At 40.2% G+C, this 284,765-nt stretch overlaps 18 protein-coding genes and 2 non-coding genes across 28 annotated transcripts in view; 13 read left to right on the forward strand and 7 right to left on the reverse strand.

The window, feature by feature from the left end:
• The first annotated feature begins 280 nt into the window (after window positions 1-280).
• LOC141798172 (CD166 antigen homolog A-like) lies at window positions 281-49,664 on the forward strand. Of its 2 annotated transcripts, XM_074679991.1 has the most exons (16): window positions 281-572; window positions 35,874-35,977; window positions 36,196-36,412; window positions 36,533-36,597; window positions 37,019-37,106; window positions 37,354-37,527; window positions 39,054-39,178; window positions 39,933-40,065; window positions 40,370-40,482; window positions 40,578-40,704; window positions 41,150-41,271; window positions 44,900-45,032; window positions 45,847-45,876; window positions 46,320-46,431; window positions 47,966-48,103; window positions 48,191-49,664. In XM_074679991.1, the coding sequence occupies exons 1-15, from the start codon at window positions 512-514 to the stop codon at window positions 48,066-48,068; spliced, it is 1,707 nt and encodes a 568-aa protein (XP_074536092.1). In that variant the 5' UTR covers window positions 281-511; the 3' UTR covers window positions 48,069-48,103; window positions 48,191-49,664. The 2 variants fall into 2 exon arrangements, with proteins under 2 accessions (XP_074536092.1, XP_074536093.1); XM_074679992.1 differs by lacking the exon at window positions 45,847-45,876.
• Window positions 49,665-56,719: 7,055 nt separating this feature from the next.
• Window positions 56,720-68,152, forward strand: dyrk1ab (dual-specificity tyrosine-(Y)-phosphorylation regulated kinase 1A, b). 4 transcript variants are annotated; one of them, XM_074679218.1, is made up of 12 exons: window positions 56,720-57,562; window positions 59,377-59,446; window positions 61,114-61,310; window positions 61,607-61,699; window positions 61,810-61,998; window positions 62,213-62,360; window positions 62,458-62,744; window positions 62,888-63,034; window positions 63,253-63,393; window positions 63,509-63,812; window positions 64,100-64,224; window positions 64,511-68,152. In XM_074679218.1, exons 2-12 carry the CDS (start codon window positions 59,434-59,436, stop codon window positions 65,096-65,098), a joined length of 2,232 nt encoding a protein of 743 aa, XP_074535319.1. In that variant the 5' UTR covers window positions 56,720-57,562; window positions 59,377-59,433; the 3' UTR covers window positions 65,099-68,152. The 4 variants fall into 4 exon arrangements, with proteins under 4 accessions (XP_074535319.1, XP_074535322.1, XP_074535321.1 ...); XM_074679220.1 differs by lacking the exon at window positions 56,720-57,562 and adding an exon at window positions 58,172-58,408; XM_074679221.1 differs by lacking the exon at window positions 59,377-59,446.
• Window positions 68,153-68,362: 210 nt separating this feature from the next.
• Window positions 68,363-68,434, forward strand: trnap-cgg (transfer RNA proline (anticodon CGG)). Its single transcript has one exon. It is a non-coding gene; the product is annotated as a tRNA-Pro (tRNA).
• A 260-nt stretch (window positions 68,435-68,694) lies between these two features.
• trnap-agg (transfer RNA proline (anticodon AGG)) lies at window positions 68,695-68,766 on the reverse strand. The gene has a single exon. It is a non-coding gene; the product is annotated as a tRNA-Pro (tRNA).
• A 537-nt stretch (window positions 68,767-69,303) lies between these two features.
• thap12b (THAP domain containing 12b) lies at window positions 69,304-73,636 on the forward strand. 2 transcript variants are annotated; one of them, XM_074680334.1, is made up of 5 exons: window positions 69,304-69,616; window positions 70,091-70,211; window positions 70,301-70,408; window positions 70,514-70,550; window positions 70,686-73,636. In XM_074680334.1, exons 1-5 carry the CDS (start codon window positions 69,528-69,530, stop codon window positions 72,578-72,580), a joined length of 2,250 nt encoding a protein of 749 aa, XP_074536435.1. In that variant the 5' UTR covers window positions 69,304-69,527; the 3' UTR covers window positions 72,581-73,636. The 2 variants fall into 2 exon arrangements, with proteins under 2 accessions (XP_074536435.1, XP_074536434.1); XM_074680333.1 differs by having other exon boundaries at window positions 69,305-69,616; window positions 70,683-73,636.
• Window positions 73,637-73,968: 332 nt separating this feature from the next.
• Window positions 73,969-82,530, forward strand: map6b (microtubule-associated protein 6b). The gene is made up of 3 exons (XM_074680427.1): window positions 73,969-75,103; window positions 77,292-77,505; window positions 80,743-82,530. Exons 1-3 carry the CDS (start codon window positions 74,358-74,360, stop codon window positions 80,950-80,952), a joined length of 1,170 nt encoding a protein of 389 aa, XP_074536528.1. The 5' UTR covers window positions 73,969-74,357; the 3' UTR covers window positions 80,953-82,530.
• Window positions 82,531-85,590: 3,060 nt separating this feature from the next.
• Window positions 85,591-90,568, forward strand: LOC141797435 (histone H4 transcription factor). The gene is made up of 10 exons (XM_074678771.1): window positions 85,591-85,913; window positions 86,118-86,320; window positions 86,456-86,682; window positions 86,774-86,885; window positions 86,973-87,125; window positions 87,209-87,283; window positions 87,624-87,744; window positions 88,864-89,002; window positions 89,090-89,214; window positions 89,338-90,568. The coding sequence occupies exons 2-10, from the start codon at window positions 86,170-86,172 to the stop codon at window positions 89,768-89,770; spliced, it is 1,536 nt and encodes a 511-aa protein (XP_074534872.1). The 5' UTR covers window positions 85,591-85,913; window positions 86,118-86,169; the 3' UTR covers window positions 89,771-90,568.
• Window positions 90,569-100,932: 10,364 nt separating this feature from the next.
• On the reverse strand, window positions 100,933-118,715 carry LOC141797617 (mediator of RNA polymerase II transcription subunit 13-like). 2 transcript variants are annotated; one of them, XM_074679179.1, is made up of 30 exons: window positions 117,812-118,715; window positions 116,832-117,066; window positions 115,661-115,829; window positions 113,614-113,759; window positions 113,309-113,506; window positions 112,819-113,013; window positions 112,557-112,713; window positions 112,354-112,461; window positions 111,548-112,264; window positions 111,235-111,451; window positions 110,935-110,965; window positions 110,717-110,838; window positions 110,535-110,622; window positions 110,247-110,443; window positions 109,958-110,157; window positions 108,350-109,233; window positions 108,080-108,247; window positions 107,734-107,957; window positions 107,424-107,619; window positions 106,975-107,341; window positions 106,561-106,777; window positions 104,756-104,947; window positions 104,451-104,674; window positions 104,203-104,345; window positions 103,938-104,096; window positions 103,660-103,842; window positions 103,424-103,569; window positions 102,936-103,100; window positions 101,943-102,043; window positions 100,933-101,849 (listed from the first exon to the last, which is right to left on the reverse strand). In XM_074679179.1, exons 1-30 carry the CDS (start codon window positions 117,875-117,877, stop codon window positions 101,717-101,719), a joined length of 6,348 nt encoding a protein of 2,115 aa, XP_074535280.1. In that variant the 5' UTR covers window positions 117,878-118,715; the 3' UTR covers window positions 100,933-101,716. The 2 variants fall into 2 exon arrangements, with proteins under 2 accessions (XP_074535280.1, XP_074535279.1); XM_074679178.1 differs by having other exon boundaries at window positions 110,535-110,643.
• Window positions 118,716-119,340: 625 nt separating this feature from the next.
• c18h3orf33 (c18h3orf33 homolog (H. sapiens)) lies at window positions 119,341-123,001 on the forward strand. Of its 2 annotated transcripts, none has more exons than XM_074679951.1 (5): window positions 119,341-119,520; window positions 120,479-120,538; window positions 120,848-121,007; window positions 121,799-121,959; window positions 122,093-123,001. In XM_074679951.1, the coding sequence occupies exons 1-5, from the start codon at window positions 119,383-119,385 to the stop codon at window positions 122,345-122,347; spliced, it is 774 nt and encodes a 257-aa protein (XP_074536052.1). In that variant the 5' UTR covers window positions 119,341-119,382; the 3' UTR covers window positions 122,348-123,001. The 2 variants fall into 2 exon arrangements, with proteins under 2 accessions (XP_074536052.1, XP_074536051.1); XM_074679950.1 differs by having other exon boundaries at window positions 122,090-123,000.
• A 1,359-nt stretch (window positions 123,002-124,360) lies between these two features.
• plch1 (phospholipase C, eta 1) lies at window positions 124,361-191,093 on the forward strand. Of its 2 annotated transcripts, XM_074678899.1 has the most exons (24): window positions 124,361-124,505; window positions 132,346-132,469; window positions 150,960-151,106; window positions 154,109-154,352; window positions 154,474-154,603; window positions 158,465-158,635; window positions 159,247-159,340; window positions 162,739-162,942; window positions 163,422-163,542; window positions 167,487-167,658; window positions 170,743-170,850; window positions 173,617-173,772; window positions 174,538-174,600; window positions 177,073-177,167; window positions 178,860-178,957; window positions 179,060-179,239; window positions 180,402-180,509; window positions 181,690-181,814; window positions 181,958-182,042; window positions 182,996-183,142; window positions 183,283-183,362; window positions 183,520-183,579; window positions 184,672-185,059; window positions 187,313-191,093. In XM_074678899.1, the coding sequence occupies exons 2-24, from the start codon at window positions 132,391-132,393 to the stop codon at window positions 189,979-189,981; spliced, it is 5,724 nt and encodes a 1,907-aa protein (XP_074535000.1). In that variant the 5' UTR covers window positions 124,361-124,505; window positions 132,346-132,390; the 3' UTR covers window positions 189,982-191,093. The 2 variants fall into 2 exon arrangements, with proteins under 2 accessions (XP_074535000.1, XP_074534999.1); XM_074678898.1 differs by lacking the exons at window positions 124,361-124,505; window positions 132,346-132,469; window positions 150,960-151,106; window positions 154,109-154,352; window positions 183,520-183,579 and having other exon boundaries at window positions 154,478-154,603.
• A 1,355-nt stretch (window positions 191,094-192,448) lies between these two features.
• On the forward strand, window positions 192,449-197,381 carry LOC141797862 (extracellular calcium-sensing receptor-like). The gene is made up of 12 exons (XM_074679549.1): window positions 192,449-192,453; window positions 194,111-194,253; window positions 194,429-194,523; window positions 194,629-194,808; window positions 194,931-195,119; window positions 195,202-195,412; window positions 195,518-195,696; window positions 195,798-196,007; window positions 196,096-196,219; window positions 196,316-196,509; window positions 196,585-196,866; window positions 196,950-197,381. The coding sequence occupies exons 1-12, from the start codon at window positions 192,449-192,451 to the stop codon at window positions 197,379-197,381; spliced, it is 2,244 nt and encodes a 747-aa protein (XP_074535650.1).
• Window positions 197,382-201,873: 4,492 nt separating this feature from the next.
• LOC141797863 (extracellular calcium-sensing receptor-like) lies at window positions 201,874-205,746 on the forward strand. The gene is made up of 11 exons (XM_074679550.1): window positions 201,874-202,127; window positions 202,478-202,710; window positions 202,810-202,904; window positions 203,015-203,194; window positions 203,314-203,502; window positions 203,585-204,079; window positions 204,172-204,381; window positions 204,470-204,593; window positions 204,690-204,883; window positions 204,959-205,240; window positions 205,324-205,746. The coding sequence occupies exons 1-11, from the start codon at window positions 201,874-201,876 to the stop codon at window positions 205,744-205,746; spliced, it is 2,679 nt and encodes an 892-aa protein (XP_074535651.1).
• Window positions 205,747-209,218: 3,472 nt separating this feature from the next.
• LOC141797529 (extracellular calcium-sensing receptor-like) lies at window positions 209,219-213,210 on the forward strand. The gene is made up of 12 exons (XM_074678986.1): window positions 209,219-209,472; window positions 209,834-210,025; window positions 210,176-210,260; window positions 210,364-210,543; window positions 210,769-210,957; window positions 211,040-211,278; window positions 211,321-211,534; window positions 211,636-211,845; window positions 211,934-212,057; window positions 212,154-212,347; window positions 212,423-212,704; window positions 212,788-213,210. The coding sequence occupies exons 1-12, from the start codon at window positions 209,219-209,221 to the stop codon at window positions 213,208-213,210; spliced, it is 2,586 nt and encodes an 861-aa protein (XP_074535087.1).
• A 4,825-nt stretch (window positions 213,211-218,035) lies between these two features.
• LOC141797864 (extracellular calcium-sensing receptor-like) lies at window positions 218,036-222,899 on the forward strand. The gene is made up of 11 exons (XM_074679551.1): window positions 218,036-218,295; window positions 218,495-218,739; window positions 219,719-219,810; window positions 220,131-220,310; window positions 220,423-220,611; window positions 220,695-221,162; window positions 221,285-221,494; window positions 221,589-221,712; window positions 221,809-222,002; window positions 222,104-222,385; window positions 222,477-222,899. Exons 1-11 carry the CDS (start codon window positions 218,036-218,038, stop codon window positions 222,897-222,899), a joined length of 2,667 nt encoding a protein of 888 aa, XP_074535652.1.
• A 3,509-nt stretch (window positions 222,900-226,408) lies between these two features.
• Window positions 226,409-230,223, forward strand: LOC141798051 (extracellular calcium-sensing receptor-like). The gene is made up of 11 exons (XM_074679821.1): window positions 226,409-226,674; window positions 226,792-227,027; window positions 227,253-227,344; window positions 227,505-227,684; window positions 227,768-227,956; window positions 228,045-228,497; window positions 228,603-228,812; window positions 228,904-229,027; window positions 229,109-229,302; window positions 229,438-229,719; window positions 229,801-230,223. The coding sequence occupies exons 1-11, from the start codon at window positions 226,409-226,411 to the stop codon at window positions 230,221-230,223; spliced, it is 2,649 nt and encodes an 882-aa protein (XP_074535922.1).
• A 1,280-nt stretch (window positions 230,224-231,503) lies between these two features.
• On the reverse strand, window positions 231,504-259,762 carry LOC141797865 (uncharacterized). Its single transcript, XM_074679552.1, has 25 exons — window positions 259,533-259,762; window positions 259,145-259,439; window positions 258,934-259,020; window positions 258,474-258,743; window positions 257,323-257,529; window positions 256,960-257,217; window positions 256,415-256,642; window positions 256,212-256,335; window positions 255,225-256,131; window positions 252,155-252,280; window positions 251,768-252,062; window positions 251,556-251,642; window positions 251,083-251,187; window positions 250,391-250,544; window positions 248,963-249,156; window positions 248,250-248,767; window positions 237,011-237,250; window positions 236,606-236,900; window positions 236,379-236,465; window positions 235,877-236,146; window positions 234,780-234,986; window positions 234,421-234,678; window positions 232,715-232,942; window positions 232,507-232,630; window positions 231,504-232,426 (listed from the first exon to the last, which is right to left on the reverse strand). The coding sequence occupies exons 1-25, from the start codon at window positions 259,760-259,762 to the stop codon at window positions 231,504-231,506; spliced, it is 6,717 nt and encodes a 2,238-aa protein (XP_074535653.1).
• On the reverse strand, window positions 240,155-243,984 carry LOC141798052 (extracellular calcium-sensing receptor-like). Its single transcript, XM_074679822.1, has 8 exons — window positions 243,703-243,984; window positions 243,492-243,578; window positions 243,026-243,295; window positions 242,192-242,398; window positions 241,814-242,071; window positions 241,346-241,573; window positions 241,140-241,263; window positions 240,155-241,059 (listed from the first exon to the last, which is right to left on the reverse strand). Exons 1-8 carry the CDS (start codon window positions 243,967-243,969, stop codon window positions 240,155-240,157), a joined length of 2,346 nt encoding a protein of 781 aa, XP_074535923.1. The 5' UTR covers window positions 243,970-243,984.
• Window positions 259,763-264,293: 4,531 nt separating the features above from the next.
• Window positions 264,294-268,910, reverse strand: LOC141797695 (extracellular calcium-sensing receptor-like). The gene is made up of 9 exons (XM_074679323.1): window positions 268,798-268,910; window positions 268,358-268,652; window positions 267,850-267,936; window positions 267,384-267,653; window positions 266,328-266,534; window positions 265,965-266,222; window positions 265,543-265,719; window positions 265,285-265,408; window positions 264,294-265,204 (listed from the first exon to the last, which is right to left on the reverse strand). Exons 2-9 carry the CDS (start codon window positions 268,622-268,624, stop codon window positions 264,294-264,296), a joined length of 2,301 nt encoding a protein of 766 aa, XP_074535424.1. The 5' UTR covers window positions 268,625-268,652; window positions 268,798-268,910.
• A 5,693-nt stretch (window positions 268,911-274,603) lies between these two features.
• LOC141797686 (extracellular calcium-sensing receptor-like) lies at window positions 274,604-279,235 on the reverse strand. The gene is made up of 9 exons (XM_074679305.1): window positions 279,123-279,235; window positions 278,745-279,039; window positions 278,533-278,619; window positions 278,087-278,356; window positions 276,651-276,857; window positions 276,276-276,533; window positions 275,863-276,039; window positions 275,605-275,728; window positions 274,604-275,514 (listed from the first exon to the last, which is right to left on the reverse strand). Exons 2-9 carry the CDS (start codon window positions 279,009-279,011, stop codon window positions 274,604-274,606), a joined length of 2,301 nt encoding a protein of 766 aa, XP_074535406.1. The 5' UTR covers window positions 279,012-279,039; window positions 279,123-279,235.
• A 2,722-nt stretch (window positions 279,236-281,957) lies between these two features.
• Window positions 281,958-284,765, reverse strand: part of LOC141797685 (extracellular calcium-sensing receptor-like) — a 4,265-nt gene continuing 1,457 nt past the window's right edge. The window contains exons 5-9 of the mRNA XM_074679304.1: window positions 284,278-284,484; window positions 283,901-284,158; window positions 283,155-283,382; window positions 282,949-283,072; window positions 281,958-282,868 (exon numbers count right to left, since the gene is read on the reverse strand). Of these exons, the coding sequence (XP_074535405.1) occupies window positions 281,958-282,868; window positions 282,949-283,072; window positions 283,155-283,382; window positions 283,901-284,158; window positions 284,278-284,484 (1,728 nt within the window). The remainder of the gene's footprint in view (window positions 282,869-282,948; window positions 283,073-283,154; window positions 283,383-283,900; window positions 284,159-284,277; window positions 284,485-284,765) is intronic.

The following is a 284,765-nucleotide window of genomic DNA, read 5'->3' on the forward strand; positions in this document are numbered from 1 at the left end:
AATTGAAGGTTTCCCTCCTTTTTGCGTCTGCATGTGTGTGCGTATGCGTTTTAAGTCGTGGTGGGGGTGAGGAAGAATGAAAGAGGAGAAGTTGAGAACATGAGAGTGAAGAGGGTGAGTGGGAGGAGAAGAGGGGGTTGGGGGGACCTCAGAAACCGGGTGGGGTGCACTTGTGTGTGGGTGGAGGGAGTGTTGCTGAAGTGGGGGGTGCTGCTGCTGGCTGTGGTGGGGTATGGGGCGGAGCCACACACAGCATCCCCCGCCCTCGCGCTCGTCTGTGTGCCCCTCACAATTACCTGTTCCTCCAGAACTGATGTGAGCGCGTGAGTGAAGCACATGCCACATTGAGAGAAGAGCCAATTCTCAACTGAACTGCTCGTACAGCACTGGTACCACTGGCTCGCGGGGACCATTTCTATTAAGAAAAATACCTTGAACAACCACACAAACCTCTACCAAGTGTTTTTAACGCACCCTCGTGACAACCTGAGGACCCGAGAGACTCGTGAGGATGCACTTGTTGTCCAGCAGCTGCGTCTTTGCCCTTTTCGTCACGGCTCTCCTCCGCCAAGGTAAGCTATTGTCTCATTAACCGGTCTGTGTGGCGGGGTTTTACGCGGGGTGCTCTCGTGCCATGGAGCCGCAGGTGTATGAGGGGGAGAAAGTCTCAGCAGTGTTCACCCAGGCTACAACAAAAACTTCAGCCCAGGTTATCGAGCTCATTTCCTGGTAGAGGTGAAGTGGGCACAGTGATGGTTTTTAGTTAAATAAGTTAGTTAACTAGTTGTGGTTGTTGTTATTAGCCTTGCATTAACACCTTGTCGTGTTTGCGACCGTCGCAGGTGGTTTGTCCGCTGTGTTGGGCCAAAATTCGACACTGTTTGAGTTAATTACTGATAATAGAGCTAATAACCGTCTTTATACTGTTTGGCCGCTTATTAACTACATAGAACAGATTGCTCACTTTACTCGTGTGATAATTTTTTTTATAATCCCCATACAGTTATATTTCATAATGAAATAAAGTAAATATAAATACGCAGAATCCTCTAACTTTCATCATTTGGCTAATTGGGAACACCCTGGCGTGAATCTTTGGCTATTAAAGTGACTTTCTGTGTTCACATCACCTATGTGACTTGAAATATTGCCCATTGTGCCACCCCCATTCTTCCAGAACCCCCACATGATGGGAGAGGCAGGCGGTGAGGGAGGTAGTCATCACCACCCATTCTCCACATGTGTCTGTGCCATGATGTCATCACGATGCCTCATTTTTTCATGTGTTGTCTGTCCTGTTAATGCAGGCTGCTGAGCATAATGATGCTGCGTTCACATCCTGTTTGATTTATTGTAATTATGGGCTGCCTGTCGGGTTTTAGGAAACAGCTCCTGACAGGCTCCCTCCAGTAATTACACCTAGGATAGGACTCATTTTGGACTACAATGTGGAATGGCTTGTAGGATTGAATGCATCTGAGTATTAGGATAGAAATTTAGTGCTTTGGTGAGAAAATGAATGCTTTTACTTGGCGTTAAGTGGCAATTGAAGTATTCTTTGGAGAAAAGAAAATATAGTTTGTCCCTGGTGACTGATGAAAATGAAACAAGACAAGAACCCTTTCTTTAAGAACAACTCTGCCTCTCTGTCTTTGTGCTTCCTTGTTTTCTGCTCTGTCAGGCCAACAGGTAGCAACACCATGTGCTCCCATCACTCAGCCAGGCCATTAAAGCAAATCTGCACATAGGCTCAGGGACCCCCTGACCCCTCCTCTTCAGGAAAAGACAGGGGAAGGCAGAGATGCTGGTCCCACTGTACTCCCTTCAGCCTCGTCACACCACTGTGGCGCCTGTTGTTGTAAATTAACACCATGCAGCACCTATCAGTCAGGCTCAGGTGGTTTATTTGAGAGGAAACGAATGGCCCTTTTAAGGTGTTTTTACAGCTCTCTGCCTCTGCAGTGCCGTGTGCTTGAGACTGGAAGAGAGTGCACTGAGTTGGTAATGAGGTTACACTTTATGGCTGTCCACACTGCTGTGTGTTTAGCAGACGTGCTACTCCGGAGTGATGGTCTAAACATGTGTGTGTTTGCTTTTACAACAGATGGTCACTTCTCCAGAATGAACCCTGTAAGTTTCAGACACAGAAACAATTCTTTTCCAATTTGATCAGCATGGGTGAAATCTGACTGAAAGGGTTTATTGAGTTTGGGATCTGCAATAAAAAGTGCGTCGATAGTGGTGATAAAAAACAGGCCTGTGTTTATCGTATTTGAGGAGATAAAAAAGCTACAGCTTGAGGGGATTTGGCGGTTGAAGGCCACAAGGAGTCAGGGCCACAACAAGACAGATGAGGAAACGCAGAGCCTTGTGTTACTCCTGAAAGAAAGATGCACCCGGTTTTTTTTGTTCACTCCCTCGTCTCCACCCTTCCCCCACCACCACCCTCACCACCCCACCCCTCCTGAACAGACAGACCGCACTCGGTGTCACAGCTGGTATTACTTGTCGAGCGAGTGGGGCTCTCCCTCTCACTAATGGACTAATCTCTTGCGGGGGGGTCACCCAATTTCACCTGAGATAGATTCACTCTTTCACCTTTCATCTTTAACTGGGTTACGTCCGGACTTGTCATAGCAATTTTTTTTTTTTTTAACGAGCCGGTTGAAGTACACTTAAGCTACATGTAAGATTGTGTACTGCTCTTGTTTTCGAGAGCCTCGCCTTGTTTATAAGCAGTCTCCTCTTGATGTTCGGAGGCTGCTCCAGCTTGTTTCTTCTTTGAACAGAGATTTCTTTGTGATTCGCAAAGTATTGTATCCCTCCATGCAAAATTCAGATGCAGTCATGGGAAGTATGGCAACTGAGGCGAACCGTGGCTTTGAATAAAAATGCTGCATCTGCTCTCCACTTTTAATACTCCCCCTCTAAAAAAAATATTATTTCCTGATCAAATTCTGCAAATGGCTCTCTTGCCAGCCACAGAACAAAAGTGCATTATGAAATCAAATCTGACCATCTGAATAACTGCACAAACACACGAGGGGATAACAGAATTTCAGAAAATTGAATTGGGCTGCAAAAGATCCAACACCAACAAAAGAAACAAACCTCCCATTAATCCATAGTTCTTCTCACATAATGGAAGAGAAACGCTTCAAATGGCCCCAATGGGATATCTACACATCTCATTATCCTGCTGGATGCTTAACCCAAATCTGGCAGCTCAGGATGTCCCTCAAGAGGCTCTGTAGGGCTCTCAGTCCTGTGTTTTGAACGAAAAGTGTGAAGTGGGATCTTTTTGTGCTACCACACACTTACTACACTTGTGTTTCTGCAGGAGAAGACCTTAGTATTGAGGAGAAAGTGAGACAGATGCAATGACTCACCCAAGCGAGTGATATGTATGAAAGGAACAGATGTGGGAGAATTATTTTCTGTCTTTGATTGTATGTCCTCCCCAGAATGAGAAAGAAGAAAAACGTGAGCAGAAGATGCTCCTGTGGAAAAAAGAGAAGTCTTCTTCAGACAGACGAGGCCATACTGTAAATTAGAGCAGCATTTGGGAGGGGAGCCCTGTGTCACATCCCATCAGGGGGTGCAGGATTCCTGGCAGCGCCCCTGGCAGCGCTTCTTTATAGCTTGGATGTGAGGATCAAGCTTAATTAACCACTCACATCCTGACTAGAGCTTTAAATCACATCAAGTTGAAATAGAAATAAAGATGGAGGTGCTCCGAGAGTGACCTGTAGCTGTGATGAAATGAAAACCTGCCTGTTACATAATTGCTCATGCAGCGACCGAAAAGAGCAGCTTAGTTTCAGCACGCTGTTAAAACAGTAAAATCTCAGATAAGAGTTGATGATTAACCTGCTGTACCTGTGTGAGAGGGAAAAATCGTTGGATAGTGAGAGTTTGACTTGAATTTAGGTCAACACACCAGCCTTTCCTCTGAGAAGTTCAGCTTCTAACAAACACATGCAGCTGAATTTAGGCTTCACAAAACTAGTTCTCATTTAAAGCTTTATACAGACGTGCATTTAACATTTCTCTCTCCTGGTTTTTGTCTGCCCTGCACCCCTGTGTGGGTTTTAGTGCTTCACACCCACACACACTCAACTCACATGTGCACACACACACAGTCCCAGCAGGACGCCGAACAGGTGGAGTAATGTTGGTTTTTAGGGCCATGAAGGGGGCAAGTGTCTCTTTATGATTCCTGTTTGTTTGTGCAGTTGTTGCTCCCACCACCTGAACCCGCTGTGAACGGTCATTTTTTAAGGAGACACATTTTCACCCTTCATCATGTCAGAATGGGACACCTTTAGGGTAGTTTTCCGTGATTTGTGGCTCCAAAAACTGCTTTTTAAATCTTATACGGGCGTCCTTGAAAAGTCTCTTTTCAGAATTATTCAGCCACTTATTCTTCTGCTCCTCCACCAGTGATATACGCTTCTAAAGACAGCTTGTGGATGTTGCTTTTCACACAACTTTGAAGCCATGAAACAACAGGAAAGTTATACCTCTGCAAAAAAAAATGTCTGTTCGCTCCCCATGATGGTTATGAAGAGTTAGCTGTCGTTACACTGCAAAAAACTGAAATCTTATCAAGTGTTTTTGTCTTTTTTTTTTAAAGTAAAAATTGTCTTATTATAATCGATATGAGCCACTTTCAACTTATCAATCCAGAAAATGTCTTGTTTCAAGTTATTAGAGTACAAAAATGAGGTTTGAATCGCTTGTAACCAGTAAAAAAAATCTGCCAATGGAACAAGAAAAAATTGCTTGAAAATTTCCTTGAGACTAGAATAATGTCTTAATACAAGTAACTTTTCTCTTGTTCCTTGGCAGATTTTTTTTACTGGCTACAAGCAGCTCAGACCTCATTTTTCTCTTTAAATAACTTGAAACAAGACATTTTTCTGGACTGGTCAGGTGAATGTGGCTCGTACTGAGTCTAAAAAGGAATTTTCTACTGAAAATAAGACAAAAACACTTGATAAGATGTCAGTTTTTGCAGTGTACATTTCCTGCTGTTGGGATTTTTTTACAACTTGTGGTTCAGAGCCCTTATGGATTGTTGATATAGCTACAAAAACTTACCGGAAAGTCCCTTTGGAAGAGGGAATGATTGTGATTTCCTTCCCAAAAGAATGCTTTCCTATAGGTCTGCAGCACCATAGTGCAGAGCGCGGGAAAAAGCTGAGTGGTGAAATAGACTTGACAGACAAGCACTTGACAGAGCTGCCAGGTGGAAATGATCTTTAACATCGTCTTTAAGGAGCGGCGGAGTCTGACACCAGACACAGACCATGTCTCAGAAAGTTCAAGAAACAAGTCTAGAGAAGCTGGAAAATGCATCCTGGGATTGCTGTGTATAGTGTATCTCATGTTAGGTATAGGTATGGGTCTAGTAAAGGTATTAAACACTGTATGTAAGTATTAGAACAGGGAGCAGCACAACCCATCTTTACATTTCTCCTTAAAAGTTTCCCTCAAGAGTCATTTTGCATCAGAAGTTCTTAAATTCACAAAGTTTTGAAACTTCTCCACATTTTTCTCATTCCTTATCCAAAACCTTCGAAAAGTTGGATGCAGTGACATGCAGCTAAGAAAGACGAGCCGCCTCGTGAACCAGTTGAGTTTCCTACATGTCACAGAGAGCAATTCCCCCTCAGCTGGACTCGGGGAGCAGGGAGATGTATGAAAGGCTTTGCTTTGAGAAAATGAAAAGACTTGTGTGGCAAAAGTAATCACTCTCAGGCAACGACTCAGTGAGAAAAAAGGCCTTTTGTTCGCCCGTGACAGTTTTACACACAGGATTATCAGTAAAACAGCAGCGAGTGAATCTTAATTACACTTTGGTGATTGGCTTGCCCCACTTCCAGAGCCACAGTGTGGGATATATATAACTCTTATAATCTCAGCCAAAACTGCCTCTTCAGCTATTATCTTGTCAGGGTGAGAACGGCAGGTTGAACGCACCGTTTTATTGACCTCTTATACGTGTTGTCTTGGAGTTTATGTGGTTGGACTGATGTGAAGTCATCTTAAAGGGAAGGAGAGTTTCGTCACATTGCACCAGACTAACTTACGTCCCAGTTTTCTCTTTGACATCCCACATTTTGCACAGGTTTCTCACTTTGCCTAGCAAACTACTGGTTTATTTGTTATCCAGAGGGGAGGGACCAGACCTCTTTTGTTTCAACCATAAAGAAAGGCTTAACAACAGGAGAGGGATGAGTATGCTATGCAGTATTGCCTCCTTCTTTATGCAGGGATACCCCCATTGAAATGCATGAAGGTATCCTTGGTTTTGGTGAAAGACCAGCAGCACTCTGAAATCGGGCGGCCCTTGTTTCAGGGACAAAAAGTGAGGTTGTCTCTGTCCTTTGTCATTGACGCAGCCCCCAAGCTTTCACTGGATTCCTGTGGACTCCCGCCGACTGTATTGTGAGGCCGGCTCCTTTTTAAACAAATGAGTGTATGATAGCGACTTCTTGCTCCTGCTCCTCTCTTTGTCATTAATATGGAACAGCACACACCCCTCTGAGAGGGCACAGAGAAGCTGCTGCCTGTCCCCCGCACCTCACATGTGCAACCTGACGGAAGGAGGGAGGAAGGGAGGGAGGAAGGGAGGGAGGGGGGGTGTGTGTGGGGGAGCATCTCTCCTCCATATGAAAAGCCTGTGGCCACACCCTGCTCCAACAGGGGCCTGGATCTTTGTTCAGATCCTCCGTTAGCGTCATTGCTGAGTGTTAATGAATTCTTTGAGAGAGCTCCATTAACTGTGATGGTAATTATTTGACTTTGGAGAATATTAAGGGGAGTATACCATGTGTATGAAGAGCCAGAGGCGTGAGCTTATGAGGCCTTTGTTTCTGGTGAATCACTTTTAATGAACCTCTTTTTCTCATTAAAATGTTGGAACAGATAAAGAAATGACAAAGCACTGATACTGTTTGGACTTCAGGCAACTGCAGGGACTCCTGCTGACCCAGGAAAGGGGGTCAGTGCTGGACCTTTGATATTTACGCCTGCACTCCCCTAAAGTCATTATTTCTGCTTATTTATGAGAGTCAAAGAGCAGAACAGGAGGCAGCTTTTGTATCAAACCTTTATTATAACTTTGTCTAAGGTTCAGGGAGTCATCCAGCTTTTGTCTAAAGGTGAACTATTCATTTCAAGCCCCAGGCACACTACTAAAACGACATGGAGTTTTTGTCTCTCCATTCATTCCTGAATCATCCTCTGTTGGCTCCAAAGCTCTTTAGCATCACTGAGTAGTTTCTCTATTCGCCCAGATACTGTTGAGCAGTTTTTCATTCATGAGACAGCACGCTGCTCTTCCTCGCCACCGCCTTCGGGACTCAACAGAACAGTCTTGTGTCTGCGTTTGACCTCACATTCTTGCCATTTTAAAAGCTGTTTCTTTGTGCGGCGCTGATGTCCACCATCCTTCCTTCATAGCAGCAGCAGCAGCAGTCTGCGTAGCCTGAAGCGATCTTTGATTACACGCTGCTGCGGTTGAACTTGCAGGAGACAGGAGTTCTCATTCAGGGATACTCTCGCTCGCAGGGGATTGCCTGAGTGTATCTTTGATTGGAATTAAAAGCCTGCCATTTTGTCAGTTCCTAAATAGGGTACAAGATAGAGGATTAAACGGTTGGCTGCGTTCCCTGGGTCATCAATGTATCGATACACTTAGAGGTACCTGAGGACTCAATAAAGTCTGAAACATTGTTATCAGGGAAATAAAAGAGCAGAGCTGCTCTCATTCGACTTACCTGGATGTCATGAAATTTCACATTACTGCTCGTTGAGGGTGACTTTTTTTATTTCCTCTTACAATACTTTGCTGTAAAGCTCTCATTTAATGGCTTTGAAGCTGCTCTGTCCATATGAATCCAAAGCAGGTTCACTTTCTTAGCTTCCAGGGAGTGTGTAGACTGAGGATAAGCTCAACAAGAAGTACCAGTATTTTAAAGTTATCCACACATATTTGTAATCGTAGCCAAACTGAATAGGATCACTCATAGGTGCGATGCTGATTTTGTAGCTCTCCCCGGACCAAACTGAGAATTTTCAGGTGAGATGTGATGGAATAATTCCAGTGAGCTCCTCCTTGATACCTCGGTTGTGTAGAAGCACGGCGCTAATCGTGCAGCACTGTGGTATTATCATGACAAGAGAAAAATTATTTTTCTCTGTGAGGAGTTTCTAAGTGAACTTTAAAAGTCTCCCTTCTAGATATCTGCCTGATCTTAATCCACAAGTTAAAATTAGATTATCAGCAACAGAATAGGTTATTTAAAAATCCTTCTCTCAGTGTATGTGGTCAGGTTGGGCAGGACCAGGTTGATTTACGGCATGTTGAGGTCTCTGATGACATCACTACGTTGGCTGACAGGGTTTAGCAGTGAGTAGAGAGATCTGCATTTTTCTCAGCTGAAAACGATTTCTTGGATTAATTTTGTAGTGGTAGTGCATACAGGAGCTGAACTGTCAGACAGAAAAGGACAGAAGTGCAGAAGAAAGCTAACGAGGAGAATGATACAGTGAGGTTACTTTACCTCTGCTTGGTAGATGAGTGCTGGCAGGACAAAGTAACCAGGGTTCCAAGATTGTCCGTAACCAGGACACATTTTAAAGCACCAGGCTGTGATATAAACTGAGTTCACAAAGTTTGCTTGTTCTCACATTTCAAACAAAAGCGCTATGTAACTGTTAATAAATACATTACCTTGACACTTTGTATGAGATTAAAAGTTGTCTTGGACAAAGAAAAGTAAGTGTTAAAAAGAAGGCCTGATCTCCATTCATTTGCTTCGAGCCTTGGTAAAAGTCATGTTCTCAAAACCAGGTCTTTATCCTTAACACAGCAGCTTTTCCAGAAAGTCCTCACAGCCCTTTTAATATATAGTTAAAAAGTAATTGAGGTTCAGGTCAAGTTAGCTGAAGGATTTTATATTTAAAAAAAATTATCTTTGGGGCTCTTAGTTCAAATAATCAGATAAAAGTGAAACTAGGAAGTTAAAGAGTTAGGAACATTGAAGCCAAAGTTAAGAATATTATCAAAGTAGGTTGTCAAAACTGTCTGACCAAACACAAACAACTTAAACAGAAGGCTAACGTAAGACACTTAAAAAAGTTAGCTTGAGGCTAACCATTTCAAGTGTTGGTTTTTAGCTTCCTCCTGACCTAAATTTAAATATGTCAGGTGTTTGCAGTGAGCGAGCTAACAGTGAAAGTAGTTACCTCAAGGCTTCAATAACTTGCTGGATAGTTTAAACAGTTGTTATAGCAAAGGAAGAGATTACAGCTGATATTTAAAGAGTTAAAAATAGTAATGAATAAACATCCCAAACATTTATTCATCCAGGAAAATATGAATACAGCATTAGAAAATATTATTGTAAAGATATTTGGAAGTCAGCAGGGCTGGGCATGCTGTCAAGTGTCACTTTGTGCCATGACTGTGAAAATGTAGACTTTAAAATATGACAAACTCCAAGCCAAGTCTTACTTTAACTGCCTCAGATGTCTGATGTACAGGGATCACATTTTAGAAGTAACAACTACAGTTAAAATAAAATACAGATGCAAATAGATAAACTGTCCATATATCTTCCATGACCCCATTTGTACCTTTTTTCACATTCAGTCTGTGAAAACTGGACTCCAGGGACAAACTTCATGTGGCTAAGTGAAAAGAAACTCACCGATCACATCAGAGGTGGTCATTCAAAATGGTTTAGCTGTTGAACAGAGTGCATCAGTTTAGGAGGATCTGTACCCTTCAACTCAACATTTCATCTCCATTTTGTTCTCTCTCCCAAAAGTCAAGTGCTGATTCTGTAGATAGCTTTTGCCAGCTTTGGCTGACGCCCGACTTGTGAATATGCTCGATGTTTTATAACAAGATGCTGCTTTGCTGTTAAGTATTCAGCTGTTTCATTGCCAGACCTTATGAGGAAGGTGAAGAGATGCTTGTCTGATAATTGGATGCAATACTTAATTTCCTAATGGGATGTCTTAAGAGGTCAAGTAGCCTCATGTTCCTGGGGGGAATTTTTAAGCATTACACATCCCACCGGTGCATTTTAAATGCAGACTTTTTCACTTACTTATCTTCTTAGCCAAAAAATTACGCTTATCCCTCTGATTTTACTCCGACTCGACTGCAGAGTGGTCTCAAAGGAAAAAAGTGGAAAGGTTTAACAGTGAAGCTGAAAGCAGCCTGTCCACTAAAGGCTTTTGTCAGACAGAAGTTTCTTTTATCCTGCCCGCCTTTTCCATACAGTCAGGAGTTTCTGAAATTAACTTTAAAGTCTTTTATTTTAAGGAATGAAGATGCCATAACCCATTATGCTGCCCTTCATCAGCCTCCATTCATGGAGTAGATGCAGAATAGATGACACATCATTTCCTCATGTAATGATAGTGACTTCATTTAAAGGCGCAGGGTCACACAGACGATAATTTGGCACTGAAAAATGAACAGCAGCCTGGGTTTTCAGCTCTTTTCTGGGGGAATCTCAGGATTACTCATCTTATTGTGAAGGGCTTGCCTCAGCATGCTCATCCATTAACAGAGGGACACAAATGGGAAACCAAAGCCACATCACAGCCGCAGTTTGTTAGTACAAGAATATTTGCTCAGATAATATTATCCTCCAGGGGCTTTCCAATAATTAGACAACTTTGTTACCTTACTGCTGAGGGTGCTGTTTCTTCACATTTCATGCTTGAATGGATTTATTTCTTATTGTTTCAGTAATGTCTTGTATTTCTTGGGTGCTCTGTTACGGGGTCATTACATTTGGGAATTTGCATGAGCTTTACAAGAGAAAACAATGACAAGCATGCAGAATACACAAGGAGGACTAATTTAACTGTTTCACATTAAAGTGTCTTGTTTCTGCCACTTTTTTGGCCTGTTTTAGATCATTGTCATGTATTTTTTACACACTTAAGCATAATGTCTTTATACGGTTGAAACCACGTGTCCTTAAGGTTAATTACCTTTTGTAAAACTGACTAGTATTGTGAGTGTACTTTGTATGTGTGATTTTTTTATTACACAGAAAAGATGGTGCTGTATTTATTGTGCTCCCAAGACCTGCCGTAAATGTCTGATGGAAATCAGTAAGGCTGGACAATATGCTTTTGTCCTGATTAGGGATGGGTACCGAATTAGGTACTTTTACAGGTACTGACCGAATTCTGTCAAAAGTACCGGGTATCGATTCATGTAAAACCAAAAGGTACCATGTTTAGGTACCTAAATGCATCCTTGTGACTGTGAGGGAGTGAAAGAGTAGGTGATTTTCCATGCTGGACATGAACACAGCATTGCAAGGTTATATATTAAAGAATAAATTTGTAAAAAAAAATTATATATATATATATATATATATATATATATATATATTTATATATATATATATATATATATATATATATATATATATATATATATATATATATATATATATATATATATATATATATATATATATATATATTTCATTATTAAACAAATTGATATTTTTTACCACATATACACAAAAAGGTACTGAAACTTGGTACCGTTGAGTACCGGTACCGATTGCCAGGTACCGGGCATCAGTACCGTATTGTTTCAGATGTGAAAGGTACCCATCCCTTGTCCCGATCAAGGTTGTAATAGTTAATTAAAACGAAACTAAAAATGAAAACTAAAATTGAAAATACATTGCAGTTAACTCAAACTAATAAAAATTAGAAAAGAAAACAAAAATGATGAGTAAACTAAAACTGTATCTTGTGTTCACAAAACTAACTGTAACTAAATTAAATGATAGACAAAATTCCCTCAGTTGTAGTTTTTGACAATGTTAATAGCCTTTAGGATTTAAATTAATCTGACACATTTTCCCAACCAATTTTAGACAGTTTCAGGCAGTTGTCAGCGCTGTACAGCACCATCACAGTGACGTACGGGGACGTGCTTGTTTACTGCACTGACTGGCTGTGCGCTGTGCTGCGACAAAACGTAGTGGAGCAATGAATCAGAGCATCTGTAAAAGTTTAATTGTTACAGAGTCCAAGTTTTTATTGTATTTCAGTCTGCCTTTATTGTTACAGAGTCCAAGTTTTAATTTATTGAAGCTCACATTATATTGTTTTTTATAATTTATAGTAATATTATTTTTATGTAATTTATGTCAACATTATTTTGTATAATTTATGTTTATATTTTTTATACTAAGTTTATATTATTTTCATGTGTTTAAGGCAGAAGCCAACAGTATCAGCATCAGCATTCACTGAGCAGTGAGCACTATGTTGCACTTGAAAATAAACAGTATGACAAAATATTTACTCTGACCTTTTTGAATCCTGCACCTGGTTAATAAGGTATGAAAAAACTAAAACTAAACTAAAACTAAGCCTTGTTGCAAAAATCAAAAATAGATAAAAACTAGAATGCCCGCTCTAAAACTAATTAAAACTAAACTGTAATGGAAAATAGAATGTCAAAACTAACTAAAACTAAACTATAATGACAAATCCAAAACTATTTTAACCTTGGTCCCGATTCTATTCTTTTATGATTTTTGAGGTGCCTATACAATTTAAATGTGGATTCTTCAATAGTACCGATTTTTGCAATTTTTAGTTTCCTTTTTTCACACCAGGCCAAATGAAAAAGTTGAGTGATGATGATGATGTCTACAAACTATATAAGGAGACATTTTTTACCCCAAAAATGCACATCACATGTGAGTCAGTTTTTCTAAAACTATGATGCATCTGGGTTTTTTCTCCCACCCCTAATAGTTTCCTTAAAAATCTGTTTAAAAGAAAGTATTCTAGTAGGATTATCATTCTATTACAGGCAGCTGAAGTTGTAATTTTGCCCTTTTCAAAATGGCTGCTCTCATGACATCATCAATGCACTTTTTTCCCGGAAAATCATCAATAATCAAAATTAGATAATTTAATTATAAAAAAAGAAGTTACTGTAAGAAAAGCATCTAAGTTTGCCATTTTTACATTTTGGCTCTGTTTTACTAAAATTTTACTAAAAAGGTTACCAAAACCCTGATGTGTCAAATGTGACACAAAAAATGTATCATAAACAAAATGATATAGCACCGTTTTTCTTGTGGATTATGCTGAAAGGATGAATAAACATCTCGGCACCAAAGAATTTTGAATTTTTTCACTACTTTTTGATTGTTCAGGCTTTTAAGGGTTAACTGCCTTTAGTGAAATGGAATGCAATTCCAATAGAAAACCGTATAAACTGTCCAAAAGTTGTTGAAGCCCTTTCCTTGAAAAAACATGTAAAGCTGGTGCAAGATGACCATTATGACCTTCGAGAGACAACTAGAGGAAGTGTTAGGGTATTGGCAAAGTCTAAAGGTTTGTTGTCTTGGCAACATAAATTATTATGGAGGACTCTGACGTTTTCTTGAGTTCTTCACTTTGGAGCAAAAAACGTTTTGTGTTACTACCAGTAGATCCAAACTGCTCGTAGCATAGCTAAAAATATTTGCACTTAGTGTCTACTTTTTAACATTAATATGGAGTTTCCAAATTATCAGGGGTGTTTCGCTCTGGTGCAGTTTATAGCTTCTTCTTTTCGTTCGGGGGAGTCTTTGCCCCGAGCTCTAGACTTTTTGTCTGACCCAGCAGCAGACTCTTCTCCAGAGAACTTTCTGATCACGGTGTTGACTCAGTTTGCTTGAAGCGGGATAGTCCGTCTGTCTGTCCATGGAGAATTCACTCCTGAGTTCTCTTTTTTTTTTGGCCACATTGTAGATATTTTTGTATTCTGCTCGTACCAACCGGTAGACGAAGAGTTGTTGGCACATTTTTGCTTATTGACGGGTTTTTGTGCAGCATGGTGTTTTCTCCGCTGCTCCACTATCAGTTTGATCTGCAGGGCTTCTTATCCTCCTGTTGTTCACTACAGGAGAGACGGGGCTGCAAAATATGTGCAGCGCTAGGCAGAGTGGTTAAAAGCACTAACCTTGATGTGTGGCTTCTCCTCATGTCAGGATAGACCATGGAAATGTATGGTTATAGTCTAATGAAATTATTAGGCTCTTAAAGGGCCGGGGTAACCTGGACAAATGTGACATCTGCTGAACGAAATGAACCGTGAGAGGTTATTTCATCTTACTGAAACAAAAGACACAGACAAAGAGCTGGATTGTGTTTATCAAGGCAGTTTTTCTGTTTTAAAAAAGAGGATAGCACTTTTTGTGACCTTGTTTTGAAGAGAGATACTTCTCTGAAATATTTGAATTTATTCCATCGAGGGAAACACTTTCCCCCTTTAAAGTACACATAAATTAATCAGACTTAAAACCCAGCGTGGAGTGCATTCTTCTTAAATCTTTCAGACAAATCATGTTAGCACTTCTTCCTGCAACGTAAATCTGAAAGTCCTGAAGTCGTAGGAGGACTCAGCGGTGTGACAGCACGCGTTAATCTCCAACCTTTCACAGCTCTCCATCAAAGCAGACGCTGGTCTGTGGGTATTAAATGTGAAACCAGACAGATTTGATGTGCAAGCAGGTACATAATCCTTTGTATGTACTATCTGCATTCCATGTATTCCTCCCACAGCGCTGTGCTCTGTTTAGCCAGCAGAGGCTTTAGGACCCCCCCGGAGCCAGAAGCTAAAGCAGGACACAATTTGAAACCCTCTTTAATACCAGCAGGGCTGCTGCTCTTATTAGGATGGGGAGCGTCGCCTGTGCTGTTTCACAGTGAAGGGTTAGAAGGTCATGTCTGTCATTACAGGAGCACAACAGCATACATGACTCTGTGCTCGACTAATGCTCAAGTATCATCCTCTCTGCGGCAATTACCTGAGATGAAAGCTGGAGCAGCCTGCCGCTGAACAAATGAAAATATCTACCTGTTAATATTTTCCTCTGTTTACAGCCTAACAAGGCATACATAATTGATACAGCAGAAGTGGAGTGGTACATTACATTCAGGCCACAGTAGAACTACTGCACATATTTCCATTTATCATCCATTTTGTGTTGGGAAAATATTAGTCCTCGCCTCATGCGGTGTCTAATGAAGCACTTTAAGATCGATAAGTGGATCTGTTCTTGTTTACCCGCGTAGAGAAATGATGGGCCTCGGGCTGATTTATCTCCCTCTTTTTCCAGTGCTCTGGTCAAGGCTGTGTGTGGGTTGTTTGTTGTGTGGAAAAAAAGGATCACTTTACCTTCAGCAGGGCAGCAGGTTTGATTGGTATCCTCGGGCTCTAACTGCAAATGTAAAATGGACATGGAGATAGTATAATAGTAAACACAACTGCTCCCTCAGGACCAGTACGCTACAGATGTTCAAAGGGTTTCCCATTGATGGGAGGTGTGGGAGGGGGCAGGGACAGGGCGGGGCCACTCAAACAGGACAGAAGAGCACTTGTGGTGGAGGCAGACAGACATGCTGGCAGGCAGGTACTCCAACAAAAAGCTGATAGCACATTGAGTAAACACTGGAGTCTGTATCTGCCAGCTGGGCTAACATTTTCCAAACAAAAGAAATAATGTAATTCACTGGAGTAGCTAGCAGTAGGTGGATGCTTTTAGTCTGACAGTGGAGGAGATGTTTCCATTTTGACCCTCCTGGCTGCTCGTATATGAATACGGTGAACATAAGGGCTTATTTTTCTTCTGCTACTAACAGTCACTTTCACCAGACTCTTAGTCAGAGGATGGAGTAAATGCACATCATATGTCTACAAGTTTAAGCTTATGGGGTCTTTTAATTTTGTTGACTCAAATTGTCAATTAAAAATGAAACAAAAGCCTGTTATTTCATTTTATAGATATGGGAATCATCATTAGTCGCAGCTTTAATGTTTCACATGGGGATTTTAATGGGTTTTAATTTAATAACAATATAATGTGTTGTTTGTTCTTTTTCAGTAAACTAATTAGTTCTGAAAACAGTGGAAAAATCCCCGACCAGAGCCCAAAGTGACATCTTTATCTGAATTGTTCTGACAGACAAACTGCCCAAAGTTTTTTTAATTTATTTAAAAAATTTATCATCACAGGCAAAAAAACACCCATATCACTCAAAGTTGGATTCATTGTAATGTAGTTGCCTCGTTAACTTGGATTGATTATTGCAGATGGTTGTTTTCTACTGATTGATTAATCATTTGAACCTCTTATCATTCCAGTACCACTCTCTCTCTCCTCTTTTTTAGTGAGTGCTGTATGACATTAGCGCTAACAGCCCCTCAGGCTGATAATAAATTGATTAAAAACTATGTCCTGACTTTAATCTAGAGAGCACACACACGTTTGAGTCGAGTCCTTGTGGAGCTGGCCAGGTTGCTTCAGGCGAGCGCCAGGCTGGCAGGTTCATGGCCTGTGTGCAAAAATAAAAAAAGATCCCTCCTGTCTGATGTGAAACCTCTTGAAGAGACCCTGTGAAACGCCAAGCACTTTGATGTCAAGGAGGTTGTTTTGAATGTGTCAGGAATATTTCAGAGGCTCCTATTAGCACATCTGGCAGAGCAAAGGGAGGGGAGGGTGAAAAATGAAAGTGTTATAATAACTTGGAGATTCATTTCCTGCACTTAGATTTATGGATATCAGTTCAAACGTGTCACAGATTCAAAGGGCACTTCGGTGAAAAGCATTACTCACCGTTAAAAGTCTCCATCTGGAGTATCACACCATCTGCTGCACCTCTTTAACCCCCACATTTATATTACAAGGCTGTAAACATTTATTGTATTATCTGAGCAAGTGCATTTTGAGCCTTAATTGGATGGATTATACATCCTGTGATTCCTGAAGGAGTAGATGATGTTTTATTTTAATGACGTGAGCTAAAAAAAGAGTTTTCAAACAGGAAGTCATACCCTCTGAGACCCTAAACATTTATAATCTCAGACCTGGTGAAAGCACTGGGGAGCGTGTGATCAGATTCATGTTGTCAACGCTTTGCAAAAGTCAGGTTCAGGAGCCTTAAGCATTGTGGTTCTTGGAGGGCACAGTTAAATCCTGGAAGTACTTGAGCCTCAAAGAAAGCAGCGGTGAGTTTAGATGTAGAGCATGCCACAAAATCGATGATCTATGTTTGTGGCTTATAACTAGGGCTGAATGATTTTGGAGAATAATTCAATTGCGATTTTCTTTGACCAATATTGTGATTGCGATTTAGCATGCAATTTATTTATTTACTTATTTTGTTTTTTGTATTTTATTTTATTTCATTTTATTTTATTTATTTATTTATTTATTTATTTATTTATTTATTTATTTATTTATTTATTTTTTTGGGGGGGGGGTATCTTTTGCAATATTTTCTAAAACAATTAATAAAATCCTTCTATAGTATAAAGTCTAGGCCTACATGTTGTGATGAAATGAAACAGACTTAAGGTTTTTAAACTTTTTTTAAATTTATTTTTATAAATTGCAGACTCTGCGATTCGAAAATTGCACTCTATTACATTGCGATGTCGGTTTAAATTCGATTAATTGTTCAGCCTTCCTCATAACAAAACTCTAAATCTAAATTTCCTCTTCGTCGTCCTCCACCACTTACCCTGGACTCCCCCCCTCTATGATTACTTCCTTCAGAGACATGCCCAGCTACAACATGACTGCCAGCACTGATGACGAGCTCATTCCAAAAACAGGCCAAGTGTTGTCCATCATTTAGAGCTGGGTCAGTTGAGTGACCTTGAGAAACCACATCCTGCCACAAAGTTTGTTCAGAGAAATGTATCACACGAGAGCTGAGCAAGACTGCTTCTGCCCACCAACACTCGCTTAAAAGCTGCCAACATGAGTGAAATCGTTTCTTCATCAGACCACATGACAAGAAAGGCACATGGTGAAAAGCTGTTACTGATGCAATCTTGTTGCATGTCACAAATTTCTGACCCCATTTTGGGGAATGTGGTTATTAATCAGGGATTTATATCTCTTGTCTTCTTTATTCGCCTCTTATCAACACCTGGGTGGCAAGACAGTGCAGCATAGATCTTCACTCTGAGATAGCACTTGGAGCGTGCTGAAGCTGCACAGGCCACTCCCTGCTGCCCTGTACCAGCCGCAATTATTTTCATTTCATCTGTACAGCTGTGCAAAAGATTATCAGAGAGTGGAAGTGGAAGTTGCTTCAAACCCATACAACAGATAGATGCTGCAGTTAAACCACGCAGCCTTAAAGTGATACTCCGGGATGGAACAAGTTGGGTCCTATCACAAGGTTTAGGGCAGAAATTACCCCTACAGCAGTGTTTTTGTGCAGCAGAAGCCCAAAGCGCTCGCACCAAACACCTCCTCCCTGCTCCTCTGCCGGTTTCCTCTGCACTCAGACGGGGCCAATTTTTACTTGATCAAAAACACAAATAAGGACTTCCCACCGAAAAAATCTGATATCGGTCTGCATTCACGCTTTATTTAGAGAATTTTCAGCGTGTTACTTTCACACACAAACACCGCTAAATAAGGCTCTAGTTCTCATTGTGTCTCTTTGTCCTGGCAGACTACCTGCGTTTGGCACACCGCGCGCACACGCAGACTGATACACTAAGCGGCAAGCGCCTCTTCGCCAGCTGTGGCTCTGCAGCGGAGGTAGCGCCGTTTTACGACACGATGAGAACTAGAGCCTTATATAGCGGTGTTTTTGTGTGAACGTAACGCGCTGAAAATTCTCTAAATAAAGCGTGAATGCAGACCGATATCAGATTTTTTCGGTGGGAGTCCGTTTATTTGTGTTTTCGGTCAAGTAAAAATTGGCCCTGTCTGAGTGCAGAGGAAACCGGCAGACGAGCAGGGAGGAGGTGTTTGGTGCGTGCGCCCTGGGCTTCTGCTGCACAAAAACACTGCTGTAGGGGTAATTTCTGCCCTAAACCTAAAGAGAGGGTAGAGAGGAGACATCATAGGAAAATAATTTTACAGCTTATGTCTTAATTTCTGGAACAACGTTTTGGCTCAGTGGACCAATCACAAGGCCTGCTGTCCCAGTTGTTGGGACACAAAGCTACATTTGGGAGTAGGTATACATCCGGCAATGTGTATATGAGAGAGGACTCTGCAGATCTATGTTTTAGGCTACCGTACCAAAGAACATCGCAGGAGTATAAATAGTGCTGCACAATTTGGGGAAAAAATGCGATTGGCGATTAGGTGGACAATATTGCGATTGCGATTGTGCTTGCGATTTAATAAAAAAAGTTGTACCATGAGTCTACAGACTTGCTTGGTTATCATGGAGAAAAATCAAGAAAAAAGCAGAGATGGATTACTGAGAATTTTAATTGTGTGATAATTCTCAAAATATCCAAACTTACTGTATACAAACAACAATGTACAGCACAACAGTACTGTTTTGTTTGTATCCAAAATAGCACATTTATGCCACTTTTGCTTTGCATGTTTTGAAAATTACATCCTTTTGCTGTGTCATTCAACCGGTAACCAAAATAACACCAAATAACAGAGGTAGAGTTTCTTTTCGCCTTAAGCGCCTCACTTACTTCTTTGTGCTCCATCTTGTCTGATTAAACTGCCGTACCAGGGGGGCAGGTAGTCACATGACCAGTTGAAACAGTGACTGATTAGTCATCTCACGCTCGCTCTCTTACTCAGTCACACACACACACACACACACACACACACACACACACACACACACACACACACACACACACACACACACACACACACACACACACACACACACACACACACACATCACTCGCACAAACACGCTCATTTTTTTTTACACTTTTTAAAAATAATTGCACAATCGCACATCTTTTGCGATTACGTAATTGCACATGCTGACGTGATTGCGATTGTGATAATTGTGCAGCACTAAGTATAAACCATGCTTTTACATGACACTGACAGTCCATATTATCAGGGCTCTGTGAAGCGTCTACCCCCTGATGACCACAAAGATAGTTTTTCTTAACAAGAAAAAGAAAAAAAATGATAACTTCAATCCAATCTGAGCTTCATTTGTAGGCCGTATCACTCAGCTATATTTTAAAGACACTTGTGTCACTTAATGTGTCGTTTGAGGTATAAATGTGTTCTGCTCCTGAAAAAAATGAGTTCAGTGCTCCTCACCACTGCTGCTGAAATATTTACAAGATCTCCCAGAGATAACAAAAATCCTCAGATTAAGATTCAGCACAACTTAAACCTCAGAAAGGCTCTTGCTAGAAGTGTTTCAGTAACTGCAAGATTGACAAACCTAAATTCAAAGGCTCTGTGATAAGAAGCAGAGCTGATGCTGTGCATACCAGCTCTTCATTAGGCACGGGGGAGCAGGGCGAATTCAATAAAGCTCCTTGGATCTGCCACTATAATAAAGTTTGAAGGCTTCTTGGCATACGAGAAAGTTATCACATTTAAATTACCCAGAAATAATTAAGATTGAACGAGTGGTTTCTAATCACATTTCTGAATTGGCTGAATGGAGAGTTAATAAGGCCTTCAGCCTCGCCAGCCTCTCTGCTCAAGCTTTTCTTTAAATAAACTTAAAGGCTGATTTAAAGGCTTCCTGTCCTCTGGGCTTTATAGTGTACAGGTAAAAGGATGGGTTGGAGAGGGCAGTGCACCTCTATAGAAGAGTTTAATGTATTTCACATTAACATAGTTAACAAAGATGTACCTGATTTAAAGTAGTGAAGGTCTCTGTTTTATCTGTGTTTTAAAAAGTGTAAGGTTTTAAACTCCTGATTGACGACTCAACACCTACACATGCCTTACAGCAAGTCTCATTTGCACAACCGAAATTAAAAAGAGCTTTATCCACGCTGCGGGCAGTGCCCAGTTTTCCCAATTTAACACCTCAAAGTGATTTATTAATCCAGATTTTCCCTGCAGAACTTGTGATTCTTTAGCAGACTGTGTCAACTTTTAATAGCTTTATTATCTCTTTGTGAGAATAGAGATTTTCTCCTCCTGAGTTCTTACCTGAAAAATCACACTCATGACATAGCAGAGGAACTTAAATCCACTGAAAGCCTCTAACATGGACCAGGAGTTAGAAAAGTCTTTTTTTTTAATCTTTTCATTCATAAAGGGCGTAGTAAGGGAATGCCAGCCCTCCCTGAAACACACCAGTGAAGTCACGGCCAAAACGATCACAGCTGAGCTGCATTAGAAGGGTTAATGGACAAGTAGGAAGCAGTGTGCTTAGTTAATGGCCTAATGCTGCCTTTAATGGCACATCGTTAATGGGAGTCCTCAGTGGATGTTTGGAGTCAGGACCGTGAGATCTCCTATGATCTGCCCTCAAGTCTAACAGCCGGGCTCCTCTCAACCACTTCTCCCCGCGGGTCCCGTGCCCTGCGCCCCCCTTGAATATATAATTCACGATATAATGGACGTGATTTCTGAGTGCACTTACCGTCCCAAGATCACTCCTGCGGCCTGCTGTCTTAAGAGCAGTCCCTGGACTGCTGCGGCTCATCTGCAGATGCGATTTATGGCATTTTTTAAGAGGGTTTTATGGAAGCTAGTGTGGGGGAGAGTACAGAGAGGAACATTTGAAAGACTAATGATCACGCCACAAGATCAATTTCGAGGAAACCTTATGGCAAGTCATTTAGAGTGATAATCACCCCTCGTGTAATATGCTTTTATCTTTCCCATCTGTCTGGCCCAGAGGACAATGGAACAAAACGGTGCTGTGATCCCGCCTGTAACTCTGCGGGGCATATAGAAAACTTAAAATACTTTCTTACAGATACTTTTAATCGTCAGGTGTGTCCGGGTTTGGGTGTCATTATTTGTGCTTCCATTTATTTAAGCACCAGCTCTTCCTCTAGGATGTTAATTTTCCCTAAGTGTTTCATTGGAACTTCAGACAACAATTAAAGTTAAATCAAAGCTGATTTTTTTGCTTTGATAGTGTTTTCAGCATCTTCAGAGTGATTTATTAGAATAATGAAACCTTACCATCAATTATTCAAAGTGCTTGACAATAGTTCCCTTTTAAAATCTCATAAAACAGTTGTTAATCAAAGAGAAAAATGCAAGAGGGGCTTGAATCTGCTTCGTTTGTTGAATATATTCAGTGAATTTTAAGATAAGCCTCTTATTCTTTAGCTCAAAAGTTTTACTTTTGTCGAATAATGATGCAGAAAATCCCATCGCCGTTACATGCAGCGTGTTGTTGGATGTACGAGAGGATTGCTGTGCAGGTAGACCTAATGAGACAAGGTTGAGGCAATCTACCTGGCAGTGTGAGGTCTGTTTTCCTGTTTGTCTCTCTGTTTTTTTTCTTATTACCTCAGATAACATTCAAACGTCGACAGCCAGACACCACGTTGAGACATTTCCACAGCAGCTCAGTTAGATATTTAATGGAAAACTTTTCTTTCTAAATCTTCAACAGGAACTTTTTGATGACACACTTTCTCTCATTACACAAGCGTTTTGAAGACCAAGGTAGACAACAGAAAGATAAATGACTCTGACGGTGTCCCTAATGGACCAGAATGCAACACGGTCACGAGGCGTCCTGTGTTTTGAGCAGCACAGAACTCCTCCTTGGGGCTTATTATTCTGCTACATGTGCTGTTGCTCTTCTTACCTACAGGAACAACCCCCAGCTCGAGCAGAGTGTTTGCACCTGTCTCCCAGGGATTGTCAGTGGGTATGCTGGGAATTGTAGGAGATCACATGAGTCAAAGAAAACAAGTTGTCCATCCATTATTTTTACCGCTTTTCCCATTTGGGGTTGCTGGGGGGCTGGAGCCTATCCCAGCTGTCAGTGGGCGCCAGGTGGGATACAGGACGGGCCAATCTCAGGGCTAACATACAGAGACAGGTAGGCCTGTCACGATAATCAATAAATCGATTAACCGAACGATAAATAAAAACGTCCTCGGTAAGTTTGCCAGCCTCGATAAATTGACACGTGCATGCATGTTTGTTTTCCTCCTCTCTTTCGACCAAAGAGGCTGAATGAGAAGACGGCTCACTACATCTATCTTTCCTAACATCAGGGTGCATAGGTTCTATAGCGGATTTAGCGGATCTATAGCGGAGTGAGCATCTGTCAAAAATGAGATCTTTGGGGTGAAGACGGAGAGAGCTGAAACAATTTTTTTTTTTTTTTTTTTATCAGAATGAACAAAGTGTGAGCTCATGAACTCAAACCAGCTGATATGTTCCATTTGTTTGAAAATAGTGGGGACGAAGAAGATGAAGAAGGGGAGGTGCAGCGGAGCCTTGTTCTTTGACAATCCGCTCTTACCGAGGCTTTTGGTCTGCAAAGTAAATAGAAATAAAAGCGCCAAATGGTGGGCGCTCAAAGACAGCTACATTGCCAAAGAAATGCAGCCCTTCAATACGGTTGAAAGCCAGAAATGTTAAAAATGTTTGACAGACAGGATTGACTGGGAAAAAGTACACGTTACAAACAATTCAGGAACTGTATAAACTCCCTGTAATTTAGGCTATAGTTTTTATTGTTGTTGTTTTTTGGAGTTTCGTTTTTTCTTTAGAGACAGGGTCTATGTTTTATTGTTTTTGATTAGTATTAATTATTTTCATTGACATGAATTTTTTTCTTAAAGAGAGTCCATTTCATTTTCATTGTATTTTTTTCTCTTTCTTGTTTGTTCAATTTATTATATTTTTTGTTTAATTTATTTTATTTTAAAGATCCTGACCTTTTAATAACAGTTAAATACTCTTAAGAAATTAAAGTTTCTTGTTTTTGATATGGTGTACTCACTTAATTATCCCATTTATTATAACTACATCAATGAAAAAATGGATAAAAAAAACAAAATAATATTGACAATAGTATCGTTTATAGGCAATAATATTTTGGAAAATTATCGTCTAGCAAAATTTGTTATCGTGACAGGCCTAGAGGCAGGTGTCTTCCTTGCAAATAGTAAAAGAAGAAGTAAGGACAGTTTTAAAACATCAAATCGCCTCTAAACAGAAATTTTACTGTACTTCAAAATGTTGACTAAGCCCCACACACTTTAAGATGCAAAATAACAAATGCAGGAGTAACTAGAGTAAAAAAACATATAAATGTTTTTTATGAGGCCTCAGCAGTTTGAAGCATCTAATAGAAAAGGAAGCAGCCCTTCAATCTTCAATACACCTTTCTCATCAGAGAGATTTGTCCTCCTTCAACTCTTCCTTTCTCCTGCGGTCCAACCATTTATTACACAAGTGTCTCCAAAAACCCAAAGGCAAAATAAATCCTTTCCTCCTTCTGGAAAACCCCTCTCTCTCTTCTTTGTCCTCACGTCTCAATCCCTTACGAGGAGCGGAAGCAGCAACCTGATCCTTCCTCAGCAGGTCTGCACAGGTACTGAGCCCTCCTCGGGATGCGTCTGAATCCAGAGGAAATGGTTTTCCGTCACAAGGCAACAATGGAAGCCCGACAGGTGGGACTGCAGGCGATGCATTAGCTCTGTTCCCGCCTGCTGTTGTCTGCCGGTGTCTGTTGACCACACATGATGCGACAAATGAACATTGTTGTCTTTTGCCGGAGGCTGTGAGGGTTCCCTATACGTCTCTCTCTAAAACTCACTCTGGAAGCAGCGTGTTATCTCTAGCTTGAGGGCTGTGTAAAGCAGGTTAGGCTTCTCATTTTTCAGACACATGGAAGTATAACGATGCATGAGGAGCTTTGATGAGGGTTATTTACTTTAGTTCACTCCTCTGTGCTTCTGCATTTCACTTTTTTTGCAGATTACCTTTCATGCACATGAGGCTTTTTCTCTTATTTCCCTAAATAACAGAGTTGTAAAAAAGGTTGTGTGATTGGGTACTTGGGTTGCCAAGCATGAATGTCATTGTTGGTTCAGTTGCACAGTGATCTAAAAATGTGTCCGAGCTGAGGGGGAAAAGGAAGAGAGCCATTATGCCTAACAGACTCATAGCAGTAATTCTGTGTTGTGTACCCTCCATCATTCTCCATTTGCTGCCCGTCCTCTTCCTCCTTACTTCACCCTGAGGTGACAAACATGGCTCAGCTCGGTGTAGACTCCGAAATCAGAAGTTTTATTTATGTCATTGTACTCCAGCTTTTGAAGGTTGTGTCATTTTTAACAAGACAAATTCAGAGGATGAGAATCAGTCTTGACAATTGATGTAGGAGCAGATAGAAAACTTGTTGTTATTTATATAAATGTCAGTGGTATTAAGGTAAAACCCCAAACTTTTCCAGTTCCAGCTTCAAATAAAAGACTTCTCTGCTCTTTGCTTATACATTTCCTTTCAAGGATGTTGTTTTTCTTGTTATTTCTTTGTCCTACTTAAAATACAGTTGAGAAATGACCTTTATCTGAAGTTGCAGCAGCAATGAAAAAGCAAAGTGCATTACTAACTTGTGTCTGAGCTTTATAAATGATTATTGAGTTGATTTCTCTCTGGGTGCTGTGTTTGAGACAGCATGTGTAATCATAACTGGAAGTGCCCTGCAGCGTTTACAGTCAATGTATGACACAATGCACGGCTGTGTGTATTGCATTAACTCCAAATAATGGTCTTCAATGATCCAGATTTTTCATGTCAAACATCAGAACATATTTCCTGTAGCCTTACATAAGCATGCTTCATGTTATACAAAGCCAACAGTCCCAGAACAGGAGATTACAACCTCATAAAAAGCAAACCAGCAAATTTGATACTCTTAATTTGATAACAAATCTTTTGTTTGCTTGGAAGATGACTCAACCATCACAAATCATATAAATCTTTCCTCTCCCTGTTTTGATTTTTTGATGGTTAAAATCTTTCCCTGTGTTATTATGAAAGAAATTGAACAGGTTTCCAGTTTCTGAATGTCAGACATAGATGAGTTATTCAAAGGCTGAGGAGAGATGCCCTGAAACTCATATCTTTCTCACGCCGTTCTGAGAGGAAGTGATGTTTAATTAGACTGACGGTAACCTGCCCTGCTGTTGTTCTTGAGACTAATTTCCCATTGCGTTGTTTTTCTTCATGCATCAGCTTCAGTTCATAATAAAGTCAGACAGGATCACTCATTGTTTGCTGTCATAAACTAATAAAATGTGATAAACTTTAGACAACTCTTTGTTGCTTGGAGATAAGAGTCTACAGAGAGTGGATCACGTATTAAATCAAAAGAAGAGGCAGGCGGCTTCTTCAGCGGGACATCAGGGGATTACTGGAAGATGATACAACCTTTGCCTGAAGGCACTCTGTCCATAAATGGACTGTCTTTTCAGTGCGTCTCCCTCTTAATGACCTTTGCACTCAAATGAAGGTCAATGAGGTGCAGGGCAACTCATTTAGTGTGGCTTTTTTGTGTCCTGAAACAGATGGTGTGGCATGAAATGAGGCTTTTGAAATGGCTCCAGATCTACACGTCGGTGCATTTCATTTCACATAATGTGGCTTTTGTCAACCCTGAAGTACTTGAACAAACTCATGCCTGCTGCTTATTCCTGCAAATGGGATTTAATCAGGCAGTCTGTCAGCATCAGCACTAGACCTGAAACAACTTCCAGCAATTATCAAGAAATCGATCATTTGTTAAGTCTCTGTACTGAATACTCTCGTTGCAGCTTCTCAGAGCGATGATTTGCTTCTCTTCTTTGTCATATGCAAAAGTAAACTGTGGGACTTAAAGTTTCTGACTGTTGATTGATCAAAAAGAGGCGTAACTATCAACTGATTGATAGAGAAAATATTTACCAGATAAATGAATCACCAGCCAAAGTTTTTGTCTTGACTATTTCAAACTCAGACCTTTATAAAGTTGTAGTGAAACGTCTGTGAGTTGTTGTTTCAGGGCCAAAATGCTCTTGGGACCTTCTCGAAAGACAGCCCTGCAGGGAACTAGCCAAAGAGCTACAACTTCCTGGAGCTACAACTCCAGGGATTTTTCCTCTTTCTTTAACGTGAAATATCATCATCTTGCTTGGGGTTTGTCTTGCATCACAACAAATAGGAAAGAGGGAGGTGAGTAATATCAGTGTATTAGCTCAAATGCCCAAGTATTGGCAGATTTTCTAATTACAGACGTTCCAAAGCTATTTATACCATAGTTACTTAAAAGGAACCCCGACTGTTAGGACTAATAGGCATAAAAATGCTTAAATTATTGTCTCAAACAAGAATTTGTTGTTTAAAGACATATAGAATTGTTTTTTCTTTAAAAAGAAATACAGTTTAAAACACAGTTTCTATCCTATGGGCACAGCCATTGTTTTATTCTTGGTTGATGACGAAGATTGGTTGCTTGGTGCCGAGCGTCTGGATTTCGCCGTTTACTCACTACTAATCGCTGTAAGTCACTAGGTTTCAGGAGCAAAAAAAACTATTATAATGCCACATTGCGCTGCTTTTGGGTGCACTTTTCAGTCGAAAGGAAACAAGGAGACTGATGTTAGTCGGCACAGCTTTCCAAAAGACAAGAAAAAAAGGAAGTTGTGGGAAATCGCTTGTGGGCGTAAACAACTTCCATTGGACAACATCAAGTCGTCGGTCATCCTCATGTAAAAAACACAACAGCGGAGGATTCTAGTGACTGAAATTATTTTTGATAGCATTAATTTAATCAAAGGACAGTTAGATATTGTTACCTTGAACGGCTGATGACAGAAAGTGAACCTCCTTACAGCAGACGCGCTCCCTCTTTGTTGACATAGCTACGCAGCAGCTGCAAGCACACCAGCGACTTTGGCCGGCTCTCGCCTTGTCGCTTCCTCGTTCGTCTTCATTTTTAAGTTCATTTGATTGTCTGTTTTCAGTATTATAATTTTCACTCACATCTCTCTCTGGTTCAAACTGAAATGGTTGAATAGACGACACGACTTTGCATCGTGAGGTTAAATCCTATATGAGATTGAGACTGGTGCAACCATATGACGTCACTACCTAGACGTCATTGCGGCGTAAACAACAATGGCGACCTACGAGTGAAAATATTTTTTCAAATTTTATACAAACTAAGATATTTTGAGAGATTTTATTATCGTTCTTATGTAGCTGGTAAAAAACACTGATCATTTAGGAAAATGACGTTCTGGTAGCCAGGGTTCTCTTTAAAAAGGTGTTTCAATTTCTGCCAAAAGGCCAAAACAAAACTTAGTAACAGGTTAGCAACATCTATTAGGTTTGTTGAACGTGGCTAACATTGGCAGAGCTTGCACCCCAAAACCCTACCCAACCCCCCTCTGCTGTGAGATTTCATCTTTCATCTGAGCTACTGCTTATGCAGGTTGTAGAGCATTGTGGCTTTCTGACTTTGAATAAAAGAAAACCCAGCACTGCTCAGAGAACTATGAATGTCTCGCTCTACTCCAAAAGAATCTGATGTCTTCACCAAGCAACAATCAGACCATTATTTCTGGAGATTTTTCAGTTTGAACCAAAGACCAGATCCAGCAATAAACCAACATTGCCATGACAAGGGCTTTGGTGCCAGAATGCCTTCACAGATTGAAGCATTCTCACTAAAAGTTGTGAACTACAACCAGGCTCGTCTCACAGTGACATACAGAACAGGACATACTGGAGAATTTGTTGTGCATGCTTTCTCATTATCTGTTAGGAAAATGAGTCCCTCAGCCCTGGGCTTTTTGACGACCAGCTCTCGACATCCTGGCGGAAAAAAGCAGAGCTTGATACCTTTGCTTTAATGCTGCAAAGACAGTGACAGGCAATTACAATTGGTTGGAAAAAGGCAAAATTATAGAGCACACAATGTTGACAGTTGAAACTGTGCCTCTGTGACAAAAAAGGAACGCATGTGTGAAAGGGACGTGGTGTAAGGGTGCTGTCAGTTATCCATCAGTGATGTGATTACACCCCTTCTCCTGGGACAAAGTGAGGATTTAACTGTGATTTAAAAAAAAAAAAAAAACCTCTTCAAATGGTCTGGAAATGTTCCCCAGCATGAACTGATACTGTAACAGAATTGTTATACAGTCATATGCTTGTCATTGTTAGTCAGGTATGAGCTGAGCGTCTTTTCTGGTGAATAAAACAAAAACACCAAATCCACATGGTGGCAATTTTCTCTGATATCAAGCTCCGTGTGGGAGGCTGCAGTTGTTGTTTTTTTTATATTTCTCTTAATACCAGTGTTGCAAATCTGATTGAGTTAACAGCTAAAGAAACTCTATTATAAATGTGCGACTGAGAAGATAATAAAAGTAAAACCTGGGGGGGGATTAAGCAGCATTTTAGGAAGAACAATAGATTTTGCATCTACCTCGCTAATTATAGCTTGCAGATACTGCTAACCTTCAGTCACTACTTAGCTAACACTTCATTAGCAAGGATTTGTTCTTTTTCTGCTACCCTGATCATCACTGGCTGATCATATTAGCTTTAAAGTTGCTACGGGTGCCAACAATAGCTTGCAGTTTTTGCTAGCATTCAGTCACTACCTGTTAAACACTTCATGAAAAAAAGTTTGTTTTTTCCTTTTCTGTTTACCTTGTCAAATCATCGACTAGTAATGTAAGCTACCATTTGCTAACAATGTTAACATCAGCTTATAGTTATTGCCAGTACTCAGTCACTCCTTAGCTTTTATAAGCAAAGATTTTTTTCTTTTTTTATTTATCCTGTTACATCACTAGGAGACCGTTTAAGCCTCCAGATGCTTGAAATGCTCAGAATAGCTTACTGTTATTGCTAGCATTGAGCCACCACCTCGCTAACATTTCATTAGCAAGGATTTGTTCTTTTTCTATTTGTCCTGAAACATCACTGGCTTATACTCTTTGTTTTAAGTTGCTAACAGTGGTTACAATAGCTTGAAGTTATTGCTAGCATTCAGTCACTTTCTAGCTAACATGTCATTAACCTTTTTTCCCCTCCTTTTCTGTCTACCCTGTCACATCATTGGCTAGTAATGTTACCTACCAGTCGTTAACAATGTTAGCCATGGTCAGCATTCAGTCACTTCCTAGCTAGCCCTAGGATGCTTACAGTGGTAACCATAGCTTACATCTTGTGGAAGAATCAGTCACTGCCTAACCAGCATTTTATGAGCAGTTTTTTTCCTTTTCCATTTATATTTTTACATAAATAGCTGACCACGTTAGCTCTCAGTTGCTCATGGTAATTTAAAAGGCTGAATGCTAATGCTAGCTGTTTTTTGTCATGTGTTTTAGTTTGAAACATGATACGGTTTGCCTTTGTGTTTTTATGTTTGAGAACCGAAAACTGAGTTTCTCAGCATCTACACAAAAACATGAAACCGTAGTTTTCCAAAATCCTCACTTTGGCCGGAGTTTTCAGAAAATGTTTTTAGTGTCGTAAAGCTGCGGTTTCGCGTGGATGACAGGTGTAAACATCTAAAAATATATGTTGTTTCCCAGACATGTGGACATGGCCTTAGGCTTTCCCAGGAAACAACATTTTGAAATCAAACAAAGTTTCACCCCTAGACGCTGAGCGTGATGTCAGAGGAAAATGTCGGCTGTGTTCACTGAGTGGAGTGCGTTTATTATCGACTTAGTTGGACCCCAGTGGTAGACTGAATAATTTGCACCGGATACTTCCCACACTTTGTGTGTGTCAGTGGACCCTTTTCTTCTTTATCCAGCAAGTCATGATAGATTGACTTTATTAAAGCTCAGATCTTCTGTAATTTCAAATAGTCGATGAGGCGAATCAAAATGCAGCACTTATTAAATTATTTGAGAAAAGACAAGAAAGAGAAGCAGACAGTCACGGAAGGTTAGGTTTTCCTTTAATTCTCACTCTTTAGGCGAGCAACATTCACTTTATGAATCCAGCCTTTCCTCAACTATTATTGATCCAGCCAAAGTGATTCTGTCTGCTCGCCTCAGTGCTGAAGCCAGGCTATTTGCCATCAAGTCTTTGTGGACATGCGCCATGGGATCTCCATTCACTGCACAATCCTCATTTTCAGTACTTAATAAGTTTAGGCCTCCGTTTTCTTGTTGATGTTGGGGCTGAAAGACAGGCACACACACACACACACACACACACACACACACACACACACACACACACACACACACACACACACACACACACACACACACACACACACAGACACAGAAGAAATGGGAGGGCGTACGGTAGCAAAACAGGGATATAGAAAGTAGTGTGGGGAGGTGGCTGATTTCCCTGGTGAGCTTATATCCGAGCTGTCGTCACCTGTCTCTTCTCAGAGAAAGAGGAGCCTTAATCATGAACATGAAAGTGTCTCCTGTGGTGCTGCCTCCTGTCTCTGTCACTCGCCTGTCTATTACTTGGGACAGACAGAGTATTAGTTCATTTTTGTCCATTATTAGAGCTCTGATTTCAAAAGGAGGAAGAATTACACATCAAAAAATGACGACTTAAGTTATTTTGAGGTTCTCCGGAGTGATCTGTGAAGCCGCAGATGAACTCCAAGAGAACAAAGTGTTACTTAGCGCTTTAATCTGCATTTTTGTACACTGGAGACCTTGAGTTTTTTCAGTTTGCTTCTTCCTTATTTGTATTTTTAAAAATTTGCTTATAAAAATGATTTTGTTTGAGGAGGAATGAGCCTTTCTTTCAGAAAAAAACAGTGGACTCACAGGAACGATGCATAATTGGTGTTGAAAGTAGGTTTTACATTATGCTATTCTCTTGTGTATTCGTACTTTTCTTTTCCTTACTACAACCCCAGTTTGTGGTTTTTTTTTTAAGGTTTTCTTCAAACTAGTGGGGGGAAAAGCAAAAGTTTCTTGGTGGAAAATACAATCATTGTAAGCAGTTCCACGTATACAGAGTCTGCAAACAATGAGGAAGTTCAGCCAATCTCAACACAAACCCAGGTCACAGCTTCTTGCGGCGCACTCATCCTATAGACAGCTGCCAGAGGTGATAATGTTATGTATGCTCGGCACGTATGCATGTTTTTGTCGATGTGTGGTCACATTGTTCACCTACTTTTGTCGCCAAGGATTACCTTATCTCAGCAAGCAGCAGGAGCTTTGTCTTCTCCAACAAACATGTTCTTATTGTATTACAGTGTAATCTGTGCAGATAGAGTTGTATCCTTAATGCAGACTTTTATAAAGTTCTCAGAGAAGCTGAACACAGCTGTGTTTGAGTATTCCACGGTGCTTGTTTAAATTTAAAGCTTAAGGAGAACATTAAATAGAAAGTGTGATAACCTTTCTAGCATGGCAGAGAAGCCTGAATTAACTGACAGTTGTAGGATTCAGCAGCACAGATTGTGCTCGGAAACTTCTCAAAGAAACAATTTGATACTTCTCGACTATTTGACTTCTCTAAGCGCAAAACACACCCAGGTGTAGCAAAAAATTCAGATTCTGAAAGATTTTCCATCTTACGTACCTCTGAAAATGAAACTTGGCAGGATATTTTCGAATCTGAAACACATGCAAAACATATCCCCATGTCTTGCACAGAAAGCTCATTAAAGGCCTCTTTCTAATAGATCCAGTCCATCCTCCCTTTCCTGCCCAGCGTGCACAGTGCTCTCTGTCTGGACCTGAAACCTGCATGTCTAGCTGAAGCTTTTTCAAGCATGAGAGTCAGCTTCATTAGAGTAACATCGGAGAGACAAAAACAAGGCAGTGTGGGACAGCTACATCATTTCAGGTGTAACAAAGTGATGCACACCCTGGTGCCAAGATCTGGATGTGGGCAAACGTCTGTGAAATGCAGGCGCAAATTTACAGCCCAGCAAACTTCCCATTTTCTGCATGTAGACATTCAAATACCCCTTTCAAAGGCTTTCATAAGAGCTACTCAAGCCTGTCCTTGAACACTGGAGCTCAATGTGCAAGTACCTGAAGATGTGAGATACCAGAGGTGACATTTTGACCCAGCAAATTCACTGTTACCAAAGCAGGCTGATGATTGGATGTGTGGCAAATCAAGAACAATTGGAGCAATTATTGTAGAAAATGGTTTTAAATCTGCTGCTTTAGCTGACAAGTGACGGTGCTTATCCACTTTTCTGTGAATAATTCCTGGTAGGACTGTCAGCAGTGGAAACGAGTTGAGGTTTGTTTTGTCGCGTGCTGTCACTTTTAAATGTCGCCGAGCCTTATTTAAATGCAGGGGCTGAATCTGTTCGGGTGACAGGCTGTGGTATCGGCGTTTCCTCAAATAACTTTCATTGGGTGTTGCTTTGATGCCCACATCTGATGCTCCTGCTTCACAGATAGAGCTCTAAGGCCTGGTTACTGCCATCACCACTGATAAAGCTCATACCTTTTCAAAGCTCTTTTGTTCTCTTTTGTTCCCTGCCTCCATTGTTAATTGCTTATGTTCACGTAAACATCAATCGAGCTCATTTCCAAGGATGCCACATCACACAAGTCTTTGTTGTTTACTTATTCCGTTGTTTCCATTTGAACAAGTGGAAATTATCTAATAATCCTTTGATTGATTGAAGTAGAATTATTCTGCGATGGCACACAAATTGGCTAATTTTTTGGTGTGCTATGAGGGAAGTTGCACATCTTTGTTGTATAAAATCAGGATATATATATGAATATATGTTTATATTAGGGCTGGGCAACGATTAAAACTTTTAATTGTAATTAACCGCATGATTTCCCTGATTAATCATAATTAATCGCATTGTGAAAGTGCCATAACATCTGTCATGCAAACACTAAATCAATACTTGTCAATCAGTACAGTAATAGTTAAATCACATATTTAGTGCAAATCGAATTTACAAAATGTAAATACAAAATTAAAGCTTATTGCCACTGTCAGGGCATTAAAGTGATACTCCGGGATGGAACAAGTTGGGTCCTATCACAAGGTTTAGGGCAGAAATTACCCCTACAGCAGTGCTTTTGTGCAGCAGAAGCCGGTTTCCTCTGCATTCAGACAGGGCCAATTTTTAGTTGACCAAAAACACAAATAAACGGACTCCCACTAAAAACCTCTGATATCAGTCTGCATTCACGCTTTATTTAGAGAATTTCCAGCGCGTTACTATCACATAAAAACACAGCTAAATAAGGCTCTAGTTCTCTTCGTGTCTCTTCGTCCTGGCAGACTACCTGCGTTTGTTTATATCTGGCACGCCAGGCGCGCGGACTGATACACTAAGCGGCAACGCCTTTAAGTTCCGCGGCGTTGCCCCTCTTCTCCATGCTTGTTTTGGTTACTCATCGTGTTTTTCCGCCAATTTCACTTCCGGTTCCACCGCGGTCAGCAACAGACATTTACAAAATAAAAGCATGTGAGCAACATGCACTAATGTGCGATAAAAAATTCAACGGCGTTAATAGATTGACGGGTTAACGCCAAAATAACACGTTAACTTGCCCAGCACTAATATAAATATATATTTATATATATATATATATATAAAGTCAGTGGGATGTGAATCTTTTCCCAGTACGGGCGCCAAAATGATCACAATCTAGTAGCCCCTCCCAGCAGTGTTCACAAACATATGATTAGTATCGGTCTTCATGTTGTACTCACCCCACAAAAATAAATTTACAAACCAAAACGTCATTTTATTCGTTTAAAAATTCCAAGCTAGTGGCCACATGGTGGATAATTTGATCAGCAACTGCAACAGAAGGAAAACAACTTTAAATGAGGATAAAAGCAGAGCAGCAGAGTTAAACATGAGCAAAAACATGCCTTTCTTGAAACCACATTATTGACTAGTCTGCTGCTTGTCATCTTGCTATGGCAGCTTTACAGACAGACCTTACCAGGCAGCTCACAACTGGAGGATGTTTCTGAGGTGACGGTTCATAAAGATGACTGACAGGTGTCACAGTTTGAACTTTGTGCAGCTTAGTGTCAGGAGGACGCCAATAACAGCAGATTGTTGTTGACCTGAGGCAAACTATTAGCTGGGGTAGTGTCTCTTTAATAAAATAATGCTTCACAGGGGGATACAGGAGTTTTATGAACTTGGAAAAAAATGAGATGACCCATGAGGGAAACATCACAGAGTGGATCTATGTGCACCTGTAAAGGTGCTCTCTCATCCTGGCATCACAAACAAAGGCTCATCTGTGAGCCGATCCAGACACAGACAGTAACCACAGTTAAAGTATTTACTGCCATCCAAACAGGATTCAAATGAGCATCAGGCTCATTGCAAATGATTTGCCTGCCCTATCTTTGCATGTCCCTGAGAGAAGCTTTAATGTAAAGATGAAACTCAGTCAAACCTTTGAGGATCAGGGATGTCTGATTAAAGTTGCAGATGTTTGTTGTTTTGTTTTGTTTTGTGTGTGAACACAATCAGACAATTTCAGGGTAGGATGCACCCAGATTATTTTAGCATTTTCATTCTTTCCCCTTCTCTTCCATATACTTCAGCATTGTTAGTGGCTGATCCTGCTGCTGGTGAGCTGTTGTGGAGTCTCACTGACAGATCCGTGCACCCACCCATGCGATTACCTTAGCCTGAACTCTGAAAGGTCTGAAATGTGAATCTGAATACTGAAAAACCATCAGCACCTCATTTTCAGTCGGGCCATGGCACCCTTTTCTTCCCTGTGGCCCTCTGGCTTTAACCCTTCATTGCCTCATTGAGACACTTCTGCTGGCACTCCCCCTCCTCCTCCCATCCCCCTCTCCAGCACTTTGTCTCCATGGAGATGTTTTGAATGAAATTTGGGGCAGGGAAGGTTGTTTTTTCTTTTCAAAGAGAGCTGTAAAATTACCAGAACTCCACAAACTTTGGTTCTAAGTGTACGTAGGCGACCGCTAAGTGGTATTGATAAATGCCTGTCAAAAATGCACAAAGAGGTTGGACTTTGAGGCATTCAGAATAATAACGGATTTCAATTTTCAGTCAAAACATTTCAAGCTGTGCTGAGGCTGACCAGATTAGCCCCTCTCGGAAAAAGTAATTGAAAAATGTGTCTCTGCTTTTCTCTTTCACAGTCAGCGGTTTGGAGACTGTTATCGGCCTGTATGGGGAGACACTTGAGATCCCGTGCAACAATGGAGCCATAAAAGCCGACGTCACACTCCTTAAATGGAAATATGTAAGTCACTGTGGAGGTCAATGGATTCCAAATGACACCCTGTCTGACACCCACTTATCATGTCTGAGCCACGCCCAGACTGAGTGCTTGTGCCATGCATTAGAGCATGCATCTGTGCCTCCATATGACACCGCATGAGCAGAGGGTGCTTTTATTTGAACTGGAAGCCGGTGCCATATGTGACACACAGTAACCCGTGCACTCTGCTCTGCTTTCAGAACAAAGGAGAGGGACTTCCTGGAGACCTGCTGGTCAAGACAAAAGGCCAGAATTTCTCAATCAGTGCTGATGACGAATACAAGGACCGTGTGAGCCTGGCTGCAAATTTCAGCTTGCTGCTCTCCAAAGCCAAGCTGAGCGACCAGCGCACTTTCACCTGCATGGTGGTTGCTAATGCAGACATTGCAGAATACCCTGTTAATATGGTCATCCACAGTGAGTCTTAAAATGACTTCCTTTTTAGATTACAAATTCATTTTAGAGTAATCAATTTGCAGCACCAATCACCTAAAACACCAACACCTCACTCATTAACACATTTTTGATTTACTGCAGAGATGCCGACAGACCTGGAGATTACTGATAAAGCAGAGGAGCTTGGGATCGGCAAACTTACTAAGGTGAGTTTTAATGACAAACATTACTTATACCTACAATATTTTAAGCAGCAAACCATCAAGGGAAATCCCTCACTGGGGTCGAGGTATCTTGAGGCGTAGCAGCAGCCATGTTACTACAGTAATGAGTTCTTTGAAGTGACTCTCATGAATTAGTAAAGAGTAGATTCTCTCCCTGCTTCAATTAAAATACCCAAGGGATCTGAGGGGCCTGAGAAACGCTTTTGGCATTTCACGCTCTGTTGCGTAGAAAAGTGCTCAGTCCTCCAATACCGGACAGGTGCTCAGAAAGCTCATTCCCTCTGATGTTCTGTGTTTCTCAAACATGCAGATTTTCTCTTGAGTCTTAACACAGGGATTCTTTTTTAGTGAGTTTGACATCTTTTTTGCTTTTCTAAAAAAATTTGATGTTTTACTTTCACAGTTGGGAGCATGTGTAGCTAAAGATGCAAATCCCGCAGCAAATATCACATGGTTAAAGAACAACAAACCCCTGGTGGCTGAAGGGGAAGGTACGTATTCTTCATCCTGTTGCATGATTACACACGCCAGCAGCTTTTTTTGGGGCTGTGGCTGGCATTTATAAAAATTTCATAGTCATTTTTTGTATTCCCTGTGTCTAGAAATGTTGCTGTAAATTATTACCCACTAATAAATTGTGTTACATTCCCAAACAGTGAGGAAGCACTGTTTGGTCATTACACTAATGTTCTTTTGCTGTTGCTGAAGTTTTGACTGAGTTCTTTGTTTTCCATCTAGGGGTTTCCATCCAGGCTGAAGTGGTAGTAGATCCTGATACTGGCCTTTCAACCACCATCTCCACACTGGAGTACTCAGCTGAAAAAAAGGACGCAGACGCCCAGTTCAGCTGCAGCACTCAGCACCCTGGGGGTGTCCCACTGGTGTCCTCTCCAGTGACCTTCAGCATAACCTGTGAGTTGCTGAACCACACGAACAACATCAATCAGGGACTACCTCTGAGCGGTCGATGTTTTCTGCAGACCTGCTGAAACTTCTGAACAAAGTGAAAGGTTACGCTGTAGTGGACTTAGCCTATGAGAAAATTTACTGCCATCTTTTTAAAGACTAGTAACAATACAATACAATAATGATGATACTTATGTGCTTAATCGTTTGTGATATCATGGGTTTTAAATGGTAAAAACTTGACAAATGAAAGATCACACTTGAGCATCGCACGAGCTCCTTGTCCTCAAAGGCCACTGTCACTTCACCAACTGGAAGACTGAGCAAGAGAGCATTTTAATCCAGAAACCAACTGCCAGAAATTGTGAAATATTACAATTTCTGCAACTGTACCTTTGTGCAGTTGATTGCCCCTGAATCATGATTAAATGTCATCCGCACACAGATCACTGATCATCTCTGAGCCAGGACAGGCTGCTGTGTGGAGTAAAGGAGGAGAGGTGCAGGCATCAGGGAAAAATTTAGGGGACAGTTAGGGGTCCTCCTCCAACCACCGAAAGAAACGGAAAAAAAAAGAAAATGTGACAAAATCCTACACTATGATTTGCTGCTAATTTTCTTTACATTTTAGTGTGGCACATTTTCAGCTTGTTCTCTGAATCATGGCAAGGGATAAACATCTTTTTGAGATTAAGAATCAAGCACAGAAGGTTTTTATGTTATCGCTCTGTTTTCAAGGTTCAGAAATGAAACACAGGAAAAAAAAGACTTGACCTGGACTTGCAAAAAGTGGCTTGTGCTCAACTCTGTAGAAAGGAGTTGTCAGCAATAAAAGTTAGATTTACAACCAGCTTGGCAACTCCTCATGGGTGCTTCAATAACAGATGATATGATAAATTTGGAATTAACTAGCCAGAATTTATTCTATCTGGGTTTTTAGGGCTACAACAAATGCAGCTGCTGACCCATCAAGCTTATAACCAACGACAAGAATAACTCTTTAAATCACTTGTGCTTCAGTCATTGGGGACAATCTGCTGTCTGTTATAGTCCATACTGCGTCACTCAGACAGACAGCAGTAACTGCACCCTCAACGATGATTTGTGAAAAAATGTTCGGGATTCTGCGAGTCTACGGTGGTTTTAAATCAAATGTAGCATAAAATATTGAAGTTACCTGCTCACCGAAGCTTTATCACTTGCAGAACACTTTCATACAAGAAATGTGAAAGTTTGTCTCACATGGAGAGGAAACACTGGGCTTTAAAAGAATTGCTTGGTCGATTGCTTGAGAATATGACTGCAATTTAAACATCTCCTCCGCTGCATTTTGAGTTTGGTTGTACCAACTCTGTGACACAAAGTTTTAGCTTCATGCGGTGCAGTGGCACGGTCGGGTTCTGCAGTCTCTGCAGTGAGCTGTGAGGGGCACACGCTCCACTTATTACACACACACCCACACACACCCACACACACACACACACACACACACACACACCTTTCCTGACTTCTATCTCATATTTCCTCCACAGTCTCCACTGAGAACATTAAGCTTGAGGTCAGTGCTCCGGACCCTCTGGTGGAAGGAGCCAATGTGACTCTGACGTGTGTGGCAGACGGTAACCCAGCTCCTACCAGCTTCAACTTCCACCTTAAGGTACTCATCAATATCTCACCCTATACCTACCCTAGAACTTATCTTTTCTATACTGCAAAAACTGAAACCTTATCAAGTGTTTTTGTCTTATTTTCAGTAGAAAATTCCTTTTCAGACTCAATATGAGCCAAATTCATTCTTGTTAAAAGTTATTTAAGGACAAAAATGAGGTCTGAATTGCTCGTAACCAGTAAAAAAATCTGCCAATGGAACAAGAGAAAAGTTACTTGTATTAAGACATTGTTCTAGTCTCAAGGAAATTTTCAAGCAATTTTTTTCTTGTTCCATTGGCAGATTTTTTTTATTGTTTGCTAGCGATTCAAACCTCATTTTTGTACTTTCATAACTTGAAACAAGACATTTTTCTGGATTGTTAAGTTGAAAGTGGCTCATATCGAGTATAAGACGACAATTTTTACTTAAAAAAAGACAAAAACACTTGATAAGATTTCAGTTTTTTGCAGTGTACACTTGTTTGTTTGTTACTGAAACCTTAGCAGCAGCCATCTTTGTTATAAAAGAAAAGGTCTTAACTGAAATTAACACGCCCCAATTTGGACAAACACCTGAGATCGAGATCGGCCTGAATTAAATCAGGTCAGAATGGAGTCTGTCTAGACACATCTACCAGAGTAAATAAAACACCACCAAGGAGATTACTTTTTTGCAGCTCACCATCTGATAGAATATAATTTTGTTCCTCTTGAGCATGTCATTGTAGACTAATCACCTGTTTGGTTGTATGTCTTTAAAGGGAGAATTGATGCCCGTGGAAAACACAGACAGTTACACCATCACAGATGTCTCACGCAACAACACCGGTGAATACAAATGCTCCCTTATTGATGACCCAACAATGGAAGCATCTGAGGAGATCATTGTAAAATGTAAGAAACCAAAACAAGTGCTATTTCCTATCACAAAAGAAGAAATCACTATAATTTTGCTACACTCCAGTGGCATTGTCATTTTTAAGTGCTTTGATCTTATTTGTCGGTATGAAAACGAAAATATTTTTTGAGGAATGCTGGCCTTCCTGTTGTGCTTTGTGCAGGAGAGTGTTGTGTCTTTAATGAGCTACCTCTGCAGGACTGTGAGCTAAGATCAGAGTTGTATGGTTAACAACAGGAAGGCTTTCAATCCCTGTCAGGCTGTGGAACCATCCTTTACTGTTCTCCGCTCTCTCTTCAGACCTAGACATCAATTTGAGCCTTTCTGGAAATGTCGTCAGGCGTGCCGATGAGCCCTTGGATCCCCATCTCCAGATTGATGCTTCCGGCGACACACAGGTCTCCTGGACAAAGGTAAAAGAAACCTCTCATTCACCACCGTTAAATCAATGAATAAAAAGCTTGTGCTTGTTATTGACAGCTCCAATATTCTGTTTATTGAATCCCAGAATAAAGTGAAACTGGACAAAGAGCCAAAGTTTACCAAGGTGACATATTCAGACTCTGGCCTCTATGAGTGCCTGGTGACAATGGATGGGCTCAGTCGGAGCGCTTCTTTTGAGCTGGCCGTTGAAGGTAAGAGCTAAAAGGAAACAGAGAGATGTCTGGAAGAACTGTTTTTGCTTCATTTCTGAAAGTGACATTAAAGAATGTGTACAGTTCTTATCTGCAACAGTAACATATGAAAAGTTGGCTAGTTTGGTTAAACTTAGCTTAAGAAATGGCAGAGAAACCTAGCTGCTTCATTAGCAAGTTAAAAGTGCTGTGAGGTGGACTTTGATGTATTTTAGCTTCACCCTGTTACTTGTCTTTTTATGCTCATCTTAACAAGTTCCATATCCACAGTATGAACATAAAGGTGTAATCAATATGGGTTTCCAGGACTCCATGCAGGAGCTGCTGGAGTTCAGTTCATCCAGTTCTGCTCATCAAAAGTGGCACACTGAGTGCTCGCACTAGGTGCAGCTCTCAAATCATTGTCTCATTCGCATGCATCTGAAGATTTACATCCCTGTTGCAGGTGCCCCAGTTATCAGACATCTGACCAAGCAGCTCGGTGATGATGGCACACATAAAGTCTTGATATGTGAGGCTGAAGGTTTCCCCAAGCCTGCTGTTTCCTGGAGCATCAACGGCACTTTGGTATGAATACACACAACAAAATTTCATTCACCAGAATGCTTTAGTTTGGATGCTCTTCATTGTTTTTTTTCCATGGAAGTTAGTGTTGTGACATTTTTCCAGGCTGCACATGATTTGTTAGATGTCCAAATACAGTGAAATGCAAGAACTTTTCAGATAGAATTTGAAAATGAAGCCTGCACTCAGTGAGGTGGCTGAATTCAAGCACATGCTACTCCCACTAAATTTATTCCCACAAATACTCTCAGAAGTGATGTTTACAAACATCTTAAAGTTATAATCCTTCATATTTCAGCTTCTGGGGATATGGTGACACATGTGGTTACCGTAGTAACAATTAGTTTGGTGTAAGACTCAAACAAACACTTCCTGAGCAGCTCTGCCAGAAATTGAACATTAGAGCATCTGGTGCGTCTGTGTTCCATGCAGCCGGGAGAAGCCATATTTTGATGAACATGTCAGGAAGTTTTAGAGTAATTAAGAAACACAAAAGCAGTACTTGATGCTGCACCGTGTCCTGTGAATCCCTTGAGCATAGGTAGGCATAGGCAGTCTGATCCCTTGTGGATACAGGATTCTCCACTCACAATTGAAATCACAGCAGGTGAATAAAACAGCTGTTGTTTCTGGAGCTTTTATTGATCATTTAAACAAAAGGGTTTATTATGAGGGTTATTATGTTTTCTCATTTTTGAAAATGGATGTAAAGTAACAATGCTGAATGTTTAACATGTTCAAATGATCAAACTGTTACAGATTCATATGTTGTAGAAATCCCTGGATCTGTCTGCAAACTGCTCAAAACGAATCATTTTAAAACATATTGAGATCTTTACGAGATCTTAATGAGGCTTGCTTAGGACGGTCATCCCATAGGGGTCTCCTGACTGGTTCATGACACATTGGAGGGGCAGGCCTCAAACACCAAGGTCTGAAGGGGGTTTGTTGGGTGGGGAGCCTTAAAGAGCCAGCAGCTTTAACAAGGCATTTCAGACAGGGGCTGAAATAAGAGGTTTGTAAAACAGCAGTTTATGAAACATTGTTGCTTTTCAGCTGTAAATCATGTAACCCTTATACTGGGTTACCAGAGAGACAGTACAAAGTCTTTAAAAAAAGAGCACAACACCACCTATTTAAGGATGAGTCGTGATTTCTCGATATAACTTTCAACAAAAAAAAATTGATAGTTCATGCCATTATCTCATGATAAAGATGTACTTTCCATCATGTTTTCTGGGGCCTGTATGTAATGTAATGGTGGCCTTTGAAAGTCAACTCCACCATCAAATGACAAAAGAATAAGAGCATTAGTGCCAGGCTCTGGTAAACGGGGTGTCGTGCTGTGAGATTCAAACCGGAGAGAAAACTTCAGAGACTTCCTCAGCTGTTAGAGTTCTGTGAGCAACTCCTTCAAAAAAATAAACAGAACTGAGGTCAAGTGCAAACTTTGCAAGGTAAAATTAGCATATCATAAGTCTACAACAGCAAGACACAGAGAGCAAGGCACCCAACAGACGGAGGGGGGGACTATTTGAATAATCGTCCCTGATTCTCAGTGAATACCGAGTAGCGTTTTTGCTTGATCTGTAAGTATTACCAAGGACAGACTCAACACAAGTTCCTCCATCAAAGATGACGAAGGAAGAGTTTTGTCCTTGTGCTTTTAACCTCTGTTGAATGGAATGTGTCCATGTAAAATAAACAAAAGGAGAGGACGGTCGTCAGCCTAAAATGTGACTTCCTCCTGCACATTCCTTCAAGAAAGCTAAAGCTAAATTTAAGTCCTTCAGATTCCTTGAAATGTTTCTGTCAAGCAGTCAGTCTTTTGCAGATCAATCAATACTGGTTGGCATTGAAATTCATCTTATGACCTGGCTGCCCTATGTAAGATTGCAACTGCTTTATCCTGCAGTACCAGCTGCAGACATTTTTAAAGAAACACAATGGAGTCAGAAAAATAGTCAAGGCATGAAATTGGTGATTTGTACCTGCAGCAGGGGACAGATGGCCAATTTAGCCCTCATTTTCAACTCATACTCATATTTAATCAATACATTTCCCCTTTCTTCTGACAGCTAGATTTTATAAAACAACCTGAAGTCTAGGAGAAAAGATTTAACAGTATTAGCACCAAAAGGACTAAGAATGTTAAATCTTTATAAGCAGGCTTTGTTCACCCTCAGCAGAATGAATAAGTGAGGACAGAACATGATTTTTCTGATTCTCTTGCATCCAATGACTCGCTCTGTACTTTTCTTCTACCTGTTGAAGGTGATTGCCACCCTTGTTCATTTGAAGCAGTTGAAGCTGATATTACTTACAAAGAAAAAAGTGCCGACTTTATCAAGATTAACAAATGTACTGCGACTCTTATTCCACTATTCTGCTTCTTTAAATGTGCACTGTGCGAAGAAAAAGACTTTCAGTATGACTCTGAGTATGTAATGTAAACGTTATTTGGTGGCAGAAAAATGTACATCAGAAAACCCATTGGCAGTGTAGACAAGCGATGCAGATGTAAAATTTTATAGTAAGAGCCTTTAGTGAGTGTTTTCCTCCAAACAAACCTCAGAATAGCATTAGCATTGAAGGTGTGTTTAAACAAAGACCGTCTGTTTGAGCATCCCTCCCCTTGGACTCTAAGAGGAGACCAAACAATCCATGGGTAGTCGGTGTCAGGCCGCTGAGACAGCTCATGTTTTGCTTTTTGCCTCTCACCCTGTACTGCAGAGTGAGTGAACACTCCCCGCTATGTACATAGCTGTTTGCACTGGTAAGTATTTTCCCCAGCTGCCGCACTCTTGAACTTATCTAGTCCAACATTTGCAGGTGGTGGTGCTTAGTGTTTGGAAAGACTGCATTTCCTTATTTTCCCCAAGGCTCAAACTGTATTTTACACCACAACTGTCATTTTATCAGACCTGCTTTCTCCTCCTTTGTTTCTGTGGCTTACCTGTGTGCACGCTGGCAGCAAATCCGTTCAGCCAGGCAGTTTGAATTACATATGCACCTGAGGCTGTGTGTGGGATGGTTATGATTCCTTTCAGCCCTTTCAGTCTGTATCTAACCTCAAAAACAACCTCAAAACCTGAACCTGTGCGCAATATTTAATCAGCTCCAAAGGTGAACAGAACTCTTTCATTCAAGGACAATGCATTTTGGAGATAAGGCACTTTTCTATATTTCACTCAAAGTTTATTTATTCTGCCTTCATTCAGAGAAAAGAATGCAAGGTTTGAATACAGGCTCAGTAATGGGTATTTACAAAATGCCTCATCCCTCTGTGTGTGTAGAGGATGTGAAAAGGGGTGTTGGCAGTTTGTCTTTGTGTCTGAGGTTTCCTCTGAGACCCAAAACTGTCTACATCCCACAGGCACACACTTGCTTTGTCGTGGAAAGGCTGAGTCACATCTTGAGCCAACACCGCCCCCTAGTGGCAAAACACACACGCACACACACACACACACACACACACACACACACACACACACACACACACACACACACACACACACACACACACACACACACACACACGGTTCTGTCGCACCATGAAATGTGTGCCAATCAAACAAAGCTAAGCAGATTTGGCAAACGTACTAATAATTTTTCTCCTTTTGTGGTTCAGCTGGATGAGGGTACCTTCACCAACGGAAAGATCACACACAAGATTACAGTTGTGCCTCGTGCTAATCTGACTGTGTCTTGTACGGTGTCCAATGAGTTTGGCGTGGACACCAGGGCTATAAACGTGTCATCCTGTAAGTACAAAACGGTGGTATTTATTGATCTTACCCTGACACTAACCTATACTTGGAGATTAACAAAAGAGCGCGGGGATTCACAAATAAGGAACTTAACTAAAAAGGGAAAATGCAAGACTGATAACTCCTGCAGCGCTAAAAGATCTGCATTCTCATCTGTATGGTTCTCTCGCGTGTCTGCTTCTTATTTTCCGAAAACCAAACTCCTTAATCTGCCTCTCTGGGTGTTTTCTTCCTCTGCTCACTAACTTTTCTTCCTGCATGTTCACTCTACCTGTGTAAAGATACCTAAATAAGATAAAAATATATTTAAGATTAAACTCAAGGAGAAAAATATCCTGATTTTAGTTGAGAAATGGTGTCCTAACCAGAAAAAACAAGGTTACTAACAGGGAGATGATATATAATCTTTAGTTAATAATAGATGCAGCTTGTGAGGTATAAAAGGATATCTGTAATGTTATATTTTCCTCAATAAGTGAAGATCTAACCTTCTGTAATTGCAAAACCATTGTCCAAATGTTACTGATGCATGCACTTACCTCTCTGGAAACAGTGTGTCTGCATGCATGCAGCGTCGAGCTTCATTCTCTGCTCTCTGTGCTTCCTCATTCCTGTGTGTTTGAGACATCATTTCACCTCTTTCCCGTCCTCTTTCTCTCTTTGTGTGAGTGTATGTCTATGTTGGGATGCTGGGTTTATTCTGTTTCCTCTCTGAACTTCTTGCATGCCCGAGTAGAATAGACGTAGAGTAGTAATTGTTATTTTTTATTTTGGTTGGACGTTAATTTTATTTCATATCTGATTTCAGTAAATGAGGATGTGAAAATGCATAAACAAGGTAAGTTGGAGCAGTCTTTTTGCTTGTAAGAAATGGTGGGAGGGGGTTAGGAAAGACTGTGGCTGAATCAAGTGTTGCTTACTTGAGGAGAATAAAAAGGACCTTTATAAAATATTTACCTTTGACATCATTTTGGACTCCAGAACCACCAAACCAACCTTTGAAGAGTGTTTTTTTAAAGAAAAGAGGTATAAGAGGAATGACGCCACCAGCATCCTGACTAAATGTCAACATTGTCTTTTTCCCCATTGGCTAACGAAAAGAGCCATTAACAGAAAGCACTAAACTCAGTGGGTCATAACCATGTACAGTGTGGATGTGTCCACTCATCAAAGCATTTACTGCACATGAGACTTCTGCTTTGCTGCATTCAAATGGCCTCAGTTTGATGCTGGAAAGTGCCCGGCAGGTTTTTGATGCATCTTCTGCTTCATTTGTTACAGACTCAGCTGACGACAGCGACCAGACCAAGCTGGTGATTGGAGTTGTTGTTGGTCTTCTCGTTGCCCTGGTTGTTATAGGCATTGCATACTTTGTCTACTCGAAGAAATCCAAGTAAGGAATCAACATTTCACAACCATAATGTCTTTGTTACTATCATTGCTACATTTTTGCTTTCTTTTATTACACTATGTTTCACTTTTATATTAAGTTTTTTAACATGGAGCATTTTAGCTAAGAAATCTTCCCAGGTGCTACTTGTTTTACAGGACTGGTCAAATTTGAAAACTATGAAATGGTCAGAGTTAATAAGCAGATTACTGGTGTCTCAATTCAGTTTAAATCAAACAACTTTATTTATCCTTCCCTCGGGAAAATGGTGGAGCAGCTTGTGCACATGACAAAAAAACAAAAAACAAAGATAGGTTGATGTACAAGCAACCGATAACTTATGCAAGGTGTTTAAACATGAATAAGAGACAATGATATTGACATACTGCCAGACTAATTTCAAAATGAAACACACTGGAGTGATCATTCAAATTAAAAAATGAATAAGAGATGAATGATATGTGACACCAAAAGATTAAAGGATCATGAAGAAGTATTTGGTAGTCTAACTGCAGGAGTTTTTGTCTAGATGTTAGTTACAGCAAACCGAGTTCACTTAAGAATGCAGGACCAGAAGGGGCTAAAATACACTTTCAGCCTTTCTGAGGAGCTGCTGGTAACAAGAGAACAGGTTTTAACAGTTCCTGTAGGGTGGTTTCTATCTTTAACAAAGACTTTGTGCAACCAGCAGATAAAGGGAAAACAAAGGAGGCGCTGAATAAAAAGACTGGTTAACACGACTAGGACTGACTGAGAAGGAGTTCAGTTTCTGGGCAGTCTTGGAGCATGAAGGCTGGTGCTAAAAACCTACAATTCTTCCAGTGTCTGCTTAAGGCTGGCAGATTTATACAGCAAATACAGGAATTTTCTTAAAACTTGTTATTTCAGAAGTTCTTACCTATATAAGAGCACGGCTGGCTTGAGACTGACAGGTGAGCATCCCGTAGCTGTCAGCTAAGAGGCCAAAGGCTCGTCTCTCTACCTCAGCCTAACTCAAACCATGCTAGGTTGAGGTCAACATTTCCAACATGGTCCCCATCAAGAGTGGGCTTCAAAACTGTTTATCAATGAAGTGATGCCATCACAGACCCTTCGTATCTGTATTTTACAGTTTATTCTCCGTACAAAGCCAGCTGAGCTGTTTTCGGTCTTAGAACTAAGCTAAACTAATTAGCTCTTTAACCACAGCCTCATATTTGTAGAGCAAGAGGGGAATTGATCTTCTCATCTTACTTTGGGTTACCCGTTTAACTTAATTAACTAACAATTGACCTCATTAAGTCTTGAGCTTTAATGGCCATGTTGGGAAATGGGAAATGGCAGCCTTTTTGTCTGCCTGGTAATCAAACTTGCACTCTCCAAATGAAGGGAATCAGCTCCTAATTGATTACAAACTCTGCTATTGAAGCTTCCCCTTAGTGCACATTCACCTTCTATATCTAAGTTTCTCCTGCACCATTTTTTCCCTTTATGCAAATTACTCTAACGGTCAAAACCTAAAGTATTTCTGGTAACAAATGTCTTTGTTCCAAAACAGGCAGGGCAGCTGGAAGACCGGCGAAAAGGAGTGCGGGTCTTCAGAGGAGGAGAAGAAACTGGAGGAGAAAGTGGAGGAGAACAGCCAAAAAGCTGAGGTGTAAAAAAAATCAACCACCATCCTTTGGGAATGTGAAAGGTGTGAAAACAAAGCAATTTTTTTTCTTCCAAAAATGATGATTAAAACAAAGCTTATTAACATGTTCAAACAATCTTCTCTCCACAGTGAGAACATGGAACTTTTGCACATTTCTCTTCACCTCTGTCTTTGGAAAAAAAAAAAAAAAATCAAGCGTACATCAGAAAGAAGATGGTTTGGATTTGGTTTCAGGGAGAATTTTACTAAAAAGCATATCCAAACACCATGACCCCCTAAAACTCCACCCTTCCAGGCCTGAAAAAGGAATGGATTCTGTATGTGATAAACATAACTTATCTGCACTACTGATACACTTGTAACCCCGTCTACTTTTAGGATTCATGTTTGTTAGGATTAAACGAGATAATGCCGATTTAGTTCTTTGGTTTTGTTAGTTGATGCGATCAAAACAACTTCTAGACCAGTTGCCTTCTGCTGTAAGGATGTGTAGGCCTGCATTAGTCTGTGTTTGACTCTTTAACATCATTTCATGTCATCTCAACACAACCTCTGCCTTCAAAATCACTTTACTGAATCTGTTCTTTTGTTTTGGTTTGTTATTTGTCATTATGTTCAAAACCACATTGAAATTGAAGTGAAATTGAAAGGGCTAAGGGTATACTGTGATACCCGGCACTGGTTATAGATGGTTCTATGATTTCCATGTTGCATTGCAGGAAGTAGCTGATGTGCCACAGAGTTCTTTCATGTTACATGATTTGTTTTTTTTTGTATGGTTTTGTCTTGTTTTCCTCTTTCTTGTAAAATAAACTTAAGAGGAAATGAAAATTTTGTTTTCAAATGTACTGTACATTCAGCATAACCACTGTATGCAGGTAGATTATTGAGAGAATGTAAAGCATAAGTCGACTCATTTTGCTGTCTCTGTTTTGGCTGCACACATTGTTCGTTATGCTTTCTAAAGGATAAAAACAAAGGCTGGAGTAGTTGAAACAATGTTTAGTTCCTCTGTAATTTCTCCACCAGTGTTGAGGTATGATTGTATATTGTGAAGCTATGACATCATTTTGTAATCACAAAGTAGCTGTTCTAATGTTTACTTTCTCATAAGAATCTACCTGTAATCGCTTCAGTTTGTAATGTGCACTAGCGTTCATGTTTTCATGTCAAGTTTGTGTAGAATACGATGATACACGCAGCTGTACACTATGTTGGTCCTTCAGGAGCATTTACTATGTTTTAAACAATGGATCAAGAACCAGGATGTAATTGTGAAGTATGTGATTTTGATTTTCTTCTCTTTTTTTTTGCTATTTATACTGTGCAAGATAAAAAAAAACCTGGTAGGCAAATTCAATTATCATAACTTGGATTTAAATTGTTGGTAAATTGCTTGCAGACTTTACAAAACTATAAATAAGTTGTGAGTCATGAGTAGGTTGCTCAGCGTCTGGTTGAATATAAATTCAGCATGTGATAATCTCAGACCTCTAAGCTGCTGTTTGTCACCTACATTGTTTCAAACCATCCAATTGGGAGAATGACCAAAGAAAGTGAACATTGCCATGCAAGTATTGTAAATACCTGATGTTTGTTTTTGTACTTTTGTTTAAAATAAAGTGTACATTTGGAAAAGTTACGGCCATGGATGGTTCATTTTGTTCTTATATTGTTTTATCTTTGGCAATAAAAACCAACAAGGCTCAGAAAAGTGTTCCTCTGGTTTACATGCAGAAGACTCCTGATGATGGCTCAAAATGGATGTGTGGAAAGCTGAATGTTGTCCAAAATCAACAGTTGGGAGTAGACTTGTCTTGAAATAAGATACAGTAGCATGTATATGAGGAGAAGTTATCAGATTCATTCTAAAACTTGACTGCAGTGTTGACTTTATCGTCCACATTTTCAACCTTCTTGGAAGTCTGAATAATTTTACCTCAAATGCCTAATTAAGCTCTCCAACAACTCAAATCTAGGCAAGTGTTCATGTCTTGTTTTTTTTTAAGTAAAAATCTTCTAATTAGACCCAATATGAGATACCCTGCTGGCCACTTACTGAGAGGATGCAGTCACCGACCAAAAATACCCGACAAGCCAAAATTTATCTGATGGATACTAGTGTCCAAATTCATGGCATACATTGTACAATTGCACAGAAACTCAGCCAGACTTGCTGAGAAGTGGGACTCAAAATCAGGTCAGTCATCCTCAAAAATCACACGGTGACCAGCCTGAGACTTGTACCATACAAGATTAGCAGTTACATAAAAAGTATCACTTTGTCCTCATGGTTTCTAAAGTCAGCAAAAATCCAAATTCTTACCTTGAAAAGGTGACAATATAAATGACAGCTTTTTATGATTTCTTTATTGAGAACATGGTTGTTTCACAAATATTCCTTCCTTTGCTGAAAACATTTACAGTATGCCTTCTTGATTCTTAAAGTGTTTGCATATTTTAGAATATGGCACAGTTTAATCTCATATTTCATTTTTACTAATTAAGGCCCAGACCACTTAATGTGAAACTCATTGGGACACCGTATACATTGACATTATTTTCCGAAAAACACACATTGGACTTACTTGTACACCAACATAAAAATAATTTACAGAACAGTGACCAAACAAGTTCAGTCCTCTAACCCTGTAGCAAAGCTGTATAAAGTCTGATATAAGTGCAGCCGCAAAGCTGCATCACTGCAAAAACCCTAAATACAAATCTGTGGTGCAAGAAACTGAGCACCATGGACGTCATCACCTGTAAGACTTCATGAACCCAGATACAATTATCTTCTGCTGCCACCTTGTGGTCAAAGAAAGAACTATTACATGGTTATACAGAAGACAATGTTAAAGATTGAGGTGAGATTAAAAATAACTAAAACTGAATTTAAAAAAGGTGAAGAAGCACGTTCGCTGCATTTGTTTGAGTGTTTCAATTTCTTACCTTTTCCACACATACAATGAAACAACTGATAAAAGACATAAACCCATATCCATGACTTTTTGGTCATTTTTTTAAATGTTACAGGCTAATTCCAAAATGGAATAAATTAATTTCCCTCTTCAAAATTCAACACACACCACCCCATGATGACTATGTGGGAAAGGGTGTTTGAAAAAATGCAAATGTAATAAATTAAATTAAAAAAAGCTAGGACATCTCATTAAGCATTTGCTCGATACTTGATGCACCTTTGGCAGCAATTTCAGCCTCAAGTCTTTTTGAATATGATGCAACAAGCTTGGGCAGTTTGACCCATTCTTTTTTGCAGCACCTCTCAAGCGCCATCAGGTTGGATGGGGAGCGTTGGTGCACAGCCCTTTTCAGATCTCTCCAGAGATGTTGGTTCAGATTTAGGTCTAGGCCCTGGCTGGGACACTCAAGATGGTTCACAGAGCTGTCCTGAAGCTACTCCTTTGATCTCTCAGCTGTGTGCTTGGGGTTGTTGTCCTACTGTAAGATTAACTGTTGCCCTGGTCTGAGGTCAAAATTACTCTGGAGCAGGTTTTCATTCAGGATGTCTCTGTTCATTGCTGCTCTCATCTTTCCCTCAATCATGACTAGTCTCCCAGTATCTGCTGCTGAAAAACATCCCCATAGCATGGTGCTGCCACACCCATGCTTCACTGTAGGGATGGTATTGACCAGGAGATGAGCGGCACCTGGTGTCTTTGAAACACGACACCTGGCATTAACCTCAAAGTGTTAAATCTTGGCCACATCAGACCAGAGAATTTTCTTTCTTCTGGTCTGAGAGTCCTTCAGGTGTCTTTCAGTGAACAAGCTGCCATGTGCCTTTTACTGGAGAGTAGCTTCCGTCTGGACGCTCTACCATACAGGCCTGATGGGTGGATCTCTGTAGAGATAGTTATCCTCCTGGAAGGTTCTCCATTCTCCACAGAGAACCAGTGGAGCTCTGAAGCGCAGGTTCTTGGTCACCTCCCTGACTTAAAGCCCTTCTCCCCTGATCGCGCAGTTTAGACAGACAGCCAGCTACAGGAAGAATCCAAGTGGTTCTAAACTATTCCATTTGTTCTACAATTTGTGCCTCAAGACACCCTGTCCCTAAGGTCTACTGACAATTCCTTTGACTTCATGCTTGGTTTGTGCTCTGAGATGCTCTGTCACCTGTTGGACCCTATATAGACAGGTGTGTGCCCTTCAAAATCATGCCCAATTTGCTGAATTTATCACAGGTGGATTGCAGGTAAACTGTAGGAAGATCTCAAGGATGATCGGTGGAAACAGGATGAACCTGAGCTCAATTTTGAGCTTTGTGGCAAAGGCTGTAAATACTTATTTACATGTAATTTTTCTTCTTTTTTGTATTTTTAATAATTTAATAATTGAAATAATAAATTAATATTTTTACAAATCATAAAAATCATATATTTATTATTGGATGTTGTGTGTAGAGTTTTGATGAAAAAAAAGAATTGATTCCACTTTGGAATGAGGCTGTAACATTAGGTGTGGGTAAAAGTGAAGCTCTGTGAATGCTTTCAGGATGCATTGTAAGTTCAATTAAAGGTTGAAAAAGAAAAAAATTAAAGGTTCGGAAAGGGAGATTTCAAATGGTACAGGCTGATTTACATTTTTTATGACCTAAGTGCATGTCACATCTTACTCCATATGTTTTCGACATTAGGATTTTTTTTTCTCATAAGCTATCATTTTTTCCTGATTAAAATGGTCTAGCAATTGATTAATCCAGGGTTTGGATCAATTGGCTGTTTTCATTGTGTATGTCAGAAAAAGACTGCAAATCAGAAATTTTGGATTGAATGTTCACTGTTACCATATGGTTATTAGTTCATTGGCTTTTTTAATTTCAGAAGATTTCCAGATGAATAACATAACCTGGAAGTATAAGTGTAACAGAGGTTATCCATTGAAAATGATCTTTGAGCCTTTGTGGTTCATAACCTGTAAAAACAGTAATTAGGTCATATTTGTCTCTGAGTTTTATTTATGGTCAGATAGGTTTGCTGGTTTAATGGTTAGTTGGTTTGTTGGTTGTATGGCTAGTTAATTGAATGGATGGTTTGGTTAGGTACATTGTTTGTTAGTTGGTTGGTTTGTTGATCCATTGGTTGCATGGTTGGTTAGCTTGTTTTTTGTAATGTAAGTTAGTCAGATAGGTAGGTATGTAGGTAGGGTTCTTTTTGGATGTTAGTTGTGTGGTTGGTTTGTTGTATGGTTGGTTGTATGTTAGTATGTTAGTTGTGTGGAGGGGTGAATGGTTCTTTTTCAATGTTGGTTGTATGGTTGGTCTGTTGGTTGATTTGGTTTCTTGATTAAAATGAGTCTGGAAAAGATTTGGTAGATCATGAGTTGATAAACCAATTTCTGAGGTAATGTAGGCTTAAAACAAACCTTTGAGGTGGCTGAACTTTAAAGCAATGTTTTCTATCTTTATTCTGAAAATTCTTTGACAGACATACATACTTAAAGGGATTTTTTGTCCCAATCTCTTAGGCCATGAACCATGTTTGTTTGATGATGCCCTCCAACTTCCGTGAGCACATTGAGGCTATAGCTGACTCAATGTACCCCCACTTATGACAATCTCTACATGGCTTATGAAAATGTGTGACTTATACGCATATGGTTCACATATTCATAAATGAAAAAGCTCCTCTAATTGTATTGCTCATATAAGTACTGATTTATATACCCTATTCATATCCAAACATTGCTGAAAAGAAATAAGTTCTAAAATTTGTCAATCTTAAAGAGAAAACTGGGCCACACCAGGACATGCCATGCTGCCATTGCTTTTTGTGCTTGTATAACTATAGTGACGCCTGTTCTGTTTATCTGGCAGTGAGTCAAGATGTTCAGAAAACAAAAAACATTTAGTCATCATCACAGGAAATGGGAGTAAATAACATGCATGCAAGGCTTCCACAGTGTTGCGATGGCAGCTTGTAAACATTAAAGGTTTTACACTTGGTTCCTAAGTGTCTCTGAGGGTTTAAACATTAGATGTGGTTTGACAATGGTCATGTATTCATGTTGCAAACCTTTTGATTCCCCCTTCTTCCTGTTTGTGACTGAATCTGTTTCTTACTTTCTTTGGGTTGTGGCTTTATGCTGCATGTGATACAGAAAGCTGCTATAGTCTACAAGTAACCACTAGAGGTTACTGTCAACACTCTCTGACACTGCTAGCACTGTTTGCTTTGTTAAAGTAGTAAGCATGGCAGTATTTATGGGAAAATTGAAGCAAATATGTACCTGTACAACGCAAAGCTCAGACAAAAAGGAGATGGCTAAGTGGACAGTAATAGTGGGGAAAATAAGTCTGATTCATTGTAGAGTGATGGCTGAGATATATAAAGAAAAAAAAATTATCTGGGAATAAATAAATACATTTTAAAAAGTCCAATCCAGTTATTGATGTTTAACTGAAGTTGTAATTGCCATAAAGGTATTGAATGAGGCAACATGGATGTTTAAATAAAGGTCAACATATCTTTGTAATTCTCACATTTTCCATAAATAATTAATACCTCAAATTGCTGTCTAATTATCTTATTGAGCTGACATACTCTGCTCTAAATAATGGAAATTACATCATGCCTTGATGTTTCATTGTTCTGGTACATGTGTTGTAAAGTACAAACATGAATTCATGCAACTTTGGCTGTAAATTTATATAAAATAGAATAGAATAGAATAGAATAGAATAGAATAAAATAGAATAGAATAGAATAGAAAATACTTTATTTATCTTCGAGGGGAAATTCAGGATATATATTGTATATTGTGGTGGGAAGGAGCCAGGAAATATTACTTCAAAAGAGCTTTCCCACAATTAAGACATGGATATAAAGTAACAATGCTCGGTGTACATACTAAATGTGTCATAATTTTCATGTTGTTTCATTACGTTGTAGAAATGCCAGAATCTGGCTGTAAGCTGCTCAAAGTGCACTGCTCAACGAACAGCCCAAGATCTTCATGAGAGCTTGAAAAGACTTGCTGAAATGATGAGGTCATCACACAAGGATCTCGTAGCTGGTTCATGACATGTTTGAGAGGCAGGCATCAAAAACCAAGGTCTGCCCATTAACTGCAAAGTATTTGAGAAATTGATATATTTTAAATTAAGAATTTTGTATGAAGTACAGATCTTTTTCTTTTGCAAGTTACTTAAATCTTTAAACGTTTGTTGTTTCTATTTGTTCTAATTCTCTAATATTTAACACCCATAAAAACTTGTCAAATGCATAAATGAGTTATAGTGATGAAATGGTTTGATTTCCTGATGTCAGCTGAAAGCCAAGTGAAATTGCTACATCTAACTGTGAATGCACAAATAGAAGATCAAATGCTCATGCACTGACAGAACTCCACTGTCTCTAAATAGATTTATTACAAACTTTGGGGTTTAGAATAATAATTTCTGAGAGTTTATGAACTCTAAAAACATGTTGAAACAACTCATAGTAAAACATTTACACACTTACTGGTGAATTTCAAGTGCAGGGCAATCATTTTTTAAAATTTGTTATTTATTTATTTTAATTTGTTTGAATAAAAACCTAAAAAGCAGGCACACACATTCCTCTCTTTCTCTATCAGTATTCTGATTAAGCTGCAGATCAAGAGTGAGATACATTTTTTGTCACATTTTTCTATAATGCAAACTAGTAAGGGGGGTGTCTTTTTTTTCTTTTCTTTTCTTTTCTTTTCTTTTCTTTTCCTTTTTTTAAAAAATAAATAAAGATGAATATTATCATCACACAACACTGATATTTTGATCATAAAAAAATATACATCACCAAACCACAACACAATATCACTTGTGTGATGGTGACCTGCAATGAAATCATGGTTCAGAGAATCAAGGTTAACTGTTACAATGGTCTGTGATGGAATTGAGACTTTTTGTGAAAGTAACAGCCAATGTGGGTTACTTCCAATTAGAGCTACAAACAAAAAGCTGAGCCTAGAGCAGGAAAGAAAATATAAACTATACAATATAGTTACGTTACCTTCTTTTAATGTTTGTTGTTCAGGCTTCAAGGTCCCATGCCCATATTTACAGTAAAACTAATTTGTACTGCCAACAATCCTAAAAAAACGAATGAAGGGAAATGACTAAAAATAACTGCATATAAAAAAGAAAATTTAATATACTGAAAATAATAATAATAATAACAATAATAATAATAATAATAATAATAATAATAATAATAATAATAATAATAATAATTATTATTATTATTATTATTATTATTATTATTATTATTGTTCTTATTATTATTATTATATTATTATTATTATTGTTATAATTATGATAATAAAGATACGAATTCTTGGCTTTTTTATAGTGTCAAATGTTTAACACTGGAATCTAAAGCATTAAAAAATTTACCAGAAGATGTTGGGAAAGAGCACACAATTTTTCTATGAAGTTAATATTGTGGCCACACCATCGAATGGGGGAATAGTTCAGAAATTGTGGGGGGGGGATACTGTCTGAATCAGTACGACTCTGCCGGACGGTAGCAACAGGCCAAACACGGTTTCAAGACAGACAGGGACACCACTAGAGTTATATGTGTCCTGTAACTCTGGCCAGTTAGATTTTATTCGTCATTGGTACATCCGGGTACTTCATTTTTTGATTGACAGTTGCCATGGCAACAAGCTAGAGCATCGCCATTTTGTCAGGAGGGTTTTTTTCCCAGCTCAGTCTTTTCAAATGTTCCCCCTTCCCGCCGGAATAATGCTGTCAGTGGATATATATTTGACGTTTTTGGATATCGAATTGCGTCTAGTGGATCGGATTCAGAAGATCAGGAGGCCGACGTTCTAACATAGTTGAAATAATTAGGCGGCGCCGCACTAACTCAGTTGTCCGTGTCTCTGGTCCACCGGGCCGGTTCACTGCGCAGGTTTGGACCGCGCGCCATTTTGTGAAAATTGACACAAAATTCCTAACCAAAATTATCAGAGGACACGGATTCTGTTTCATGTCAAAAATACTCTGGATTTAACCGCATTGTCGTCTTCATCGACGTGGCCGACGCTAAATTTGCAAAGACATCGTAAAATCAGAATTTGGCATAACGTTTATTTAGCGGTAGCTAGAATAGTTAGCTTGAGGCTAGCCAAGGAAGCTACAGCTAGCCAGGGCAGGTAGCTAATGTTAGCTGCGTTCATTTTGTCAACTAGCTAGCTAAGCTTGGCTAGTAAGTTATGCGTGCTAGTTAACGCTAGCATGTTGCTAGTCATCAGCTGATAGGAACGTTAGGCAAAGTTGCATTGATCGCCAATGATGTTAATCAACGCTTGGGATATGGAGATTGTTTTAAATCTGGTTGGCGAATAATTTGGGAGTTTGCCGATCAGGGAACGGGGATTGGATTTATCGTTAACATTACTCGCTAACCGTGCAGGGAGGGGAGAATCTCAAGCTGGATAAGTTTCCTCATCATACAGGTTATTGGACTTTAAATGAAGATCGTGCCATCAGAGGTAAGCAAGTGTAAAAAATATATCTGGTGTTTAGGCTCATAGGATAACCATTTACGCTGAGACGTTCGCAGATGTATATTATATGTAACGTGAATGGTTAACAATGATGGACGCGACAGTGAAGTTAAGAATGGTAGCCTATGGTATGGCGGCTAGCTAACGTTTTGTGGCGGTGCTGACTTCGGGGAAGCCTGCGTTAACATTCGCCTCCAGTCAGTAGGTCAACAGACTAATTTTAATGTTAGACAGGAGCAGTTATCCAGGATGTTGTGGGCCAAGGAGAGCAGCGGACTGTGTGGGCTTGGACGAAGAGTCATGCTGGCTCGCTGTAAACCTTAAAGCTAACCTAGCGATATAAGACATTGTCATTGTACGACTGGAGCAAATGTAGCCGTTAGCCAAGAGGTCTGTTTGATTAACTGTCAGTGCAATTTATGTTTGAATTGCTGGCAAAGTGTTTGTTTGGAGTTTAGTTTAAACTGTACGAAAGCTGATCTGGCTAAAGCCCGGTTGCTAATTCGGCTAACCTCGCTAATGGTTAACACTGACTTGTTGACGAACCAGCTGAATGGGCCCCACAACCCGCTGGCTGAACACAGCGTCACTAGCTAACGTTAACGTTGGATTGGTGAGAGATATGCTTGCTTGTCCCGCAGTTTTCAGGGTAACGTTAACGACGACAACGTTAGCTTGTTAGACTGCTAACGGTAACGCGAGCCTGAATACGTTTGCCATTTATAAGAGGAATTGGAGGCACACACGGACGATATGTAGCGAGGGAGGACGCGAATTAACACTGAATATGCTTTCTAAATTCCAACCATGACGAGATCTACCCCATCATCTGTAAGTACAGAGCCGCTCGGGCACCGTCTTTATACACGCAGGTTAGGCTTTTAATTGTTTTGGATGGGTTACATTTAATTCAGCTCCGGGATGGATCTAATAATTTGGGCGTGAGAAGATGTCATATATGCTTGTTACAGAGGTTTTTAGCTATTACTTACGATATGTTACGGCTACTTATAGCAAGCTAGCTGTCGTTATATTTACACCTAAATGGGCCCGTTGATGCCGTGATGAGCAGAGCCAGGAAAGGAACTGTTCATATGTCAGTACTGAAAATGAAGAATAATCCAACGTTTAGGAGAGAGGAAAGAGCTACAAGTGCGCTAGGATAATAGCACCCATGTAAAATACACCCCGAATCCTCCCATTTTGATTAATGATGTAAAAAAAAAAAAAAGCCAAATTCACCTGACATATATGCAAGTCTGTTGTCAGTTTTATAATTTATAAATGGACTCAAACTTAACTTATTTCAGCTCTTTGTCAATTTGCCTACTCTCAGAAATTTAAACAGGGTATCCGTTTTTTAAAAAAGCTTATTAGATTAATTTAATTATGTGACATCCAGTTATGATGTGTTTGGAGATTATCTATTAAGTTCATGGCAGTATGCAGTATTTATCTTTAGTTGTTTTGTCAAGTGACATATCCTCTGGGCCTTCCCAAGTAGACCATGCCTTAAACAGTTTTACATGAGTCTCATACTTTTTGAAATTTTTACAACCTTGGAATTTATTGCTTTGAACTGCTGATCAACAAGCAGCTTAACTTTATTCAGACTTATTTTCAAAGAGAAAATTACTCCAGAAGTTGAAACAGTTACCTTAGGAGCACTTTTTTAAGTTTGGGGTTGTCCTCTTTTTAAGAAGGCCCTTTGACCCTCCTACCTTAAAAAATAAACAAACTATGAAGTTAAATCCACACCAAGATTGTCTATGATCATGATCTGTTTTCATTCTTTGTAGTGGGTTGTGGTTTGCTGCTGGACTCTCCTCCCAGGATGATATGAAATTTTTCAGGAGATGATGCATCCAGGTTAGCTGCTATACATTAAGCCTTAACCCTTTGGTGGGAAGTGGTGAACCTAAGATCTTCTTTACTAACACTGATTTTGCCATTTTCAATGTGACATCCTTGCTCAGGAAAGTTAGATATTTTGCAGTTGGAAAACTGTCAATATTAAATATCAAACCCGTTTGTAAAACAATTGATTCAGAATTTGAATTATTTTGTAATGCAGACTTTAAATTCTGTAACTCAGTAAAATAAATGTCTGACATTACTTTAAGGCCTAGCTTAACACACAGGAAAGTAGACTGTCTAGTCATTTTCACAACCCAGCTGTAGTATTTTTACAGGTGCAGTAAATCTAATATATTTTCAAAAAGCTTTGAGGTACTGGATTTAGGTTTATCACATTTAGGTTGATGAGTTTTTCCTCTTAATATTGGAGGGAAAAAACATACCTGAGACTTAAGGATTTGTTTGACCCATGTTTATTTAAAATCTTAACATGAATAAAATGTATTTTTTTAAAGTATAAAAATCACTTATATGAAATTATTTTCTATATAAATTTATTGAGATTTATATAGAGTAAAAGAAATATGATAGCTGCTTGAAATACAACCTTTCCTTGTGCTCTATCATCTTACAGTTCCTCTTTTTTCTGTCAGTGGATGTGTATTTTTTCCTTTTCCAAAGCTGGGTCAGCTTTCTAATGCTCTCAGATGGAGTGCAGGTTTTGGGCTGTGCAGCTATTTTGCTGTCAGGCTCTTGTGTTGAAAGCAGCGTCTAAGTGTGCCAAAGTTCAATTTTATTTCTTGTTTATTTCTTGTTTTCTCATTGGAAAATGGGAGCAGCTCTGCCCTGGCAACAAAAGTAGGCTATTTGCATACTGCGTTGTGATTGGTCTGTGCATTGATGGGCTTGCCAAATCACGCTGTATCTCTGTGGTGATAGGCTATGCTAATTAGGTGCTGTTGCTGGGATTCTGAATAGTGGTTACTGTGTAGCACTGGTGAATTGTGTTGTCTGGTGAGAGATGCTGATAGCTGAACATGCTATTTGATAATTTTTTGATTCCTTCTGGCTTAAAATGAAGGATGATTCACTGTATTGTGTGGAGATGCTTTCTTTTCTTCCCTTTTCACTCTTAAACCTGCTGTTTTACCCCTTTTTATCCAAAAAGCCTTACATATTTCTGCCATACTTTAATTTGTGGGCATCCTTTGATGCATATTTTGTCTTGATATATTAAACAAAAGATAATACATATTTATTTGATATATATGTGTATAATAAATCCATCATTGATGTTTTCTTAACATTGTATGGTCATTTTTGTCTTTTTAAACATAACTTGATAGTCTTAGCATACCTGTATTAATTCCAAATGCATAATTTGCATAATGCATGTGTATATTTTAATTCCAAAGGCAAATTAAGATATTTTTATGTCAATAAAAATCTCTGGTTTGATTTAACCTGCATAAAAGCATACCACTATGTACAAAAAGTAGCTATTGTATTAATCCTTTTATTTTATGAACTAAGCATCTCTGGTATGTGAGAGTAAATCCAGCTGTTCTACACACACACGCACACAAACACTGTCCCCCTTTTCCCCTCTTTTGTGTGCTTTTCTTATATGCAATGTCTGATAGAGGTAACATGCTCATAGCAGTATTAATTTCTTCCAGGAGGAGAGACTTCAGCATGCAAACCTTCGTCCGTCCGGCTTGCGCCCTCTTTTTCTTTACACACTGCTGGTCTTCAGATGGCTGCTCCAATGCCCCATACGCACCAGCAGTACAGTGACCGCCACCAGCCAAGCACTGACCAATCTGTTACGGTCTTACCGTACAGCGACCAGACACCACAGCTCACTGCCAATCAGGTACACTTACCCTGCCCTCACGCTGATGTTTCGTTTCTTTTAGTCTGGATATGTAGTGTTACGAGGATTGCTATACTTACTGTGATATGAAAGTGTACTTCCTTTTTTTTTGCTGCTGTCACCAGGCAGAGTAGCTGCTTGTCAAATGTTATTTCAGTGCAGCCATTTAATATTGAGCAAAATATATTGTAGGAATGGCCTCTTAGATGTAGGAGTAGCAAGTGAGAAAGGCCGTGTTGCTTATGCATACTGTTTGTTCATTAAATGTTGTGTTTTATTTCTGTTCAATACTGCAGAGGCACATGCCCCAGTGCTTTCGTGACCCAACTTCAGCTCCCCTGAGGAAGCTCTCCATTGACCTTATCAAAACATACAAACACATCAATGAGGTTAGCTCCAATTTTTTTAATGCATCCATCTATAGCATCTTTTTAATTATAATGGGAAAACTGTCACCATTCCCAGTGTGATGACACAGTGTTTTATTCTTTACTTCTAGGTGTATTATGCAAAAAAGAAGCGACGGCACCAACAGGGTCAGGGTGAAGATTCCAGTCACAAAAAAGAGAGGAAGGTCTTTAATGATGGCTATGACGATGATAACTATGACTACATCGTCAAGAATGGGGAGAAGTGGATGGACCGCTATGAGATTGATTCCTTGATAGGAAAAGGATCGTTTGGACAGGTGCATAATCACAAACCACACATGCACATACAACACATTTCAGAAATTATGATTTTTTTTAATTTAATTTAATTAATTTTTTTTTTTTAGGAAAAAAAGTGATTGTTTTATTTTTCTTTGTGATTATGTCGCCTGCTGAAGATTTTTCACATGCTCTTGACATTTGAGGTTATACTATGGTTTTATTTATGTTGTACTTTTGCTGCCTGTTCAGGTTGTGAAAGCATATGACCGTGCTGAGCAGGAATGGGTCGCCATTAAGATCATCAAGAACAAGAAAGCTTTCCTCAATCAAGCCCAGATTGAAGTGCGCCTCCTAGAGCTCATGAACAAACATGACACTGAGATGAAATACTACATCGGTAATAACTTTCAGTCACTTGAATTTGAACTGGGGAGAATTGTAAAAGAAATTAGAACACCTTTTACTTACATTGCTTCGAATTGTGTTTCCTACAGTTCACCTAAAGCGTCACTTCATGTTCCGGAACCACCTCTGCCTCGTGTTTGAGATGCTTTCATATAACCTGTACGACCTACTCCGAAACACCAACTTCCGTGGCGTCTCACTCAACCTCACTCGGAAGTTTGCCCAGCAGCTATGCACGGCGCTGCTCTTCCTGGCCACGCCTGAGCTCAGCATCATCCACTGTGACCTGAAGCCTGAGAACATTCTCCTCTGCAACCCCAAGAGGAGTGCCATCAAAATAGTGGACTTTGGCAGCTCATGCCAACTGGGACAAAGGGTATCTTGCTGCACTTTTTTCTTTATCAGCAATAACATGAATGTGCGCTGAGCAGTCTGATGGTTATAGTGAGAGTGTAATGATGAGTGGAAACAGATTTTTGTGACGAATGTTAGTCTGATTGTTTGTGCCTTCCTTTATAGATATACCAATATATCCAGAGTCGCTTCTACCGTTCCCCAGAGGTGCTGCTGGGTATGCCCTATGACCTGGCCATTGACATGTGGTCCTTGGGTTGCATCTTGGTGGAGATGCACACTGGAGAGCCTCTCTTCAGTGGAGCCAACGAGGTAAATGAACTGTGATGGGATGAGTCATGAGTGATGATTAAAAACAGTGATAGTGGACAACTTTTCTCCTGATTTCTTGGACACAAAGAACTAAAAACTGTGGTCTTCAGTTACTTTGGCCATTATTTGGAGGCTAAAGTTTAGAATAGATAAGTCTTTGGAAATGAAGGAGCAGATGATTGTTGTTATACAAACTTACCTTATGACTTCTTCTCCAGGTGGACCAGATGAACAAAATAGTAGAGGTTCTTGGTATCCCGCCTAATCACATAATGGACCTAGCCCCAAAAGCCAGGAAGTTCTTTGAGAAGCTTTCGGATGGGACATGGAGTGTTAAGAAGACCAAAGATGGCAAAAGGGTGGGGCTGTGTTTTCTGTTGCAATTAAAGCAAAATTTGTTTGGTAACCAAGGTAGACTTCTTCCTGCCACTGCTGAGTAAATCTCTTAATCTGTGTGTCCTCTGACTTAAACAGTATAAGCCTCCAGCCTCACGGAAGCTCCACTCCATCCTGGGTGTGGAGACAGGGGGTCCAGGTGGCCGGCGGGCAGGAGAGTCTGGCCATGCTGTTGCTGACTACTTGAAGTTCAAGGACCTGATCCTGCGGATGTTGGACTATGACCCTAAGAGCCGCATCCAGCCCTACTATGCCCTGCAGCACAGCTTCTTCAAGAAGACTGCGGACGAGGGGACCAATACGAGCAGCAGCGTGTCAACAAGCCCCGCTTTAGAGCAGTCCCAGTCTTCAGGAACCACCTCCAGCACCTCCTCGAGTTCAGGTAACTGTGGCCTGGGAATTCTGCGACAATGTCATACTTTGCTTTATTTCATCTGTGACATGTCGTATAGTAGGTCTGTTGTTGTGTTTTTTGGTAACATTAGAAATTTTTAACTACTTGGTTCAGGGTATTTTTCATTATCCAGCATTTATCTTCTGAAAACTGCTGTTGAATATACATACTATCAGGCATAAACACACTGCTCTGTGCTCTAAATAGACACTTGCATTTGGTGTATTTCATGTTGTTGCTGAGGCTGTATCCGTGACACTTGTGTTAACCCTTAGGAGGGTCATCTGGGACAAGCACCAGTGGCAGAGCGAGATCAGACCCTACCCATCACCACTTGCACAGTGGAGGACACTTCGGCACGGCCTTGCCTGCCATTGATGGTGACAGCCTTTGCCCACAGGTCAGTGAGTCACACAGAATGGAAAGTACATGATATATCAGTGGGTTTTGGCACGAGGGTGTTTCTTCAATCCAAAATTGTTAAATTTATTCTACCAAAACTTGTCAGGGCATCTGTGCAGATTTGGTTGTGTTTTCGTTGAGTCTGTTGAAATAAATAGTATTTGTGTTGTAGATTGAAGATCAGATTGTCTTTGTTTCACCAAAAAGAAACACTAATGTATAATCCTTAAGAATGTATCAACAACCTGCACGTCTGACTCTCTGCCTTTACTTCCTGTTGACAGGCGAGACAGCCTTACCCACCTCCACTGGTGTGGGGAGGTGGTGTAGGACCAGAGTCAGTCACTGGAGAGACCCACCCAGTCCAGGAGACCACCTTCCATGTTCCCCCTCAGCACCCTAAGGCCCTACATCCCCACTCACATACTCATCACCACCACGGGCAGATGATGGCCACACGGCCGCGCCCACGCCACTACACCTCCCCGACACACAGCTCCTCGACACAGGACTCCATGGAGGTGGTTCATGGCCATCTGTCCATGACCTCCCTGTCTTCCTCTGCCTCCTCTTCCTCTACATCGTCCTCTTCCACTGGGAACCACGGCAACCAGGCCTACCAGCTCCGCCATTTGCCTGCCGGAGCTCTTGACTTTGGTCAGAACGGTGGGCTGAGCATGGGGCTAGGTGCCTTCTCGAACCCACGGCAGGAGACTGGCATGGCAGCGCACCCTGCATTCTCCATGGGCACGAACACAGGGCCTGCCCACTACCTAGCGGAGGGCCATCTGGGCATGAGGCAGGGCATGGACCGGGAGGAGTCTCCAATGACTGGAGTGTGTGTGCAGCAGAGTTCAATGGCCAGCTCGTGACTGCACTGACATTTGGCTGTGTGTTCCCCCCTGTGCGTCATTTTTAAGGTGGTGTTTTTTACTACAAGGTGTGTTGAGAACAAAAGCTGCTCACATCAGAAGGGAGATATCACTGAACCGCTACTACAGAGAAAAACCTTTGTTAAAAAGTATATATGTAATTTTCATCAGTTTTTCTTTTGCAATCATTAGGCACAAAATAATACTACGGAATAACCATAGTGAGATTGAGACATCCATCTTACCATTTCACCAGTTTCATGTAACCACCAAGTAATCACCATATGGTATTATGTGGCAAAATCTTCTAAGGAGCATTTCAGAGCAAAGTTGAAGCTGTTTCGCAGGTAGCTGTTGGTGATGAAATGCTCGGCGTCCTCTTTCGGTTCAGACCGTGGACCGCCTGACATTACTGTTCCACTGGTTCTTAATTATTTTGCCCTTTTTAAGTGAAATTTCTCGTAAAAAAGCTGCTTGTAAATCCTGTAGCTTGACAATGAGGGGGAATGTTTGCAGTGATATTTCTTGTTGTTGGTCGGTATTGTGTAACTCTTGTCAAAAGGGGAGCACAGAAGCAGTGGAGTCCCTATAGCGTGCGCTGGCGGGGTGAGGAGGAGACCCTGCAGGTGGATGCTGACACCAACTGGGTCAAAGGAGAGGGAGGCACCATCCCTCAGGCCTAGAGGCCCCTGTAGTCCTGCAAGCTGCAACCGGGCCCGGCACAGATGAGAGCAGCAATGGGCGTGGGAGACGAAAGGATCCAGCCCAGTGAGAGGAAGACGGTCAGCGGCTGGTTCTAGATAACCCTTTGGCCTTATGACTCATGGACTTGGAATGGGATGGAGCTGGACATTATCATTTGAATTAAGATGGCTTTTCTCTATTTTTCTCTCTAGACAGCCCTTAATTCTTTAAGGAAATTAAAACAACTTAGAAAAGGTAAATAAGAATGGTAATTTGAGGCCTTTCTCGACAAAGATTTCTTCTTCAGCAGGGCCCCACATAACAGGGTCTTATTGTACACAACAACCTCCTAAACATTACTTCCTTGAAAATCTTCTTCACTGGTTAAGGATTTCGCAGTGGAAAGAACTATCTATTCCAGAGTCTACCCTTTTATGTTTCGTTATTTTTCCCTTTTGCATGTAGTTCCTCATCAGAACCACCTGCACAAGTCTCTCCATCCAAAACATGGAAACTGAAGAAAAAAATGAGTTAAGTGACTGCCTTTTTTCTCCTCAAATTATGCTGTGAATTTTACAAGAATTTATTTTCCCTTTGGATATGTTTTTATACCAAAGCAGTTGTTTTATAGCATATAGGTGTCTGTAACCAATAATGTAGCAGTTCACCACTTTGACGCAAAGTTTATCAAGATCTTATTTTAACGTCAATACAAACAGCTGCAATATATTACTTTAGCAAAACTGGAGACCGTTGTTGAGACCGTTGGCTATTGTGTATTCTGGCCAGATTTGTTTGCAACGTTTTACCAAAACTGTTTCCATATTAATTGGTAGATTATTTTGGGAGTCTTTTAAAACTTTGGTATGTTAGAGAATTTGGTAGTTACTCTGCAGGCTCCGGAGTAGCAAGATAGAAGCTGATGGTTTAAAAAAAAAGGAGACTAATGCGTTCTATTTCTGTGTCGTCGTTTTTCTTTTGCCCCCATCATACTATTTCAAAGGGTTTTGCTGCCTTTCATACATCATTTGGTCAACTTGGCTAGTTTCTGCCGTAAAGCAAGACTGTATGTCATCATCCTGGCAGGGTAAGGATAATTGTGGCAAGTCAGTTTGTGTTGAATGGTATTTTTCAGATTTGATAGGGCAAATCCCCCATGATTGTTGTCCTATTCAAAGGGAAAGGGTGTCCGTCAGCCCACAATCACACGCTTTACCCAGGCAGACATGCATGTCCTCAAAACATTACAGTCAATAACAGATTTTTTTTTATATCAGGGATTTTGAAGTGCTTTCTTTCTTCTGTTGCTCATTTTACCAGCTTTGAAATTAGACAAAAAAACCTGCCCACAGCCACCTTTCAAACGAAGGGCAGGCCACAGGTCATGCTGTTGCCATTTATAAGGAGAAACCATCATAAGAAATCATGCTTGGTATTTCCACAAACACAAATGTAAAGCTACCTATATTGAGATTGGGGTTTTATCTGGATGTCAAGGTTAATTGCAAATTTGCAATCATTTTTCATACCCCGCAGAATTTGAGACATTTAGAAATTGCCAGTGGTTTTATTACTGGCACTCATACTGGTACTAAACATTCCAAAAATAAAGACTGAAAAAGAAAAAAAATTGACTGCAGTGACTCGTAAGTGTGCGCCTATTTCAGATCATGCTGATTGACCTCTTATTTAGAGCAGTTGTCATGAAATGCAGCCCCTTTTTAATAGTTGAAATAGAATTTATGTATATATTTATATTTTTTTAATAAAGGAAGTATAGAACTCACTACCTTGCTCCTGCTGGTATGTTGATTATGTTTGTCAATTTGGTGACCATTCAGTGGGCAGGAACTCCTGTTTTCTTAGTGGCAAAACCTTGCCTTTTGGCAAAGGTACTTGACTACATCAGGACAACACTATGAGGTAGGGTTTGAATCAAACAGGGAAAGCTAGATCTTCAAACCTTAATAATTTTCACAGGGTATATTGTAAGTGCATGTACATCACAAACCTTACTTTTTGGTTATATGAGAAGCACATGGTTGAAAAAAAGGTTCCATCTTTCATAAGCCTGTTGAGTTTGTGGGTTATTCACAAACACGTATACTTGTTGACATATCTGAACACCCAACAGAAGTTGAAATCCTCTTATTTAATTTGGATTTATCCTTTTCATTTTTGATTTCACATTTTTTCACTTTTTTTGTACATGCAACATGCACTATAGAATTGAACAGCATGGGGGAAAGGATAAGTCCATGTATCCACAGATTGTAAGATCTAGTCAAGACTTTGCTGTGTTTATGACAATGCCCTTTGTATTATATTAAGACAGTCTTATGTATGATATATAAAAAGAAGTTAATTGAATTGTTCTGTGTGTCTTTATTCCTCTCTGACAACTGCACCGATGTGTGCTACTTTGAACTAGCTCTTCAATCTGCATCCGTTAAAAGATAAGCATACCGTAAATAATGGCACTATTTGGATCTATTAGGCCAGAGGGAAAAGGGCAAAGAACGCGGAACCGCTACATTCATAGCATTATATAATCCTACGTACGCCTGTGATCAGTGTTCTGGCTCGTTGGTCTAGGGGTATGATTCTCGCTTCGGGTGCGAGAGGTCCCGGGTTCAAATCCCGGACGAGCCCATGTCCTTTTGCTTCGACGACATAAAGACAGGAACGATTCCCAGGGTCATTGAAAAACATAAGAAATTAAATTCGGCGTTAAAAAAAAATTCGTTGTTTCATTGCCCCACGTTACTGTTACATTTATTATATTGATTTTTGCAGCGAATTCTACTGTGACTTACCTGTGACACAATTTTAAACCAGGAAATAAGGATTTTTGAGATTCAGAGTCGTATTTCTCGAATTCGAGCGACGCTTTCCATTGAGTTCAAAAATATGGGCTCGTCCGGGATTTGAACCCGGGACCTCTCGCACCCTAAGCGAGAATCATACCCCTAGACCAACGAGCCACACGAGGTATTGAACTTCCAACAAATACTAGTCTATACATGTCAGTGTCGACTATTATCTGTTATTTAGATGACAATATTTAGTTTACGTGAGATTTTGGCAAATGCGTTCACAGAGACCCACACTTGCAAGGTTTTACCAGGATAATTAGGCAATGGACTGCAACTACTCCGCAGCTTCCGACTAAAATCAACGAGGGAAATTATGAAGGGAGCTTGTCGCAAAGAAGAGCTTTAGTGAGAAGTAACTAGTGGATTAATTCTAACAAAACCAATTTTGCGAAATACAACAATTTGAGGCCTCTCGACACGAAAGGAATGTGCTAAAGACAGGCCGACAGCTAGCTCTAGGTGCCCTCTTTGTTGTACTTCAGTCAGTAGAGGGCAGTAAAGGACACTTCGGGAGTACTTTGTCTGCATTTAAATTTGACGAAGAAAAAAATTATTGACTGCTTAACTCTGATTGGTCAATATAATAAACCTCAGAGCATTATTGACCAATTATTTTTCTTCAGTTGAGCGCTGTGTCCAATCAGATGCGTTGTAGGCGGGATGTAATCTTGTGGCACGATCTTCCATATTGAACCGTTGAGGACTTGCAGATCGGTACAGTCAACACTGACTTTTAGTTTCTTTGTAGGCAAACATCGCAACAATTTGCAGTCATAGTAGTAAACTGTTGATGTTTTAAAACAAAAGTACCGAGGCAAGTCGATGATTACAGTAACCTAATCCCATAAAGCTAACAATTTAGCCTCACAATGCCAAATTTTTGCGCGGCCCCGAACTGTACACGGAAGAGCACACAATCAGATTTGGCTTTTTTCCGATTTCCACGAGACCCTGAGAGGTAAGAATGCACAAGTGTTTACATATCGAAACAAGTAACTATCGTTTAACTTAAAGGCACTTAAATAAATAGAAATCTTGACAACTTAGTTTGACATATAACACCAGCATAGTGCAGGGTTTTCTCTGCTTTTCAATGGCTTTATGACAATGTTTTGAAAAACACATCATTTAACCAAAACTCCGCATCATGTTTTTGCTTTAGGGCTACAGCATTGACTAGATATTGGTATTTGTCATATGTGATGGTCTTGCTTTATGAATGTTGGAGATATGAAACATTTTTTTCCACTGTTTTGACAGCAGTCCTCACTTAAGTTCAAATATTTGCAAATCTCATGTTCAGGGATCTGTTTTTTTTTCTGATTGAAACTGGCTTTTTAAGTTGAGAGAAGGGTTATGGGAGTAAAGTCTTTGCCAACAGCCCAATAATTGAAAAGGTGTTTGTATTTTTCTGTTCTGCTGCTTTTTACAGATGCCGAATCTGGGTAGAGAACTGCCGTAGGGCAGATCTTGAGGCAAAAACATCAGACCAACTGAATAAGCACTACAGATTATGTGCCAAACACTTTGACCCTGCAATGGTGTGCAAAACAGTAAGTGCCATAATTCTCTCACTTAACTGCAACTCATCTAACAAAATCAAGAGTCCTCCCAAAACTTATTTGATTTCATTTATTTTCAGAGCCCCTACAGAACTGTGTTGAAAGACACAGCCATTCCAACTATATTTGATTTGACAAGCCATCTCAAAAATCCTCACACGAGGCACCGCAAGCGGATAAAAGAACTTGTAAGGAACATCTCCAAATATTGTTTAATTTCCACCTAAGAAAATGGTCAGTTTAACCTTTTGTTGCTGTTGTTTTTCTAATCAACCTTCAATTTATCATTTCAGACTGAGGAAGATATACGGAGAATAAAAGAAAGAAGATGTAAGTAAATACCAGACTATACATTTTTACAGATGAATGTTAAGTAAGAAAACAAAATCAAATTTTTATTGCACGTATAAACAGGAAAATATTCACCACACCTCATTATCATTTGGTTTTGTTTACTTCCAGTAGCATCTTCCATTGAACAGCTTGTTTCCAAAAAAGACGCAGCAGCAGAGGATGGCACAAATACCAACGAAGATGAACCTCGGCTGTCCACAGAGGAGAAGGAGTTTCGTGATTATCTCAGGTCCTTGTTTGAGGTTGTAGTCATGTTAGGAAAACAGAGCATCCCCTTGATGGCTGACAACGCGTCTGAACTTGGACCCAACAATTTCCAGGCCCTTTTGGATTACAGGATGAATGCTGGAGATGAAGCCTTGAGGAAACGCTTTGAAGCAACAGCTGTGAACACGGAGTACTTTTCTGCAACCCAGCAGAGTCAGCTCCTGGACATCTGTGAGAACACGGTGAGAGAGGAGATGCTGATGGAGGTCCGAGAAAGCCGCTTCTTCTCCCTGGTCACAGGGGACATTGTTGAATTTGACAATGAGAAACATCTGCCCCTTTTCTTGCGCTTTGTTAATCAGCAGAACCTCCTTCGAGAAGAATTTTTGGACTTCATGTCTTTTGAAGGTGATGAAGATGCATTGGTAGAGAGATTGGAGGCTCAGCTGACTGAGCGTTGGAGTCTTAGTATGGAGGACTGCCGCGGTCAGGCCCACAAAGCCACCGGCACCTCCACCACCAAAATGAAAGCTGTAGCAGTGCTATTGATGGAGAAGTACCCTCTTGCACTGCACATGCCCTGCTCTCATATGGCTTTGAATATCCACCTGACAAACAATCTCCCTTTCCCTAATGTCCAAGTGGTCACAGAGACTCTGAGGAGGATTGCTGGATTCTTCGATGTCCCCTTTACCCAGGATGAGCTGGAGAAAGCCATCTCTACTCACTACCAGAAAAATGAAGAGAAGATAACAGCGCTCAAGCAAGCCTGTGTGTCAGGATGGACAGAGCAGCACAGTGTCTTTGATGTTCTGCTGGACATGTTGCCTCCCCTGCTGCTGTGCATGGAAAGCATCTGGGAAAACAAAGAAGGAAAGTTTGCTGCTGCTACAGCAGCAAATGCATATTCAATCTCAGAAACTCTCGCTGATTTTGAGAACATTGTCACCATTGTCATCCTGAAGAATGTTCTCACGTTCACCAGAGCCTTTGGGAGGAATCTGCAAGGAGAAACGCTTGATGTGTTCTTTGCTGCAAACAGTCTCACTGCTGTACTGCATTCACTGAACGAAGTCAATGACAACATTGATGTCTACCATGAGTTCTGGTTCGAGGAGGCTGTGAGTGTGGCTGCTGTGATGGAGATCCCTGTGACAGTACCGAGGCTGTTCCTCAGGAAGCAGCGTGCAGCCGATGTGGGTGAAATCCAAGCAGAAACGTATTATAAGGAGTATGTGACCGTCCCAGTTATCCATGGCATCATGCAGGAAGTTGAGGACATGTTCTCTGACACTAACCTCAAAGCTCTCAAGTGCCTGTCCCTGGTTCCAGCCGTCATGGGCCAAATGAAGTTCAACACCACAGAGGAGAACTACGCAGAGGTGTACCGCAACGACCTCCCCAACCCTGACACGCTCCCTGCAGAGCTCCACTGCTGGAGAATCAAGTGGAAGCACCGAGGCAAAGAAGTGCGACTTCCCACCACCATCCACGAAACCCTCCAGCTGCCAGATGTGAAGTTCTTTCCCAATGTGAACTCCTTCCTCAAGGTGCTCTCTGCTCTGCCTGTTCTTAAACTAGAGGACTCCAGGAGCAAGACGGCGAGTGAGCGGCTGCAGGCCTATCTCAGCAGTATGCCTGCCAAGCAGTGGAACAAGAGTCTTGCGATGCTCAATATTAACACTCACGTGAAGCATGACTTGGACGTGATGGTGGACAAATATTGCAGGCTGTATTCAGAGGATGATCCTGAAGCTGAGGCTGAGGAAGTGGCTGAGGAGGAGGTAGAAATGAAATGAAATGATGAGGAACTGATGCTTAACTTTGATTTACACAAAAGTATGAAAAATCATTAAAATATATCTGTAAACTTGGAAAGCCTGTGATATTCCCTTGAGAAGAAAATGTATTTTTCGTGAAGGATATGAGTACCTGGTGCATGTGTTGTCAAATCTTTTTTTGTGAAATCTGCGTAGTTGTCCAAAAGTAACAAAACTTTTCGTGGAATCCTGGCATAATAATCTTGTAAATCCAGCAACATCAGATTCTCATGGATTTCACATAATCTGGGATAATTATCTCAGTATTTCAGAGAATAAACCTAGATTTTTTTTTCTTTGGTGAATGCAATACCCTTGCATAAATAAGAGATACCTGATAAAATGTTTATGTCCAGGGTTTCAAAAAGAAAACACACCCCTGTTTTCATGATGTGTTTTGAAAGTAGCTTGAGCCAGTGCTGTACATATGTATGTAGTGTTTCAAAATGTAGAATTTGAGTCGATGACTTCATGTCTTTTTTAAAATTGTAACACTCAGAAAATGTTAAGGGCTCATTGTGTTTGTAACCAAAGTCGACAGTCTTTGTTTATTTCTTGTTAAGCTCCTTTAGGATTTTTCATTTTTGTTTTCTCACCTTTTCAGTACAGGTGGGGTATTATCATCACATCAACCACTCAACCTTTTTTTTCTGCAGCCCCAAAGTTCATTCAGTTCATTGATTCCTTTCCACTGACTGTGATACAGGAGGAGCACAAGAGGGAGCACTTACACCAGCATCAGCAGTCTCCCACAACTCATGGTCAAAGAGAAGCCATTTTTGTATTGTTGTGAGATGTTCTGGGTAGTTAATGGGTCACATTTTTTGTGTGTATGTATGTGTTTGGGAATGGGGTGTTCTTTTTAACTAATGTAAATATGATCAAAATATTGGTGGTCATAAACTGATTGGATATTATTGCCTCACTCTTTGCTGAATACGTAACTTTTGATGTGACCTGGATTGTTCACCAAAATGTCAGATTTTCCAGAAACTGTTTTTTGTTTTGTAAAATAAAAAAGGCAAATGAAAGAATTTTTACTGCTTCATTTAAATTATTGTTTTCATTCATTTTTCATAACTTTTGGATGCATTTACCTCAGTCACCACGTTAAAAAAAAATTGAATAACTGATGAAACCTGAGTGTAGCAGGTTTTAACAACTGTGAATGTATTTCAGTATTGCAGATTGCTTTGCATGTATTAATCTTTTATTTATTTCATTTTCATGATTTCCTATAGTTGATAAAACAAAAAGCTTCTCTTAGATCTATTGTCCTCAGTGACATGATCTGACATGGCAGCTCAAGGGTTAAACCTTTCTCCTTCTGTGGCCAGACTGTGACGTGCTCAGGTGATAGTTCACCGTGTACACTCGCGGTGCAGACCCCAGGCATCACACAAATGTGGGTGGGGTCGCTTTGATGCGCAAACCAGACAGCAATGTTCACTCCACGGCACAGCCCCCCGAAGTCCATTTAAAACTTCCTATTAGAACAAACAGCCTGCAGGAGGAGGGAGCCAGAGACGCGTGGGGGCTCGACTTTCCGTAGTGCCAGGGAGAGATACTCAACAGAGAATTACATAAAGCTAAAGGAACCCTGACTGGACAGAATCTGATGCTGCAGGGTGAGGGAGAACACTAGCAAGTCTTCGAAGTCGTGAGTACGACGTTCATTGACACGTTTCTCCCTGATTCAGAGCTTCTTTTCTGTGCATCTTCTTCCTGTCAGCCCTCTAGCATTCATTCATTCATCATGGCATGGCCGTGCATTACGCGTGCTTGCTGCATCAACCGCTTTTGGACCGAACTGGACAAAGCGGACATCGCGGTGCCTTTGGTTTTCACCAAATACTCGGACGTGGCCGACGTGCAGCATCTTCCCCATCACCCGCAGCCGAGGCAAAAGAGGGCCGGAGCCATTGCCATAGAAACCGAGCCTCATCCCGGCGGTGAGCAGCAGGAGGCTGGGAAGGCACCGCCCGCGACGGGTGCCGCAGCGGGAAAAGATGGCTCGACTGCGTCCGTCATGCGCCAAGACTTCAAGGCGTGGAGAGTGCGCCCCGAGCCCAGCTGCAAGCCCAGGAACGAGTTTCAACGATCCCAGGCTCCGTTCATTAACGAAACTCAATATCAGAAGGATTACAAGCCCTGGCCTATACCCAAGAAGCACGACCACCCCTGGATCCCCAAACCCAGCCCCACCGCTCCGTCCTCTGGTGTCCCAGAGCGAAGCGCAGGAAGTGGCAAGATGGATCACGCCGAGGCCGAGAGCGGCGTGGAGAAGAGCGAGATCGAAGAGAAGATTCAAGAGAAAGAAGTGAAAGAGGTGACGAAGAAGAGCGTGAAGAGGGAAAGGTCAGCGGAGAGGCAAAGTGGTGAGAAGACGGAGGGACAAGTTTCTGCAGATGCGGTGAGCGCCGAGCAGAGGAAAGGCAGAGCAGCTGCAGACGCTTTAAACAGGCAGATTAAAGAGGTTATGTCAACTTCTAGCAGCTACAGGTAAGTGTGCTTCAAAAATATTATACCATCTGAATAAAAAATAATCTTGTATTTCACTTTCCTGTGACTTTACAGCTTGTTCTGTATCAACAACTGGCTCTGCTTTCAAGTGTCCCTTGTTACATTCAACTTAAATTATAGGACTACACCTATCCCACTACTATGTCCACTTTAAATCATTTAAATATTAGGGGGTGGAAGGGATGCCACTTCATGCTCTCTTGTTACTATCTCCACTGATCTTAAAGGCAAACCGATATGGCCTGAGATAAAGGTTACACTATTGATTTTTTTTCTGCTTTGTCCTTCTGAGGATTACTATCAAGTTAATGCTACAGCCCCTCATTGACTGTAAAAGGGTATCCAATGTAATTAACGTGGATTCTCAGCTCAGGCTTCCTCCACATAAAACTGGGGTACATAATAAATGCAAGCCAACAAGACTGCAGCTTCAGTGTGCCCCTCTGAAATATTAAAGTTATTGTGCACTGCTCTAGTGACCTATTTTATCATATTTGGTTATTTATTTTTCTAAATCCTTTTTTAAAATCTCATGCTAGGTATTCAACCAGTTAATGCATTGCAAGAAATAAAAGAAATGTCATCCTATGAATCATGAAATATCAGATAATTAAATGTAGTTGATGTTGTAGATGAACCCAGACATGCACAATAAAATAAACAAATTAACACCAAAGCTGATAACTGGACAAAAGGCTATGACCTCACATTTAAACTATGATTTGTTGTCTGTTAAGTGATGCTGTATGGTTGCTGAATAGAATGTTTTTAATTTTTTTTTAAGTTGATGCAAAATAAATAAACATTTGCTGAAATTGATCAATTGAAATTAAAGCTGCAAGTGGCAACAAGCAGGCCCTCACCCAACGTGTGCCAATTGGGGTGTGTTGCAACCGCCTCATGTGCAGCAAGATCTGCCTCATCAAGAAATCATGTATTTAAATGACGTGTGGCCCCTACAGCAAGCAAACATGGGTAATTTGACACATAGAGTAGTTTGCAGTACTGCTTTTGACCACAATGCATAGTTTTAACAATGTATTGTGAGTGAGAGATCTTCAAAGAAAGCGCATGATTTGAGGCATATTTAAAGATGCAATGAGGAGGATCTGTTTTAAATGGACTGCCTCACCACCTCCTGGCCCGGAGTCTCACATACATAGTTGTAAATTACTTTTAGCGATTCATGTGTTTGTTTTGGAATTAAATGGGGATCTGATTGAAACAAATTTTCTTTGTTCAAGATAATTTTTTACTGGATGCAAAGTGCTGGCGTAAGGTATTTATCAGTTCAGTTACGTAGCGCTACAGTTTGAAACATGACATGAAACAAACATTGTAGTCGCCAGCTATATGCAGTGCTATTGGCAGCTCAGTGCTCCAACGTAGCTGTAGGCTAACGTGACAACAAGTAAACACTGTCAGTTTGTATATAGCTTAGTAGCTGTCTATATTTAGCGCAGCTTGCAGCTCGGTGCCGTAAGACACCTGGTTATGTCCTGCCAGTCATCTACCAGGCAGAGCTAACGTAACCTCACTCTTCATTTTATTGATAGACTCTCAAGTTTGAACAGACCATCAAACAGTTTAGCCCCTGTGTTAGCCTTTAGCTCGGGCTGTATCACTCTCCTGTTTAGCTTTCTTCTGCTCTTCTGTCCTTTTTCTGTCTGACAGTTAGGCTCCAGTGTCCACCGTGACGACACAATTAATCACAGAAATTGTGTTCATCAGAGAAAAACACAGATCTCTCTTATCTCTACTAAAATTTGTCAGCCGGGGTGGTGTTGTAATAGAGACTCAGATGTGCTGTAAATCAATCCAGCCCTGCTCCACCCAATCGGGAAGCTAAGAAGTAGCATTTTGAGATAACCTGTAACCTGTAACATTGGTGCTGATAATCTCATTTCAAAGTGTGGATTACAATCAGAGTTCATACTGCCAACACAGCCTTTATATATATATATATATATATATATATATATATATATATATATATATATATATATATATATATATATATATATATATATAAAAATCAACACAGACCAAAAGTCTCTTACAGGAGCTTCAAAAAATGAAGAACTGAAGTTGTGCATTTTTTCTGAAAGTGATTAAAGGTTGCACAAAGCTCTTCAGCTTTTGCTTTTGGTTTTTCCACTTTATTTAGGACTGAGTTTAAAGCATACAAGGATGTGAAACCAGTAAAGCCCATCAAGGCTCCATCTCAGTATAAACCCCCAGTGGAGGAGACCAGTCTGGAAACCAGCTACAGTGCCACATACAAGGGGGAGCAGGTGAAGGCTCAGCCCACTGACAATAAGGTGGTGGAGCGCAGGAGGATACGCAGCCTGTACAGTGAGCCCGGCAAGGAATCTGCCAAGGTGAGAGCAGTACACACTCACACATGCTTAAACGCAAACATAGTTTTTATTCAAACTGATATTAAGACAAAGTATGCCCACATTTTGGTTCTTTGTAATTAGGGATGGGTACCAAATTGGGTACCCATCTGTAGTACCATGTACTGATTCACGTAAAATCAAACGGTACCACGATTGGGTGCCTAAACGCACCCTTGTGACTGTGAGGGACTGGAAGAGGAGGTGATTTTCCATGCTGGATGTGAACACAGCATTACAAGTTTATATATTGAGAAACCAATATGTTATATTGAAAAACTTTAAGATTTTTCATTATCAAACAAATAAACAATTATAACACCTAAACCTAACCACATTAACACACACAGGAGTACCGTTACCGTTTGCCAAGTACCAGGCATCGATATTGTATTATTTGTAAATATCACACCGTCAGATGTATTTTGTTTTACTTTTGTACTGGAGACTTTACTCACTTGAAGTACTTCTGTCTTTTTATTTACACTCTATTCAAACCACACTGGTAAACCCAACTAGCAGCTGATAAGTTCCCACCATCAAAACACAAATACCACAGTGTGAGATACTGAATACAATAGCCCTTGGTCATTGTTTTCAGTGATGTGTACATCTGGAAAACATTTTAAGAGCCAATCAGCAGGTTTTTTTTTTCTTTTTTTTTTTTCTTTTTTTTGGGGGGGGGATAAAAGTTTATTGGATGTCTGTAACTAGTTGTCTTTAAACGTGTAGATGTAGGATTATTTCTCTGCCTCATCTTATCAGCTGTACAAGGTATTTTTTTCTATAAGAAACATCTTTTAAGAACAGCATAGCTTTAAGTACAACGTAAAAATAGAAATGGGGTCGTATCAGCAGGTTGTTGAGTCAGAAAGATTTGTCAAAGAACCCAGAAATATTGTCTAATCATATTATGATTACATTATTACTTTTAAACTGATATACCATTGATTACATAAGTTTAGACATTTATAATTTGTAATATGCTAGTTTTAAACTGAAGCACAAACTGGTTTACAAAATGACATGTAGTATAATATAATACATAATAGAATATGTTTGGCATGCCATCAGCAGCACATTAATTGGTACATCATATGTCTGTAGTAGTGTTTTCATATGGCCACTTCCTCTCTCATTCTTGTAGGACATCTCAGAGACTGAGAGCACCTCTGTTCTAAATCTGCTGTAGTCAGGTGTGTTCTCTGTTTCTTAAAGAAGGCATGGAGGCTGACCTCAGATTGATCAAACTCAAACCTGCATACTGTACACACACATGAACTCACACACACACATGGACACACACACTGTATGCGCCTTGGCCAGTCTGAGCCACAGTCACATGTATCACCCAGCTGCCAGATGCAATCCCGCAACAAAAGCAAGAACATATATTTGAGATGGCCGCATCTTCACTTTTTGCCCACCTCTATGCCTGCATCACCCTCCACCTTTTGTGCAGCTTAGTAGCTGCAAAACCTGACCATGCTGACTTTGCAGGCTCATGCATGAGGGTGGAAACAAATGAAAGTTTTGACGATATAAAGTTAAAATAATAGACATCAAATGCAACAGAAAGACTCAGAGCTACAGATTTTTGTGGTTCGCACTCTGTTTTGGTTTTAAGAGCCAAAATATAATGATCTATAGCAAAGGGAAATAGTGCAGTGAATTTTTGCTAACACTGTACGCAGATGATGTTATCTTTTCAATATTTGGTTTGTTTAGTCTGAATTAGCAACTAAGCATTACACATCCACGGAAATCTAATTTAATATTAATAAAGTGATGTGTATTTACATAATAGACTGCAACATTTTTCTCTTCTGGTTTAGACCTAACGTTAACCTGTGACATAGTCTATTCTTCCTCATTTCGCATTGACGACTTTCTAACTTAGCATCCGTAAGTTTACAGAATCTTCGTCTGTTGTGTCAGAAGCAGATTGTAGAAACTTTATTTCTCTCTCTATTATACATCCTTTAAGGTTTATTTCTTCAGCTAAAGTTGAGCATGCTCCCAACTTTTTGCTGTCAGCCATCTCATTTACACAAATTAAACATCTTGGAGTCAATCCAGAAGTTTTGCATTGTTGTGGCAGCTCAGGCAGGATTTGCCTTGCTTTAGAGAGCTTCTGTCCCTGCACCCACATTTTCCCTGTCAGTGCTGGAAATTGAACCAGCAATCATGTTAGTCACACGTCTGGTTCTTCAGTCATCAATGGTTTTCCAACACTTTCAGTCCATGGTTTAATGTTTGCAAAACATTAAAATCTTTTGAAGCACAAGCAACTAACATCATGTACTAATATGAATCATGTAGTTTGTTGATGATGCTTTCATTAAAAAGTGGTTTTAATGGGAAGCTGCACGAAGCACTGTTCCTTAAGGTAGTGGCACAAATTCACCTTTGTGCGGTACAACTTTTTTTTCTTCATTGCACTAACCACGTAATGCAAATATCACCTAAAGCATATGGTGTCATTTGCACTGTGATTTTATAGTATAGAGTACCAGGTCTTAGAAGGTACGTATTGCATGCTAAAAGAAGAGTTTGACATGACTTTGAGTCTCCATGAATTGAGGAAAATTATGAAATGCTGCTTTCTTGTTGAGATTTAGAAGAAGATAAACATCCATATGCTGCTAGGTATGTAGCTACAGCTAGCAGCTGCTTGTCTTAAACTTCTTAGAGGCTGATTGTTGAAGGAAAGGTCACTGTTCCTGGGAAGGACAATCATTTGAAGCCACTTACACATAGCAATTCTGCAACAACAGCAGAAAAAAGAAACTGTAAAGTTCATCCATCACTGCGGCCTCCCACTGTGAGTTTCAGATTTATGGAAAACATTATAACACATCACTGTCTTCCCCATGTTACATCACTGATGGACAGAAGGGATGAACAGAAGTGGAACGACTCCGTACCACCATACCACCACCAGGCTTTGCACATTTCAGATGAAGCATGACAGAGTTTAAAACATCCTGCCTTGAAATTGCTGTGTGTAAAAGCCCAGACCACAGCTAAGCTGATCTGACATGACCACAATTTGAGGTTTAACATAAAGTTGTAAGAATGGAATCAATCCTTTTAACTCTTCACAAGAAAGCAATGAAATGCAAACCCCAAATTATGAAACAATATCTGTTACAGGTGAAAACTGATGTGCTTATTTGAAAGGTTGTTTTATCGATACCTCTGTTTTTTTTCCATTAGGCGGATAAACCAGTGTCTCGCCCCAAACCAAAAAAGACCCCGACAACAACAACAGGGAAAATGGTGAAAAAATCAAAAGAGAAGGTGCTTGCCAGTTCCCAGTCAGCCAAGAAGAAACCATCACTGAGCGCCGCAGAACCCAAACCAGAGGGAGTTGTGACGAAGAAAAGCAAGGAGATCAGCAACAGACTGGCTGAAGCAAAGCAGTAAAGGAAGAGAATGTCGACACTTAAATGTGTGTGGCGAATTAGTCAAACTTCTTCCCTTTGGTTTGTTTTCTGACCTGTTGTTTTTGCCAACCTGTCATACAATGTTCACCTTCAAACGGGCACTGATATTGAGCTTTTAGAATAATGCAAATAATTTCACTGGGTGTGAGCGTGTGTGTGCAAGTGTTTGTGAGAGTGTGTGTGTGTTAAGGTGTGAGACTGTGATTTCTTGTATTTTTGGTGCACAGAATCGCTTTATATTATTGAGCACATAATTTGCACATTACTTCTATGAGTTGCGTTTGGCCTCAGACTATAAAAAGAGCCATCAGTACACATACAGTGTGTGTATGAAAGGGCATTTTTACTTGTGTCTGAATGAATAATTCAGATTAATATTAAAATGATTGTATAAAAAGTCAAAGGGATAGTTTTCTCAGAGACTGAATCACATGAGGGATTTTGTTAAGTGCAAAATCTGTTTTGCGTTTCCTGGTTACAGTGCCTCCGCTGTATGGTCCTGGTTTTCATTTCATTGTTCTGGATGATATCTGGTTTCATCAGTTTGGTTGCTAAGAAACCAAATGAACTGTAATATAATTGCTACAGCTTGCATGCAGGACCCTGTTTTTGGTTGAGTAGCAACATTTAGGCAGACTACATGTCACAATCACGTTAGCTTGTAAATTGAGCCGTTTAAGATAAATGTAGAGGAGTGAGACCCTTTCAATTATAATGCATGTGTAGTTATAGATCCTGGTCACACTGAAAAGTACATACACTGAATAAAATCATAGTGTAGTGGCTGTTAAAGCTAAAAAACAAACACACCAGCAATATGGTTTCACCCACAATCACATTTCTTGCAGTCTTAAGTGAAGGTCATCTCCTCTGATTTGAAGGCAAAACTGCAAATTTTACAATGACTCAGTATTTTGTGACGTCGTACTCCATCCTCTCTTCTGAGCTGTGATGTTGTAATTGTGCAAAAGAAGAAAAAACTGTTGCATATTGGCCCAACAACTTAATGTACTTACTCGGTAACCTCCCACTTTGAACGAGCTGATCTTTCCAGGTGAAGAAAGGACAAGGAATGGCCAGGACTTGTAGTTCAGCTATCTAAAGTGCTGCTGTATGAAAATGCGCAAACACGTGTCATCTTAATGAGAGTGACATGAGATGTTTTTACTAAAATGTTCCCAAAGCCTTCCCTCTTTGGATGTTAACACATTTGTCTCCAGTGATGCCCTTAGCAGCCAGCGTGGCTGCAGTGTGTGAGAGCATTATACCCACCGTAAAGTCTGCTTCCAGTCTTAGCCTCTGCGTGAGTGAACAAGAGAATTTCTGTGTGTGACCTCTACAGCCTGCTGCCTGCTAGCATCAAGTCTGACCCGACCACTAGACGTGCTGCTATGCACTCAAACACCCTGGTGCTAAATCTCTTGTTGTTTATGCTGTCTGGATTGGACTGTGTGTGGCGTCAGGCCATGGTGAAGTGATGATATGACGATGTCATACCGCTGTAGACATGTTGTGATATTGTGCTTGTATTCTCGGCTTGCTCTGAATGAACTCTAAATAAAATGATGATAAAGAATCCTCAGTTGTATCTCCTTTTTTTTGGGCATCAGTAATTCTCTGTGTTTTGAAAGTGCACCATCAACACCCTTGATCTGAACAAGGGGTTGCAGGTATGTTCCAAAGCATACGGAAACATGTCAAGTACAGAGCAGGGCATGACACAGCAAAGGTCATGACCGGCAGTCAACCTCTGCAATGAGGACTGGTCACAAAGACAAACTCACATTCTGAATAACAGTTTCAATTAATAATTTTTATTTTGTTGTTTACAAATATATTGTTTTTTAAATTGGTATAATTTCCAGTTGCTGCATCAACTTTTCATGACCAAAACATTTCATTTATCTCAATCCTAGTCTCAACCTCATATGTTTATTTTGAAATTTTCTACAGATGTATTATGTAATTAATTATGTGATGAAGTTAAAACAGAGTTGGTAGTAGTTTGGCAAATGCTGTATATCAGTGTTTTTCTAATTTGCTGTTGTCTTCTGAACAGTTTCAACCTTTCTCAAGTTATTTGACTTTGATTTTTACTCAAATATAAATAAATATAATGAATACAGGTGAATATTTAACTAATAAAGAATAATGGGAAACTACTAAATTAAGAGAGTTATGTTCGTACAAGTGAAAATGCTTTTAAGGCACTAAGGTATAGAAAACACATCATCATGCTCTGATTACAAATTCTCGAAATTCAAAGTTATACATAAAAAGGGATGGGAAATACCTGGGATATTATTGTTAGGAATGGAAGGTTTTGATAATAGTTAACGGGAATACTGACTTGCCTATTTTGACTTTTATCATTACTTATTTGATACAATTCTGCTTTTCAACCCAAGGCCATTTTTCTCTTTGTAACGAACAGTATGCTACAAACATGAAAATCTAGCTTCACCAGAAGAATTTAAGTAAATCAGAGGGAGTTGTCCCTGATATGAGATGCAATCAATGCATTTTGCTGTCTGATTTTCACGGAGTACTCAAGAGGTACAAAATGTTCTTATCTTCAAACAACATCGAATGTTAATACAGTAAAGGTCAAATCTAAAATCAAAAATTATTTGATCATTGTAAATTCAATTCATTTTGAAGCTTTTGGGTTCTGATTGTCATTTTCCTGTGAATCAGTCATCCTGACATAAAACTGCATGAATAATTCAGTTGTTATGGGCCCTTATGTTTGCAGAGCTGCATGAAATATTGAATAACAGATCAGCAATGGCACTAGAGCTGCCTGTGCTCTGTTTGCTCTTTAAAAGACTTCTGTGACTGGTTATGGTCTCACCTAACATCTTTATTGTTGTACTGAAGGGTAGAAGAAATATAATATACACTTGTTTGACTGTATTTGAAGTTAAGCCCCTTTACTTCATGTAGAGACAAAAAGCCAAGATGGCCACAAAACTTAAAGATAACCACCCTTACACAGAAAGGCTCTTTCACTGTTTTATTTAGTCTTGGGAAAAATCATCAAATTAGCATGGACCAAAAGGTGAGCCAATGAACAGTGACAGAAGAGTTGCCAGATTAAGGGTCTGCTTCAGATTAGAAATCCACCCTAATATAAAATGAACACCAAAACCTGTCTGGTTATTTTTAACACCTACAATGCACAGATCACCACACAGTACTTCATGTATTCAGCTCAGCCCTAATGACTTCACATTACAAAACATGCACCCTCATGAAAATATTATATTTCTTGGACACGCAAGACAGACATTGCATAGCTTGACACTGATAGTCAGCAAATGATGACCTCTAGTGGTTAGATTCTGGTGCTGACTCATATGAGACAAGGCTGAAGGGAGTAAAAATGGTTCAGCTTTTAAACCCAAGGCATTTTCCTCTGCCTTTTGTTCTTTAGTCAAAGAAAAACAATACAACCAAACAAAACAAAACCAAAAGCTCACATTACTTTCATGGCTAAGTCCATTACACAGACCTTTAACTGGAGATCAAATGGATCCATGGGGTGAGTAATTCCTGCAGGCAGTGTTACCTCATTTCCACCTGGAACATCCAGATTCCTCCCCGGGGAACTATCTATTGAGATATAACTTTGCAAGTATTGAAACTTAAAAAAAAAAAAAAAAAAATTCCTTGCAAGCCCTGCTTTAGATTTTACACATTTCACCTTTGAAAGCAGAAACACATGGCTTCCCCTATGCTTCCTCCTTAAGTTGTCCTAATCATAGATGGACGTCATCTCACCTGGTTTAAGGCAAGGTTGCTACAAAAAACGGCTCCCACTGGTGACTGGCTGAGGAATAGGTCAAAAACTTCCCCAATCATATAAATGTAGCTTTGGTCAAACTTCATAATTAAATACACCCTGAAGAAACTTGTTGCACATCTGTATGTTGTGTTGAAATAAAGTTATTATTGGGCTGCATTGTGTTCCAGTCCTATTTTTTCGAAAAATATTCTTTTTTTATTAGATATTAGAGGTTAAAATAGTTGTTTAATTTTATTTCACAATGATTGGCAGCTGCTGTTCTTGCATAGTTCTTCCAGGAATACTAAAAGGAGAGACAAAAAATAGTTAAGAATTTTGTCACTGGTTTATGTCTTTTACCAGAATAGAAAAATTGAGCGTTCTGCAGTAAATTGTTCTAACCTGCTCTGAAATATCCTTTCATTCTAGAAAGCAGCAAGAGAACAAAAGCCACTTTCTTTGTTTACCTTATTCTTTTTCTGCTTCAACATGAATAAAAAAGTACACCAATTCATACTCTGTAGCATCTTACTGCTGTAAAATAGTACAACATATGTGGTTCTGCGTCCTTGACTGCACCTCCTCTCGTTAAAGGGTTTAAATAAAAGAAAAAATATAAAATTGGTAAGGCTCTGAATTACAAGTTAAGGGAAGGACATCTGGAGTAGGCCTTCTTTATTTTCAAAGAAAACGTTCTTCGAGCGTGATACACAATCTATTGTCCCAATTTATCTAAATTCACCCTACTGGACGCCAGGAGAGGTACTGGCGCTATGTTAATTTTATAATCGTCGAAGAAGAACACTTTCCGCTTTAAGACTTGCGCTCTACCGGAAATAAACAAAAGCAGACAAGCTAAAAGGAGGGAACAGGAACAGAAATAGACAGCAACTTTTATTAACACCCGTTATGCGTATTAACAATATAAAATGTATTACGGGTCTTTGAAAAATACTACACCAAATTAGAATTATCCACCACGTCATAATACCTGAAATGCTTCGTGTCTAACGGTTATAACGGTTGTAATACCGTCGATGTAGCTGATGAGGATGAGTGACCACAGTAAGACAGTGACAGGTTTGGAGTTAGCTTCGCTGTCCTCTTAAATGCCAACGTTTGAAAAGAAATGGATGAAAGTTGACTAAACAAAGGTAAGGGAAAAAAGGAATTACTTTTTACGTTTTTTTCTAATCTACCACATTTCTTTTTAATGTGTGGAAAGATAACACATCTTTAGCTTGAGCTAATTGTTGCGTTGTTAAAAACGTTCGCAGTGCACGTCTAACAACGATGTGGTATTTGCACACGTACTGTTCCCCACATTGAACTTTTTAAAATATCCATTTTCTGATAAGGTGAGGTGTCCGGGATCGGGTGCATGCAGCTGAGTACTGAAACAGCAGAATCATGATGTCAACTAAGAGACTGGACAATTTCGAGGTGGTGTGTGAGTGGGGTGGTTGCAGTTTCAAGGGACGAACCATGGAGGAGCTGAGTGATCATATGTCTCTGCATTTAAAGGACTACCTGGGAGACAACGATGCTTTAGAAGACCTAGGTAAGTGAGGACACATACAGGAGGGGGTTGTGTCTGTTATAGGACAGAGACATCAAATGAAAACACATTTACTACTTGTATTGGCTGATATTTGGTTATTTAAAGGTCTCTGTTTCTTTGGTGTTGTTTTTTTAGATGAGTATGCTTGTCTCTGGACTGGTTGTGAGTTTCTTTCCATGGGTAGCCCCACAGAGCTGGAGGTCCATGCTTACTTCCACAACTACCATGGTAAGCTGAAATTCATTGGGTCCCAGCTGCTTAAGTCCCGTCCTGACCTGCCCAGCTGCAATCAGGGTGTGCACAGCAACAACTTAGTTCCTGAGGGATCAGACGGATTTGTTTGCCAGTGGGAGAACTGTGATGTAGGTGTATTTCAACTGAACTTTTTCTTTGCTCCTCTGATGATTAAAATCATATTTAATGCATATTTATTATAATTGCATCTTCATATAGAGTACATTCAACAACCCTGAGTGGTTCTACCGACATGTTGACAATCATGTTGAGAGTGCTGAGCCAGAGTCTCTCCCACAACAACAACAGGCTCTCTTCTGCCACTGGACAGGTATGACTAAGTTATACAAAGGTTAAGAGAAACTCCTGAGTGACTGTATCTGGAATGATGTAATCCAGTATCATGTTTTCATTACAGGCTGTGATGCTTACTTCAAGATCAAATACCGTTTGAGAGAACACATGAGGAGCCACACTCAGGAAAGACTTGTAGCTTGTCCAACATGTGGCAGCATGTTCTCAAGCAACACTAAGCTGTTTGATCACCTCCACAGGCAGGCAGAGCCAGTAGGTGAGTGGGACACTTACTTATACTACCTTTATGGGCTATGTGATGATTGAAAGCTGACCTCTGCGTGTATCTCATTTAACCAGAGTCGCTGGTGTGTGAGCATTGTGGCAAAGCTTTTTCCAGTGAGCGGCTGCTGAGGGATCATGTTCGTCAGCATGGTAATCATAATTTTCTATAACTCTTAACTTCACTTCACTGTCAGATTTAGCTCTTTGTGTTGTGCACTTTACAATCATTACTACACTTCAACTACCGGTACTTTTGGTTTTATATTAGAGTATAGATTAACAATAACATGCTTCCACAATTGCTAATTCTGCTTCATGACATTGTTATTGTGTATATCCTACAATGCATTTTTGTTTAGGGTGTTTTAATCTTTAGTTGTGCATGAATAAGTCAAAAGTTGACCATCTTTTTATGAGCTGTAAACCAGCAATTTGAGTGGAATCAAATCTGATCAGTTTTCGTATCGTGCTTTTTTGCTCCCTCATTCAGTGAACCAGGTGAAATGTCCCTTTTGCGACATGTCCTGCACCACTTTAGCTGCTCTGAAGATCCACATTCGGTTCCGCCACTGTGATGAGCGGCCTTACCCATGTGACTTCTGTGACAAAAGGTAAAGATCGGTTAAGTCAGCTGATGTGTGGTTTAAACAGCTGTAGTTTGGCTAACCGTTACTTTTTTTCTTTCAAATTGTCTCATATGACGCTCCCTGAATTGTCTCTGACATAACTTTTCATTACAATTACAGACTAAGATTGTCCTGGTCCCAACTATCTGATAAGAGCCATTCTAGGGATTTTTTAACCATCAGGGTTCAGCACTTAATTTTTGTCAGTTCTCATAAATTTCAGCAGAAGTCCCGGTAGAGGTCAAATAGAATGTTGAACATTCTGAACAGGAAAATAAAAACAACCGCACAACCACTGGGAATAAATGTAACAATAGTTTCTTGAGGCAGTAACAGTAGAGCTGTAGCAATTCAGCACGTCTAAAACCTCAGCTTGTAATGTTCTCGATGAGACACACTTTTAAAACGAGGATAAAAGCCTTTTGGAGTTGTATCAGGGGCAGAGCTATGAGCAGTATACAAAGTACCAAGGGGACAGACAGAAAGACAAGCTGCACAGCTCAAGAAAGAGCTGTCGACGCAACAAAATGTATTCCAGAGAGAAAGAAAGGAGGCAAATCAAAGAAAAGGTCCAGACTGAGGGTTTCAGCTGACATCTCCCTTAGAGCAAATGCAGACGACCCAGTCGCCCTCTCAGGTGTCTAGCAGCAAGCATTAGGCAAGAAAAGCCAAATATGACTGTAAAGTAATTGCTCTTGTGAAGTGAGTAACTAATCCAACAGAAACCCATCAGAAAGTCTTAGCAAGAAATTCATTTAACACCTTTGTAGCATCTTTTTCTCTCACCTACCTACCTGTAACTACATCTTTATCTATCACAAAAGCTTTTTTTCCCCAAGCTAAATATCTCTTAATTGACAAGTGAGAGTAAAAGTGAAACTTAGACATTGACAGCTTCACCTTACTTTACCTCTGAAACCCCTCATTTTGCTGATGCAGACCCCCAAAATGGCCAAGATTGGATGGCTCCTCAAATTTTTCACATATGCACCCACCCTTGTCTCAATCCGTGAAATTAAGACTGGTACACTGGACACATCTAAAAAGCGTGCATTTATTGTCAGTTTTGCAGTGGAGTTAGTCAGTTTTCTGTCTTTCTTACAGGTTTAAGAACCAGCGTGATCTACAGAAGCACACAGAGGTTCACAACGAGGGCACAGTGTATCACTGTACAGTGGAGGGTTGTGATTATTCATGTCATACATTCCCAACCATGAGCCATCATTTCAAAAGAGTGCACGAGGTTTGTTAACAGCAAGTATCACCCATATTAAAGCACATGACCAACTAGACACTGTCAGCTGTGACTAACTTAAGAATCTGCCAACAGGTCGGGGGCATGTCCAAATATAAGTGCCATATCTGTGATAAGGTTTTCTCGTGGTGCTACACTCTTACACTCCACCTTCGAAAGAAGCATGAGCTAAAATGGCCCTCTGGACATTCCCGCTTTAGGTAAGCCAATGAGAAATCTAACCATTAAAATAAGCAGTGTGATTCTATTCCCTGGACTCTGAACAGGTAATGAAGGAAATTCACAATTTCTTTGTTGCCAAATTGTTTTTTTTTATTACACAGATACAGAAAAGATGTGGATGGCTTTCTAAAATTAAACATGGTGCGCTTTGAGACGGTAGAAGTGACAAAAGAAATCATGAAGAACATGGCCAAGAAACCACAGGTCCTTCGGAAAAGTCAGAGAACCAGCAGCAAGGACAAAAGTGCAAAGGCCATGGGAGAGATAGGACACAGCTCTCCTGCAGGATCCTCCTCTCCTTCCTCCAGCTCCTCCTCCTCATACTCCTCTGAGCTCTCTGGAGGTGAAGATGTTTCATCTCAGCCCAGCCCCAGAGGCAGCGACTCTCCTGTCTACTGTGTCATGAGCACCATCCCTCACATCGAGGAGGAACCTGGAGGATTTCCTTTGGAGGACTGCGATGGTGGAGGAACTTCAGGAGCAGTGCAGGCCCTGACAGAGGTGGCGAGAGGGCTGGGTATGGATGTGGTGTAAGGCTGCGCTGCGCTGTTCTTGTGACTTTATGCAATTCAGCTGCTTTTTCTCTTGGTGCATTTTTTTGTGTGAAGCTTCAAGGGAGATGTCACTGAATGTTTGTATTTTTCAATCAAAGCTTCCTTTATTTTTAAAATGGTGTTTTAGTAAGACAGCTGCCTGCACTGGTTTTAGAAATCTATTTTTACGTACAGCTCTTATTCCTCAGCTCAGCTTTGTGATATCTGTTGTTGAAGAAACCCTGTTAAACACAGCTTGTGTGAACAATGAAGCTAAAGCACTGCAAAGTTGGTTTGATAATGTTGCTTTTAACAGGAACTTTACACAACATGCTACTTTCACATTGTCTAAAGAATGATTTCAAAGGACTTTTATTTTTGGATATATCTTGAGAACATTGCTCATTTTATCTGTACACATGTAAACAGGTTTTTGATACAAAAAGTTTCCTTATTATTTTTTCTCATATATTGTACATATGGTGCTGTACCTGGTTAGGTATTTGCTGCTTCCTCGCTCAGTTTGTGGTATTTTCTATTGTTTATTAATCCCTGAACCTTATCTCTGACCTTATACCTCATTCTGTGTTCTGTAATGCTTTAATTTTATGATCCATCTTCAGTGTTATGGACTTTTCTTTTATTGCCTGCAGTTATGTTTCTAACCTCACCCGATTTCTCTGCTTTTTTGTTTTTGAACTACCTGCTGTGATCACACTGGAGCAAAATAAACCAGACTTCTTTCACTGGACTGTTTTGATTACAGGTTGTCCACTGGAGTGTGTGATTATAAAGCCGTACATAACAACAGTGTGCTGTCAAGAAATTACAGATTGTGTCTGCTCTGAAAAACTGAAATCTAAGCGTTTTTTTTTATTTCTAGCAAAAATGGTCTTATCAGTCTAAATATAACCTTATTTACTAACAAGACCAAGACCATTCCAAGATATTATTACCAAAAAATGGTACAGGAATTGCTTGTAAAATGTACAAGTAATCTGCCAATAGGTTAGAAAATTTAACTTAAGTTTTTTCAAATTGAGATTTTTTTTCAACTATTTTTGGGATTGCAAAAGAGAAATAGTTGGATCAAGTCTTGTAGGGGTCTACAGCACTAGGCAATTTGGTATTTTATCTTATTCCACCAAATACAGGGCCAGTATTGCCAATATGAATACTTTAAATTGAAAAACACACTAATGTGGTGTGTCCACTTGAGGCTTGCTCCACAGGTTTTAGAAACCACATACCACACACACCAAGCAAAAAAAAGACATGTTTTCACAGCAAAAATAAACATGTTTACTGTCTTTTTGTGCTGGTACAAAAAAAAAGACCTACTTTATAGCTAATTTCTTTTACAGTACACACTGAAGCGGGAGATGTAACTCGGCAGTCTAGGAGATATTAAGATCAGAGGCACAGCTCAGCTGACTGACAGGCAGAAACCCAACAGGTGTTAGTGTGGAGGTTCAGAGTCCAGCCTGTTTCCAACATGCCCCCCCACTGACGATTTGAATGGAGGACTAAAATGCCAAAATGAAATAAACAATTAAATAATTATCTAAATAATTAAATGTGTCAATAATTATTTAATATATGAAATAAATCCAGAAATAATTCAATAGATATATAATTACTTTATTTTCAAATAAATGTGTTATTAAAAACTTAAATAATCAGATGTGTCATTAATCATCTAAAATATTAATAAATGTTTGTAAAACCTGATTTTAATTATTTGACAGCACTTGGGAAATTTAAAAAAAAAAACCCCACAAAATTTCATTGGGGGTCTTATCATTTTGACCTCAGATGCACATGCTACATGTCTGCAATATGCTATCCAGTCCTCCTGCCTGCAGCACGTGTGACATGTAAAATTAAAGTCCTGAGATAGATCATTGTGCCTGAAATCGCTCGACTCCTCTCTGCACACGTCTCACTTTATCTGACTTTCTTCTGTTTTATACATGTTGTACAACATATCCCCACAGTGAATGTATGTGTTAGCAGTATTTCAGCAGCAAAAACAGACAAAGAGTTTGACGTACTATGATTTGTCATCTGACCCATCTACAAGCACCTTGCCCCCTTGTGTTTGTCTATATGCTTCTTCCACTTAAGAAACTATGAAATGTTAAAGGCTGTGCTGAAAGGTACTACACATCTCTCATTGGGTGTTAAAAAAAGTATTTTATTCAACTTCAAAATGTGTGTAAGTGCCCTGCATGCAGTTTTCAGCATAAACAGCTTTTAAATAGTTTTTGGAACTTATTTTTTCCCCACAAACTTGAACATTAAACTAGTGATAAAAAGCCAGTTTGCTATCACTGATCCAGTGAGTCCATGTTAATCTGCCTGTGAACAAACATATTCTTGTAGGTGAGCTGGATGTTACCTTAGTCATAACCAGTTTAAGAAGGACGCATTAACATCAGCTCATAGTTTAAAAAAACGTCCAAGAAATCAAAAGTCAAATTTCAAAACCATCATGCTTTATTAGAAATGTATCCAAATTAAATGTTTTCCAGATCTTTTGTCCACTCAGCTTGATGTGTAGCTTGAACCTGTTTTGATGGGAACACTTGCTCCCATATTCCATCCCACAGCCCTTGGAGACTCAGTACCTGAGGTGGGGTGTCTGCAGAAAGCAGTGATAGGGGAGTTGGTATCTGCAGCAGTATAAATGACAGTTCTGTTGTTGAGAGTGTAGAGACCCACTCTCTCTGTGGTAAATGGTTTTCTCTCCCCTTAAAGCAAGAGGGAAGTACAGAGGTGTTGAAGAGTACCCATGGAAAGCCTCTCCTGGTGTCTGTGCAGCAGGAGGAAGCCTGCTCACTCTGCAGGTTTTGAAGGAGTAGTCCTTCAGGGCATTTTCTCTACAGTAGAGATCCATCCTGTTGTTACAGTCCCACGTTGTTTGGTAGGGATATAATTCAGCTCCTGGATAAGCAGTAAGTCCACACAGAGTTCTGCTAGCATTACACCTTTTACTGTGAGGATACACGACTGAGAAGTCACTTGGTTTGGTGTGTGAAGAATCAAAGTGGTTTTCCACAGCATCCTGCTTTGCCTTCTTCACTTCAAGAAAGCTGTTACATTCAAGGTGCCGCTTCCTGTCAGTCGAGCTGCCAAGTCTGCAATGGAGTCCAGGAGCCTGATCCAGAGATTTGTCTTTAAGAGGTAAATCCTTTGTTTTGTTAATTTGTTGGTTCTTGTGCTTCTCCTTATCATCAGGTTTCTCCTCCCAGGCTGGGTACTGGGGCTGATCCAAGGCCTCACTCTGGGAGGAACCACTGCGAAAGGATGTCGAAGACGTGTCAAGGTCAGAGGGGTGCCTCGCTAAGTGCTCACAAGAAGGATCTTGAAAAAATGACACAAATCAGAGTCAATAACGTGACACATATCACACAGCAGTTAGAGCATTCCTCATACATATAGTCTACAACTCACCCAGTTTTGAGGGTCTGCAGGAGGACGGATCCAATTCCTTCCGTTGCGTTTTATCAGGAAGAGTCATGGCTGGATCTTCAGGTGTTTGCTGCATTTTCTGTTTAAACATGCATCAGTCACAATTTTCAAAGCACAGGTTTGAAACAGTTTGTTAAGATTTTATCTGCTTCTGTAATATGGATTCATCCTTACATGTTTAGGTTGTGAATATAGAAACAAAAACAAACAAACAAACAGTGATATAATTTTAATTATTTTTGTTTATTTTTTGAAAGCTATGCATAAATCCAGTGAAGATCAAGTTTAAGTTCCTTTCCTCCCATCAAATGGTCAAATGGCATAAAATAAAAAAAAAAAAAACAGAATTGAGAAAACAACAAAAGTTCAAATAAACTTGATGAATAAACTTATTTAAGAAGGAAAAAAGCAGATCTCCTTTGTTACCTTCAGTCTTTCTTTGTAATAAATCTTCCATGCAATGCAAACGTGCAGCGCTCCCCACCTCCCCTGTGTCTTTAAGAAAAAAAAGAGAATATTGAAGCAAACTATAAAAAGATAAAACAACTTCAATTTTTGTTTCGACACATTATATTTTCACTTAAACTTTTGTACTCACTGTGGAGCTAAGAGATTTATGTTTTGTGATGTGGAGAGCTGTGACAGGAGCAAACGATGGCCTGGCTAACCCTCTGGGGAGGAGTGTGTTGAACTGCAGCGTGAGGCAACAAGGTAAGAGGTACAAATGTTTTATTTGTGGCAAAGAAATAACACTGAACTGAAGGCTTTGATTGACAAATGTTCTGATTCAGATCACTGACGACAGTGTGTTTGCTCACGTTACAGTCCTGTGGTCCTGTTGGAGCAGCTGAGATTCCTGAAGCAAAAGGTTGATGTAGGAAAGGGGTGAAGGCATGCTGGTGGGCGTGCTGAAGCATTTGGAGATGTTGGTGAAGCAGGAAGTGATGAAGACCGCTGGGAGGTGTAAAGAGAAAGAGGAAGAGTAGTGAGGATTCAAGGGTGTGTGGCCCCTCTTCATTTTTAACCTACAGTGATTTTTATTTTTTTCCTAACAAGAAAAACTTGAGAAATTGCCAGATTATCTGAATTAGGGTCTACATGCACTGGATCTCTCCATCACTTGATAACTTTGACATAAACAAAACTTATAACAGTTTGTTTGTAAGCAGATTAATGACCATTTATTCTCTGCAAACAGGGGTGCAGCATCAATTTAAAATATTTGGCCCCAGTACTCTGCCAACACAAATACTATGAGTGGAACATAAAAAATGGACCATTTGCAAAAGGCATGATGTTTTGCCTCAGACTAATCTCGAGCTTCCTTTTTCACATTAATCCTTCAAACAATCCTTTTCTGATCTTTCTCTTATAAGAATACTGTTTCATAGACTAAGTGTTTTTCAATTGGCTTAAATTGTATAACATGTTACAGAAATTTCAGGAAATTTGCTTGGCAAAAAAACATGCAAATGACAGCAGCCTGTTTGATTGCATTACAGATACTAAGCCAATTGAGCCATTCAGTGAGCCAATCCATTTAATTCATTTTGGAAACATCCGTTCCAAGAACACATGATTAGTAATGCTGTTAGTGAATGGGAGCATTGCTATATGCAGCTGATCTGTATTGAAAAAAAAACCAGAGAGAGGAAAAATGATCCTTTAAAGTTGGTGATGCTCTAAAAAAATTGTTTGACTGAATGACAGTTTTTCCCTGCAAGTCATGAAGTAATTTTCGAAGCTTTACTTGCAAAAAATGACTGTATTTGCTCCTTTTCTGTATTATTTTCACTGTTACAGATTCAATATTGTTTACTAAATTTTGTATTTTGAAGGGACATGATTGCAAACATGTTGTTACAAACTTTGAGCGTTGTGTGTTTTTTTTCTGTATAAAGACACTTGATGTAAAAATATCCTGTAAAAATATCCAGATCTACATAATTCATACAGACAAAATCTGTGTCCAAAATTTATTATAAAAAAAAGTTTCCCAAAGATGAATTTATGGCAAAACTATGTTTTAAAGCTGTTTGTGCATCAGGGCACTTGGATTACTCTTAATCTTTTTCATTGCATTAAAGTAAAAGAACAGAGTTAATTTGTCCCAATGACACACCACATTTTCCTCCAAACCATCTCTTCCATGTGCCAGGATATCCCCACCATCCTCCTGTTTGTGTCCTTAAACCTCTTTTAGGCTAAAGCAATCCAATCACCTCATCCTTCCCTTCTCATAAAGACAAGATTAGCTGGAGGTTACACATCCTACGTTCTTTAAATTTCGTCCATGTCAGCGTGCCACAGAAATCTCTTAATCTCATAGAGGAGCTGTTAGGATCGCAAACAGAGTGAATGAGGCATCAGAAGCAGCTCGCCGTGTCACCTGGGGTCAGGGAGACCGCTGCTTCTCACCTCCTGCACTAACAAACTCCATCAGAAATCATTTCATAATATGGATGTTATGGAAGAGACATGCAAAGATGTCTTTAAGGCTCTAAAATTATTCACAGTTTTCCTTATTGGCCCAATGATTATAAGACTGTTTGACTAATAATCAATTAATTGACAAATGCTAAATTTTGTTTGCAGCCCAACAACAGTCACAGCTGTCTGAAAAGCTGTGGACAGGTTCATTCACACACTCTGAAATAATAAACTGAGCTGGTAAATGCTCATTCAATTGACACCTTTTGGGGTTAAAAAGACTACACAATTTTGAACAAATTGACCAACAAAAACAAAACAAATATACAGGCTTCTTAGCAAGTCGCTACATACATTTCTATATATTTTTCTTACCAGTGAGGTGATGTAAAAATCCAAACTCCAAACAAAGGATGTTCTTTTCTTTCTTAAAATCAACTTTTCAAAAGAAAAAATGATAAAAAATAAAATAACATAAAATAGAAAATAAAAAAAGTGTCTGAAGTTGTGACTTCAGTGCAGCAGGACGCTCCTCTCACCGTGAGCCAGTGCAGCTGTCTGCTCCTCAAGTGAACAATTAGTCAGTGTTACTTACCAACACCAGAAAAGACCATTAACTACTCCTAATGGCTTAACCTTATCCCATCAGCCCCTAAACCCCTCTGATTCAGTTTAGAGAGACAGCTTAAGTGACAACGGGGTGGCCTTTCACATTCAGATGCTTTGACGAAATCTCAATGTTTGTGGCTCATTTCACAGACACAGTATAAACAAACTGAAAACAGCATCAAAAATAACATCCTTGCAACAATCATCCCCAAGGATGTTTACGACAAATAATTTGTTCATCACTTTAACAGAAAAACTGGTTAGAAAGGATGCAGGATGATGGTAAATTTCTGTAATAGCATCCTGCATATTTAGAATCAATCAAAAATCATGACTTTTTTTTTTTCTTTTTTTAAAGGAAGCATATCCACACAGTGGTATGCACACATTTCTTGAAGGACAGGGGTGGAGAGAAAAAAAGGCTAATACATCACACATTTTTGCCACCCAAGATGTCAGTTTATCATGTTTTAACCGGCAAAGATGGCAGTTCAGTGTGTTTTGCCAACCAGAGGGGCACTTTAGCACTTGTTTTGGCTCCAAATATAGCACTTAAGAGCGCATTTTCAACTATTGGGCCCCTCCTCTGTGCACACCACTGTACCAACATGTCTTTATAAATAAATGTTTTTCTTTTGTTTCTTTTTTTAAATCTTAGTAACATTTTTGCTTAACTTTCCTTACAGTGAAAGAGTTCTGATTGGCTGATTTCTGATTTCAGACCTTTGCACCTGAAGTCATTGCTTTTATAACTAGACCAACATTCTTGAATTATGATGTTTTTGTAATTGACATGTTGTCTTGAACAGTGAACACAAACCACTTAGAGAAACACTTTTTATTTATTTTTTAGCAGTTATGAATGTGATCATTTCTTTTTGTGTATATTTAATGCCTGTCACACCTTCCAGCAGATTGGTCAGAGAAAAACACATTAAGCTTTATTTTCAATCTATTTGTCAGCCCATTTGAAAAAGTTTCTCATCAATTAATCATTTTTTTTCTCTTTTTTTATTCCTATAACTCCTAAGTGAAACCATATTTTAAAGCAATACTAAAGCTATGTCTCAGCTCTGTAATGCCTATGTTTGTTTGTAGCTGTAGGTTAGTTTTGCAGTGAACTGTCTGAAATCATGCAACAATCTATCGATGCACTGTTATCTGAAAATAATACAAACTGATCCCCACAAATATAAAAAGCATGTTGTTTTAAAGACTTTATTTCATTACTATTAGTTTTTAAGAACTCTTCAAACTGTGCAATCTGGCACAAGCCAGTTGTCCTGAGTGGCCCCAGACAAATTAGGCTACCCTTCTATTGGATCCAATTAAGCAAACATAATACTGTGATTGGATAAAGCTTTGGGAAGACGTGTTCTCCTTGATTAGCTAAATCCATTCTCACTAACCATCCAAATCCCATTAGTATGGGCAGGGTTAAAGGAGCTGTTCCGTCAAGGAATGGTTTTCACCCGGCCTGAACCATTACCCTTTATGATTCACAGTCAAACGTTCCAGGATTGATCACAAAACACACAGCTGTTTCTTTTTCAGCGAGGAGACACCAGTTAACAAGCACTCATTTTAACCCACAGGTGCACTGTGGTTACTGCAGCGAGCTGCTATGCTAAAAGAGTTCTTTTCTCCCAAATACAATAGTTCCTATGGTGGAACTGCATATCAGCCTCTAGAGTGGACTGGGGCATATAATCTTATCCTGCTTTGACTTTTTTGCTTATGGTTGAAACAAATCAGCCAGTAGTCCTCCTTGGAATTTACTTGGAGCAAAACCAAAGACGAATCTGGGAAGAAGGTTATCAGGTAGTATCCAGCACCCAGAGATTTGTGATGAAACTGGTTGGCCTGCACTACCATCCCACAGGAGTGTCGCTTTAAGTCCAGTACCAAGGAGAAAACAGACACAGACAAAAAGTAAGCGCAAACCAAAACAAGACACTGGGATCCAGCTAAGAAAGACCCCAGACTCCCCCAAAGAATGCCTATCTTCTGACACCAGGGAAAGGTATGAAGCTAAATCACACTGTAGAACGCTACAGAAAGGGCTAACTACTGATCCTCAAACCCAGAAAGTGGGTGACGGAGCTGAGAGTGAGAGAAAATTCTTTTGCAGCCTGAAAATCACCAAAGTTAGTGTCTGATATGTCAAATAAATTCTAAGATTGCTGCTGAGCATCCATCAGTGAAATCTCTCATCATACACACAGGAGCCTGTGATGTTGTAAAGCAAAATTCAGAGGTACCCATGCCAACAGTACAACAAGGAGATGAGACTCAGCAGACTGATGATGCTGAACAGGTGGCTCAAAGATTCATGTGCTGTACATCACCAGCAGCCCCGACCAAGGACAAGAAGCAAGACAATCCAAAACAATAGATGAGACGGCGCTCGGGAGGACTGCTGGCCCAGACAGAGGCCTTGGCTCAGCAACAGGAGTTTTCTCTGCCCCCAACATGAGAATTTCAATTTCCACTTCCACAGACCCCACCTAGCCCCCAACTGTCTCGTTCCAGTCCAGACAGCCCGCTCTTGGATTTCACGGATAGGATGAGGAACCTTGTCAATATTGGAATTCAATTGACGCCACATCCAACCCCTCCACTCTTTCCCTTTAGCCTCCTCAATCCCCACCAATTCCACCTCGCATGAAACCTCCAACAACCAAAAGTCACAGAGCTCCCCCACCCCCTGTGAATCCAGGCTGTAATTCAAGGAGTCTTTCAAATCCCTGTGATGAATAGAAGAAAACAGAGGAATCTGATGAAAAAAAAGAACAGCATATGTAGATCCATAAATTAATCACATTTGGCATCTGGTATGTCTTGCTGATTTGTATCTCTGTAAAGCATGTTTAATTGCGTTGCTGAAATGCGCTTCATAAATAAACTTGCCTTGCCTTACATTCACATTTCCACAGTCCACAGCTGTTCTGCTTTTTTCTGATAATATGTGTTACTGCCCCTTCATCTACAAAGCCAACGTGATCATTGAGTGTGAAAAGGGTACACTGTTTCACACTCAACGTTTTGACCAATGGAGAGCCTCAGCTGAGAAATCAAAGTGCACTGTGTCTTTCCATACCACCAGTGTAAACACACTTATGCACTCCAAATAGTAAGTGCAAGTGCGAAGTATGCAATTTGGGACACAGCATGAGTAACAGTACTGTTATTTCATGTAAGCAGTAAATTACAATTAACCTTGTTTCACTGAAGTGGTCAACATGCAACAAGTACATTTACAACCCAAAGTTAAAATGTGTGACAATATCATAGACTGCATAATAAATGGAGGTAAACTCCTTGGCGTCACCTGTTTGTTTTTAAACTTTTTATGAAGCAAATCAGCTGGCATGGCCGTATTGGAAGTGGAGTGAGTTTTGAGTCTCTACACTAACAGCTATAGGGTGTCTGTCAGTCACGTGAGCTTAGCTGTGCCCCTGATTGGGCAAACTTGTGATCTTAAACTTCCAACTGCCAAGTTAGAAAAAAAATTCACCCCTGTACTGTGGTGGCCCTGAAGGGCAATGGGAATAAATATTTTAAAAGCGCAAAATACATTTAAGAAACACTGATACATTTTACAAACCACAAATATATTTAAAAAAACAACACAAAAACAATTTGAAGAATGCAAATAAAAATCACATATTAAAGTAATTGATTACAAAATAAATTTCTCCAATCACAAAATAAATGTTACCCATCAAAAAATAATTTTTACCCATCCTTAATTAAATTTCACTCATCACAAAATAAATTTCACAAATTAAAAAAAAATAACACACATCACAAAATAAATCTCACTCATCACAAAATAAATCTCACAAATCACAAAATAAATCTCACAATTTATTTGGTGATCAATGAAATTTCATTTGTGATGGATGAAACTTTTTTTTGTGATCGGTGAAAGTAAATTTGTGATCCATGATTTTATTTGCATTCTGTGAGATGTATTTGTGTTTTATGAAATATATTTGTGGTTTGTGAAATTTAGTAGTGCTTCTGAAATTTATTTTGTGCTTCTCAAATATTTTTTTCCCATTGCCCTTCAGGGCCACCGTACTGTACAGTATGTGCTGATAGTAAAATCAGCGATTTGGATGTGAGACATTTTTTGTACCAGGCTGTAACTATGTTTATTTCGGCTGTGAAAACATTTTTTTTGTCTTTGTGTGTATTTAACTTCTGGTACTTTCAAAGCCAGCCTCAAGTGGACACTTAAAAAACATCAGTTATAAGCACTTCAGCATTGTCTCATATTTTTAGACCGGAGGTTGCTGCTTGGAAAATATCTTTAAATGTTTTGCAAAGAATAAAAAGAGATTATTGTTCATGAATGAGAATAAAAAATAAATTCCTTTTTTTTTTTTTCAAAAACTTGAGATTGATTCAACTATTACGCTCTTCCATTATAACATGTTAAAAAAAATTAAGTTCATAAATTTCATTGGATGTGTATAGAGCTACTTTAGAAGTTGGAATTTTTCATACGCACAGCTGAGGATATTTCTATTGTTTTCTTTTGCTTCTCTTGGATTTTCTTTGAATCTACTGAAATCTTGATATGAAAAAAAAAACTTCCAAAACTTTAAAAGAAGCCAGCAGCACACAGGTCATAAGGTAGACGCACTTTATTCCTAAAACAGAAGCTGCACCATCAGTAGCGGCACACAATTATATGTACACATATACACACACAATTACCTAAATCTGTTATATAAAATATATAATCTGACAATGTACCTTTTAGTTCCTCTTCAGAGCTCATTGAGTAACTGTGCGAGAGACTCTGGAGCCAAAGCAGACAGAGAGGTAAGTCTCATCCACTCGTCAGGTGGGACGTAAATGCCCAGGCCAGCTTTTACTTCATTTTTACAGCGTGGCAATAGAAAGGTCTGTACCCTTTGAAAAAATAATATTCTAAAAGCAATCTACAGCAAATTCACTCGAACAGGTTTGTTCCGTGTTGTAATCGAGAAATTACACTTTAAACCAATTCCTTTACAGTGAGATGTACACACCCTCTAGGATTTAATATATAAAAGATATTATGCATTAAAAATTCCACATTTAAAAACTTACAATAAATAATATATGCAGGCATTTCATTAAGATAAAATTTTTAAAGATTGCAATCTACAGTCCTTAAAAAGACATTTTATTCTCCTTTATGAAACGTCCCTTGATCTTCCAAAGTGGATTCTTGGCATCTGGTTGATTGATTGGTTGATTGGAGACTTCCAGTCAGTCAGTCAGTGTTTTGTTGTGTGAAATACATCAGGGAAGAAGAAAGGGAGGGATGCTTCCTCCACATTTGTCCTGATGGAGTGTGAGGTCCTTTGAGTGTCAGATTATCCCTTGAATCCCACATTTCATCCGTTTAAATCTCTACTATCTGATCCGTGAGAGTTCAGAGCATGTTCATGATAAAGTTGTACATCTGTGTGAGCACCACAAAGTGAACGGGCAGACAGGAGCGACGGTCCTGGGTGGCAGGGTCGCATGTCAGCCAGGAGAGGGCGTTGTACTGCTCCAGAACAAATCTGTCACGAGACAGAAAGAAGCAGCACTGAGTAAAGTCCTAACAGGAGACATGACACACTTCTATTCACAGCTCCTTTAAAAACTCTGCTTACCTGAGCACATCAGAGGTGTGGTTAGAGTCCAGTGGGTGGGAGTGTTTACTGTGCAGGAGCTCATCTGATTGGACAGAAGACACGTGCAAGTGCAGAGAAGCCTGGGAAAAAAATAGAAATAAACATGTCAATACCCCCCCATGGGGGAATAAAAGTGCTTTTCAAAAACAGCTGAGTTCTTGGTCTAACAACAACCATTGCAGCAGGAAACTTTAAACTGTATTTAGTATTTTTTAAATTTCGAATAGATACTTTAAGCAGATACATAAAATGGTGATTCAACAATTTCAATAATACAATGTTTTTAAAAGCAGGGTTTCTTTCAAGAATTTTCTTGCAGAAAAATGTGGCTATTGTTAAATTTTAATAAATCTAGTTTAAAACTTTTGGAAACTTTTTCCAGAAAATGATATTTTATTAACAGTTTCACTAAAATCTGATGAAATTAAAAAGTTTTGTGTAAACTTGAAGGATATTTTTAAAAACCACACAAAACAAGAATACAGCATTTTGGACAAATTTTCGTCACTTTTTAAAAAAAGTAGTGAGAAATGTAGGAAAGCTTTAAAAGCTTCAAGGATTTTTCAAGTTTCCAAACTCTGGAATCACAGCAGAAATTTTCAATAAAAATGTTTGAGAACGGTTTATAAAAAACTTGACCTTCAGTGGAAATCACACTTTTCCATTTTTAATGTGTTATTTGTAGGTTATGACTGAAACCAGATGGTGAAATGTACAAACAAGGAAGGAAAGACTTCAAACCCTGCATTCGTTTTTTACCCCATCAAAACTACAAATACCTTGAGGTAAATGTATGCGAAGGGAAAAAAAAACCTCTATATCATCTTACCTTACAAATAATCACTTTAATCTTTGGGTCAAACCTCATTTAGTTGATAAATGACACTATTATGTGAAAATAGTTGTAGCAGTACTTGAATGCAGCTTTGACTCCAAAAAGAATTAAACATTAAGTCTCTATTGCTGAAATACCTTGAGGAAGAGTGGGCACTGGTTCTGAGCTTGAGGACAGGCCGACCAGAACCAGTCGGGCAGTGGTCCAGCCTTGGCTGTGGAGACAAAATAGCCCAAAGCCATTGGCTGCTGAAGGATGTTGAGGGCCTCCTCGTGGGACTCCATACGGTCTGCACTCTGACCCTGCAAGACAACATGGAATAAATTAATAATAATAAAAAAAAAAGACAGGGAACACTCTTTTTCAACAGCATAGGTTTTCAAAAGTCTTTTCTTTCCAGTTAAAGCACCAGTCAGTGAGCAGAGTTGCAGGCTGCCTTTATTTATTGATTTTTCTCTTACTAAAGAGCAGTACCAACATTTGAGCACCACAGAACAAAGCAAATAAGATAAGGCTTCACATTCTCTTTCTCTCAGGTCAAAAATTTAAAGATGCTGTAACTCTGTACATGTATCTATGGAAGCAATAGAATGAAGAGAACAGTGCGTCTAAAAAGGAGTCTCACCTTGCTTCCGTCTCCTCCCTGGTGATAGTGAGAACCAGGAGAGTGAACAGGAGATGTTGTGGGTGAGTTTGGCAGGATGTTGATGAGGTCTGGATCCACCATGTCGTTGTCAAACAGGTCAAAGATGCCCATTCCATCAGACCCGTCTGCAGAGAAGAAACACACAGAGATCAAGGTTGGACTAAGAGTCGGCATTTGTAACATTAAAGTGACTACACGTTGGCTGTAGAACGCACCAGGATTAATGGGGTTGAAGTTGATGTCGATTGGCTCCGTGGTGTTGGTGTTGACCTGCACCATGGCTGAGGTGGGGAACACCAGGATGTGTGTGCAGGATGTGTCCTGAGGTGTGCTCAGCTGAGACGTCTGCATGTTGAGTGTGGTGCTGCGACCAAACACGGAGCCTGTTGATACGGAATCTGCGAAGAAAAGATGAAGAGGAAGAGAGTTTCATCAGGAGTCCATTTGTAAAATGTTGACTTAATCCAGATAATTTTTTTTGTTTTTCTTTTACCTGGCATGATGACAAAGGAACCCTGAGGCTCCATTGCGACCAAACAGGCGCTGAGGATGCTGGGAGTGTCAGCAGCAGAGATGCCACACATCCTACATGTTTCCTTCAGGCGTTTACTGAGAGACTGCAAGTTCCTCCTGCTCAGCAGAATACTCCAGTCTGTAGGAGGCAGGATGACGGCACATTAGCGTGATCATCTATACTCAAGTTCAACAAATAATACAGATGCTGGGGTGAGTATGTGTATGTGTGTGTGTGTGTGTACCTCTCAGCTCGCCGTGGCCCATTCTACCAAGACGCCCAATGACCACTCTCCATGGCAGCGATGTCACCTGCACCAGGCCGAGACACCACTCCCACAGCTTCTGCAAACCCACCCGCCTCGCTGAGCCCTTTTTCCTGCGAGCCCTGTGACAAACACAGTAAAGTTTAAATGAAACGCCACTCCATCACTAGCACCAAAGAGAATCTGGGACCAATGCATGGCTTCATATCGGCACTTAAGTTCAGTACCTGTTTGGTACATCGATACTGATGATGCAGGTCTCCAGCAGTTCTCCGTGCTGGTCAGTACAGGACGCCAGCAGCCAGCGCTGGTCATGTGACAAACAGTAGCCCACAAACAGGACGTTGTACTTCTGAGATGCCTCACCGAACGTCTCCCCCAGCTCGGTCTGTTTGTCTTTCACCGGAGCCAAGATGAAGGGTGGCGTGTACAGCCGCAGACACTCAGGTCTCTGCATCAAGGGAAAGCTTGTTAGTTTGTAAGAGGTTAAAAAAAACAATCCAACCTCTCGAGTCATCAGACTGGCTGTTACCTCTGGGTTCTTCAGTGCCATGTCAATGGCAAGACCGGGTCCGAAGCCGGTCAGAGCCTTAAAGTTGGTGGAGTTGGGCAGAGGCCGACGACACTGAGTGAAGACGGAGAAGGCCAGAGACTTGAGGTGCTGGCTGTAGAGGTGACGCTCCCCGCTGTGAACTGGCTGCAGCAGGTACTGACAGGGGACGATCTGACAAGAAGAAAATATGTGATTAAATTATTCATATATCACAGTGGTGGGTTTGCGCTTGAATTTTAACAGTACTTATCAGGATCAAAAGAGGCTAAAAACATGCTCTTTGCTGAGCTGTTGCTAGAAGTATTATTGTGGTGTGTTAAGCACAAAAAATACGTAAAAATCTGCCTCATGTCTGCAAAAAATGTATGTAAAATTTCTCTGTTATGAGATTTATTACCTCCCTAAATCATCAAAGAATCAAAAATTGTATTTTGCATGTTGGTGAAACCCTCGGGACAGCTTTAACAAGGGTCTAGCCCTGATAATGTTTTGGAAAGTATTTTGAAGTACCATTAACTGTGATTTGGTGCTGTAAACATAAAGTTTGATTGACTAAATACCAACTCTGCCAGAGGGGAAAAAAACAACTTGCTTGTAGTATTACTTCAATAAAAAATGTAATGCCTTTAATAAAATTGAACTAGCAGCTTTTTTAGCCTAAGTTGTTGCCTTTTGTTTAAACACCTGTAAGTTTAAATCAGATTTTAGTAGTATGTTATACAAGAATGATCTTTACTCAAAGTCAAGTAAAAAGACAAAACTCTTTCTGTAGACACTCCATAATCTCTAGCTTCAACTAGAAGTGCTATGGGCACAATACAAGGACTGTGTTGCACCTTTATGATGTTGACACTGTTATAAAAATTTTGCTCCACAGAGATTCTGTGACTCCTGTTCCTGTGTGTCTGTGTGTTGGGCTGCAGGCGGTCGAGCGCCCGGCCCCTCCATCCACCATTATCAAATGTAAGACTACAGAATGACGTCTTAACATCGCGAAAGTTGCTTTTTTGTGAGATAAACAGAGATAAATGCGGCTGTTATTTCACACGTCCACCATTATCTAAAGTCAGACTATAATACAGTGTTTTAACGTGGTATAAGTTGCTCAGTGTGTTTACAGTTTGACTTTTTTTTCTACTTACTGTGTTTAAAGTTTGACTTATTTATTTATTATTGTGTTTACAGCTTGTTCTTATTTATCATTGGTTAACACTACAGTTCTTATGTTGACAGTTTTATAATTAAAGTTCCTTGTTTTAATTCAATAGTTTTCTGTCTCTGAATCATATGGGTATTGTAATAATTTGTGTTCATATACAGTATATACCCTGTGAATATCAATGAATTTATTACATATGTCAGCCAATATATCAGATAATGGCCAATATATTGTATATCGTTTTTTTTTTGCCCCAAGTATCGGTATCGGCATCGGCCCCAAAAATCCCCTTTAGGTCAGGCTCTAGTTGACGCGCAAGTTGGGCAGAGTCTTTCTAAATGTGTCTAACGAATCATTAAAAGCCTGTAACAGGAATTAGATTTTGAACATCGGATAGTCGATGTCGACCACAAACGAAAACGTTTTTTGAGTTATTAATATCAGGGGATTATTTTCGCTTGTCTCCGTTCTAAATAAGCTAGCAAAGAGGACATATCACTACTGTTTCCTGGAATACCTGTGTGGTTCAGCCTTGTGGCAACTCTCTCATTAATCACATGGCAGCCTTGTTAACCTTAAACAAACCATATCATGATTAGAAAACAACATTTTCTGTGTCTTGTACCTGTACTGAGACGGCGTTTCTAATACGAGCGGGCAGGAACTGCAGCATCTCCATGTAGCAGCGTAGCAGACCCAGGGTGTACGCGCTGGAGTGGACTTCTCGGTCTGCGTCTTCGTAGCTGAAGGGATCGACAATGTAAACCACGATGGCAGGCGGGTACGACACTGCATGAGACTCTCCGTCTGTAGGCTTTCCCACTTTGTCTCTCTCCATTGTGCTGTGGGGGAAAAGCAGGGTTTAGAGTTTGCAGAAATCAAAACACAAACAAGTCGAGCATCACTGGCATCGTTTACTCATTTAATTCTACCAAATAAGATCTTTAAATAATGGAGACAATTTCTAATGCAGAATAAAATACCAGGAGATAAATCTGTGCTCTGAGTCTGGTTGATGTGTTCAATCTCCAAATCTTACCTCTCTGGAGCCTCGGTGGGCGCCTGAGGTTGGTTGGTGGAAGGTCCATTCTCTGCTGGATTCTGGGAGTTTAACTGGGGCCCGTTCTGAGACGCGCTCCCCTGCAAACTTCCAGTCCCAAAAGGTGAGTAGGAATTTGGCTTTGCTGGGGCAATTCCACCAATAGTCTGGGACCCGGCGGAGGAGGAAGAGGAGGAGGAGGGCGGGGTGCTGTTGACTTGGGCAGAGCTGGTGCTGGAGCTGGTAGTGTTGGTGCTCTGGGGTCCTGAGGAGTTGCTGGAAGAGTTGGAAGTCTGGTAGGAGGACACAAAAGGGCTGCGCTGGGACAAGAGAGAGCTATCCAAAGACTGCTCTGACAGGTACGGAGCTGAAAGGAAAAAAAGGAAATACATCAGATGCTGCTTTTATAAAACATGCAGTTATATTTTCTTTGTGGAGTAAAATGTTACCTAGATCATAGCGGCACACTTGAGCGAAGAGTTTGAGCTTGTTAAAGGCTTCATTGTTTGCGTCTCTGGCAGCCATCTTAAGGAACCAGTCACTAAGGGGCTGCTCTGTCATGCTCCTCCCGTCTGTGGTGCCAACCTTCAATACGCCCTCTGGGTGACTCTTACAGATGGGTCTGTGTTGTCCAAGCTGGCACGCCTTTCATGACAAAGAAAGAGAAAATGAAACTATGAGGATCATTTCAGGAGAGCATAAATCTGTTTTTGATTTCATGTCAGAACAGGAAGGATGAGTTTTATTACACTTGCATACCTCATACATAGCACTCAGATCCCTGAAGAACGTCTTTGCCCTGCTGAGCAGAGCTTCGTTTTCAGGGCAGATAACGACATAGCCAACATCTCTCTGGGAACCAAAAGGATCCAGAAGAAGCTTCTCCCAGTAGGGCAGCCCAAAAGGAGACAGTACCACAAAGTCATACTCATAACCCACCAAAAATGTGGGGATGGGCAGAGGCTCTGGAGACTCATCTGTTCCTGTAGTGAAAAGAAGGAAAAAGTTCTTTGTTTTGTTGTTTCTGCAAGTGATGGAGGAGCAAAATACTTCATAATAGATCTTTTGTTAGAGACGGATTTGGTGCCAAATGTTTCAAACATACCATATGATCCCCTCCCAGCCATCTTGTGGAACTGCTGCCAGGTGAGCGGTCCCTGAACACCCCATGAGCGAACACTCCTCTTCTTCTGAATGGTGTCCTGCAGCACAGGCTGGAGAGACAACAACACCCGCAGGACATCCTGAGAGAACAGCTTGCTCATGTCTGCTGCTACAAGAGGAGAAAACAGGGAGAAATCATTATTAACTCAGTCTTGTGTGAAGGAATGAAGGAGGAAAGATTAAGAAGAAGTTGTGGTACAAAAGTACATACATTTGCATTTTGGCCACTGATGAAGACAGGTGCTTTTCACGAGTGCTTCATCTACTTTGCCTCCTGACATATTGTCCATAAACTGCCGGCCATGCTCCAGAGCCATGTAGCAGTCATTGTGACAGTCTCTTTCCTCCACCCTCAGAAAAGAACTGGGGACTGCTCCCAGCTTGGGATACTCCACTCCTGCCATTGGCGCAAAGGGATTGGTGCACTGGTCCTGCAGCAGCAGGATCAGTTCATCTGGAGCTTTCTCTGCCACGCTGCCGGCTTTGTGTGAGGCTCGCAGCTCCTCAAAACACCGCTCCGTGTCCCGGCTGGAGTCTGAACCCCGTCCCACCACGTCCAGCTCGTCCTCCAGGAACAGCCCGGCTGATTGGCCGAAGCGCCGATTAGTGACCGCGCTGAAGCCACAGGTGCAAGGGTACTGCGCCTCACCATTGTCCTTGAGGTACACACCTACGTCAGCTCCTCTGATGTTCATGTTGCAGACGCACACACAGCAGCTGTCAAAGTTGCAGTCCTTAAAGAGGTTCATGACAGACTCAGAGAGGATGAGGGTGACGTACAGGCTGTGGGCCTCAGGGATGGAGGGGACAGTGGCTGGCTCTACAGAGCTCAGTGGTCGACAAGTGGAGGGAGTGGAGGCGGGGGAGTAAAGGTCAGAGTTATCATACTTGAGCGAGCCTTGGACACTAGATGGACCACGGGGCGTCCTTGGAGTGCGTGGGGTGCGAGGTGTAGGAACAGAGAAGCGCGGTGTAGCTGGAGAGGGCAGGATGCCAGTACCACTGTTGCTGGGAGGAGCACTGCTGGACATGAAAGGTGTGTGGGTCTGAGGGGTGTAGGTTTGGCTGTAGTCTGGCTCCACACTTGGGACGTTACTGTCAGAGAAAGAGAATTCAAATCAGCTAATTGTTTTTTCTAAATAAAAAAGTTGATAAGGGAAATGGGACCGGCAATTTGAGAAAAAAAATAGACTTTTTAAAAAAATTTCTGTCTTAAGTGAGTGTTCAGTGATTAAATTATGATCTCAGAAAGACTTCCAAAATTAATCACAAAGTTTTGTTTTTTTTCTCCCAAGTCTTGCTTTTTTACAAATAATTATATTTATTATTTAAATACAGTTTTTGACTTTTTTAAAGAATTTGAAATTAATGTCAGACCCCCGAGATTTCAGTCTTTTTCCTTCAGTTCTAGCTTTATTCTTCTGACTTTGAGCCTAGAATTAGAAATTCTTTACTTTCAGTCATAATTACAAAAGAGAAAATTTTAATGTTTGTTGGTCTTGCCCCCACATAAAGTTTTAGAGTTCCTTAACCACTTCCTAACAGATTTCAAACAGATTTTCTGTTCAATAAAGAGGCCTTCAATTAAAGAAATTATTTTTTTTAACACCAAATTATGAAATACTTCAAATTTTGGGAAGAAAACAGACCAAGGAATCTCAAAATTTACACATATACAGGCAATTAAAGTGTGAGGCCCAATTTGGGAAATGAATAGGCTGAGGAAAGACAGTATTTGTGAGACTTTGGACAAACACGTCTGCTGTAATGTAGGCAATAAATGCAGCACTAACTGTACCGCCAATCTCAATGCACCCACCTATCTTTGGTGAGGAGGTTCACGTTTGTCACCGGGGGTATGAGCTCCATTTTACCCATGGTCCAGCTGGGCGTGTACACACACTCCTCAGGTAGTTTGATAGGCAGCAGACACTGGCTGGGTAGCGTCTTCAGGGGGGCATACATGGAACACCCGATGAATACCTGACTCGTTTCTGGCTTGTACACAAAGGAGAAGTCCTACAGGCAAAACAAGAAATGGTAAAGAACATTGATGTGGCTCCATTTCCCACTTGCGCTGCACCTGGTAGGTGAGTAACATGTTGTACCTTCACTTCAGATGGCTTGGGGCTGCAGAATCCTTCCTCCACCTCCATCTTGAAGTGGTTGTTGAGCTGGCTGCCGTCCAACAGGGTGAGACCTGCCCCTGCTTCCAGGCTGTCCTTGCTCCCGGTGTTCATAGGGGAGTAACCCTGTTGCTCCAGGGAAGGCGGGGTGGGAAACATCTGGTGCAGGTCTACTGAGCCTACAGAAATAATGCATGATAACTTCTCTTGAAACAACGTGGTTATAAAATTTACAACAAACACTGATTAAATCATGTCTGGGCTCCTTACTTATGCAAGACAGGGGGTCCGATGTGGCAGCTTTCACCTCTTTACCAAACTTGTCATCTGTGCCTGCTCCAGCTCTTTTAGATCCAGGCTGTGCGAGAAGGGTGAAAAGCTAAACTTTACTTTCAATCCAACTTCTTTCACAAAAGATTTTACGGGTCTACATCAGCAGCTGGTGAACTCACCGCTAGCTCGTCTTCATCAGAGTTGAAGATCTTGTCCAGGTCACTGTAGGACACAGCGAGGTCGTTCTCATGGATGAGGCTGGTCGAGGCTGAGGGCTTATTCCCTGATGTACCCTGACCATCTGAGACACAAAAACATGTAGAGAACAGCGTTAAGGAGACACCAATGACTTATGCTGTATTCATTTTAATGTCTACCAGAGGGAATAAACTCTCACCATCTCCTGAAGCTCCACCTCCATCATCCCCCTGTGAGAAACGAGAAAAGGTCACACACTGAAGGAACACTGTACACCAAGTTTGAAAATATCTCCTGGTATCAAAGTTCAAGTGGCTGCTAAAACAATACCATAACTATCTGAGGAATACAAACATGTGTTATAAAACTATTGGGAAAAAAAGAAGGGTAATGTGTTTCTCTTCTCCGAGCTCCAGGTTTGTTCTTTGTTAACGATTTTGTGACTTGGTTCATACAAAGATGCTTTTGTTATTTCCAAGTACCACGGTCATGAACCAACCTTGTATTTCTTGTTGCCTTCTCTCTCAGATCCAGGTTTGTCTTTTTTATCAGTAAAGGTGAACTCATCATCTCCCTCAACAAAGGCATACGGATCCGGCTCCTCGCTGTGGTCTCCGTCCCCTATTGCAGACACAAGATGGCTGTTTCTCCGCTGGGTGTAGGTCTTCACCAGCTCCTGAGACACCTTCAGGGTGTGTGTGGAGCCTGACATCACCCTGTGAGGGAAGACATGATGCACATTAAGCTGGCTGTTTGAAAATCACTGGTATTTTTGTTATAATGAAGCTGAGGCTGAGTAAATGAATACTCACTCAGTGACAGACATAACACTTTCTGTTCCTCCGCCGCCCCCAGAATCATCTATGATCTTATCCACAGGTAGTTGTGGCGTCTGCAAGTTAGTCGCCTTCTTCCTTGGCAGGTTGAAATACTTCCAAGGGTTGTGGGTGCAGTCTTCGTTTGGGTTAATGGCCGAGCCGACGAAGACAGTGGGTTCTAAGGTTTCGTTGTAGTTTGGAGGGAAAGGCAGAGGCAGAGGAATGTTCTCCAGTGGAGGCTCCTCCGACGAGTTCTTCTGCGGCAGCAAACATGGCTCCACAGACGGCGGGTAGAATGGCTGGTGAATCGGCGTAGATGAGCTCTTTATGCCACCTGGAGTCATTTCACCCTCCGCGTGATCGCCAAGATGTGGGCTGAGAGGAGGTGGGGGCGGTGAGCCAACGAGGTCTGCTGGAGGGCCATGGGTGTGCAGCGTGGGCGCTTTGGAGGGCACTGTGTCGACGTGGTGCAGGCTGGGGTATGAACTCTCCTCCTGCGGTCTCAGACAGAGCCTCTGTGTCTGCGGCTCCAGGGACTGCTCCTCACTGACAGAGTTGCGGTGGTGAAAAGGAGTTTGTGGCCTTTTCTGCTGCTTCTCCGCCTTCTCCAGCTTCTCACCCAGCTTGTGTTTGGGGGTCGGCTGGGCCGGCTGGCCTGATGAAGGCGTGTGTCCTGAGGTGCTGCTGGATCGCTGTTTCTGGTTCTTGTGTCTATGGAAAATTTAAAAAATGGTTCTTACTGAATATTTCATTTTCAAGAGTTTAACAAGAGTCACATGTGAGTGCATTCTCCATCTTACCTTAAGCAGTTACAGTTAGACCGATTCGTCGGCTCCACAAAATCCCAAAGTCCAGTTTTGTCAGGCTCCTCCTCACAGGTGCCGTTGGTCAATGTAGTAAATTTCCTCCTATAAGAATAAAGACAGACATCTTGTCAGTCAACACAGATACAGTTCTTTGACCAGATACATGACCTACACTGTGGAGGTAATACTGCACTTACTTGTGCCCTGTGCGGTTGATGTTATACTCCTGCCACACAGACTCCACCATCTGGCTGGCCAGCCTGCGAGGGATTTTCCCCCCATGAAGAGTGTTGTTGGAGCTACAGCCATCGGATGCAGAGGACAACTTGAGCCACCTGTGGGCGGGCTGATAATCTATTTTAAAAAAAGTAAAGAAAAACAGAAAAAAGGGTCAGACTCTCAGAGAGATATCAAATGCTGAAAAGTGTGTTCCATTTTAAGAAAATCTCCAAGTCTTACCGGTCTGAGCCTCCTCTGGTGATGTGGGGGGAGTCAGAGTGACAGAGGACATGGCGGGGTCTCTGTGAGTAGCCTGACCCTGCTGAGCACCACACAGGCTTCCTGAGGTGTTAGTCGAGCCCTGAGGGACCACTGCGGGGAGGTCAGACAGGGGGAGCAGCACCAGGCAGGAAGGGTAAACCATCCTTACTCCCGCTGCAAGAAAACAAACAAATGTGCTTAGTCAAAAATCAGAAGTGAAAAGAAAATGTTTGTACAAGTGTTTTAAAACATTTCCATTACTTTTTTTGATGTGTAATTTACATTGTTTCATTTCAGCTTTTTTGAATCCTGTTTTAATAACTGTTTGCAGTAGAATCCAATTGGAAGTGATTTGCTTGGAGGGGGAAATGAGCATTTTTTGAAATCCTAGACTTCATTTATGATCATTTTATTATTCTAAACATAATACGTCAAATAAAAAAATAAAACCAGTGTCTTTCTTCCTTACCAACAAGGACCTCTACAGCCGCCAGGGAGTCATCCTCCCAGTCTGTATCTTCCATCTTGTCCTCCTGTACCTGCTTTGGATTGGGGCTGATGGGATAAAACTGCCTCCACTCTTCTATGAGCTTCTGAGTGGGGTGGTCTGACATCTTAAAAGCCTGACCGGTTAGGGTCCCATTCAGACCGTATGGGCTCAAGATGACTGGGGTTAGAGAGGGAAGGGTAGAAAAAAAATATTTAGAACACACAGATTTAAAAGCCGGTTTAAAAAATATGGGATCAAATCCAGCAGGGGTGGAGGGAAAGTACCTTGCAAGGGGGTGGAGCTCTGCTGGGCGAGACTGAGATGCTCCTCACTCAGGCGCTGGAGAGGCTGATGTTGGGCGATCTCCACACTTGTGCACACATTGCTGTCGCCGTGTACGAAGAATGTGAATGCACAGGATAGGTGCTCACTGCATGATCAGAAAAATAGAACACACGTATTTTGAGTCCATTGAGTCAAACAAACAATCCATCATTACCTAAAAGCTGATGTAAATTCCTGCAGGCTTAGAATTATCAACGCACTACGTGTGGTTTATTATGGAGGGGTAAAAAAAGGTGGAGGCTGACTGGTGGAAATGTGAAGTTTGTATTTTCAGCACAATGTTTAGATCCATATCATGTTTCCAGGTGATAACTGTTCCCCCCGCTGATATTGAGCGTAGACAGGAGGTTGTAAAGTCTATGATCTGATATTGCACATAACACACACTCTGTTTTACAGCTACAGCCTCCTCACAAACCAGAGTCAAAAAATACCCACTTCAGATTATTATAGTCCTGACATGTTAAAACAATATTCTGATTTATTCCCCAACTACTTCTGGAAGGCCAGGCAGCTAACTGCACTAAAATAGTACTTGTTGACATGGTTGCCGTAAAACCACAGTGCACACTCAGCATTTTCCAAAGACTGCCCTGTTTACCAGCCAGAGAGGGCAGGCGACAGCGAGGCTGCCAGATGCTTCTGTCAGAGGTGCTGCGCTGCTGCCTCTTACACACACTTACACTTGTAGACATCTTTCTGGAAAAACAGAAGCTAAACGCCAGAGAGCAAGAAATCACCTCTTGTTTCATGCAACAACTGTGTTGTAGAAGCGGCTTTAACTCTCAGAAAGCACTGACAGCGCTGCCAGTGGGAGCTGAGCCAGAAGTAGATGTGTATCAGAAACAAGTCAGCCAAAAAGCAAAGGCTCAAATTAGCTTGTTAGGGAACTCCAAGATGCACCAGCCTACTTAATCCAGCGCTGGGCTGAATGTATGTTGCCCACCTTTATATACAGTGAGAAAATACAGCTGAGCAGGAGCCTGCTCTGAACCCGACAGTAGTTTATGCGTAGCTGCTGGTTCGCCTCAAGCTTGTACTTTGACAAACGGCGACAACACGCACCAGATTTAACTCCAAAGTTTGGGAAACTGGAGATTTTTCTTTGTTTCCTAAAACAAACTCAAAACTGATGTGGAAGTTATACAACAGTCTTGGAGGCATTTTCATGCTTGGTGAGAGTGAAACCAGTTCAAAAAGTGCCTTACTGATGATGCAATTAGAAAAATGTAATAATCCTGTGACACTTCACCACATTATTCCAGGAATCAGATCATTTCTCTAAGAACTGCTGGATGATTTAGAACAACATGGACCTGGTGGGTTTTGTGCAGATCTGGCAACAAATTCGCCAAAAAGATTTTTGGAGCAGCATAGAAAAGGACACAGCTCAGTGACACTTAAACACGGCTTACAGGAATCTTTTTGAATAAGGTGATGTCTGCTTCCCACTAACAGCCGACAGCTAGTGACATCAAAGTTGAAACAATACAGCTGCAAGGACTACTTTCCAGCAGAATCCCAAATGGGAATTCTAACAATTAGTGGCTGTGCAAGAGCAGGAACTGTTTTGGGAAGTCTGAAGCAGAACTTAAAACAACAGGAACATCTGCCCAGTGTGGCTGCAATCATTTGCACATCACATTTCCCACATGGTCTGCTGCTGCCATGTTACAGATTTAAAACAACACTACAATACTCAAGAATGATCAGCCTTGAAACAAAAGCACAACCCTCTTTTACTGATGAAACATTGGCAGAAAATGTTAAGGTTCATTCACAGAAGCTAACAATACAGGAATAACTCTGGAAAGTGAAAAAATGTCTTTGTTTAGAAGAGAAAGAGGAGGTCAGCATCTTGCAGCATACACATAAAGCTGTGACCACATACACAACAGGTAGCTCCCACTGGTTTAACGCAGAAACAATCTCTGATGAAACTTCAACACGTTTCCTGCATTACTGATTACTAAAAGCAGGACATACCTTTTATTTATGGTCTTCTCTTCCTTCTGGTATGGCTTGACGAACCACTTGCCGATGCGAACAAAGCCACGGTTCATGAGACAGCGCTCCAGCAGGTTGTGGATGGCCTTGAACAGGAGCGTCCGACACTCGTAGGACAGGCCGCTCTCCCACTCACCATCCTCTTCACCTGAAAAAGGGCAGAGGAATTAAACCAGGTGCTTGTGGGAAGAAAAAAAAAACACTTGACATGAATTTAAGGGACTCTACTTCTGTAATTTCCAAATTAACCTATTTAAACAGTCATCTTAATAGATAATGTATGTTAAACTATAAGAAAGAAAAGATTGTGTCAGAAATTAGTCAGATTGTTTACAGTAAACTGTGCCTGTGAATAGTTCTGGATTTCTCCTGTAAGGGGGGCACACTGAGCGCCTGGTAAACAATGTTTTGATTAATGATTAATTCAATGTAGGTTTCCAACTCTGAGCTAGACTTGGCAACTTTCTCAGTAGATTTGCAGTTGTGAAAAGTTCTTCTGCATGGACTGATTTCTGTTGCTCTCACATAACAATCAATCTCCCCTCAGATAGAGCAGAGAAATGTCACCGGCCACAAGAAACTTTTTTTCACAGATACAACTATCTGAACAAAACAGCTAAGTTGTCTGAAAATTCAGACTGTGCCCGATTAGTTTGATGCACAACTTTTTGCTCTTTTGCTACCAAACAGTCTAGTGGCAGGATGGCAGAGAGCCAATAGATTCCTCAAGGCTTTAGGGACTTAAAAGGCTTGTTAGCCACAGTTGAGTTTGGTTATCATGACATATTATCATCAGAATGTGGATCATTAAATCTGCATTGAAGCATTTTGCCACAGTTAACAGTTTCTGGCATTGCGATCAAACACTAAACAAGTTGAAACAAGAAGTGAGTTTTCAACAAGCAAGTTCCAGCTGCAACTTCATGTCAGCTCAGCAGCTTCAACCTATCACTGTCACAAACTTGAGTGTGTTTACATCTCTTATAGTTTGCATATTACAAAGTGCGCTATATCAAGTGATGATGTACCATTGAAGTTTCTTTTAACACCAGGTAACCAGAAAGGTTATAACTGAAACCAGTTCCGACCGGGGAATCCCAAATCTTCATTTCCGGTTTTCAATGAAAATGGATATGTTGCTTCCACTTACTTGAAAGCTCATTGTGGATTAGCTCTGCAAAACTGGGGTCGTCACCCCACCAGAAGAGCCACAGCTCCCTACGACCCGGGGTGTGGTGTCTTCTCCACACGCTCAGCACATCTGCCGCCAAGCATCGGCTGAAACTACATAAGATGGGATCCTCCTCTGTCACAGGGAAAAGGATGGGCGAAGATGTGGGTCCTTGCCACACAAAACGCCGCCATTTTATTCCAGTTAAATCAGCCTAAAAAGATGGAAAAACAAAGTAAGAATTAACACATAACAGAGCTTAACAACATTAAGTTAATCATCTGTAATCAACAGCATAACCCAGGGAGTGTGTTTCTTCCTCCACATACACACAGTGATGTGAAGCTGAAAGCTACTTGTCCAGTCATATAGGAAAGCACTTTTAATGCAAAAAATTAGGAGAAGATTTTGCTGACATTTAAGTTGTGCAACACTTAAACCATGTGACACCAAAAGTGTGACTGAAAACACAACTTTTTATTACCAGTGTAGCTATAGCTGTTGTATTACACCAGTGATGCAGCTCTACTAGTTGCTCTAAACTCCGGGTAGTTGTATCAAGTTATTACACCAACTCTGTGACGTACCCATTTGTGTTTCATAAATACTCGTGATGTCACTTTAATTCAAGAAAACCAAGCTGGTTTGACATGTTTTTAGTAGTTACCCCAAGCTGTTGCAATCTTTCAACTTAAATAAAAGTTAGACAGGTATTTTTGATACTAATGCTGTGTAATGACGCGATCATGTCATATTTGCAAGCAAAAAAATATTAGGCCTGCAGTGTGTACTGGCTCTGTTATGAAAGTTAGCTTGATCACGATTTGCAAGTTGCAGGCCCGATGCCTTCACGCCAGTCTGCAACTGACGTTACAAAGCTTGTTGCCTGATTAGCCAAAATGGCTTTCTGGCCTCTCAGTATCACAGCTAACGCTAGCTGAAGCAGGCAGCAGTCTTACCAGGCAGAAGAGGTTGGAGTGGCAATCCTCCAAACTGGCCCCGTTTGGTACAAAGCACGAACTCATCCTTTCACTGCGTGGTTGTAGCGTTTACGTCCATTGTCTCAATCACCAACGGGGGCAAGAGCTGATCTTATAAACTCGCTTCCGAAGCGATGTTCAGTTGTAATTATCCCGTTAAAGCGCTGACCAACTTGCTAGCTGTAGCTAGCGACCGCTAGTCTAACAGACAACTTCTAACCGGCGCTAGCCACTACTAGCCCTATAGCTAAGCTACTGATAGACAGGCAGTCAGATAGCGTCAACTGTAAGCTTCTAGCTATTCGATTCATCAATCCTGTTTGAAATGTATTGTCTGATCTTGTTAGCCGCAGGCTTGCTGCTACACAACCTTAACATCAAATAGCCTATGTTAACATGACCTGGACAGACTATCGTTCAATCAAACAAAAGAAAAGTTGTATGCGCAATAAGAAACTCGGGCTCGGTCACTAAAAAACTTCACCCTAAAAGCTTAGTCCCTGGTGTGCTAATGCTAATACAGGCTAGCTGATCTGAAACAATTTCAAAGCAAAGGAACTCTCCCCTCCCCCTGATCTCTGCTAGCCTGCTAGCACAAAAGCTAACATACCAGAGCTCCAACGCTAGCTTGCTAGCTAAATAAAACAATTAGCTACACCGCCCTCATTTTCGCGAAAAACATCACAGATCTCCGTCATACTAAAACTACTCTTAAAACAGACAAAATGCCAAAATAGCGAGACTACTCATCGGCTACTTTCCACAGCCTGATCCATGGGTCCTGCAGATTTCCATTATTTCAGTTCATGGATTGAATTCTTTAATGGCGGCCAGGAGGACAACTCTGCCTCTCAACTCCTATTGGCCAATTTGCGGTAATGGGGGCGTCATCCGTCTTCAAGTAGCTCCATGACTTCACAGTTTACAAGATGAGAGCTCCAGTGCATCTGTCATACAGTCAGTGGTCACTCCTCAATGAGGTCTGTTACAAAACATGCTACAATGTGACAACATCTGCTGCTTTTCACTGTTCCAAAAAAAGAAAGAGAGGAAAAATTTTATTTGAGAATTTTCTGTTATTTATTTCTTTATTATTAAAAAACAAACAAAACAAAACAAAACAAAACAAAACAAAAACAAACCACTACATTGCTTCAGATAATACAAATTTAAAAACAACTATATTATATGTTTGGTGGCTGGCTTTGTGTGTTGTCTGAAACTGCACAATGAAGTTATCTAGGTCAAGTAGTGTAGGCAACAATGATCCCTGCGGTATTAATTTGGCTGTTAGGTTAATCTGTGAATCTCGGCTGGAGTGTGCATGTACAACTTCAGTTTCCGAGGCTCACACCTTAGAGCTAAAAAGCGTTCAGTGCAGATTACAACGTCTTGCACAAAGGTTTTATAACACATAAACTTGATGCATTCAAGCGCACATCAACGTTATCCTGTCATAACCTAAGTAAACCACAGGGCGGAGACTTCACACCAGCGTACGTCCCTCCCAAACAGGCGGAGCGTCAGATGCGTCGAGAGAAAATGTCAACATGCCGGAGTCTTCCAGAGAAACAGAAACTGAGGAAGCAGCGAAAGACAGACAACAAAGACAGCAAGGAGACCAGACGACACATAACATCGTGTCTTTAATATCACAGTTCGCAGATGATAATTTAACACTTGTGCGGGTAGGCGACTCCTTTGTGTGAAAACCTGGTGATGCATGGAGCAATACGGTAACAGGGTCACTGCAGGATTGTATGGGAGACACCTGCATCTCCTTGTGAAATGTGACTTTAGGTGTCTGCAGGGCAGCACATTATGTTCTTGTTGTCCCCCTTCTCGAAAAACTCTTGACAAGATACACTAAGGAGACTTATTAAAGTAGTTAATACTCTTAAAAAACGTTTACTTCCCACGTTAAGTATTTTACACGCTTATTTGAGACAATACGCAGAAATAACCACATGTACAGTCCACTGGATGAAAAACTCATTAAATCCTAGCTCATCCAAATTGCCTTAAAACATCCATGCCTTATCATTTTTGAAAGGTACTCTTAGTGTCTCAACTTGATGCCATTTGTTATATAATCTGCATGAAAAAAAATAAAAATAAATAATAGTAATAATAACTTTTAATGTCCTGCTTTGGACATATTCCACAACATTACATAGGTTTCTAACTAGGAATCAGGAGTCTTTTGAAAAAGGAAAATAACCATGAAAATATCTACAATAAAAAATAAAATTTGATGTAAATAGAAGTATTGTCCCCCCCCCCCCCAGAAATATGATTTTTTGTAATCTGAAATCTAGTTAAGTATCCCCATTTAGGGTCTTCCCTAATCAATCAGCTCTTGCTGACTCGCCAGCAGAGTATCTCAGTTCAAATGTCTGATTAGTTAGTCTAATTCTGTCCCAGCTTTCAGCCTGTGTATCCCTCCCCTTTTTTCAACCATTCACTCAACATGAATAAGCTATGTTTGCGTGAATGTAATGACAAAGAGTACAGTCTAAATCTGTTGCATAGTGCCCATTTCCAGTGTCATGGGCTAATTCTAGTCCTGATATGGTGCTGTATTGATAGTGTTGGATGACTTAATGATTATTTCCAAACTTATATTTTTTCTTGTCTCTCTATCAGAATATAAGCACTGGACTGGCAGTTGTTGGGGTTATTGTCATTGCAAGGAGTATCAAACTGGTAAGACAGACTGTCTGATGCAAAGATCTGTGTAACGTTTCTAAACAATCTGTTCAAAAAACTTAAATCTTTTGTTTCATTTGTGTCCATGAAGAAAATAAGCATTGTGTTCATTTTGTGTCAGGCCCAATGTGCCCCACACATTCCTTAGTAAAGTGGAGAATTTATTGATTCTTGTCGACTAAAAGCCTGACTTCTTACTGATCCACTCAATGCCTAATCTTATTTTGTATTTTTACAGGATTTTTAGATATCTTACTCCTAACATAACTTGAAATGCCACTAATTTTATTTATTTCATCACTCTAGATCACCAAATTCCAAGCAGCATCCGAGATCCCTGCTCGTTTTATTGAGAAAAATGTCAGTCTTCGTGGGAAAGTCTATTCAGTCTCAGAGAGAGGACTCCAAGTGGAACATCTACCGATATATGTCCCAATTCTCTCTCCATTACTGTCAAAACACAAAGGTATTCTGGGGTGATAATGAGTGAAATTATGAGGGCATGCACACATTTACAAACACACTGAGCTAGCAGCTTGAGTGCTTCTCTACGCCAGAATGACCCCTTGAAAATTGTCATCTTTGATCTTATCATGCCTCAAATGTCATTTTTGTTGTTCTGTCAAACCAAGTTACATTGGATCATCTTTTCATGAGTAAGAGTGACAGTTAAGCTTGTTATCTGTTTTATCGAATCATGGTATTTACTCTGTAATACAATGTTTAGAGTGCTTTATCAGCACTCTACCATGAAGGTCTCCTGACCTTCATGACTGTACAGCTTGTTTGCTTGTCTGGCTTTTTGAAATATTTCTCAAGTCCTACTTGATCACTAACATTCTAAATCTGGTCAGACCCATCTATTAGGAGCATACACAAACAGAATTCCAAGACATCCGATTTTCAGATGACTCCAAGTTTGCTGTATTACTAATTTATTGTTTTATGAAATATATTCCAGTGTAGAGTGATAATACTAGTATTTTACGATGCATCTTTTCTGATTGCAGCCTGTTTAATGACAAGTAAAGTTATTATACATCAAAAACTCAAACACATATAGCACGTGGAACTCTACAAGAATCAGAATAAATATCGAATCAATCCCTCATCTTTATCAGTGCTCCAAAAGGTAAAGATACAAGGGTAGGGTAAAATGACATTTTGTTTATACAGGTAAGGGTGATACCACAAAGAATCATCCTTGACCTCCAACGCAGCCAATGTAGTAAACAGCCTTCTTATCATTGTCTTTAGCTGTACACACATCTCCCATGCCAGTGCATCTTGCTGGAGTGGAGCTGACTCCAGAGGGCAAGGAATGGCTGCAGAAGAACTTGACCCCTTCGCAGACAGTTTGGCTAAAACTCATCAGCCGAGAGAATGAGACGCTACACTGTCTGATCTCTCAGAGCAAAGTGAGTAATAAACTCTTTACACAAAAGAAAGGGATTCATCATCATGTGAAACACAAGCCTTATCACTTTGATGCATTTATAGCCATAATGAAAAAGAGTGCACTTCTCATGTCTCCCTTCCTCCCTCCAGCAGGGTTCAGTGTGGAGCTACTGTGTGAATGAAGAGGTCCTGAGGCTCGGCCTGGCTCGCACTGCACCTATTGTCGGAGTTCTGCCAGATTCTCGGCTCTACTGGCGTCTCCACAAACGCCTGCACAGAGCAGAGGTCAAAGCTGAGAAGAAGGGGAGGGGACTGTGGAAGCAGGACAGCCTATGGCAGAGGGTCTGTAAGGCTGTGATGGACAGCACTTTCTTCAGACTGATGGGAAGGATCTTTAAGAGGACTTGATGCAACAAGCGACAGAATTGTTGACCTCTTTGAAAATCAAACACACGTTTTGCAAAAAATATTTTTTAAAAATCTTTTTTTATGTTTAGTTCGACAGAGTTTAAAAGTCTTACTCCAGTTTATAAAGTGCCATTCATCACCAGCCATTGTTGTTTGACAGATGTGGTACTTAAATGTTAGAAAACACTAATATTTTCTTTACGTCCATCCGTTGTTTGTTGTTGCTTTTTCAAACTGTGTATCCATTTAAAATAATAAAAAGAAAAATCTAACTTTGCAGCCTTAGCTTTCACACACCCCTTTAAACCTCAGTTAAGCACTGCTCCTCTGTGCGTGTGTTTGGGATTGGGACACCCACTAAACAGAAGATGGGGGCGGGGTATGTTAATGTTCTTTAAAATGAAGAGGGGGGTCCACTTGTCCCTCTCTGAGACCTCTGTTGCTGTGGAAACACTCAATGTGAAATACAAAGCCAAGCAAAGGCCAACCTATATTGGCCACCCTCACACCCCATGGGAACCTTGCAAAGAGTGTGTATGTGTGGGGGTCTTTAAGTGCCCATAAAAAGGCTCCTTTAGATGTAATGCAACCAGGTTATTAGAGCATTTAAGTGCTTGAACAGAATCAGAAGAGACCCAGTCTGTGAACTGTCCCGTCAGAGAGTATGGTTTTATTGAAGAGATGAAAATGAAAAATACAACATTATATTGGAATATGATTTCTGTTTTTGATTTGGGTCATATCCATTGGTCATGAAAATATGACCAACTGCAAATATCCATTGTATCAAGGATTATGCCCATGTGATTGTTGTTTCAAGTCCATTGCTGCAATCACATCTTGTGCTCCCATGTGCTTTGATTTTTTTTATCTACACAAGACAGAGGAGCAGGAGGGAGGCCTGCAAATGAGGCCAGACTGATGAGTGTCCTGTGGGGTGCAGGGTGAGGGGGTCTCGGTGCAGTGAGGAGAAGAACTGAAGCAGTCAATCCACTGGGTGCAAGGAGATTAGTGCAAAAAGGGGGAGGAGGGTCACAGGGAGAGAAGGGGATTTTGGGTGCAAGCACAAAGGCAGGAGAGGAGGAGTCACAGGGGAAGGGAAAGGGAGTGAGGGAAAGGAGGAGGGAGGGGACTGATGAATCAGCTAGCCCTTCTTTTGTTGTGCAAATGTTACAAGCGACTGTTACGGCTGAGGAGGCTCGTGATTGGTGAGCGGGTTTAAATTGTAAGGTGCATTTCAGCCTGGTGGCTGTTGCTGCCAGACTTTGAACTGTCACTGAGGGGGAGGAGTGGGAGGGAAACCATGGCTGAGGCCGAGAGAGCAGAGGGGAAGGAGGAGAGAGATTACAGGGGACCAGTTTATGTTATTTATGTTTTTATGACTGCCTTTACTGTGTGTGGCTTGTCTCTTTGCATATGATAACGTCATATTGGTGCAAATGTTAAATTCACTGAAGGTAATCAAAGATGAGAACTTGACCAGAAAAATAAAGAGTAGCAGTGTTGAAGTTGAAAATAATAAGCCAACTGTTTAAATTTAAAGCCTGAAGATGCTTTTCCAGGGATTAAAATCTTACAATTTTATAGAAAAAAAGCTTTAGGTGAGACTTTTTTTTTTTTTTTTTTACCTCTAGCTTTTAAGATCATTTTCAAAATACCTTTATGCAAAATAATGGGTGTACATATTATGAAAACTGGTTCAAATGTCAGATATTTTTCTTAAAAATGGTATAAAGGGTGATAAAGTTATCATATTTTAAAAGATGGCATTATAATGAAAATAAAAAATGAAATATAATAAAATAAAGAAAAAATGTATTTGCCTTTCTGTTGATTTTCTAATTTTGAGTGGGAGGGACAAATCTCAAGGTAAGCCATGCAGAAAATAGTCCACTCCAAAAATCCATGCCAAGTTTTCCAGACTCCACTGGCCCCACACTTGTAGTAGTCATTTGAAAAGGCACCCTGCTTGATGTAGTGGAGGGTGCTTGCCCACACCAGTGAAGTTGTTGGGACACTGCTGGGACTATCTCTTACTTTCGTGACATGTGTGCTACTCTCCCTGTGCCATGGACATTCACAGCCTGTGGGACCACTCTTTCACTGAAAGTGGCAACACTTTCTGAGGAAGCATCAACGTGATTTCAAAGTGACAGAAGTAAGTGTGATACTTGATGTGACTCATGGCATTGTGTTCTCAGACAGACAGCATGACATCCTGTACTTTACAGTAAATCTTACTCACTTGAGAAGATAGTTTAGAAGGAGGTAAATACATTTCTCTGAGGGCAGCTAACAGAGTAGCGTTAGCTGTCACTTTAAATTTGCTGTTGTTAGGATACTGTACACAGTATCCAGGCAGATGTGCACCTGCTTAACCTGTGTGACTAAACAAAGGCTCTGTTCAATACAAACTTATGACATTTGAATCCTTATCTTTATTGCACCTCTCCAGGTGAGCTTCAGGCAATCCAGCTCCAACAATTTCTCTTTCTTGGATTGTTTTGACAACCACATTGCCTGATCACATGTAATCACTTTTATGTGTCCTTCACTTCCTTTTTTTTTTATTTCACCAGGATAAATGATTTATCTGTATGATCAATGTTATATTATCTGCTGAATGTATTTCACATTTTGGTGCTCTTTCCCATTGTGCTTCAACAACAGAGATTTGCAGCAGGGCAGCTTAACAAAGGCCTTTATTACACTCAGCCGGTAGCCATCCTAGAGAGAAAGAGATGGGGCACTCCCCCGTCCGAGAGCAGGGTCCTTGGGGATTTTTTTGATTTGATTTGAGTGGCTGTGTGAAGCTGGGCCTGGGTGTGAAAGACAAAGAGATTTAAAGAGACAGAGAAATGGTGTGAATCGCTGAAATGCACCCAAAACACACAAAGGTTAATTGTCCATCTTTGCTTCTGCCTGATATACCTGACACACTGTAGTCAACATGTCATACAGGATACAAGGAAAGCCTTTGTCAGGTGGAGCTGGTGAAGCTTATGTGTAAACTGACACACACATTAGGGCCTCCAGATCTAATTACTTCTAGTGCAGGTGGAATTGAGTAATAACTGCTCTGAATGAGACAGATGTATGCTCCCGCCTGCTGTCACAATAAACACTTTTGCAGCAACTTCTGCGTTTCATGTAACCACACATGCACATGCAGTTATGATGCTGTGTGTGTGTGTGCAGGAATGCCTGAGCTGTAAAGTGACTCCCTTGTTATTCAGTGACTTGAAGTATTGTGAGCAGTGTATCAGCTTGCTGGTGTTGGGTTGTAGGAGTGGAAACATGAGTCTTTGTGGGTGCTGTGATCCCTCATGAATTATTAAAGTTTCTCAGTGGAAAGGAAAAAAAGAGAATGAAGAAAACTGTTGACGTGTAAATTATTTCACATTTCAAACAAGCTGTCACTTTGTACTACTGTATTTCAGAGGCCAGTATAACACATTCACTCTCATGAATGTTCAGCACTGGTAAATAAGACCTGTGTATGAACTGCTGGAAAAAAATGGTCCTGTTTCTTGGTGATATTTAACAGGCAGTCTAAGCCCAGAGCCATAAAGTCAAAAAGTAAAAGGAAAGAACAGGAGGAGGGATTTTTGAGGAGCGTGTCTGCTTCAAATAGATCAGGGTGTTTGACTTGTGACCTTCCCACCCATCAACTACACGGTAAAGCAAGACGCCCCGCCACACTCGTGTTCTGCCACACACACGGGCTAAGCAGCAGTTAAAATATCACACTCAGTGCCCAGTTTTTTTTGTCTACTTGTTCTTTCTTAGTGAGAAAAATGGGCATGTTCATGTGGCCAGGTGTCAGTTAAGGGCACTACCAGGTCACAATCCGTCGAGCAGCCGAAAACACACTAGAGGGCACTAATGTTACTGAAATGTAGAGATACACGTAAACTCTATCTGCATTTCCTGTCATGTAAAACATTCTTGACCTGTGTCCATGTCACAAGTGGCAAGAGCTGTAGTATATTGAGCTGTTTTAGAGACTTGGTGCACAGCTCAATATTTCTCAACAGAAGCTTTGAGATCTCTTTGCTCTATACAAACAATTCAGGTCCTCAGCTTTATAAACACCAGAGATCTCCTAAGCTGTAAGTGAATGAGCTCGGACACTCATCGGAAGAGATTCCACTGTGCCCATCATTAATAAAGGGCCTGTTGACAAGCTCAGATAGCCTAGCGGCTGCCCCTGTGTAACAAAACCCTGACCCCTCTGTAACCTCACAGCCTCCAGGTTCACCCTGTATCCTTATCAGGTCAAAGGCCTACTGAAGCAGCACAGGCCAGACACTATTTAGATGTTAAAACTTTCTTTTCATTCCCCTTGGAGCCTGCATGTTGAAAGCATATAGCTGTTCATAAAGCTGAAAGTAATCATTGATTGAATGATATTTTGATCATGGACCTCTGACAGTTTTGATTTTCTCTGAGTTTATCAATGACTGTGCAAATGGGTCAACTCTGGGAAATTTAAATCAGCTGTACATCATTTTTTTTTGAATTAGTTGAGCTTAATTAAAGAAATTATTAACAAAAAAATATTCAAGTGATCAATAAAGAAAAAAATTTAAGAATCAGTTATAGCCCTTGTGTTTCAGCATAAAAATGCACAATGAATAAAACACAATGATAAACTGACCAAAAGTTACAAAATGAATTGTTTCAGTGCCTTAATTTAAATTCTCTATATGTGTCTTATGGAAAAATAGTTGTCTAACCATCCTGACTCTACTCTTTCATAAATCACAATTCCCTTTTTCTTGTCCTGGCTGTTGCCTTTACAGCCTGTGCTTAAATGAGGTAGTGGGTCATGGAGCACTCAGATTATAGCGTGAAACCATCTGTCTAGCCATCAGCATACCAAGACTGTTTACTCTGAGTTCTGATAGCAGCCTGACAAGCAATTACAAGCTACTCATTGACTCCTTGCAACTTCAAGGTGGGTTACAGGCTTGTCAACATCTCAGTTGACTTGAGTGAATACAGAGGAATACCACTATATCAAAAAGAAGCATGTGCTTTACATTTATTTCTGAGAGGGTTTATGGATTTTTTTTTGTAATGGTGAACATGGTCACTCAGCATTTATGGCAGCTGGTCACAGAACAGAGAGCAAGCACTGAATGTCTCATTAATCATGTCTGCAAAGAGTGTTGGTTGGCATGTGTCAATACAGGGTGACAGATGCTGCTCTCTGTGTCATGAGGGGACCATTGTTGTGTATAGAGGTGAACTTATGAGGGCTGATTATTATCACGTAACCCAATTAGACCACTAAATACTATAAATCAGCACTGCTTTGCTCCATTTAAATCTGAGCTCTCTTAATCAATAACACAGCTGCCTGTGTAAAAGACAAAATTTCAACCTGTTGCAGACCAACATGTGACAATTACCAGTACTTTCACCTGATGATCACTAATTGATGATAACAGTGTAGTTTAAAAATGTTCCTGTGGCACTGAGTAAGAGTGAAGTAAGAGTGTGGGCTTAATGTTTCTATTTCTCTGGGACTAATTTCTGTTCCCAAAACTAACAATTACCCATTCTTGGGCAATTTTTGAACTTCATTTTAAGGTAATCTCACAAGACCCGCCTCCTTTCTTTCTACCACCAAGCTTACAACTCATTCTGTACATCCACTGTAACTGAGCTTAGCCCCAGCAGCCTGTACACAGCAAAAGATGATAAAAACTTGTGTCCACCATTTAGGTCAGACTTAAACAGTGAAGTACTTCAATGTATCACCCACCCATTTCAGACTGTATTACCCCCTTTGATTGTTAGTCTTTTTTTTTTTTTTTTTTTAACTTGGGGGCATCCTCGACCTACTTCCTGCAGAGGCCTGAGATAGAGTGAGTCACCAGAAAGTCTGGCAGCGAAACATTTATTTTAAGCTGTTTTCAGTAGCCTGATAGACTGGAAAGAACAGACTGTAGTCCCCTGAGGTTTGGGCCCTCCTATAGATGAGAAGGCTGCTTGTGTTACACGCAACCCAGAGAAGAGAGGCTGGGTCGTTTTACTGACTCACACTCACTGATACACTCATGACTTCACAAGTTTGGTTTGTTGACAATATTTTTTTCATTGTACTTTTTATTACAGAAATGTCTGAAATATGGACACATGGACATAGATGCAGTTCTACGAGTCTCCACTAGAGGCTGGCCGCAGAAAGATCAGCCACCACATATTATATACATACAACAGATAGGATTGAAGGGGATTCTTTTCTAATTCATCAGTGTAGGAGATATTATAGGTTAAAAGATATTAAAATCATGACATTGTCCAATCAGAGGCTCAGCTCAGCTCATGTTACTGACAGGGGCCTTATAGCTGTTAGTGAGGCAACTTGGAGCCCGCCACTTGAATCAGCATTTCCATATGGTCCCTGCTGATGATCAGCATCATTACTCTGCATCAGGAACAGGAACCTGCTATAAACAGTAATATTAATAACAGTGCATCTGAGTCCAAGAAACACAGACATTAAAACAAAATGTTAAGTCAATCAAGCTCCCAGTGGAGCACACCACTCATTTTTAGAAAGTGGATTTTTTTCCTTTTTATGTTTGACTCAGTTTTAACCAAATTCAAACAAAATGCAGCATGATTAATAAAGCTACCACTTGGGTCATTATTATACTAGATGAATGTCTATGTGCAGCATTGCTAAAGCTCATAACCATAGACTGTGTAAAGCATGGATGACGTGGCTCTGCCTTTTACCACCGTATGGCTTTGAAGCCATAATACCTCTGTCAGCGCCTCTAACTCAAAAAGGCAGCCATTGTTCAGCCAGAGTCTGCGCAGTAGAGACTATAAGGGACTCTAAGAGGATCTGAGAGAATCTGGGTGACAAAAAAAAAACATATATTTTTTTCTTTTGAGAGTGTAATATGTTCTTGGCTCTCCCTCCTGACATATCTTACTAATCCCAAAAAAGTATGCAAGAACAGAAGCTGTCAATCATCATTTAGACAATGTAAAATCCCATTATCAAGGTCTAATAACTTTGCAGAAAAAAAAGAGGACGGGAACACAAGGCAGCCCAATAATATCTTTTTATCATCACAGCGTACAGATCTAAGAAACATTTTTTTCAGGTCTGTTAATTGTTTGTTATTTTAAGTTTGACCTCATCTGAAATGACTTGGGAGACATTGTTTTCACTCATACTGCAGCCAGTCACCTGGCTGAGAAGTTGTTGTGGCAGCCTCACATCAAGCAGAGTGAGAGGACGTCCATTTTTACAGTCAATGCTCACAACCTGGAACATGTGACCTCCTCTTGCCATGTGACTTCATAAAAGCCAGCTGTATTTTCAGACTTCTCATTACTGTCTCCAGTCATGTTCCTCTGCTGGGCTTCCATCTCTAATTTAGACTGTGTTATGAAAACAAACAGTCATTTAGAGACATTATTCTATAATTAAGCATGAAGCCACAAGGGGACAAGCTACAGTGAGCACAAAGCAGCTGTGACACAAAAGGTTGAGGAGAGTTGAAAAGCCTCAGGGAAAACTCTGGAATATAGCTCCATGCTGATATTGGAGATAAGAAACTATTTTTAACTTCCTAACAGAAAATGTACATGATTAAAAAAATTATTTGCTAAAAGTAATGTTTAAATGTTTGCTGAAGGAGACAGAAAACACATTTATAGCTGTTAAAGGTCCTGCTACTTTTTTCATAAAGCACTTTCATCCTGTTTCTTTTCTTGCAAAGTTTCTTATTTGGCCATCAAGTTTTTTTTTGCAGACTCTGACTTCCCCACTTTTAAATTTCTTAGAAAGTTAACTTTCTGCACCAGCTCCAACTTTCAGTCTCCAGAGTACAGTTTAATATTTAATCAATAATAATAAAATATTACTGATGATAAAAAAGGATCTTCCTTCATTATTTAAAGGAACAGAAAAAAAATTGCTAGTCCAGGCTTCTGTGAATTTAAGTGATATGGCGGTGGGGTCAGAGGGAAGTGCTTTCACCTCAAAGATACTTGACCCCTCAGCCAGCGCGACTGAGGCAAACCGGCACCAGACACCAATAACTGTCCTACAGGCTCCGAACCCTCCTCCATACATCTCCTAGTCTCCGGTGTGTGTGTGTGTGTGTGTGTGTGTGTGTGTGTGTGTGTGGGTTGTGGGAGGCAGTAAATCACAGAAAGACAGATTAGCAACAGGTGGGGAACTCTGAGAAGTGAAACTGAAGGGGTAGCAGTGAAAAGTGATCAGAAGAAAGTAGTGTAAAATTGGGAATCCAGGAACAATGGCGAGGAGAATCAGAGAGAAGATAAATGAGAGCTCATGGAGAGAGAGATGTTAAATTCAAAGAGAGTAGGAAAGGCGTGCAGGACAAAACCTGGCTGGTTGACAGTTAAATGCTCTAAGGAGGGCATAACCACAGTTCTAAATAGCTGATCAGAGGCATTTGTGCTTCCACTCTCATGTTCCTAAAGATTAAAAAGGGGCAGTGTGCTTCTTTTTTAGGCTTAATACTGTGCCTTTTGGACCCCTACTGTAGCTTTAAGTGATTAACAGTGAAAAAAACCCTCATTTTTCCCCCTTATATTGGTGACATATGCATCTCTGATATGTCTGGGCTCTCCATCCAGTAAGGACCGGGAGTTCGAGTTTATTGTCACATCAGGGGAGCCTGAGTTTGCCTTGTTAATCTTTTTTTTTTTTTTTTTTTTTTGTTAAGTGCTCTATAAAAAAATATTGGGAAACTCATATTTCAGCCTTGGTGGAGCCTAAAATATGACAATGACACAAATAGTAACAATGAACTAATATGTAAGAAAAAAATGTAATAATGACCCAAAATGTAACAAATTGCTGAGCCTGAATTGTTACAATGACCCAAAATGTAACAACGAACCGAAATGTAATTAAAAAAATATAACAAAACCCAAAATGTAGTAACTTTTTGTAAAAACTCGGCTCACATTTGTTACATTATCTATCAGTTATTATATTTCTGGCTTAAGTACTTTTAAAGAATTACATTTTGGTCATTGTTACATTTCAGGTTGTTGTTACATTTCAGGCTCTAATATGCCTCTGTCATTTCTTTAGCTGCTCTCTCCTTAAGGCTCCCTGCTTCATAAACCTCCTTTTGTTTGATCGGCCAGCTTTCTGGAGGCCAGTTAGGGTGGCCTTGGTATACGAGGCCCGTCCTTCTAGCATATCATGGTTAACAGTTAAGAGATCCTTCTGAGATGACCAAATAAATTCAGAAAATTTCATGAAGATGCAGTGAAGATCTTGTGTTATTTTCAGAACTGCTGTTTTGATCAATTTACAGAAGAGTAAGATTCAGGGGTGTCTACAAGTTCAAGATAGTGGTTCTCAAATGGGGGTACTTGAACCCTTGTGTGTATGCGAGGGCACTCCAGGGGGGTACTCAAGATTGAAAAATGTATATTCAAAAATTAGCAACCACGCAAAATTCCTTTAACACAATTTATTCAATCAATGTTTGAAACTGAAAACATGAATAATTTTATATTTTTCCCCATACTTCAGGTCTTCTACAAGATGCAAACACATGCTGATGATTCTGTGTCCTTTAATAACAGCTACAATGGAACTACTGTACATGTTTTGTTGTTCACCTCAATGCTTCCTTGATTATAAAGCTGTCTTTGAAGCAACATACCTCTGTTGCCCCTACACATTATTAAGACAACAAAATGTTTCAAGTTGCATTTGCTCACTATATATGTTATATCAATATCTGTCCTCACGTCTTCCCCCTGCTGTGAAGGAAAAAAAAATGACAGCTGACAGTGCCAGCTGCCATTTTTCTTAAAAACCTTACCAGTCATAATCTTCATACAGCAATTTCAAAAAGGAGCAGCTGACAACTTTTTTTTTTTTTTATTATAGATCCGATCTCACATATTGGATTGAATTACACTTTCCTGTAGTGACACCTCTGATTAAACTGGTTTAATTTTCTCTTCCTTTCTAGGTTACTGGTGTGTTCATTCTACTCATCACTTCTCCTCGTCCCACCATGAGTTCCTGGGTGGTGAATAGAAAAGGAGAGCCACAGTACCGCCGACACTTCCTCACAGACAACAGCACCTTTCACGGTAAATATTTCACACTATATCACAGTAGAGGATAATACAGTACATGTCACTTTTGATAACTGCATGTCATAGGAGTGAACAGTAGAGGGAGACTCGTGTTCACTATTGAACCTTCAAAACTCAATACAGGCTTGTCACTGCAGTCAGCTTAGAAAGAATACAGTCTTGTGAAATCAATAAAACCTTTCTTCTGTTGTTGCCCAAAATTTTCTGTGACTCAGTGACAGAAATGGAAAATGGTGACTAGAGCTTAGAGAGGACTGAAAATAGTGGAGTTTTGCAGTAAAGAATATACCTTTGTGCACAAAAAGGCTGCAGCACATTTTTTCCATGGCAGGTTCACACACATTAGTAGCATTACAGCAGAAACATGTGAAGAAAATTGTGAGAAATTGTATCATTTAGTATGTAGGGATGTGGGCAGTTATGCCCTTGTTTATTATTCTACATGCAACTGAAGGAAATCTGATATGTAAAGAAGTTGCAAAACGTTACGTGAAATTTATTATTACACCAGTGAAAAGACATATTTTTTCCTTTTAAATCTGCCTGGAAAGATACCTAGGACCACCAAATTGATCAAGATGTATCTGTCCGAAGAGCAAGCCCACTCACCGCCCAATCTGCCAGACAAATCAATGAAAAACCTCTGTCACACCCAAAGATCACACACAACTTGAAGGCTCACCTTGGCTTTCTACAGCCAGCTCTAACCCTTTGCTGTAGACGGACTATGCTTTCTGATTGCTCTGTCACAGAAATCAGGCTTGACTGCTTCAGCTCTCGGCTGAGCATGATGGATTGACCTGATTGATGCAGAAAGTGAGCAGTCTCCCTCTCTGTCATGGTTTGAAAAGAGGATGTTATCACGTTGATGGCAATTTCTCTCAGTTTTTATCCATTTGTAAAGTATTTCTTTAAAGTTGACTCTTCTTCCAGAAAATGAAAATTAGATGCCCACTGAGCATGAAATGAGAATTCATTTTTATAAAGTCCCATAAAATTGAGATTGAAACGCCTTTACAAACCATTCAGGATACCATATTCTGATGCTTATCTGGCAGCCTATACAGACATTATGTGATAACTAGAGGAGAGAATAAGCAAGAAAAGCTACATTTGTCTGGTGCTGAAAATTGCACTGGGCTCCATCTGAATCTGTTCATGACTTCAACAGCGGTTTTTCTCATCAGAGGGAACCACCTCCCTCCACATGATTTTGCTTCTTTCCGCCTCTCTTTCTTCCTCCCAGTTGCTCCCAGTCGGTTGTTAATGACAGGGTGGCTGATGGTTTTTGTTTGGACATGGTACATAAATCAGTCTGAAGGGGGGGGGGAGGAAGTGTCTGTGATCAGGCAGGTGTGGATGAAGAGATTTACGCTTAAAGTTGGAATTCACAGGAAAGCCTCAAATAGTATATTTAAGTACACATGAGGAGCTCACACACACCAGCGATATACACATGAGCATAGCAGTGGGGGGTGACAGTGCGGCTCAGGCATGTCTTACTCATTCCTCCAGACATCACTAATCGATTTGGTTGCCCTGGCCTCTGGCTCATTGAGTTAAACTGTGCATGTGGTGGACTGGTTCTATAATTGTCTTCTGAAAACTTGAATTAAGTGTATGGACCAATGATCAGGACTAATCTAGGGGCTCTGAATCGACCAATTTTTGATCAGGGAAGTGACACAGCCCCAATACACTCATACCTGTTAATGATGTTTCTGCAGATTTATTGGGCTCCCAGACTCTCCTTTTGTCTTTTGGAACCTGCAGCCCTAGAGAGGGTAAACTGGGTCATAGCATTGGCATTACTGTGTAATGGGGGATTTTCGTTCTCCAGGATGCTAAAAAAGGAATTGCGGATCAGAAACAAGAGTTCATTTTGGTGGGGAAATTCAAACTGTCACCAAACAGCTGAGCCAGACCGGCGGGCAAAGCTGATGAATTGTCCAAATGCTCAACTCAGCCGCGGTTGAGTCTCCGCTGCGCGTGCTATCATTCACTCTAACCCAATCCGCGCCAGTCTCGCGCTCTTGCTCATTAACAGCCACACTCAGTCTGTCCGCCGAGCGCGTGAGAAATCGGATTAACGCCGTGGCTCTGTGTTGCGCCTGGTGAGAGGAGAGGATGTGCGCGGGGAGCCTGTGGATGTGAGAGGTTTGCAGAGAGCATTCAGTGATGCTGAGGAGCAGTCTGCTTTCTGGGCTCGTTGTTCTGGGATTTTTAAAAAAGTGACACTTCACCAATATGACGTGCGTTTTACGATTAGTGAATCCTTATGGAAAAATTGAGCTGTCTGGCATGTTTTGATGGATTTTCACCCTGCTACATCCAGGATCTAAAAATGATTTGCAAAACACATGGAAGCTTGTGAGGGCGACAACTTCAGTCTTAAATGGCAGAACTTGAAGTTTGCAGAAATCTGAGTTTGGAAAAGGGTAAGAGATCTTTTTAAGTATTTTTTTAAGGATTAATTCTGCCTTTCTCTTATAGCTTAAGTAGAACACTGTGTGTGCTGCATGCAAGATTCCTTTGTATTCCCACTAACATTTCAAGAAGGCTAGAGACAGTGCCTAATCTGTCCAGTGTGCTTGTTTGTTGATGGAGACATTGCATAACCCCATCTGCTTCAAACACTAATTGGGGATTGTCAATATGCATGTGGGAGTTTGCACAATTACTTTGATTCAACATTTTCATTTTAAACTCCAGGGTCAATAACATTGTACTGCTCAGACAGACTATACCTATGAGAAATTATCATAACACATCATGTCAGTTCATATCAGAGCTCCTGATGAGAAGCAGCAGTGGAGAAGCAGGAAGCTGTCCCTGGTGCTGAAAATGTCCCTTTATACGTTTCACTAGGGGGCAGAAAAGCCTCTATATTTGTCGCTCTGTTAGGACCTGCTCTGCCCTCAGTCCCAGATAGGTGTGGAAGAGCAGCCCCCTTCACAAGCCTGTAAACTCCTTCAGAAATTTAATGACCTCTGAGATGTTGATAGGATGTGTTGGTGAGAAGGTGCCTGAGAGCCTGACCACCACATGCCACATTGCTCAGAGAAAGAGCTGGATTGGACAGCCAGGCAAGGCATGTTAGCACCACTCAACGTGACACAGCTCTGGGTCCAGCTTTGATGGCAAAATTGAAGCCCAAGCCGTCCCAGGGCTATTAGTTGAAACCCTTTTGCTCTCTCCCGAACGCTGTCAAAAATGTGGCGCATCACTGTTCAGGATGTGTCAAGCTGTCAGTCTTCACCCCCATAGCCCCGGTGTTTCTTTATCTTTGTGAGTGCTGTGATGAGAGCTGAAGGCCTCTGCCTGCTACACTGGACAAATAGGATGGCTCTTTATTCTTTACCACCACTTGTGCCCAGAAGAGTTGCATGCCATCATCAGCCCTTTGCTAAAAGCGATGAAAACGATGGAGGAAGCCAGGTTTGGATGAGCATGCATCGCTGCTTATCTCCTCCATATGGAGGAAATGGCTTTTCCATGTAAAATGGGTTTTTCCTCATGTGCCCCTCCTGTTCTGATGATGATGATGAAACCCAGCATGTCCCCCCACCCCCTTTGTCTTTGCCTTTGCCTTTTTATTTTCTGTCGCCCTAGGGCAGAGAAACAGCTTACAGCCACCACAGGAACACACTGTCATCCTTTCAGCCCGATTCTTCTTTTTATAGAATTTCTGGTTATTTCAATCTCCTCTCCCCTCCTTCCCTCTCCAAAGTGATTGGTACCATTTAAAATCCACCCAACAGTATGAATATTGAAATCAGTCAAGCACCAAAAGCATTTAGTATCTAAATCAGTAGATGAAGACTTCAATTAAAGTCTTTTCATGTTTAGGCAAAATCTTTTCATCTTGGAGTTTCATCTTGGTATTAATTCCGTATTTCAGGGAGTACTTAAGCATTTTAGACATTACTTCACCTCTGTCTCATACTGTCTATCTGCAGCACCAAGAATCAAAGTCTATGAAATGCTTCTAGTTTTCTGTCATGATTTAAAAAGTTATATATACATATATATTCAAGAACTAGGAGCAAAATCTTAGCATCAGAAATAATCAAACTTTACCCATTCTCACATTTTAGTAATTACCAGTTCAGCCACAATAATTTTTCTTCATTAACTAGCTCTGCACCTCTCATATCCTGAGGTCTATTAACATGCTTCTTTGTCTTTTTCAGTTGATTAAGAAGAAGCCTGATTTGCATTTACATTGAATCTCACTGATGAGAAGAGTAACTGAGTGTTGACTTAGCTGCTGGCCCATCATATTTCCTCCCCATTAAAAACAGAGCATGTGAATGTAAAAGAACATGTTATATCAATGCACAAGCTGCATCTGGGCAGTTTTTAAACACCCTGTAAAACTGTGTCTGATCAAGAAAAGGACCAAATTATCCATAACTACTCATTTTTATATTATTATCGACCATCCCCTCTGCACTTAACAAGCCACCCAGAAGCTCGCTCAAGTTGATATACCCAGTGAGACTTTTAGGCTTCATCTGTGTCACCAAATGTAACACCAGAGAGGCAGTTATATTTCATTTTGAAGCAGCAGAGATCAGACAGTGTGCACAGCAGTCTGGCTCTGCTAGCAAAGATACTGTATCTCCATCTTCTCACAGTCATCCAGCCGGAGTTTGGGAGGAAAAAAGAAGAAGCCTTAACAGTACAGAGACAGTCAACATCAATACTTAAACCCCCTCCTCACATGTATACTCCCACACACTCTCGTTAGCACACACACACACACACACACACACACACACACACACACACACACACACACACACACACACACACACACACACACACACACACACATGTGCGCGCGCACACATGAGCGTGCACACACAGGCTTCAGTTCCCTTCTTTGATGTCTGTGCAGTGAACTCCTCCACTCGGGGAGCCCCCTGTAGCATCTTTGGTGAATGCATTATCATGCTGCAGTTGTCATGTGTTTATTTTTATTCCGGTACTGCTTTACGTCCTGCTCCCTGAGGAGACCTGGGAACCCGTTTGTAACTCCTCTGCCGCCCTGAGCGCCTTTAATTAGGCGGGTTGGCTGACTGTGAGATAAGTGTGTATGTGTATGTGTGAGTGTGTGTTTTCCCGGTGTCTTCCAACCTTTTATGGTGCTAATGAGCCGGTATACCAACATGTTTTTGACTTCTAAGGCACAGGTTTTGTGTTGTTAGTTTCCTTTAAAAGGTATTTATATTTGAGTTTGTCTCCCCAGGTTAGCCTACAGCATTACGCTGCCATAGGGAGTGAAATGCTGAAACTGTAACAGTAAGAAAACACTGCTGCCAGTATGGTTTATTTCCTTATAGTTTAAGTGCTGTTAGCCTGTAGCAGCTGGTTATCACTGTATAGACGTGTACTTTATGTAGTTTACAATAATACATTGCTAGAGATTATGAAGAAGACTCCAGACATGAAACTGAACAATTTGACCCTGAAATGTGTTCAAGTTAGCTGGTAAGCTAGGTAATAAAGCTCAACACTCATAGATTCACATGCAGGGACTATAACTCTTCATTGTTGTGGGGTTTAACAACGGAGTACAATGGCATTGCAACAGCAGGTTTGTTGCAACGACATAGAATATTGTTTTAAAAAAGCAACTGCTACATGTTAGCCTCTAATGTCGCTATTGGTTAGCATAACCATGAATACATTTGTTAATTAAGTACAGACACACAATAAATTAGTTTAATGGGCAACATATCAAGAAAGAACACATAACAGTGCTGTTTTTTCAAAAAACAAACAAATAAACTAAAAAGCTCACTGCAAAAAAGGAATACTAGAGCATTTCTTGGTACTATAAATTTCAGTGTAAAACATAATGTCAGTCTTTTCAATATTTATTAATTATTAATTAGAGGCTCCTTCTGCCTAATAAAAGCTTTAAAAATACTGACTATCCAAAATCCATGGGCGTTTTATGTCTTTGATAAGAGTGCTGCAGTAGAGATCTGAGCAGAAATGATGAAGAGAGAAAGAGATGCTGTTTGTTGCTGCAGGGATGTTGCAGTTAAAGGTCCGTGTCGTAACCTCTGAGCTACAGTTGTGGCTTTGTTTATTTTTCTTCCGAGTGACCTCTTGAGGTTGAATGAATGATGTTTTCTCTTGAGAGCCAAGGCGAGAGTACAGGGATATTGTTTGACTTCTCTAACCCTCTTAAGGTAAGCGTTTACTTAATAGCTCAAATCCATTTTACCATTTTCACCAAGCTCTGTCAGTGACAACAAACAAGATTTTCCTTACAATAATCTAAATAGGAACCTCATCTTAGAGGGGAAATTTTTTACTTTACCCTATTTTTAAAAGACATGGATGTAAAGCAATAGTTCTTGATGCCCATACCAAATGTGCAGATTTTCACAACAGTAGGCATACATTGTGGAAATCCCTGAATCTGTCTGTGAACTGCACCAGTCGGTTTACTTTCTGAAAATAGCACCAGATTTTCATTAGACTTGCTAAAATAAACTGGTCAGCGCATAAGGATCTCAACTGGTTTGTGACGCGTTGGAGGGGGTGGGACTCAAACACCAACCTCTGCCCATAGCTCTGCCCCTATCAGGCCTCCCGAGGGCTGGCCAATCAGAGATATGAGGGGTTGTGGAGCAGGGGCCTTAAAGAGACAGTAGCTAAAACAAGGCAGTACAGACAGAGGCTGAAACAAGGATTTTCTTTTAACGGTTTGATGAAAATAAGGATTTTTTCAAAGCTCTCAATGATGTAAAGCTACTACAGGGGGTACCCAAGTGAGAGCATAAATGCAGAAAAAGCACAGTGCCCCCTATTTTTTAAAATACTAACCACCAAAAAATACCATATTTTGTGGTTTGGAGGGCACCATCCTACTGGAAAGCATCGTGGAACTGGAAAGACTTTCAGATTGTAAAACAGACAAGCTGTTTTGTGGTTTACATAGTTTGCCCAAACTAAAAATCTCTTTTTCTTGTAAGAATTGGATCCTCCATGATCAACCTTATGAGCCATAGATAACAACAATGCTTAAGATGGCATTTCAGATTTGTATATTTGGTGTGCACTTGCTTTCCTTTGTTAGTTGAGATCTCCAAATTTCTGCTCTTTCCTGTTATCCACAAACAGACACAAAGTGTTCACAGAAGCTAAAATGGTTGGCATTGCTGGTTTTTATGATCAAATACGATCAAACTGCCTGCTTAAGATTAATAATGTAGAACATAGATATATGTATATGGATTACCCTAATAGACATGCTTGTTCTCCATTGGCCAGTATGCTATCTGACTATTCAGGAAAACAGACAGAGACAAATGTGAGCCCTTCTCTATCTGTGTTTGCTCTGACTGAAAACTGTTTCAGGCTGTTTCCCAGCCCTCCAGCACCTAAATATTTATTTTTCATGCTGGAGTAAACATGACCACGGTGTAGTCACTTTGTTGTGGATGCATGCGACACAGTGAGATTTGAGAATTCAGTCCGCCAAGTTGCAGCCTGATTTCCCCTCACATTTAACCTGAAGCACACTCAGAGAGGCATGCTTGACTAATTCAATTTCATACACTGTTGAATGTCTTGAGAGAAAACTGTGAGACACAAGTGGACACAAGTCAGATTTAAGGGTCTGTGTCCCAAGAAGAAATAATAGGATTACATGAGGTTTGATATGGGGTTAGTATCTTGAGTTAGACCCGTTTACAAGTGTGTTTGCTGTTTATTTAAAGTTATTTTACGGCTACGTTTAAAATGTTATTAGACTTGTTATGATGCTTTTGGGAACAAGAGATGTATATTTTAGATAATTACATTAAATTTAGATTATGCTGTTTTGAAATACCATTATCTTTATTAGAGAAACAACAGAGTACCAAGGAAGCTATCATGCTGCTGTATTCTTTGTGATAAAGGAACAAACTTGACTTGAACTTTTCTCCCCAGCATCATTTGGCTTTATTTTTAAAATCATACCTCAGGCTTTCTGACTGGGCGTTGGTGATTTCTATACAAACTTGCGTGAGACTTGCATCATTTTTAGACCCTTTCCAATCAAATTCAATACTCTCCCTTATTTGATTTATTCCAGTTATATCACTGCTGTGTAATGCAGTCCTGAGCTGGGATATTTTTAGGAGACTCTGCCTTAACAGTTTGGTGTAAGTGGGAAATGGAACCTCAAGGATTGGATGATCAGCCTCTTTTATGCAATGTGACATCACTTTATGGAAAAAGGACACCATTTACTCTGGTTGCTTGGACCTCTCTGCATCAGCGGGTGTTTGATGTCCTTCAGTAGAAAAGCACATCACCAACTCTCTGGCATAAAGACACACTTACAACTCCCCAATATTTCCAGCTTACTTCACTCACAGTGGCGATTGCCCACCTAAAGTGAATATTTCAGTCATTTGATGAAAAATTAATGAAACATCAGCCATATAGGGCTGCACAATATGGTCTAAAAGTAGGCTATATACATGATGTGCATCTTGATTTACTGATTTCTCCTCTGAATCACTCTATAAATTTTGAGTTCAACCCTTTGATGCATAAAATGGCACCAGTATTAAGATTCAAGAAGACCCTTTAGTTGTTTTTTTTTAAATTTGCCTTTGCAAATCCCAAACTCGCAACTGACAAGATATACAAGCAACTTTTTAAATAAACTTTTTTAAATCCAAAAACATGCATGTGCAGGAGAGTTTTCTGGGCGGGGGAGTGTGCTGCTTGCTGTGACATGAGCACCAGCAGAAAGTGAAGGAACTGAAACTCAAAAGAGAATTACATACCGACATCTTAAAACATGTAAGGATACAATTTTTACTTGATGGTCATGATATAGTCATTTCATACAACTCATGTGCAGCAACCTGCTATATATATATATATATATATATATATATATATATATATATATATATATATATATATATATATATATATATATATATATATATATATATTAAGTATGTTTGATATTTCCCCCCTACCTCTATTCTAAACACAGTCTCTTTATGTTATTTTTACTTCAATGAACTAATTTCATTTCAACTTGAAATATTCTCAGGGATATTCATTAACGATTTGCTGATATTTAGTTAAATCTACAGACAACACAAGTTTTTAGCAGAACAGGTTATGAGTTTAAAAGTAAAGCCTCTTTCTTAAAATATTAAAACCAATATAATATACCAATATTAGTGAAGCTCTGCGGGAAACCAAACAGGTGGTATTGTGCTTTAAAAAAACAAAAAACAAAAAAAACATAATGATGTCCTTCTAGTATCCCTGTAGTGGCTTAACATGATTTAGCTAAAAAAAAAAAGATCTCTTATGTATGTCAAAATGGTGTCCCCACCCCAAAAACCCTTTCCCCATGATTGGCCGGCCCTCTGGAGCCCTGTGCAGGGCTCCATGATGGACTAACGTTTTTTACTTTTATAAAAAGCACATTACAATTGTTTTCTCCGGATCTCAGAACATTTTTCTAATTTATATGGGAAATAAAGCTGGTTTTCTCTCCGTAGTGGATTAATTTATGCCATTACTTCATAATAAGCTTGTTGTGGTCACCAGAAGGCAAGGTCATGACATACTATGCTGCCATTGGCTGAACTAATGAGGTAAGAGAAGCTTAAAGTGCCATGTTTATTTTGTGCTTTCGCAATTCTTGGGATGCAAGCAGTTATCTGATTTCACATTGAGAAAACAAGAGAAAACAAATTAAATCAATTGATTTTGCAGGAATAACATGTATGAATGCGTGGCTTGTAGACACTTAGCCCTGCAGTTCTCAAAACTGTCAAATATTTCTGGACATAAACATTCTTATGTGTGCCAGGCTCTGGGAAAAGCCCTGCTGGCGTATCATCTTTTGTGTAGTTAATGGAGAACAGGTGCTATGTGTTCATGTGATCCTGTACTGTACATGCTTAAAGAGGACCTGTCCCCTAGGGGGTGAACCTCGTGTAAAATAGTTCAGTATTTAGTACAAGATGGACAGATGTGCTTTCCCTGCAGCTCCTGAGGCAAAAACACACACGCACTCAGATAGTTATATCCCACATGTCAGCCCATTAAATCTTCCTTTTATAGTGCATTATCATGTATGTTATGTCATCGTTCTTATCCTCATCGCCTCATGGTTGACCCTGATGAAACCCAGACGATATGCACAGACACACATCTGCTGCTCTCTCCTCCCTCTTCTTCATAATCACTACATAAAGTAAACAACAATACTGGAGCTCACATGAGCAGCACATACTGTACATCTGTGCAGCAGGGTAGCATGTTGGCAGCACCTTGACACGGCAATAACATGCACTGGGAGACTCGTGAACATCAGAGAGAGGTGGATGTGCACAGCCGGAGGAAGGAGAAGAGAGCAGATGACCTGCAGATAGGTAGAAAGGTGTGTGTGTTTTCAGGGAGAAGACCGTGAGCTGAATGTGCTGCTTCAGATCAGAGGAAGGAAGAGCAGCAGGAGTTTTGGGTGCTTCTCTTTTTTTTTTTGGAGTGTGGATTCATTCTGTCTGAAGGAAGTCTGGACTGTCTGATGTGAAGAAAGACTTTGGAGCTACAGGTGTGCGTGTTGCGTACAGGGACTGAACCCTGCAGAAAAAAATGGAGGATATTTGTTCTTCTCTTTTTAGTCCTGCTCGTAAACCTACTTTCATTTATGATCCTACAAAGAAATCAGCTGTTTTAACTGTTGCGACTCTCCTGGCACGCAACGTCTACCACATTAGCGGCTCTTTGGCTGTGCCACAGAAATGCAGGCTTACACAAATTGGTAAGTTTATGTCACTGTGCGTGATGCTTGAAAGAAACCAACACGAACAAACCAACATGATAATTTTCTCACAATATTTTCCCTTTTCAGCCACTACACTGATGTAATGAGTCTAAAATCCTTTAATTCTTGGTTCTGCAAGCTGAATTTGTTAGTGTGTAACATGTTGCATGTCAAACACATTGCTTTCAGGGGCTATTTTTAGTGCATGAAAAAAGCAGGAGCTTATGTTTATGTATTAGGATATCCTTGGTAAGACTGGATCGCTCACTTTTTGCAAACCATAATGTACCTGTAGACATCATGATAAGCATTTGCTCTTCCCATAAAAGAGAGAATCTGGCATGATTTCCATTTAACTGAGCAGTAATCAGGTGTTGATGTCATTTGATTTTTCCTCTGGACAGTCATTATTTAAGACAACACCCAAACAGAGAACAAACCCTCAGGTTATGAGAGCTAACAGGCCAAACAGAGCAGTGTGTGAAAAATAACAAAGACACACCTCTGTTTGGACAGCTTTTATTTTCATCTGAATGCTGCACTTGTTGTGTCTCATCACCGGTCAAACTGGCTTGCAGAGTTGAGGCAGTGGTGCCGTATGTCACATGAATAGTGCATGAAGGATCAGGCAGATGCTGCTGAATATGAATTTATGTATTTATGAATAAATTATATCAAAACTCAGACTTTTGTTGATTCCAGTCAGCACCCTCCAACATTCTTAGCAAAGATCTCTCACAGAATTCGAATATTAGACAGAAGATCCAAAAAAGGCTGCAGATTGAGGTCACCTGTTGGGATCTAAATGACATCTCAGATTGAAAACTGATGAATGAAGTCTGCTGTTTGTTGTTCCGGCCTGACCTGCGTTTGCGAATCTAAGTGGGGACGGCCTGTTTGTTCATCAGGTTATCACAGAAGTGCCTCTATCACCCACCACATTAAAATACGTTTGATTTGCCCGGCTTCTGTGGCGAGACAGAGCTTTGATCTGCGCTCTCTGCTTCGCACCGACAGAGATGATGAGTTTTTTAAACAAATGCACACACACACAACATGCATGCACAAAAACACAAATACACACAGATGAATGATCGTCACAGACTCTATTTCACTCATGAGAAAAAGGAGAACAAGACAAAATATGAACAAAGAAAAAAGATGATTTACATATCTTTTTAATATCTTTCCTGGATGAAAATCTCTTTTTTCCATGTGTCTTGAGTTGTTATGGGCAACTGTTTTTGAATCCTTTTCTTCAAGGCTAAAAGAGGGAGCAGACTCACATGTGGGTACCACAGACACCTGAGGATAACCTGCACATTAATGCTAGATGGGGTTAAGAGGGCACAGTATTCATTTTTTCTGCAACACAGACACTAGATCTGCAGGTTTAAACCAAGCATAAATCTAAATCCACCTGCCCTTTAGGTGTGGACATTGATGCTTGAGAGAAGATGGGATATTACATGGGAGTGGAGGTGTAATGACGTGACTCTATGATTTATCTGGCCTTCATTCTCATCTTTCGTTATGAGGTAGCACCACTTTTCCTTTCCTCTCGTTCTTCACAACCCAACCACGTTTGAAATCTGACTCTTGATGATCCTTATCATTGCTGATGGAGAGTGGAGAGGCTGGTGAAAGCCTGCAGAAATGTCAAGGATTAACCAAGACAGACGACCAGTGAGAGGAGAAGAAAGAAAAACAGAAAGAGTATCAACATCAGGGAGTCTCATTGGGTTGTGTCTCGACTCAAAGACAAAGACAGACTCCCAGACATGCTTCTCCATTTCTGGAGAGGTGCCTGGATGAATAAAAAGGAGATTTCTTCTCTCCCTTCAATGCCTTCCCTGTGAAATATAACCGACTGCCTTTTGGGAAACACTTTTACATATTTAAACTTCAAGGGAATTGTCTGAGGGCCTGTACGCTCTAGTGACAGTAGATAGCCTCTTTGGACCTGATGTATCATGTAGCATCGGTGAACTGGAGCAGTCACTCTGAAGGCTCGTCTTGCAGGAGGAATGGATTTTATACCCAGCAAGATCCATCGTGATGTGCTCTGGTGAAGGAGTGTGGATATGATCAATAGGACAGTAAAATCACATTTGACAGTGATTGCTGAGGAATTCTCTTCGTAATGACTCTCTCAAGTGGCTTAGGGAGATAAATAATGCACAGACGCCTATTTTCTTGTTTCTAATTAATTCTCATTCCTGACTCTGTCCATGTCTTTATTGTCCTACAGCACTATACAGCACATGCACATCAATTATTAACGAGTGATGAGTTTGTCTTCGTCTCTCTTACGTAATAAATAATCTAATGTTTTGTATAAGTGATGACTTCATCAAAATTTAACTAAAAGCAGGATGTAGAATATTAAGGAATAAAGAGGAGCCAGGCCTGGGGTAACGGCCCACAGGCGAGTGTCTTGTGGCTGGGCTGTTACCTATGGGGCCTGGTCGGTTTGGGAATGCCTCTGCATCCCCCCATGGGAGCTGGTGGAAGGGATGGAGGACATTTGGTCTTCATTGAGTGCAAAACTGCCCCTGCAACTCAGACCCAGATAAGCTGTGGGAGATGGATGGATGGATGGATTATATAAAAAACAGAAAAAATGCAATGCGTGATGACACAACCCCTTTCAGTGAATCAATCACAGGGCGTGTGGTTTCAGGGGCGTAGTTTCTTATGGGAGGAGGTGGGAGGACTACATGTGTAGGATCCTCAAAAAAGGGCTATGCAAACCTATGGAATTGATTCAGTGCAGGTTTCTGTAGTAGCTGAAAGGCCAGCTCTCTGTCCATGGTCTATGTGGAGGCCAAAAGTCAGCTGAAACAAGGGTCACTATAAGGGGCCATTTACAGGACAATAGTTTTAGGGTGAAACGCAAAAGTTTTGTTGTGTTTCAGCCTAGCGTTTACACGGAAACGCCGTTTCAGCCGACCTAAAATGCAAACTTTTGAAAACGGCCTCCAGAGTGGGATTTTTCTGAAATGCTCCCGACACCGTTGCCGTGTAAACAGTAAGCCGGCATTTTCAGTGGAAACGCTGACGTCACACTCTGCCACACGTGCGCGCGCATACAACAGGACAACAGTACCATTGTTACGATCCTCGTGAACTACCGTGTTGTGCTTGTGCTGCTCAATCTGCTGTGTCTGCTGACTGTCTTTCCACAAAATGTGCATCTTTTGCTCCACTTTTTAACTAAGTATTCCCCAATACACCAGATGATCGGCTCAACTCTACTTCGGTGGAGATCTCTCAAAAGCGGCTTCTGGACAAGACAGTTATAGCACCACCTACAGGCCTGGCATGCTTACTACAGCGTTTTCAGTTTTCAGATTTGTTTCACTGCGTTTTTACAGCATTTTAGCGTTTTCAGATAAAACATTCTCGTGTAAAGGGGGCCTAAGACTCATATTTACCAGACGAACACTTCATATGAGATGATTATCAATGCAAATGTTATTATCGACTGCTTTTAAGATTTCCCATAATATGCTCCTTTTCTGCAGTTTAATATGGATAATTGATGTCTTCATGAAATGGTAGTAACATGTTAAGCCAAGAAATCAAGCACAGCAGCATTGTTTCCAGGCTCTCATAGCCCCTCTGCTGATACCGCCCCGCTCTTCCGCATCACTGAGAGCGGCGCCATGAGCTCCAAGTGCACAATGTTTAGAAAACAGCCAAGCTCGTTTACCGTAACATTACAGGCTAAAACAACAGGCTAACCGCAGCTAAAGTTAGCATCCTGAAGCTAACACAGAGACAGGGGGGACACTGAGGAAAAGCTCTTATATCTGCTCCACAGCACACAGCATTTAAAATACTCACATTTCCAGGGTCTGAGGTTTGTTGGTGGATGGTTGGTAATGTACCTGGATTCAGGACCAGTCTATTGGCTAGCCCTCTGTTGTACTGTCCAAAGTTGGAAAAGCAGTCGGCTGTGAAGTGACTAGCACACACATGCACAGTTTTACTGAGTGTAGCTGGCACATTTCCTCGATAAATGAACTCTAGCCACTTAGACTTGTCTTCTTCCGAGATGGGAAGCTTGTACATGGAACTATGTCGCTGTTTACAGCAGGGAGAGGAGTGGGCGGGGAGGGGGTTCGGGGGTATCTGCTCCGGTGGACTAGTCAGGTCAGACTTGCTCCTGATTGGTCAAAAAGGTAATCGCTGAGATCGGCAAATCCCCGAAATCCAAACGGCTAGTTAGTTTTAGATCAGGATTTTACATTCACAAACACTACTAAGTACAGGTTTTGTTATTAAATATCACATTTTGTGGGCTGGGAGGGAAGCCAAAGACCCACAAATTTCACTAAAAGACTTAATAACGTGATATTTGCATAATATGGGACTTTTAAAGGCCTTTAGTGGCATTTTTAACTCCATTTCAAGCCAGATGTTCAGATGTTCAGAGTAGTAATCACTCAATGTCAATCAAGTGTAAAAGCTTTATGGTGGTTTAAAAAATGACCTTTACAGCCATTAATCTTGGATAAATTTAATTCTATCAGATCCATCTGTTACAATAGAAAAGCCATTTATTTTTACTGGTTAATTACAGCAAACCTTTGTCTGTCCAGCCCTCTTACAGACTTAAGGTTTACCTTGACCTTGTTTGGGTTATTTTTAGGGTGGCCAGGTGGACACACTCATTCCAATAAACTGGCAGCAGTCCCTGTGGAAAGACTGTTTGTTTCTCTTCTCACACTGGATTTTGCTTCCAACGTGGCAGCTTGTTTGGCCGACAATGAATTCTTGATTTTGTCATGGGAGATGATGCACAGGCTCAGGGTCATGTGCTGATGTTTGCGTGTGTATCATGGGACAAAGTCTGTGTCATTCTAAGCCTCTCCGCAGGACAGAGAGTGTGTTTGATGAAGACTCTGCTCACTGGGTGCTCTGTTAAGTATTCTTAAATACAGTGTTTTTAATCCGCAAGAGCTTTGACTTTCGTTGTCTTTGAAGATAATCAGCCGTGTCATCTCAGAGTAGTCTTCCTCACACTTTTTGTTTCCTCTTAAGGAAGGATTACAAGGGCCTTACAACTTGGAACATTTTGTATTATCTGATATCTCCTTTGAGCTCTTAGACTGTTGCAGTTTTTAAATGAAACCCTGAAGCCTTTGAGTCATTAGATTGACTCAATAGATTTTTTGAACTGGAGTTCTGACACGATTCAGATCTTATGCAGAAAGTTACATCTGCTATGAACAACAATTTTAGGTGGTCACAATCCAGTTTTTTAAAATGTACATACAAGATGATATCACTATCACTTAGCACCAAAGAAAATAACATAAAAAAAGGGTGTTGTGTTTTTTTTTTCATTGAGGTTTATACTGTCCCTCTGGTACACCGTAGTAGCTTTACATAATTCACAGCTAAAAAAAGAATCTTAAATTTTCTCACATTAGTGTTTACGAAAACCCTTATTTCAACCTCTGTCTGAAATACTTCGTTTTAGCTGTTGTCTCTTTAAGGCACCCCGCCCCAATACCCCCATTTCCTCTGATTGGCCAGCCATCTGGAGGCCTGTTGAGGACCGAGTTACGGGCAGGCCTTGGTGTTTGAGGCCCGCCCCTCATCATGTCATGAACAAATTTGGAGATTCTTATGACCTCATCATTTCAGCAAGTTGCACAAAGATCACATTCAATTTTTTGAACAGATCATTTTGAGGAATTTTCAGTCAGATTTAGGAATTTCTACAATTTATGACTAAGAAAATCTGCACACTTTTAGTACGGACATCTGACATTGTTACTTTATGTCCATGTTTCAAATATAGTAAACCATAATACCCACTCTTTAATGGATGTGCATGCACCTTTAAGAGACTGCTTGAAAAGAGAAGAGTCTGTCTCAGTATAAAGTGTAGAAAAGAAGTTCCCAAACTCTGAGAAGCTTTGAAGCAGCTCTGCTAAGACTCTTTGTTGTAACTAGAAGATGAATCACATTTTAATCAATACAATGCATCTCACCCATTGTTGCTAACAAATATTCGTTTCAGAGAAATGATGGATGACAAACAGCTTTTTACCAGACTCTGCTTCAGTCATATGACACTGATGGAGCTAAATGTCCTCAGTGATTTATAGAAATGCATCAGGAAAATGAGGAGAGAGTGTTGTAAACAGAGTGAGGTTTCTGTCATTTTGTGCATGTCGAAGTGTGGATGCAGTGTGAGTTCTACCGGAGAAACATAATCATTTAACATTGTTAACAAACCGTTCACTCCAAAGACAAATTGTGGGCTATATACGAGTGGATGTTTTAAAGGCACAAGATGAATACAAAACATCGGCTACATCCGCACTTATACATAACTTATAACTTATGCTCCAGTACACACACACACACACGCACTATCATGCACACACTCCACTAATTAGGCTCGAAATCTTGCTGCGTCTCTGCTGTCGTCCGCCGTCTGTATTCCTGCCACCAGCTGCCACAAAAAGTAAAAGGTTTGAAGTTTTGTCTTTTATCCGTCTGGATGCTGGACAGTCGCAGGCAGTGAGGCAATCACACATAGTTACTTCTCTCCATCGTTGGAGGCTGTCTGTTTTCACCCTCACAGCTCTCCTTCACTACCCACTTCTCCCTCCTTTATGCTGTCTTCTCTTTCAGTTGTCATTAACTGAACATTTGCATATAGATAAATGTGAAGATTTTCACTACTCTGAGTATACATCATTACAATGCACTGCTGTCTTCTGCCTCTGCGCGCTGGGAAACAATTAAGCCCTGTTATGTAATTAGCATGCAAGTGTATAAGTGTTCTGTAGCATATAAAACAGCCATGATACACCAAAACCTAGCAAACTAATATTCATTTAAGGCTGTATAAAACTTAAAATCACACAGATTATTTGCACAGTACATAGATTTTCTCATGTGCCTGGGCCTTGAATTAAAAAGCTCCACCTGGTTTTAATTTTTTAACGAGCCACAAAAATTCTTTCAAAATAAATCCAAGGATAACACAAACCTGTAGGCAAAATATTTAATTGGAGCTGCTTCCTTCTGAAAGAATTGTCCCTATGCAAACATTTTCAGCAGATTATTATTTCAGTAATTAATTAAAACAATGAATCTAAATCTAGAGCTTAATGAATGAATTTTTCAATGTGAATTAAGTGGCTTTTACCTCTGTTGGGTTAGAGAAAACCTCTGAGACAGATCTCTAAACAGGACTTCAATATCTGCTAACATCAATAACAAAGTATAAACAAGTCTTTTTAGTTAATTTAACTAAGGCAAGAAATCTTAAAATTAGTTTTGAGGAGCCTTGAATTCTGTTAAATCTGACACAGGCCTCAGCATGGTTTGGAGATTTTCTTTTGAACAGCCTACAAACCCTCAGTGAATCTTTTTAGAGACAGACACACACACTTCAGCTTTCTCTCCCTCCCTTCTCCATCTCTTCTTTGCTTCCCGCAGCAGGTCAGTGGTTAACAGAAAAGGAGCCTTGTGTATCCCCACAGTAGCATCTCTGTTGTAGTTTGGACTCTGACCCACATCAGCTGCTAGCTGGGGCACTAATTGAACAAAAACCTGACACCTGTCCTCTTTGAGTCTGTATATAGTGCTCCTCTGACCTCACTGTTTGTGTTATTCATCTCATTTTTTTTCTTTCCGCAGTGGAAAGATGCATGAGCGTGATGCAGTCCGGGACACAGATGGTCAAGCTGAAGGCGGGATCCAAAGGGTTGGTGAGACTCTTCTACCTGGATGAACATCGCTCCTGTATCCGCTGGAAGCCGTCACGCAAGAGTGAAAAGGCAAAGAGTGAGTATGCAGGGTAACCCACACACGTGCACTGACACCAACATATGTACTGCACAGCTAAACGCCCACACAGATACAACACATGTTCAGTCTCTTTCTGTCACTACTACAGCCTCACCAATGCTGCTGTTCATGGCTTATTTACACCTTTGTAAAAGGGGCTGCACATATATGATTCATTTAAGTAAACAATTAGAACTGAGTATTAAGTTCTAACTGTAAAAAGCCAGCAGCAACTTCTGGTTGGAAAAATTAGAGTTAAAAGGCTACACTCCCTCAAATGTCCACTAGAACCTGGCAACAGGTGAGATTTTGGTCTGCGGGCGTGTTACTTGCTTATTTTTAAGGGTTGCTTTTTTAAAAATTGTGTGTCTTTTATAAAGGCTGGGACTTCAGCAATATGGTTATAAGACTGATTTAACAAACATGTGGCTTCACTGAAGAAAGCAACAACATTTATACTGCCAGCCTCTGTTACACCTTTTTACTGTGTTTCCAGCTAGAAGAAGGTTGCAGTCATCCGTCAAAAATGACGGCTACTCTTAGGTATTCTGATGCCTCTCTCGAAACCAATTGATAATGTTATCTAGACTTTATCCCTTATTATACAGTCTGTGGTAAAAACTGATGATTCTTTAGTTACTTGTGGACAGAGCCCATAAAAAAAATAAAAACTGAAAGATGTTGTTTGTAGCTGTGTAAATGATAAAATATACCTGTATGTTTGCTATGACAATTTTTATTATCTTCCGCATGGTTTTCACTTTTGTACTTGCTCATTGGTCTAAGAGACATGATTCTTACTTTGGGTGTTGGAAGTCCTGGGTTGATATCCTAGACGAGACCTTAGTCATGGGGCGGTAATAGCTCAGTCCATTGGGACTCTGCTTGGCAACCAGAAGGTCACCAAGTTCAAGTTCTCGAAGTTTGGTTTGGCTGCTTGAGAGGTGCCTGGCCATTTCCTGAGAACTGCTGATGTGCTCTTGAGCTTTGCACTGAACCCTCAACTGCTCAGTAGCACTCCACTGGGGGAGCTCCCTCACTTCTGCTCTCTCCTTTAGTGCATGATATGTGCTAACAGTTTGTGCATGTGTGAAGCATGATCCAGAGTGAAAATTAAGTTATTTTCTTGTTTTTGTTCTTCTTTTTGTTCTCCTTCTTTTTCTTCTTCTTCACATTTATAATTTGCAATTTGGAATTGCTGAAACAGCTAGAACTCACAATACAACTTATCATACCATATCACTAATACTGTTAAAATTTACACAAGGACAGGCAGTTGTGTACATGTCCTTGTCCTTGAAGGACAATTTGCTTAACACCAATACATCACTGTGAAGCTTTAATGGTAATATTTAGACAATGGTGGTTTTTGGTTGGAGTTAGGCGGGGACATAGTCCTCTGTGAGTTAAGTATCAATTACGTCAAGCATTGATCAGAGAATCAATCAAGTTAAGTATCACTTGAGTTAAGAATCAGTCAGAGCATTAATTAAGTTAAGTATCAATCAAAGGATCAGTGGAAATCAGATGCTTTTACTGCATTATCTTTAAACAGAAAAAAGGCTTTCTCTGAATCGTCTGTGAAGTTCTCAGATTTGTACGCCTGAATGTCTGCAGCTTCAGAACCCCAGATTTATTAAGAATAATCTGGAATATAATCCTAGATTTATGCAATAGAATTGATTTTTCTTTTTTTGTAACATGTATCATGTTATAAAGCACTTTGCAGATTGTTTCTACATGACACATATAAAAAAACCCTGTTCGCTGTATGTCTGTAAAATTTCTCAAACGGGCAACAGGCAGCCACATTGCTCTGTCTCTGAGGGGATTATCATCATATGTTTCAGGGCCCACTCAAACATCAGCGTCATTGTTTTTTCTTCTCTGGTTTTATGGATCAACCCAGTGATGCATACATTTTTACCTCAGTAGGTTGGAGGATCTGCTCTTTTGTTTAAATCACAGCTTGTTTGTGTGTGTGTGTGCATGTGTGTGCATGTGTGTGGGTGTGTGCGTGGGAGCAATCGATAATCCTTTTAAATCCTCTCCTTTGACACAATTAAGAGAAACACAGCAGTTGTCCAGTTCTTTCTTAGAACGTTTGTGTATTTGTGTGTGTGTGTGCGCGCGCACTTACCTGTCTTAGCAGCAGGATTTTTATTGTTTCTCTCTCAATCGTTTCAAAATTTCAGAGATGGGATTACGTAAAGGGATGAGAAAGCTGAGTGTTATTGGGAATTGGTTGTGGGTAATTTTAGGACTGCCTGTGGTATTGTGTTTTGGGGTGAATATGGAGGCAATCAATTGACTAAAATCTTCATATTATTTCATTCTTTAATCAGTAAATTAATGATGATGTCTCAAAAATGACATGTCAAATGTTAATAGAACACAGATTAACACAGATAAAGCATGTATGTGGAAAGATAAGGCCAGACAGTCGACCCTAGATCTGATCAAAGATAGCAGAGTACATACTCCAAGCTCATTAAACCGTGACGCACCCTGACGCCCCAGATTCCCCCCGGACGTCTTGATAAACTGCATTCTCTGTTTATTTTTGCATGTGATGGAGAAACTTACACAGCACTAAAGCTGTAAATAAAAACCTGTCAAGATGTTTCTTTGCTTTTTGTCAAGTTTTTATATTTTACTTTGGACTGATTAATTTGCCCTTTCCACTCCTCCGCTTGTGCATTGTAATCAGGAAATGTTATGCACATAGCTGCTGTATTGAAGGTCGAGGCTACTGCAGTCTTATATGTTTCTAACTAACAGCAAATAGTGGGAAAACATCAAAACCAGCAGTGGTAAAGTCAGTTTGTGTTCCACAAAGCAGCATACAATGTCTGAGATTGAGCTCAAGTACACTAAAATGTTCATGTTCATCTTTGGTTTGAGGCAGAACTCACGGTTTATTAATAATGTTTACTTTTTTAGGCCCTTATAACCACAGCCAAACTTTTCTTCTCCTTGTCCCTACCTCTCCCCTTCAGTCACCATCGACTCGCTGTACAAAGTGACTGAAGGAGGCCAATCAGACGTCTTTCATCGACACGCAGATGGCAGCTTCGACCAGGCCTGCTGTTTCACGCTTTACCATGGAAACCACATGGAGTCCCTTGACCTGGTGACGTCAAATGCAGAAGAAGCCAGAACCTGGATCACAGGTCTCCGTTACCTGATGGCTGGCATCAGTGACGAGGACTCCCTGGCCAAACGGCAGCGCACACACGACCAATATCCTGACGTAGTGTGACACAGTGAACACTGTGACTTGTTCTGGTCGTTGTCATTTCTATAATCAAAAAGCACATTTGATTTACACATAATTTCACAGTTTCCTTAATGTGTGTGATATGTGGCTGAAGCAGACGTTTGAGGAGGCTGACAAAAATGGAGACGGTCTCCTAAACATCGAAGAGATCTACCAACTTCTCCACAAGCTGAATGTCAACTTGCCGCGCAGGAAAGTCAAACAAATGTTTCAGGTGAGTAAATGAAACACTTCAGAACTGCTTAACTCAATTATTTAGTTTAGTTGTGTGTTGATTTGAAAAGGGATTCGTTTTCATTCTAACATATCAAAGTCTATCTACATGTTTGTGCAGTTACATTACTGAAATCACATTTAAAGCATTTGTAAAGATTAAAAAGAAGACTTAATGTTCTTACATGAAAGAGATCTTTTTTAGAAACTTCTAGCAAAGGTTAAATTACTTAAAAAGAAGGCTGCGTTATTTAACACATAAGTCATATCAGGTAATGCCAGAAACGAACTAGGTGTTCAGGATTTATTCTGTCTCTTTAGTTTTTCCGTAGAAGCTAAACATAAATAACAGAAAACTGATGATAAAAAAACCCTCTCCTATTTACCTCCCTTGACCCCCCCCCCTTTTTTAGCTTTTATCGGAGATACTTTGTTTTAGCTGCTGTCTCTTTAAGGCTCCCCACTCCACAAACCCCCTTCTCTCTGATTGGCCAGCCCTCTTGGGGCCTGTCAGGGCAGAGCTACAGGAGGACCTTGGTGTTTGAGGCCCCCCCTGCCACTGTGTCATGAACCTGTTAGGACAACCTTTTTGTGATGGATCATTTCATCAGGTCTCATGAAGATGTTGTGAAGCTTTCGTGCTACTTTGAGAACCACTTTGAGAAGGATGCAGACGGATTCAGGGTTGATTTGGACAAACCTGTTCATGTCCTGAAATTACGATCCCAGTGATTGACTTGTGATCTGATCAGGGCGTACTCTGCCTCTCATCCTCCGACAACCAGGGTGTAAGAAGCAATTTTCCAGTTTGTAACCCAAGTAAAAACAGTGCTTATTTGTACTTTTTCAGAGTGACACAAGAGAAAATTGAAAAGTGAAAAAGAGAAAAATTGGTGGAAAATTTAGACCTATTCTCGGCCAAAATATGATTCCCTTTTTGGCTCTAGATCTGAAACTTTTTCAATTCATCTCTTCCTATTAAGCACCGTCAGGAAGCAGCATGGCAGCCTGAACAGATTGTACAGTTGCTTAAAATATCCTGAATGTCTTTGTTTTCTATCCATGCATTTCTGATAGAGTCCTTCACTGTGATTTATCCCAGTGGTTGTGTGCACATTTTGGTCTGTGATCGAGTCCTTGTAGCCCACAGCGAGCTCATTATGGGACTGGGATGGAAGCATTAGCTGGTATTATTAGATTTGGTGTGGAGCGCAACGGGCCCCCATGAGATCCAGGTAATATGAGATGAGGGATCCCAGCGAGCAGACGGGGCGATGGTGCAGGATGGAAACAGTGCTGAGCAAAGCTGTGTGTCTTCAGGCAACACGTAGTCAGATATGAGGTTAGGAAAAAACAAACAGGTAGGGTTTTACGTGCTGGGTGGTTGCTGATGTGATTGTGCTTGTATCAGCATGGAAGAGGTGTGACGGGGGGCAGAAGAAAAAAAGACGTGACAGTTTTTCAGACATATGCACACAGCTGTTTCTCCACTGCACACTTCTGACAGGAAGCACTTTTTAATATCAGACTGTGCACAGTCGGTGATGCAAATGAAATGGCAGATATTGCCTCCTCACTTCCAGTAATGATTTGTTTCAGACTGAATATTGCAGCCTAATAATTAGACTGAATTTGCCGTTATGTATCACCCTATTCATTTAGTCTGACAGTGTGTTGGTGTTTGCTGATTTTTTTTGTATTGAGAGTCGTCATTATGTTTTGTTCCGCCCATAGCAGTTGTCAACAGTTACAGATTTCTTGTGCTATCATTTGCATCAGACAGCACACACATCAACAACAGCCTCCTGACTTGTCAGTTAAATGATTTCACATAACAAAAAGCTATTTCCATGAGTCAGCTCACAACAATTTATTTGTTGTCATTTGTGTCATTTAAATAACTAATGAATGTAGAAAAGTAGCTGACACAAAGTCTTTTATCCTTTGCACTAACTGAGCTCTGATTGGTCGATAGCTCCACGGCCACAGAAGGCATTATTCATTTAAGTGTTAGCTGTAAATACCAAGGTACTGCATCATAAAACAACTTCAGCTTTACTTCTTTTTGCTTCAGTACTTTTATTATTCCTCGCATTTAGCGCTGCTATGACAGTGTAAGAGGACAGTCCTGTGTCCTCAACAGCACACCTCACGGTCCATCTGTTAAGATTATGGAGCTGGTGGTATGAAACAGTGGTTCTGACATTTTTTTGGAGAAGTACCCACTGGGAAATTTTTTTCTGCCGAGTACCTCCTTACGAGCACAAAACAGTTTTGGCTGGAAAAAAAGACAATGTGCCGCGAGAAAGATTTGTGCAAGAGGGCACTTTAAGTGCACATTTTCAACTTTAAGTGCCGTCCTTTAGATAAATAAACATTTCTTCCCAGAAAGACATAAACTGTAACAAATACTGACAGAATTTTGCTGGTTCTGATTTTGCCTTCTAGTGCGTGTCGCTCTGTATTTTCAGCGGCATTGCTGCTTTGTTTCAACCACAATACTGTTATTTGTGTTGTTATCTGGTATGAGGGAGATTCTCATTTCGGGGGGACCCAAACCCTGAATAACCTACTGTATGTAATATTCAGTTTACAAACTTAAAATTATATTAGATTAAAACATTTAATAAATACATAGTGTTAGAGGGATTTGCTTGGTTTCTATTTTTTGAATGTACATTTTTGAATCTTGCGTACCCCCTGGAGTGCCCTCTGGTCTGACAGTGGCTACTGGCATTAGCAGCTCCAGGCTCTCTGGTGATGAGCGAAGCAGAAGTATGCTGTTGGTTAAATGCTTTGTGAGATAAGAATTATTAGTCATTGTGTTTAAAAACATCTCCCTCTCCTCACATAAACTTTTATCTTACCAGCAGAAGAAGATGATTTATTCCATGAATTGTTGGCACCTGAAGTCAAGTTATGAGTCATCAGTCCTTTGATATTGCTGTTATGGTATTATTAAATGTAAAATGTTACATTCTACTATACTTTGCAAAAAAATAAGAACATTGGTTGATTCTTTGTTGTAACGATATCTCTTGGTGACAGAACTTATACCATTGGAAAGCCTGTTTGTTTGAACCATATTTGTGAGGAACATGCATTTATGAGACAAGCAGCAGAGCTGGGTGTGTGGGTAGTGCCCATGAAAAAATTTGCCAAACCTTTTCTGCCAATGTCATTGACTATGTGGACTGATTACTGGAGAGGTGTTTGTTTGGTTCCAATGAAATTCAAATGTGCCCTTCGCCAAGGCACACCACCTCCAAGAGACAACACAGGAACATGCGCTTTGTGAGAAGCCGCTTCACTCTGAAATCATTCCATTACTGCATAAAGAACCCATGGATCCTGAACTTGTGTATCGTGGTGTGTGTGTGTTTGAGTTGCATGCTCAATGACAGAGTGAAAATAAAGGAATTTCCCCTCCAGGACTAATAAAGCATGCATTAAAGGGAAGGAGGAGCTCAGCATAGTATCAATGTCACCTTCAGCTTTAACTTTGAAGCATCGTGCAATCAGCAGAACAAATAACCAGTGCTCGCCTTAACATGTGATTAAATACATAAGCATGGGGCATCAATGAAGGCTGGGTTATTTTTTCTACCCTAAGTCTAGCATCTTTCTTTATTTGAGTCAGAGAAGAGATAATAAATAAGAATATGTGCATTACTTACTAATTGATATCTGCACTAAATGAGGAATTCAGGAAACCTCATTATTTTCTGCTTGTTTTTTTCAGGACTTTCTGATCACACACATACACACTGCAAGCCATGAGTTTGTTCCCACTTAAATTCAGCATTTCAGATTTTTATAGTCGTGGATGTGATTGTTATGTATCTTTTCCCCTCCCCTACAGGAAGCTGACACAGACGACCAGCAGGGCACGCTGACGTACGAGGAGTTCTCCGTCTTCTATAGGATGATGTCAATGAGACGCGACCTGTTCCTTCTCATGATGGCGTACAGCGACAGGAAAGATCACCTGACTGCTGAGGAGTTTGCTGACTTCCTGCGCAACGAGCAAAAGGTCAGAGGTCATAGTGGTCTTGGGTTAAATTGAGTAAAATGTTCTTGATAGGGATGTTACAAAAAAATATTTCTATGATGAAATGACGCTTTCTCCCAAATCGTCCATGTCAATTTGAGATGCAGCCTCAGTACAAGTGAAAGATGGATTTTGTTTCTGCTCCTATCTTTTTACTCAAACATCATGTTACTCTGTCTGTCACTGCCATCTCTCCAGAGGAATCCACGACACCAAACCAATCTATCATCCTAAAATTGGTTTTCCTCCTGGGAGCCCCTCTCTTTTTCTTTACAGCTTTTCTTTGCTTTTATTTTCTTGCAGCGTTTTTCTCTGGGTTCTCGACACACTCCTTTCTGCCTTACACACCAATGGATGTTTTTTTTTTATCATGCTCCATTTACTGTCTCATGCCTGCCATGATCCGCACTAATACTGTTCTTAGACATGCCTGTTCAACACGGTTGACTATTAACTTAATATGAAGAGAAATGTGTTACAGAGCTGGGAAATTACCCTGACTTTTTAGCATCCAAAATTAGGTTGAATCATTAGATTATCATTATTTACAACATGAGTACTCCCAACATGTGACCATGTGTTTCTCCCTTTAGATGACCAATGTGACTCCTGAGTACGTGGCAGAGATCATCGCCAAGTTTGAGGTGTCAGATGAGAATAAACAAAGAGGCGTCATGGGGATCGATGGTAATTAATTCCATTCCTTTACTTCTGTTTTCATGGTATCACATCATCTATTTCCATCTCATCTTTATAATTACTGTTTTTGAATTCAATATAATTAGCATATTTTAATGTCATTAAGCTTGTGGTTATGACGCATAATAAATGCTTATTTGTTTGCCTTTTTGTGAGAACTAAATGATAAAAGCTGTGTGAACTGAAATTAATGAATTAGCTTGTTTTCTTAATAAGCCATTTCCTTTCGTCTGCTCCACCCAATGATTTTAAAACAAGAGTGTACCTGAAACTACTAAGGAGAGTTTGGACCACACCGGAGGTCCTGAGATGACTTAAAAAGAATTTTGAAAAAGTCTGACTTTTGTGTATTTGCCTGGTCATAATCCACACTTTAAAATGAGATCAACACCAAAAAATGATTATTTGTTAATGCCATTACTCATTATCTGTGGTTGGGATGTCTTTTTCCTGGAGATCCAGAAGTCCCATTGATGACAAGATGCAAGATCTTTCCTGTTTTTGAAGAAAAGGATTTCTTTGATTTATTCTGTGATTATGGTGGACACTGTAGCTGGACTGAAAAAAAAAACGAAAAGGGACAGAAGAGCAGAAGAAAGCTGAATAGGAGAGTGATAGAGCATGGACTGAAAGGCTGAAACAGGGGTTGAGCTGTTTGTGATAGTGTTGATTTCAACCCACTTGCAGCACTTATTCTGCAGTGGTCTGTTCAGACTTTTGAACCTTTTAATAAAATGAAGAGTGAGGTTACTTTTGCTCTGCCTGGTAGATGACTGGTAGGACATAACAAAGTTACATGTTATGGACACGACTGAACACGCTGTGAGTAACACGGAACAGGTAGTCTGCTCAACTTCTGTACACTAAACTACAAAAAAAGTGAGTTGTAGCTCTACAGTAGCTACAAACTTAAAGTCAACGCATAACTTTGTCACTTTGTACCCAGTAAAAAATTCTTCAACGAGGAAAGGTATAGCGGTAAAGGAAAGATCGATCCCTACTCAGTTTCTTCCAAAACAAAAACTCAGCAAGAGTCACGTCTTAACAACACTGGGTGATGGTGCACAAGGAAAATAGTGTCTTCATCCCTGGAAAGTGATTACGATTCCACCTACAGGTGTTCTTGGAATCAATGCCAAACAGATAGTCCTCAGCGAGCCTTCGAGGAGGAAAAAAAGCATTGAAATTGTAGGAATACAGTCGCTATAGTAAAGAAAAAAGTCGTTATTTGATGAGAAGAGAGAAAAGGACACACATTTACAAGAAATCAGTCTTATCATAATGAAGGAATCTTATAAGAGTAAACCTGTAAACACAGGCAATGATTTATCTTTAAGTAACATGTGGAGGGATATCTAAAGATCAGTCAGCTACCTGCATTAAAACGAGAAACATGGCTCATCTTGTGAAATTATCCTTAGCAGCAGAGCACTGACTGCAGAAGCAGAGGCTACCTTTCTCGGAATAGACTCAGTTCCCTTAGAAGAAGAACTCAGTGTCCTGATTATTACATGTTGCAGATGTGCCAACTAATTAAGTAATCAATAATTATGAAAACTTAAGTAAAACTTCAGAACTTGCACTTAACTCTTCATGACATCACAGGTCGCTGCCTGGCCTTTCCCTTCAAAATAAGATAATTTAAAATAGACAAAAAATTAAGATTTCATTCATGAGGTTGTTTTCCCCTCAACAATGTGTCCCTCATGCTCTGTTGTATAAAACACAAAATAAAAAATTTAAACAAAGTTTGATTATCTGTTCACCTTAACATCACAGGGTCTCAAAATACTGTGAGGACAGAATAAAATAAAACATTTCAACTAATTTTCAATGTGATGCTGAATTCCACCTTGATATAAAACATTATTCTAATGGATGCCAAATGTAACTAAAGGATATGCTGATCAGGAAAATGGGGATGAGGTTTGAAGAGAATAGCCAGTGAGAAATTGAGGGCGGTGTAAAAAAGGAGAACAAGAGTGTGACAGAAATAAAAGGAGTGAGCACAGGGAGTGGGAATGAGAGGGGGAGGAGGGGTGAGACTAATCTTGTTGTTGGAGGCATGAAGGCTAACACAGTGTGTCTGACTGATCATCCTGGTATGTCTGATTTCTACCCCGTATGCAAATGTGGCTGTTAAAAGCTGCATTATGCACAGATGTGTCAGTAAAGTCCAAACAGATACACATAAAACATCCTGTTACAGTGTGGTGTGCAGTATTTGAACATGGTTTCCAGGATGGATTGGTTGCACACAGAGTCCTCTTTGGCTATGACAGTACCATGATGAGATTGCATGTCCAATATCATCAGCAACTTCCCATAACAAAAACATTTCCTGTTTTTGCATCACATTTTTCCATTTTGCCTCCACAGCCTCTGCTTCCCTCTTCTCATCTCCTGTACTCCTGTCTCATTTTCATCCCCTCTTTCTGGATGAAAGGGTGCTTCCTCCCCCTCATTCCTCTTCTAGCTTGAGTACAGAAATAAAGTTGGCTGTGTAGGGTCGTTTCAAACCTCTCCACTCTGGCTGAGTGTTCCTGTCTGTCCTCCTTTGCACGTTTCCTGGAGATCAAGCAACCAATAGGGGAGGCATCATTTGTACAAATCTGGGAAGTTTTAAATAATCTAGAGTATTTGGAAATACTTCCCCTCTTAAGCATCACAATATGATGCTTAAAAAGACTCAGAATCCTTGCTAGTGTTTTGATTTCCTCCGATATGCTACATACATATATAGATATTTAAGCATTCATATTGATAAGACTTCTTTCTCTTCTGTTTTTACATTAAAGTGCATAGTACATTTAACACTAGGATTTAAATCTCATGGAATAAAGACTCCAATCTTGTAACACAACGACTTTAATCTTGTTGCATAACAACTTTATTCTTGGGATTTTAGGGTTTTAACTCCCTAACTTTAAGACTTGACTCTCAAAACATTGTGACTCAAATCTTGTTACATTACAACCTTGTTCTTGTAATGTTACAGCTTTTATCTCGTGACATCACAACTTTAATCACATAACTTTACGACCTTATTTTTAGAATATTATGACTTTATTATAGTAACGTATCAACTTTAATCTTGTAACATTAAGACTTTTTTAAAACCTGTATACATATATATTTTTTTACTGTTGCCCTAGTCCTCTATTTAGCTTGTGAAGCTTTCCTCTGAGACACAAAACTGTCTACATCCATGTAAAGCAAAATAAGAAGTAAGAGTCTGATCAAACTAAGAGAAGGGTTAATTCTATGGGATCCAAAAATTTCTGCTCAACATCATTCCTAATACAACAACATTTGCTTTGTCAAGCCATGGACGTATTCTACTGCACAGCAAGAAACTTTTTTATACCATTGTGTTTTGTTTTCAGGTTTCACAAGTTTCATGCGCAGCCCCACGTGTGATATCTTCAACCCTCTGCACCACGAGGTAAATCAGGACATGGAGCAGCCTCTGTGTAACTACTTCATCGCGTCCTCTCATAACACTTACCTGACGGGGGACCAGCTCCTCTCTCACTCCAAGACTGACATGTATGCCTGGGTGCTGCAGTCTGGCTGCCGCTGTGTAGAAGGTAAGTGCACATCTACATTAGAAACATGGACACCAATCGAAATGAGTCTTTATGTGACTTTCCATTGGAGACACGTTGGCATGACACGCCAAAGGAGCCACATGGGAGCTGACCTTTGCCCTATTTATTATGACACGCTGCAATGAAAGAAGCCGTTTTTTTGTTCAAAAAGCTTAATTTGAAGTCCTCAAAAGTGCTACAAATGCTGATTATCATATACATATGCAGCAGTATCTCTCCGGCATTAAACTTTTTGTGGATTTAAGCTCAGTTCAGTTGGCTTTTATTTGCACTTAGATTGATTAAATACTTTTTAGCTTTTAGTTTAAATGCAAAACAACTAAGTAAACACAAGAGCAGCTACTACATCTCCAATACTAATGGGAAAAAAAGATGATGGACAGTAGGGAATGACTGTTAAATCAGTAACACAATACAGTGTTTTATTCATGCATCGTCTCTTCTGTGTTTGTCTGCAGTGGACTGCTGGGATGGTCCAGAAGGCGAGCCGATGGTCCAACACGGCTACACTCTGACCTCCAAGATACCATTCAAGTTTGTCATCGAAACCATCAATAAATATGCCTTCATAAATAACCAGTGAGTCCAAGCTCCCCATATCCTGGCAATATTTCTTTGTGTGTGTGTGTGTGTGTGTGTGTGTGTGTGTGTGTGTGTGTGTGTGAGAGAGATATTACATATGATTATTTGTGACAGTTCATGGGAAATAGACACTTCCAATTCCCCATGGCTATTGTGTGGTAAGAAAACGGTCCAGAATACCAAATAGAGTTGACACATACTTCTCTTTCAGATTCCACAAGCATAGAAAACTGACTGAAAATCACTTTTAGTTTTAAAAACAAAAAATGTTGCTCTGGGGAAATACAACATTGTTCCTTTGTCACAAACACTGATATTTGATTACTGATTCATGTTTCTTATTGAACTGCTAAAGGTTGTGAAATCCAAGTACCAGCCTCCTAGTTAGAAGGGTATCAGTTTATAATTTCAAAACCTGCAGAACTTCTTTGTTTTTGCTCATCAACTTCTCTCAAATTAGCTGCTACAGCAAAATTCCTTTAAATGAATTTGATGGAAGATTTCCACAACAGTGATAAACAAGAAAGTTGAAACATCTCCACAGCCAGGTTTCTTTTTTTCATGGAGCACTGAGAATGCTGGCAGTAATTAGCACCTATTACTGAGCCATCTGTTAAGCAGCGTTTCCTCAAGCTCCCCTAGGAGCAACTGTTTGTCTCTGCTGGGTCCAACAATACCAAAACAAAATGGTAAAGATGCAGCTTCCTGCTGTTACGCTTGCTTGCTTTGACATCTTCTGCGGCTACTTATGGTTACATGGTCTGTGCTATAAAACTGTTGTTTTATTCAAAGGTAGAGACAGTGCTGGAGAAGATTCAAAAGTGATTTACTCAGAGCTTGAGCGCTTTTGGCAATGGCTTCATGGGAGTTTGTTAAATTATTGAGCTGGTGTATCAGTTATATAACTTAAGATGTATTATTAAGAAGATGTGCAGTAAGGGAAATGCACTGTCCATGTTGTTGTTGGTGGTCATTTGTATGTGCTTTACACGTCATCTAAACTTTTTAGGAATGTTTCTTTCACTTGATAGATCATCATATTGGCAGATATATTAATGCATATAAGTTCTGTATTGTATTGTATCATGTCATATTGTGTCATGTTATGTCTTATCTTATTGTATCGTATTGCATTGTATCGTATTGTATTGCATAGCATCACATTGTATCCTATTGCATTGTATCATACCAGATAGCATTGCATTGTATCTTATTGCATTGCATAGCATAGCATAGCATAGCATTGTTTTCTATCTTATCCAATTATAATGCATTGTATTGTTTTGCATTGCTTTGTAATGTATCGTACTGATTACATTGCATCGCATTGTATCACATAGCATCGCACCGTTTGTATCATATCATACTGATTGCAATTTATTGAAACCTATTGAAACTTATACAGTAATATATTGTATCAATACTTTTTGTATCAAGGAATCTGAGAGTAACAAGTCATATAGTTTTTTTAATGAAATCATATTGAAAAATAATGTAATGTTTTGGTCATATCACTTATACCCTATGCCCACTTATACCCTAGTATCGTATCATTCTGCATTGTATTGAAGTCCTAAATGTTACCTCGACTGGTAACTCTTTCAGTATTGGGTGTATAACCTTTTACACCACCTTTACATGTAACTATCAGACTTAAACACCTCAAATTTATGTCCATGTGATATCAGGCATAAGCTAAGAGCACCACTGAGCGCCTTGTATGTACTGTCAGGTCAGATTATTTGAGAACATTACTTTAAAACAGGTGTGATTTCCCTCTTGGTTTAGATTGTTACGGCATATATAAACACAACAATCACATTTTGATGCAGGAAAAAACAAACAAGCTGAGATCACTTGAAACAGGTGTAAAAAAAAATGGCTGCTTGACTCACCACGTGTTGTAGTCTACTTGTTAAAGAAGATGCAGTGATACAGCAACAAGGAAATTTAAGAACAACTAATAGTGAGCATAAGAATAGCAATAGGCTAACGTCACCACCTCGTATGACAGTATGCACATTGGCTCATCATGTAATACCTCTATTTTGACTTGAATTCAAAGTGCAGTAATTAGTAAGCCCTGGTACAGCTGACAGCCTGAACAGATGAATACCCCCCGCCCTCTTCTTATGTCTCACTCTGGTGTTTCCCTTTCCCTTTTCCTTTTCATTCAGCTAATATTTTATCACCAGTGCCACCTGTTAATATGATTAATGGGCCCTGGGCTGTATGGAAATAGAGCGAGCCCTCACTCTCCCAGTCACACACATTTGATCCACATATTTCACAGCTCATTGAGCCGCCCCATAGTTTCACCTGGGAGCTGCTCCTGCACAACTCTGTTTGTGTGTCAAAATGAAATAACACTGGTCTCTCTCGTGTCTGCTTTTTTTATCTTTGGCAGAAGAACCCATTTGTGCTTGAGTGTGTGCTTGTGTGTGTGTGTGTGTGTGTGTGTGTGTGTGTGTGTGTGTGTGTGTGGGTGTGTGGGTGTGTGTGTGTGTGTGTGTGTGTGTGTGTGTGTGTGTGTGTGGATAGTTGTGTATTTTGAGGGTCTGAACTGGAGTTCAGTGTCTGGCTGCATTCCCCTTGAGGGAGAGCTGTCAGTCAGGCAAACCTGTGTGTGGCCACAAGTCATTCAACCTTTTTTTAATGAAAACACACACACACACACACACACACACACACACACACACACACACACACACACACACACACACACACACACACACACACACACACACACACACACACACACACACACAATGCCACAGAGGCAAAAAAGATGTCATAGCAGCTGCATTTTTATCAACCACCTGCACATTACTCACATTACTTTTCTCCTTGTATATTCTGCCTCCGGGGTCCATACTAAGAAAGCATGATATAGCCTTCCATTGCTATGCTGATGACTGTCAGATATATGTGCCCTTAAAAGCAAAAGATGGCTTTTCAGTAAAAGTAGGGGTGCACTGATCACAATTTTGTGGCAGATCACCGATCACCAATCTTAAGAGCCTGATCTGCCGATACCGATTTGGGCCGTGACCGATTTTATTTTTTAGTTTTTGTAACTGACAGCATATACCTTTAATGTTCCAATCTTTTTTTTATTGAAAATCATTGAAAAATACCTTTTAAACAATAAAACCTTTTTGTTTTAACTTAAACAACCAATTAAGTTTCCTGAGTTGTAGGTCTCCGAGCAAAAAGCAACAATGGCTGACTATCAGACCTTCCCAGAGATATGTAAGATCAGTTTCATCTGTACAGATAGGCCGATCACCAACCACCGATCCTCCAAAATTAAGGAAATCGGCACAAATCAATCGGTGCATGTCTAAGTAAAAGCCCTCCTTGCTTGACTGGAAGACACTAAATCTTGGTTGGCCCTTGAAGTTTTTTAAACTTTAATGAAAAGAAAACAGAGATTATGGTGTCTGGGCCAAGTGGCCCCTGTGAGTCCACCTCTGTTGATCTTGGACCCCTGACAGTATATTTCAAAACAACTGTTACCAATCTGGGTCTTAAGTTGGACAGTGATTTTAAACTAGACAGCCCCATTAAAACTGTTATTAAGTCTTGTTTTTATCACTCAAGGCGGTTGGAAAAGGTCAACTCTTTTGTGTCCAGGCAGCACTATGACACAGTAATCCATGCTTTTATTTAATCTCTTTTTTATCTGTTTTTATCATTTTATGTTATCTACCTGTACAGCACTTTGTTCACAGCTGTGGTTGTTTTTAAAAGTGCTCTATAAATAAAGTTTGTATGGTATGGTGTGGTACTTTGTTAAAGTGGTTAGAGGTGAAACATGTAATTTCACTTTGAAATGTAGAACGTCCCTTTTCAGCCCAATTTCTGCTTTCAAGCAGCCTTTTTACAAGATGAACAGATCCTGATGAGAAACTGAACATATGTTGTAAATTCTCTTCCAGGTTTCCGGTTATTCTGTCCATAGAGAACCACTGCAGCATCCAGCAGCAGAAGAAGATCGCTCAGTACCTGAGAGAAATCTTTGGAGACAAACTGGATGTGGGAGATGTACTGAGCAGAGAATCCAAAAGCCTACCCAGTCCTCAGAGCCTGCAGGGCAAAATCCTTATCAAAGTAAGTTAAAAAAGCAAACCTATGGCAGCACAAAAGACGGGCTTACAGTTCATGATTCAAATTAAATGAAGAAATAAACATTGAGAAAGTGGGGAGACTTATTAAGTGCTCTTCTAAATCAAAGCAGCTGCACCACATGATTCCATTTCCTTCTTCTTGATTCAGCAAAGTGAGAGGAGCTCTAATTATCTCCACGTATTCCGCTTGAGGATAGAGAGTGGAAAATGCACTGATGGCAGCTAATTATTGCTCATAAACACATGAACAATAGCAGAGTGGAAATGGAGAATCATGGTTTTTATCACAGAGGAAGAAAGGACAAGGGAAGGGACAAACACTGTCTCACTGCTAGAAATGAGGAATGGATATCATTAGCACTTCATTGAATATCATTACAAATACTGCTTTCAGTTCTCACATTGATACAACTCTCAGTTATCTGGACATCAGACTTACACCCATCACAGCAGAAAAAGCTGGAACTGTTGTGTAAACAGAATATTTTAGAGCTAAAAGCAGATGCAAGTTAACAACAAAGGCATTACTAACAAAAGGCTTATCTATAAAAGATGTGAAATTCATCTCCATTTTAAGTTTGGCAGATCTCATTTGAAGCATTTACATCAGAGCCACAGTGCACAGAGGCTGGATTCAGGACTTCAAAGCATGCCATAATGGTGTTAGCCACTTCAGCTAAAGCTGTCAAACCTGCTGCACAGCTTCAGATTTATAGATTGTTGAATTTATGAATTTACTACCTTCGAGCAAGTGCCTTTTGACATAAATTGCACCAAGAGATGCTCTGGGGATAAATATTGTAAATTAGCCTTAGTGTTTGAACTTTTTGCTGTGTGCATCCAGCAGCTGTTCTTGACTTTATCTGGTGTCAAATAAAATCAGAAAAACAATGTCGCTGCCTGTTTGTCAATGAGCTTAACAGTACTTCTGGCATCAATCAGCCAAGTACATACATGTTCCCAGGGTATCTATTCTGGATACCCTTGATACTTTATACAGTGCTGGATACCCATCATGAATATAAACCAGATTACATTTTTCTTCCCCTGTGATCGATCAAAAAAACATGCATAGTCAGTCATATGGTGCTGCAAAACTTTTCATTTTTACTAATTAAAACAACTGAGTATTTAATGAATAGATAAAATATCTGACACAGTCAAACTGCATGAAAAAAACACCTCTAATTTCGACTATAGACTTTAAATTTACTTTATATTAAAAATCCTTTTTTGAAACATGTTGCAAAAACATTACCAGAGTTTAACTCACCAGAGAGGCTCAATATGGCCAGTTCTTCTCTAGATATTTGATCATAAATTATCTCTTTTTCCATTAAATCAAATTAATTCACTCCTGGTAGCTCACATCCTGTCCTCAGAAGTCCTGTAGAATGCTTTCAGACAGCCTTAAAGTCCTGGATTGAGTACTGGGGCAGTCCTTCTATGAATGTTTAAAGATCCCACTCCATGTCCCCATTTAGCTGCTCAAACTTTTTGCTCGATATTTTACAGCTTTTTCTAGTTCATATGAGGAGACCAAGTCTGAACCAGTAACATGATGTTACAGATGATTTTAGAAAGAACTGGGGTGGTTGGTATCTCTGAAAACCCCATCTGCTTAAAATGGTAACAATGAAGGATGCATGCTATCTGTGCTTATTTTGATGAAAAGAGAACCATTTAAACCCTTAACAGACCTTTGAGATATCTATTTTTGTAACTCTTCATTTATATGTTACTGACACATTGGTAAACCAAAAGAACACATATTTCATTCATTTAAAAAACAATCTTTTCTTTTTTTGGTAATAAGCATCTTAGACCAAAGTTAGGTGTGTGGCAAATTGCATAGTTACAGTGCAAAATAAGCATTTAAAAGATAAAATGAAAACATTTGCAGTTTTCAGCTGATAACAACCAAAGAAAACATTGTGTTGAGCAAAAAGTAGCCACAAAGGTGAGGATCAGATCATGGCCTCTCAGACAGTTATCTTTAAAAATCCCAACATGAGTGGCCTCTCCAGCTTTTCCCATCCAGAGCACAATGTGTAAGCAGGAAATACGCCCAGTGAAATGACCCTATGAAACACGACTGATATGATCCTCTGAAAGCAGAATAAAAACCTCTCATGTTATCTAAGATTTAAAATTTCCGCTTCACTTTGGTGGCCTCAGACCGTGCAGATCCTAATCATAGCCCAGGTGGTTTGGGCGAGTCCAAGCTTTCGCCATTTATTGGATTTTTTTCTTTCTTCACATTTCAGATAAAATGGACGTTATCTGAAATGTGAAGAAAGCCTGCATTGTTCCCGGGAGAAGAAGCACCTGCTTTGTCCCTCTCAAGCCATGGGCTGGAAAAAGTGAACGGACTTTATTGATTTTCTATAAAGCCCTTTAGTCCCATCTAACAGTCATCCACCTCCCTCACAACCTTTTTGCCTGCCCTTGTTGGAGCGCCTTTCACCCCTCATCATCTGACAGTGGAAGGAGAAAGCCGAGGCTCGTGAGACAGTAAAGGAATATTGTTTTAGGGCAGTCAAAGACCATAGTGGCTAGAGGGGAAGGACTGCAAGTGGCAGTGATCAAAATGAGGGCAGAGATGGCAGCCAGTGAGAAGTCTTTGGAAGGGGATGCTTAGAAAAATCTCAACGCCCACTCACACCTTCAATATGGCTCTCTAATGGGCTTCCACTTTGCAGAAAAGCTGCTTGGGGACTCCTCATAGCAGCTGATTGTACAATATGCGCGTGTGTTTGTGTCTGCGCTTGGCAGCAATGTGTGTTTTGTGCCCTGTGATGTGGCAGTAATGGCTTTCCCTCTGGCTATAAAGACTACTTGGAAACCGATTTTGAAAGAAAAATGTGTGCATCTTTGTGTGTGTGTGTGGACTTAACCTGTGAGTAAAAAACATATTGCACTCGGCTGTGTTATTCTTGGAGGTACAACCTGTGTGGGTGCTCTGAGAATGGGGGAGGATTGGTGTTGAATTAAAAGCATATGCATCGGGTTAGAGGTCTAATTGTCACTCTCCTCCCATCTCTTTGTCTATCCTCTCACTTTCCAGGGGAAGCGCCTGCCTGCGTATCTGTCTGCCGATGCCGAGGAGGGGGAGGTGTCGGATGATGACAGCGCTGATGAAATTGAGGACGACTTCAAGCTGAAAAGCAGCAATGTAAGATAAAAGAACATGAGCGCAATCTGTCAACAAATCAAAACAACACAAAACCGCTCATCCCAAAATGGAAAATCATTGGAGAGGAGCTTTTAGCAGCACTTGGAGACAACAAATTATTTGGACGGCACAACTGAAATATGGTTTGCATATACAGACAATACTAAAAGATAAATAGACTGGATAGAGCCCTATTTTAAATGCTTAAATTATTACACTGAATAGATGTTAAACAGGCTGCCAGTTTAATTCACTTGATAGATCAGGCATGTACAGTCTATGTTGCAGTGGCAACTGAACTTTGTCAAATATGATAATAAGATATATTTTTTGAAGAGGTGCTTGTGCTCATTGTTTATGAAGATAATTTTATGTAAGTGTTGTAGTTTAATAATCCATATAAGAGCCTCAAATTCCATTCAAATATAACTGGTTACGATTTTTTAGATACATTTTCAATTGTAAGCTGACAACACAGTTAGACACTTTTGTCTACCAGCAAAATTGGATGGTTTAAGAAGATCTTTTTCATATTGATTCGTTCAATACAGGACAAACATGCCTGCTGCTCCCCAGGCACAAAGCCCTTGTTCTTGTTTATTTGCATGTTATTAAAGCCTGAGTTATTTGTTGATAATGATTGATTTTAAGCATCACCCAGCAAATCAGAACTATTTTTTGCTGTTTGAAAGGATTAAATTGATGAAAAGCCACAGCAAAATACAGAAAAATCCTTTCAGACTGGTGTGGATCTGTGTTAAATATCAAACCCTCTTTCTCCGCATACAAGCCCTTCAAACACAAGTGTGATAATGGGATCTTAATGACATTGTTGTGCTCAGCTTAATGGCTTTACTAATTGGGGGGTAATGTTGCTGCTTGTATAGTTTTACAGATCATCATTGCTGTAATGCTTTGAAATAATCAATGCTTAATGGTGCAGGAATAAACAGAAAGTCAACCCAGACATAGAGAGGAGTGTGAACCTCTTACTGCTTGCTATGGATTATTCCTGAACTCTCTTTGTGTGTATGTTTTTTTTAGTTAATCTTCATCCTGTTTATTCATCCCACAACAGAATAATGCCAGGGTCCTTCTCACCCCATTTAAAACAGGAAAACACTGCGTTATTTTCCAGATGGTTCAGTTGTGTAACCGAATATGGCATCATTCTCCCACATTTTGCCCAAGGCACGAAGCCGCAGATGCCACTTTGGATGATCATTGCTGTTTTAGAGAGGGTGGTGGCAGGTTTCCACTGATGAGAGGTTTTGTTTTGAGCTCATTAAAGCAGTGTGCTCTCGCAGCAGTCGCTGCTAACATTGCCGTTATAGTGTGATACAAAAACTCTCACAATATGAAATGACAAATATTGATGCAGAATTTTTCCTTTTGGAGGAAAAAATGCTTAAGTGTAGGACTCTTTAGTTAGGAATAAACTCAAGTAATAATAATTAAAATTTCAAATCTGGAAGTGTGTCAGCATTGCAAACACTGTCTTGCAGAAGAAAAGAGAGTTGTGGTTTTTCCATTGGTTGCCTGCAGCATTTTTTTTCCCAGTAGGTGGGGCATTTCAGAAACGCTCTTACAGTTACAATTCTTGACAATGAGGTGGTGTTAGTGGGGCCTGAAGGTGCATGTATGACTTCAAATATGTCTCTCGAACTGGTTGGTATTGACTTGGCCTGCTTTGCATTATCCTCTGCCAATAAGCCCATCCCTAAATCTGTCTTTAAATGCTCATCTTAATTATTGACCAGAAGTAGCAGGAACTTCTCATTCCAAGAACTATTCTTCAAGGAACTAAATAAATTCCATTATTGTCTACATTCACCGTAGCCTAAAGTCTTGTGGAGATTATGCAAATTAGGCCAGGGATGTATGGAGAAGCAATGAAAGTCATCGCACTGCACCACCAGACCAGTAGAGAGTAGTAGAAAAAAGACAAAGGCCATCTGACAAAAATGATGCCATGGGAGACCAAAGATGGCCCCGTCAGTTACAACACTACAGTTTGTCTGTAAACATGGAAGATAGTGATTTTTTTCTGTCTTTATCAGGCTTAAGGGCGTTCTTGGATTGAGACAAGTATTAGTAGCAAAAGTGTTTCATGCTTGACATGAATGAAGAGCATGGATTTAAAAAGCCATAGCAAAGATCGACCATGCCTTAAACTAAGCAAGTACCCTTAGATTATCATTGAATGCTTATCTGATGAAGAAGTTTTGACATTTTAAATTAATTGAACCTAGGAAGCACTTCCGTGCGTTAACAGCTGTTGTAATCAATCATCACCCCCTCACAGTTAAAAGTCGCTGCTTTACAAGGTCACTGCTCAAACTGTAACTCTGGGGGCTGACAGAGACGCATTTGCACTATTGAGCTAAAAAAGATGAATATTAAGGAGTTGTTAAACCAAGTGAATTACAGTTGTGGGTAATTTTATTGTGGATGACAGGGGAAATAAAAACACTGTGGGTGTTCCACCAATGAGACACCAGCATCGTAGATCCTGTCCTCCAAAGTTCTTGGACTTTTGGAAAGTAAGATCTCTTAAGCAGAGGCTTTTCAAGGGGGAAGGATTACCCCAGAACTAAAATAAGACCCTTGTTCTTGCACTAAGTTCCGAAAAAGTGCCCAATTCCTAAAGTTTTTGCATGTTTAGACTTCATCAAAAAGTTCCTGGTTCCCGGAGAAAGTTGGAAAGATTTTTTTTGTCTTCTCTTTTTCTCCTTCCCTTACTTAATGACTTTTTTTTTCACGCAGGACAATGGCAATCCCCAGGTGGAGTCTCACATCCGAAAGAAACTGGACTCTTTGCGGAAGGAGTCTCGAATCGGAGACAAGGAGGATAGTGATAGCTTCAGTATCCGCGCTCTACTGCGTGCCACACACCAGGGCCTCCAGAAGAACCTGCGGCAGGTACAGTCTTGAGGCAAAATAAAGAGCTGCATATGGTGAGCTGAGAAGTGCTTGTCAACAGATGCTTTGGAAAGAGAAAAGAGAGGGATAATAAAACTAGGCCATGCTATTCGTCATGGTGGGGAATTGAAGGAAATAAAGGAGTTGAGTGCACTGCACCACTCACAGGTCAACACCCCCACTGAACACATTAACAAGGAAAGTCAGCCAGCAACTCCTCAGGCGGCCCTGAAGGGACTGCGATGTTCTCACCAAGGTGTTGTTTCATGGAAAGCATGTCAAAACAGACGTAAAGTGATGAGAAACTAAAAGTCTGCAGAGTTGCTTAATATTTAATTTCCCTGCTTGCCTCTTGTTCTATTTATAGATGCTTCATGTTCAGTTTCCTGACAGCCATTTTAATAGAGTGGGCGTTCTAGCAGGGTTTTCCGTTCTCTTTGTTGTTCTCCAGCTCTGTTCTGCTTCACCTCGTATGTCTTAAGGCTTTTTCTGTCCCTTCTGTCTTATTTTTTTTTTTAACTGTAATGCTTTTTTTTCCAATTTCCTCACTTTTCTTTGGCTGTGATGTGATATATTGGACCATGTCTCTTGCAGCCCCTCCGGCTAAGCCCTGTAGGGTTTAGTTGTCTTACTGGGTGCTACTGATGTTGTTAAGTTCACTCAAGATGGTTTTCACAAACAAACGTGCACACACATAAACAGACATGCACACAAAAACACTCATGCTACATATTTTGTCTCTGAACATGTTGTCCTTTTCTCTAGAGCTCTAAAGGAGTTTTGAAGAAATCCCAGAGCAGATCCTTCATCACAACACTCAAACAAAAAGTGAGTATGAAGATTTTCTCTGCTGATGCTACTCATTTTTAAAGTTTTTATTAGATGAACTGTAACATCAAATGAAAAACTTTTCACAAAATCAACTTCCAGGGTATTCTTCAGGGAAAAAAAATGGTGTAAGTGACAGAATCAACTTTCGATTTGCTCTGTTACAACCTGTACTTCACAGTTAGCAGATCAAAAAATCACACACAAAAACAAGAAAAAGTTTGCTTGATATCCAAGTGATACCGCTCTGCTTTTGTGTTTAGAGGGATTAGTCTGATTTTTTAAAGTGGGGTTGTATGAGGGACTTGTCAACACAAAGGGAATCTCCCACCGAGGAACATCAGGTCACTTCAGTCTCTTTCCAAACAAACCAGCTCAAAAGTCAGGCTATTAACTGCCACAGCAAGGGCCAGTTTTACCATTTCAGCTCATTTTAAGAAGCTACAACCCACACAGGGACATCGGTGTGAGTGTATGCTAAACAGAGAAATCTCAGTTGCATCTGTAAAGAACCAAAATTGCTAATTCTGATATCATTTGGACCAGTGTTGATTTAGAAAAGGTATGTTGATAGACGTACACGACCCATTTGTCCATGACGGAGATGGACGATGACAAGCTAAAATAATTCGATGGTAATAAAAACTCTGTTTTTTTTTTTCTTTTTATAATGAGATGATCAGACAAAATACATTAATAAATTCAAAGAGAGAATGTTTTTCACTTAAAGTAAAGATAGAATCTATTTAACTGAAACTAGGCTAAAAAGTTACGATTATTTGTTGACTACAATTTTAAAGGGCAATTAATTACTTAATTGAGACTAAAGTTAAGACTAAATCCAAAATAGCTACCAAAATTAACATATGCTCTAGAATGATTCTCCTATAACCCCTTCAGAAAAATTTTCTCTAGAAGTTGATGTGGACTGATTCATGAACCTAGCTGGTGAAGGCTTCTTGACGCTTTTTTTCGTGTTCTGAATTTGTCGGTTTAATCACAGTTTTAAAAAGTAGTATTAGTAATAGCGATAGTAGGGACCCAGCATTGAAGTGTCAGGGTCTGCTTTGCCTGCTATCTTTGATGCCGTCTCACTATTTTGTAGAAACTACAATTGTAATCCTTTTGTGTCATGTCTTGCCTGCTGGGCTTTCAGGGAAACCTTTACACTGCAGGGGACATGTGTAAACAATCATTTGGAAAATTTGGGGAGAAGAATTTTTTCTAAATTTTGACAGCACAGATTTGAAACAGTCTCTAGATGACCCTGACATATTCATCTAAAAAATACTAGACAAAAATGGCAGCAAATGTGTTCTCTAAAATCCCAGATAGCTTACTGACAGAGTGACTGAATTAAAGGATTTCACTCTATTATTCTGCAGGACTTCTTTTTATTTAACAATCCCAAAACGTCCAGGAGTATTGACTATTGCTTATTCTTTTCATCAAAGAGGCCACTCTGTGTCATTTAAACACTGATGACTTTGCTTTTTGTCACTTTAACTTACTAGCATTACTTGTGGGAAGCAGAAAAAAGGGCCCTGACTGCTCTCCTTGACATAAATCTTCCATGAAGCTGCACATATAGAAAATGCAGATGCATAGCAGCGTCTGAAGGTATCTCAGCCCTTGGGAGTCACAGACTTATAATGAAGACTGCTCTGCATATCATACAGATCAGTGAACGTATGCACTATAGAAATCTAAGCATTTCTCCTGATATTTTTATTCATACCTTCTCTGAGCTACAAATTTGTTCCTTAGAGAGCTGCTAACAGTTTAAGCATTTGCTGGATAATGTGTAGGTTTAACATCATTTTTTTTCTGCGTGTGGTTGTTTTTGCATTTAAATATTATTTTGTACTCTGGTTTTCTTCTGCTAACCATGGGTTTCTTTTAGCTCCCTCCAACCTCTTCCCTGTTTACCCACTCACATCTCCTCTTCATTCCTTTATGCGTCCCTCTTTGCATATTGTGCAGCCTCCCACATGTGAGTGAGTGTATATATGCCTGTATACATGGGTGCATTTAATCTGTTGGCAAGCAGCCTAAACCCAGTAATTACTGTGACCCTCATCCTCTTCGAAAACTCCACTTTAGCACTGATAGAGATGTCAAGAGAAAAAAAACCACACACCAAATATAATTACATGTGTGACAGATAGAACACCCACCGTATGTACAAACACATTCACACACAAAAAGCCACGGTGTGTGTCTGAAGCACATAGAAACACAGTTTGCAGCAGTCCACAGCAGTTTGCTGCATTATTAACAACCACTGCTGGCTGAAGATCTCCTACACTGCAAGTTGGTGTGTGGGTGGCGTCATGTATGATGTGTATTTATATCTTCTGTCAGGCTTTTAACAGGAGACTATGATATACATTTTTTCTGCTGTCCAGCTGACCATCAAATCTTCATGATGCTGAAATCTGAGTGCTAACATGTTATTGTTTGTGTGTCCAGAGGCATTCTAAATCCCGACTGACATGCCAAAGCGTGGAGAAGGAGGAGGACAGTCAGGAAAGATCTGGAAGGGAGTGTGGAGGACAGTTTAACAGGTGACCTTTGACTTGGTTCATAACAGAACTGTTGATCCCATAGAACTGAGAGGTTTGATAAGTGCAGACCAAGGATTGTATAACTCAGAGTGAGAGCAGCAGCTTCAAATTTAACAAATTTGCATTTGTGAGAAGGGAAAATGGTGGATGTTGAAGAGCTCCTGAGACAGCAGAAGAGTGAGGCTTGACTGGTTTTGATTCCCTTTGCTTATTAAGTGTATTAATTGGAAAAAATTTTGCAAATCCAAACCAGTTCTGTTATATATTTTAATTTTGATTGAACTTTCAACCATATCATTCCAGTGTCTTCAGAAATTAAAACTCCACATATGTAATAGAGGTGCTGTTGCGTTATAACAAGGAGGTTCCTGGATCCATTCCCAGGCTCATCAATTCACATAAAAAACAAGAGAGGCTGTTTTCAGTCACTATAAACTCTCCCATGCGCAAAACTCTGGTCAAAATAAGGATTATGGAAAACTCTGGTTTCATGGTTTTGTGTACACACTGGAAAGTTGGAAAGTGGAGTTTTTGGTTCTGAAACACCACAGCTGAATGACAGAGGTTTATTCTGATTGGATGGCACAGATTTCATATCTAAAGAACACTGCCAATTCTGGGTTTAGCATGCTTTGAGCCACACTTATCAGCATATTTGCTCAATGCATGTGGACAAAAGGATTTTTAAAAATGAATAAGGGGGATATTTGTTTCTGAAAAAAAAAACAAAACAAAACAAAAAAAAAAACGGGCTACGTGTGTATAAGGCCTGAGAAATGAGGGCCAATATCTTTAGGACAAATCCAATCAAATCAAATAAAATGCAAATTATCACGAGCAGGGGGAACTTTGTGACAGTTAAGGCTGTTGAATCTACAGAAAAGTTTCACATTTTTTTTGTGTTTTGTTCAAAATTCACCATCTAACTACACTACAACACTGTACTGGGTCCATTGTTTCTTTCCCTGATGACTTGATGTTTTTTAAACACGGAGTCCTGGGAAGATTTTGCATTAGATTAACATAAATGCAACTTGACATCTCATGATTACTTTAGAAAGTATGAAAAAATGGCACAACAAATTAGAATTCAGTGCGCCTTTTCCCCAATCGGTTATTAAGAATCTGATCTGATTCACCAACGAAGAGGAACAAAATGTAATAGAACCCATTTCCCTCAGCTTTATAAATATGTCACTCCTTCCTTGTGCTCAGTCTCCGTCCATCTCTGCCTCTGTCTTTTTGGGTGACGAGATAAGGGTAGATATTCAGCTGTTTACCCCTGTCAGTTGCTCTCTGGGTATGAAGCTTTTGTTTCCCTTTGTTCTAGCAGTCTGCATTCCGGGGACATGCATATTCATTTATGCATGTCCCCAGGAGCCGTCACAGTGCAGGCTCCTATAGTCATGCTTCTGAGACTGCACATCTCTGACTGTTTGACTGTGCCTGTGCTCTGGTTAATATATGAAGCTTTTTGCCTTTGATGCTCTTTGTTGCAGTTTGTCGCCTCACTGATGGCCATTCCTCTCTCGTCTGCTTTACCTTTGACACATTTAATGTCTGAAAAGACTTTTGTGTTTATGTATGTTTTTTACATCCTCATCCTATGTGCTCTAGCTGTCTGGTATATTTGCAAACACCCACTCTCCTTAGTATATCTCATGCAACTCTGTCATCTGGCGCTTGTGCTAGGGGTGGGAGGAAGAGAAAGACAATGAAGCTGAGCAGAGATCTGTCAAATCTGGTGGTGTTCACCAACTCTGTTGCCTCTCAGGAGTGTCTGAATGAAGGTAAAACCCCAAAGCCTTAACACACACACCCATACATAAACAAAAAGGCACATCTTTTACCTCTGGGATATTTCTTATGCCTGAGCCATGTTTTTTTTGCAGGTACTCCAGGTGATGTTTTGTCATTCAGCGAGACCAGAGCACAATCCCTGGTCAATCACAAAGCAGAGCAGTTCCTGGCTTTTAACCAGAGGCAACTGTCACGGATTTATCCTTCAGCCTATCGCATCGATTCGTCCAATTTCAACCCGCAGTTCTACTGGAACGTGGGCTGTCAGCTGGGTAAGACGGCTGTCTGTTGCGTTGAGCTTTTGACCTGGTGGAGGTTGTCTGTTAATACAAAACACCAGGTGCCCAGCCTTTAGCCACATAGCTGTCTCTGCAAATTAAGGGACACTGTGTACACACACACACACATTTGCTGCAGCTGGCATACAGCATTGTTCATTTACAAATAATGCTTTGTGTTGTGCTTGTGGTGATGTGTGCAGAAACATGATTGGGAGAGAGTGTCCACAAGTGGGGCTGCAGCCTAAGCTGGAAACACATGAATATCCAAATGAATAAAAAATGAAAAAAAGTTGGAAGCAAATATTTCCATCAGTGCAGAAAACAAGTGCCAAGAAACCCAGGATACAACAATATCGTTGCCTTTTCCAGCCATTTTCCTCAACTGTATTCAATGCACTGATTTCTATAAAAGGTATCTTAAAAAAAAAAGGAACAAAAACAGAGACAAAAGAAAAATAGACTCCATGTTTAAGTGTCTTTGAGGCAGCTTCCCTTCTGTTTTCTATTTGCTTGTTTGCTTGATAACGCTTTCCTTTCTCAATGTTTCAAGGTTGTGCAGACACACAGATATAATTAATAAATGGATGAGTGAATCAAAAGTGAATATTTGATAAAGGGGAAAAAATGAGAAAGAGAGAGATAAAGCAACCCCTGCCATGGTTTTTAATACACACTATTTACTCTGCAAAAACTGAAATCCGAGCAATTGTTAAGTCCAGAAAATATCTTATTTCAAAACATTAAAAGACAAAAATAAATTGTTGCAAATTGCTTGCAAAGATTATCTGCCAGTGGGGTAGGAGAAAATTATTGTTCAGCTTCTTGTATTTAGACACTTTTCTATGTCAAGAAACTTGACGAGTTTTTAACCCTTTGCAGGCAACATAGACATTTTTTTGAAGATCTCTTAAAATAAGGCATTTATCTGGACTTGTCAGGCGAATGTGTTTCATGCTCAGAATGACAAGACAATGTCACGTGAACATAAGACATGCTAGACATTTGCTAACAGTTCTTTTTTTGTGGTGTAGCATCCTCAGAAGTTCCATATAAGTAAAAAAGAAGTGCTTCATGTGGGCAGAAGTCAAATAACAAGTCTGGTTACAAGCCTTTGTTTTTATTTACCCATTTATTTATCTACATATTTTTTTAGTTGCTCTTAACTACCAGACGGAGGGCCGGATGATGCAGCTCAACAGAGCCAAATTCATGGTGAATGGAGGCATAGGCTACGTCCTGAAGCCCCCTCCCATGTGTAAAGGTAATGTAACAAACCAACATCATTAACACACAAAAACAAGTGCATGCATTCAGAAAGAACAGTCAAAAGATAATGCTTTCAAGTGTTGAGTTTGAGATTTGTTATCTTCACCACATGGGGTAAAAGCTGATTCAGTCTTCATTATCCTGCATCTGTGTTACGCTGATGTTTGGATCCTTTCCAACAGGGAATTAGCTTTTCAACAAGGCAGACATTTCACAGGCCTGCTGCACATCTAGTTTATGATGTAGCTTTTATATGATGCAATCATTACTGCAGCATAGAGCATGTGATCTGCAGTATGTTAATGCAAATATGTCAGAAGTTATTTACAGACATGCTTGCAGCATACAAGAACCCTTAAGTCCCAAGAATGTGATCATTATTTATCCTGTGTTCACAACTTAGCTCTGATTTTACATGCACAAGAAAAAGTAATCTGGAAAGCAGTTTGTATGCCTCAAACATCGTTGTCATGGACACTTTTGGCATTACAGTAAGCTAAAGAAAGACATTTTATTACAAGATATAATTGCTACACATAAGAGGTTTATACTGAAGTTAAAATCTTAATTCGTAGAACATCATGTTTTAAGCCCCCTCAGAAAAACCCACAGGCTGCATAATACAGGAACGCAGTCTCCTTAATTTAACTCATTTGTTCCTAACATAAAATTTGGAAGCTCATTGTTGATGGGTCCTAGATTAAAAAAATGTAGCACCCAACCCAGCTATGTATAAGTTAGGAAGAGGCGATGAGATGGGCCTTTGGTTTCTTTGTAAACCGCTGAAGGGTCACAGCCCATCAATCCAGTTAGTCATACCCTTAAAAGGTCAAAACCTGCAGTGTAACAAATTCTAAAAGCTAATTTAATGATAACTAATGACAAGTGATGGTAAATGGAATAATGATCACGTTCCCATTCACAGGTTATTATCTAGTACACATACAGTAAATAATTTAACAATCACATGACATAATCAACCTGTGTCCACAGCACATGCCCCTATGTTCAGACTTAGAAGTATCACCATATTCAACTCTGTATTATCTTCTGTTTTTTTTTTGAAGCCCCTTGCAATTGAATACATCCAGATCAATCAGAGAGGACGTGACTCTGCAGCATTAAGTGATGACATTAATCACGGTTCTTCCTCTGCTCTCTGTCACTCCCTCCAGGCTCATTCAACCCATTCAGTGATGACCCGCTTCCAGCTTACCCCAAGAAGCAGCTCATTCTCAAGATCATTAGTGGACAACAGCTGCCCAAGCCACCAGATTCCATGCTGGGGGACCGTGGAGAGGTACCAGATCACATAAACTGTGTGCTACTGTGTGCTCACGTTCTCCATCTGTCTTTCTGTCTCTCATGCACACAAATATCCTCTGTATGCTTGTCCACTCAGAGATTAACAGTTGTGATTTTTCCCCCTTTCTCCCCCATCAGATTATTGATCCTTTCGTTGAAGTGGAGATCATTGGCCTGCCAGTTGATTGCTGCAAGGAGCAGACACGAGTTGTTGATGACAACGGTTAGACACGCACAGAATCATGTCACAATACCGTACACTGACTGAACTGCAGAGAAAAATGGCTCGGGCGTTCACAATCAATATTGCAATAATAATGAATCAAATGGCAATGTGAAAGGGCCAGCATATGTTAGAAAACTATAATTGAATCTGAAGCTCCTCAGCTCAATGGACAGCTCTTGAAAGTTTTGGCTCACTCTCACCTCATCGAACAAGACAATTAACGGCTGCAGAAAGCAAATATGCAATGAAAAAGCTTGAGAAATAAAACACTGTTCTCATGCAACCTAAGATTCAAACCTTGTACTCATAGAGTCACAACATCCTGTAGGAAAGCAAACAGAGAATGAATGTTAAACTTCAATAATCTTTTATGATAATAATCTTTTCAATAATCTACTTTTTTTTGAGTAAAATACTCTATTCTCAAAAATTCACCTCTTCATACTTAAAATCTTTTATTTATTCCTGTAATGTAGCCTTTTTGCTCTTTTGTAGCTATGCATCACAAATATCAGATACAGATGTCACTTTCCATTTTGGCACTGTGGAGCTCTTTTGGGAACAGAAATCAGATTCATTAATTAGAGGAATAAAGAAAGCATTTCAACAGGGTCTGCTTGTGTCACCCGTAACGTGTTTCCATGGATGAGGGCCCGTGAATAGGGGGAAGGGGAAAGCCTCCTCTGGGAAAGGTTATTGAACCCTGGGAGCTCACCAGCATTATCAGATTAGTATTCAGGGCATTGAACCATAAAACACTTCATTTGACACATTAAAACCACCAATTCAATCGAGATTATGTGAAAGCACTCATATGCATGTGAATAAAGTGAAATAAATTATGTATATTTTTTCTGTAATGACATCATATCATATCATATCATATCATATCATATCATATCATATCATATCATATCATATCATATCATAAAAATGTGTATCCCTCCCAGGTTTTAATCCAGTATGGGAGGAAACTCTGTCCTTTACACTGCACATGGCTGAGGTGGTCCTGGTGCGTTTCCTCGTCTGGGATCATGACCCGATTGGACGGGACTTCATTGGTCAGCGGACAGTTGCCTTTAGCAGCCTGATGCCAGGTCTGTGTAGATTTCCTTTTATGTTTTTACATTTACCTGCTAGAAATATTTTATGCATGCAGATCACATGAGCTATTATCCTCCTTTCTAGTCTACCACCTTCTCTTTGACTCTCATACTTTTTCCATTCCTAACACCAGGTTACAGACATGTTTACTTGGAGGGTCTGACAGAGGCTTCCATCTTTGTGCATGTGTCAGTGCATGATGTCTATGGAAAGGTAAGCTCTTCAAAGCTTGGTTTTTATCTGAACATTCCCCAAATGAGCATCTTGCGTTTCCTGAGGTTTTATTTTGGACTTAAGCAAGAACAAAAGTGTTTTTTTCTCAACGCGCCTAGCAGTTAAGCTCTGCTCCTTTAACCCTCTGTCTTTTTAGTGGAGCCCTCTAGTCCTGAACCCCAGCTTTACCATTATGCACTTTCTAGGATCTAACAAGGTATCCTGATGGCTCTGTGTGGTGCTGCATGACGAGTAATGCATGATAAAGGTGCAGTTTGTGTTCTGTGGCATCCGCGTTGAAGGTGTCTCTCTTGATCGGAGACAGAAATATCTACTCTGTAAGCATGCATTCATAATACACAGCAGCCTGTAATTTTCATTGTGGGATTTAAAGAGTAAGTGTGCCCTCTAGAGGCAGTGTGTAAAAGTGCATGCACTTGTTACATTTGCTGTGAACATGATAGCTGAATCTCAATGTCCTCCCTAAACCCTGAGCCTTGAGCCCTTTAAGACTTGATTAAGATCATCTAGAAAGTGTCTGAGGGAGTCTGCAAGGGCTCAAAATGGTTCTTGCACAACCTGCACGTCATCATGTTGCTCACATGAGCAGCAGTATGAACAAGCTTTAGATTGAAAAAATTGACATTTTACTGATACGCTCCCACAAGTCAAAACAGTTTATCCACCAAACTTGAAAAAATATGAATGTACAAAATCTGAATGAATTCATCAAACTGAGTTTAAGATGGTTTTAAACATTTATTTTTTAATAATTAGAATTAATTGGAATGAATTTCTACTGTTCTTATTTGCCGTCTCTCTTTTCTATATACCTCTGTATTACGTATTATGTTTAACCTGCCGTGTTTTGTGGGCTTTCCCCGGGAACCCTGTGTTTCTATGGTTTCACGCCACATTACAATGAACTCTGGGTAATTCCCTCACGGTAAGTCTGCAACCATGCCGACTTACTGAAAGGCTATGTTAGGGGCACAGAAAGTCAGCACAAGAGCCCTCACGCTCTTTACAGTTTTACATTGGGACAGCCCTAAACCCTCACGGACTTCACAGGGATGCGCCTCTAAGTCAGTGAGTGTGTGAGTGTGGACATTGAGATTCAGCTGATTATTCAGGTCCTTTACGGAATTAACCTTTCACTTTAACTAACATGTGTGGGAAACTTTGTTTTCTTTTCTTCATAATAAAATCATGCTGGTTAACAGAAATTTGCCATGCTCCATGCATCTTCTCAGTGTTAATACCTGTTTTAGCCTTCTTTTTCACCCTGTTTTCTGTCACTTCCTCTTAGGGTAATCAACTGCGAGGCATCCGCGGTTTATTCAACCGTTCCTCCAAGTCCTCTGTGGATACAAACTCCGGTGGCCTTCGGAAGCGCTCTATCAGTGATCATCTCCTGCGGCGCACAGCCAGTGCCCCGGCAAAGGGCCGCAAGAAGACCAAGATGGCGCTCTCAGAGTCCGTGGCCTCGATATCAGACCAAAAGAACGGCACAGCTGTTGAAGAAGGAGGAGAAGGCATGTCAGGGAGGAATGAAGGAGTGGGGAGGCTTCTACAGCCAAGACCAGCCCTCACCCACAGACCTGTCTCCATGCCCTTAGACAGGCTTCTCCAAGGGCAGCTATCCATCCACTCCTCAGACAAGGAACAGCAGGATATGGGTGCAGACACTGTCATTGGTGAGTATTTGTCATTAATACCTCAGCAAAGAAATACATGTATATTTAGTCATGCAAAGTTGTTTAAAAAATTAAGGATTCCTTTTTTCTAATAGTAACAAAAAAACACACTTGTTTAAAATACGTGCTGTGTAATCTAAGAGAAACTTAGCCGCAAAAACTCTGAACTAGGTCAGTGTTCTTCTTTTATTTCTGGTCAAATGCTATACAAACCACATTCACCTGACAAGTTCGGATTAATGTCCCACTATTAGATATTACTAGCCAAAAAGAGACCTACATTACTTTTGATGAGTAAACAATCTGCCAGTGCCGTAAGAATATTGCATCTGTCAGTTTTCTTGACTTATGTCAAAAGTCTTTTTTCAAGAAACTTGATGAGTACATCTTTCTTTCCCAATGGGTTTTTCTTTTGATTACAAGTATCTTAGGCCCTACTTTTGGTCTTCAAATCAAGTTGACCCTATCCTCTCTTACGATAGATGGACTGTATTTATTTAACTATTTCTTTCCTCTTCTGATTGCTCAAAGTGTTTTTATATTAAGGGTTAAAATCACTTATTCACACCACATTCATACAACGATGGCAGAGACTGCTACATTAAGCACTCATCACTATTAACTAATCCCATTCACACACTGATTGCACAGCCGCAGGACAATTAAGTATGTGAACCACTGGTCCTCCCATCGAGACAGAAATACCAGCTTAGCTTTTCAACACTTCTAGTTAGTTTTATAGTGTTTAACCATTATTTTTTGACCTATCATGGTTGATTTTTTTTATTTTCATATTCTATCCAGGATGCTCTAGTTTTGGGGTTTGTTGAACATCACTTTAGTCAATGTGATTGACTTGCAACACCTTAAAGGTACGGTCTGCAGGAATTTTTGTTACTTATTTCGTAAACACAAATTTAAACTGGGCCCCTCCTCATTGACTCAGTGCCAGCGGCAGGGCACACCTAGAGCCTCTGACTGTGACAACGTGAACACATTCTAGCCTAGCAACCACGTTTCTTTGTGGGAGAGACTCTAGGGCCACGCACCTATTTGGAATGTTAGCACAAGCCAGTCACACACATACCTGCTCAGCAGAAAGCCAACTCGTCCCGTGCTGCACTCCAAGTGCCCGAAAGCGAGCGACAGTCGAGCCAAGCTCCACCCTCGTTTGGAAAAAGCTTTATTGTTCTGCTCTATCTTTACTTCACTTTGGTTGTGTTTTTCTTGCTTCGTGATCCGTCCATCGTAGTCACTCAGGATAGCTTCCTCCACTTGCTATTCAACACACAAAGTCACTTGCACTGTGATTGGCTGATGTAACCATGCTTACTTTCCAAACAAAATATCAACATACAGGCAGAGGAGATGCTTCAAGGCTGACACAGACACATACACAGGTATAGAGGCCAAGAAGTGACGATCGAGAAGGATTATTCCTGTAAAAGTTGTCATTTTATTCAATCCAGCAGACTCTGCCTATAAAGCAATACATTAATCAGGACTTGTTGAGTGAATGAAGTTTAAATTGGGTCTGATATGACATTTGTACAAAAATGAGATGAATCCAATTCTTTGTGAGTTCTTGTAGAGTATTTGGATGTAAGTGCTACTTAAAGCTCAATGGAGTTAACATGCAAAAGTGTAAAATGAAATGATTTGCTCACTGAATTATACAAGGTGTTAACCTTTTTGTTTCACTAATCCTACTACCATTATCTAAACACATGTACAGTAACAATGTGAACCAAGACTACAGCCTACTCACCGTGAAATGTTAACATGCCTTTTCTGTCCCATTTTCATCTGTTGTGCTTCTTTATAGTAGAGCACTGACTAGGATGTACCAACAGGTAATCCAAAGTACCTATTGTCTGAAGGTTGCATCGTTCAAAAACATGCCAGTATTGCGTCCACCCAGTGTATTTTGTCCCAAAGTGGTCTGAAAAGTATATCTGTGTCATTTGATCCCATTTGACCAAACCAATCCCATGTGACCATCTCTTTCCTAATCTGATGAACGCAAACATGGACTCTTCCTTTGTTGAAACCTCCACAGCCTCATTTTCCAGCTTCTCCTTCACCGTCGTTCTTGGTGATCCATTTGTCTGTGAACTGCTGTTGCCTTGTATTGGCTGAACTGTTAATTGTTGTCATTTTATTGTTGGTTGGCTAAGTGTCTTACATTCAGTGGTTGTTGGCATTATAATTCTATCTTGATTAATCTGTGTGTTCCATCATCTCTGTCCTCAGGAGGTTTCCCCTTCAACAGGCCAAGGTCTTCCTCTTTGGACCCTTTCATTGAAGCATCATTCTGTATTGAGCCAAGCATATCTTCCCCTCATGAGACATATGTTAACGGAAATCAAGAGTTTGACCCATCAGAAGAGACTTCATATCTGGTAATTGGTAGAGGAGAAATGAAAAGAGAAGAAGATTATGCTAATTACCATGTAAAACACAATGAAGTCAGCAAATCCACTGGAACAGAGAAAAACTGTTTAATTATGCCTTCCACGAGGAGCCATTTGCAATCAGATAAAACAGAAACGTCATCAAGCAGCACAACATTTACAGTTGCACCTTCTGTTTCCTCATCCTCCTCCTCCTCAGCCCCCTCCTCCATGGTCCCTTTGTCCCCCGTCAGCAGTAATTGTGATCTGAAGAGTCCCAGCTCTTTGCATGACAGCACCATCTCCAGACTCATTGATGGAGTCTCCTTAGGCAATGAGCAAGACACGTGTGGCTCTATTTCTGTTCTGATTGGTCAGTTTGAAAGCCCCATAAACCAAAACAGTGTCACACCTTTGTCTTATGATCCTCCCACTCTTCCCCAGGATTTCAGGTCTCCATTGAAGGCTAATAGTGTGTCTCCTTCCAAGAAACACTTAACAAGTCCCCGAAAAGTAGCTCAAAAAACACATCATGCAACAACTGAGATTAAGTCACCGTGCAAGATTCCTCAGACAGATACACCTGCTTCAGCCCCATTTATCTCCAGCCCAGAAACATCTGAGCTTGAGGAGGTGTACACCATACTGGATGAAGAGGTGCTGTTGCCAGTGTACAACCTGAGAAGGCAGGCAGATACTATAGACAGCACACTCTCAAGCAGCTTGGGGGGGTCCTCTCCAACAAAGTTGGTTCAGGGTTTAGAGAAAGGGTACAGTATGAGATGGGATGATGTGTCCAGGAAGAGGGACCAATGTGAAAAAGTGGAGGAGATAGAAGAGAGTGTTTATGAGGAGGTGTACGATCCCCCTGAACAAGATCCAAAGCTGAGGCAGAACAGTTCCGAAAGATACACAGGCGCCTCCATGAACCAGTTTCTTCATCACCCAGCTGGACATCCTTTCACAGAAGTGGAAATAAATGTTGACGAGGATCCATTGGAGATGACACTGACCTCATTGAGGCATGGTAGCCAATGGGCCGGGCTTTTAAGTCCAACAAAACGTCATGCCATTTGCCAAAAGCACGAGTCCACTCCCAGCTGTTACCAACAAAAACAACAGTCAGCATATCATGGTAGCCAACAATACCCACAGCATGCATCACGTGTCACATTTTCACCATGTCCCTCCCCAATGCAGCATTCATCCTATCAGCCGTCCAGCCAACAGCAACACCAGAACAACTCCCATCCTTCCCTCTTTCACAGAGCTGGCCATAACAGACCCTCAAGTTCCAGCCCAATGCTTCAGAACAGCTACTCTGTTTCTCAGAACAACAACAGCAGTGACTTTACAAGCTCTGACAGGCAACAGAGTAGCTGTAATGGCAGCCAGGTCTCAAACAGGTCTTATCAAGATAGGCTGGGGTATAAGCAGATGGAGAGGGAGCAAGAAAAATGTTTGGACAATGGTTTCTCTCTATCTGACAGCCTTCCGGTCAGATCTGCTGTGTCTTCAAACACCTGTAAGGACAGAGACCTTTACTCCCCTTCCTCAGAGTGTGAAGCAGTGTACAGTCTACCAGGTTATGACTGTTTTACTCCTCCACCCAAGTTCCCAGCTTCTCAGACCATCCAGTCGCACTGCCAAAGCCCTACTAAACCACACACTCCAAAGCAGTCATTGCGGCAAAAGGCTCCACTGATCGATAGTAGACATCAGTCACAGGCACAATCCAAAGTTTCAGTGCACTCGAATTCAGGCCCTTTGTCAACAACATCCCAGACCAGTCCCTTAGAATCCACAGCCCCCAGCCCATGTAAGTCCAAGTCCCTGGGAGACCTGACGTCTGAAGACATATCGTGCAACTTTCAGAGCAAATACCACATTATTAGTCGGAGTTTCATCACGCCCCATATGAGGAAGCACAAGAGGTTTGGCGCCATGGGGGAAGTACCTTTCCAGTCACAGTCCTGTGATCCACTCACAGAACAGCTACGTAAACTGGTCAGCCTGGAGGGTGATGACAGTGAGAGAGATCAACCTCAGCCCCTGCCGTTGAGTCAGGAAGCTAAGTCCTCATTGTCACAGCCCCAGGCAACTAGCTTATCTCAAGTTGTACCCAGAGATTTGGACGAATCGCCACCACTCCTAACCCGCCGCCTATCCTCTCGGAGTCAAAGTAGAGTGCGTCACATCAACAGCCGTGCAAGGGAAAGACAACAAGAGGCTCTGAAACCTCGGGCTGGTGCGCTGATCAATAGCACCACCAGTATAGGTGGAGTGGTACTGAGGAATAAACCAGCCTCACAGAACCCTCCAGTTAACAGACACTCTACTGGTTCTTACATTGCGGGCTACCTTGGTCAATTGGAGTATCGAGGACTTCCTGAAGGGGCTTGTACATCATTACGTTATGGTAATGGGGATCATTATGGAGATCGGTACTACACTGATGACTCTCTCCCAGCTGCTGACTCCAACCCATCTATGTCCGAGCCTGAGGTCTACTTTCTGCTCAGACTGTAGCTATGACCATAACCCTGATATGAAATAAAGGATCAAAGAGTTGTTACTGATGTTCTATAACACCAAAGCCAGATCAGAAAAGTTGTTTGTTTACATTTTCTCAGACCAATAGGTTTCCATCTTATAAATGTGCGAATACTTGGAGACATTTTTTTTAAAGTGAACGATCAAATAAATCCCATGGTTGGATCTGGCAGCATGATCATGACAGACTTTCCTGTATGAAATGTCCACTACTCAATTGTGAATGGTCCTTCTAGTCTGGCAGTGTTGTCTACTTTCTGCTTAATGTGTTAACGTACCTGGGAACTTTGATTCCCTCGAATGACTTCCTCGACTGATTGTACAGATTCTTGTTATCTTTGTCCCTGTGATGTACTGTCTGAACTGCGAACACTGACTATGAAGCAAAAAAGAAGAAATGTATGTCTTTAAGTGGAGTGGGAATCTCTTTCTTGGTATTATTTGAATGTGCATTATAACTGATCATCTTTAATAGACGTGTTTCTTCTTTTTAAAGATCAAAAGAAAGTCTTCCTCCTCTTTTCAGTGTTGATTCTTTTTTTGTGTTCTCTGTAAATACTTTTGTCTTTGTCTTAATCTGAGATGACTCTGTCTAGAACCAATTCTAACTGTACATAAATGTTTGTGCATGTTACCTGTGAACATGTCAGGCATGACTATGCATCGATTTATACTATAGATGTTGCATTGCCCAAAAACATTTGCACAGAACAAAGAGTTGCATTGGAAACAACAGTGGAGAAAGGCTTGTTGTGTTTGGTGCAATGCAATACATGAACTTCCATGCTTGGACTTGTTGCTCTCTATGATCTGTAGAATTTAAAAAAGCAAATTTTAAAGATTTGAAGTTTTAAGGTTTTTATTTTTATAATTACTTTGATACAGACAGAAAAACACCCAATCTAAAGTATCTCATTGATCATGATTATACTGATTTTATTTCCAATGTGATTGAATGAAAAAAAAAAAAACTGATTACAATAGAGGGCCTGGCCAAGGAAGAGAAGGTGGAAAGCACCATTCTTTTTTCTTCACCATCCTTTTTCAATGTATTGATGATTATTAAAAGACTGTGAGCATTTTTTCCTACCAATGCAATAAAAAATTAAACATTTGAATGAAACAAAATGCTCCTGTTTGTTTTTTTTCCTTAGTGGTAAAAGAGAATGAATTGAGCAGTTTAAGATCAAGATTAAGTGTATGACACGAACAGCCTCATCTTTCCCCATCTGCCTCATCAAACAGAATGAAATGTAATTGCTTGTGTAACAACCGCAATAGAGCAGACAAATGGCACACCTGTTGCTTTGGGAATATTATTCCCATATTGGTACTAACCCACTGTCCCACGTCTTTGAGTTTTATGAATCAATAGTACAGAATATAAAATTCAAACCAGGGACAAAATGGCACATGGATTTAGATTTCACAGCATATGGTAAAACATTTACTTATAATTAATTCTGATGTACAGCTTTTCAGCTGCTGCTTGGTTTATTTCAGGGCTCTATCCTCAGGGTACCACAGCTAACTTTTTGAACACTCCTCACTTGTCATTGTGAGATTTTGATCATTATCAATCTGATTGAAATGATTTTGTTTTACTTAAATCACGAGTTATATTTCATTGTTACACAATTTCAGGGGCCTACATTGGAAACTTGATGTTTCCAGACCTGCTCGGCCTGATCTTCAGGGGGTTAAATAGTGAAGCTGCACACTTTGGAAGTGGACCCTTTCAAGACCAAGAATGACCTCTAAGAGATCATGAAGGTAGTTAAAAGAGTGAGAGGCCAAAGGTATTGCAGAACCAACATTTTTTCTTCCTGACCTTGATCTGAAGCCGCGTTTCCACCAAGCAGGGCGTTTCGGTTCGTTGCGCATTTTGTGGCGTTTCCACTGACTTATCCCGGGGCACATCCCCAAAAACGAGCCGGCCTACTTTTTTGGGACCCTTCCATATGGGTGCCAGACTGAACCGATCCACTCTCTGAAGGTGGAGCAACACACTGAAGACCGTTGAATGGTCAAAAGAATTGTCACTTACACCGACAGCGGCTGCATTTCTCCTGGCGGCACACAGACTTCTCTGAAACAAAGCTTGATTGAACTTTGTATAAAAGAGCTACATGCCAAACACAGAGAGGACATAATGCTGCATGTTTTCCATCTATGCTTTTTGTTTACTGTGTTGCATTTTTCTTCTTTGTTGGATTTATTAGCAGAGTAAGCTGTGTTGCGCTGCTATGGCGTTACGCTATTGTTTAACAGCTGCGGCTTTCGGCATCCAGCTTACACGCCCCCTACCACGAGAGGGCACAGTTTGCTGTGGAAACGCAAACGTGATCAGGCTTAACTGTACCAAACCGTGCCAAACCGAACCGACCCGGACTGTTTGGTGGAAACGCAGCTTTATTCTACCAGTGGCCACCTGCTCTGTGCCATGATGTAAGTATCCCCTGTTTATGCCATAACACTTTTATGAGCCTAAGGGGAAGAGCAGGTGCACAAAGGTAGATTATTAAATGGGCTCTATTTGGCCCTGCAGCTGATGAGGCAGATGCTCTTCGCACATCTTTAACCACTTTGCTACATCTTGGTGAACTGGTGTCTAGATGATGTTGTGGTGGATAAATATATCAAGAGGATGAGCTGTTGCAGTCACATGTCTGCTGTGATGTCTACAGTGGACAGCAAAAGTCACAGTGTTGGCATTAAGCTACTTTGCATTTATATAAGTTGAAGGTCTATAAAAGTGACAAAAAGTAATGAAATAGTTTAACTAAACACAAATGTTTATGACTCCATCAAGTAAGGCAGGTCACCTCAAGAGCGGTGGGGTAACTTGACATGTTTGCAGTCTTGAAATTCAGATAAAGTTTCTGGTCCATGCTAAGCTTCACTGGCCTGAGGAAGTCAGTGATATAGAAAATGTCATTAAAAAAGCATGCTTCATCACTCAAATACTCCCCAGCACTCTAAAAATAAACTGGATTGAAAAGTTTTTTGGTAATTGGAGTGAGAGTGCATATTTGATGCCTGGAGGCTTTTTTCCCTTCTGCTAACATCATATTTGCCAATCACTTGTTGGCAGTGTTTTTCCACTGACACTCTAGAGAGTGTTATTTTGTGCTATGAGCTGCTGGTGTTGATTTCCTTTGTAAAGTGCTTCACAGGTGTTATAAATATTAGCATGAAGACATCCCTTGTTCAGAAAAGGAGGGGGGGTACTTGTGACAAGGTATTTTGCTCAGAGTTTAAAAGAAACTGTAAGGCTAGTGAAACATTTGTTTTTTAAGTTTATCTCTCTTTACAGTAAACTGAAACGAGGCTGTGAAGTTACAATTGACATTTTGTGTAGGTAAAAGGTGTTGTTGAAATAATCTGTAAAGTTTTCCTCAATTTTTTTACCTAACAAAGTGCGCTTTTTATAAATCTAAAAAGAAGGTGTGTGTGTGTGTGTGTGTGTGTGTGTGTGTGTGTGTGTGTGTGTGTGTGTGTAAGCTCCAAGTTGAGGGCAGTTGGACCCATGTCTTGCCTTGCCTGGGTTTTGGCTCTGTGGCCCCCGTCAGCCCTCAGTCTGCTGCTTTTTGGTGTGTTAGGTGGACAGCCGGGGCTGGAGGTGGTTCAGGCAACAATGTGCTCCCACTGGGGTGGACAAAATACAAAGAGTCTGTCACAGGACGGAGATGTGATTATCGGAGGACTCTTTAATTTGTACTACATACCTTCTGCTATGGACCAAGGATTCACAACAAAACCACAATACCGACCTTGCACTGGGTAAAACTGTGTGCAGATTCATTTAATGTTGATAATTTTATGATTGAACATGAAAGATGTTAGCTATCTAGTTTATATGATTTAATTGAATAAGCTTTATAATAATATTCTAGAAAATCCAGAAAGGAACTGTGTGTATTCCTAACTGTACAGCAAGGTGAGTTTTATCATGTCACAGATTTCATGTTCATTTGGATCAATAGGTTTTTACTTACTTTTATGTGTTTGTTGCATAGAAATTTGGAAATTATTTTGTAAACTATTATTTATTGACTGATGATTTAACATTTTATATTTATTTCCCTTTCTCCTATGACCCCAGTTTGGAACTAGAGCCGTTGAAGTACTCCTATGCAATGGTGTTTGCTGTGGAGGAGATCAATCGTAACAAAACCCTCCTTCCAGGACTGAAGCTGGGTTACCGCATCCTTGATACCTGCTCTCTATACCCCTGGGCTCTGCAGAGTGCAATGTCACTTGTTGGGGGAGATGCACAGAGCTGCAACTTGACAACCTTTCCTTTTGCCTTTTATGAACAATCTGGAGGAAGATCAGGTACTACTTAAACATTTGATATCACAAAAAAGCAATGTCTTAGTGTTCACAAAAGGGGTTGGTAATCGTATGTCTATATCTACAGGCAGTGGTTGGCATGTTCCTGTGCTTATTGCTGCAGCTTCGTCTACAACAGGCATAATAATGTCCAGCACCCTTGGGCCACTGTCTGTGCCAATCGTGAGTTTAGTTATCTCAGAAATAAAACTCTGCTGTTGTTTTTACATGATTCTATTCCAGCAAAAAATGTGTAAAAAAAAAAAATTTTTCCTCTCTTTCTTTCAGATCAGTTACTTGGCAAGCTGCCCCTGTCTCAGTGACAGGTTGAAATACTCAAATTTCTTCAGAACCATACCCAGTGATACCTATCAGGCTTGGGCCCTGGCACAGCTGGCCTTACGGTTTAACTGGACTTGGATTGGAGCAGTGGTGGAGAATAATGACTATGGTCATCTGGCCATACAGGTGTATGTTTTTGTTGAAGCACTACACAATTCCTAAAAAATAACACTCACATATCCAGTTAAAAAAATGATTGTATAAAATAAATATCTTTACAAATATTTTTTTTGATTTCTAAATTCTAGGTATTTCAAAGAGAGATTCAGGGAAAAGGACTGTGTTTGGAGTTCATTGAAACCCTTAAGGCAGAAACTATTGTGGCTGATGCAAAACGTTCAGCACTCACAATTCAAGCTTCAACTGCGAGGGTGATTCTGATCATTTGCTGGTACACTGAAGTGAAGAAACTGCTTCTGGAACTAGCCAGGAGAAATGTGGGTACCTGCAGAGATTGTAAATAAAGTGGTCTACTGTCATAGAAATATGTGTTTCCTTAAAACAATATGCCATACACAGGTGACTAACAGGCAGTTTTTGGCCAGTGAAGCCTGGAGTACCAGTGATGATCTTCTGCAAGATGAAACCATTTCACAAGTAGCAGGTGGTGTTCTTGGTGTGGCCATTCGAAGTTCACCCATACCTGGGTTTGAAAATTATCTGAGGAGGTTGCACCCAACTCATCGTCCTCATGATGCTTTTTTAGGAGAGTTCTGGCAGAAGCAGTTTGGATGCAATCCTCTCACTACAATTCACTTTTCAACCGACCAGCCATCAAATGTTTCTACTCCTTCATTCAGCAAGTCTCTCCTGAAAAGTGCTTTGCCTCCCTGTAGTGGAACAGAGTCCCTGAAGAATGTGCAGAATCACTTTACTGACACTTCTAGGTTAAGGGTAGAGTACAATGTCTACCTTGCTGTTTATGCAGCTGCCCATGCGCTCCACAGTCTCCTGTACTGTGGTAGAGATAATACTCACAAGTGCACCTCCTCCATACACATCAAGCCCAAAGAGGTAAACACAATTGGTTGGCAAAATGATTTAATCTTTTCCAATGCATTTAATGAACACAGAATGAACAGTATTGACACTTTTTTCAACTTTGATATTTTCAGCTGTTGCAGCATTTAAAAAAAGTGAATGTCACTACACCACATGGGGAAAGATTTTCCTTCCAAGGTGCTGACATCCCAGCAAAGTACGACCTTGTCAACTGGCAGAAAACTCCTGAGGGGTCACTGAAACTTGTCCTGGTTGGTAGTGTGGATGAGTTCGACCTCCATCTCAATGAGTCAGCAATTCAGTGGATTACAGGATCCAGTCAGGTCTTCAGACAAAAGAACCATAAAATACAACACTTACTTCTGAAATTATTGAATTCATGTGGGTTAAGCTTTGTCATTTTGGGTTTAGGTTCCTGAGTCAGTGTGCAGTGAGAGCTGCCCTCCAGGTACCAGAAAGGCCAACCGGAAAGGAGAGCCTCTCTGTTGCTTTGATTGTATCCCATGCACTGATGGAGAGTTTAGTAATACAACTGGTTTGTAAATCTGTGTGAAACAACATAACAGAAGCTAATTTTGCAACTCCATTCACTGGCTCCATTTACTCAAAAGCTTGTTTTTCATTTCCTCAGGCTCTCTTCATTGTGAGCAATGTCCATCAGAGTTCTGGTCCAATGCTGAAAGAACGGCCTGCATCCCTCGACAGCTGGACTTCCTTTCCTTTAATGAAACTTTGGGCATAACTCTGACTTCAGCAGCTGTCTCTGGTGCAGCAGTGACATCAGCTGTATTAGTGGTGTTTCTATACTACCGTCACACACCTATGGTAAGAATCTCATAGCACAGTAAGACACAAGTAATAAAAACATGCACATGAACTGTTACCCTTATTTATCTCCAGGTACGGGCCAACAATTCTGAGCTGAGCTTCCTGCTTCTTGTGTCTCTGAAGCTCTGCTTCCTGTGCTCACTGGTGTTCATTGGTCGTCCATCAGTCTGGTCCTGTCGCTTCCAGCAGGCAGCTTTTGGGATCAGCTTTGTACTTTGTGTTTCCTGTCTCTTGGTCAAAACTCTTGTGGTTTTGGCAGTTTTCCGATCAGCTCGGCCTGGTGCTGAAGGTTTGATGAAGTGGTTTGGTCCGGATAAGCAGAGAGGAAGTGTCCTCCTCTTTACCTGTATACAGGTGGGTAAGATGTACTTTTTTAATCATGTATACTCAGTCTAATAATAAATAACGGCAGTTGAATATATACTCTCTTTACACAGATCGTTATCTGTGCCACATGGTTGTCTCTTAGCCCACCAGAACCTCGTCATGATCTGGGTTTTCAGGGGTCAAAGGTCACCCTTGAGTGTGCCATGGCCTCTGTGGTGGGCTTCTCTCTGGTTCTTGGCTATATTGGCCTGCTGGCCTGCACCTGCCTCCTCTTGGCTTTTCTAGCACGTAAACTTCCTGACAACTTCAACGAGGCCAAACTGATCACCTTCAGCATGCTGATTTTCTGTGCTGTCTGGGTGGCTTTTGTTCCCGCTTATGTCAGCTCACCTGGGAAGTATGTTGTGGCTGTGGAAGTCTTTGCAATCCTGGCCTCCAGCTATGGCTTACTGCTGTGCATGTTTGCCCCCAAATGTTTTATTATTCTTCTGAGGCCTGAGATGAACACAAAGAAACACCTGATGGCAAGACAGTGGGCATAGTTCTGACAAGAGCATTTGACAAATATATTCTGCCAAGTGTGCCCCAAATTTCACCTTATTATAAACGATCAATGTTTGGACACACAAGTTTAGCCCAAATAAGGAAACTTTAACTTATAAATATAATGTGTTGTGTTTTCTACTGTTGTACAACAATTTGTACCTTACTAGTGTTTACTGAACCAGGTTTGATTGGATTGTTTATTTTCATTATTTAATAAAATGTGAAAATATTTGTTCTGATCTTATGTGTCATTACACTTTTATGTGCAGTTATTAATCCATAATACCTATAAATAATAATTTTAGTACAACATTGTAAGTTAAATGTAATGAATCAATGTTATTCTCTACATTCTTTTAACACTTAATGGAAATCAAAATTATATTTTGTCTAATTATCGGAAAAGGGAGTTACAAGACTTGGCCCATGGAAGGGCAATCAAACCGATAGCTGGCTTGTATATAGGTGTTTTTTCATTCCCTTATAGGTCCCTTCAGCATTAAGCCAAGGGGTTAACTGGAGTTTCACCCACTATTTGGCCCACCTGGTAATACATAAGAGTTACTGTAAACACTTGTATCCAACATTATAGCAATTATTAAGGAATATGGAAAGAACATAAACATGTGTTTGTCACTTATTTGCATATCCCCTTTTTACTATTTCACATTGGGGAGAGTTGAAAAGGGGGAGTGTCCTAAAGTCAAAAGAACTGAACTTACAGCCAGCACTTAACATCAAATAAAAATAACTTAGGGCAATACAATAACTGTATTTTTAACAAGTAGAAAATGACACCATACACATGATTTATTTGTTCTTTGTATATTTCCATAACAATCCATCACAGTCCATTTTTTCATACAAGACATCATCAGAAAGGATCACTGGTTAAGTCACCAGATCAGTAACACACTGAGGAATGCACACAGTGTCCAGACCTAGTCCTCACATCTACTGAAGGCTGGACAACAGGGGACAGTTAAGTGGCAGATCTAGTTTCAGAAACGTTGCCCCCTGGTGTTGAGGTTTGAGGGATTGTCTGGGACCCTAGTTGTTTGAGTTGAAGCTGGATTCACAGAGCAATCCCAAGGTAAATATAAGGTAGCCTGGGAGAAACTATAGAGGTCCAGGGCCAGGTATTGGTGGTGTCAGTTCTAAAGGTGAAGGTGGAGCCTTTTCAGCTGACCAGGCAGGGTGATAAAGTTTCAGGGGTTGTAGTGTATGACTCAGCTCTTAGTTCTCGCTGGTCCACCAGTTTATAGTTTGTTTTTTGTTTTTTTTTGGATGTCATTAGTGCATGAATCAATGCATCAAAGCATACTGAGAGGGCCATTCCACTTGACGGCAGCTTTTGTTTGGCAAGGGCTGGAAGGTCAACCATACCAAATCACCAAGCTCATAGGCTGACAATCGTGGAAGTGGTTTTGTTAAGCCCCTGCTTCTTCAGTGATATGTTCAACTGAGTTAAAAAGGGTGCCCAGATTTTGTATAACAGAACTGCCATATTCACGTGGGGTTATTCGAGTGGCATTTGTGACTTCTGGAGCATCTCTAAACAGGAGATCTGCAGGCAAATGAGCTTCCCTTTCATGGACCAGGAAGAAAGCAGTGTGTTTGGTGAGGGAACACAGTTCTTTGACAAGATCTGAGTCGAACTGATGGCCTTGGTCAGTGTGCAAACTCTGAGGCACACTGTGGTGGCTGATGTAATCTTGAAACCAACATTTAGCCACGGCCAAACGTTTGGACACAGCTTCTTATTCAATGTATTTTCTTTATTTTCATGACTGTTTACATTGTAGATTCTCACTGGAAGCATCAAAACTTTGAGTGAGCATGTAGAGTGATGTACTTAACAAAAACGATAAAATAACTGAAAACATGTTTGTATTCTAGTTTCTTTAAAATAGCCACCCTTTGCTCTGATTACTGATTTGCATACTCTTGGCATTCTCAAGAGGTAGTCACCTGAAATGGTTTTCCAACAGTTTTGAAGGAGTTCCTAGAGGTGTTAAGTGCTTGTTGGCCCCTTTGCCTTCACTCTGTGGTCCAGCTCACCCCAAACCATCTTGATTAGGTTCAGGTCCGGTGATTGTGGAGGCCAGGTCATCTGCCGCAGCACTCTATCACACTCCTTCTTGGTCAAATAGACCTTACACAGCCTGGAGGTGGATTTGGGGTCATTGTCCTGTTGAAAAGTAAATGATTGTCCAACTAAACGCAAACCGAATGGGATGGCATGTGGCTGCAGGATGATGTGGTAGCCATGCTGGCTCAGTGTGTCTTCAATTTTGAATAAAATCCTCAACAGAGTCACCAGCGAAACACGTCGCCACCATCACACCTCCTTCACCATGCTTCACAGTGGAAACCAGACATGTGGAAACCAGACATGTGGAAACCAGACATGTGGAAACCAGACATGTGGAAACCAGACATGTGGAATCCATCCGTTCACCTTCTCTGCACCTCAAAGACACGGCAGTTGGAACCAAAGATCTCAAACTTGGACTCATCAGACCAAAGTAAAGATTTCCACTTGTCTAATGTCCATTCCTTGTATTTCTTGGCCCAAACAAATCTCTTCTGCTTGTTGCCTCTCCTTAGCAGTGGTTTCCTAGCAGATATTTGACATGAAGCCCTGATTCAAGCAGTCCCCTCTTAACAGTTGTTCTAATGATGGGTCTGCTGCTAGAACTCTGTGTGGCATTCATCTGGTCTCTGATCTGAGCTTCTGTTAACTTGCATTTTCTGAGGCTGGTGACTCAGATGAACTTATCCTCAGAAGCAAAGGTGACTATTGGTCTTTTTTCCTGGGTAGCTTAATGGTTTTTCCGGCTCCAATTAGGGACATGGTTAAAGTTTTTGCAATTTCCCAGACTGACTGACCTTCGTCTCTTGAAGTAATGATTTTTCTTTAGTTAGCTGATAGGTTCTTGCTGTAATATGAATTTTAAGAGTTGTCCAATAGGGCTGTCGGCTGTGTATTAACTTGACTTCTGCACAACACAACTGACGGTCCCAACCCCATTGATAAAGCAAGGCCATGTCCACATGTAGCCAGGTATCTGGGAAACCGCATATATTTTTATACATTTCTGTTGTCCACATGAAAACACAGCTTTACCACACTAAAATAATGGTTTTTTGAAAACTCCGGCCAAAGTGAAGGTTTTTCAAAAACTCCTGGTTCATGGTTTTGTGTGGACGCCGGTAAACTGAGTTTTCGGTTCTTAAACTTCACAGCTGAACGACAGGGACTCATTCTGATTGGCTGGCATGGGTTTTATGTCTGGAAAACACTACCCATTATGTGTTTGGCACGCTTCGAGCCGCACTCATTGGCTGATCTACCCGCTGCGTGTGGACAAAAGTTTTTAAAAACAAATGAGGGGGGGGTATTTGTTTTTGAAAATATCCCGATACCTGTGGACATGGCCCAAGAAATTCCACTAACCATGATAAAGCACACCTGTGAAGTGAAAACCATTTTGAGTGACTACCTCTTGAAGCTCATCGAGAGAACGCCAAGAGTGCGCAAAGCAGTAATCAGAGCAAAGGGTGGCTATTTTGAAGAAAATAGAACTTAACATGTTTTCAGTTGTTTCACCTTTTTTTTGTTAAGTACATCACTCTACATGTTCACTCATAGTTTTGATGGCTTCAGTGAGAATCTACAATGTATATAGTCATGAAAATAAAGAATATACATTGAATGAGAAGCTGTGTCCAAACTTTTGGCCTGTACACACACACACACACACACACACACACTCACACATGCACACACACACACACACACACACATACATATATAGGTGTGTGTGTGTATATATACACACACACACACACACACTGCAATTCTTAAATCCAGATAAAGTTTTTAGCATAACTGGCCTGAGGAAGTCAGTAGCAGTGAAAATGTCATTAATAAAGCATGCTTCATTGCCTAATTTTTCCACAGCATGCTAAAAATAAACTGGACAGAAAAGTTTTTTGGTAATTGGAGTGAAGGGGCCTCTACTGCTAACACCATATGTGCCAATCACTTGTTTGCAGTGTTTTTCCACCGTCACTCCACAGGGTGTTATTTTGTGCTATGAGCTGCTGGTGTCGACTTCTTTTGTAAAGTGCTTCACAGGTGTTATAAATATTAGCATGAAGACATCCCTTGTTTAGAAAAGGTGGGATGATACTTGAGATAAGATAGGTTGTTCAGGGTCTGAAAGAAAATGTCAGGCTAGTGAAACGTTTGTTTCTTAAGTTTTATCTCGCTTTACAGAACACTAAAACAAGGCTGTGAAGTTACACTTGACATTGTTCAGGTAACAGGCTGTTGAAATCATTTATGATTTTTTTCTTAATTGTTTACCCCCAAAAATGCCCTCTGTATAAATTTTAAAGATGCTTGTTTGATGTGAGTTGGGTTATTTACCGACTTAAATGTCTGTTTGTGTGTGCTCTAAGTTCAGAACAGTTGTACCCATGTCTTGCCTTGCCTGGGTTTTGGCTCTGTGGCCCCCGTCAGCCCTCAGCCTGCTGCTTTTGGGTGTGTTAGGTGCACAGCCGGGGCTGGAGGTGGTTCAGGCAACAATGTGCTCCCACTGGGGTGGACAAAATACAAAGAGTCTGTTACAGGACGGAGATGTGATCATCGGAGGACTCTTTAATTTGTACTATAAGCCTTCAGCTATGGACCAAGGATTCACAACAAAACCACAATACCGACCTTGCACTGGGTAAAACTCTGTGTGCAGATTCATTTAACGTTGATCATTTTATGATTGAACATGGAAAATGTTATTTCTTTAATTAATGATTTAATTGTACAATTAATATAATTTAATTCTAGAAAATGCGAAAGGTATGGTGTGTATTACTAACTGTAAACTGCCAGGTGAGTTTAATCATGTCACAGATTTCATTTTCATTTGTGTATTTGATTGATCTTATGTCAAAATTTGTAACCTAAACACTTTTGTGTTTGTTGCACCTAAATTTGGTTAGTAATTTGTGTACTTTGACCTTTAATTTATTGACTGATGTAATAACATTTAATATTCAATTTCCCTTTCTCCCATGGTCCCAGTTTGGAACTAGAGCCATTGAAGTACTCCTATGCAATGGTGTTTGCTGTGGAGGAGATCAACCGTAACAAAACCCTGCTTCCAGGACTGAAGCTGGGTTACCGCATCCTTGATACCTGTGCTTTATATCCCTGGGATCTGCAGAGTGCAATGTCACTTGTTGGGGGAGATGCACAGAGCTGCAACTTGACAACCTTTCCTTTCACCTTTTATGAACAATCTGCAGGGAGACCAGGTACTTGATATCACTCAGCATGGCATTAAAATTTGATATCACAGAAAAGCAATGTCTTAGTGTGCAGAGGGGTTGGTAATCATATGTCCATATCTACAGGCAGTGGCTGGCATGTTCCTGTGCTCATTGCTGCTGCCTCATCTACGACAGGCATAATAATGTCCAGCACCCTGGGGCCACTGTCTGTGCCAATCGTGAGTTGAGTTACTTCAGAAATAAAACTCTGCTGTTGTTTTTACATTATTCTATTCTATTCCAGCAAAAAATGTGTAAAAAAATAATAATTTTCCTCTCTTTCTTTCAGATCAGTTACTTGGCGAGCTGTCCCTGTCTTAGTGACAGGTTGAAATACTCAAATTTCTTCAGAACCATACCCAGTGATACCTATCAAGCTTGGGCCCTGGCACAGCTGGCCTTACGCTTCAACTGGACTTGGATTGGAGCAGTGGTGGAGAATAATGACTATGGTCATCTGGCCATACAGGTGTATGTTTTTGTTGAAGCACTTAGATGACCTAAAAAATAACACAAATATCCAGTTAAAAGATTGATTGCATAAAATAGATATTTTTACAAATGATGTTATGGATTTCTAAATTCTAGGTATTTCAAAGAGAGATTCAGGGAAAAGGACTGTGTTTGGAGTTCATTGAAACCCTTAAGGCAGAAACTATTGTGGCTGATGCAAAACGTTCAGCACTCACAATTCAAGCTTCAACTGCGAGGGTGATTCTGATCATTTGCTGGTACACTCAAATGAAGAACCTGCTTCTGGAACTAGCCAGGAGAAACGTGAGCAGCTGCAGAGATTGTAAATGAAGTGGTCTACTGTCAAAGAAAGAGGTGTTTTCTAAAACCAAAATGCTTTACACAGGTGACTGACAGACAGTTTCTGGCCAGTGAAGCCTGGAGTACCAGTGACGATCTTCTGCAAGATGAAACCATTTCACAAGTAGCAGGTGGTGTTCTTGGTGTGGCCATTCGAAGTTCAGCCATACCTGGGTTTGAAAATTATCTGAGGAGGTTGCACCCAACTCATCGTCCTCATGATGCTTTTTTAGGAGAGTTCTGGCAGAAGCAGTTTGGATGCAATCCTCTCTCTACAATTCACTTTTCAACCAACCAGCCATCAAATGTTTCTACTCCTTCATTCAGCAAGTCTCTCCTGAAAAGTGCTTTGCCTCCCTGTAGTGGAACAGAGTCCCTGAAGAATGTGCAGAATCACTTTACTGACACTTCTAGGTTAAGGGTAGAGTACAATGTCTACCTTGCTGTTTATGCAGCTGCCCATGCGCTCCACAGTCTCCTGTACTGTGGTAGAGATAATACCAACAAGTGCACCTCCTCTATACACATCAAGCCCAAAGAGGTAAACTATGTTATTTGCAAAATTATTTTTGATTTTCCAATGCATTTAAAGTACACAGAATGAACAGCATTGACACTTTCTGATATTTTCAGCTGTTGCAGAATTTAAAACAAGTGAATGTCACTACACCACATGGGGAAAGATTTTCCTTCCAAGGTGCTGACATCCCAGCAAAGTACGACATTGTCAACTGGCAGAAAACTCCTGAGGGGTCACTGAAACTTGTCCTGGTTGGTGGTGTGGATGAGTTCAACCTCCATCTCAATGAGTCAGCAATTCAGTGGAGTACAGGATCCAGTCAGGTCCTCAAGCAAAAGAATCAAAAAATACAACATTTATTTTTGAAATTAGTGAATTGATGTGGGTTAAGCTTTGTCATTTTGGGTTTAGGTTCCTGAGTCAGTGTGCAGTGAGAGCTGCCCTCCAGGTACCAGAAAGGCCAACCGGAAAGGAGAGCCTCTCTGCTGTTTTGATTGTATCCCATGCACTGATGGAGAGTTTAGTAATACAACTGGTTCGTGCATCTGTGTGAAACAACATAACAGAAGCTAATTTTGCAACTCCATTCACTGGCTCCATTTACTCGAAAGCTTGTTTTTCATTTCCCCAGGCTCTCTTCATTGTGAGCAATGTCCATCAGAGTTCTGGTCCAATGCTGAAAGAACGGCCTGCATCCCTCGACAGCTGGACTTCCTTTCCTTTAATGAAACTTTGGGCATAACTCTGACTACAGCAGCTGTCTCTGGTGTGGTAGTGACAACAGCTGTATTTGTGGTGTTTCTGTACTACCGTCACACACCTATGGTAAGAATCTCATAGCACAGTAAGACACAAGTAATAAAAACATGCACATGAACTGTTACCCTTATTTATCTCCAGGTACGAGCCAACAATTCCGAGCTGAGCTTCCTGCTTCTTGTGTCTCTGAAGCTCTGCTTCTTGTGCTCACTGGTGTTCATTGGTCGTCCATCAGTCTGGTCCTGTCGCTTCCAGCAGGCAGCTTTTGGGATCAGCTTTGTACTTTGTGTTTCCTGTCTCTTGGTCAAAACTCTTGTGGTTTTGGCAGTTTTCCGCTCAGCTCGGCCTGGAGCTGAAGGTTTGATGAAGTGGTTTGGTCCGGGTAAGCAGAGAGGAAGTGTCCTCCTCTTTACCTGTATACAGGTGGGTAAGATGCGTTCCATTAATCATGTTTACCTAGTCTTATGATAAATAACAGCAGTTGAATATGTTCTCTATGTATGCAGGTCATTATCTGTGCCACATGGTTGTCCCTCAGCCCACCAGAACCTAGCCGTGATCTGGGTTTCCAGGGGTCAAAGGTCATTCTTAAGTGTGCCATGGCCTCTGTGGTGGGCTTCTCTCTGGTTCTTGGCTATATTGGCCTGCTGGCCTGCACCTGCCTCCTCTTGGCTTTTCTTGCTCGTAAACTTCCTGACAACTTCAATGAGGCCAAACTGATCACCTTCAGCATGCTGATTTTCTGTGCTGTCTGGGTGGCTTTTGTTCCTGCCTATGTCAGCTCACCTGGGAAGTATGTTGTGGCTGTGGAAGTCTTTGCAATCCTGGCCTCCAGCTATGGCTTACTGCTGTGCATGTTTGCCCCCAAATGTTTTATTATTCTTTTGAGGCCTGAGATGAACACAAAGAAACACCTGATGGCAAGATAGTAGGGATAGTTCTGACAAGAGCATTTGACATGTTAAATTATGCTAGGTGTGCCCCCAAATTTCACCTAATTATAAACTATCACTGTTATGACACAGAAATATGATTTTAGTACAAATGTAGGAAACATAAACATATGGATACATTATACAGAAGGTTTTACTGTTGCACAAACATTTGCACCTTATTAGTGTTTACTAAACCAGAATCAACTTGATTGTTTATTTTCAATATCTAATAAAAAATGGGAATATTTGTTCTGATCTCATATGTCTTTATTTCTATGTGCAACCTGTAATGGAGGAAGGTTTAAAGGACTGTATTTGCGGTTCGTGGGATGGGCATTCACTGTGGTACATCGGTCAGAATGTAGGAGGCAGGACCCTTGATGCATTTACTTGTCTTTATTTTCCTTTCTGAAGGTGCAACATCTCAAAGGACTCTTGTATCTGAGTTATTTGTAGTTATGTGATTAGTTGCATGGACGCACATAAACCCAAAAGAGTCCACACTGACTTAAACACAGGAACAGGCACAAGTCCAAACAGCGATGCTCACTGCAGCTACGAAGCAACTCCAACACTGCTCGTCGGCCGTGACATTACAGTCTGTCATGGGGTGTGGCTTATGATCCAGGGCCTTTTCTACACAACCATTTATCTCTTATATTAATTTAATCATCAATAATTTAAGCATATCATTGTAAAATGAAATGCTGTTTCTATAATGTATTGGATGGATGTTATTCTCTATATCCCTTTATCAAACCATGGCCACCAAAATACCATCCTGTCTGCTTATAAGAAAAAGGAGTTACATGATTTGGCACAGAGGAGGGCAAGAAAACAAGTCAGCTGGCATGTACACCCACCAGCCCCTTTATTAGGCACACCTGTCCAACCCAATGCATTTAGGCACATAGGCATGGTGAGGACGATCTGCTTGAGTTCAAACCGAGCATCAGAATGGGGAAGAAGGGTAAATTAAGTGACTTTGAACGTGGCACTGAAATGGCACTCAAATGGCCTCCACAGTCACCAGATCTCAGTCCAATAGAGCGCCTTTGGGATGTGGAGGAACAGGAGGTTCTCATCATGGATGTTCAGCTGACAAATCTGCAGCAACTGCGTGATGCTATAATGTCAATATGGACCAAACTCTCTGAAGAATCTTTCCAGTGCCTTGTTGAATCTGTGCCACAAAGAATTAAGGCAGTTCTGAGGGCAAAAGGGAGTCCAACCCGGTGCTAGCAAGGTGTGCCTAATAAAGTGGCCGGTGAGTGTATATAGGCAATGTATTTTTTCCATTGCCCCACAGGACACCCCCACCATAAAAACCAGGGGTTTCCTTGACCCAAAGCTGGCAGCTTCTTGTCTTTTTTTTTCATGATCATTTTCATTAACCACATATAAAAACCCAAATATCCAATCGTACATCAGACGTGATGTTCTTAAAGAGTTTGAATAATGAAAACAATCGTGAAAGAAGCACAGATACCTTGACTGTCTTAACTTCAAAACAACACTAAAACACTGAGTACAAACTTTTTGACCAATGCTGCAGTCAGTCACCAAGGGGAGCAGTTTTTGTGGCAAACTCACTTTGAGCCTAGCAAGATGACGCCCATTTTTCTTTATAGTCTATGGTCTGTATCACTAGGGTCTGTGATGTGTTTGCTAAACACATCCTGATAAGATGCAAGCAAGCTGTGTAGGTCAGACTTCTCTGAAATGGTCATATCTCCACACTTTACATGATATGGCAGTTTAGTTGTTTGTGTGGCAGACTGGATAGGACAGGAGCTATTTTACAAACGCTAAATCGTGAATGACCTCATTGTTAAATACCATGGTAAACTGTCCAAACTATATACCCGAAGAAAGAACCACATGACTTTGTTTAGAGTTTATAATGAGTACATTCATTTTCAGCTGTGGAAAGTGTGTGTGCAGTTGCAGTTCCCCCCACGTCCAGACAGCCACTTAAGCTGCTAGGGATGCTTACATTGGCAGGAGAAGAAATCGGAGCAACTTTGCAGATCAACTCACAGTGTGGGGAACAGTGATGTTCTCTGTTATTTGTGCTGTGTAACTAGTGGGTGCTAGCATGCTTTTCTAAGCAGGGGCAAAACTTTATCACCAACATAGCACAGTCCTTTCCCCATGTTCAAAATCACATCACGAGGAGTTCAAAAGTCACAACCCTGTATGAGGCCTTGGCTAACGTTTCTAGTGACTTGTACTTTGTAACTCAATGTCTCAGACCTGAGTTTAGGATAGGGCCTATTTGCACAAGGTATCCAAACTTCTACCAGCCACTGCTTCTGAGATGATGACCCTCTTCTTGATAGGTCTTTAAAGACCTAGCTGAAATTGACATTTGGATCTCCTCACTACTACATGAAGTGGTGGCACCTGAGTCAAGCATGTTGGGTATGTCACTACCCTCAACAATTACATTTATGAAGGAGGTGAAATCTGTTCTTGGAGCAGGTTCTGTGTTAATGGTTTATTTTGCTTTAGTTGCACCACCTCTAAATGTCAGAGATGCACCTCTGTTGTCTGTCCACATTGACACAACATCATCAGCTAGTAGGGATGTTTGATATAGAATAGAACTTTATTTGTCATTGCAACAAGTGCAAAAAAAAAAAAAAAAAAAAAAAAAAAAAAAAAAAAAAAAATATATATATATATATATATATATATATATATATATATATATATATATATATATATATATATATATATATATATATATATATATATATATACAGTAGCAAAGAAAAGGTCACAAATAAAGCATGCTTCTTCACTCAAAATTTTCCATAGCACCCTAAAAATAAACTGGATTGAAAAGTTTTTGGGTAATTGGAGTGAGAGTGCATTTTTGATGTCTGGAGACCTTTTCCCCTGCTGCTAACATCATATTTGCCAATCACTTGGGGGCAGTGTTTTTTTACTGACACTGTGACACTTGTGTGCTGCAAGCTGCTGGTGTCTACTTCCTTTGTAAAGTGCTTTACAGGTGTTATTAATATTAGCTTGAAGACATCCCTTGTTCAGAAAAGGAGGGGAGATACTTGAGATAAGGTACCGTGTTCAGAGTTGAAAAGGAGCTTTAAGACTAGTAACACATCTGTTTCTAAAGTTGTATCTCTCTTTACAGGAAACTGAAACAAGGTTGTAAAGTTACACTTGACGTTTAATTTAATTAGCTGGGCCTGTTTAAATGACTTATAACATTTTTCTCATTTTTTAACCCCCAAAATGTGCTCCTTATAAATTTCACTAATGCAGGTTTGAGGTGAGTTGGGTTATTTACTGACTTAAATAACTGCACTTCCTGTTTTTGTATGTTCTTGTATTCAAGACGCTTTAATGTGTATGTATCTCTTTGTCTGTGTGTGTGTGTGTGTGTGTGTGTGTGTGTGTGTGTGTGTCTGTGGTCTCTAAGTTCAGAGCAGTTGTACCCATGTCTTACTTTGCCTGGGTTTTGGCTCTGTGGCCCCCGTCAGCCCTCAGCCTGCTGCTTTTGGGTGTGTTAGGTGCACAGCCGGGGCTGGAGGTGGTTCAGGCAACAATGTGCTCTCACTGGGGTGGACAAAATACAAAGAGTCTATCACAGGACGGAGATGTGATCATTGGAGGACTCTTTAATTTGTACTATAAGCCTTCAGCCATGGATCAAGGATTCACAACAAAACCCCGATACAAACCTTGCACTGGGTAAAACTCTGTGTGCAGATTCATTTAGTGTTTGTAATTTTTTGATTGAACACGGAAAATATTGTCTATCTAATAAATGTGATTTAATTAAATAATATATACAATTTAATTCTAGAAAACCCCAAAAGGTACAGTGTGTAATCCTAACTGTTTACTGCCAAGTGAGTTTTATCATGTCACAGATTTTATTTTCATTTGGATCAACATGTTTTTATTTACTTTTATTACAAAAGATGTAACTTGTACACATTTGTGTTTGTTGCACAGAATTTTGGACATTATCTTGTGTCTTATAATCTTTAATTTATAGACTGATAATTTAACATTATATTTTCAATTTCCTTTTCTCCTATGACCCAAGTTTGGAACTAGAGCCGTTGAAGTACTCCTATGCAATGGTGTTTGCTGTGGAGGAGATCAATCGTAACAAAACCCTGCTTCCAGGACTGAAGCTTGGTTACCGCGTCCTTGATACCTGCTCTTTATACCCCTGGGCTCTGCAGAGTGCAATGTCACTTGTTGGGGGAGATGCACAGAGCTGCAACTTAACAGCCTTTCCTTTCACCTTTTATGAACAATCTGCAGGGAGACCAGGTACTTGATATCACTCAGCATGGTGTTAACATTTGAAATCACAAAAAAACAATGTCTTAGTGTGCAGAGGGGTTGGTAATCGTATGTCTATATCTACAGGCAGTGGTTGGCATGTTCCTGTGCTTATTGCTGCTTCCTCATCGACTACAGGCATAATAATGTCCAACACCCTTGGGCCACTGTCTGTGCCAATCGTGAGTTTAGTTATCTCGGAAATAAAACTCTCTGATATTGTTTCTTGGTGATATTATTCCAGCCAAAATAGGGTGAAAAATCTTTTTCCTCTCTTTCTTTCAGATCAGCTACTTGGCGAGCTGTCCCTGTCTCAGTGACAGGTTGAAATACCCAAATTTCTTCAGAATCATACCCAGTGATACCTATCAAGCTTGGGCCCTGGCACAGCTGGCCTTACGCTTCAACTGGACTTGGATTGGAGCAGTGGTGTCAAACAACGATTATGGCCACATGGCCATACAGGTGTATGTTTTTGTTGAAGCCATGGCATGACCTTAAACAATATCTAGTTAAAAAATGGAATAGTACTGCATATTTCGACAAATGATGGTTCTATTTTCAAATTCTAAATCTGGTCATACAGGTGTATGTTTTTATTGAAGCAATACCTGAAACACTCATATATCAAGTTTAAAACAGTGTTTGTGTATATCTTTACTAATTATGTGTTGGATTTCTAAATTCTAGGTATTTCAAAGAGAGATTCAGGGAAAAGGACTGTGTTTGGAGTTCATTGAAACCCTTAAGGCAGAAACTATTGTGGCTGATGCAAAACGTTCAGCACTCACAATTCAAGCTTCAACTGCGAGGGTGATTCTGATCATTTGCTGGTACACTGAAGTGAAGAAACTGCTTCTGGAACTAGCCAGGAGAAACGTGAGCACCTGCAAAGATAATCAATGAAGTGGTTTACTTTCAAAGAAAGAGGTGTTTTCTAAAACCAAAATGCTTTACACAGGTGACTGACAGACAGTTTCTGGCCAGTGAAGCCTGGAGTACCAGTGACGATCTTCTGCAAGATGAAACCATTTCACAAGTAGCAGGTGGTGTTCTTGGTGTGGCCATTCGAAGTTCAGCCATACCTGGGTTTGAAAATTATCTGAGGAGGTTGCACCCAACTCATCGTCCTCATGATGCTTTTTTAGGAGAGTTCTGGCAGAAGCAGTTTGGATGCAATCCTCTCACTACAATTCACTTGTCAACCGACCAGCCATCAAATGTTTCTACTCCTTCATTCAGCAAGTCTCTCCTGAAAAGTGCTTTGCCTCCCTGTAGTGGAACAGAGTCCCTGAAGAATGTGCAGAATCACTTTACTGACACTTCTAGGTTAAGGGTAGAGTACAATGTCTACCTTGCTGTTTATGCAGCTGCCCATGCGCTCCACAGTCTCCTGTACTGTGGTAGAGATAATACCAACAAGTGCACCTCCTCTATACACATCAAGCCCAAAGAGGTAAACTATGTTAACTGCAAAATTATTTTTGCTTTTCCCAATGCATTTAAAGTACACAGAATGAACAGCATTGACACTTTCTTTAACTTTGATATTTTCAGCTGTTACAGCATTTAAAACAAGTGAATGTCACCACACCACATGGGGAAAGATTTTCCTTCCAAGGTGCTGACATCCCAGCAAAGTATGACCTTGTCAACTGGCAGAAAACTCCTGAGGGGTCACTGAAACTTGTCCTGGTTGGTGGTGTGGATGAGTTCAACCTCCATCTCAATGAGTCAGCAATTCAGTGGAGTACAGGATCCAGTCAGGTCCTCAGGCAAAAGAACCAAAAAATACAACACTTACTTCTGAAATTATTGAATTGATGTGGGTTAAGCTTTGTCATTTTGGGTTTAGGTTCCTGAGTCAGTGTGCAGTGAGAGCTGCCCTCCAGGTACCAGAAAGGCCAACCGGAAAGGAGAGCCTCTCTGCTGTTTTGATTGTATCCCATGCACTGATGGAGAGTTTAGTAATACAACTGGTTCGTGCATCTGTGTGAAACAACATAACAGAAGCTAATTTTGCAACTCCATTCACTGGCTCCATTTACTCAAAAGCTTGTTTTTCATTTCCTCAGGCTCTCTTCATTGTGAGCAATGTCCATCAGAGTTCTGGTCCAATGCTGAAAGAACGGCCTGCATCCCTCGACAGCTGGACTTCCTTTCCTTTAATGAAACTTTGGGCATAACTCTGACTACAGCAGCTGTCTCTGGTGCTGCAGTGACATCAGCTGTATTTGTGGTGTTTCTGTACTACCGTCACACACCTATGGTAAGAATCTCATAGCACAGTAAGACACAAGTAATAAAAACATGCACATGAACTGTTACCCTTATTTATCTCCAGGTACGAGCCAACAATTCCGAGCTGAGCTTCCTGCTTCTTGTGTCTCTGAAGCTCTGCTTCTTGTGCTCACTGGTGTTCATTGGTCGTCCATCAGTCTGGTCCTGTCGCTTCCAGCAGGCAGCTTTTGGGATCAGCTTTGTACTTTGTGTTTCCTGTCTCTTGGTCAAAACTCTTGTGGTTTTGGCAGTTTTCCGCTCAGCTCGGCCTGGTGCTGAAGGTTTGATGAAGTGGTTTGGTCCGAATAAGCAGAGAGGAAGTGTCCTCCTCTTTACCTGTATACAGGTGGGTAAGATGCATTCTCTTAATTTTGTGTGCTCAACATAGTTATACATAACAGCAGTTGAATATACACTCTTTTTATGCAGGTCATTATCTGTGCCACGTGGTTGTTCCTCAGCCCACCAGAACCTAGTCGTGATCTGGGTTTCCAGGGGTCAAAGGTCATTCTTAAGTGTGCCATGGCCTCTGTTGTGGGCTTCTCTCTGGTTCTTGGCTATATTGGCCTGCTGGCCTGCACCTGCCTCCTCTTGGCTTTTCTTGCTCGTAAACTTCCTGACAACTTCAATGAGGCCAAACTGATCACCTTCAGCATGCTGATTTTCTGTGCTGTCTGGGTGGCTTTTGTTCCCGCTTATGTCAGCTCTTCTGGGAAGTATGTTGTGGCTGTGGAAGTCTTTGCAATCCTGGCCTCCAGCTATGGCTTACTGCTGTGCATGTTTGCCCCCAAATGTTTTATTATTCTTTTGAGGCCTGAGATGAACACAAAGAAACACCTGATGGCAAGATAGTGGGGATAGTTCTGACAAGAGCATTAGACATGTTAAATTTGCCAAGTATGCCTCCAATTTTCACCTTATTATATACTATCACTGTTATGACACAGAAATGTGACTTTAGTACAAATGTAGGAAACTTTAATATATACATACAATAAAGTGTGTAATTTCTGTTTTACTGTTGTACAACAATTTGCACCCTATTATAACTTACTAAACTAGACTTGAGTTGATAGTTTATTTTCAATATTTAATAAAATGTGAGAATATTTGTTCTGATGATGTGTGTCTTCACTTTTGGCTGACAAATTCAAGTGACTTTAGAAGAGTGAAAGGTGTTCCATATAAAACTCTAAATAAGTTAAACTATTAAAAAGTCAATAAAGTCAGAGGATTCCGGGAGTGTCCCCCTGAGGCAAAATCTAGCTATTCTAACATTAAAATGAATCTTTTTGGAGCATTTTGAGATATGATTATGATAAATGAAGAACTTTCTAAAACTTATTAGGACAGTGGAATAAGAGGCTTCCTTTGTTTTTGACCTTAAGCAGCCTAAAGCAGTAACAACACAGACAGACCCTCAAACAAGTTAATTAAGTTAGAGTATAAAAACCTAGGACTTCAGTCTGGAGGAACAAAGCTTATGTAGCTACTTAGAAAAACATTTTCCTTTTCCAGAATATTAACTTTATGTGTATTCAAAATTGTGATTTTTGTGTCCATTTTTTAATGTTTTGGCTTATTTTATTCACTTTTAATGAACTAAACTTTAAGGTTATTTCAACCTTTCTCTGAATACACAGAAAGAATATTGTGAAGCTTTAATCAAAGAATACATATATGGAAAATATAGACTTTTCTCACTGTTTAATTAATGGATCAGCACCTGTAAGTGACAGAAAGAAATGTTATTCAAATGAGGGGGTGGTCCTAAGTGTGTCTTGGGTTGAACTGTTTGCCTATTGGTTGACCGACCTGTGAGTGCAGAAATCGTCGACATATGTCTGCCAACAGGCAAACATACCTGGAGAGTTTGGAGTTAGTTGATTCTCTGCAGACCTCTAAACTCACTTTGATCAAGATGGCTTGTTAATAAAGCTTTTGGATTCAAGCTGATTGAACTCTGCATCTTCTTCCTCAATAGTCTCAGATCAGGAATTAGAAAATTTGGCTATGAAGTGTTTAGTCAGAGGAGTTCTGGGCCCACCCAGACCAGGCCAGCAGGGGGCCTTGGGGCACTGGAATAAAGCTACAACAAAAGCTACATAGCAAAGACATCCCCCACAAATCCCTGTTTATCTATGTAAGCATATTGTTACACTCTTCAATGACCCCCACCTCGTTTATATGCATTAACTGGGGAAAAAAAAAAATTAAGACTGGCAAATTTTTCCTGCAATGATATTTTTCAATGATTAGAATAAACACTGAATTTTGTAAATTAAGCCTGTGCTCCTGATTGATTATATTGCTAAATATGAGGATACAAGTAAATACTCATTAATGACACTTCATTTATTCATCAGTGAGGGGGTGCTGGTAACATGGACATCCATATTTTGCTTCAGCTGTCTGTACTTCCAGACAACCACTAGATGGAAGTATTACACTAGTCAATAATTCTCTGATGTGCCTCTAGACAGTGTTATTTACTTGGTTGTTTTACATATCTGTCTTTAACTACCTGGGACAGGTGTGCAACATTTCACACATTCAGGTATGCAGTAACTATTATTTACAGTACCCTTTGCAGCTCCATCCAAACAAAGAGTTTTATCATTCACAAGCCCTTTAGACAGAGCACATCCAGTATGTTGTGACTGAATATTGCTGAGTTACAGCTGAAAACAATCCCTTGTCAATGTTTCTCATTTAAAATGAATGTATTAAACTGTTCTAGATGCTCCCACAGTAATCTTGTCTAATTAGTGTGACTAATACTCAAACCAAGATGGAAGCACAAAAGCACCATGCATTTTACTAAATGCATCAAACAAAAGGCTGAACATTGACCAGGGCCTCAAAACACTAATGGTTGGAGGGGGAGGGGGTCCATAATCAAAACTACTTGCAGTGGTATATTTCATCAGTTATTGTGAAAATTAAAAAGATAAAGTATAATGGGTCGACTTCATATAAAACCATGAACACAGAAAATGTTTGAATTGTTTTTCTTGATTCTTTATGCCACATGACCCCTGAGGTGACTGAACCAGGATGACAACCATTTTAGTGAAGGCAGAATAATTTAGGAAACAGCAATATCTGCATGTAAATAGTCTATTTTTTCCAGTGAGCAGCTAAATGAAGTATCCTAAGACTTTATTGTTTATTTTTTGTCTGTTTGTGGATTGGCCCAAGAAATTGAAGCGCACCTGTTGTAAAAGACAAGTGAAATTGCTCATAGCACAGTTGCACAAAGACTACAGACAAAACACATCACATCATTACTTTAAGGACTCTTCATTTAAATATTTAAGACCCTCTTTGTTACAGTTACTTCTATTTTTCAACTTAGTTGCATTAGTGTTCATGTTTTAAAAAATGACTGTGCATCAGCTATGGCTTGCAAAAACATGACAAACAACAGCAAACAGCACCACACCCTCCCTTTCACCTCCATGTCACCTCTCAGTCATTGTATAATAGGGTGTAATTGTGAAATAGATAATGATGAAGGAGAGGAGTTGAACACCTGTGGCTTAGCTGTGCCTCCCCATTATCAACCTTTGTTTAATTTGACTTAACTGAGTCCTCTGAGATGTAATATCAGTGTGGCTTTTACTCTATGTGGTGGCCACCAGCTATGCGAGTCTTATGTATAGCTGAACTTGTAAATGTATGGAATGTCGTGTTTACAGGATAAAAAGTTTATTCTTTCCAAAGCAGATCAGATGACGTTTTTTTTTAGTTTTACTAAAAGTGCCTTTTATTTTTGACTTAATTGCTCAATTTTGACAAAACAGTCAGTTCTGGTGAATATAGGTATATAAAGGAAGCTAGTATGTGTGGAGGTTTTTAGGGGATAAGTCTAGACCATTAATTTACTCAGCACTCGCCCAATCTGTACAAGAGAAGCTTCCATCAATGGATAAACTTTAATCCTCTGAAAAGATCTGTTCAAACCTGTCAGCTATCAAACAGGCTGGATGAGAGGTGTTGGGCCTAGTTTCTAAGGTTGAGCAGTTTCCTTGAAGGGCACAGTTGATGGTTACTGGAAAAGACCACGGCCTCTTTCTATATGGAGAGATGCCATGTCTAGTTCCGGCAGTCCCAGGTGCAGGGTTAGACCATGCATATTTGCTTAGGCTGTTTTAATTACCATCTGCTGTATTAGCGCCAGATGTTTGAAAGAAACTCCAGCTGGCCCAATATGCCTAACTTTGCTCTCTTGGGATTTTGGTCTGATTTGGAAGCCAGCAGTGTGGTTGTGTGACCTTATTAATTACCTTATGTAAGGTTTATGCAACTTCCTGCTGCAGACAGCCACCTGTTTCATTATGGGATGTTAGGGTGATGCTGGAGGTCTTGCAGCAGTAGGTGTTTGAGCAGAAATAAGTAATGCTTAGGCTTTGATATTTTCAAACCATTTTGTCTGGTAAAAGAATTTAAGAGCTTCATTTTACCTCGGTGCATGAGCAGTGCTGCTGTTTTTCTTTCCAAAAATAAAGTGTTAACACTCAAAGCTCTTACTGTAGATGTTATATTAAGCCACTTATTGAAGACTCCTTTGAAAACAAGGTGATAGATTTTGAGGGGCCCAGGTGCTATACCAACCTATCTGCAGTCCTAAATTATCGCCAATTTAAAACATTTGGTACAACAAGAGATGCAGTCAGAGAGCCCTAACAGTTAGGTGCCTGAAATACTTTTTCAGGCTTGGATGGGACAAAATGTCACTTTTTCAAAACCCCAATTACTAAACCCATCAGTTTGTTATAACAGAAGTGATGAAACACAATGGATTACTTACCCTGTCCCAACCGTTTTTAGACATCCTGCTGGTATGAAACTTAAAAAGTGATTTTTTATTTATTTTTTATTTTTTTTTATTTTTTAGTTTGGGCTTTAACAACGTTGTATTGACACTTTTTCTCAATTAACCATAGAGTTTAGAAGATTTTAAAAACATCAATTCCTGTCTTTGTTATTGACCTGACATTTTTGGAATTGAGGTTGTAGAAAATGTCCACAGTGTAACTGTTAAAAGCCTTCATAAGACATTCAGAGTTGTATTCACTCCCATTTTTCTAGGTTAGGGTCTTTCTCAGAAAAATCCAACACACATTTCCTTTAACTAGTCTAAAGAATTCATTCAAAAGGGCCCACACATACCCTCTTTTATTTATCAATAAGTCACCATGGTTTCATTCAATAAAATACAATCCCAGTTTCATCTGGTTATTTGTGATTACTGCCTTTTTTGTAGATATTCTACAATTTGTTATTTGTTATTTATATATTTTGTTTGCCCCACACCTTTGAGAACGTGACCCTTTGCAGTACCCTCCTGTTTACAGTTGTTCCACCCTGAGCTTTACGGCTGTTATAAATATCCAGAACAACTTCCATTTAGTCCAAAGCGGGAGGAGGGTATGCTACACTTGAGATGTCTCCTCAGTTGTATTTCCATGTGTTTTGAATCACCTTTAGCAGTTGATGATGTATGGCTCAAAAGATGACTCTCTCCTGTTTTATTAAGAGGGATTTAATCTGAGTTTACTTTTTTTCTATTCCAGGAGCTTTGGACTCTGTGTTACAACTCTCATCTCTATATGTTTTTGTTCTTTAACTAAGTACTCTGTACATTTTTGCAGTGTCTACAACAGCTGCATCCATGCCTGGGTTCTCCTGGCTCCTTGCCCTGTGGCCCTCCTTGCCCCTGCTGCTTGTAGGGCTCGTGGGCAGACAGCTGGGACTCAGGTTGGAACTGCAAGTTGTTCAGAGTCTCACTTGCTCTCGGTGGGGCTCTCCTGGTGACCAGGGTCTGTTCCAGGATGGAGATGTGGTGATTGGTGGACTCTTTAATTTCCGTTCCAGGCCTTCAACTACAGAAAAGGACTTCACTAAGCTGCCGTACTACTTACCCTGCACAGGGTAAAATACTAACCACTGTTGATAACTCTGAAAACTGTTTTGTATGCAAGAATTAACACACAGGTTGATTTTTTTTCTTGTAAATTCATGCTGGTGAATGAAATGATAACCTCCCCTTTTCTTGATATGGAAAACTAGTCTGGCAATGCCATCAAGATTTCAGTACTATTTCTTTTTTTCTTCTCATTTGTGCTTTCAGTTTGGAAAATCTCCCTCTGCAGTACATATACACGATGGTTTTTGCGCTGGAGGAGATCAACCTCAGTACAACCTTGCTTCCAGGTGTGAAGCTTGGGTACCACATTCGTGATAGCTGCGGCATACACCCATGGGCAACACAGGCAGCACTGTCACTGGTTGGAGGAGACAGCAGCAGCTGCACTTCAGCATCTGTTCCTACAAACTCGTCTGCTCTCAAAAAAGGCAAGATGGGACAGAGAAGTGGTATTAAAAAATACACTGTATCTTATTTGTGTGGCGTATGTATAACAGTTTGCACTTTAAGACTGCAATGATGACACAGCTCTTCACTGCTTTACCAGCATGTCAGCCCTGTTTTTGTTTCCTCTCCTTTAGGTTACTTTAATTCACTGTACTCATGTTCTAACCAACAGAGTTTAAGTAAGTTACAGCTCGTCCAAAGCCCAGCAGCGTTACTCCCCACCAAACCAAAAAGAGAGACTTCATCACTCATGTTTCTTCTTTCTCTTTTTGGCATCTAATACATCTTGAATGGTTTATATGAATATATTGTTGACTTTGACAACCAAGTACAGTTTTGATCTCCTCAGTGCTTGGTCATCATCTTTGTCCTTAGCCAAGGCTCTACTTGCCATCCTAAAATCAAGGCTGAGGACAAAGATGATCTTTCTGGCCTTTTCTGTCAGAGCTCCTACTCTCTGTGAAAATCTCTCTGAGGAGATAAGATGTCAAAACTGTTAATCCTCTTTTAAAAACACATTTTATTGATGTACTCTTATAGGAGATGTTTTCTGAGCACGCTCTGATCCAGTTTCTTAAAAGTCCCTCTCAGACATAATCACAAACAGGCTCTGTAATTGTTTGTTAACTTTCAGTTAAGTCTTTAAAACTTTTTTTTTTTTTTAAAATCTTTTGTTGTTTTTATTCTTCTGATGTTTTTACCTTTTGTCTGTTGGTGGTTGTAAGGGTTTCGTTTGGCTATCTTCTATTTTTTTGATTGTTTGTTTAAACTTGTCCCTCATATTTCTCTTTTATTTCTCTTTAATTGTTTTTTTTTATTTTGTATAGCACTTTGTAATCCTGTTTTAAATAGTTCTATGATTTTCTCCATTATTATTACTATTATTACTATTATTATTATAATTATAATTATTATAACTATTATTATTATTATTATAAAATATCCATTTTGCTATCTTTCTTGCTGTGGTAGTGTGGTTAGGTGATAAACCGGTTCCTTTGATTATCGGCGGTTCTTCATCTGTGGCAGCCAAAGTACTCGTCAAAATCCTGGAACCACTCTCTGTACCTTTAGTGAGTAGGATTACTGACACTTACACTTTCCAATATCTGATTTCAAAAATAAGATTTCAACGTTACATTTCATTTAGTTTTTATTTTCTACATTTGATATTGTTGTCTTTACTTGAATGGCCATGATATGTCAACTCTTTGTCTGACCGTCTGGTTCTCTGCTTTCCTCAACACAAATCAAGCAGCTTTCTGTAAACTGCAGCACACACTTATTAAAGAGTTGAGGCTGCGATGGGAATAATAACCTGACATTCCTGGTGGCATTAAGGTTTTGAAGTGTGTTGTTCGGGGTACTAACATATATCATTTTTGTCTTTAAGGTGAGCTACACAGCCAGCTGTCCCTGTTTAAGTGACAGAACAAAGTATCCTAATTTCTTCAGAACTATGCCCAGTGACATTTTCCAAGCCCGGGCCATTGCTCAGCTTGCTATCCGCTTCAACTGGACTTGGATTGGAGCAGTGGTGGCAAACAATGATTACGGCCACATGGCAGTAAAGGTGATATTTAAGACTTTTCGATTTTAAACATTTGTTGCAGTAGGAAATGCATGTCATTTGTTTAGAAATATAGACATGAGTTCAGTGTTTTCTCTCTATTTTTACATCCCAGGTATTTCAGGAGGAGGTCAGAGGTAAAGAGGTGTGTCTGGCCTTCATAGAGACCCTCCAAAGGGAGAGGATCGTGAGTGATTCCAGACGAGCTGCACTCACAATCCAGGCCTCCACTGCCAAAGTTATTCTGGTCTTTTCCTGGTACACAGACGTCAGGAACCTGTTCACACAGCTTGCCAAGATAAATGTGAGAAACTAAACATACATGTTGTGGTAAGAGCATCACATAAATCCTTTTTTAAGTGGTTGATTTTTTCTTTCTGTGTTAAGGTGACTGACAGACAGTTTCTGGCCAGTGAGGCTTGGAGCACGAGCAATAACCTTCTTCAAAATCCTGTCACTTCTAAAGTGGCTCGTGGTGTTCTAGGAGTTGCAATTCGAAGTTCATCTGTCCCTGGATTTGACAACTTTCTAAGGAGTTTGAACCCACTGAAGCGCCCTAATGATAAGTTCTTAAGAGAATTTTGGGAAAAAGAGTTTGGATGTACTCCTAACACCACATCTTACTCCCCATCTGATAAGGAGAGGCTGCTTCCAAAGGTTTCTCTGCCACCCTGCAGTGGTACAGAGTCCCTTCAGAGTGTGCAGAATCACTTCACTGACACCTCTCAGCTAAGGGTGACTTATAATGTCTACCTTGCTGTTTATGCTGCCGCACATGCCCTCCACAGCCTTCTCTCCTGTTCTGAAAACAACAGCTCCTCCTGCTTTATCCAGAAAAACATCAAACCCATAGATGTATGTTTAATACTCTAATAACCTGCACTTATCATTTTGCCAAAAAGCACCTGCAGCGTAAAAGATCAGCTCATCTGTTCAACTAATACCTTTTATTTTTACAATATTTGTTTCATCTTTAGGTCTTGCAGCAGATGAGCAAAGTCAATTTCACCACAACACAGGGTGAACTCTTGTATTTCTCAAGGGGTGACATTCCTGCAAAATACGACCTCCTCAACTGGCAGCAAACCCCTGAAGGCCCATTAAAACTCACCCTGATTGGTCGTGTGGACGGGTTTGAGCTCAGCCTCAATGAGTCAGCTATTCAGTGGAGCACAGGGACAAATCAGGTGCTTGAAAAGTGAAGAAACTTTTAAAACCAGCATGCATATATTCACTAATCAAAAATAAGACCCTCTAAAGAATTTTTTGGTTGTTATTTAGGTCCCTGTTTCAGAGTGCAGTGAGCGCTGCCCTCCAGGTACCAGAAAGGCTGCCAGGAAAGGAGAGCCTCTCTGCTGCTTTGACTGTATTCCATGTAATGATGGAGAGTTTAGTAATAAAACTGGTGAGGAAAATACAACACAACTTCCCATTAGCAGCAACTTTGAATTAAGAGATTGTTAAGATTTTGATCCTTTTTCTTCATTGTCATGTTTTCCAGGCTCTCTTAGTTGTGAGCGATGTCTGTCAAAGTTCTGGTCCAATGCTGAAAGAACGGCCTGTATCCCTCGACAGCTGGATTTCCTTTCTTTTAATGAAACTTTGGGCATAACATTGACTTCAGCAGCTGTCTCTGGTGCTGTGGTTACATCAGCTGTTTTTGTTGTTTTTCTGTACTACCGTCACACACCAATGGTGAGAATCCATAATCATGTAATGAAAAGTGTTCTGTGAAAACAATATCGTTATTTTTCCAAGATGGATTTACTTGTCTTGATACATTTTCTCAACTCTAGGTACGAGCCAACAATTCTGAGCTGAGCTTCCTGCTTCTTGTATCTCTGAAGCTCTGCTTCCTGTGCTCACTGGTGTTCATCGGTCGTCCATCAGTCTGGTCCTGTCGTTTCCAGCAGGCAGCTTTTGGGATCAGCTTTGTACTTTGTGTTTCCTGCCTCCAAGTCAAGACCATGGTTGTTCTGGCAGCTTTCCGCTCAGCTCGGCCTGGAGCCGAAGCTTTGATGAAGTGGTTTGGTCCGGGTAAACAGAGAGGAAGTGTCTGTGTCTTTACCAGCATCCAGGTCTGAGTTTTTAATGCTTCGTAAAATGAAATTGTAAATCAATATAGTATTCAAGATTAGTAATAAACAACTCTTCTTCTTTTCTCCTAAGGTAATCATCTGTATCATTTGGCTCTCACTCAGTCCCCCTGTTCCTAAAGCTGACCTTAAAGTCCCAGGGGTTACAGTCACCCTGAAATGTTCCATGGCCTCTGTGGTGGGCTTCTCTCTGGTTCTTGGCTACATTGGCCTGCTGGCCTGCACCTGCCTCCTCTTGGCTTTTCTAGCTCGTAAACTTCCTGACAACTTCAACGAGGCCAAACTGATCACCTTCAGTATGCTGATCTTCTGTGCTGTCTGGGTGGCTTTTGTTCCTGCTTATGTCAGCTCACCTGGGAAGTATGCGGTTGCTGTAGAGATTTTTGCAATTCTAGCTTCCAGCTATGGCCTACTTCTGTGCATCTTTGCACCTAAGTGTTTCATCATTCTTTTGAGGCCGGAGAAGAATTCTAAAAAACATATGATGTCCAGATAACTACAAGACCGTGAAGACAGTACAGAATGATTAAATGCGGCTTGCTGCTACTATTTTGTTAATGGTCTTTAATGGATGTTAATAGACTATTTATCTGTTGTATAAGAGTTACGTTATTTGCTTTTGGTTTTACTTTTCTGACTAGTTTGTTTTAGGAAACATGACTCTGTTTAACTTTATTTCATCAACTTTCACTTATGGACCAGACCTTGTAGAACTTTGGTAAAACAAAAAATAAATAATAAAAGACATGTTTAAAATGAAATTCTAAGTTTTATTTATTTTTTAATCAATTTTCAAGTGGTGGTGATCAAAGTGCTGATGAATGTTGAGCATGAAACTTGAGAAAACAAAAGCTCTGACAGAATGGATTCATCATGTTATGCTTCACAATTAATTTTAATATCAGTCGTTAATCAATGATCAACCAGTGGATAGTTCCTCATCAGTTCCCTAATGAGGAGTTAAACAAGATCCGTTCATTAGCAGATGGTAGAACTAACTTCCTTATTTATTATATCTTTATTTTTTTCACTATTAGTACCCTGGAGAAGAGTTACTTGAGATCAACACATTAAGTTATAGTGCACTTGAAGTAAATCCCTTGTTTTTTCCCTAATTGTCGATTGGCAGCCATGCCAATCAACCACAAGGTTCATAACCACAGCCTCACCGAAGATGGTTCTGGGTTGAAACCCTGGCAGGGGCCTTTGCATTTTGACATGCTGAAAACAAATCAGAGATAACAAATTAGTAAAGAATTCATAGGGAAATACAGAGTTCCCAAGGATATTTTCTTGAAGTTGATGTATAAAAAGCAGCACGCTGGAGTTTTCAATGGAAAAGTTGATGCCATGCTCTGCTCAGTGCCTGCATATTACACTTTCATTGTGGCAACTGAAATTGCCATGCGCAAGCCGCAACAACAGTAACAACAACGGTAACAACAACAGACTACTATTTTGTGTTTGTGCTGCTGAATCTGCTGACTGTCAAACATCAAAATGTGCATACTATGCAACTTTTGTAATCAGCAAAGATGCTTTCGATAAATGTGCCAGATGATCAGCCTACCATTTACATCATAGCTCACTACAGGCCTGGCAGTCAGACTGCTGCTTTTTCAGTCTCTTGGTGTTTACATGTGAACACAGATTTTTTTACTGCATTGTTTGCATTTTTGGGTAAAACATTTGATGTGTAAATGGCCCAAAGCAGTACATAGTGAGTTCAAAGGAAATAATTCTGGAGTAAGGGATGAACTTTTCAGGAGCTGAACAGTTAAGATGTAACAGGAGAGTTACTGCGTGTTTCAGAGTTACTGCGAGCTAACAGGAAGTCAACTGAGTTACACAGTAGTTGAAAGTTCCTAGAGAGTGATGGGACAGAAAAAAAACTCATTTTATGTTTCACAACCCTAAATTTTACAGCAGTTTTTGTGTCTTTTTTTAAAAGAAAAAAGTATACAAAACTGTAAAATAATTTAAATTAACAACCTGGATTTTTTTAAGGATTATGCCAATTATAACAACACTTTTTTTATTTCTATTTAAAAAAAAAAAAAAAAAAAAAGTATTATCTTTTTTGCTCTCTTAAATTACAGTCATACTGATGCAAAATGAAAATCACAATCTGTAATATGTTGCTCATTATGTCAGGGTTTATGTCCATACCAACAATATTGTGTTTTTAACTGGGCACCCTATTCCCTCCTCACTCATGGTTGCTATAATAGTTATGTTTTAACAATTATCTGTTCTCCAATCCATTTCAGACTTTTTTAAAACCATAAAACTTCCAAGCAGAACACACTGCTCCTCTCCTGGAAACACCATGGCGCTGTCCAGCTGTGCATGCTCCATTTTGCGGACTGGCTGTCTGTGCTATGCTCCACATGGCACAGTCAGTTAGTGATGAAGAAATTAGTTCTTTTTTCATTAGAATCACTTCAGTAAAATGATTCATTCAAAGATTTGTTCCTCAAGGTATCACAGAATCGTTCAGTACTTATCCACAGCTCTGCCTGTGAATCAGAATTTAACAGGCTGAGTCAGGGTAGATATACTTTTCTTGACTGTTTTGTTTACTTGAGTAAAAAAAAGGAGACGTGAAAGCAAGAAAGTACAGACAAATTACATCCTGTCACACAAATAAGATGAATAACACAAGGCTTTCAATGCTGTTATAATGGTAGGGGAACACCTAATAGAACATAAAGTTTGCAACACATAATGTTAAATGAAATATTTACTACTTCGTTGAATTTGGCGACATGACCGGGAGAGGTCAAGGGGCAGACTTAAATGACACATGGCTCCCAACTGACTGTGACTTGTTGGTTAAGTCACCAAATATCACTGACATGAAAGATAAAGGGAGGACAGGCTTGGGCGACTCTTTAAGTATAGAGAGAGTGACAGAAGATGGAAGAGAGGAGAACACAACAGAAGTTGAAAAATGAACAAATCTTTTCAGAAAGTGAGTCAGTTCAGTTCGTTCACCCAGATGATTTGTTCATTTGAACGAAACTTTCACAAAGTCACCTCACTATAGTCCATGTATCCAGTGATTTCTACACAGTGTTTTATGTTTATCAATGAAATGTTGAAGAGCAATGCTGTGATGGTCAATTTTAAATGCGATCGTGTCATTAAGATTACACAGCCAGTCCATGCTCTGATGGGCAGACAGCTTGTTCCCCCCACTCAATTGAAAGTGTTTGATTGTAATAAATTAGGAAAAATCTGTCATACAATGGTATTTTCTACAGAACTCTGAATGAAAATTCACGTTTAAGTAATGTATTTGCACTTCATTTGATAAAGATATTTGATTTTAATTTAAAGGTTTTTGTTTGGCTGCTGCATTTTTTCCCCAACAGTATATTTAAGTAGATAACAGAGAAAACAAATGTTGTACTTTCAAGTTTAAACATGATTGGCTGTGGAGATAAAAATCCCAAATATCAAATCCTGATTCTGATAGATTCTTGATACATTTTCTGTGTGCAAATTTGTACAAGTTCATGCTTTTCTCACAAATAGGTACCCAAAAGTAAGTGAGAGATGTTGCCGTTTTGGCAGACCTTTGTAAAACCAACTACTATAAAAAATCAAAGCCCTTAAAAAGAGAAATATGTTTAGTTGTATTTGGTTGTACCTTCGCACTCTATCTCTGTCTACCTCCTATATACACAAATTAAACTGATTTCAGTCACTCCTCTTCAAGGGAGTGTTTTGTTTTTGTGTGCCTGTGCCGTCATTGACCTGCATTCTATAAAAACTCACATTTACAGTTCAGCTGTGGAGAGAAGGAGGAGGAGGAAGAGGTTATGTTGCAGGTTAGACATCCTGTTATGTGCAATGAATTTGGGTTATCTGGTTATCTGAGCCATCTGCTGTGCTGGGAGGGATTATATCTCATTTGACTTGCTGTACATTTTGAATATACTGACCTGAGGAAAACTGAGTTTTCTGTTCATGTTTCAAGTGTCCACAGTAGCTGCACTCATGTCCTGGTTGAACTTGCTCCGCACTGTGTGGCCCTTTGCAGCTTCATACCTGCTGCTTGTGGGGCTCCTGGGGAGACAGCTGGGGCTCAGGGTGGGGTTCCAGGTCATTCATGCACTGACTTGTTCTCGATGGGGTATGTCCGGTAACCAAAGTCTGTTTCAGAATGGTGATGTAGTTATTGGTGGTCTTTTAATGTTTCATCATCAACCTCCTGCTTTGGACGATGACTTCAAGCTGAAGCCACACTACAAAGCATGCACTGGGTAAAACTCTGAACTGTACTTGTTGCTAAAATTTTGAATTTTGATCATAAAACATGTGTCTGATTTTCACCTTTCATTATCTTTCTGTTTTCCTTTTCTCTCTAACCTGTGATCCAGTTTGGTGCCATATCCTTTGCAGTATGCTATAGTGTTTGCAGTGGAGGAAATCAATAATAGTACAACACTGTTACCAGGCGTGAAGCTAGGGTACCGTATTGTTGACAGCTGTGGCAGACCACCGTGGGCTCTCCAAGCAGCTCTGTCACTGGTTGGAGGAGAGAGCAGCAGCTGCACTTTGTATGACACTCCAGATTACCCTGCTAAGTCCAAAGAAGAATACAGAGAGCAGAGAGGTAGCTTTTCAGAAATTAGAAAATCAGAAAGCAGAAATACTGAGTTAATCCTTGAGGGTAAATTGCTTAAATTAATTTTTTTTTTGTACATTTTTTATACTCAGCCCTTAATAACTAAAAGGAAAAAGAAAACTCTGGCTTAGAGAAACAACATTTTTAGATTTTCCAAATATAAAATAATACTTTGGAATTCAACAGCTAAATCTTCTTTATGTTTACCATCAGTTGATCCTCCTGTTCCCTTGATTATTGGGGGTGTCTCATCTCCAACAGCCAAGACTCTCTCCAGAACCCTGAGGCCAATCTCTACACCTTTAGTGAGTCATACTTTCAGTTGAGAATATACACCTTTCTTAAACCTTTTTTTTTTTTTTTTACTGTCTGGTTGCTTGTGCCAAGTTTGTTTAAATGTCCCTTTGACAAGTAAACATAAAGAAGAAAAATGAAGATACAAATAGCTGTCTTGTATGTTTTTAGATAAGCTACATGGCAAGCTGCCCTTGTCTGAGTGACAGACTTCAGTTCCCTAATTTCTTCAGAACCATCCCAAGTGACATTTACCAAGCCAGGGCAATTGCTCAGCTTACTATCCGCTTCAAATGGACTTGGATTGGGGCAGTGGTAACAAATAATGATTATGGCCACATGGCAGTAAAGGTAAAACTTTTAGTTTTTCAAAATGTACAAAAAATGCACTTGAGACAATTTTTATTCATGTACCTTTTATCTCTGTATTTCAGGTTTTTCAAGAAGAGGTCAAGGGCAAAGAGGTGTGTCTGGCATTCATAGAGACCCTCCAAAGGGAGAAGATTGTAAGTGATGCCAGACGAGCTGCACTCACAATTCAGGCCTCCACTGCCAGAGTTATCCTGATCTTTTCCTCATACCCAAACGTGAGGGACCTATTCATGCAACTAGCCAAAATGAATGTAAGCCAGTGAAAAGATTCTGTGTACTGTGACAAAGATGCTTTTGTATTAACTTACTCTTTATCAGGATTTTTCCCTTCCTCCCCAGGTGACTGGCAGACAGTTTCTGGCCAGTGAAGCTTGGAGCACCAGCAATGTTCTTTTACAAGATCCAGTAACAAAAAAAGTAGCAAGTGGTGTCCTTGGTGTGGCAATACATAGTTCTTCTATACGCGGATTCCAAAATTATCTCAGGAGTTTGAACCCAATTCAACAGCCTAATGATGACTTCCTCCAAGAGTACTGGAAACAGGAGTTTGGATGTATTCCCAATGCCACTTCAGCATCATCTCTGCCACCCTGCAGTGGTACAGAGTCGCTAGAGGACATACAGCATCCTTTCACTGACACCTCTCAGCTAAGAATGTCGTATAATGTCTACCTTGCTGTTTATGCTGCTGCACATGCCCTCCACAGCCTTCTCTCCTGCCCTGATACGGAGACCTTACAAAGAAGCAGGAGCTCTTCTTGCTCTTCTTTTAAACCCATTAAACCCATGGAGGTAAGCCAGATCATCAGCCTCTAACTGGAGGGAAATCTACTCCTCTTTTATAAAAAATGCCTAAAATTCTGTGTGAGATATTTAGTTAATTTTATCATTTTCCAGCTTTTGCAGCACTTGAGCAATGTTAATTTCACCACACCACAAGGGCAAAGATTTTATTTCCAAGGAGCTGATATTCCAGCCAAGTATGATCTCATCAACTGGCAGAAAACCTCCCATGGGTTACAAAAGCTTGTCTTGATTGGTCGTGTTGATGGGTTTGATATCCTCCTAAATGAGTCGGTCATTCAGTGGAGCACAGGATCAAATCAGGTATTAATTGAATACATAAATAATCCTTTCAGGAATTAATAAGAAAAAAATCTTTATTTCGTCACGTGAACATTTGTTGTCTGTTGTTCAGGTCCCTGTTTCAGTGTGCAGTGAGAGCTGCCCTCCAGGTACCAGAAAGGCCAACAGGAAAGGGGAGGCTCTCTGCTGCTTTGACTGTTTCCCATGTACCAAAGGAGAAATAAACAACAGAACTGGCAAGGCAGTTACAGTACATAAAACATATACTCATGTCAAACTGTCCAAATTGCAGTGATCTTACCTCAGTCTTCTTGCAGGCTCTCTTTATTGTGAGCGATGTCCATCTGAGTTTTGGTCCAATGCTGAAAGAACGGCCTGTATCCCTCGACAGCTGGATTTTCTTTCCTTTAATGAAACTTTGGGCACAACTCTGACTTCAGCTGCTATCTCTGGTGTTGTGGTCACAGCAGTTGTATTTGTAGTGTTTCTTCATTATCGTCATACACCAATGGTATGAACACAGCACACAATGTAATGAAAAGTACTCTGAACTTTTTGAAATTCATTTGGTTTTATAGTTATTTCTTTTTAAGAAAGGGTCAACTGTTATCCTTGTCTTTTTGTTAACTAATTTTCTCAACTCCAGGTACGAGCCAACAATTCTGAGCTGAGCTTCCTGCTTCTTGTGTCTCTGAAGCTCTGCTTCCTGTGCTCACTGGTGTTCATTGGTCGTCCATCAGTCTGGTCCTGTCGCTTCCAGCAGGCAGCTTTTGGGATCAGCTTTGTACTTTGTGTTTCCTGCCTCCAAGTCAAGACCATAGTTGTTCTGGCAGCTTTCCGCTCAGCTCAGCCCGGTGCTAAAGCTTTGATAAGGTGGTTTGGTCCAGGTCAACAGAGAGGGAGTGTTTGCCTTCTGACTTGTGTGCAGGTAGTTCAAGTTTTCTTCTTAATAATTAGCTAAGTTCACAGCATTCTACATGCATGATTATTATTTTTTCTTTACTTTCAGATTATCATCTGCTCTGCTTGGCTGTCCCTTAGTCCCCCAGTTCCTCGTCGTGATCTGGGTTTTCAGGGGTCAAAGGTCACCTTAGAGTGTGCCATGGCCTCTGTGGTGGGCTTCTCTCTGGTTCTTGGCTACATTGGCCTGCTGGCCTGCACCTGCCTCCTCTTGGCTTTTCTAGCTCGTAAACTTCCTGACAACTTCAACGAGGCCAAACTGATCACCTTCAGCATGCTGATCTTCTGTGCTGTCTGGGTGGCTTTTGTTCCTGCTTATGTCAGCTCACCTGGGAAGTATGCGGTTGCTGTAGAGATTTTTGCAATTCTTGCTTCCAGCTATGGCTTACTTTTGTGCATCTTTGCACCCAAGTGTTTCATCATTCTTTTGAGGCCGGAGAAAAACACCAAGAAACACTTGATGTCCAGATAGAGACACACTAACAGCCAGCATACTTAAGCTTATCAAATCCTAAATATACTACTTTTAATGCTTCTTGGCTGAATTGCATCATAAGTTATAGTTATAGTAATGTTTATTCAGTGCAGTTGTATTGAATTAGAAGATGCATGAAAGACAGAGAAAGTTTTTATGTAATGTCAAATTTCCTTCTTGTTGAAAAACGTCTACTTTGCATATCCCATTGGTACTGTATGTGAGTCATATTGGATAATTATACCTAGAAAGTCTTTGAATCATTTCTACAGTGTGAATATTTCATTGTATTTAACCTTTTCTCATATAATGTACTCTTAAATTTGTAGAATAATGCTAATTTGTATTTTTAGTGAAATAAGACTTAATTAATTCTTGAAAATGATTTGATGGTAATTTGTTTAGCATTTGTGAGTGCACTTAATCAATAATTCAAATGCTGAATAGATGACATAAGTCACTTAAGTGACTTAGTTTGTGTTGAATTAGGCACCCCTTGTGGCCAAAGTTCCAAGCACCTCTCTTGCACCTCTTGCCTGTTAACATTGTGTTTTCTAACAAACAAACAAACAAACAAACAAACAAACAAACAAACAAACAAACAAACAAAAAGCTACTCACTATTTCAACCCGGAACTTCTATGGAAAATATAACAAAAGTTGTTAAGCTAGCACCTTCTCTATCTTTTGCTTCTGTGGGTCATGTATACACAGAAGTTGTTTTGGGTCTGCCTCATACTGGATTAAAAAAAAAATCCCACAGGATTCAAATTACGCAACATGTACGTTCACATAACAACACACTAAAAAGTTGTGTATTGTTATGAATAAATTTATAAATAAAAAGAGAGAAGCAGCTCTTCCTTTATAACAACAAAGGTTTGGGGAGGTTTCATCCATAAAAAATATTATCAAAAACTTTCAAGAATCTGCAGAACTGTCTATACACACAGGATTAGGATAAAAACCAGTACTGTTTGGTTGCAAGCTTTGGGCCATTGGGCTTCCTTTTATTTAATATACATATGACACTGGAGTGGATATTACCACACGAGTATAATGAATTAATGCAATATTGTTTTAACAATTACCAATTAACAACTAAAACAATTCAAGGAGGAAAAATTATACAAAATGCAATACAATGTTTATTAAATGCATGGCAAAAAAAAAAGACAAAGATTGTTGAATTAGGTCTAAGAAAGACATCAAGCAATACAGACAATGAAAGTGACAAAGTTAACAATAGGTTCCTTTTAAATTGGAAAATCAAAGACCTACTGCTTTTGAGAGCTAGGGGTCCCTCGACCCATAATTGCTTTCCTTGTGTTCCTCTCTGGTCTCAGCAGGATTATGTAACATTTTGGGCCAAACAGTGCCACCAGGAGACCAAAACTGGAGGCCAGGATGGCAAATATTTCCACTGCATCTGCATACTTGCCTGGAGAGTTGACATAAGCAGGGACAAAGGCCACCCACACAGCGCAGAAGATCAGCATGCTAAAAGTGATAAATTTGGCCTCATTGAAGTTGTCAGGAAGGTTTTTCGCCAGAAATGCTAACAGGAAGCTGAGGAGAGCCAGAAATCCAATGTAACCAAGTAAGATGGCAAAACCAATAGTGGATCCAACATCACACTCATAGACTATCTTGTCATTGTAGTATTGGGTATTTTTGTGAGGAGCTGGTGAGGAGGAGACAATCCAGACTGTGCAGATTACTGCCTGGATAGAAGTTAGAACCAGAACTGTTCCTCTCTGCTGCATGGCACCAAACCACTTCAGAGTGGCTCCACCTCCTGGCTTGGAGGCCTTGAACACAGCCAAAACAACCATGGTTTTCACCAGAATACATGAGACACAAAGAACAAAGCTGATACCAAATGCTGCATGTCTCAACTGGCATGTCCACAGTCTTGGGCTACCAATAAACAGCAGTGAGCACAGGAAACAAAGTTTCAGCGCCACCAAGATCAGGAAGCTCAGCTCAGAGTTGTTGGCTCGTACCATGGGTGTGCTGCGGTGATAGGTGAAGATTCCCATGACAAAAGCACAGAGAAAGGTACCAAGTAATGATCCAGCTGTCAAGCAGATACCCAAAGGCTCATGGTAAGAGAGGAACTCAGTTTTCTTAGGGATACAGTGGTCACGCTTTGAGCTGGACCAGAAGTCCTCTGGACAGTCTGTACACTCCATAGAATCTGACAAAAAGGAGAGGTTAGTTAGGTTCAGAGAATTTTCTTCTACAAGTCAAATAATTATATTTCACACCTTAACCCACCAGTTTTATTGCTAATCTTTCCATGAGAACAGGGAATGCAGTCAAAACAACACAGAGGTTCTCCTTTCTTTCTGGCCATGCGAGTACCAGGAGGACAGCTCTCACTGCACACTGACTTTGGTGGCTGTTGGGGAAATAAAACATAAATTTCAGTCAAATGCATCAAACATCCCAAACAGTGGATTTTGTCTGGGAAAGCAGAACATACCTTTTTTGATGCAAAGTTCCAGAAGATTTTGTCTTCATCAATTTTCAGTACTTTGTCTTTGGAGTGTGATCTCTTCACCTCACCCACAGTTTGAACTTTAGTTTTTCCATCAGGGAGCCACAGCCAGTTGATGACATCATAGATTGGTAATGCATCCCCATTCTCATCAAACCAAACTTGATCACCAAAAGGCGTGGTGAAGTTGACATTTTGCAAATAATGAACAAACTATGAATAGAAAAAAGAAAATTTTAGTGTTGCAAGCAACAAGGAACAGGTCCTTGCACTGTTTGTTCACATTGGGTCATATCGCAGAGGCTGTAAAAACTCCTCGTTGTGGTCCAAGTGCCACTGCGCATTAACAGGTGGGCTTTCGGCATAAACCATTATGTAGATCTGTACAGGTTGACACAGTCACTATGTAATTCTAAGCATAGTGGAATATTGCCTTTTATGAGAAGTAGTAGTAGAACTACAAAGCAGTTACCTGGAAAATTGTTCATAATTGAGGATCAATCAAACGTTTAAGATTGACAGATAATTACAAACTGTACATGGGACTTGATACCAGTCAGGTGGAACTTAAACACTGACCAAAGTGTATAAATCTGTTAGTTTAGGCTGAGTCTGTTTCAAAACATGTAAGAATTGGATGAGATTGGACTACGTGTGTAAAAGCTAGTTCTACCTCTGGCCATAGTGGCACTATCAGGAGAGGTTTAAAATCTGTTTACACAGATATGTAAAGGATTGGACCTTGTTCATGTACAGGAAATTTGAAGCAGATCAAACATTATATGAAGGAGTTACAAACACTTCCTGTTTCATGGCCAGGTATAGAGTTTGTCGCACCACTATGTACTCATCATTTGACAAAGTCCTAATAAGAAGGCATCTTTACTGATGGAAGGTTTTCCTGACACCCCTTGAGCAGAATATGTTAAGGAGAAGAAGAGTACATCAATGTGAGACAAATTACATTTTCTGTGGTGGATGGCAGCATGACTTAAGACAAATAACTGCATGCAGCTGTGTTTAGGCTAGGCTTGTTATCAAATACATACATTTTGAAGTGAATCAACATCACACAGGGCAACTAATAAAAGTGAAAGTTAGTGGCAAAGTATTTTAATAGCCATACAAAACATAAAACTTTGACCCCCTACCAAAGCCACACCTTTTGACTACACAGAGTCCTTTGATAACTTTTAATTTTTGTCATCAATTTTAAAATTAATTAAATTTGATAAGGCAGATCAACAATGACAAGTTTTTCAAATACGACCCCTGTTCATCATTACAATGAGGTCTCGTACTGTGCAGAGGGCTTGGGCCTTCCTTTCCTGATACTGAGGATTCATCAAAAAGAAAAAAAAAAGTTTTTTTCACCTTAATTTAGGGACCTACAGTTTTTTCTATTTAGCCATTTTACACTCTTACTGTCTGTTAATACACATGACTTGTACCAGTTATATTCATTGAATCCCATGTTAAAGAAAAAGACAATGATTGCATGAAGAGCCAGCATGATAATACATTCTCTTATTAAATTAAATGTTTTGTGTATTGAATGATAGTAACAGATAAATAAAATGTAAAAATGAATACAAACTAAAAAACAAAAATCAAAACCCACATTTCTAAAGTAAGTTAACAAAAAAGAAGCCTCAGAAACATCCACAGATACACTGTAAATTGATACACACCTGCCATTGCTCCAGTTTTTGTAAATTAGCACAGCTGTGCCCACTGAAAGGCCCTCTCCCAGGCACACAGCGCATCATATCATCCAGGGCATACGCCATAGCATACACAGCTTTATAAATATTGTACTCAGGCCTGAGATTAGAAACATCCAAGAACTCAGTGTTGGCACTTTGTAAGTCTTCTTCTCCAGTGCAGAGAGCTTCCTTACTTGCTGGAGCAAATTTACACCCAAATGTGAATTCCCAAAACTGCCTCACCTGGAAATACAACATATCAGGTGAACAAATCATACATAATACTTAGTTTTCATAATGAACAGTAATGAGATATTTGTTCTTAAATTGATATATACTCTAACCATGTTAGTTTCAGATTGGTCATTGTCATTCCGGCCAGGACGTATTTGCAAGAGAAATTTCCTGAGTCCTGGTATTTCTCCTCTGCGGATGGCAATACCCAGAGTCCCCCTAAGGATCGGCATGAGTTCTGGGGTCTGGAGCACAGTGGATGCTGTCCAGGCTTCACTTGCTATCCACTGCAAACTTGTTACATTCTGCCTCAGCACCTGTGTGCAAGATTATTTAGAGTTTATGTTTGAGATTTGTTTGAGAAAAAAAGTTTTTTTTCCTGACACAGTAATTTCTCAACAAGAATTTATGACTCTTTGGGACAGAAATAAAAAATCCTTTTGACTGTTGTTCATCTGTGGCTTTTGCTTAAGTGATTAACGATTATTTTGTATTCAACAAAATGAGTATTTTATTACTGCACAGAAGCCTGCAAATCTGGCCCAATAAATCCTTCATTGTTCTCTAAAGAAGTCAAACAAAACATCTGATGACAAACAGCAGTTACAGAAGCATGCACAGGCCACCTTTTGTCCTTAAGTATACTGCAGTCTAAGTTTACGAGATACTCCATGTTCATCATTTTAATACATGTGGCCTGCTACTCATCTGATCTTCCTCTTCGAGTTAACATGCCAACCAAAGACCAACATTGAGATTTTTGTCTGATACATTTACATATTCTTTCTCAATTTCTGACGTTTCTTCGCAATTCTACTAAAACATCGCCCTATTATGTACTGATAGACAGGGGTAAAAAACAAGACAAAACTACACTAAACTTTACTAAACTAAATTAAAACACTTTGGACAAATTATTCTGGCCCAAGCCAAAAAACAGGGTCATCAAGGACCCTACTGTAAATCTACATTGCCACGCAACAGGATTAACAAAAACAAAAGGTTTTCTTAGCAGAGTACTTTTAATAGCTTCAGCTGACACCAGCTCCAGGAATGAGCAGCAGGAATGAAGGTTTTGTATGCTCATATATAGAGTTCTTGGTATTGATTCCTGTCTGTTCTATCAGTAGCTCCATGCAACACACATGAGCTTTAATCATACTATCGTTCATTAATGCGGGTATTTTAAAATATTTATAATTTCTACCTCATCCATCAGATGAATCATGTGAAACTCGTGGGCAAACACCATGACCACACGGGCTGTGGACTCCTTCATCACATCAACAATCCTCTTCAGCTCAGCTGGATCACTGTCCCAGGGCAAAACCTCCAAGTAAGCCAGACAACCTCCACCAGACTGAGTCAGGTCTGACTTGAAGGATCGAGCAACATTAAGCCCATAGTCATCATCACTGACGAGCAGGCCAACCCAAGTCCATCCAAAGTGTTTGAGAATCTGGATCATTGCATGGACCTATAAAGGTGTGAACATGTGAGTGTACAGAAACAAAGAGCTACTCTATGAGGTTGACTGAGATAAAAGTGTTTCACAGAAATTGTTTAAAAAGCATCACAATGAAATTACTAACAATCAAAAGATGGAGGGCAAGAAAGAGGTTTGTTTCTCTTGCACGGACTTCTTCAAACTTGCTGTGCAGGAAACAGAGTTTGTAGTTTATCAAATTATCGTGAGTAAAGTGGTTCACCTGGAAATCATCACTCGGGATCGTTCTAAAGAAGGAGGGGAACCTTTGCCGATCACTCAGGCAGGAACAAGTGGAAAAATAACTCACCTGTAAAAAAACAAGCAGATAGGAACTATTCTCTAACATAAACCAGCCATCACATATGAAAAAGTAAATTATTTTAAAAGAAGTAATTGATTTAGACACAGAATATTTAAAATACAAACATAAAGCCTAGAAACACTTACAATAGGCATTTTGTAAAGACCCACCACAGTGGCAGTAGCCATAGAAAATGTAGAGGCATAATCCCCCACAATCCCCAGCACTGGAGGGGTCCCTGTACAGTTCTCCTTAAACAAATACTGCTCTTCTCTGCCACTGGCCAGAGACAACCCACCACTGAATCCAATCACAAGTGCCCCACAGTTGTCATACAGGCTGTATCCGAGAGACACATTCGGTAACAGATCTGAGTTCTTGTTGATCTCATCAATAGCAAAGGCCATGGTCATTGCTTGTCTAAAACCCAGAGTATCAAATCTACAAAACACAATATCAAAGTTAAATGTAACACGAAAGGAAATTATTTCTTATTTAACTCCAAAATTTACACAGATTCACACTCCCCTCTTCATGCGTGTGAAACGTACCCTTTGCAGCTGGGTTGCTGTGGCTCTGTGGTGTAGGTCCACTCAGGGAAAACAGAGGAATAGTGCACCTCAAACAGCCCACCCAGCACCACATCTCCAGGTTTGTGTATTTCATTAAGCTGAAACCTGCTCAGTAATTTACACGGTCTGGAAAAAGAGTTACTTCGTAAGTAAGAGGAGGCAGAAAAATTAAACAAGATCAATACAAGTGCATAAAGAAACACTCCCATGACTGCACACCTTCTGCCACATCTGGTCCCTTTAATTACATTAGATCTTTTTATATACAGGGCTTTGTTGTTCCCAATTGCATGCTCTCAACTATCATTCAATTTCCTGCACCAAGTCACCAGGGCATTGGTTGTAGTAGCATGCCATAATCCACAGATTAACATTACATATCTAAGAAAAGGGTAATGTATAGGTGGTGGCTCTGTTTATCAAAATACCAACAGGGTGAGAAGGACCCCAGAGGAAACTAATTCAAAAAAGTTTTTTTTATTGATTTAATCATCATTTGTTTATACATCTACAAAAATCAAAAATCCATTTAATTCCATTACCAGTTACACTTTATTGCAACAGATTCAGCCTCCTTGCAGGACAATTAAAGATTAAACTGAGCCTTAGCTCTTCTTCTTTGTGGAACTTTGCAGTTGATAGTATCTTTAAACATAAAAGAACCAAATTTCACATCTTTAGCACTTGCTTTACCACTACCTATAGTTTTTGCCATGTTAAAGGACAGGATGTTGCTCCACTTTTGTGCTCACTTTAAAAGCAGTTTCAGTTCAGTTTTGAAATAAGTGCCAGACTGACTCCTCTGCCTTTGATTGTGTATTGGTTTTGTAAAGTTGCATCGGAGTGAGTGCTCTTAACCCACTCTGTTCTATGGACGATCTCTGACATAGCCTTTAGCCTGTTAGCTTGTGTTTGGGTTCTGCTTCTCTCTACGAACATTGAGCTATCACACTCCTACCTCTGCTCTGATTTAAATGTCTTTTATGACATTTAAGCCTTGGACACCCTTTGACTGTAAGTAGAGCATGTAAGATCAAAAGTTGATTTCATTTCGTTATTGGGAATGTTACTTAGCTTGGTCAGTGTTTTATACTGATTTGGTTTATTCTCTGTAATGTTAGAGTTTTACAGTGGTGAATTCAACCCTAAGTTAAGTCCAGGAAAAGCAAGCCCTGTGTCTTTTTGAAAAGTGTGAATCCCTGTTAGCTAGCTGTCTAGCTGCACTCACAACACGTGCTGCGAGGACAGCATAACTTTCTTTATCAGAGATGTTTGTGGGTCAGTAGCTCCCCAGATTGCTTTATGTTAAAGCTTTGTCACTGTCTCTATTTCCCAACTCTTGAGACAAGCTTGACACAGGAACTGATATTTAGCTCCAGTGGTAACAGGCAGTGGTAAAATATACTGGACTCCCCTTGGTCTTCCAAACTTCAATACTTTTTTTTCACTCATGGAACATTCTGCACTGCTTCATTGCTTGTGCTAGCTAACTTTTTTTGAAAGCAGAAGCCAAGACTCATGGGGCCTAATCAAATAAAGTTTTGTGTGTATAAAAACATACTCAAATTTGACAGGGCGTGCAAAGCTGATTCACTAACTAGGTGCACCCAAGATTGCACCTTTTGAATGAGCAAGTCCATTTTGTGTGTTTGCCTCCATGGATATACAGATCATCTGAACCCACAAATCCTGGGAGGAGGAGATGGAAATGTAGTCACTTAACGTCTGCAATGTGATTTATCAAACATGAATCTGTTTGTGGCTGCTGTTTGTGCATCTATATTTAACATGTTTGATAGGCAGGTGCAAAATGGCAGTGGCACCAACTGCACAAATGGCACAAACGGCTCCTGTCATTGTGGCGTGAAGGAGGCAGAGGTGCAATAAGAAGCGAGAGAGAGAGAATCTTGTGTGTGTATCATCATATTTGGACTGTCAGAAATAAAAACAGTAGAGATGTATCATCTACCCAATCAATAATGCCATATTTGAGCTTTGATTTTTTAAACTGGTGCTTCCTGTGTAATTTCTTATGCTCTCCAGATAGCACAGGAGATGAATCTCTGTCTTCATTCCCTGGTGGCTCAGTTGAAGGACCACTGCCACCGAGCGACCATTGCTATGACTTTAGTGATTTTTTGGCTTATGTGAAATTGTTTGGTCTGACACAGTGCTCTAACACTCCCATCATTTTTTATAATAATTGTGGTGAAGAGCAGTTGCAGCAATTATACATCACAGATTATACTTCACGGATTGTACACCATGTCCTTGTTGTGTACACATGCTTGTACCCATGCATGAAGTTTTCCGTATCAAAGCACACCTCTCCAAAGTGTGCCAGAGCCAAGGAAGTGTACTGTGCCTGTGCATGTCACACTGACCAAACAAACTAGACTTCAGGGTTGAAGGGTATTGGGGCACACTACGGATGGCCAGCGTGACCGCATTTGAAGTCCTGAACCCGAGTCCAAAAACCTACTTGAAATTGTGAAGGACTTTCTAAAGCCATGCAATCTACAAAAACTTTTACATAATAATTATTTTTCATCAGACACAAATTGTAGTAAATACAATATCAAGGAAAAAAAAATCTTTATTTATGATGTCACTTAAAATAGTTGTAAGCAGCATTCTAACCCCTAATTCATACATACCGCCGTGCTGTGCCTCCCCGGCATTTTTGGGTGCGCGTCAGTTCATACTGTTTTAACTTTCCCTTGTCCAAAATGTCATATTTTCTCTGAATCTGACCTACTGATGACTTCTGGTCATATGCCAGTGGCATAGTTTTGTTAAACAAGGATGAAAATTACGAACAGAACATGGTGCTTTATTTTAAAATGACAGGACACTCTGATCGTTTATATGTCTGATTTCCTGTTTGGTACGATTTGCTCTGCAGAGATTGATGCATTTCTGCAGCGCACCACAGCAATAAGAGACTTGCAGTGTCAACAACCGCACGTGCTGTGTGAATGCAGTGAATGAGTAGAGTGATTTCTAAGTATGGTGTAGTGCACGGTAACGCGCAGCTCTCATGCTTTATGTGTGAATGAGGTGTTATGCTCTGGGACATTTCTACGAAACTGTGACATAAGAACAGACCAGCTGAGACTCTGATCACTTGGTTCGACCCATGATTGCTTTCCTTGTGTTCCTCTCTGGTCTCAGCAAGATTATGTAACATTTGGGGCCAAACAGCGCCACCAGGAGACCAAAACTGGAGGCCAGGATGGCAAATATTTCCACTGCATCTGCATATTTGCCTGGAGAGTTGACATAAGCAGGGACAAAGGCCACCCACACAGCGCAGAAGATCAGCATGCTAAAAGTGATGAATTTGGCCTCATTGAAGTTGTCAGGAAGGTTTCTTGCCAGAAATGCTAACAGGAAGCTGAGGAGAGCCAGAAATCCAATGTAACCCAGTAAGATGGCAAAACCAATAGTGGACCCAACGTCACACTCGTAAACTATCTTGTCATTGTAGTATTGGGTGTTTTTATGAGGAGCTGGTGAGGAGGAGACAATCCAGACTGTGCAGATTACTGCCTGGATAGAAGTTAGAACCAGAACTGTTCCTCTCTGCTGCATGGCACCAAACCACTTCAGAGTGGCTCCACCTCCTGGCTTGGAGGCCTTGAACACAGCCACAACAACCATGGTTTTCACCAGAATACATGAGACACAAAGAACAAAGCTGATACCAAATGCTGCATGTCTCAACTGGCATGTCCACAGTCTTGGGCTACCAATAAACAGCAGTGAGCACAGGAAACAAAGTTTCAGCGCCACCAAGATCAGGAAGCTCAGCTCAGAGTTGTTGGCTCGTACCATGGGTGTGCTGCGGTGATAGGTGAAGATACCCATGACAAAAGCACTGAGAAAGGTACCAAGTATTGATCCAGCTGTCAAGCAGATACCCAAAGGCTCATGATAAGAGAGGAACTCAGTTTTCTTAGGGATACAGTGGTCACGCTTTGGGCTGGACCAGAAGTCCTCTGGACAGCTGGTACACTCCATAGAATCTGACAAAAAGGAGATGTTGGTGAGGTTCAGAGAATTTTCTTCTGGAAGTCAAACAAAAATATTTCACATGTAAACCCACCGGTTTTATTGCTAATCTTTCCATCTGAACAGGGAATGCAGTCAAAACAACACAGAGGTTCTCCTTTCTTTCTGGCCATGCGAGTACCAGGAGGACAGCTCTCACTGCACACTGACTTTGGTGGCTGTTGGGGAATAAAACATAAATTTCAGTAAAATGTGTTAACATCCCAAACTGTAGATGTTGGCTGAAAAAGAAAAATATACCTTTTTTGATGCAAAGTTCCAGAAGATTTTGTCTTCATCAATTATTAGTACATCGTCTCTGGAGTGTGACCTCTTCACCTCACCCACAGTTTGAACTTTAGTTTGTCCATCAGGGAGCCACAGCCAGTTGATGACATCATAGATTGGTAAGGCATCCCCATTCTCATCAAACAAAACTTGATCACCAAATGGTGTGATGAAGTTGACATTTTGCAAATAATGAACAAACTATGAATGGAAAATCAGTTAAATCAGGTTTTCGACTGAAAATGTTTAGAAGTCTCAAATTTGTAAAGTTATGCAGTAATCCTGATGTGAAGGTTGCATCCAAAGAAAGTTCATTTTTTTCTCAGTATTCTGTGATGGACAATAATATCATGACTACAAATCCTACATTTATACTGTAAGTAACCAAAGATCAAATACTTATTACCCAAAGAAGCTGGTAGACAATAAATTAATACACACCTGCCATGGCTCCAGTTTTTGTAAATTAGCACAGCTGTGCCCACTGAAAGGCCCTCTCCCAGGTACACAGCGCATCATATTATCAAGGGCATGTGCCAGAGCATACACAGCTTTGTAAACATTATACTCTGGCCTGAGATTAGAAACATCCAAGAACTCAGTGTTTGTATTTTGTAAGTCTTCTTCTCCAGTGCAGAGAGCTTCCTTACTTGCTGGAACAAATTTACACCCAAATGTGAATTCCCAAAACTGCCTCACCTGGAATACAACACATCATAAGAAAAACATTATTAAGTTTTGAGATACTGTACATAATTTTGAACCGTTTATTATTTCTGTGAATGGTTTATTTTAACTGAAGTCATTTAAAATTCCTACCATGTTAGTTTCAGATTGATCATTGTCATGCCAGTCAGGACGTATTTGCAGGAGAAATTCCCTGAGTCCTGGTATTTCTCCTCGACGGATGGCAATACCCAGAGTCCCCCTCAGGAGGGGCATGAGTTTTGGGGTTTGGAGCACAGTGGATATTGTCCAGGCTTCACTTGCTATCCACTGCAGGCCTGTCACATTCTGCCTCAGTAGCTGTTTGAGTGATTATTAAGAGTTTATGTTTGAGATTTTGTTAAAAGAAAAAAAACGTCAGCCCTTATGAAATCTAACGTAACTGAAAGTCGACTGTGATTAATTATTATTAATTAGACACTCTCCCTGTGTTCAATGAAGTCTATAGATAGAATCTATCCATTGAAATACTACAATTCACTTGAATTTTGTTTTGGGTAGTGCTGTCAAATGATTTGAATTTTTGTCAAATGAATTGTAGGGTTGCTGTGGATATTAACTATGTTTCATTTCATTTATTGCATTTAACATGTTTATCATACACCTTTGACAGTTCATATTAACAAAAAACTTTGTGCTTCTTGATAGAGCCTTGTACATTGCATCTTAGGAGACAACCTTTGTAAAAACCCTTTCCTTAATGATCTTCAAAGGTCTTGAGTTTGTTGCAGTCCCCTTGGCAATTGTATCAATTTTTCTGAGCGAGGGTTACTGAGGCCTGGACGTTCAGTGAGGGTTGTTTGTATAAGGCTGGGTGATGCATTAGCCAAAGTGTGTGTGTATATATAAATGTATCATATGTAAGATACATGTATATGCATCATGCCATGTGCCTAGACTTATTTATTCAAAAAGCTCTTATTTTACCTCATCCATCAGATGAATAATGTGAATCTCATGGGCGAAGACCATGACCACATGGGCTGTGGACTCCTTCATCACATCAACAATCCTCTTCAGCTCAGCTGGATCACTGTCCCAGGGCAAAACCTCCAAGTAAGCAAGACAACCTCCACCAGACTGCGTCAAGTCAGACTTGAAGGATCGAGCAACACTGAGCCCATAATCATCGTCACTGACAAGCAGGCCAACCCAAGTCCATCCAAAGTGTTTGAGAATCTGAATCATTGCTTTGACCTAGGATAACATATTGGTGTACTGACTGATACAATAGTTATGCATACAAATGCTTACTGCAAAATGACAAAGTTTAAATTATAGACAAAAATAAAATGTAGAAATAGATACATCATTTGCAAAGCATTAGTTAATGCACAAAAGGAAGGAAAGAAGGTTTGTAGTATATTGAGTTATCTCCAGTAAAGTGATTTACCTGGAAAGCATCACTTGGAATTGTTCTAAAGAAGGAGGGGAACCTCTGGCGATCACTCAGGCAGGAACAAGTGGAAAAGTAACTCACCTGCAAAAAGACGCAGATAACAAGTACTGCACTCTTGTTAAATTATGTGAAAATAATCACTTTTTAAGATAGTATCCATTCATGATCAATATATGTAAAAGAAAAGAGGCTGCAGCACACTTACAATAGGCATACTGTAAAGACCCAGGACATTGGAAGTAGCTATAGAAGAAGTAGAGGCAGCATCCCCCACAATCCCCAGCACTGGAGGGGTCCCTTTACAGTTGTCTTCAAACAAATACTGCTCTTCTCTGCCACTGGCCAGAGACAACCCACCACTGAATCCAATCACAAGTGCAACACAGTTGTCATACAGGCTGTATCCCAGAGTCACATTTGGTAACATATCAGAGTTCTTGTTGATCTCATCAATAGCAAAGGCCATGGCCATTGCTTGTCTGAAACCCAGAGTATTAAATCTATAAAACACAATGTCACAGTTAAAAATATTATGAGAGAAAAAAAAAAGGAAATAGTCATATTTGTTTACTTTTCTTTTCCTTTCCTTCTTTTTTCTTTCTTTGTTTCTTTTTACACAGACTCTCTTATCAAATTCCAAAATTTGCACAGATTTACTGGCCTGACTACATGTGTGTGAAACTTACCCTTTGCAGCTGGGTTGCTGTGGCTCTGTGGTGTAGGTCCACTCAGGGAAAACAGAAGAATAGTGCACCTCAAACAGCCCACCCAGCACCACATCTCCAGGTTTATGTATTTCATTGAGCTGAAACTTGCTCAGTAGTTTACACTGTGTGGAAAATGAGTCAGTTAGTGAGTAAGAGGAGGCAGAGAAATTAAACAATAACATAACAAATTTGTAAAGAAATGCTCCCATAACTACACCCCTTCTGCCACAACTGGTTCTTTTGTTTGTACCAGGCCTTTTTATATGCAGGGCTTTGTTGTTCCCAACTGCATACTCTCAATCATTATTTATTAATATTCGACATATTACACCAGGGCTTTGATTTACTAGCGGGATATTATCCACGTATAAATGTCAAAGGCAGAAGAGGCAGAATTTAAGGACATTTTCAAAGGTTGTCCCAAATAAATGCTAATGTGCTAGAGTTTTGGTAACCCCTGTATTAGTTATTACAACAGCTAGCTTGTAAAAGTGCAAAAGCCCCCTGAAAAAAAAAAGGCTAATAGTGAAAGCAACAAATGGAGTTTTCTGCCATGTTGGAGTTGGGCCTCATGGTATGGGGTGTGTGTTTTTTTGGCAAGGCAAGGCATTAAGCATCCTGAAGTATTAATACTATATAATGAAGAATTTGTGGGCTTTTAATTCCTTTTGCTTTCCATTATCTAATCATGCTTCTAACCCAGTTTTTCTTGAAAGAATTTGATTGTTTGGGTCTGTAAGTTATTTGTTCATTGCACTTTTTGAAAACTACTTTGAAGTGTTAGCATGTGACTGCATCAGATCTGAAGGTCATTTGTCTTCTACAGAACTTAAAATGCACTGATTTAAATTGGGTCATCTAACTTTACATCTGGGTGGGGTCTGGCATCCAGGTGTGTTTTAAGCTCAAAAAATTATACAGCCCACCAATATTAATCAGTAGTAGTTTAGCCACTAGAGGCTACTTTGCCTGGAAATGTTAGCATGCTAATAGGGATGTTTTCAGCCCCCAAGTAGGCTAACTTCAATACTTACTTCTCTGGGTGTTCTCCGGGCTTGACCTTGGCTATTTTCAAAACCACATACTACACGAGTAGTACCCATTATTTTGTCTGAAATTCAATATGTACTAGGTAGTTCAAGAAAACTTGCAAAATCTGCAGTATGCCAAAAATCCCTGGATGCCCCACTGATCCAGGAAAATTTCTCAGTATGAAACTACATCCACATGTAGTATGTAGTAGGCTGCTTGGAAAACAGCCTACGAGTGATCTTTGAGGGTTCTTTGATAAATTGAGCATGGTGTACTGCTTGGTTTCTTCTTTTTGCTCTACATCTTTGAAAGCAAAACCAACAAATCATGCCATCCTGACAGGAAGTGTTGCTGTACAAGGTAGCATATGAAGGCTCTTGCAGATGAACACTATGCACATTTGCACAAAATCTTATTGAATATTCTTACCTTTTTTAAAATCGATTATAAAAGATAAAAATGAAATATATTAATATTATGATGTTATGATATAAATCTTGTCATGAAGTTGTGAATTCATGGCATTGATCAGACACACAACCCAGTCCTGGACAATGCAACAGGTGGAACTTAAGCTGAGCCCACTTAACCTGAGCGCACATCCCTGTAACAACAAAACACTCTTGTCTGACAAGCTAAAACTCTTCTGCCTCCTGATTTCAAGCTTGCTTCTTGCACCAAGTTGGCCTCCTCAATTTCACCCTGTGTGTCATTCCCCAGGACGGGGCTGCCATTTTTCGTTAGTTGTCTATGGCCTGTCCTGTTTTTTTTTTTTTTTTTAGCTCCAATTTCTCTTGACTATTCAAGACAAGTGGAACTGCACCTTTGGCGGAACCTTCTGGCGAACAGGAATGGCATCTCTTTTTTCTATCACTATCACTCATCCGTGTCAGCTTACCTTCATCTATTTACTGATGCTGCTCTTTCTTATGTTTTTGGGGGGTTACGACAATGGAAGATAATTTGCTGACAAGTGGCCACCTGAGTTCACCAGCAAATATCAGACCACATCTTCTGCTTTGAGATCTACCCCATAGTTGCAGCCACTATCCTTTGGGGCCAGGAATGGTGCAATAAATCCATTGTTATCCATTCTGACTGCCTTGCAGCACTTGACATCACAAAGAAGTTCAGGAGCTTGGCCCCACCTGTAGACGAGCACCCAACTCCAGTTCTTCCATATTCGGCTCTGACATTCAGCTTATGAATCATGCTGTCATACCCCAGCTCATTCTAATAAAATGTACCCAGTTCATTAGTTAAACACCTCCCAAAGACAACACAAAGAGGATCTATTTCTCAGTTCAACATTTATTCAGGTCACAGGTAAAGTTTACAGTGATGGTCCCAAAAGTACGAGACCCAATATCTGGGAGCAATACAATTTTTTATAACAGTCAATGGCTAGGCCTTTGGAGAAGTTCAGTTTACCTAACTAACCAAGTAAGTGACTATCATTATGATTTACATAGCTGTCTCAACCCACAGCTGGTGTCAGGTTTCAGTGAGACTATCTGAGTGTGTGTGTGTGTGTTTATGTGTGTGTGTGTGTATTCTATCAGATAAGACTTGATAGAATGCTGGGCTGAACCAACACAGCGAAAATAACAGATAATATATAACCTGATGACAAAAACAATAGTGAAAATAATAAAACTAGCTAATAATAATAAAAAGTAATATAACAAGCTAATAATAATAAAAAATAATATAACAAGCTAATAATGATGAATATAATATAACACATTAATTCCTGTAACTCTATCATTAATAGTCTTTTTCCCACAACTCTGCCTTCCTACTGGCCAGCATGGATCTGCTTTTGCAACCTTCACCATCACCACAGCATACTTTTAGTCATACATGAGGTCATACATGAGGCCATACTTTTGACCACACTACCATGACCACATTCTAACTTGAATCTCTTAACCCGAACCTTAAAAGTTTATTCTTGCAGCATCTTAACTTCTTCTCCAAACTCCTTGCTGGCAGCCCAGGTCCAACTCACAACCACCGTCAGATAACCCTTCTTCTTAAAAAGCTCTAGCGCCAACAGACTGTCCAAATACCATGCGGCCTTCCACTCACAGTAGATATTCTTTCTATCTGTATCCACACCATTGGATCATGTCATACCAATCACACCAACTTTAGAATACATGTTCTTCCTTCTTTGTTTTTTTGAGATGCTCCAAATTCATGGCCTCCACCCTCCTTTTTAGATCCTCATCGACATATACATCTCAGACTTGTCTCTTTTCTCTTCAGATACCATTGTGATCTCTTTAAAAAGATCAAAAATAATTCAGCCACTCTACCCCCAATTTTCTGTTTTCAACATCCAAGTGTCTCCGAACAACACTCTCAAACTTCTTAAAAGTCAGGAAATCCTAGTGCAAAGCAGAAGAGGAACCTCTTTTCTTCTCTGAATCCATCAAGTTGCCACATGCTTCTGGTGCAGGTGTTGCTGGGAAGCTTTAAAAATGCCTTTGTCAAGTTCTATCTTGGTCAGGTATCTCCCCCACGCACTACTCAGGATATTCCTTTAGAATCAGAACCAGAACTTCAGCTGAACGTAGAGTTAATTCCAAATGGGTTGCCCAAATTATGGGCTGTTGGTCTTCCCAAGCGTATCATTACTGTATTTGTTTCAGTCTTAAAGACTTTAAATCCGCACAATCTTGCTTCAAATAATCAACCTCACTGTTTTGGGGGTTCTGTCTTACATGGAAGCTACGGTGGGATCCTTTTCAAAGCTTCCCAGCAACACCTGCATCGTACAACTATTATTCACGTTGTGTTAAAAAATGTATACACGCCGTATCCATGTGTGGTCCCTGCTAGTGAGTTAAAATATAAGATACAAAACACATTCCAGTAACACCAATAATATTCTTTTTTATGATCTAAATTAAAAACAGTTTTAAGCAGCATTATTTTTGTAATCTCTCTACATATCTACGAAACTGTGAATTAAGAGCTCTAACAGACCAGCTGAGACTCTGATCACTTTGAGATGGCTCGACCCATGATTGCTTTCTTTGTGTTCCTCTCTGGTCTCAGCAGGATTATGTAACATTTGGGTCCAAACAGCGCCACCAGGAGACCAAAACTGGAGGCCAGGATGGCAAATATCTCCACTGCATCTGCATATTTGCCTGGAGAGTTGACATAAGCAGGGACAAAGGCCACCCACACAGCGCAGAAGATCAGCATGCTAAAAGTGATGAATTTGGCCTCATTGAAGTTGTCAGGAAGGTTTCTTGCCAGAAATGCTAACAGGAAGCTGAGGAGAGCCAGAAATCCAATGTAACCAAGTAAGATGGCAAAACCAATAGTGGACCCAACATCACACTCATAAACTATCTTGTCATTGTAGTATTGGGTGTTTTTGTGAGGAGCTGGTGAGGAGGAGACAATCCAGACTGTGCAGATTACTGCCTGGATAGAAGTTAGAACCAGAACTGTTCCTCTCTGCTGCATGGCACCAAACCACTTCAGAGTGGCTCCACCTCCTGGCTTGGAGGCCTTGAACACGGCCAAAACAACCATGGTTTTCACCAGAATACATGAGACACAAAGAACAAAGCTGATACCAAATGCTGCATGTCTCAACTGGCATGTCCATAATCTGGGGCGACCAATAAACAGCAGTGAGCACAGGAAACAAAGTTTTAGTGCCACCAAGATCAGGAAGCTCAGCTCAGAGTTGTTGGCTCGTACCATGGGTGTGCTGCGGTGATAGGTGAAGATTCCCATGACAAAAGCACTGAGAAAGGTACCAAGTATTGATCCAGCTGTCAAGCAGATACCCAAAGGCTCATGGTAAGAGAGGAACTCAGTTTTCTTAGGGATACAGTGGTCACGCTTTGGGCTGGACCAGAAGTCCTCTGGACAGCTGGTACACTCCATAGAATCTGACAAAAAGGAGATGTTGGTGAGGTTCAGAGAATTTTCTTTTGAAAGTCGAACAAAAATATTTCACATGTAAACCCACTAGTTTTATTGCTGATCTTTCCATCTGAACAGGGAATGCAGTCAAAACAACACAGAGGTTCTCCTTTCTTTCTGGCCATGCGAGTACCAAGAGGACAGCTCTCACTGCACACTGACTTTGGTGGCTGTTGAGGAATAAAACATAAATTTGAGTCAAATGTGTCAACATCCCAAACAGTGGATATTGGCTGAAATAGCAGAACATACCTTCTTTGATGCAAAGTTCCAGAAAAGTTTGTCATCATCAATTATTAGTACATCGTCTCTGGAGTGTGATCTCTTCACCTCACCCACAGTTTGAACTTTAGTTTTTCCATCAGGGAGCCACAGCCAGTTGATGACATCATAGATTGGTAAGGCATCCCCATTCTCATCAAACAAAACTTGATCACCAAATGGTGTGATGAAGTTGACATTTTGCAAATAATGAACAAACTATGAATAGAAAATGAGTTTAATCAGGTTTTCAAGTGAAAGTCTCAAATTTGACTGTAAAGGTTTGCATAAATCCTGATATGAAGGTTGCATCCAAACAAAGTTAATTTATTCTCACTATTCTGTGATTGACAATTATATCATGACCACAAACCCCTCATTTATACTCTAAGAAAGATCATATACTTAATTATGTAAATAACTAAAGAACAAGTACTTATTATCCATAAGCATTAGCCAGTACTTAACTGATACACACCTGCCATGGCTCCAGTTTTTGTAAATTAGCACAGCTGTGCCCACTGAAAGGCCCTCTCCCAGGTACGCAGCGAATCATATCATCAAGGGCATGCGCCAGAGCATACACAGCTTGTAAACATTGTACTCAGGCCTGAGATTAGAAACATCCAAGAACTCAGTGTTGGTATTTTGTAAGTCTTCTTCTCCAGTGCAGAGAGCTTCCTTACTTGCTGGAGCAAATTTACACCCAAATGTGAATTCCCAAAACTGCCTCACCTGGAATACAACACATCGGAAGGAAAACATGAGAAAATTCTGAGATACAATATATATATATATATATATATATATATATATATATATATATATATATATATATATATATATATATATATATATATATATTATTGTAACTGTGAGTGGTTTATTTTTAACTTAAGTCATGTAGATTGCTTACTATACTAGTTTCAGATTGGTCACTGTCATTCTGGTCAGGACGTATTTGTAGGAGAAATTCCCTGAGTCCTGGTATTTCTCCTCGACGGATGGCAATACCCAGAGTCCCTCTCAGGAGTGGCATGAATTTTTGGGTTTGGAGCACAGTGGATATTGTCCAGGCTTCACTTGCTATCCACTGCAGGCCTGTTACATTCTGCCTCAGCACCTGTGTGCAGTATTACCAGTATTTTAAGTTTTTGTTTTAGATTTTTCTTGAGATAAACAACGGGGGAAAAGGGGGATTTCTTCATTATTACAAAGAATCCTTTGAGTTTTGTGTAAATTTCAAGTATATTTTAAATAGTTATTAATTTTTATAGTCTTAATGTTACACATATAACAACTTAGGGTTAGTGAGAGTTGGCACCCCTGCGGACAAAATAGTCCTTTGTTTAAATCAAAATGCATGTTACTTCTGAGTTACTTTTAAAAAAGGTTCCTTCATGGATGGGATGATATAAAATATATAAAATAACTATATGTAATAATCTGTCTTGATCCTGATGGGTTTTTTTTGCTTTTACACTAGTGATCCCTGTTTGTTTTATCACTTACTAAAAACCATCTCAAAGTTACTTTGATCATGCCATGTTTCTAATCTTATCATTAATTTTTCAAGTTTTTACCTCATCCATCAGATGAATTATGTGAATCTCATGGGCAAAAACTAGGACCACACGGGCTGTGGACTCCTTCATCACATCAACAATCCTCTTCAGCTCAGCTGGATCACTGTCCCAGGGCAAAACCTCCAAATAAGCCAGACAACCTCCATCAGACTGTGTCAGGTCAGAATTAAAGGATCGGGCAACACTGAGCCCATAGTCGTCATCACTGACAAGCAGGCCAACCCAAGTCCATCCAAAGTGTTTGAGAATCTGAATCATTGCTTTGACCTAGGATAACATATTGGTATACTGGCTGATACAGTAGTTATGCATAAAAATGATTACTTTTAATTAACTAAATAATAAACATACAATATATATATATATATATATATATATATATATATATATATATATATATATATATATATATATATATATATATATATATATATATAACTTACAAAACATTGGTTCATGCATAATGTGAAGGAAAGAAAGTCGGTTGTTTATTGAGTTTTTCTAGTTAAGTGATTCACCTGAAAAGCATCACTTGGGATCGTTCTAAAGAAGGAGGGGAACCTTTGCCGATCACTCAGGCAGGCACAAGTGGAAAAATAACTCACCTGCAAAGAGACACAAATAACAAGAACTGCACTCTTGTTAAATTTTGTGAAAAATAATCACTTTTTAAGATAGTATCCATTCATGATCAATATATGTAAAAGAAAAGAGGCTGCAGCACACTTACAATAGGCATTCTGTAAAGACCCAGGACATTGGAAGAAGCAATAGAAAAAGTAGAAGCAGAACCCCCCACAATCCCAAGGACTGGAGGGGTCCCTGTACAGTTTTCCTTAAACAAATACTGCTCTTCTCTTCCACTGGCCAGAGACAACCCACCACTCAATCCAATCACAAGTGCAACACAGTTGTCATACAGGCTGTATCCCAGAGTCACATTTTGTAACAGATCTGAGTTCTTGTTGATCTCATCAATAGCAAAGGCCATGGTCATTGCTTGTTTAAAACCCAGAGTATCAAATCTACAAAACAAAATATCACAGTTAAAAGTAATACAAGAAAAAAAAGTGATTCAACAGATTCACTCTCCCCTCTTCATGTGTGTGAAACTTACCCTTTGCAGCTGGGTTGCTGTGGCTCTGTGGTGTAGGTCCATTCGGGGAAAACAGAGGAATAGTGCACCTCAAACAGCCCACCCAGCACCACATCTCCAGGTTTGTGTATTTCATTAAGCTGAAACCTGCTCAGTAGTTTACACTGTGTGGAAAATGAGTTAGTAAGCAAGTAAGAGGAGGCAGAGAAATTTAACAAGATCAAAACAAGTGTGTGAAGAAACACTCCCATGACTGCAACTCTTCTGCTACGACTGGCGCCTTTGTTTGTACCAGGCCTTTTTATATATGGGGCTTTGTCATTCCCAATTGCATGCTCTCTATACTTACTTATTAATAATCATATTATTTTAATAACATCTGCTACCGGACATTGGTGTACTGGCAGGACATAATCCACACATAAATGTTTCAATAAGATTACATTTATTCAACTGAAAAATAAAACAAGTTGAATAAAGTTTATTGGGATGTCATATGAATAAATTTGTCATCAAATATAAGATATTAACTTTCCTTTACCTAACTGGTGGCAGGAGAAGCGGCAGAATTTTGATTTAATTTAATTTACCTTTCAAAGGTTATCTCCAATAAAGACTAGAGGTTTGGTCAATACCAAATAATTATCCTTTATATGCAGATTTTAGAGAAGAGTTGGCTGCTTGAAAGCGCACAGCGAACACCGGACAGAGCGCCACTGTGCACATGTTTTAAATGGATCAGAGGAAGACCAGACCACACTCTCAGCACCCCTACTTCCCATGGCCTTGTGTTTATTCCCTTATATTTTCTGCAACTTAACGATAAACATATGGTGTATTTTAGAAGAAAACAAACATACCTAAAAGATCTTGCAATTTTTTTTTTCAGTTAGCATGTTATCATCCTTAAGATTCACTCGTTTAGCTCCTTTGAACCAAACGTAGCTGTCTATCAAACCGGCATCATCTACGCTCTCCTGATGGAGAAGACACAACTTCTGGGTCACGATGATCGGTAAAATTAAATAATAAAATCAAAATCCGCCTGTGGTGCGTAATTCAACTTCCATCTAAAAACAAATGGGTTTTTATTTGTTTTCATTTCAAAAAAGAAAAAAAAAGGGTTAGGGTTAAAACGCAAAACGAACCTTTATTCAATGTTTTGTTTTTTGATGATATCAATTGAATGATTGAACGTATGGTACACGGATTAAAAGAAAAATATCCTGAACTTTTTTTTAAATTTTAAACTGCTTACTGTCACTCAGGCTATCCAAAGGGTCTCACCTGCCGCACAGAACAACATCCCGTGCAACTGGTGTCACCCAAAAACTAGTCAGCCAATGAGGACGCATTCCTCACAAAGCCCACCCACTCAAGAGGTTTGTGCCAAAAATCACAATCAAAAAGTCAGGCAGCGCAAACGAGAAAGCTGACATTGAAAACAAAAGTCTGATCAGTTAGAAAAAAACGAGAACTGTAAACGAAAAAACTGATGATAAGAAAAGTAAAAGGCTAGTTATTTACACAATTACACAGATATTTTGATTGCAACTAATACATTTTTGCTTCAGTTAGATTATATCTCTCAGATTTTTATTTTTTGTCTGCAGTTTAATTTTTTTTTTAAATTCCTTTTGGCACAAATCTAATTCCATATTTAACATCCACTTTCAAAGGTTTTAACTGATCGTGTTTCAGGCAGCAAACTGTGTGTGACTGAAGCTGAAGACTGGAAATCTCGCACTTCAGTCAGCCAGTGAAGGGATTCTTCTCAGTTCAGACAGTCAGTCAGCCATCCAGTCAGTCAGTCAGTCAGTCAACTCAGTAACATTCTGAATAGACATGATTCACAAACTGAACTGATGCAGCCTCGCACTTCCACTTTCATTGAACGAAATGAACAAGAGTTTTGACATGAATCACTCACTCACTGACTTGGAGGGACAAGCTCCCATTCAGAATATTCAGTTCACTGACTCAGTTCACTGACCCAGTGAACTGAGATCAAACTGTTTGAGGCAGCATTGTGCCTTCACTTTCATTTTTTTAATGACGTGAATGAGAGTTTTGATAGAAATCACTCACTTAATGACTGACAGAAGGAGACTCATTGTTTAAAGACTTACACATGATTTACTTTCATCAGCTGTTTTTCTTAATAATAGTTTAATTACCCAAATAAAAGACCTATGCAATTAGGTGTTGTATTGATATATATTTTTTAATCAGGTCAAATGAAAAGTCACATTAAAATATATATATATAAAAATTAATTGGCCATGTAGAAACTATTGACAATTCTGTTGGTCTATGTTTTAAAACTGTTTAAATGACTCACTGACAGTGAGTTGTTTGTGTACTGATTGAAGTGAACAGAACAGTCAAGAAAAATAAATATCTTTGTTAGTGCATTCGGTCGCTTTACCCCCCTAAATTCACAGCTCATTTGACATCCGCAGTCCAATTGAGTAGAGCAAAACTAAACGTTCTACTGTGATTCAGCTTGTTAAAATCTGATTCACAGGCAGAGCTGCAAATTCGGTGAACGGATCTTTTGAGCAAATCATTTTACTGAACTGATTCTAATGATTCAGTTCACTGAAAAGAACTTGTTTTTCCCATCACTACTATGAGGGTTCTTTGACATATTGAACATATTGTACTGCTTGATTTCTTCTTTTTGCTGTTAATCTTTGAAAGCAAAACTAACAAATCATGTTGTCTCTTAAGACATCTTGACAAGAAGAGCATATGAAGGCTTAAGCAGATGAACACACTTGCAAGCCTTTGTTTAAATAGAATAAGATATTCTTACATTTTTCAAAATCCAACATAAAAAATAAAAACAACATGAATTTATACTTTCATCTTATAATATAAATCTCGTCGTGAGTTTTGGATTTCAGTCTTCCACCACACGCAAGCCCAAGTCCGAGACATTGACCATTAACACCCCAACAGTTGACAATACAAAATAACACAGAGAATGTTCTTTATTAAAGACAGATAGAAGCAGTATTCTTATGCAATCTCTCTCCTTTTCTATTAAACCGTGAATTAATAACAGACCAGCTGAGACTCTGATCACTTGGTGATGGCTCGACCCATGATTGCCTTTTTTGTGTTCCTCTCTGGTCTCAGCAGGATTATGTAACATTTGGGTCCAAACAGTGCCACCAAAAGACCAAAACTGGAGGCCAGGATGGCAAATATCTCCACTGCATCTGCATATTTGCCTGGAGAGTTGACATAAGCAGGGACAAAGGCCACCCACACAGCGCAGAAGATCAGCATGCTAAAAGTGATGAATTTGGCCTCATTGAAGTTGTCAGGAAGGTTTCTTGCCAGAAATGCTAACAGGAAGCTGAGGAGAGCCAGAAATCCAATGTAACCAAGTAAGATGGCAAAACCAATAGTGGACCCAACATCACACTCATAAACTATCTTGTCATTGTAGTATTGGGTGTCTTTATGAGGAGCTGGTGAGGAGGAGACAATCCAGACAGTGCAGATTACTGCCTGGATAGAAGTTAGAACCAGAACTGTTCCTCTCTGCTGCATGGCACCAAACCACTTCAGAGTGGCTCCCCCTCCTGGCTTGGAGGCCTTGAACACAGCCACAACAACCATGGTTTTTACCAGAATACTTGAGACACAAAGAACAAAGCTAATACCAAATGCTGCATGTCTCAACTGGCATGTCCATAATCTGGGGCGACCGATAAACAGCAGTGAGCACAGGAAACAAAGTTTCAGCGCCACCAAGATCAGGAAGCTCAGCTCAGAGTTGTTGGCTCGTACCATGGGTGTGCTGCGGTGATAGGTGAAGATTCCCATGACAAAAGCACTGAGAAAGGTACCAAGTATTGATCCAGCTGTCAAGCACATACCCAAAGGCTCATGGTAAGAGAGGAACTCAGTTTTTTTAGGGATACAGTGGTCATGCGTTGGGCTGGACCAGAAGTCCTCTGGACAGCTGGTGCACTCCATAGAATCTGACAAAAAGGAGAGGTTAGTTAGGCTCAGATAATTTTCTTCTACAAGTCAAATAATTATATTTCACACCTTAACCCACCAGTTTTATTGCTAATCTTTCCATCTGAACAGGGAATGCAGTCAAAACAACACAGAGGTTCTCCTTTCTTTCTGGCCATGCGAGTCCCAGGAAGACAGCTCTCGCTGCACACTGACTTTGGCGGCTATTTGGGACATACATTTTAGTCAAATGTGTCAACATCCCAACAGTGAATATTGGATGAAAAAGGAAAAAAAAAATACCTTTTTTGATGCAAAGTTCCAGAAGATTTTGTCTTCATCAATTATTAGTACATCGTTTTTGGAGTGTGATCTCTTCACCTCGCCCACAGTTTGAACTTTAGTTTTTCCATCAGGGAGCCACAGCCAGTTGATGACATCATAGATTGGTAAGGCATCCCCATTCTCATCAAACAAAACTTGATCACCAAATGATGTGATGAAGTTGACATTTTGCAAATAATGAACAAACTATGAATGGAAAACGAGTTTAATCAGGTCTATAACTTTATATGACATTTTGATACTTTCATTGTGATCTTGTCTAACCCTGTCTGGATTCTTTTTTGCCAAGCCATTGATCGACTATACAATAATGTTCCGTTTTTTGTTCAAAAGAAAAGTCTCAGTTTTGAGAGGTTTGCAGTAGTCCTGGTATGACAGTTACATCCAGGTAATTTTCGCCACCATTCTGTGATTTACAATAACATCATGAGTAAGTAAGTAACTAAAGATCAAGTATTCATTACACATAAACACTGGAAGGTACACTATTAATTGATACACACCTGCCATGGCTCCAGTTTTTGTAAATTAGCACAGCTGTGCCCACTGAAGGGCCCTCTCCCAGGCACACAGTGCATCATATCATCCAGGGCATACGCCAGAGCATACACAGCTTTGTAAATATTGTACTCAGGCCTTAGATTAGAAACATCCAAGAACTCAGTGTTTGCATTTTGTAAGTCTTCTTCCCCAGTGCAGAGAGCTTCCTTACTTGCTGGAGCAAATTTACACGCAAATGTGAATTCCCAAAACTGCCTCACCTGGAATACAACACATAAGGAAAACATGAGAAAATTTTGAGATAATTTATGTAATTCTAATTTTTTATTATCGCTGTGAATGGTTCAGTCATATTTCTCTCCTACCATGTTGGTTTCAGATTGGTCATTGTCATTCTGGTCAGGACGTATTTGTAGGAGAAATTCCCTGAGTCCTGGTATTTCTCCTCGACGGATGGCAATACCCAGAGTCCCTCTCAGGAGTGGCATGAGTTTTGGGATCTGGAGCACAGTGGATGCTGTCCAGGCTTCACTTGCTATCCACTGCAGGCCTGTTACATTCTGCCTCAGCACCTGTGTGCAAAATATACAGTATTATATACAGTAATAAATAAGTTGGTAATAAAACACAACACACAGCAGAGCAGGGAAGGGTGGAGTGTGCATGTGAAAAGTTGGTGAGAGGAAAGCACATAGAGAAACTGAAACTTAAGTATGGTCATAGATGGTGTTGGGCAGTAGTGTGTTACAATTAATGTGTTACAGTAATAACATTCATCTCCTAGTAGAAAAAAGTAGTGTAACAAATTACTCTTGAAATTCCAGTTATTATATCACAGTTTCTTGCCCAAAAATTTCCCATAACTTATGTAGTGTTGTCACCTGCAAATGGTTCAAAATACAACAATCCACAGATTAATTTCAATGCTCACATTAGCCCAGCAGCAAGGTAGAATGCTTCATGGTTCCTAGGTGTGCGTTTCTTTCAGCTTAAATCAGCATATTGATTTCATAAACTATGTCTTCCGTCCTCAGTTGACCCAGGTGCATATTTAATATAACCAGTAACTTTCATGCATTCATAGGCTGCAAAGAAAGTACCTCCCGGCAATTTCTCTTATGACATTCACTCAGAGGCCTTGTACAAGTTCAGAATTGTGAGGAGAAGGGACAAAATTACAAATTTTGTGGGGTGTTAAGAAAAGTTATACAATTAGTAGTGAAATATATTGCTTTTTGCAGGAAGTAAAAAGCAAAGTATTGAAATAACTTTTAAAAGAGTAACTAGTAATGAATAATTTATTACTAGTAACAGGCCCAACACTGGACACAGGTGCTGTAGGGAAAATATTTAGACCTCCTAATACACAAATACTAACTTATCAAAGTTATATGTAAATGGTTCTCTCTGGAAATACCATAAATATACCATCACAAACAAATGTGGCTTATATTTGTCTTTTTTGTCTTCATCACACATTAATTAACTGATACAAATTAAGTGTTTTGTTTTTTACCTCGTCCATCAGATGAATCATGTGAAACTCATGGGCAAACACCAAGACTACATGAGCTGTGGACTCCTTCATCACATCAACAATCCTCTTCAGCTCAGCTGGATCACTGTCCCAGGGCAAAACCTCCAAATAAGCCAGACAACCTCCACCAGACTGAGTCAGGTCAGACTTAAAGGATCGTGCAACATTGAGCCCATAATCATCGTCACTGACAAGCAGGCCAACCCAGGTCCATCCAAAGTGTTTGAGAATCTGAATCATTGCTTTGACCTAGGATAACATATTAGTGTAATGACTGATACAATAGTTATGCATAAAAATAGTTACTTTAAAAAATTTAAATAACAGAAAAACACAAAGTAAGCAAAAGATACATCATTTTCAAAACATTAGTTCGTGGCTTACAGGAAGGAAACTGATTTTGTAATTTTATTGAGTTATTTTGACTAAAGTGGTTCACCTGGAAATCATCACTCGGGATCGTTCTAAAGAAGGAGGGGAACCTTTGCCGATCACTCAGGCAGGAACAAGTGGAAAAATAACTCACCTGCAAAGAGACACAAAGAAAAGAACTGCATTCTTATTTAAATATGTCAAAAAGAATCACTTTTCAGACAGTATTTATTTATGGACAGTATACAGAAGAGAAAAAGAGACTGAAACACACTTACAATGGGCATTTTGTAAAGACCCAGGACATTGGAAGTAGCAATAGAATAAGTAGAAGCAGAATCCCCCACAATCCCTAGCACTGGTGGGGTCCCTGTACAGTTCTCCTCAAACAAATACTGCTCTTCTCTTCCACTGGCCAGAGACAACCCACCACTGAATCCAATCACAAGTGCACCACAGTTGTCATACAGGCTGTATCCCAGAGTCACATTGGGTAACAGATCTGAGTTCTTGTTGATCTCATCAATAGCAAAGGCCATGGTCATTGCTTGTCTGAAACCTGGAGTATCAAATCTACAGAACACAACACACAATCAAAAGTAACATGAGAGAAATAAAAGTGATTCAACAGATTCATGCTCCCTACTACATGTGAGTGAAACTTACCCTTTGCAGCTGGGTTGCTGTGGCTCTGTGGTGTAGGTCCATTCAGGGAAAACAGAGGAATAGTGCACCTCAAACAGCCCACCCAGCATCACATCACCAGGTTTGTGTATTTCATTAAGCTGAAACCTGCTCAGTAGTTTACACTGTGTGGGAAATGAGTCAGTTAGTGAGTATGAGGAGACAGAGAAATTTAGCAAAATCAAAACAAGTGTGTGATGAAACGCTCCCATGACTGCAACCCCTCTGCCACAACAAGTTCGTTTGATCGTACCAGGCCTTTTTATACGCAGAGATCGCTGTTCCTAATTGCATGCTCTCTATCATTATTTATTAATATTTGACATCTGCCACCAGGGCATTGATGTACTGGAAGGACATAATACACATACACATATTACAATAAAATTAAGTTTATATCATATGTGATGTCATGTTAGCAAGTTTTTCATTAAATATAAGCCATTTACTTTTCTATACCTAGCTGGTGGCTGGAGAAGATGCAGAATTTTATGACAGTTTTTAAAGGTTATCCCAAATGAAGGTTAATGTGCTCTAGGTTTTGCAACTCCTATGTTAGCTAGCACAACAGCTAGCTCATAGAAGCACAAAACCAAGCTAATAGTGAGAGCGACAGGTGAAGCTCTATTTCATTCGTTCTCACCACAAGTGGCAGTTCCTAACATTATTCTGTTTCATGCACATGCAGGTCGAGTATTTAATATCAACTAAGTTACACGTGACTTGATGCCTGACGTAGCTCAGATATCCTACATTTGTCTTCTTCCAGGTGTACGTGCTGCAGGTTGTTTCAGAAAGAAGCAAGAAGACTTTTTGCTTGAAGCCCTGTAACCATAGTTGGAGCGAAGGATCTTTTGTCCTCCTACAGCTGAAATTTGTCTCATCAGCTATATTGTTTTGTCTTACCAAGCTGTCTGACTGATGTTTTTGTCTCAGCGCATTACGGATTGGCTAATGTTAGCGCAAGATTGCTAAGGTTAGTAGAATACCAGTTTCATCTGGCAGTGATTCATTCTGAAAAGAGCCTAGCTTTGGGTTTCTTTGGTTGTTGTTTTACTCTGTGGTGAAAAGTGTTCACGCTCTAATTGTGATATTGATAACATTATGGTTTAGCGCACAGCTGATTGTAATTGACCACTCTGTGAGTTTTTGCTTGTCAAGATGTGACAGTTTTTTATTTGTGTAAAAGAGCCAAAGTTCTGCAGCAACGGTTCCACTGCTGGTTAAATAAATCAATAAAATAGAGAGAAATTAGTATAAGGTAAAGGCAGACGGACTGGCATGATTGCCTGGTAAGCGGAACTTCTGTGAGCACTCCCCAAAGATAAAAGAGAATTGATTTGATCTGATTTGTGGGAGTTTGTTGACACTGAGTGTTTCTGTTCCTGAGTAACTTTACTCAGATAAGTGACCATGTCCAACATGTTTGGATCCCATGTTTGCCTTTCATGCATGGCACCTCTGCATGCATCTGATGGCCATGATGAGTGCCCTAGATCCCTTGGATCCCTTGGTGTGGCACACCTGAGGGAAAGGCAGTCAGAAAGCCCATGTATAAACTGTAGTTTCATGCCATGAGATATAAAGCTGGCCCAGCTGGTTGAAGTGGAAGAACAGCAGCCTGCAGACCAGCTGCCTCCATCTGGTGCTGCTTGAAAGAGGCGAGGTGGGGCAAGTGGCAAGCCACAGGAATGTGCTCCACCCAGAAAGAGAACTAAGAAGATGGATGGGTTAGCCATTAAGGTTGATAAGATAGCCTCCAAGTTTGCGGAGATTAAGATTAAGACTCTGCTTCAGCTTAGCAGTAGGGCAGCAAGTCCAGAAGAGGGCCCACCTAATTGGGATGAGGATGCCTTGTCTATGAGAGCCTCCTGTAGCCAGTTTTGTTGGGCTAGTTTGATCCAAGGAGCAGTGGATGCTTCTGCTCATGCTCCTGAAACTGGCCCTCAGAGAACAATAAGTGGAGTGGGTTGGTTTTGAGGCTGCCTCAGCCATTGTTAAACCAGTAATGGACTTGGGCTTGGATGAGGACCTGGCCTCCAGCACCCAAGCCAGTGCCTTCTTTCGGCGAGTCCCTCCACAGGCAAGCTTCTCTGTACCACTGTCCCAACCATACACTGAAGAGCTCCACAGGTGGACAGACCCTAAATCCCTGTTGCATCAAACTTCTGACAGCAGGACCCTGGCTTTCATGCAGAATGCGGGCAGTTATGGGCTGGTCCAGATGCAAGTAGTACCAGCTATAGCCTTCCTCATTGCATCACCTGATGAGGTCTTAAGACCTGATGCTGGGGTGTATTGCTACTGTCCCATTTGATAATAGCCTTGTCATAGACCCTGCAGTCTTCTGGTCTAGATACATCCATCCAGAGCCTGAGTGATGCATCCTTGCAGGCGTTTGCCCATATGACCAGGGAGCTTGGCAGGTTCATGTCAACACTAATCCTGACTAGGCGCCAAGTAGAAGAAGGAGAATACAGTATAACCTTTTCCTAAGGGTATGCTAACGTCAGTAATGTCAGAAATGCTAGTAATGCTACTGGGCTTTCTGTAACTTTGGCTCCTCCAGGCTTGGACAAGTGGCCTGCATTTTAATCCAAGGCTGCACAGATCAAAAAGTGTCAGGGTGTCTAGCCAATGTCTTCTTGCTCTTTGGCCAAGGAGAAATGGGGAGTTCTTGTCCAGAGGTGTCTCATTGAGTATAGTACCCTCACAAAGTGAAGTGTTAATGACCAATGCCTTAACATCAGGTTGGAAGTGCAGACCTGTGAGAGGGCTTTGGACAGCACATGAGGCAATGCATCACATAAATGTACTTGAGCTCTACCCACTAAATATATGGCAAGAGTTGAAAGTGGACCTGTTTGCTTTGGAGTCTTCAACCCACTGCTCTGTGTGGTTTTGGAGGTGGAGATGTGGTGATGGAGATGACAAATCCCTTGGGGCAGGGCGCTCTAGCACACCCGTGGCCAGATCTTCTTCAGTATGCCATGATACCCTTTTTTTCCTTATCGCTGCAATGCTACACAGACTACAGCAAGTCAACCACAGACTGTTGTTGTTTGCCGCGAACTGGCCGGGGAGGCCCTGGTTCCCACACATGTACAATCTTCTGAGTGGAATTCCGTGGTGCCTGCCAGCATGGCAGGACCTGCTCACAGTTGGAAGGCAATATCTGGCATCTATCTCCAGTGCATCTGCAATTGTGAGTATGTCAAGTGAGGAGCCTGAGGGCCTGAACCACTCCTAGCTGCTTGTAACCATGCAATCATTCAGACCATAAACGGCTCAAGGGCACCCTCCACAAGAGCACTTTATGCCAATGGGTGGAAGCTTTTTAACTTCTGTCAAAGGGTGTAGAGCCCATAAAGAGACCCCTGAGAATACCCAAGCCCTATTTCTACCAAGTGGTCTGGTTTAGATCAGTAAAGCCTGGTACAGTTTGGATCACTTAAGCCTGATCCTGTTTATGTTTCTATTGCTGACAGCACCCACCTGTGGTAGGCGGTGTGTAAGCCAAATGCTGATAGCTACATCTGCTATGTAATAGCGTGCATATTGCTGCACAACACAGAGTACCAGGCAGGGTGCATAGAGGACCAACTTAATGTTTGGGGTGTTGTTTTACGGCCTAGAAGATGAATGTGAAATATACTCTATTAGTATGCTCTTTATGCCAGAGGCCTAAGGAAGTGAGCTCCAGTCAGTTAGAGACCAGCACTGTACTATTTTGTGTGTGACCGATAAACGGTTAAACTGAAACAGGAAGACTCAAGTTTTCATTCCAGGATTTCCAATAAGAGAACCTAGGGTCAACAATTGTATTCCTTTTGTTGTTCTTTTTTGTTTGCTTAATAATCATTTGCTCAGCTCCCCTTGCTTGTCCCTTATTTTATTTTATTTTTAAGTATTTTTGGTCAAAAGAATTCTGCTGCTTGAGTCTGTAAGTTACTGTTTAAAAGCAGTTTTTTTTAAAAATCACTTATAAGTGTTAGCATGTGACTTCGTCAGATCTTAAGGTTGTTTGTCTTCTACAGAACTTGCTGTGCACTGATATACTCGAGTCACTATACTTAATGCGTGGAGTCTGGAGTCCAGGTGTGTTATAAGCTGAAAAAATACTGCAGCCCACCCATGTTGATCAAAAGTGGTTGAGTAACTTTAGAGGCAAATTAGCCTACAACTGTTAGCTTGCTAAAAGTCATGTTTTTAGCCCCCAAGTTGGATAACTTGAGCACTTACCTCTATTAGTGTGACCAGGACTTGTCCTTGTCCTATCTTTGGTTGTCTTTATTTCTGTTGTTTGCTGTAAATCTTTGAAAGTAAAACCAACAAATCATGCTGTTTCTTAAGGCATCCTGACAAGAGGAGAATGCCGAATAGCATATGAAGGTTTTTGCAGGTGAACACATAGGCCCTTGCTGAAAAACGGAATTAAATATTTTCTTTCCGAAATTAAATATAGAGGATGAAAAAATAATTTATTCATGTTATTTTATGATACAAATCTTGTCAAGAGTTGTTAAATCATGACTTTGTTGGACACAAGACCAGGTCCTGGACATTCACTACTGACACTGCAACAGGATAAGACAGTATAAGATACACAGCACATTACAATCCCACAGAAGTTATCCTTTATTCATGATTCAAGTTAAAGACAGTTGTAAGTATCATTCTTCTTTTCTCTCTCCTTTTCTACTAAACTGTGGAAGAACTCTTACAGACCAGCTGAGACTCTAATCACTTGGGAATGGCTCGACCCATGATTGCTTTCCTTGTGTTCCTCTCTGGTCTCAGCAGGATTATGTAACATTTGGGTCCAAACAGCGCCACCAGGAGACCAAAACTGGAGGCCAGGATGGCAAATATCTCCACTGCATCTGCATATTTGCCTGGAGAGTTGACATAAGCAGGGACAAAGGCCACCCACACAGCGCAGAAGATCAGCATGCTAAAAGTGATGAATTTGGCCTCATTGAAGTTGTCAGGAAGGTTTCTTGCCAGAAATGCTAACAGGAAGCTGAGGAGAGCCAGAAATCCAATGTAGCCCAGTAAGATGGCAAAACCAATAGTGGACCCAACATCACACTCATAAACTATCTTGTCATTGTAGTATTGAGTGTTTTTGTGAGGAGCTGGTGAGGAGGAGACAATCCAGACAGTGCAGATTACTGCCTGAATAGAAGTTAGAACCAGAACTGTTCCTCTCTGCTGCATGGCACCAAACCACTTCAGAGTGGCTCCCCCTCCTGGCTTGGAGGCCTTGAAGACGGCCAAAACAACCATGGTTTTCACCAGAATACATGAGACACAAAGAACAAAGCTGATACCAAATGCTGCATGTCTCAACTGGCATGTCCATAATCTGGGGCGACCGATAAACAGCAGTGAGCACAGGAAACAAAGTTTTAGCGCCACCAAGATCAGGAAGCTCAGCTCAGAGTTGTTGGCTCGTACCATGGGTGTACTGCGGTGATAGGTGAAGATCCCCATGACAAAAGCACAGAGGAAGGTACCAATTAATGATCCAGCTGTCAAGCAGATACCCAAAGGCTCATGATAAGAGAGGAACTCAGTTTTCTTAGGGATACAGTGGTCACGCTTTGGGCTGGACCAGAAGTCCTCTGGACAGCTGGTGCACTCCATAGAATCTGACAAAAAGGAGAGGTTAGTTAGGTTCAGAGAATTTTCTTCTACAAGTCAAATAATTATATTTCACACCTTAACCCACCAGTTTTATTGCTAATCTTTCCATGAGAACAGGGAATGCAGTCAAAACAACACAGAGGTTCTCCTTTCTTTCTGGCCATGCGAGTACCAGGAGGACAGCTCTCACTGCACACTGACTTTGGTGGCTGTTGGCAGCAAAAATGATAAATTTCAGTCAAATGTGTCAACATCTCAAACACTGGATATTGGCTAAAAAAGCAGAACATACCTTTTTTGATGCAAAGTTCCAGAAGATTTTGTCTTTATTAATTTTTAGTACTTCGTCTTTTAAGTCTGATCTCTTCACCTCACCCACAGTTTGAACTTCAGTTTTTCCATCAGGCAGCCACAGCCAGTTGATGACATCATAGATTGGTAGGGCATCCCCATTCTCATCAAACAAAACTTGATCACCAAATGGTGTGATGAAGTTGACATTTTGTAAATAATGAACAAACTATAAATAGAAAATACGATGTATCAGATTTTTAAATAAAAAAAAAACTTAAGGCGTCAAATTTGGCTGTAAAAGGTTTACATCATTCGTGGTATGAAGGGTGTATGCTAACAAATGTAATTTTTACTACTTTTCTGTGATTTTCAGTAACATCATGATCACAAACCCCACATTCATACATGAAGTAATGGAAGAACAAGTACTTATTACCCAGATGCATTAGCCAGTACTTAACTGATATACACCTGCCATGGCTTCAGTTTTTGTAAATCAGCACAGCTGTGCCCCCTGAAAGGCCCTCTCCCAGGCACACAGCGCATCATATCATCCAGGGCATGAGCCAGAGCATACACAGCTTTATACACATTGTACTCAGGCCTGAGGTTAGAAACATCCAAGAACTCGGTGTTGGTATTTTGTAAGTCTTCTTCTCCAGTGCAGAGAGCTTCCTTACTTACTGGAGCAAATTTACACCCAAAATTGAATTCCCAAAACTGCCTCACCTGGAATACAACACATAAGGAAAACAGGAGAAAATTTTGAGATAATGTATGCAATTTTATTTTGTTTTTATAACTGTGAATGGTTTAGGCACATTTCTCTCCTACCATGTTGGTTTCAGATTGGTCATTGTCATTTCGGTCAGGACGTATTTGTAGGAAAAATTCCCTGAGTCCTGGTATTTCTCCTCGTCGAATGGCTATACCCAGAGTGCCCCTCAGAAGTGGCATGAGTTTTGGGGTCTGGAGCACAGTGGATGCTGTCCACCCTTCACTTGCTATCCACTGCAGGCCTGTTAAATTCTGCCTCAGCACCTGTTTGTAACATAATAGAAGGTTTATGTTTGAGGTTTATTAACAGAAAAAGAAAATAAAGAGGTCATGTTGCCCTCCAAACAATTCTATTTTCATTTTAACCAACTAGGCTTTTTGTAAATTTGAAATACATTTTTTTGAAGTTTGTTCTTCAGTTCAAATCAAAATGCACGTTACTTTTGTGGGATTTTTAAAAATGATTCTTCAGTAGAATAACTTTAATATCTCAAATGATGCCTAATTCACATCAGAGAAAATACATGAAATATAAAATAACCATATGCCATATATTCCAGATTATAAATTTAACTTTTTCATAGTTTGGCTGATCTTGCAAACTTTTAGTAAGGTGTTACTTGTATAACAAATAAATGAAATGCTGTGTTATTGGATACTTTGATGGTAAAACATCACTTAATTCATTCATGTGGAATGTTACAGAAGCATGCATGCAGGGAAGTGAAACCAAAACTTAACTATGGTCACATATGAGGCACTGTAGTAATTATATTTAAACCTTCCAATATAGAAATACTAACTTATCAAAGTTATGTGTAAAGAGTTCTCTCCGTAAATACTATAAACATACCAAATCACTCTAAATGAATGTGATGTGTACAAGTTTTTATCTCTTTATGATGCATTTTTTGACTCATGTGACTTACACTTGGCTTACACCCCTGAGCAATTTATAGTCCAATAACCATGGTCTTATTTTGCTGTTATTAGTCATTTGAGGGTATCACTATTGATTCCTGTCTGTTTTATCTCTTACTAAAATCCAGCTCAAAGAAGCTTTAATCATGCCATGTTTTATAATTTATTAAATTTTAAAAGTTTTTATTTTACCTCATCCATCAGATGAATTATGTGAAATTCATTGGCAAACACCATGACTACATGAGCTGTGGACTCCTTCATCACATCAACAATCCTCTTCAGCTCAGCTGGATCACTGTCCCAGGGCAAAACCTCCAAGTAAGCCAGACAACCTCCACCAGACTGGGTCAGGTCAGACTTGAAGGATCGAGCAACATTGAGCCCATAATCATCGTCACTGACAAGCAGGCCAACCCAAGTCCATCCAAAGTGTTTGAGAATCTGAATCATTGCTTTGACCTAGGATAACATATTGGTGTACTGGCTGATACAATAGTTATGCATAAAAATAATTACTTTAAAATGACTCACATTTAAATAATACACACACACAAAGTAAAAGAAAGATACATTGTTTGCAAATCATTAGTTTGTGCCCAATGTAAAGGAGACAGATTTAGTAATTTATTGAGTTAATTCAAGTAAAGTGGTTCACCTGGAAATCATCACTCGGGATCGTTCTAAAGAAGGAGGGGAACCTTTGCCGATCACTCAGGCAGGCACAAGTGGAAAAATAACTCACCTGCAAAGAGACACACAGAATAGAACTGCACTCTTATTTTAATTATGTCAAAATGAATCACTTTTTTGACTGGAAAGACCCTGTGTCCACATATGTGGAAATTACATTTCTGCCTCTCAGACCCATGATACTTTATCTTTAAAAACTTTAAACCTTTTAGCCACATTTGGGGATACTGCCTACATTAACTTTTGGTGAAACTCCAACACTACACCCACTTTTGGTGAAAACAACAAGAACAAGAACACCAACAACAAACAACTAATAGAGAACTCATAACACAAATAATCAAACTTCCTGTACATAACCAAGTTTAGAATATTTACTTATTCGGTCTTACTTATCCCAAATAGCAAAGTGAAATAAAAATTGCACACTAGATGGACAATATTTCAAGAAGAAAAGAGGCTAAAACACTTACAATAGGCATTTTGTAAAGACCCAGGACATTGGAAGTAGCAATGGAAAAAGTAGAGGCAGAATCCCCCACAATACCCAGCACTGGAGGGGTCCCTGTACAGTTCTCCTTTAACAAATACTGCTCTTCTCTGCCACTGGCCAGAGACAACCCACCACTGAATCCAATCACAAGTGCACCACAGTTGTCATACAGGCTGTATCCCAGAGTCACATTGGGTAACAGATCTGAGTTCTTGTTGATCTCATCAATAGCAAAGGCCATGGTCATTGCTTGTCTGAAACCTGGAGTATCAAATCTACAAAACACAATATCACAGTTTAAATTAACACAAATTTAATTCATCACCTTGATTCTTCTTTTCCCACCATGGACTCTCTTATCATATTCCAAAATCTGCACAGATTCACACTCTCCCTACTACATGTGAGTGTGAAACTTACCCTTTGCAGCTGGGTTGCTGTGGCTCTGTGGTGTAGGTCCAGTCAGGGAAAACAGAGGTAAAGTGCACCTCAAACAACCCACCTAGAATCACATCTCCAGATTTGTGTATTTCATTGAGCTGAAACTTGCTCAGTAATTTACACTGTGTGGAAAATGAGTCAGTTAGTGAGTGAGAGAAGACAGAGAAATTTAACAAGGTCAATACAAGTGTGTGAAGAAACGCTCCCATAACTTTACCCCTTCTGCCACAACTGGTTCATTTGTTCCCAAGGTGTCTTTTTATTTAGGGCTTTGTTGTCTCAAGTGCATGCTCTCCATCATTATTTATTAATATTTGACATCTGCCACCAGGGCATTGATGTACTGGCTTGACATAATCCAATTGAACGAATGTAACAATAAAAAGAGGTTTAACTTAAAACAATCAGTCCATTAACAAGCAATGGGATTTCATATTAGCAAGCTTGGCTTCAAATATAAGCCTTTAATTTTTTTCTACACCTTACTGGTGCCTAAAGAAGAGGCAGAATTTGAAAACATTTTTAAAAGTTGTCCCCAATAAACAATAATGTGCAACAGGTTTGGTAACCTCTGTGTTAGCTAGCACAACAGCTAGCTCATAGAAGAGCAAAAGCCCCCTAAAAAAAGAAGTGTGTTAGTGAGGGCAACAAATGGAGTTTTCTGCCCTGCTGGAGACTGGGCCTCATTGTATTGGCTCTGTTTTTTGGCTAGGTGAGGCACTGGGCGTCCTTTGGGGTATTGCTCAAAAGTAGGAAAAAGACATCCAGGATAAATGAGCCAGTGCGGCATGACCAATCCTTGCTGGCACTTTCTTGGTTTGACTGGTTGCATGTTTCCCAAGCCAGGATGAAAAGACACGGCCTAGTCAAGCCAGTTGTTGATTGGTGGGATAAGTGTGTATGACATTCTTAAGATGACCACCAGATTGAACACAAAATCGCTGATGGAAAATTGAACACGGTCATGCGTCATTCTTCATACACGGTTTGCCACAAGGTATATGTTCACGCCACACTACATGTCTACATATACAGGTAATTACTCGGCCTCTTTCCCCCTGCTTCCACTCCTTTATAATAATAATACATTTTATTTCAGGGTGCCTTTCATAGCACTGAAGGTCACCTTACATGAGTCACAAACAAAGAGCATATGAAGTGTCAATAAAAATGCATTAAAAGCAGGCGTAAAAAGCGAGTTTAAAAAGAGATATATAATACATAGAAAGTGCAAATTATCAGAGGGAGTATGCGAGTTTGAAGTTTTAAGTCTTGTTTTAAAGAGTGGTAAGGAGTCAGTGTTGCAGAGGTCAGGGGGAGTGAGTTCCATAACCGGGGAGCCGAGCAGCTGAATGCTCGGCCCCCCATAGTGCTGAGGCGCGCAGAGGGGACAGAGAGGTGGATAGTAGAAGAGGAACAAAGGATACGGACAGGTACAGAGATGTCAATGAGGCCAGAAAGGTACACGGGGGCGAGGTTGCGGATGGCTTTGAATCCTTGAGGTGGCTTGATTTTGTTGGCGTGTGTTGTGGTACCTGTGGACCCTTGTGCATGTAGGATCTGGGTTGTCGCGTTTATTCATCTCCCGTCCAGGTAATGTGCCTCGCCGTTTCCCCATTGAATGTTGGTGCACTCTGTGCATGTTGGTGACTCAGTATCCACCTGTTGTAGTGCGGTTGGGGCTTGCTGGGTTGCTGGATGGACGGATTGCTCTGCAGGAGGCTCTCCTGGTGTCTTGTTTCTAGGTCAAGTAGCCGTCGTCTGCTTTTTGATGTGTCTGTGGTTCCCTGCGGCAAATTTACCTGAGTTTCAATTATGCTGTAGTTAATCGGAGCAGCAAGCCTTCACTTGGCTCTTTCTTTAGGGTCGGATTGCAGGACCGACACCGTTGTTCTGACTACGGGACTTATGAGAGATTTGGGATTAAACAAGGGATGCTGAGATCCCGATCCTCTGTTTTGTGACTTTTATCTCCACTGTACGAGTACGTACTGTCGGCAGGTTGGCTATAGGCGGTTGTTTTTGTGGGTTATTTTTGCATCTAGTTTAATTGTTTTGTTATTCTGTAGAGTATATAGAATAAACATATTCAAATGTGATTAGTGATTTCTCTCATTCCTGTTGATTCTCTTTTTTTGTGAAAGTAATTTAAGTCAGAGAGAAAATTCTGTATGAATTAAACACAAAAATTTTGCTTGTGTTTTAATTAGTTTGCAAAAAAAAAATTCTGTCAATGGTTTGGATATTTTTATGGTGTTTTTCTGAGTTTGTTAGATATTTAGTTTAGGTTGGACAAGTCCATTGTCTATTTAAACCCCCTATATGTCTCATTTAGGTTAGGTCTGTTTAATTCTGTTGTTAGGTTGTAGCTTTAGTTCTTTTTTGCTGAGTTGGTCTCTTTGAGTGTGGACCCAAGGTTTGTTTGTTTTCAACCACATTAAGTTGAATATTTTGTCATTGATTTATTTGGTTTTTAACTTTCATCAAAAGATTGAGTTCTTGGCGTCGCCTGGCCTTTTCCCTCAGCCCCGGATAATTCACTTGCTCAGTCAGTCTCCTCCACCTGCACTCTCTCCTGTTCTGAAAAGAGTGCCGTCGCGTACATGCGCACGGGAAGCGTCTGTGTACATGAAGCGTGGTCTCATCAGAGTCAGCAAAATGAAACACAGAGAGCACTGCTTCAACTTTTAGGGACTTTCAAACTTCAAGTTGTTTTGGCCCGACACAGCCCTCTAACCCCGCTTTGTTTAAAATTATTGTCGAGAGATGCGCTCGCGGTGATCATAAGTTGTGGATCACACGCCCTGTCCGCGTGCTTGTGCTCGTGCATAAAGTAAACCGTGCCAAAGCCCACCTCTCTGAAGCATGCCAAAGCAGAGAAGTAAATCCTGCTCAAGCACTGCACAGTTGCGGTCACACTGGCTATTCAAAACGTGCTTAAGGGCTGAAGCCTGCTTAAAACTCTTTAAGTCCCAAGCGCTCTCCCAGCGTTTTTTGCTTCTGTCATATTTTTACTAACTGTGGTCTCATTTTTCTCTGTGAAGTGAAGTGCAGCACCTCTATTGATTCAAGACAACCGTGGCTATAGGCTGATGTAACTTAATTATGTCGAAGTGTAATAAAATTTAAAGCTGTAATTCATTAGAAAAAAGAGAAACGAAAATTGATTTTTTTCTGATTTTATTTTTTTTCTAAATATGGTGGGAGTATATACAACACACTTTTAGGTACCCTGAGGCATAAGGAACACAGAAAAAAAGTGTTGTTCTATCTTCACAGTGAGAGAAGTTTAATACTATAGTATACTTATTCACTTACTGTAGTAAGTATAATAAATTTTAAATAAATCTTGAATATATATACTCATGTGTTGTGCTTTTTTGGGGGAAATATGGCTCCTGATATAGTCTGTGGGCATCATCACTCAACATTTTTTTAATGGCCTTGTGTGTAAAACAAAACAAAACAAAAGCAAACTAAAATTGCAAATCATATAACCTCTAACACTTTTTTTTTTTTAATGAGGGGGAATATGGCCGGGCTTCAGTCAAAATATTTACCAAAAACTATTTTTGGCTTAAATTCCTGTGTTATCTACACGTGCATCATCCTGAACTATTTGTAAGATATAATTTAATTTTGACACATTCTGTGGATGTAGACAAGATGCAACAGGGCTAGAGAAAGCATAGAGATGGACCATTTGTCCTGGGTAGGATCCCCTAAAATTCCCTATAGGATCTGGGCTCAGCCCTCAATGTTCTCAGTCCCAAGAAACGCCCCTAATTGCCCTGTGCCTTACAATGTAAAAAAAAAAAAAAAAAATGGAAATGTTATAAACCACACTCATTACTCACATACTCACATTAATCCCAGTTGTTAGCCCCGTCTGGAGCAGGCTAGCTACAGAGAATTAGTGACCATGGTTACTTGTCCAGGAAAAACTTGACTTGCTGTGATGCAAACAACTTGAGTTGTTTCGTTATCCTGGTTTTATGGTGTTCACCCCGTGAAATACTAATACTGTTTATTGAAGGATTTGTATTTGACCGCACCATAATCTGGTGAAACCCATGTTTACTGGGTTGTGTTCCTTTTGTTGTTCTTTTTTGTTTCATAGTTTTTAATTCCACTTGCTTGTCTCTTTTTTGATCTTTTTTCGCCTTTTCTTTCCTGCAAAGATTTTGACTGAGTCTGTAAGTTACTCGTTCATAGTATTTGAAAACTGCTTCAAAGTGTTAGCATGTGACTACATCAGATCTAAAGGTCATTTGTCTTCTATAGAAATTCTAGTGCACTGTGTTAAATGAGTCTTCAAACATAAAGGGGCTGTGAGGAGTTTAAAACTGATCTTGAAAATGTCTCCCTTCTAAATTATATGCCTGACCGTAATGCGCACTTTAAAAAGAGATAATCAGTGCCAATATTGCTGGTTACAGGTTATTTAAATTGCTACTTCTAAGCTTCCCAATCGGGTTGACCAGGATCGGATTTACTAGGTCTCTACAGCCTGAGCTAAAGGCTAAGTAGCCTTTAGCTCAGGCTGTATCACTCTTAAACACAGGAACTAAGCTGTTTGTGATAATGTGCTGCAGTTATTCTGCAGTGGTCAGTTCAAAACTGAGAATATATCAAGAAAATGAAGCGTGAAGTTACTTTAGCTCTGCTAGGTAGATGACTGGCAAGACATAGCTAACCAGGATTTACTAAACTATATTATACTTCACGGCCATGTCTTAGAGCACTGGGCTGCAAGCTGCGCGAAATATAGACAGCTGCTAAACTACTTACAAACTGACACTGTTGACTTGTCCCATCAGCCTGCAGATAAGTCGGGGGAACCAGGCTGCTGAAGTCTCTATGTGTAGCCGCTAGTACAACGCTCTCTTAATGTCACATTTCAAACCGTAGCGCTACATAACTGTACTGATAAAAACCTTAACTGGTGCACTGTAGCCGATAAAAAGTTGTCTTTAACAAAGACAGTTTGTTTCAGTCAGATCTTTATTTAATTTCAACCAAACACACACCTCGCTGGAAATAGTTTATGACAGTGTGTGTAACCCTCCGGATCTTTAAAATCTGAGTGGAGTCTGTATTAAGCTGAAGAAATCCTGCAGCCCATTGGTATTAATCACCAGAGGTTTAGCCACTTAATAGGCTAATTATCCTGGAACCAATGTTTTTAGCCTCCAAGCTGGCTAACTTTAGCATTTATCTCCCTGGGTGTGCCCTGAGCTTGTTCTTGTCTTATCTTTAATGGTTCTTTGACACATTGAACCTCTTATACTACTTGGTTTCTTCTGTTTGCTGTAAATCTTTGAAAGCAAAACCAAAAACTCGTGCTGTCTCCTAAGACATTCTGACAAGGAGTGTTTCTGTAAAAGACAGCACATGAAGGCTCTTGCAGATAAACACATATGCCAGACCTTAAAACTGAATAAAATATTCTCACCTTTTTAATAATTAAGAATACAGGAAAAAGCACAATATCTTTAAATAATATTATTGTATTACACAAATCTTGTCATGAGTTGTAAATTCAGACACATGACCCGGTCCTGGAAAGTGACTATTGGCACTGCAACAGTTGAAAATACAAGATGTAATATATTACAATAACATATAGACTATCTTTTATTTGTTATTCAAATTAAAGACAGTTGTAAGCAGCACGCTGCTTACAACTGTCTTATGCTTTGAGACCGTCTTACTCTGTCTTATGCCCTGGGACTTTTTTACTTAACTGTGAAATAAGAACTCTCACAGACCAGCTGAGATTTGATCACTTGGGGATGGCTCGACCCATGATTGCCTTTTTTGTGTTCCTCTCTGGTCTCAGCAGGATTATGTAACATTTTGGGCCAAACAGCGCCACCAGGAGACCAAAACTGGAGGCCAGGATGGCAAATATCTCCACTGCATCTGCATATTTGCCTGGAGAGTTGACATAAGCAGGGACAAAGGCCACCCACACAGCGCAGAAGATCAGCATGCTAAAAGTGATGAATTTAGCCTCATTGAAGTTGTCAGGAAGGTTTCTTGCCAGAAATGCTAACAGGAAGCTGAGGAGAGCCAGAAATCCAATGTAACCAAGTAAGATGGCAAAACCAATAGTGGACCCAACATCACACTCATAAACTATCTTGTCATTGTAGTATTGGGTATTTTTGTGAGGTGCTGGTGAGGAGGAGACAATCCAGACTGTGCAGATTACTGCCTGGATAGAAGTTAGAACCAGAACTGTTCCTCTCTGCTGCATGGCACCAAACCACTTCAGAGTGGCTCCACCTCCTGGCTTGGAGGCCTTGAACACAGCCAAAACAACCATGGTTTTCACCAGGATACATGAGACACAAAGAACAAAGCTGATACCAAATGCTGCATGTCTCAACTGGCATGTCCATAATCTGGGGTGACCGATAAACAGCAGTGAGCACAGGAAACAAAGTTTCAGCGCCACCAAGATCAGAAAGCTCAGCTCAGAGTTGTTGGCTCGTACCATGGGTGTACTGCGGTGATAGGTGAAGATCCCCATGACAAAAGCACAGAGAAAGGTACCAAGTAATGATCCAGCTGTCAAACAGATACCCAAAGGCTCATGGTAAGAGAGGAACTCAGTTTTCTTAGGGATACAGTGGTCACGCTTTGGGCTGGACCAGAAGTCCTCTGGACAGCTTGTACACTCCATAGAATCTGACAAAAAGGAGAGGTTAGTGAGGTTCTGATAATTTTCTGCTGAAAGTCCCCCCAAAAATTATATATATATTTCACATGTAAACCCACCAGTTTTATTGCTGATCTTTCCATCTGAACAGGGAATGCAGTCAAAACAGCACAGAGGTTCTCCTTTCTTTCTAGCCATGCGAGTACCAGGAGGACAGCTCTCACTGCACACTGACTTTGGTGGCTGTTGGCAGCAAAAATGATACATTTCAGTCAAGTGTCTCAAAATCCCAATCACTGGATTTTGGCAGAAAAAGCAAAATATACTTTTTTTGATGCTAAGTTCCAGAAGATTTTGTCTTCATCAATTTCCAGTACATCATCTTTGGAGTGAGATCTCTTCACCTCACCCACAGTTTGAACTTTAGTTTTTCCATCAGGCAGCCACAGCCAGTTGATGACATCATAGATTGGTAGGGCATCCCCATTCTCATCAAACAAAACTTGATCACCAAATGGTGTAGTGAAGTTGACATTTTGCAAATAATGTGCAAACTATGAATGGAAAATAAGTTAAAGTTTTTTGAAGTGAAAAAATCTAAAAGTCTCAGATTTGACTGTAAAGGTGTGCAGTAGTTCTGTTAAAAAGTATGCATCAAAACAAGAGTGATTTTTCCCACTTTTCTGTGATTTACAATAATATCATGACCACAGACCCAAAATATTTACTGTAAGTACTAAAGAACAAGTATTTATTACCCAGAAGCACAAGACTGTAAACTGATACACACCTGCCATTGCTCCAGTTTTTGTAAATCAGCACAGCTGTGCCCACTGAAAGGCCCTCTCCCAGGCACACAGTGCATCATATCATCAAGGGCATGAGCCAGAGCATACACAGCTTTGTAAATATTGTACTCGGGCCTTAGATTAGAAACATCCAAAAACTCAGTGTCGGCACTTTGTAAGTCTTCTTGTCCAGTGCAGAGAGCTTCCTTACTTGCTGGAACAAATTTACACCCAAATGTGAATTCCCAAAACTGCCTCACCTGGAATACAACACATCATAAGGATAACATAATTAAATTTGAGAAACTGTACATAGTCAAATTTGTAATCATTACTGTGAATGGTTTATTTCAACTAAAGTCACATTACTCTCCTACCATGTTAGTTTCAGATTGGTCAGTGTCATTTTGGTCAGGACTTATTTGCAGGAGAAATTCCCTGAGCCCTGGTATTTTTCCTCGACGGATAGATATACCCAGAGTCCCCCTCAGGAGTGGCATGAGTTCTGGGGTTTGGAGCATAGTGGATGCTGTCCAGGCTTCACTTGCTATCCACTGCAGGCCTGTTACGTTCTGCCTCAGCACCTGTTTGTAACATTATTTAGAGTTGGGATTTGTTAGGGTAGAGAAAGAGGGAAAAAAAGTTACCCCTCAAATAATTTACATTGTCTTTTTTTTCTTTTTTTTTTAGGTCAAAAAGAAATTTTGTCATGATTTTTCAGAATCCTTTGAGTTTTTTATTAAATTGAGATACAATTTAAGTGTTATTTGCTGCTTTATATTGTAATGAGCTTTATTTTATACATACAGCAACTTTCAGGTTGTATGGATTTGGCACCCTGTCGGACCAAATAGTCTTCTGTTCAAATCAAACTGCTTGTTACTTTTGAAAATTATGAAAAGGGTTCCTTCAATAGAATACCTTTAATATCTAATCTGTCGCCTAATAAACTCCAGGGATGATAAATGACATACAAAATAACTATAGCTATATTTTCCAGATTATAAATCCAACTTTTTTCATAGTTTGGCTGATCCTCCAACTTTTAGTCATCTTAGATATCAAATAAAAGAAGTGCTGCATTATTGGATCCTAATCTCATACATGAGGAATATTGAGGAGGAAATATCTCTGAGGTTCAGATGGCACTACATGCTGATAGAGGCTCTGCATCTCGGCTTGGACAGCCTGACAGCTCCTGGTGTTACATGCCTGATAATGTGATTTAGAGAAATAGAAGTTCACTCACATCTTCTTCAGTCTCTGTCGTAGACTGTTTTTTTGGTGATTTGAGTCACAAACTAGTGTTAAAATTTGTGTATGTTTATCCGCTGGAACTCACTTAAGCTCACAATGCAACAGTTTGACCTGCAAAACTCAAAGTAGAGAAGGGCAAGGTGGGAAGGGCCAGAGGGTGCATGACCAAAGTGAGTAAAAGGAATGAATGTAGAGAAGAGAACTAAAACTTAACTATGGTCATAGGTATGAGTTGCTGTAGGGAAAATATTTAAACCTCCTGAAACACTAACACTAAACACTAACTTTTCAAAGTTAAATGTAAATAGTTTTTTTCCCTCTTCATGATGCACTTTTTGACTGATGCAACTTATACTCCTGAGTGACTTATAGTCGGATAAACATGGTCTTCTAATTTGTCTTTCTCCTGGTGGTCTTTTTTGCTTTTGAAGGTCATTTAAGGGTGTCACTATTGATTTCTGTCTGTTTGGCCTAAGGTTGAGTCACTTACTAAAACCCAGCTCAAAAGAGCTTTAATCACACCCTGTTTCTAAACTTTCTAAAGATTATATTTTACCTCGTTCACCAGATGAAATGTGTGAAATCCATTAGCAAACACCATGACCACACGAGCTGTGGACTCCCTCATCACATCAACAATCCTCTTCAGCTCAGCTGGATCACTGTCCCAGGGCAAAACCTCCAAATAAGCAAGACAACCTCCACCAGACTGAGTCAGGTCAGAATTGAAGGATCGAGCAACACTGAGCCCATAGTCGTCATCACTAACGAGCAGGCCCACCCAAGTCCATCCAAAGTGTTTGAGAATCTGAATCATTGCATTGACCTAGGATAACATATTGGTGTACTGACTGATACAATAGTTATGCATAAAATTGATTACTTAAAATGACACATTTAATTAATAGACAAACACAAAAGTAAAAGAAACACTATTCCATGCACGACTTGAAGGAAACTGAGTTTTTAGTTTGTCAAGTTATTTTGAGTAAAGTGGTTCACCTGGAAAGCATCACTCGGGATTGTTCTGAAGAAGGAGGGGAACCTTTGTCGATCACTCAGGCAGGCACAAGTGGCATAATAACTCACCTGCAAAGAGACACACAGAATAGAACTGCACTCTTAATAAAATATGTCAAAATAAATCACATTTAAGATATTATTCATTCATGGACAGTACATATAATAGAAAAGAGGCTAACAAACACACTTACAATTGGCATTTTGTAAAGACCCAGGACATTGGAAGTAGCGATAGTAAAAGTAGAAGCAGAATCCCCCACAATACCCAGCACTGGTGGGGTCCCTGTACAGTTCTCCCCAAACAAATACTGCTCTTCTCTTCCACTGGCCAGAGACAACCCACCACTGAATCCAATCACAAGTGCACCACAGTTGTCATACAGGCTGTATCCCAGAGTCACATTTGGTAACAGATCTGAGTTCTTGTTGATTTCATCAATAGCAAAGGCCATGGTCATTGCTTGTCTGAAACCTGGAGTATCAAATCTACACAATATCACAGTAAACAGGCAGCATATAATATACATACAACAGATTCACACTCCCTGCTACATGTGAGTGAAACTTACCCTTTGCAGCTGGGTTGCTGTGGCTTTGTGGTGTAGGTCCACTCAGGGAAAACAGAGGAATAGTGCACCTCAAACAGCCCACCCAGCACCACATCTCCAGGTTTGTGAATTTCATTAAGCTGAAACCTGCTCAGTAATTTACACTGTGTGGAAAATGAGTCAGTTAGTGAGTATGAGGAGACACAGAAATAAAACAAGATCAGTACATGTGCATAAAGATACGCTCCCATAACTTCACCCCTTCTGCCACAACTAGTTTCTTTGTTTGTAACAGGCCTTTTTATACACAAGGCTTCGTCATTCCCAAATGCATGCCCTTAATCATTATGTATAAATGTTTGACATCTGCCACCAGGGCATTGATGAACTGGAAGGCCGTAATCCACAACAAAATGTTACAATAAAATTGAGTTTATTCATCTGAAAAAAAAAAACAAAACAAAACAAAACATTTGAAATAAGCTAATGGAATGTCTCATTAGCAAGCTTGGCATCAAATAAACTTTTATTTTTTTCTGTACTTTACTGGGGGCTGGAGAAGAGGCAGATTTTCAAGATATTTTCAAAGGTTGTTACCAGTAAACGCTATTGTGCTAAAGGTTTGGTAACCTCTGTGTTAGCTAGCACAACAGGTAGCTCATAGAAGAGCAAAAGCCCCCTAAAGAACCAAGCTAATAATGGGGACAACAAATGGACACGTCTGCCCTGCTGAAGACTGGGCCTCATTGTATTGGCTGTGTTTTTTGGCAAGGTTAGGCCTTGAGTGTCCTTTGGGGTATCGCTCAAAAGTAGGAAAAAGACATCCAGGATAAATGAGCAGGTCCGGCTTAACCAAGCCTTGCTGACACTTTCTTGTATTGATTTGTTGTATGTTTCCCAAGCCAGGATATTAAAAGACACAGCTTAGTCAAGCCAGTAGTTGATCCTTGGGATAAGTGTGTGTGAATGGATTTTTAAGATGACCACCAGATTAAACACAAAATCACTAATGGAAAATGGCCCACTGTCATGCGTCATTCTTTGCAGTTGCCTTGCAACAGATGAAAACAAAACATACAGATACTTTGCAGTCTGCTAAGTTACTGTAAGGTCACCTAAAAGCCAGTGAATGAAATGAAGTGATAGATTTGTTGTCTGCTGACAATGAATCCCTGTATGATTTTAGCAGTGAGAAAAAAAGCACATAGAACTAGCCTTGGGGGTTGCTCACCCAGCCAGGACCTGACCCCAGCAAAGAAACGGGCAATTAATCTGAGTAAAGGGAAGGCCATTGATGAAACTGATGCAGGGAGGGACCGTGGCAGACTCAGTCCTTGAAAATGCAAGTTACAGCTTCTTACATGGTACACATTAAAGTTCCACTGTAGATTAAAAATAATTGACAACATTGTACCGTCAGACATTGTATTTGCTTACATTGTCTGGGGACACAGTTGTCCTTCTGGAGCCACCAGAAGACAATATGGTCAGTACTGTACATTTTATTGAAGTTACAGGCTTGGTATGTCTTTTCAAATGTGAATATGAGTTCTCTTAATTCATGTGTATGTATGGCAGGGGGAAGGCACATCTCTAGCTGTGGAGTAAACCTCTGCAGATAAGGAGCCCATGTCACTGGACTTCAAAAGGCTTGAGGTATCATGTCAAATTTATGGAGATACACTGCTTATTTAATCCAAAATGAAAGAAAGTCAGTGATGTGGTGCTCATAAAAATGTGTTACAGGACTGCACCATCTGAAAAGGAAGCTGGGAGCATTGTGAGAGTACTGTATGGTGAAGTAAATCTATGTGATGCACAAATCCTGTTGTGCCAATGTTTGCATTTTAAGCTGCCTCTTTCACTGAGTAGTAAGTTAATGGGGACTGTACAAGAAACAATTAACAAATGAACAAAGAATCTAAACTAAACTAAACTAAACTAATTGACAATCCATCAACAGAATTCATTAATCATCAGAACAAGGGATGCACTGATCCATCTGTACTGGTCCCAGCACCAATGCAGTTACACATGCTCTGGGTATCGACTGTTACAGATGACAATCCGATACCAGTGTTAAGTAATAAACTGTGTGCATTACCAGTAAATTGAGAGCTTTACCTTCTGGCCCCAATGAGGATCTGGTGGCGGTCAAGGGCGAAGGCCTTGTCAGCCTTTTTCTGGTTCCAAGTTGGCTAACTTTAGCATTTATCACTCTGGGTGTGCCCTAAGCTTGTCCTTGTCTTCTCTATGATGGTTCTTATATGTATGTATGTATATATATATATATATATATATATATATATATATATATATATATATATATATATATATATATATATATATATATATATATATATATATAATTCATTCATTCTATCCTAGCAGTCATTGGGCAAGAGGCGGGGTACACCCTGGGCTGGTCACCAGTCAAACACAGAGCTGACACATAGACAGACAGACAACCATTAATGCACACACTCACACCTATGGACAATTTAGAATGTTCAGTTAAACTAATGGGCATGTTTTTGGACTAGGGGAGGAAGCCGGAGTACCTGGAGTGAACCTACACATGCACAGGGAGAACATGCAAACTCCACACAGAAAGGCCCACCGGCCAAGCTGGGAATCGAACCGGTGAGCTTCTTGCTGTGACATGACCAAGTCCTGGAAAAGGACTATTGACACTGCAACAGTTGAAAATACAAGATGCAATACATCACAATAACACAGGAAATATCCTTTATTTGTTATTCAAATTAAAGACAGTTGTAAGCAGCATTCTAATGCTGTGGAACATTTCTACTAAACTGTGAAATAAGAACTCTAACAGACCAGCTGAGACTCTGTTCACTTGGGGATGGCTCGACCCATGATTGCCTTTTTTGTGTTCCTCTCTGGTCTCAGCAGGATTATGTAACATTTGGGTCCAAACAGCGCCACCAGGAGACCAAAACTGGAGGCCAGGATGGCAAATATCTCCACTGCATCTGCATATTTGCCTGGAGAGTTGACATAAGCAGGGACAAAGGCCACCCACACAGCGCAGAAGATCAGCATGCTAAAAGTGATGAATTTGGCCTCATTGAAGTTGTCAGGAAGGTTTCTTGCCAGAAATGCTAACAGGAAGCTGAGGAGAGCCAGAAATCCAATGTAGCCCAGTAAGATGGCAAAACCAATAGTGGACCCAACATCACACTCATAAACTATCTTGTCATTGTAGTATTGGGTGTTTTTGTGAGGAGCTGGTGAGGAGGAGACAATCCAGACTGTGCAGATTACTGCCTGGATAGAAGTTAGAACCAGAACTGTTCCTCTTTGCTGCATGGCACCAAACCACTTCAGAGTGGCTCCACCTCCTGGCTTGGAGGCCTTGAACACGGCCACAACAACCATGGTTTTCACCAGAATACATGAGACACAAAGAACAAAGCTAATACCAAATGCTGCATGTCTCAACTGGCATGTCCATAATCTGGGGTGACCAATAAACAGCAGTGAGCACAGGAAACAAAGTTTCAGCGCCACCAAGAGCAGGAAACTCAGTTCAGAGTTGTTGGCTCGTACCATGGGTGTGCTGTGGTGATAGGTGAAGATTCCCATGACAAAAGCACAAAGAAAGGTGCCAAGTAATGATCCAGCGGTCAAGCAGATACCCAAAGGCTCATGGTAAGAGAGGAACTCAGTTTTCTTAGGTATACAGTGGTCATGCTTTGGGCTGGACCAGAAGTCGTCTGGACAGCTGGTGCACTCCATAGAATCTGACAAAAAGGAGAGGTTAGTGAAGCTGAGAGAATTTTCTTTTGATGGTCAAAAAATTATATCTCACATGTAAACCCACCAGTTTTATTGCTGATCTTTCCATCTGAACAGAGAATGCAGTCAAAACAACACAGAGGTTCTCCTTTCTTTCTGGCCATGCGAGTACCAGGGGGACAGCTCTCACTGCACACTGATTTTGGTGGCTGTTGGGGAAATAAAACATAGATTTCAGTCAAGTGCCTCAACATCCCAACAGTGGATTTTGTCTGGGAAAGCAGAACATACCTTTTTTGATGCAAAGTTCCAGAAGATTTTGTCTTCATCAATTATTAGTACTTCGTTTTTGGAGTGTGATCTCTTCACCTCACCCACAGTTTGAACTTTAGTTTTTCCATCGGGGAGCCACAGCCAGTTGATGACATCATAGATTGGTAAGGCATCCCCATTCTCATCAAACAAAACTTGATCACCAAATGGTGTGATGAAGTTGACGTTTTGCAAATAATGAACAAACTATGAATAGAAAATGACTTCAATCAATTTTTCATGTAAAAATGATCTAAAAGTCTCAGATTTGACTGTAAAGGTGTGCAGTTATCCTGTTATGAAGGATGTATCAAAACAAAAGGTAATTTTTTTTTATCCCTGTTCTGTGATTTACAGTGAGGTCATGAACACAAACCCCAAATGTATACAGCTGGGTTCTCCAACTCCTACCCTGGAGGGCCAAGAGGCTACAGGTTTTCTTTCTAACCAAAAACTCCACCAGCTGATTTCACTGATTACCCCACCTCTAAGCAGAGGGCAGGGACTGATCAGTGAAATCAGCTGGTGGAGTTTTAGGTTGGAAAAGAAACCTGCAGCCTCTCGGCCCTCCAGGGTAGGAGTTGGAGATCCCTGGTATACAGTAAGTAACTGAAATTCTGCCACTATTCTGTGATTTACAATAACATCATGAGTAAGTAAGTAACTGAAGAACAAGTATTTATTACCCGGAAGCACTAGCAGGTAGACTGTTTATTGATACACACCTGCCATGGCTCCATTTTTTGTAAATTAGCACAGCTGTGCCCACTGAAAGGCCCTCTCCCAGGTACACAGTGCGTCATATCATCCAGGGCATACGCCAGAGCATACACAGCTTTATAAACATTGTACTCAGCCCTGAGATTAGAAACATCCAAGAACTCGGTGTTGGTATTTTGTAAGTCTTCTTCTCCAGTGCAGAGAGCTTCCTTACTTACTGGAGCAAATTTACACCCAAAATTGAATTCCCAAAACTGCCTCACCTGGAATAAAACACATCAAAAGGAAAAACATTATAAAATTCTGAGATACTGTTTATAATTTAATTCCTTGTTATAACTGTGAATGGCTGATTTAAACTTAAGTCATATAAACCTCCTACCATATTAGTTTCAGATTGGTCAGTGTCATTTTGGTCAGGACGTATTTGAAGGAGAAATTCCCTGAGTCCTGGTATTTCTCCTCGACGGATGGCAATACCCAGAGTCCCCCTCAGGAGCGGCATGAGTTTTGGGATCTGGAGCACAGGGGATATTGTCCAGGCTTCACTTGCTATCCACTGCAGGCCTGTTACGTTCTGCCTCAGCACCTTTTAGCAACAAGATTTCAAGTTTATGTTTGAGATGTGAGAAGAAAAAGAAATTTTGTAAAAGAGGTATTTCTCCTCTTTTCAAACAAACAGTTTTTTTTAATCATTGCACATAAACCTCAAGGTTCTGTGTAATTTTTTTTTTTTTAATGAGCTATATTTTATACATACAGCAACTTTCAAGTAGTACGGATTGGGCACCCCTGACAAAATTGTCTTATGTTCAAATCAAAAAGCATGTTACATTTTAGGAATCTTTAAAAAGGCTCCTTTGATAGAGT

This window comes from Halichoeres trimaculatus, unplaced genomic scaffold (genome assembly GCF_033239565.1).
Source record: "Halichoeres trimaculatus isolate MK-OKI-2021-1 unplaced genomic scaffold, fHalTri1.1 fHalTri1_scaffold_9, whole genome shotgun sequence".
Taxonomy (NCBI): domain Eukaryota; kingdom Metazoa; phylum Chordata; class Actinopteri; order Labriformes; family Labridae; genus Halichoeres; species Halichoeres trimaculatus.

Bases quoted from the DNA above. Each gene is read 5' to 3' on its own strand.
- LOC141798172 (XM_074679991.1), top strand. From the start codon at position 512: ATGCACTTGTTGTCCAGCAGCTGCGTCTTTGCCCTTTTCGTCACGGCT. The intron at 36,598-37,018 runs GTGAGTTTTAAT...TTACTTTCACAG, and splicing joins GGATCGGCAAACTTACTAAG to TTGGGAGCATGTGTAGCTAA. The intron at 45,877-46,319 runs GTAAGTTGGAGC...CATTTGTTACAG, and splicing joins TGTGAAAATGCATAAACAAG to ACTCAGCTGACGACAGCGAC.
- dyrk1ab (XM_074679218.1), top strand. The intron at 61,999-62,212 runs GTGCATAATCAC...CTGCCTGTTCAG, and splicing joins GAAAAGGATCGTTTGGACAG to GTTGTGAAAGCATATGACCG. The intron at 63,813-64,099 runs GTAACTGTGGCC...GTTAACCCTTAG, and splicing joins CAGCACCTCCTCGAGTTCAG to GAGGGTCATCTGGGACAAGC.
- thap12b (XM_074680333.1), top strand. From the start codon at position 69,528: ATGCCAAATTTTTGCGCGGCCCCGAACTGTACACGGAAGAGCACACAA. The intron at 69,617-70,090 runs GTAAGAATGCAC...TGCTTTTTACAG, and splicing joins TTTCCACGAGACCCTGAGAG to ATGCCGAATCTGGGTAGAGA. The intron at 70,409-70,513 runs GTAAGGAACATC...TTATCATTTCAG, and splicing joins GCAAGCGGATAAAAGAACTT to ACTGAGGAAGATATACGGAG.
- map6b (XM_074680427.1), top strand. From the start codon at position 74,358: ATGGCATGGCCGTGCATTACGCGTGCTTGCTGCATCAACCGCTTTTGG. The intron at 75,104-77,291 runs GTAAGTGTGCTT...CACTTTATTTAG, and splicing joins TCAACTTCTAGCAGCTACAG to GACTGAGTTTAAAGCATACA. The intron at 77,506-80,742 runs GTGAGAGCAGTA...TTTTTCCATTAG, and splicing joins CCGGCAAGGAATCTGCCAAG to GCGGATAAACCAGTGTCTCG.
- LOC141797435 (XM_074678771.1), top strand. From the start codon at position 86,170: ATGATGTCAACTAAGAGACTGGACAATTTCGAGGTGGTGTGTGAGTGG. The intron at 87,284-87,623 runs GTAATCATAATT...TCCCTCATTCAG, and splicing joins GGATCATGTTCGTCAGCATG to TGAACCAGGTGAAATGTCCC. The intron at 89,215-89,337 runs GTAAGCCAATGA...TTTATTACACAG, and splicing joins TCTGGACATTCCCGCTTTAG to ATACAGAAAAGATGTGGATG.
- LOC141797617 (XM_074679178.1), bottom strand. From the start codon at position 117,877: ATGAGTTCGTGCTTTGTACCAAACGGGGCCAGTTTGGAGGATTGCCAC. The intron at 112,714-112,818 runs GTAAGACTTGGA...TTTTTAAAATAG, and splicing joins ACCAGAGGAGGCTCAGACCG to ATTATCAGCCCGCCCACAGG. The intron at 109,234-109,957 runs GTGGGTGCATTG...TTTCTCTGACAG, and splicing joins AACCTCCTCACCAAAGATAG to TAACGTCCCAAGTGTGGAGC.
- c18h3orf33 (XM_074679950.1), top strand. From the start codon at position 119,383: ATGCCGGAGTCTTCCAGAGAAACAGAAACTGAGGAAGCAGCGAAAGAC. The intron at 120,539-120,847 runs GTAAGACAGACT...TCATCACTCTAG, and splicing joins TTGCAAGGAGTATCAAACTG to ATCACCAAATTCCAAGCAGC. The intron at 121,008-121,798 runs GTATTCTGGGGT...CATTGTCTTTAG, and splicing joins ATTACTGTCAAAACACAAAG to CTGTACACACATCTCCCATG.
- plch1 (XM_074678899.1), top strand. From the start codon at position 132,391: ATGAGTTCCTGGGTGGTGAATAGAAAAGGAGAGCCACAGTACCGCCGA. The intron at 183,143-183,282 runs GTCTGTGTAGAT...TCCTAACACCAG, and splicing joins CTTTAGCAGCCTGATGCCAG to GTTACAGACATGTTTACTTG. The intron at 183,580-184,671 runs GTATCCTGATGG...ACTTCCTCTTAG, and splicing joins ACTTTCTAGGATCTAACAAG to GGTAATCAACTGCGAGGCAT.
- LOC141797862 (XM_074679549.1), top strand. The intron at 195,120-195,201 runs GTGGGTACCTGC...TGCCATACACAG, and splicing joins TGGAACTAGCCAGGAGAAAT to GTGACTAACAGGCAGTTTTT. The intron at 196,220-196,315 runs GTTTGTAAATCT...TCATTTCCTCAG, and splicing joins AGAGTTTAGTAATACAACTG to GCTCTCTTCATTGTGAGCAA.
- LOC141797863 (XM_074679550.1), top strand. From the start codon at position 201,874: ATGTCTTGCCTTGCCTGGGTTTTGGCTCTGTGGCCCCCGTCAGCCCTC. The intron at 204,080-204,171 runs GTAAACTATGTT...TGATATTTTCAG, and splicing joins TACACATCAAGCCCAAAGAG to CTGTTGCAGAATTTAAAACA. The intron at 204,382-204,469 runs GTCCTCAAGCAA...TTTTGGGTTTAG, and splicing joins GGAGTACAGGATCCAGTCAG to GTTCCTGAGTCAGTGTGCAG.
- LOC141797529 (XM_074678986.1), top strand. From the start codon at position 209,219: ATGTCTTACTTTGCCTGGGTTTTGGCTCTGTGGCCCCCGTCAGCCCTC. The intron at 211,279-211,320 runs GTCAACCGACCA...TCCTTCATTCAG, and splicing joins CCTCTCACTACAATTCACTT to CAAGTCTCTCCTGAAAAGTG. The intron at 212,348-212,422 runs GTAAGAATCTCA...ATTTATCTCCAG, and splicing joins ACTACCGTCACACACCTATG to GTACGAGCCAACAATTCCGA.
- LOC141797864 (XM_074679551.1), top strand. From the start codon at position 218,036: ATGCCTGGGTTCTCCTGGCTCCTTGCCCTGTGGCCCTCCTTGCCCCTG. The intron at 220,311-220,422 runs GTGATATTTAAG...TTTACATCCCAG, and splicing joins ACGGCCACATGGCAGTAAAG to GTATTTCAGGAGGAGGTCAG. The intron at 221,495-221,588 runs GTGCTTGAAAAG...GTTGTTATTTAG, and splicing joins GGAGCACAGGGACAAATCAG to GTCCCTGTTTCAGAGTGCAG.
- LOC141798051 (XM_074679821.1), top strand. From the start codon at position 226,409: ATGTCCTGGTTGAACTTGCTCCGCACTGTGTGGCCCTTTGCAGCTTCA. The intron at 227,685-227,767 runs GTAAAACTTTTA...TCTGTATTTCAG, and splicing joins ATGGCCACATGGCAGTAAAG to GTTTTTCAAGAAGAGGTCAA. The intron at 228,498-228,602 runs GTAAGCCAGATC...ATCATTTTCCAG, and splicing joins AACCCATTAAACCCATGGAG to CTTTTGCAGCACTTGAGCAA.
- LOC141798052 (XM_074679822.1), bottom strand. From the start codon at position 243,969: ATGGCCATGGCCTTTGCTATTGATGAGATCAACAAGAACTCTGATATG. The intron at 243,296-243,491 runs GTAAATCACTTT...ATGTTATCCTAG, and splicing joins TTCCAAGTGATGCTTTCCAG to GTCAAAGCAATGATTCAGAT. The intron at 241,574-241,813 runs GTGTGTATTAAT...TTCCATTCATAG, and splicing joins AAAAACTGGAGCCATGGCAG to TTTGTTCATTATTTGCAAAA.
- LOC141797865 (XM_074679552.1), bottom strand. From the start codon at position 259,762: ATGGGAGCGTTTCATCACACACTTGTTTTGATTTTGCTAAATTTCTCT. The intron at 259,021-259,144 runs GTAAGTGTGTTT...GTCTCTTTGCAG, and splicing joins GTCTTTACAAAATGCCCATT to GTGAGTTATTTTTCCACTTG. The intron at 232,427-232,506 runs GTGGGTTAAGGT...CCTTTTTGTCAG, and splicing joins AAAGATTAGCAATAAAACTG to ATTCTATGGAGTGTACAGAC.
- LOC141797695 (XM_074679323.1), bottom strand. From the start codon at position 268,624: ATGACCATGGCCTTTGCTATTGATGAGATCAACAAGAACTCAGATCTG. The intron at 267,937-268,357 runs GTAAGTGTTTTA...GTCTCTTTGCAG, and splicing joins GTCTTTACAAAATGCCTATT to GTGAGTTATTTTTCCACTTG. The intron at 266,535-267,383 runs GTAAAATAAAAA...TGTTACAAACAG, and splicing joins TAATTCATCTGATGGATGAG to GTGCTGAGGCAGAATTTAAC.
- LOC141797686 (XM_074679305.1), bottom strand. From the start codon at position 279,011: ATGACCATGGCCTTTGCTATTGATGAAATCAACAAGAACTCAGATCTG. The intron at 278,620-278,744 runs GTAAGTGTGTTT...GTCTCTTTGCAG, and splicing joins GTCTTTACAAAATGCCAATT to GTGAGTTATTATGCCACTTG. The intron at 275,729-275,862 runs GTACTGGAAATT...TGCTGCCAACAG, and splicing joins GATCTCACTCCAAAGATGAT to CCACCAAAGTCAGTGTGCAG.